Source organism: Balaenoptera ricei, chromosome 10, assembly GCF_028023285.1.
Source record: "Balaenoptera ricei isolate mBalRic1 chromosome 10, mBalRic1.hap2, whole genome shotgun sequence".
Taxonomy (NCBI): Eukaryota; Metazoa; Chordata; class Mammalia; order Artiodactyla; family Balaenopteridae; genus Balaenoptera; species Balaenoptera ricei.
Window position 1 is genome coordinate 88,517,590 of NC_082648.1, and position 251,299 is coordinate 88,768,888.

At 40.1% G+C, this 251,299-nt stretch overlaps 7 protein-coding genes across 23 annotated transcripts; 4 read left to right on the plus strand and 3 right to left on the minus strand.

Annotated features, from left to right (window-relative positions):
* The first annotated feature begins 2,307 nt into the window (after positions 1 to 2,307).
* HSP90B1 (heat shock protein 90 beta family member 1) lies at positions 2,308 to 19,427 on the plus strand. The gene is made up of 18 exons (XM_059936779.1): positions 2,308 to 2,483; positions 3,497 to 3,599; positions 4,305 to 4,446; positions 5,003 to 5,119; positions 6,516 to 6,847; positions 10,817 to 10,928; positions 11,155 to 11,274; positions 12,568 to 12,684; positions 14,185 to 14,322; positions 14,407 to 14,484; positions 14,619 to 14,684; positions 15,154 to 15,423; positions 15,703 to 15,948; positions 16,470 to 16,606; positions 17,930 to 18,008; positions 18,100 to 18,255; positions 18,516 to 18,638; positions 19,133 to 19,427. The coding sequence occupies exons 1-18, from the start codon at positions 2,435 to 2,437 to the stop codon at positions 19,160 to 19,162; spliced, it is 2,415 nt and encodes an 804-aa protein (XP_059792762.1). The 5' UTR covers positions 2,308 to 2,434; the 3' UTR covers positions 19,163 to 19,427.
* LOC132373509 (ubiquinol-cytochrome-c reductase complex assembly factor 6) lies at positions 16,962 to 28,889 on the minus strand. Of its 4 annotated transcripts, none has more exons than XM_059936790.1 (4): positions 28,773 to 28,889; positions 28,312 to 28,429; positions 24,105 to 24,208; positions 16,962 to 17,646 (listed from the first exon to the last, which is right to left on the minus strand). In XM_059936790.1, the coding sequence occupies exons 2-4, from the start codon at positions 28,417 to 28,419 to the stop codon at positions 17,607 to 17,609; spliced, it is 252 nt and encodes an 83-aa protein (XP_059792773.1). In that variant the 5' UTR covers positions 28,420 to 28,429; positions 28,773 to 28,889; the 3' UTR covers positions 16,962 to 17,606. The 4 variants fall into 4 exon arrangements, with proteins under 4 accessions (XP_059792773.1, XP_059792774.1, XP_059792776.1 ...); XM_059936793.1 differs by lacking the exon at positions 16,962 to 17,646 and adding an exon at positions 21,728 to 21,746 and having other exon boundaries at positions 28,773 to 28,888; XM_059936791.1 differs by lacking the exon at positions 28,773 to 28,889 and having other exon boundaries at positions 16,966 to 17,646; positions 28,312 to 28,730.
* Positions 28,656 to 62,080, plus strand: TDG (thymine DNA glycosylase). Of its 3 annotated transcripts, none has more exons than XM_059936781.1 (10): positions 28,656 to 28,952; positions 51,502 to 51,641; positions 53,631 to 53,872; positions 54,696 to 54,765; positions 56,174 to 56,309; positions 56,511 to 56,593; positions 56,673 to 56,767; positions 58,959 to 59,130; positions 59,549 to 59,674; positions 60,098 to 62,080. In XM_059936781.1, exons 2-10 carry the CDS (start codon positions 51,551 to 51,553, stop codon positions 60,229 to 60,231), a joined length of 1,149 nt encoding a protein of 382 aa, XP_059792764.1. In that variant the 5' UTR covers positions 28,656 to 28,952; positions 51,502 to 51,550; the 3' UTR covers positions 60,232 to 62,080. The 3 variants fall into 3 exon arrangements, with proteins under 3 accessions (XP_059792764.1, XP_059792765.1, XP_059792763.1); XM_059936782.1 differs by lacking the exon at positions 28,656 to 28,952 and adding an exon at positions 28,996 to 29,186; XM_059936780.1 differs by lacking the exon at positions 28,656 to 28,952 and adding an exon at positions 43,494 to 43,683.
* Positions 61,904 to 119,003, minus strand: GLT8D2 (glycosyltransferase 8 domain containing 2). Of its 7 annotated transcripts, XM_059936786.1 has the most exons (14): positions 118,906 to 118,999; positions 115,813 to 115,952; positions 114,488 to 114,538; positions 108,193 to 108,656; positions 106,559 to 106,756; positions 85,311 to 85,357; positions 82,747 to 82,839; positions 75,532 to 75,703; positions 73,009 to 73,126; positions 71,524 to 71,608; positions 70,777 to 70,889; positions 68,011 to 68,177; positions 65,651 to 65,763; positions 61,906 to 62,800 (listed from the first exon to the last, which is right to left on the minus strand). In XM_059936786.1, exons 6-14 carry the CDS (start codon positions 85,327 to 85,329, stop codon positions 62,628 to 62,630), a joined length of 1,053 nt encoding a protein of 350 aa, XP_059792769.1. In that variant the 5' UTR covers positions 85,330 to 85,357; positions 106,559 to 106,756; positions 108,193 to 108,656; positions 114,488 to 114,538; positions 115,813 to 115,952; positions 118,906 to 118,999; the 3' UTR covers positions 61,906 to 62,627. The 7 variants fall into 7 exon arrangements, with proteins under 7 accessions (XP_059792772.1, XP_059792769.1, XP_059792767.1 ...); XM_059936784.1 differs by lacking the exon at positions 106,559 to 106,756 and having other exon boundaries at positions 115,813 to 115,863; positions 118,906 to 119,003; XM_059936788.1 differs by lacking the exons at positions 106,559 to 106,756; positions 108,193 to 108,656 and adding an exon at positions 85,595 to 85,649.
* HCFC2 (host cell factor C2) lies at positions 118,999 to 166,839 on the plus strand. Of its 2 annotated transcripts, none has more exons than XM_059936778.1 (15): positions 118,999 to 119,222; positions 120,644 to 120,792; positions 122,261 to 122,421; positions 131,261 to 131,469; positions 132,201 to 132,285; positions 133,843 to 133,949; positions 134,054 to 134,242; positions 139,624 to 139,791; positions 140,337 to 140,389; positions 150,960 to 151,137; positions 154,338 to 154,541; positions 155,095 to 155,168; positions 157,478 to 157,615; positions 159,197 to 159,382; positions 160,018 to 166,839. In XM_059936778.1, the coding sequence occupies exons 1-15, from the start codon at positions 119,060 to 119,062 to the stop codon at positions 160,330 to 160,332; spliced, it is 2,379 nt and encodes a 792-aa protein (XP_059792761.1). In that variant the 5' UTR covers positions 118,999 to 119,059; the 3' UTR covers positions 160,333 to 166,839. The 2 variants fall into 2 exon arrangements, with proteins under 2 accessions (XP_059792761.1, XP_059792760.1); XM_059936777.1 differs by lacking the exon at positions 118,999 to 119,222 and adding an exon at positions 119,643 to 119,940.
* A 7,438-nt stretch (positions 166,840 to 174,277) lies between these two features.
* On the minus strand, positions 174,278 to 191,154 carry NFYB (nuclear transcription factor Y subunit beta). 5 transcript variants are annotated; one of them, XM_059936794.1, is made up of 8 exons: positions 191,049 to 191,154; positions 188,376 to 188,462; positions 182,068 to 182,161; positions 180,517 to 180,647; positions 178,448 to 178,645; positions 177,136 to 177,217; positions 176,024 to 176,103; positions 174,278 to 175,410 (listed from the first exon to the last, which is right to left on the minus strand). In XM_059936794.1, exons 2-8 carry the CDS (start codon positions 188,379 to 188,381, stop codon positions 175,378 to 175,380), a joined length of 624 nt encoding a protein of 207 aa, XP_059792777.1. In that variant the 5' UTR covers positions 188,382 to 188,462; positions 191,049 to 191,154; the 3' UTR covers positions 174,278 to 175,377. The 5 variants fall into 5 exon arrangements, with proteins under 5 accessions (XP_059792777.1, XP_059792781.1, XP_059792778.1 ...); XM_059936798.1 differs by lacking the exon at positions 191,049 to 191,154 and adding an exon at positions 190,235 to 190,436; XM_059936795.1 differs by lacking the exon at positions 191,049 to 191,154 and adding an exon at positions 190,204 to 190,436.
* Positions 191,155 to 203,612: 12,458 nt separating this feature from the next.
* On the plus strand, positions 203,613 to 204,396 carry LOC132372676 (coiled-coil-helix-coiled-coil-helix domain-containing protein 2-like). The gene has a single exon (XM_059934802.1). The coding sequence runs from the start codon at positions 203,648 to 203,650 to the stop codon at positions 204,107 to 204,109; it is 462 nt and encodes a 153-aa protein (XP_059790785.1). The 5' UTR covers positions 203,613 to 203,647; the 3' UTR covers positions 204,110 to 204,396.
* The last annotated feature ends 46,903 nt before the right edge of the window (positions 204,397 to 251,299 follow it).

The following is a 251,299-nucleotide window of genomic DNA, read 5'->3' on the forward strand; positions in this document are numbered from 1 at the left end:
TCATGGGCATATAATGTCAAAAGGAAAAAATTAAAATTAGGAAGTGAGGGAATCAGATCCAAAGGTCAGGAGCTTAAAAACAATCTGGAGTGTAAGTTCTGGAGGAACTAGCCAAGATGGGACATGAGAATCAATCATAGGTCAAAAGGCAGAAGAGGTGGAGACTACAGGGGAGAAACAGCAAGGCTGGGAACGGGGTACGCTGCCCATTACCTTCACAGGGTGCATAGCCAGGGATCGTGTCTTAAAGGGGCAGAGTTGAGCCTGACAACAACCAGCCATATTCTTCTGCCAGCCTATTGTCTTGTGTTCTGCCTGCCTCATACATTCCCACCGTTATCTGCAGTAACATCTACCCACAAGCAATGCATCTATTCTGGAGGGCCTGCCTCATTCTCAGTTCCCTTCAGGTGCAGCACAAACTACCGACCACTGACCAGTTAAGATGGAATTTGCAGTTTCAGAACTGGTTGCTTACTTGTTCAGAGCTAGAGAAAAAGGGGAAGAAATGTTGTGAAATGCAGAATAGTGAAGGAACTCATCTTTTTCTAAAAAGAAAAAATAAACAAGAGTTAAAACACAAAAATGCAATTATTTGAGATTTCTGAATGTAATTCACACCCTAGTAACTCTTTAAAAAAAAAAAAAAAGCAAGCACAGAAGCAAAACAAAAGCTTTGTAAGCTACCCTTTTCTTACTAATAACAAATTCAGGTAATTTGGGCAGATGTAAATAAGGCACCACCACAATGTGTAAGTGCTGACCACAGAATTAAGACTGGCGAACCTCAATAGGGGAAGTTATAAATATATACGATAGCCTGTCACTGAAAAGCTTGTCTTCAGGAATTCGGATGATTATCTGAAAACAAATTCGAAGTTCAATTAACCTGTAGGAAGCAGTAAGGAAGGCAATGTTTTTGTGGAAACGGGGTGCGGGTCGGGTTGGGGGGTCTGTAAAGGCTAAAGAGCCATAGAAAATATTTCCAAAGGCCCAAGCTTTGGGTGAGGGACTTCCCTCACACGAAAGACACCTGGTGTTTTATGTCTTTCTGTATTTCTATGAAGTTACAAAGCTGTACTCTCTCTCTCATTTGCAGTCCCACAGGTTTTGCTTTCAAAGATCTGCAGGTGTATCCTCCTGCCCCCGTCAAACTGAGAGTGCTTTTTTTTTTTCTTTTTTGTGCTAGACTGGACTTTAATACCATGCTCTTCACCTGACTTACAGCAGGGACTCTGGGACCACCGGTTCACCGCCTTTGAACTCTCCTGAGGGAGTCAAGGCATCAAAGTTGCTCGCGATTTCCCTCAAGGGAAGGGGAAAACAAAAAGCCCCGCTACCCTCCTCTGTAAATCGAATCAGAAGGCCTGGGATTCCGGCTGTGAAAGGTGCAGACGTACCAGAGGCTCCGGCTGCCCACGTGACGCACGAGAAGCCAGATTCGGAAAGGCGCGTTCACGAACCGGAGGCTGGGCCGGACTCAGGCCAACCCCCAGAACGCTGGGCGGCCTCGGCCAAGGCTTGGCGGCTTTCTAGGTTCTGAAGGCTGTGTACACTAGAGAGTCTGGAATACTTACAGATTTCTACGGCAATGGGAACGAGATGTAAATTCTAAAACACGCAGCGCAGAGTTCCCGCAAAGACGCGCTGGTAAAAAGGCAGAAGAAAGGGCCAAACTACGCAGCTGACCAAAGACTACGATTCCCAGCATGCACTACAGTGTTTCCCCCTAGTACGTTGCATGCCGGGAACTGTAGTTCCTCACCAACCCCATCGAAAAGTGCGCCGGGGGATTTTCAACTTCTCACGTGTGTCTCTTTTCCGAGAAGCACTGCCAGATAGAAAGCTGACTGCGAAAAGTCGCACTGGAATCATTCCCAACGTGACCCCACGCATGGACAGGGGAAAGGTGAAGAACGCGTTGCCATGACTACCGCTTCCCCTGGTCACGGAGTAAGCGCGCTCTAGGATCCGGAAGTGGTTCCGCGTGACCTCTCCGCAAGGAGGGATGTGTTCTGTGCTGACGTTCATTGGATGGTTTCCCTTAGAGACCAGAGCAACCCAGGCAAAGGGGCGGTCCCGCGTAAGAGGGGCCCGCGGAACCAGTTGATTGGAGAAAAGGAGCCAGGATTGACCAATCGGAAGGAGCCACGCTTCGGGCATTGGACACCGCACCTGGACAGCTCCGATTGGTGAACTGCGGTCCCCCCCACGAGTCCCCATTGGGTACAGGTGGTGCGTGGTACGGCACGATTGGTGGATTCGTGTTTCCCGTCCCCCGCCCGCGAGAAGTGGGGGTGAAAAGCGGCTCGAGCTGCTTGGGGTTAGTGGGCGGATTGCAAGGCTTGAGGTGTGAGGATCGGAGCCTTGCGTGGCGGGGGGCGGAGGCGGCTCCTGCGATCAAAGGGGACTTGAGACTCACCGGCCGTGCGCCATGAGGGCCCTGTGGGTGCTGGGCCTCTGCTGCGTCCTGCTGACCTTCGGTGAGTGATGTTGGAGGAGCGGGCACCCCTGGACGCCCCCCCTCCTCAGGCGCGGCCTCTTCTTGAAGGTTCTGGGGGCGTTGAGCCCGGGAGGGGGATTACCGGGCCTGTGCTTGGTCTATGGGGTGTCCATTACTTTTCCTCGAAAGAGGCTCAGGGGATTTCGTTTACTTTCTCTTTCCTCTGGAAAGACAAAAGGAGAACGGAGTCTTTTCAATCCCTTACACATCTCCTAGTATCCGCTCCTAGAGGGCTCAGCTTCCTCGCGGTGGGGCCTCTCTCGGGCTCGTGCCCCCCTACCCGCCCCCCCCCCCCGGGAGCATTGTGTGTGCCCTTTCTGGAGGATTTTTGTCAGATGCCGCAACCTTTGGCCATCAGAGTTTGAGGACCCCCCCCGCCCCCAGGCTTCGACGCCTCGCCAACGCGAGTTTCCTTTCTTAGCCGCTGGGCTGTGGAGCGTGAGGCCCGGGGGCAGCGAACCGGCAGTGTCAGCGTGTTTGACTCACTTTTGCTCGAGCTCCTTAACATCTTAAAATCTCTTAACGTCTCTTCGCTTTCTCAGGCCCTGGGCCCTTCAGTTCCCCTCGCTAGAGGTTGCACAAATCCTTTTCGTGTTCTGACTTGTGATATTGAAGGCCTAAGTTTTGGCATGGTCAGTTTGGAGGCCTTGTCTCGGCCTGCGGGCAACACGTGTGAATGTAGAAGGGCCCTGGAATCGAATCTGCTAAACAGTATTTATAAAGGATCCCAGGGCCACCCTTTAGAAGTGATGGCTGCCTCCGTATTTCAAAATCTCCTGGGAGACCTCAGTATCTGAACTTACATAAGAAATACGCTTAACGTGGGTTTACATTGGATATTTAAACCAGTGGATCCATTCTTCCATCACCCCCTCCCGTATTTGCCAAGTGGATTTTGCAACTACTACGCTGGCCCTGTTTGATCTTGTTTCTTCTGAGAAGTACATGAAGCAACGATGTTTAAGAGTTCTCTGGTGTTAAATCTGCCTTCAGGGTCTGTCCAGGCTGACGATGAAGTGGATGTGGATGGGACAGTGGAAGAAGATCTGGGTAAAAGTAGAGAAGGCTCAAGGACAGATGATGAAGTAGTACAGAGGTTTGTGTTCTTCTGAAACTACACAGATAACCCCTTGGGAACTTGGAATACAGTAGCTTTTTTGTATCTCTTCTCAAAAGATCCAGATGAAGTTTAATACTCTGAATTTAACTAGAGAAAGCGTTAGGGGTAGCAAGTGTGTGCATACATAGTTATCTTCTCACTTTGCCACTAAGAATGCCTGGTCAAAATGAGATGAATTCCCTTGAAAACTATTTTGATAACTGTTTCAGAATGCTAGCACTGTAGCCTTCCTAAGACCTTAGAAAAGGCTTTTCCTTTGGTTTTATACTCAGTGTGTACACTTAGTAATTTTAAAAAGGAATTCTGTCAGTTGAGCAATGTTTTGATTCGGCTTCTTAGGACTTAAACTTTTGTAGACCCTTAGAAGCCAAAGTTTTTTCCCAGGCAGAGGGTTCCCTGTGAGGGAACATAAATGAGTGTGACTTTGCTTTTTAGGAGAGGGAAGTTGGGTTTATTTTTCTGACAATGTTAAACACAGAGTATTTCCAACTTGCTGTTAAAGGTAATGTACTACTGTGATAAAATAATAATGAGATGGTAGACTAGTAATATAAAGGTTTGCATTTTAGCCTTTTAACCGTTAAGACAACCTTAAGAGATCACTGTGCTCTCATCACAGAGCCTATATTTTTGGAGGGAATTAAGTAATGCATTATTAGTTGATCAAATTTATTTCCTTAGAGAGGAAGAAGCTATTCAGTTGGATGGATTAAATGCATCCCAAATAAGAGAACTTAGAGAGAAATCAGAAAAGTTTGCCTTCCAAGCCGAAGTTAACAGAATGATGAAACTTATCATCAATTCATTGTATAAAAATAAAGAGGTAAGCAACGTGTGGTTATGATAATGTTGTTTTGTTTCTGTATGGTAGCTAACTTGTTAACTTTCATAGTGAATGTGCTGACATAGCAATTCCAAGCAAGTAGTTGGCAAAGTTTAAAAACCCAGTATGTACAAGAATCACTACTAGATACCTATTTGTGTGTGTTTGGGGGAGGGTTGCTGAACATTTTCCCTTCTTTTTTTTTCCCTTTCCCCTCCAATTGTGTTCATGGCCTGCTAAATAGTTGTGAGTCTTAAGTTCAGTTATAACAAACTAAGCCTCGAGTATTGCATACATAAAGGTCATTAAGAAGGAAAATAGAGTATTAACTACTCTCACCGGTTCAGGTGTTCCTTATAGCTGCCACAGGCCTTTGTGTAAAGAGCTGTACCTCCTTTTACCAGGAGAGTAAAGCCACCTCTGTACCATAGAAGTCTAGTCCTTAAAGAGTGCTTTTTCAGAGTACAGAGTAGAAATAAAATGAGTTTGACATTAAATTTAATGTCTCGTGTACCTTGAGGCTAATCTAAGTGTATTAAATCTGGCTTCCATTTAGATTTTCCTGAGAGAACTGATTTCGAATGCTTCTGATGCTTTAGATAAGATAAGACTAATATCACTGACTGATGAAAATGCTCTTGCTGGAAATGAGGAATTAACGGTTAAAATTAAGGTAAGCTTAGAACAATTTTCTTTTTAACTAGAAAGAATTCTTAGAGATAGAGAATCCATATCAGTCAAGATAGGCTAGGTTAGGAGCAATAACAATTAATTCCCAAGTGTCAGGGACTTAAATCAGGGGTCAGCCAAATATGGCCTGTGGGTCAAATCTGACCTGCTGCCTGTTTTTATTTTTATTTTTTAACATTATATTTTATTTTATTTTTTTCTTTGGCTGCGTTGGGTCTTTGTTGCTGCGCGCGGGCTTTCTCTAGTTGCAGCGAGCAGGGGCTACTCTTCGTTGCGGTGCACGGGCTTCTTCTTGCGGTGGCTTCTCTTGTTGCGGAGCACGGGCTCTAGGTGTGCGGGCTTCAGTAGTTGTGGAGCGAGGGCTCAGTAGTTGTGGCTCATGGGCTCTAGAGCGCAGGCTCAGTAGTTGTGGAGCACGGGCTTAGTTGCTCCGTGGCATGTGGAATCTTCCTGGACCAGGGCTCGAACCCGTGTCCCCTGCATTGGCAGGCGGATTCTTAACCACTGCGCCACCAGGGAAGTCCTGTTTTTATAAATAATGTTTTTGGAACACAGCCATGCCCGTTTGTGTATTATCTGTGACTGCTTTTGACAGAGACCGTATGGCCCACAAAGCCTAAAATACTCTCTGGCCCTTTTCCAGAAAAAGTTTGCCAACCCCTGGCTTAAATCATCAATCGCGGGCTGCATGTGGCCTTTGCTTTGCATCGTCTCTATGACACAGGCTGATTGAGCAGCCGCCATCTGAAGTGTAGCTGGTTGCCACGGTGCAGAGAAAGCTTGGAGGGTCTCGCATCAATTAAAGGCTCCAGCCTGAAAGCCACACTCCTGACTCCCACTTGCAACTCATTGGCCAGAGCTAGTCGCATGGCCTTATCCAGCCATAAGTGGAGGAAGTATATTCCTGCTGTATTTCTGGAAGGCAGAGAGCTGGGAATGTTTAGTGAAGAACATTGGTCACCACAGATTCCAAAGACGGAAGTCATTCAAGTTTTGAATCCTTTTATTTTCTATCAAAGAAATAGGTGAAACATAAAATTTTATCTTTCTTGAATTTTTTTTTTTTCATAAATAGCTTGCTTCGTTTAGGTCTATCTATGCCCTTTGACATTTAGACCAGTCCTTGCCCTCTTTATATGGATACTTTATCAAATACACTGAACTTAAAATTACTCTCTATAAAGATGCTTGTGCTTAAGATGTACGCTGTTTGAAAAGGCCATAAAATACTATATGGAGGAAAATAGCTCAGTTTTGTTTTCTGTATTGGAATTGATGTGGTCCAAAGCTGGTAGTTTCTCAATATATAGCTCAGTATTTCCTTTTTATATCATGAGTATTGAGCAAGTATAACTGTATTGTTCTTGTCTTGGTTTTAGTGTGACAAGGAGAAGAACCTGCTCCATGTCACAGACACTGGTGTAGGAATGACCCGGGAAGAGTTGGTTAAAAACCTTGGTACCATAGCCAAATCTGGGACGAGCGAGTTTTTAAACAAAATGACTGAGGCACAAGAAGATGGCCAGTCAACTTCAGAACTGATTGGCCAGTTTGGTGTCGGTTTCTATTCTGCCTTCCTCGTAGCAGATAAAGTTATTGTCACGTCGAAACACAACAACGACACCCAGCACATCTGGGAGTCCGACTCCAATGAATTTTCTGTAATTGCTGACCCCAGAGGAAACACTCTAGGACGGGGAACGACAATTACGTGAGTATTACTAATTCCAAATGAGAATTAATAGTCGTAACGAGGATCTTGATTCTCCAGTTCTGGCTCTGAGCAAACGGCTTATTCTGGGCCTTAATTTCTTTGCCTCTAAAAATGAGGAACTTGAACAGTTTTCACCACTTGAAGTATTTTGAGGCCTTGCTAAGGGCCAGACTCAGAGTTATGGTGGCCGCTGTGTATGGAGGGCTTGAAGGAGGAAGGGTTAGCTCTTCCGGGAGAAGGCGGATCGGGGGCCTCCCAGACAAGTGGCTTGTCCAGGTTTTCCAAGTAAGCGGGACTTAGAGAAGTGGTGTCAGTCTGTGGAGCATCATGGGTAATGGCGGTGGCACAGCATGTGTACAAGATTCAAGGAATTCCTTTCAGGTGGTGGCAGTTACTGATGGAATTTCTGATGAACTTTTTTAAAGTTTTCTGAAGGTGGTGTGGAGGATGGCAGGACTGGATGAGAGGAGACTCTTGGGGTAACCTGGGTAACGGTTGAAAACATTCCAAGACAGTAGCCAGGGTTGGGGGCGGGTTGGAGAGCACAGGAGCAGATAAAGGACTTGAAGAGAGTTATGAAGGTTCTTTGGAAGAAAATGTCTCATTCGAGGATAGTTACTAGTTATTGAATTTGATATGGAATTCATTTTAAGCCAGTACCTATTGCTGGTGTCGATGAGACAGATCTTATGCCCAGTATCTCCTGGTGCTTGCAGCACTGTGAAGTGTGACGCAGACAGGCGACAGGGCAGCTTTCTGCCTTTTGGTTTTTTTCTCCATCTTAGAGATAAAGAAATTCCAATTTAGAGGTCAGTTGACTTGACCAGTTCTGCCAAGTGAAAATGTGCCTCCAGCCTTGACTTTTTTCTTAATTCAGTTTAAAATTTTCTCAACATTAAGGATTTTTAATATTCAAGTAGGAAACAAGCATACATCTATCATTTCGACCAATTTTCTTCATCCCAGTAGACATTTCCTATCTTCATTGTCAGAGATTTTCCTTTCATGAAACTAGACAACTGCATTTTAGTATTTTTACTAATTTACTGTTCTAAATGTACCTTCTCCTGCCTCTCACACCTCCTGATCTCTTTAGGAGGCATCCCTAACAGTTATACCCCAGGGCCCTCTCTGTTAGGTGGTAGGAGAATACAGGTAAATCACATCTTTTAACTAGAAAGAGATAGAAAATGATGTCCCAAGAGGTGCTAATGTCTTAGGTTGCTAAGAGACAGGTGAGACATCTAGATGGAAGCTCCACGGGAGCAAACATTTTGTTGATGCTCCATTCCCAGAGCCTAACGCATGGCTGGCAGGTATTGGTGTGAATGAATAAGGGGCATCAGGATGGTTTCATACGGTAGGTAGCATGGATGGTTGGTCAGTAAATGAAATTTTACAACAGGTTCTCCTTTCCTTGGCAAAATTACCTCTTTTCTTTAAGCCCTCCTTCCCAACCATTCACTCAACAGATATTCATTTGAGTGCCTGTTACCTGCTAGGGTTTAGGGCTACAGTGGCGAATAAGACAGTTGCTGTCCCTGCTTTCACGTGGCTCATTCGACTAAGGAAGAAAAAACATGAGATAATTTCAGAGTGGCAAATACCAGAAAGGAAGTTAAGGGATACCTCCCTTATCAGAAGGTCTTTCTGATATGGTAATAAATTAGGTTCAGATATTCTAGGCAGCAAGCACAGCATGTTGGAAGTTCCAGAGGCAAGAGGCCCATTTGAGGAACTGAAAGTCTAGAATGGCCAAAGGGAAAAGGAGAGCAAAGGCAAGGAAGTGACAAGGTTAGGATCTTGCCCTGCATACATATGACTTCATCTTATGTTTGACTAATAAAGTAGAAACCATCAGACAATTCAATTTCCTCCCTACTCCTGTCTGTACCCCTAAATTAACCACCACTGTACCCTTATGAGAGATTTAGTGAGGATTAAATGAGATCATGAAATTAGCATCCTGTAAATGCTGTAAAAATTGCTTCTGTCCCTCCTACTACCATGAAGGGAGTATTCTACATTTCTCCCCAAAGCTAGTCTCTGCTTCTCATCTGTTGTCTCTCAGGCCACCTCCTCAGAGACTAAGCATAAACTGATTCCTACCATGTCTTTTAAAGTCAGCCTTTCCTGAACACCTTCCTCTTTCCCATCAGAGTGTAAACGTACTGAAGTCTCTGGGAGAAGGAGCAGAGGCAGGCAGGTGGTGCCATGCCCCATGCTACTGTCAGGCATGCACTCTCTTTTTCTCCCCCATCTACTGTTGAGCTTCTCGAAAAAACATACTTGCCTTTGTTGCTACTTCACCTTCTGTTCACAGCTCGGCCCACTGTGTTTTGACTTTATCCACCATCTTTCCATTGAAATAAGTCACCAGTAGTCCTTGTTGCTAAATCCAGTGGATTCAGGGTTATTTTAGTTGGTATGGCTCCCAGCAATAGGTTCTTTTTTTTTTTGTAGTTTTTCTCTTGTGTTTTCTACAGAATTTGCATTCTACTGCTCATACCTTAAAACAATCCATTCAGTACCTAGCTTCATCTTTTTAAACTTTCCTTTGCCTAAATGTTGATATTCTCTTTCTTCAAAAGTTCAGTTTCAGCCCTTTCACGTTATCCCGTGTCCCTCATGCAGTCTGAACCACTGTCTTGGATCCAGGTTCCAGCTCCTCCTCAGGGTTCTCTCATCTATATTCTTAGTCCAGATCAGGAGTCAGCAAACTTTTTCTTAAAGGATCAGCTAGTAAATATTTTAAGCTCGTGGACTATAGGATCTGTCACATGTCACAACTCTCCTATTCTAGTTTGAAAGCAGCCATAGACAATATAGGATGAGGTTGTATCCTGATAAAATTTCATAAGAGTGCCAGCCAGAGTTTGCCAACCCCTGGTCTAGATCTCTCTACGGGGCCCTGGGCTCATATGTCTAATTGCCTCTTAAATACCTCTAACTAAGATGTCTAACCATCAGCTTCAGTTTGCATCCAAAACTGATGCAACTCTCCACTAAGCTCGGATCACTAATGTGTATGCTCCAAGACCAGAGGTGTAGTCCCCTCACTAGGCTGTGTCATCATGTGCTGTCTACTTGTTGGCAGGTGCTACTAAACTATAAGCTTTCTGAGGCAGGCAGAGAACCATGGATACAACATTGCCCATATTTATTGGGAGCGCAAACATCACAACTACGTGCTGTGTTTGAGAGTACGTTGTGATTATTATTTTTGGTGGATGGAGCAGGTGTTTGCAGAACGGGTGGTAAGGAAGAAGAGGAAGCAGTGCTACAATTTTTGGTATTGTAATTATCTAAGCCAGTGCTGTCCAGTAGAACTTTCTGTGGTAGAAATGTTTTATCACTGCTCTGTCCAATATGGTAGCCACTAGCTACATGTGACTATTGGAATGTGGCAGTATAACTAAAGAACTGATTTTAACTTTTATGTAAATAGTCACATTTAACAGGTGGTTACTGTTTTCTTGTCTAGTGCAAATGTAAACAATAGTTCAGATTAATTTTCTAGCTCTTTTTAAGGAACATGTTTTTATTAGGGGTTAACTACAATAATCACTTGATTCTAGAGTAGCTATCAGAGTGCATATGATTCTACTTTTCTCCAGAATATTGCAGTGATTTCCCACCTTCAGCTAACTTAAGATTTCTGTTCTTCAAATGAAAAACATCCAGCACATTGAGAAGGTTGAGAACATTTTCATTTTTTTACTTGGAACTAAAAATATTTTCCACCTGAGGGAGTGCAAGAAAGTTCTTCCTTTACCATACCCATATTTGGCATATTTAGCTCACAAACCTTTATCGGTGATGAGAGTTCTTAACATGGATAATGGGGACATTGTTGGTTATACACAGAATTGCTGGCTATTATAGTCATATGAGTATTTAGACAAATTTATGATCAGATCTTTGAAACCATCATGTCTGTCTCTAAACGTCTTATTTTCTTTGCAGCCTTGTTTTAAAAGAAGAAGCATCTGATTACCTTGAATTGGATACAATTAAAAGTCTCGTGAAAAAATATTCACAGTTCATAAACTTTCCTATTTATGTATGGAGCAGCAAGGTAAATCTGTAGGAACACAATGTATGTGTATTACCTTGGCACATATTTGAATATTTAACACTGAAAGAATGAACGTTAAATATGGTTCTTTCAATATGGGATACTCTCAGTGTTTTCTTACTGAAGATCGATATTTTCAGCTGTAATTTTGTTTCATATCCTATAGATGAAATCAGAATTATTAAACAAATGAGTTCAACCGAAATTCTACTTTCTACTTCAACAGACTGAAACTGTTGAGGAACCCATGGAAGAAGAAGAAGCAGCAAAAGAAGAAAAAGAAGAATCTGATGATGAAGCTGCAGTAGAAGAAGAAGAAGAAGAAAAGAAACCAAAAACTAAAAAAGTAAGTCTGGTTTATCTTCCTACTTAAAATATTGTTTAGGTTATAAAGTACCAAACTCAGAGAAAAAGAGATCAGATTTGTTGTTGCCGGGGGTGGGGGGGTGTTGGAAGAAGGTGCAAAAGGTACAAACTTGCAGTTATAAGGTAAATAAGTACTAGGGATGTCACGTACAGCATGACAAGTAGAGCTAGCGCTGCTCTATGGTGTATAGGAAAGGTAAGAGAGTACATCCTGAGAGTTCTCATTATGAGGAGAAACTTTTCTTTCTTTGGTCCATTTTTTAAAATTGTTGTTTATTCTTTTATTCTCATCTATATGAGATGATGGATGTTAACTTATTGTGGTGATCATTTCACAATATGTGTAATTCAACCTTTATGTTGTATGCCTAAAACTCATGCAGTGATGTGTATCAATTATATCTTGATAAAACCAGGGAGAGGGGAGAACTAAGGTAAAAAATATTGTTTAGCTTATGTTAGAAAAAACACAGATGTAGGGAAAAAAAAGAAAAAAGAAAAAACACAGAAACCCAAATATGCACAGACCGATTTGAGGTAAGCTTCAGTTCTTAATGGTCTTCTTTTTTCAAGGAGTGAGTCCGTAGGCCCAGCTTTTAAAACCAAACTCTGTGTGTGCGTGCGTGTGTGTGTGTGTGTGCGCACACACTCTATCACTCTCTCTCTAGAAAATTTTAAGTAGCAAATGCAGATCATTTTTATGAAGTTCTCTGACTTCCATATATTGCCCAGGACTGATGGCTTATGATATGTTTTGAATTTTAAAATCTTAAAAAGCTTTTTTGCATCTTCTTTTGTCATGTAGATATCAACTATAAGATTATTTCTCTGGTCTGCTTAGGTAGTAGAGTAGATGGAAATAATGGTGGTGGATTTTGAGAAATACTTACTGTAAGATGTTGGATTTCTATAAGTCATGAAATAGAAATACATAAGATGTATATCCTTCTAAACTCAAAACAGGTATTTTCAAGAAATAACATTTTAGCTTGTTAAAAATAACTGAGAAAACCTTATTTGGATTGTTATCAATTATAATGAATAACCATTTGTCTTTGTTGTATTAAATAACAGTCTTAAGTGTTGACAGAAGTACTTTCTAAAATTTTTTTTTGATCCAGTTGGCAAGAACCATACTACAATATAGGTACCCTTTGGTGCTTCCTATAGTAGTACTTTTTTGAAATGTTCTAAAGCTGTGGTTACTATAGTATAACTATTGATACCACTGGTATATCTGCTAGGAGAGACTAATCAAATACTGTAACTTCAGGTTGAAAAAACTGTCTGGGATTGGGAACTCATGAATGACATCAAACCGATATGGCAGAGACCGTCGAAAGAAGTGGAGGATGATGAATACAAAGCTTTCTACAAATCATTCTCAAAGGTGAGCGTTATTTTAGAATAATGTGATAGTGAAACATTACTAAATCAAAAATGTTTAAAAATAGTTTTATAACTATTTCAACACAACTGGTTTCCTTTTTAATCCTGTGTATTTTATGTTATGCATTAAAAAAATTTTACTCTGAGAAGGAATCTGTAGGCTTCACCAAATTGCCAAGTGGTCTGTGCTACAAAAAAAGATATAGAACTGCCTACTAGGTACATGCTTGATTTCTACTACAGAACCTGTAAGACCTAACACCATGTTATTGAATGACTTCTAACATAATATTGAAGAGCTTGTTTACAACATCAAACATCTCTTTTGAGGTCATAATATGCCTAGGAATAATTACTAAATCTGTTTCCTTGCCAATGTTTTGTTTTCTTTTACTGATCATTTCTTGTAACTCTTAGAATCCAAAACTAGCATTGACTAAAATTGTTTCAAGTTAACGTTTCCTCAAACGTCTTGCACAAAAGAGAACAGTTTAGTGGACTTAGCATGGCTAAAGGAAACTTAACGTTCTGTGATTGTATTTGTTCTATGCTCTATTCCATCTGCTGATTGGTTACTTAACCTTTGTTTTCCTTACCTTGACATCCAACCATCCTTTCAGCTTTACTTCCAAAAACTTTCCCTTGGTTCTGCCTCTACTTTCATTCCCGTGAACTTGAAAGTCCTAGTGCATATGTAAAGGTACTTTCGGCTCAAGCAGCTATATAAGAAATACGTGAGCAATGTGTGATTTTAAGTCTTTAAGAGGCTACATTTTTTAAAAAGTTGAAACAGGTGAAGTTAACTTTTAATAATATATTTTATTTAACCCAACATACCCAACAGTGTTATTTCAACAGGTGATCAGTATAAAATATTGAGTTGTTTCCTTTTTTGGTTTTTTTGTTTGGTTGGTTTTTTTGTGAGGTGTGTGTTTGTACCATGTTGTCAAAGTCTGGTGTGTGTTTTAACCAGCACATGTCAGTGTGGACTAGCTACATTTCAAGTGCTCAGTAGCCATATGTGGGTACGGTAATGTATACTGCAGGAAATTTCTGTCCTTATGCTTTATAGCTATTTACATACCTCTTTTTATCCACTGCTGTTCCAAATTTCATGGAAGAATCCTGTTCCTGAGTACTTTTTTGGTTGAACAGTACACTCATGAAATGTTGTATATTATTTTGTCATTTAGGCAGGGCGGTAGTTTTCCTGTCCTGTTCTCTTACATGTGTGGAACCTAGACTCATCCATCCTTCCCCAGGTTTAGGCGATAGAGTAATATTATTGACAGTCATCATCAGAACAACCATGTCCAGCCAGTTAGAAGTGCAATCTTAATTGTTTCTTCTTCCCTCCTTGCCCCCCACCTCCACTTTTTTGGTAAGGGTACTTTTTTGTTAGTTAAATGTTAAACTGAATGTGTATGACATAATAAATTGCTTAGCGTTTGCGCTGCCTTTTTCCTGTGCCTTTTGAATGACTAAGATACCAACTTTCTAGGAAAGCGATGACCCCATGGCATATATCCACTTTACTGCTGAAGGGGAAGTTACCTTCAAGTCAATTTTATTTGTACCCACATCTGCACCACGTGGTCTGTTTGATGAATATGGATCTAAGAAGAGCGATTACATTAAGGTGGGTTTTTAAATGGTATAAACTGAGTTTAAAATTTGAAAGTATGATTTCCAGAAAGTGACCTTTTTTTTGGTTTCTGCTTAGCTGTATGTGCGCCGAGTATTCATCACAGACGACTTCCATGATATGATGCCCAAATACCTGAATTTTGTCAAGGGTGTTGTAAGTATCTGGAGGTTAATGGGGGAAGAGGGGATTAGAGCAGGGGTCTGGAAGTGGCGTTTTCTTTGGGTTGGTTGGTTTTATTTTTTTCCAGTGTTTTTATTGCTAACTGAACTTTCTTTTGCCACCTGAAGGTGGACTCAGATGATCTCCCCTTGAATGTTTCCCGTGAGACTCTTCAGCAACATAAACTGCTTAAGGTGAGTGTCTCTGGGAAGAGACCGGTCGCCTTGCTCTTTGGTTGGGCTTCAGAGAACAAGACTCCGTTAGTGGAGTTCCCAGGTTTTGAGACTAGTCCTTGGCTCTTCAGATAAAGAACTTAATTTTACTCTGGAATGATCAAATCCTGAGAATCTGATTGTTTTCCCCCCAACGTTTTATAATAAAAAATTTTCAGACATACAGAAAAGTTGAAAGAGCAGTGAATACCCATATATGCCCACCACCTGGTCTTAAAGTTAGAATATAAACATTAAAACAATCTTGTGACTGTTTCCAGTGACAACTTAGTTTCTGCTCCATCTGACATAGGAGTACTCACCATTCCCCGCCCCTTGATAAATACCAGCATCTGTATCTTTCACCAGTACTCCCCTGCTACCTTACGTGTTGTAGGTTCTCAAAAGTTTGCGATGAGCTTCTGTAAAGTTATTCTTTGATTTTGTTTAGGTGATTAGAAAGAAACTTGTCCGTAAAACCCTGGACATGATCAAGAAGATTGCTGATGAGAAATACAATGATACTTTTTGGAAAGAATTTGGTACCAACATCAAGCTTGGTGTGATAGAAGACCACTCAAATCGAACACGTCTTGCTAAACTGCTTAGATTCCAGTCTTCTCATCATCCAAGTGACATTACTAGTCTAGACCAGTATGTGGAAAGAATGAAGGAGAAGCAAGACAAAATCTACTTCATGGCTGGGTCCAGCAGAAAAGAGGTGAGGTGAACTTGAACTGGTCCTGGTATGTAGCTGGGGATTTATAGCCAACTCTTGAGGGAAAAAAGAAAAAAAAGGAAAACTTACTTATAATTATAAACTGAAGTAGGTTTGAGGCCTGTCAGTCACTGATAGGAAGAAAGTCATTTATATTCTCTGCACCTCTTAATTCTCCACCTGTAAAATGGGGTTGCTGGTACTACATAAATGTAGCTACTAGGATGAACAAATATACCAAGGCCAGACTTGGAAATTTTTGGTACTTTCTTAATTTTGTAGGCTGAATCTTCTCCATTTGTTGAGCGACTTCTGAAAAAGGGATATGAAGTGATTTATCTCACAGAACCTGTGGACGAATACTGCATTCAGGCTCTTCCTGAGTTCGACGGGAAGAGGTTCCAGAATGTTGCCAAGGAAGGAGTGAAGTTTGATGAGAGTGAGAAAAGTAAGGAGAGTCGTGAAGCAATTGAGAAAGAATTTGAGCCTCTGCTCAATTGGATGAAAGATAAAGCCCTCAAGGACAAGGTATTCTAGAAATTAGAAATTGTGAAAATTCTAGCATCTACATTTAAAAAAATGTGTTATGTCAGCAAATTAAACTTTGCAGCTGGTACTTTTGTAACCATTAAAAGTTGTACAGAACAACATTTAATATTGTAGTTAAATTATTGGGAGGTTGAGCTTAAAATTTATGAGCTACAAAGAATTGAAAGGATAAGTGTTATCCTGTGGGTGGGTATGTTTTTTCCCTTTGTAATTGAAAGTTTTCCATAATTTAATACTGTTTTTGTAATAGCTTAAATTTTTACCGGTTAAACTTAAGTTTTAAATGTTTCTAAAAGTTGATGTTTAAGTATTTATTTATGACTGAAAAATTCAGATTATTAAATGACAGTTTCCTAAAAATCTGAATGAGAGGTACTTTTCTGATCTGCCTCCGTTTATGATCTTAGGCGATGAGCCCTTAAGGAGTTGAAATGCAATTACTTAACGACCTTAACTGTTGATATTTATATATCTCTAACTTTTGGTTTCCTTATCCTAAGATTGAAAAGGCTGTGGTCTCTCAGCGCCTGACAGAGTCCCCGTGTGCTCTCGTGGCCAGCCAGTACGGATGGTCTGGCAACATGGAGAGAATCATGAAAGCCCAAGCGTACCAGACCGGCAAGGACATCTCTACAAAGTAAGCATCCTCAGGGAAGTCCTGCCGAGGCGTTAGCTCTTGTCCAGCCGTCCTTTAGAAGATAATGGCAGCTTCTCTACAAAGAACTGAGGTGTTTTAAGTGTCCACCACTGTCTATTGTATATTAGATAAGTTTACAAAGGGATTAGATTGCTACATTAGATTGCTAAAGAAAAGGTCTTGAAGTTGTGATTTATTTTATAGTATTTTATCTACAGATGGAAATTTTCTTAATCTGTTACACATAATGTCTTTCGGCATTAGATTATATGCTTGGCCTGGTATCTGGACTTTTACATTTTTAGATAATAGTTACAGATGAAGTTAATGACACTTATATTTCTTAAAGGAGTTAAATCCTTTTAATCACCCCTTTCACCCCCAACAAGTATGCTCCACAAAATAAAGGGTAGAGGGTGCACAAGTTAACGAGTATTTGAACTCAAGGGCCAAGTACTGGAGGTACACTGGGTCTTTGGTGCCCTTTATTTTCGAGAACTATGTATTTCAAGTTTTTATTTTAATGTCACAACAATAGCTTTGAAAATGACTTCTTCCTTGCTTTTATTCTCTTCTACCTGGAATATCTTCTTACTAGCTATCTAATCATCATACTTTATTTCCCCAGGCCTAGCTTAAGGATTCTTCTCCTAAGTGTAGTTTCCATTGTCACAATCCCCAAACTCCATTTAAAAATATATCTATAATTCATAATTAACGTGACTCACCAATGTGTAATATTTATAAAATGTGACATTCAGACTAGTCAGGATGACAAATCATAATCCTCTAAGTCCCGCGTGTACGATAGGTTATACCAGGATGTAGGGAGAGGGGCTTCTCCCTGTCCTCGGCATGCAGCTGTAGGAGGGAGAACAGTCACGGGATGGTAGGATGCTAACGACGATGAAGGTATACTCCAAAGGCATTGCAGCTGACTTCAGAGTAAAGAAGCAGTTTTTCTTAGAACCATATAGGTTGAGGCATCGTGGAGAAGGTGTTACTTGAGCAGCACCCAGAGGCTGTTCTGTTCCAGAACTCTGGGGAGACACAGATGCAATTAAGATAGTGAATACATTAAGAGGGGATGAACAGGACATTAAATCAGTTCATCCACTCAGCAAAGGCACTTGGGATTCATTAGTAAATGAGTTCATTATTGTACTGTTTCATCTAACCACACACATTTAAAGCATGATGTAACAATATATAAGCATGTTGATTTTTCAAAAAGTTGTTCTCTGTAATTATGTAACTTAGTAATAGAGTAAGGGAAATGCATGGACCCTAAAATTCGATATGTTTGTTTTTTTACTCTAACAGTTACTATGCCAGCCAGAAGAAAACATTTGAAATTAACCCCAGACACCCACTGATCAGAGACATGCTTCGGCGAGTTAAGGTGAGCAATATCATAGCCATACTCCTTTGTCTTTTAATTTGACTGCTTTGGACCCTTTAATATTAATCAAGTGTGACTTCTTCCATTTCAGGAAGATGAAGATGACAAAACAGTTTCAGATCTTGCTGTGGTTTTGTTTGAAACAGCAACACTGCGGTCAGGATATCTTTTACCAGACACTAAAGCATATGGAGATAGAATAGAAAGAATGCTTCGCCTCAGCTTAAACATTGACCCTGATGCAAAGGTTTGAAGTAATTTATTGAATGTTTGAATCCCCAGTGTCACTCACAATGCTAGAAATTAATGAGAAACTCCCCCTTTTACATCCTTTTTTTGTCTGTCTCCCTTTGTTAGCTTGACTGTTAACTCTAATTAGAGGATTGACTCTACAGTTCTGGATAAACCAGAGTGAGGTTAATTATGATCTTATACATTTAAATGAGCAAAGTGAAAATAGATCCAAGGTGTTCAGTGCATTAATAGGCTCATAAATGTTCCCCTTAGGTGGAAGAAGAACCAGAAGAAGAACCTGAAGAAACAACAGAGGATACTGCAGAAGACACAGAGCAAGACGATGATGAAGAAATGGATGCAGGAACGGATGAGGAAGAACAAGAAACAGCAAAGGTAAAACAAACCAAGAATGGGACTTGCAATTTTAGTTCTTGCAAAGTTAGGACTGTTACAGAAGTCAAGAAATAAATAGTCATCTAATTATCAAATCCAAAAGCTGGAGCAAATCCCTTTTTTCTTTATTTAAAGTTTGTACTTTGATCTTCCCACTTCCCTTTATTCCCTTAGGTTAGCCATCCATTCTTGAGATGTTATTAAGCAGATTGTTCCTTAGCCCACGGTGCTTCTGTGTTCTTTGCCACTTGCTTCTGCCTTAACTATAGTAACATTAGGCTATTTTAAATTTTTGATTGTTTGTGTTCAGGGACTGTTGATCTTATTGTTGGGTTCTAAGTTATTTTGCAGATTAGCTAGGTGAGGTTCTAGCCTACAGCTCAAGTTAATGGATAGGCTGGGTCCATTTCAATTGTTTTTTCCATACATGAACCTTCTGTGAGCTAAGGTTTGTTGTGCTGGTTTTTAATGTCTTCTGATTTTTGTTTTCACAGAAATCTACAGCTGAAAAAGATGAACTGTAAATTACACTGTCACCATTTGGATCCTGTGTGGAGAGGGAATGTGAAATTTAAGTCATTTCTTTTGGGAGAGACTTGTTTTGGATGCTCCCCCCCAGCCCCCTTCTCCCCTGCACTGTAAAATGTTGGGATTTTGGGTCACAGGAAGAAGTGGGTTTTTTAGTTGAATTTTTTTTTAACATTCCTCATGAATGTAAATTTGTACTATTTAACTGACTATTGGTGTAAAATCTTGTCATGTGTATAAAAATAAAAAAGATCCCAAACATTCAGTGTCTTGCCTGTCTTTTCATAATTCATTGATTTTTTTTTCTTCCAGTTTTATTGTGATATAATTGACCTACAGCACTGTATGAGTTTAAGGTGTGCAGCACAATGACTTAATGTACATCAGGAAGTGATCACCACAATAAGTAGTGAACATCTATCATCTCATATAGATACAAAATAAAAGAAAAACATTTTTTAGATCATGTGTCTTGGGTTTTTTTCCTTTCAAAAATAATTCATATTTACTAAAGAAAAGTGGTTTTTTAAAATTATCTTTTAAAAAAAAAAAACTATCTTTAAAAATCACCCATAGAAGACTTACTCTTCCTTACAGAAGAATTCCAAATAATACATGTAGAAGCTCTCCTTTCTAGGAAGTGGAGCTTAATCCTCCTTTTCTTTTTCAATGTGGGCTGGATTTAATGACTGTCTTCTGGAGTATGGAAAGGAGAAAACAGTAACTTTATATAGAGAAACTTGGCAAGTGCTACCTTAATAACCAAGTGATCAAGGTTCATATCACCAGGGATGTCATGTACCCCCCTGATGTGATGAGGAGGGTACCTCACCTCTGGTATTCTTTCCAAAACTTCCTAACCTTAACCTAACCTAGAATATGTGAACAGTACTCTTCAAAATTTTTTAAGGTCAAAACCAAAGAAAGGGTGGGAGGGAGGGACACAAGAGGGAGGAGATATGGGGATATATGTGTATGTATAGCAGATTCACTTTGTTATAAAGCAGAAACTAACACACCATTGTAAAGCAATTATACTCCAATAAAGATGTTAAAAAAACCCCAAAAAACAAATAGTCACAGACTGGAGGAAACTAAGGAGACATGGCAACTAAATGCAATGTAGTAACCTGGGTGAAAGCTGGTGAAATCCAGAGTCTGGGACATAGGTCATTTGTGCCTTAGCTCTGGCATATGTGATGTGTACCATGGTCATGAAAGATAAGGGCATTCATGGAAACAGGCAGTGGGATACAAGTACTGTGCTATCTTGGCAGTTTTCCTGTAAATCTAAATTTATTCCAAAATAAAAAGGCTATCTTTTAAAAATCACCTATAATCCTACCACAAGTATAACTACAGATATTGAGTGAAGATCCTCATCGAGCTGTTTAATTTGTTTTAAAATGTGTTATAGGAGAAACGGTTTCTCTAAATATAGCCATCTGAAATAGTATTTTTTTTAACTGGCTAGGGAGAGAAAATGTCATTCATTTGCATATTCAGAGATAATGGTGTGTGAGAAAATTCTGTGGAACCTAATTTTATGTACAATAAAGTTGTTAAGCACTTCACAATTTTCCTGATAATCTAGGACACTTTCTAGGCTTCTTGTAATTCTAATCATTATATGCTTCCTACCCCTCCCCATCAAGCTCTTTTTTTAGTTTGCAATAATCACTTTGAAATTACTAGATAGCCTACAATCATCTTTTTAAAAATCTGCCCTGCTTCTTTTCCCTTTTAAGAAAATGGGAGCTCAGTCATAGAGAAACAGGCTATCAGTTAAGGTATAGCTTTCTTTCCTGATACAATGTTATATTAGCTATTAGTTGTAGTATTTGTTTCCAATTTTTTGGCCACTATAAATTACTACTTTTAGTGAAGGTTGTTAAGACATAAAAATTAAAGCCATTAGGTCGCATTAAATTTGTGACATCTGAAACTTCTGCTCCTCAGAATCTTCCAATTACAAATTCTAAATTTCCATTGTTTCCATCAGGAAGCATAAAAAGCATCATTCTCCCTGAGGTTTTGGCAGAAACAGGCAGCTATGCAGCTATGCCATATACACCTTGCACTACAACTGTTTAACTGGTCTAAATCATCTGACGGGTTACAACTGAGCTGCCTTGAACTGTTCCCTCACAGCTTTATTAAGGACTAATCTAGTTCTACTTTTAATACTTGGTTTTTGTCACAGATTTGGTTCTCCAGGAAGCACCGAGATGGAGTTCAGTGTGCAGAATATTTACGAAGGAGTGCCCTTGGATGAGCACCTGTGGAAGGAGAGGAAAGGAGACTGAACAGAAGAAGTTGAGCAGCAAGGCAAGTCCAAAACCAGCCTCAGTCAACCGTGCGGGGAAGTGAGCTGAACCGGGGTCCCTCAGAGTCGCCGGCCCCTCTGTGCTGTGCAGCTTTGAGCCCGGTGGTGCTGGCTGAGGCCGTCCCCGCAGGAGCTGGCAAGTGAAGGGAGCTTGCTGACAAGCATTCAGCGCTGGGGTGACAAGCCTTTTCCTGGGAATCTGGAGGCCACATTTCTACACCCAACATAATGTCCATTTTTCACAACGGGGTCAGCTTAAAAAAGGAAAAAATATATATAATATATACCTTGGTTAAAGTTACTTAGAATCAGCACTTACTGAAATGATGGCATTTTTACTTTTGGTACATTTGAATTTTAATAGCTATACAATTAATTTTTCACCTTCATGGAGCCATTGTAGGAGATTTGGGTTCAAATCATGACTCTTTCTTGTTGATTGATACTAAATCAAGTATCCTTCCCTGAAGCCTTTGGGAATTCCAACTACTTGCAGAAGTTAAGCACCTCGACTAGAATGACCGAATTAATATTTAGGAAAACAGTTTTACATCCCTTTAACTAAAAAAAAAAATAGGCTTCTTCCAGTTTGATATAAAGCCCTTGCAATGGCAGCTGTGGCAAGCTTCACCATTTGTAAAGTATACAATTTTTTTTCAAGAAAAATGTATTCAGTTAATGATGCTGTGAAATTTGATACAGAGAAGGGAAGTCTCGTGCACAAGGGCACAGTAAATAAAGTATCAGCAAACAGCAATCAGTCTCAACTAAAAAGTCCATCTTCTGGGGACTTCCCTGGTGGCACAGTGGTTGGGAGTCCACCTGCCAATGCAGGGGACATGGGTTCAATCCCTGGTACAGGAAGATCTCACATGCCGCGGAGCAACTAAGCCTGTGCACCACAACTACTGAGCCCGTGCTCTGGAGCCCGTGAGCCACAACTACTGAAGCCCAAGTGCCTAGAGCCCGTGCTCTGCAACAAAGAGAAGCCACTGCAATGAGAAGCCCGCGCACCGCAATGAAGAGCAGCCCCCACTCACCGCAACTAGAGAAAGCCCGCGTGCAGCAAAGAAGACCCAACGCAGCCATAAATGAATAGATAAATAAATGAATGAATGAGTAAATAAATTTATTTAAAAAAAAAAAAAAAAAAGCCCATCTTCTACCTCAGAATCCCGGCCCTTGTTTTCCTAGGGTAGGGTACTGCTCATCTGTCACTGACAGAATTGAAGATTCTCTTTGTGCTGGGAACATATGATAAAGTACCAAATGACACAGAGCGGAAAAGAAAAATCTGGTATATGAGTCTGGAAATAAACCATTTCATTTAGTTGCTTTATACTGTTAAACTAAAAGGGCATTGACATGGAGAGAAACAAAAGCATTTTGTTTGCACTTAGGAGTTTAAGATTTCAACATTGACCCCAAAGATCTCTATCATGTAGCAATCTGGTAACTGGCTAAGAATAAGCTTAGACATTGTCATTAGAAATTCAGAATTTTTAAAAACTTCTTTTGGAAAAATAGTCCTGAACACAGAGCTGACTGCTCTATAAATTACTTTCGAACTGCTTTCATAGACTCAGAAAAGGGCTAACACGTTGGTATTAGTTTCCCAGGGCTGCCATAACAAAGAAACACTAAGTGGATAGCTTAAAACAACAGAAATTTATTCTCTCACAGTTCTAGGGGCCAAAAGTCTGAAATCCAGGTGTCAGCAGAGCCATGCTCACAGACTCTGGCTAGAATCCTGCCCTGTCTCTTCCTAGCTTCTGGTGGTGTCCCCTGGCTTGTGGCTGCATCACTCCAATCTTTGCCTGTGTTATCACCTGGCATTCTCCCTGTGTGTCTGTCTTTACATGGCGTTTTCCTCTTCTTATAAAAAGACACCATTCACATTGGATTAGGGTCCACCCTAATGACCTCATCTTTACTTCATTACAATTGCAAAGACCCTATTTCCAAATACACACTCACAGGTACTGGGAGTTAGGACTTCAACATCTTTTGGGGGGGTACAATTCAACCTATAACAATACTCATTTATGTTTATCAGTTATTTTAGTATTTTATAAGAGAAATTAAATGCCAAGTGGTTTCTCAAATTTGGGGGTAGAGAACTTGTGACCGTCCAAGTCACAATTGTTTATAATTTTGTTATGTATACAACTCTAAAAGAATTTCAAACTTTAAATATTTAAATAAAGTACAAAGAGTACTTTCCAATATTTAGAGAAATATTAACTTCTCACCCTAAGCATTCATGGTCAATGTCACTTTTATTATAGTTAATTTATAATTCCCATTTGCCGTTATAGTCAAGCTAATTCAGAGAAATAAACCAGAATTATAAGGGTAGGAGACACTGCAAATATGTTCTCTCACATGATATTTAAGACTAGGTATCTATCAAACCACATTAGAGGAGCTGATGATATAAGCTTTGGCAGTTTTCAAGAAACACTAGTCAAACCATAACTAAATCTCAATGCATCAGTTAACACCTGCTGAGCACTTCCTCTTGCAGTTAGCATTGTATTAGTGCTTAAACACAAGTAGTTTGACTCAGTAAATTCTAAAAATACATATTTAATTCTCATAATATTATTCACAGAGTTCTTGGCAGAGATGAATTTTGAGGTTCATGTTGTCTCTCCTTCAGTCCCAAAAGCTCTGTTTTGAGTTCTCCAGGCTTTGGTGGAATTTCAGGTATTGTCTATAAAAAACAAAAATAAAAACAAACAAAATATATAGATACCAATGCTTTCTAAGACTGTAATTAAATGTAACCTGAAAAACATCAAAGAAAGTAAAAAGTAAAAAAGAACAAAAAGCCCCCAGCTACTCAATGATAAATCTTTATTATGAGAACCTGCAGTTGATCTATGTCACTTTCTAGCCCTCTATTTACATGACTCTATCATCTGGGCTACGTCTTAAGTACTAAAGGACTCACAGAGGGAAAGTTTGCATCAGTTATCGATTGACAGATCACAAATTTGAACAAGGCTTTCCACACTGGGAAATTCATTCCTGCACTACTTACTGACCTCTCTACCATGTGCCTGGCACAGAAAACAGATATTAGGAATTAATTCATTTATTCAAAAACAGTAAGTGCCCATTATGCACAAAGCATAAAGCAGTAGATAAAAAAATACAAAACTGCCTTCAAGAAAGGTGATTTTGGGGACTTCCCTGCTGGTCCAGTGGTTAAGACTCCACGCTCCCAATGTAGGGGGCCCGGGTTCGACCCCTGGTCAGGGAACTGGCTCCCGCATGCCACAACTAAGCGTTCACATGCCGCAACTGATCCCGCGTGCCACAACTAAGACCCAGCACAGCCAAATAAATAAATAAAGTTTTTTTTTTAAAAAAAAGGTGATTTTGCTTTATTTAACTTGTAACAGCTTTAGTGAGATATAATTCACACACCATACTATTCACCTATTTAAATATTCAATGGTTGGGCTTCCCTGGTGGCGCAGTGGTTGAGAATCTGCCTGCCAATGCAGGGGACACGGGTTCGAGCCCTGGTCTGGGAAGATCCCACATGCCGCGGAGCAACTAGGCCCGTGAGCCACAATTACTGAGCCTGCGCGTCTGGAGCCTGTGCTCCGCAACAAGAGAGGCCGCGATAGTGAGAGGCCCGCGCACCGCGATGAAGAGTGGCCCCCGCTTGCCGCAACTAGAGAAAGCCCTCGCACAGAAATGAAGACCCAACACAGCCATAAATAAATAAAAATAAATAAAATTTAAAATAAATAAATAAATAAATATTCAATGGCTTTTGGTATATTCACAAAGTTGCACATCCGTCGCTATAATAAATTTTAGAACATTTTCATCACCCCAAAATGCAACCCAAACCTATTAGCAGTGGCTCCCATTTCCACACACCACCACCACCACCAGCAAGCCACTGCCCCATCTCTACAGACTTGCCTCTTCTGGACATTTCATATAAGTGGTATCAGACAACATGTGGTCTTTTGTGACTAGTTTCTTTCACTTAGCATGTTTCCAAGGTTCATCGGTGTTGTCACATATATCAATACTTCATGCCCTTTTAGGAGCAAATAATATTCCACTACAAGGATATACTGGGGAATTCCCTGGAGGTCCAGGGGTTAAGACTCCACACTTACACTGCAGGGGGCACGGGTTTGAGCCCTGGTCAGGGAACTAAGATCCCGCATGCCATGCGGTGAGGCCAAAAAATAAAAAAACATAAAAATAAAAGGATATAAATACCATCGATTTATCCACTCACCAGCTGATGGATATGTATTTGGATTGTTTCCACTTTTTGGCTAAAATGACAATTCAACTTTGATTTAAAGAAAGGTAGCACTTCTTACTTACATCCAATTTTTAAGAGTAAAGTGATTTTGGCATCAAAAGTTAGCAATGTCAGCAGAGGTTCTAAATAGCAGTTTGTGTGTGTATGGGTGTGTCTGGAGACAACCAAAAATGAATGCTGTAAAATGAGTCCAGAGATTGTGTCTTTTGACCTGCTATGCCTCCAACAGTAAACAGATTATAAATTAAGAAAAACAGAACAAGTACAAGTAATGCAAGAGTAAAAGGAAATGCAAAAGGGAAGCTCGAGCAGAAAGCACTCTATTCCAGGACGGAGCATCCGCCCTGAGTCTTTGCCTCCTCTTCTATTTTGATGAGACGAGCTGGGCTGGACGACGAGGAAAAGGTGCCCTTAAAGCTCCTCCCTTAAGACAGCACTGAGCACAAGCCCTAGGCAGCCCTTCCGGTCTCCTCTGCTCTAGAATCCACCCAGACCTCTAGCTGCAGAGACTGAAAGACTCCTGCAAAGGCTGGTGGTAGTTACAATAGTGACTGTAATTGCTGGAACAATACCAACAGACATAGGTAAAGAACATAAATTCCTTAAATGTTAGTAAAGCCAAAAGCCTCCTACACACAGCCAGCCCTGACCTACAAGTCCCTACAGAGGTGCCCCACTGCCAATGTCACCACCCAATCAGGATGAGGTGGCCTGAGACACTTCAGTATGCCCCTTCTAGAGATTCTGGTTTCACGCTGCCACATCCCAAGGTCCAGGTAGCTGCTGGTAACAACCCTTGCACATTCTGGCTTATGATATGGGTGAACGAAAGGGCAAATTTCCCAGGGTCAAATCACAGGCATTCCTCCCTTTGTAAAGCCTGTCTGATGTCTACTCCTGCACAAGCTAGAGACCAAACTGCATTTCTGTGGAAGGTTCTAACCCCTTTCTGTCCCCACTAAGTATCCTTGATGCCTCCGCAGAATTCAAGAGAAGCAGTCTAAAGTGGTAAGAAAGAGCTACTGCAGCACTGTTTGTACAAAAACTAGATACCAGCTAAACGTAAATAGGGAATTGAGTAAATAATATACAGAATATCTATAGTATGAAATACTATTCAGTGGCCAGAAAGAAAAAAGGCTATAAGCAAATCTATTCATACAGACATTAACCAAAACAAGCAAGCCGCAGAGAAACGTGTATATGAATTTCTATTTACATGGGGAAAAACACCCCATACACTCTATGTATGTGTGTGTATGTGTGTGTGTGTGTATTCAACAACAGTAAAAAGTCTGGAAGGATATACCAACCAACAAATGGTAGTTACCTTGGGGAGCAGATTGGATAAAGGGGGTTATCAGCGGGGGGATTTTCACTTTTTACCCTACATGCTTGAATTCAATTGGAAAACTCCAAGGGTGTTGTATTATTTCATTAACAGGTTCAAAAAAGAGAAACACTGAACAGAAAGCTTGGGCTTCAAATCGTCATTAAGCTATGCGACTTCGGGAAATCACCTTCACTCTGCTGAACCTCAGTTTCCTCTTCCGAAAACCAGAATAAACACCTCCAAAACTGTAGTGCTAATTCACTGAAATTAGAAACGAACGAACAGTTGGTTCTGTGTTACCTGTCCAGAGTCCAGGCAGAAACGACTGCTCCCTGCGCTGTGCTCCAAACACTCTACTCACGCCCACAGCATAACACGGAGCACACTCTTGGAATTATTTGCACTGTACTTCCTTGCCTCCACCTCCCCAAGACCATAACTCCTCAAAAGTACCTGTAATTCTCAGCTGTACTTCCGGGAATGCTTATTAAAATTAATTAAAATTCCTCCCTCCTTTGAATGCCTATATTCACGCCTTCCTCATTCAACAAATATTAAGCATCTACTATCAATACATTCTACGGCCTTTTCTAGGTGACTGAGATACAAGAGCGACCCAGACAGGCACAGTCCCTTCCTGGAGATTACATTCTAGTGGAGGAAACAAAGAACAAGTAAAAAGACAAAGGAATAAAATAATTGCAAACCGTGACAAGTGCTCTATCAGAAACGAAGGACTGAGACAGAATGGCAGAGGAGGAATCCTTTGGGGGCTGTACAAAGAACCCTCATTGCTAGAGGAGATATTTGAGCACAGACTTGAAGTTTTCAAGAAGTAAACCAAGCCAATATCTGGGAGAAAAGCATTCCAAGAAGAGAAGCAGCATGACCTTGAGGTTGGGACAGGCTTGACGAGTTTGAGAAACAGCAAGGAAGTCGGTGTGGCTGCAACAGAGGGAACAAAGAAGAAACAGTAGAAGATAAGGCCAGTGGCAGAAAGGTGCCAGACCGTGTAAAACTTCAAGACTGTGTAGGAGCAGGCCATGTATTGCTCTAACAGCAATGAGATGCCACCACAAGGTTTTAGGGCCCGGGCAGACGTGCTCCTAATTTCAAGATCACTTTTGCTGCTGTGAAAATGAAGTGGTCCAGGAGCGAGGCGCGGGGACCCTCCTGCACTCACCAGGTCCGGCCGGTAGTACCGGTGCACCACCTCCGCGCCGGCGCACATGGCCAGGAGGCTGGCGGCGAACATTTTCAGGTAGGACGTCCAGGACACGCCCGCGGGCATGGTCGGCAGGCTTAAGGGGGAGGGAAAGCGGGCGATGTTAGAACGTTCCCAGGTCCTCACTAAGCCGTGGGGGTAAACGAGGCCCACTGCAGCGCAGGGACGGAGTCAGAACCCTTGGGTCCTCAACCATGAAACGAGGGCGCCGAGCGCACGAACGCCCCCTGGAGGCGGAAGACCAGACGGCCGCGGGTTCTTAGTTGGGGGGCCGGGCCTTTGGAGTTCAAAGGCAGCTCTGGCGGAGCGAGCGGCAGGTCTCACCCGAAGGTTTCCCGCGGGGCTCAGCAAACCCTGGGAGAAGAGGCACTACAGACCGCACTGCCCAGCCTAGGGGTGCGCCCCGAGGGAGACTGTACCTTGAGCTGCACTGGCACTCGGAAGCGGATCAGGGGACGGTGAAAGGGCGCTCCGGAGACGGAGCGGGCGGCCGCGGATCGGACCGAAAGTGCAGGGGATGAGGGCCGCGCCGGACCGGAAAGCCGTTTCACTGCCGGCGTGGGCACGTGACCCGGACGGAAGTGGGGCTTTCGGCCAGAGCAAGTGTCTTGTCTTTTTCTTCTTTTTAAACCAATACCTTTCCCGGCCCCAGGCTTTCGGCGCCCTCATCATTCTCTCTATAGTTGAATTTTCCTGGCAGATGTCGAGTCTTGACGTCGTCTCTGGCTGGATTCTTGAATCATTTGTGCTTTCGCACCCACAAAGGAGGTTGCTCACGTTTACCACCTTTTAGGAGCAGGTGGAGATTCGCACACTGAGCCACGTGTGCTTAGGTGAGGTCACTCTATAGTGAGTGAAGTTAAAAGCATTCTCTGTAGTTGTGCCCTGCACGTCCTTTGATACCTGAAACAGAGCCACTCCCAGACAGCTATGACCTTGTGTTATGGTGCCACTGGAAAATGGAAGAATGAAATCGACATTATTTAATCCATGCGTTTTTAAGGTTGTGCTTTGCAGACAAAGACAAATTTATGGTTACCAAAGGGGAAAGGGGCGGGAGGGAGGGATAAATTGGGAGTTTGGGATTAAAAGATACACCCTACTATATAAAAAATAAACAACAAGGACCTATTGTATAGCACAGGGAACTATATTCAATATCTTGTAATAACCTATAATGGAAAAGATTCTAAAAAAGAATATATTCTTATATATATTTATATGTATGTATATATCTGAATCACTTTGCTGTACACCTGAAACTAACACAACATTGTAAATCAACTATACTTCAACTTAAAAAAAAAGATTGTGCTTTGATTATGGATTACTTTTTGTTAAGCAAAAGGTTAATGCAAGACAAATTCTGAAAAATCAATCTTGTGTACATAACATGTATCATGATACATTCACATTTTTAAAACCACTTTATGGCAGTATGTTTGACGTTCAGTAAACTGCACGTATTTAAAGCATACAATTGGATGAGGTTTGACATATCTGTACACCTGTGAAACCATTACTACAATCAAGATTATGAAAACATCCACCACCTCTAGAAGTTTCTTTGCTCCTCTTTCTAATTTCTCCCACACAGCCTCATTTCCTAGGCAACCTGATCTTGTTTTCTGTCACTATAGGTTAGTTTGCATTTCCAGAATGTTAAAGAAATGGACTCATACAGTATGTACTATTTTTGGTCTGGCTTATTTCATGCAGCACAATTATTTTGAGATTCATCCACATTGTTGCATGTATCAGTAGTTCACTCCTTTCTATTGCTGAGTATAGTTATACCACAACTGGCTTATCCATTCGCCTTTGGTTGACATTTTGGTTGTTTCCAGTTTTGGGCTAATACGAATAAAACTGCTATGAACAGTGAAGAGTGCCAGAAAGACGTGTATACAGGTCTATGAATATATGCTTCCATTTCTATTGGGTACATTCCTAGGAGTAGAATGGCTGCAGCTATGGTAGGTATATATCTAACTTTTAAAGAAATTGCCAAACTGTTTTCCAAAGTACTTGTACAATTGTAGGTTCCCACCAACAGTATATGGGACTTCTAGTTTCTCCACATCCTCTCCAACACTTTGATCAGTCTTTTTAATTTTACAATTCTAATACGTGGGTAATGGTATCTCATGAATAATCATGTTGAGAATCATGTGCTTATATTTTCTTTGAGGGAAGTATCAGTTCAAGCCCTCTGCACATTTTTTAATTGGATTTTTTTTTTATTATGAGTTTTGAATCTTCTTTATATATTACGGATACAAGTCCATTATCAGATAGATTTGATCTACAAATATTTTCTCCCAGTCTCTACCTTGTCTTTTCGTTTTCTTAATCTTTTGAAGAGCAGAAGTTTTTAATTTTTATGAAGTCCCATTTTCATTTTTCTCTTTAATGGGTCATGCTTAGGTGTTATATCTAAGAAATCTAACCCAGGGTCACAGATTTTCTCTTGTATTTTCTCCCAGAAGTTTTAGAGATTTAGGTTTTACAGTGAAGTCTGTGATCCATTTTTTTAATTAATTTTTATTGTAGTATAGTTACTTTAAAATGTTGTGTTAGTTTCTGGTGTACAGCAAAGTGAGTCAGCTAGATGTATACATATATCCCCTCTTATTTGGATTTCCGTCACATTTAGGTCACTACAGAGCACTGAGTAGAGTTCCCTGTGCTATACAGCAGGTTCTCATTAGTTATCTGTTTTATACATAGTAGTGTATATATGTCAATCCCAGTCTCCCAATTCATCCCAGACCCTCTTCCTCCCCTGGTATCCATACGTCCATTCTCTACATCTGTATTTCTATTTCTGCTTTGCAAATAAGTTCATCTGTATAATTTTCTACATTCCACATATAAGTGATGTTATACAATACAATATTTGTTTTTCTCTTGCTGCCTGACTTCACTCTGTATGACAGTCTCTAGGTCCATCCATGTCTCTGCAAATTGCACAGTTTCATTCCTTTTTATGGCTGGGTAATATTCCATTGTATATATGTACCACATTTTCTTTACCCATTCTTCTGTTGATGGACATTTAGGTTACTTCCGTGTCCTGGTGATTGTAAATAGTGATGCAATGAAAACTGGAGTGCATGTATGTATTTTTTTTTTGAATTTTTGAATTTTATTTTTTTATACAGCAGGTTCTTATTAGTCATGAATTTTATACACATCAGTGTATACATGTTAAACCCAACCGCCCAATTCATCACAACACCATCCCCACCTCCCCGCCACTTTCCCCCTGTGGTGTCCATATGTTTGTCCTCTACATCTGTGTCTCAATTTCTGCCCTGCAAACCGGTTCATCTGTAACATTTTTCTAGGTTCCACATATATGCTTTAATATATGATATTTGTTTTTCTCTTTCTAACTTACTTCACTCTGTATGACAGTCTCTAGATCCATCCATGTCTCGACAAATGACCCAATTTCGTTCCTTTTTATGGCTGAGTAATATTCCATTGTATATATGTACCACCTCTTCTTTATCCATTCATCTGTCGATGGGCATTTAGGTTGCTTCCATGACCTGGCTGTTATAAATAGTGCTGCAATGAACACTGGGGTGCCTGTGTCTTTTTGAATTATGGTTTTCTCTGGGTATATGCCCAGTAGTGGGATTGCTGGATCATATGGTAATTCTATTTTTAGTTTTTTAAGGAACCTCCATACTGTTCTCCATAGTGGCTGTATCAACTTACATTCCCACCAACAGTGCAAGAGGGTTCCCTTTTCTCCACACCCTCTCCAGCATTTGTTGTTTGTACATTTTCTGATGATGCCCATTCTTACTGGTGTGAGGTGATACCTCACTGTAGTTTTGATTTGCATTTCTCTAATAATTAGTGATGTTGAGCAGCTTTTTGTGTGCTTCTTGGCCATTTGTACGTCTTCTTTGGAGAAATGTCTATTTAGGTCTTCTGCCCATTTTTGGATTGGGTTGTTTGTTTTTTTAATATTGAGCTGCATGAGCTGTTTATATATTTTGGAGATTAATCATTTGTCCGTTGATTCTTTTGCAAATATTTTTTCCCACTCTGAGGGTTGTCTTTTCGTCTTGTTTGTAGTTTTCTTTGCTTTGCAAAAGCTTTAAAGTTTCATTAGGTCCCATTTGTTTATTTTTGTTTGTATTTCCATTACTCTAGGAGGTGGACCAAAAAAGATCTTGCTGTGATTTATGTCACAGAGTGTTCTTCCTATGTTTTCCTCTAAGAGTTTTATAGTGTCCAGTCTTATATTTAGGTCTCTAATCCATTTTGAGTTTATTTTTGTGTATGGTGTTAGGGAGTGTTCTAATTTCATTCTTTTACATGTAGCTGTCCAGTTTTCCAAGCACCACTTATTGAAGATACTGTCTTTTCTCCATTGTATATCCTTGCCTCCTTTGCCATAGATTAGTTGACCATAGGTGCATGGGTTTATCTCTGGGCTTTCTATCCTGTTCCATTGATCTATGTTTCTGTTTTTGAGCCAGTACCATATTGTCTTGATTACTGTAGTTTTATAGTATAGTCTGAAGTCAGGGAGTCTGACTCCTCCAGCTCCGTTTTTTTCCCTCAAGACTGCTTTGGCTATTCGGGGTCTTTTGTGTCTCCATACAAATTTTAAGATTTTTTGTTCTAGTTCTGTAAAAAATGCTATTGGTAATTTCATAGGGATTGCATTGAATCTGTAGATTGCTTTGGGTACTATAGTCATTTTCACAATATTGATTCCTCCAATCCAAGAACATGGTATATCTCTCCATCTGTTGGTATCATCTTTAATTTGTTTCATCAGTGTCTTATAGTTTTCTGCATACAGGTCTTTTGTCTCCCTCGGTAGGTTTACTCCTAGGTATTTTATTCTTTTTGTTGAGTGGTAAATGGGAGTGTTTCCTTAATTTCTCTTTCAGATTTTTCATCATTAGTGTATAGGAATGCAAGAGATTCCTGTGCATTAATTTTGTATCCTGCAACTTTACCAAATTCATTGATTAGCTCTAGTAGTTTTGTGGTGGCATCTTTAGGATTCTCTATGTATAGTATCATGTCATCTGCAAACAGTGACAGTTTTACTTCTTTTCCAATTTGTATTCCTTTTATTTCTTTTTTTCTCTGATTGCCGTGGCTAGGACTTCCAAAACTATGTTGAATAATAGTGGCAAGAGTGCACAACCTTCTCTTGTTCCTGATCTTAAAGGAAATGCTTTCAGTTTTTCACCATTGAGAATGATGTTTGCTGTGGGTTGGTTGTATATGGCCTTTATTAGGTTGAGGTAGGTTCCCTCTATGCCCACTTTCTGGAGAGTTTTTATCATAAATGGGTGTTGAATTTTGTCAAAAGCTTTTTCTGCATCTATTGAGATGAGCATATAGTTTTTATTCTTCAATTTGTTAATATGGTATATCACATTGATTGATTTGTGTATATTGAAGAATCCTTGCATCCCTGGGATAAATCCCACTTGATCATGGTGTATGATCCTTTTAATGTGTTGTTCGATTCTGTTTGCTAGTATTTTGTTGAGGATTTTTGCATCTATATTCATCAGTGGTATTGGTCTGTAATTTTCTTTTTTTGTAGTATCTTTGTCTGGTTTTGGTATCAGGGTGATAGTGGCCTCATAGAATGCGTTTGGGAGTGTTCCTTCGTCTGCAATTTTTTGGAGGAGTTTGAGAAGGATTGGTGTTAGCTCTTCTCTAAATGTTTGATAGAATTCACCTGTGAAGCCATCTGGTCCTGGACTTTTGTTTGTTGGGAGATTTTTAATCACAGTTTCAATTTCATTACTTGAGATTGGTCTGTTCATATTTTCTATTTCTTCCTGGTTCAGTCTTGGAAGGTTATACCTTTCTAAGAATTTGTCCATTTCTTCCAGGTTGTCCATTTTATTGGGATAGAGTTGCTTGTAGTAGTCTCTTAGGATGCTTTGTATTTCTGTGGTGTCTGTTGTAACTTCTCCTTTTTCATTTCTAATTTTATTGATTTGAGTCCTCTCCCTCTTTTTCTTGATGAGTCTGGCTAATGGTTTATCAATTTTGTTTATCTTCTCAAAGAACCAGCTTTTAGTTGTATTGATCTTTGCTATTGTTTTCTTTGTTTCTATTTCATTTATTTCTGCTCTGATCTTTATGATTTCTTTCCTTCTGCTAACTTTGGGTTTTGTTTGTTCTTCTTCTCTAGTTCCTTTAGGTGTAAGGTTAGATTGTTTATTTGAGATTTTTCTTCTTTCTTGAGGTAGGCTTATATAGCTATAAACTTCCCTCTTACAACTGCTTTTGCTGCATCCCATAGCTTTTGGATCGTCGTGTTTTCATTGTCATTTGTCTCTAGGTATTTTTTGATTTCCTCTTTGATTTCTTCAGTGATCTCTTGGTTATTTAGTAACGTAGTGTTTAGCCTCCATGTGTTTGTGTTTTTTACGTTTTTTTCCCTGTAATTCATTTCTAATCTCATAGTATTGTGGTCAGAAAAGATGCTTGATATGATTTCAATTTTCTTAAATTTACTGAGGCTTGATTTGTGACCCAAGATGTGATCTATCCTGAAGAATGTTCCGTGCGCACTTGAGAAGAAAGTGTAATCTGCTGTTTTGGGATGGAATGTCCTATAAATATCAATTAAATCTATCTGGTCTATTGTGTCATTTAAAGCTTGTGTTTCCTTATTTATTTTCATTTTGGATGATCTGTCCATTGGTGTAAGTGAGGTGTTAAAAGTCCCTCACTATTATTACGTTACTGTCGATTTCCTCTTTTATAGCTGTTAGCAGTTGCCTTATGTATTGGGGTGCTCCTATGTTGGGTGCATATATATTTATAATTATTATCTCTTCTTCTTGGATGGATCCCTTGATCATTACGTAGTGTCCTTCCTTGTCTCTTGTAACATTCTTTATTTTAAAGTCTATTTTATCTGATATGAGTATTGCTACTCCAGCTTTCTTTTGATTGCCATTTGCATGGAATATCTTTTTCCATCCCCTCACTGTCAGTCTGTATGTGTCCCTAGGTCTGAAGTGGGTTTCTTGTAGACAGCATATATATGGGTCTTGTTTTTGTATCCATTCAGCAAGCCTGAGCTTGGAGCATTTAATACATGCACGTTTCAGGTAATTATCGGTATGTATGTTCCTATGACCATTTTCTTAATTGTTTTGGGTTTGTTTTTGTAGGTCCTTTTCTTCTCTTGTGTTTCCCACTTAGAGAAGTTCCTTTAGCATTTGTTGTAGAGCTGGTTTGGTGGTGCTGAATTCTCTTAGCTTTTGCTTGTCTGTAAAGCTTTTGATTTTTCCATCAAATCTGAATGAGATCCTTGCTGGGTAGAATAATCTTGGTTGTAGGTTCTTCCCTTTCATCACTTTAAGTATATCATGCCACTCCCTTCTGGCTTGTAGAGTTTCTGCTGAGAAATCAGCTGTTAACCTTATGGGAGTTCCCTTGTATGTTATTTGTCATTTTTCCCTTGCTTCTTTCAATAATTTTTCTTTGTGTTTAATTTTTGCCAGTTTGATTACTATGTGTCTTGGCATGTTTCTCCTTGGCTTTATCCTGTATGGGACTCTCTGCGCTTCCCGGAGTTGGGTGGCTATTTCCTTTCCCATGTTAGGGAAGTTTTTGACTATACTCTCTTCAAATATTTTCTCTGGTCCTTTCTCTCTCTCTTCTCCTTCTGGGACCCCTATAATGCGAATGTTGTTGCGTTGAACGTTGTCCCAGAGGTCTCTTATGCTGTCTTCATTTCTTTTCATTATTTTTTCTTTATTCTGTTCCACAGCAGTGAATTCCACCATTCTATCTTCCAGGTCACTTATCCGTTCTTCTGCCTCAGTTATTCTGCTATTGATTCCTTCTAGTGTAGTTTTCATTTCAGTTTTTGTATTGTTCATCTCTGTTTGTTTGTTCTTTAATTCTTCTAGGTCTTTGTTAATCATTTCTTGCATCTTCTCGATCTGTGCCTCCATTCTTTTTCCGAGGTCCTGGATCATCCTCACTATCATTATTCTGAATTCTTTTTCTGGAAGGTTGCCTATCTCCACTTCATTTAGTTGTTTTTCTGGGGTTTTATCTTGTTCCTTCATGGGGTACATAGCCCTCTGCCTTTTCATCTTGTCTATCTTTCTGTGAATGTGGTTTTTGTTCCACAGGCTGCAGGATTGTAGTTATTCTTGCTTCTGCTGTCTGCCCTCTGGTGGATGAGGCTATCTAAGAGGCTTATGCAAGTTTCCTGATGGGAGGGACTGGTGGTGGGTAGAGCTGGCTGTTGCTCTGGTGGGAGGAGCTCAGTAAAACTTTAATCCACTTGACTGCTGATGGGTGTGTCTGGGTTCCCTCCCTGTTGGTTGTTTGACCTGAGCCGACCCAACACTGGAGCCTACCTGGGCTCTTTGGTTGGGCTAATGGCGGACTCTGGGAGGGCTCACGCCAAGGAGTACTTCCCAGAACTTCTGCTGCCAGTGTCCTTGTCCCCACGGTGAGCCACAGCCAGCCCCTGCCTCTGCAGGAGACCCTCCAACAGCAGCAAGTAGGTCTGGTTCAGTCTCCCCCGGGGTCACTGCTCCTTCCCCTGGGTCCCGATGCACATACTACTTTGTGTGTGCCCTCCAAGAGTTGAGTCTCTGTTTCCCCCAGTTCTGTCGAAGTCCTGCAATCAAATCCCAGTAGGCTTCAAAGTCTGATTCTCTAGGAATTCCTCCTCCCGTTGCCGGACCCCCAGGTTGGGAAGCCTGACATGGGGGTCAGAATCTTCACTCCAGTGGGTGGACTTCTGTGGTATAAGTGTTCTTCAGTCTGTGCGTCACCCACCCAGCAGTTATGGGATTTGATTTTACTGTGATTGTGCCCCTCCTACCATCTCATTGTGGCTTCTCCTTTGTCTTTGGATGTGGGGTATCATTTTGGTGAGTTCTAGTGTCTTCCTGTCGATGATTGTCCAGCAGCTAGTTGTCATTCTGGTGTTCTCACAAGAGGGAGTGAGAGCACGTCCTTCTACTCTGCCATCTTAGTTCCAGTCTGGAGTGCACGTATATTTTTGAATTATGGTTTTCTCCAGGTAAGTCTGTGATCCATTTTGAGCTAAACTTTTTGTATGGTGTGAGGTGTGCACCCCAGTCTTGTTTTGTTTGCATATGCCTATCCAATTATTCTAGCACCATTAGTTGAAAAGACTGTGCTTTCTCCACTGAAAGCATACCTTTGTGGAAAATCTGCTGACCAGTTGTCTATGTATGTATGTTTCTATTTCTGGACTCTATTATTTTCCTTTGATATATTGTTGTCTATCATGATACCACACTGTCTTGATTACTGTAGAGTTATATTAAAAATCAGTTAGAGTTAGTCCTCCTTTTTGTTCTTTGTTCTTTCTTTCTCTTTTTTTTTTGTTATATTCACTAGTTTGTTTTATTTTTTTAGATTCCACATATAAGTGATATCATACTGTTCTTTCTTTTTAAAGAGTTGTTTTGTCTATTCTAGATCTTTGCATTTCCATATGACTTTTAGAATCGTCTTGTCAATTCCTACAAAAAAGCCTACTAGGATTTTGATTGCCATAATATTCAATCTGTGATCATCTTGACAATATTTGGTCCTCTGACCTATGAACACAATGTATCTCTCCACTTACTTAGGTCTTACTTAATTTCTCTCAGCAGTATTTTTGTAATTTTCAGGAAACATCCTTTATCAGATTTATCCCTAAGTATTTCGTATTTTTTGATGCTATTGTAAATGGTGTTTTTTCTGATGGCTTGTTGATAATATATAGAATACAGTTGATTGTCCTATATTGATCTTTTCTCCTGCAACTTCGTTAAACTCACTTATTCTAGTACCTTTTTTGTAGGTTTCATAGGCTTCTTTACATTAAACCATAAAATGAACTCTTAATAAATACAGTAAGTTTTTAATAGATGTCATTTATCAAGTTGAGGAAGTTCCCTTCTGATCTAGCTTGCTTAAAGTTTTTTTTTTTTTTTTATCAGAAATGGATGTTGAATTTTGTCAAATCCTTATCTATATCTATTAAGGTGGTCATAAAGGCTTTTGAAAAATTTGTTAATGTGATAAATTATATAGAATATTTTTTTTCAAACATTAAGTCAACCTTATATTAGAGTCGCTCCTCCATATCCGTGGGTTCCACAAGCAGGAATTCAACCAACCTCTGATTGAAAATATTAACAAAATCCAGAGAGTTCCAGAAAGCAAAACTTGAATTTGCTGCACTCTGGCAGCTATTTATATAGTATTTACATTGTATTTACAACTATTTACATAGCATTTACATTATATTTGGTAATTTTAAGTAATCTAGAGATGATTTAAAGTATATAGGAGAATGTACATAGGTTATATGCAAATACTATGACATTTTATATAAGGGACTTGAGCACCCATGGATTTTTGGTACCCACGGGGGGTCCTGGAACCAATTATCCGTGGATACCAAGGGATGACTGTACTTGGATAAATTCCACTTAGTTGTGATGTATTATCCTTGTTGTATATTGTTGGATTTGATTTGCTAAATTTTGTTCAGAACTTTTGCATCTATGTTCATGATAGATATTGGTTTGTAGTCTCTTTTCCTGTGGCATCTTTGTCCACTTTTGGTGACAGGGTAATGTTGGTCTCATGAAATAAGTTAGAAAATATTCCCTCCTTTTCAAATTCTGGAAGAGTTTGGCAGAATTGGTATTATTTCTTCCTTAAGTGTCTGCTGGGTGGGGGCTTCCCTGGTGGCGCAGTGGTTGAGAATCTGCCTGCCAATGCAGGGGACATGGGTTCGAGCCCTGGTCTGGGAAGATCCCACATGCCGCTGGAGCAACTGGGCCCGTGAGCCACAACTACTGAGCCTGCACGTCTGGAGCCTGTGCTCCACAACAAGAGAGGCCGTGATAGTGAGAGGCCCACGCACCATGATGAAGAGTGGCCCCTGCTTGCCACAACTAGAGAAAGCCCTCGCACAGAAACAAAGACCCAACACAGCCAAAAACAAATAAATAAATTAATTAATTAAAAAAAAAAATGTCTGCTGGAATTCACCAGTTAAACAATTTGGGCCTGTAGTTTTCTTTGTGGGAAGGTTTTTAACTACAAATTCAATTTCTTTAATAGATATGGGGCTGTTCAGGTTATCTATTTATCCTGACTGGTCTTCAGTAGTTTGTGTCTTTAAGGAATTTGTGCATTTCATCAAAGTTGCTGAATTTATAGAAATAGAGTTGTTCAACATAGTCCCTTATTGTTTCTTAATACACGTAGAATGTATAGTTATGTCACTTATTTCATTATTACATTGTTAATTTGTGTCTTCTCTCCTTTTTTATCCTGTTAAATCTGGCTAGCAGTTTATCAGTTTTATTGATCTTCTCAAAGTACAACTTTTGGTGTCATTGATTCTATTGTTTTTCTATTCTCGATTTTGCTGATTTTATACTCTCTATTTTTTCTTTTGTTTACTTTTTTTTAAAGATTTACATATTATTTATTTATTTATTTTAGTATTTATTTTTTTGGCTGCATCGGGTCTTAGTTGCGGCACGTGGGATCTGTGTTGAGGTATGAAGGATCTTTCATTGTGGCGCGCGGGCTTCTCTCTAGTCGTGGCATGCAGGTTTTCTCTTCTCTAGTTGTGGCGCACAGGCTCCAGGGTGCGTGGGCTATGTAGTTGTGTCCTGTGGGTTCCAGAGCATGTGTGCTCTGTAGTTTGCAGCACGCAGGCTCTCTAGTTGAGGCAGGCAAGCTCAGTAGTTGTGGCGCGTGGGCCAAGTTGCCCCGTGGCACGTGGAATCCTAGTTCCCTGACCAGGGATCAAACCCACGTCCCCTGCATTGTAAGGTGGATTCTTTACCACTGGACCACCAGGGAAATCCCTCTTTTGTTTACTTTGAGTTGAATTTGCTCTTAATTCTCTAGTTTCTTAAGATGGAAACTGAGGTCACTTTTTTAAATTAATTAATTAATTATTTTTGGCCGCGTTGGGTCTTCGTTTTTGAGTGCAGGCTTTCTCTAGTTGTGGTGAGCGGGGGCTACTCTTCATTGCGGTGCATGGGCTTCTCATTGCAGTGGCTTCTCGTTGCAGAGCATGGGCTCTAGGCACGCAGGCTTCAGTAGTTGTGGCTTGCGGTCTCTAGAGCGCAGGCTCAGTAGTTGTGGCACACGGGCTTAGTTGTCCCACAGCATATGGGATCTTCCCGGACCAGGGCTTGAACCCGTGTCCCCTGCATTGGCAGGCGGATTCTTAACCATTGAGCCACCAGGGAAGTCCAGAAGCTGAGGTCATTGATTTGAGACATTTCTTCTTTGCTAACACAGGCATTTAATGCTATAAACATATGATGACCAGCAATTTGGGCCTTGAATAGCCTTCTGTCTGAAGCCCTCCTTCCTCCCCATGCCCTGCTAAGGCTCACATATAGCTCTGAGAGGGTGGACTCTGGAGCCAGGTTGCCCTGGCAATACTCTTGACTCTGCCACTTAGTAGTTGTGTGAACTTGCACAAGTTATTTAACCTCGCTGTCACTTTTTTGTCTGCAAAATATAGATAATAATAGTTGCTACCTCTGATGGTTAATTTTATGTGTCAACTTAGGTGGACCATGTTGCCCAGATATATGGTCAAACATTATTCTGGATGTTGCTATGAGGGTGTTTTTGGATGAGATTAACATTTAAATCAGTGGACTTTGAGTAAAGCAGATTGCCCTCCATAACGTGGGTGGGCCTCATCCAATCAGTTGATGGCTTGAACAGAACAAAAGATCTCCCTGAACAAGAAGGAATTCTCAAGCAGATGGTCTTCTGATTTGAACTGGAGCATTGGCTTTTCCCAGTTCTCCAGCCTGATAGCCTTCAAACTTGAGCTGTGGCATCAGTTCATAGGTTTCTCCTGAGAATTAAAAGCATATATGCAAAGCACTTACAACAGTGCATGGTACATAGTCAGTAAATGTAAGCTGCTGTATTACCATCATTATTATCACCATTGTTATTGTTATGAATATAACTGCTGTCATCCATTCTCCTTGTTGCTATGAGCTGTTGGCCTCCAAGGCCCCCATATTCAGCAGAGACACTGGCACATTATTTAATCTTCCTCTTTAACACCTGTCAACAGGACCAACTACATAATTTGCAGACCGCAGTTCAAAGTAAAAATGCAGACCCCTCATTAAATAATTATTTAAGAATTTCAAGATGGCAGTAGCAGAACATTAAACTAACTAACTATGGGGCCCTTATAAGAGTAGGGCCCTATTCGACTACACAGATCACACACCCATAAAGCTGGCCCTGCCTGCCAGCATCAGAGGCGATTTCCTACCCACGACTCTAGCTTCCTACTTCTTGAGCTTCCCAATAGTAACCTTCACTTCTACTTAATTTTCACAATATGCTCGCCTAATTCATGCATTTAAAAATACATACAGGACAGGGAATTACCTGGCAGTCCAGTGGTTAGGACCCCTGCACTTCCACTGCAAGGGGCACGGGTTCCATCTCTGGTTGGGAAACTAAGATCCTGCAAGCCGTGACATGGCAAAAAAACAAACAAACAAACAAACAAACATACAGGAGTACCTCAAAGATGTTGCTTTAAAACTTTTCTGGGGCTTCCCTGGTGGCGCAGTGGTTGAGAATCTGCCTGCCAATGCAGGGGACGCGGGTTCGAGCCCTGGTCTGGGAAGATCCCACATGCTGCGGAGCAACTCGGCCCGTGAGCCACAATTACTGAGCCTGCGCATCTGGAGCCTGTGCTTGGCAACGAGAGGCCGCGATAGTGAGAGGCCTGCGCACCGCGATGAAGAGTGGCCCCCGCTTGCCACAACTAGAGAAAGCCCTCGCACAGAAACGAAGACCCAACACAGCCATACATACATACATACATACATACATAAAAAGAATGTAAGCAGACAAGAATAGCATTAAAAAAATTAAAATTAAAATTAAAAATTAAAAAAAAAAAACTTTTCTGGATTGTGGTCCTGAGTGGTTAGCAAAACCAGAGAGAAAGAGAGGTTGGGCTGTTGTTAATTCATTCACTCAACAAATAATCACTGAATACCGACCATGAGTCAGGTTATGAGTGACACCTACTTACTAGTAAGCAGAGTATTCGTAGACGTTCTGAAAAGTTTAAAAATGTTATGTTTCACTTAAGCAATTCATATAATACAAATCAATATTTCTGTATTTACTCATGAAAGCCCTTTCTTGGATCCTAGAATGAAGAAGACACAAGTGGCACAAAGCCTCAGCCATTTCCCAGCTTGTGTATTAATGAGTGAGAAATAAACCTTTGTCGCTGTAAACCACTGAGATTTTGGACTCACAGTATAAAATATGGAAAGCTAACTAATACGGCAGCCATGTGTCCCATCAGGCTAACTAAAGAAACAGAAAAGCCTATTTCCATTAAGAGTTATTTAATGATGTCCGTGTACAAAAACCAGCGATTAACTTTAGAACTAATGAAACAAAACCCAGCTTTAACAACCAGTGAGAATAAAAGAGGGGTTAGTCTGGAAGGTTGTTAAGGACGAGGTGATGCTTGAGTGCCAACTACTCTCACAGACTTTAAACTTTTATATTTTTACATATTAAAAGTAAAGCAGAGAACGGTTTACGTAAAGTTCCACATTTTACAAAGCCGTTTTACAATCACCCTCATTTTACAGATTAGGAAACTGAGGCCCAGTTTTCTGATACCAAAGTCTGCTTTGTCCTACATCACAGTAATTACTTGGTAATTAATGCAAATCGCTTTTTAATTGGAATAAAATTATCCAGGTGGAAAGGCCTGGATAATTGTGATAAGCATAACGGCCCCACCTACACAGCGCCCACAGAGAGGACTTCCCCAACTCGCACGCACCGCCACCAGCCCACCACCGAAAAGCCGGGTGGCAAAAGCTTACAACCCCAGAGCATTCCCCCTCCCTGCCTTTTTATCCTCCACGTTTCCCGGAAGGCCAAGTGGCGAGCAGAAGAACCAACGAGAGGGGAGAGAACGTGATTGGACTGCCCTGCGTCACGTGACAAGCACAGGGCGTGTGATTTGGCTCCGGGCAGAAGGAAGCGCCGGACGGCGGGTGGGTCTGGCCTGGGGGGAGGGGGACTAGAAACTTGGGGGAGGAGCTTGAGTGCCAGCCGCTGTCCCAGTTCTGCCAGCAATCGAATCTAAGTGTCTGGTTATTACCGTACCGCAGTACGTGCTTGGGCCGCGGTACTACAGAGTCCGGTCGCTCGCTTGCCGGGCAGGAGTAGCTGCGCGCGCGATCGGCAGCAGGGAATGGAAGCGGAGAACGCAGGCAGGTAAGGCCGGGGCGGGGCGCCGCCCCTCCCCCCGCGCCCTTCGCCGCGGGGCAGGCCGCGGGCGCGCGCGCGCACGCACGCACGCAGGGGGTCTTTAAGGCCACGGCCCCAGTACAAAGACCGGGGCCGCGCGTGCGCACTGGCGGCCTGCTCGGGCCGCCCCTTGCATAGGTCCCTCAGACTTGGCGCCGCTTGCTTCTGGGGCCCGATCTCCAGTCTTTCCCGGCAGCTAGCCAGCATTAAAATGCGATAATAAGCAGCCAGCAGTCTCCGGTTAGTATTTGGTTCCGGTTACCTTTCTTGGCTACATTTCCCTTCACCCTCCATTACCGTGCAGAGCTGTAAGGATGTAGTATCACACGTATCACTCCAGGAATTTGCATCTCAGAGTTGTAGATTTACTGTCTTCCTTCCTCAAAGGTGGACGTCAGGGGCACAGGGTAGATAACATTGCCGCACTAGAGCTCTTGAATTCTGGGACTAGGAATAACACTCCCAAGAAGTCGTCTGAAATTGTGTTCTAGTGGTCTTCGGGACTCTCTTAAGAATTTACTTGTAATATGTCCTTTGGAGAGTGTAAGAGGCGTGGAGAGTTTTGCAAAAGCAGGGATCTCGAAATAGGAACCTCAGACGGAAAGCCAAATGAACTAAATATGGTAACAGAGTATTTAAAAAGGAAAAAAAAAAAAAAAAAGGTTTACATTGGAGTACAATACTGTTAGACCTAATGAAAAATTATCTTGACTTTCTGGCCATTGGGCTCTGAACTTGGGCAAGACACTAAACTTCTCTGAGTCTGTTCATATCTGTAAAATAGGGCGTCTGTGAAATCCAGTTCTGACATGCTGTGAGTCGGCGTTATGTGGAAGGGGTGTGCTTAAGTAACCAACATAGATTGTCTTAGAATTTAGGGAAGGAGATATATGTAGATGAAGTGCAGACTTCATTTTGACATTATGAATCAAATCCCGAAATAACTCCCATTTCTTTCCGTGAAGAACTTTAGAAATAAAAGAATTCACCAAAACTTGTGGAAATCACTCTCATCTTTGTGATCTTCGGATCAGAATTGAAACCTGGGTAACACCTTCCATGAAGTAAATTACAGTCATCTCTCTGTATCCGCGGGAGATTTGTTCCAGGCCCCACGCGAACACCAAAATCTGGACGCTCAATACCTTAAATAAAATGGCAGAGTCCGGTTGGCCCTCATGCCTGTTCCGGAATACAGATCTGGGGAGGGCTGGTTGTTCACATCGTCAGACCTTACTCAGTGTCTTACAGCAAAGTAATAGGTCTCTTTGGTACAATGTTTAGCTCAAAACTGTCTGACTTATATTTGGTCTTAACTTAATCCATTGGGTTATAGATCATTTTTTATTTTGATTTGCAAAGCTTTCGCCTTGGGAAATATGGAGAATTCTGTGTTAGTACTCTCAGGAATTTATCCTTGGGCATTCTGAAATGACTCAGGCCCCAGGTAATTCTGAGAAAGTGGTTCTCTGTCATCCTTGACTTTGTGCTAATCAAGGAATGGCATGGAACTTTGGGTATAGTGAATTTACTATTTACTTTGGAAGATTAATTTCAAAAAATTCAAAGAAAAAAATTCCACAGATATAGACCTCTTTTTTAAAAAATAGAGAATAGTTCAAGAGTCTAAACAAGTACTTACAGTCTAACCAGAGAGGAAAAAAGGAAAAAGAGGACCAGTATGTTTCTAATGAGCTCAAGCATGAAAAGGACATTTACCAAAGATGGGAAGTAGGATGCCAAGTCAAAAATGACTGGAAACGTGTGACACAGACCACTGAGACTACAGACAGTTAAGATTAACCCTCAGATGAGATTGGGCTTTCTAGAAATGTTAAAGAGACCAAGAACTTTTTTGAGTTAGTGTGGACAATAAGGACAAGAAAGATTTGGGTTTTCTGCCTTGTTCACTGGCATGTTGTTAGTAGATGACAGAAAATATAAGCACTTAGTTCTGATTTTGATTTTTCATTTCATGTTAAGAAAAATGATTGTAGATGGAAAATGGCAGAATGATTGTTAGGTTTAAAGCTCAAGATCAATGAGGTCATTTAAGAGAACTTTTAGCTGCTCTGACAGAAATCATGTTTCCTGACCCAGATGAGTTGTATTTCAAGTGAGAGGCCAGATTACAGTATTCTTTAATAACTTGTAGACAACAGGAGAGGGGCCTCAAGTCTGAAAATAAACACATGGATCCCTTTTATTTTCCACAGGTGGAGTCTGTCGTGGAATTTATTGACTTTGATCCTAAATAAAATTTTTACTTCTCAGTGGTTATTGAACATATTTAAAGGAACTAGTGACCACTAAGCTACAGTATAAGTTCAGAATAAAGCAAGACCTACCAGGCTAGGTTCATTCCCTTTTTGATAATGATACTAGGCTAGACAGCATCAGAAGGTGGATGACAGGGGTATCTAGAATATTTAATCATCCCCTGTTGTCTTTGTTTTTGTTATAACAAATGTGTTACATACCAGGCACTGTTTTAAGCGTTTTACATGTGTTAACTAATTTTATTCTCATAATCAATAAATTAGGTGCTTCTGTCCCCATTTTACAGATGTGGAAGCTGGGACATAAAGAGGTTAAGGAACCTGCCTACAGAACTAGTAAATGGCAGAGCTGAAATTTGAACCCACGCAGTGTAGCTTCAAAGTCAGCCTCCCTGACATCTGTACGTTTTGTGGGCAAGATAAGGATAGACTGGTGGCAGTCCTCTTAGGTGAAATCAAAACTGCTTTACTACTGAGAGTCAAGGCCAGGCTGAAGAGAGGTCTATACTGATATGCCATGTAGTCCTACCCCAACTTTTCAGTGTTTAACAGCTTCAAGGTGCTGATGGCATGCTGATAAAATATTTGAGTGACCCAACTCTGTGAGGGGTTTGTGGAATTGATAGATTGAGTCAGAATCCATGTCGCTCCCAACTGGCTGGAATGTGAATCATCTATTACAAAAAGAGGCACAATCCTGTGCTTAAGTATGGAAAGAACAGTGCTACAGGTGTGAGATGAGGGAGCGGTGACAAAGGGCAGTTTTCATTGATGGTAAATTCAGTATGAATCAACAGTATAATGTGGGTGCCAGTAAAGCTAATGCAATGATTTTGTAATATGTCTCCAGAATGAGGAAGTTGATAGCCCTGCTCAGTTTCAGGATGATGAGGCTATAGAGTATTTTTATTTTGTTTTATCCTAAGCCCTAGAAAAATGACCAGATAGTGAGGAAACTTGAAATTATGCTAGATGCACAATAGTTAAATGAGTTGGGGTTCTGGCTCATTCTCAGTTTTTTGTGTTTACAGTTTCTAGTAGACCCTGCACAGTAAGTACCCAGTAATGCATGGTGAATACACGCACTTCCACTTAGCAATATTGAACGTAGGCTTTAAATAGTTATAATGTATTCCATCATAATTTATGTAACTAGTCACTTTTAGTTGAGCATTTGGATTATTTAGTATTGATCGTTATTTTGTAAGTATTCAGTGTTGTGTATGCTTGTTTAAATGAAGGTAATAAAATGTTGCTATAGAGTGAATGTTTGTGTCCTTCCAGAATTCATATGTTGAAACCTAACATATGGTTAGGTTATTTGGAGGTGGGGCCTTTGGGAGGTGATTAGGTCATGAGGGCAGAGTCCTCCTAATTGGAATTAGTGCCCTTGTAAAAGAGATTCCAGAGAGATCCCTCACCCTTTCCCCCGTGTGAGGACACAGCAAGAAGTCAACCTAAAATGAACCATAAAGCAGGCCCTCACCAGTCACTAAATCTGCTAGCACTTTGAACTTGGACTTTCCAACCTCCAAAACTGTGAGAAATAAATATTTGTTGTTTATAAGCCACTCAGTCTATGGTGTTTTGTATAGCAACCTGAACAAACTAAGACAAATATATTTAGAAAAAAAGCAACTTACATCTTTAAAATAGTAGAAAATAACTGAAGGTTAAAGAAGTTGGAGTCATTCATCTTAGAGAAACCTTAAAGAGTTAGTTTTTTGGGTTTTTTGTTTGTTTTAATTTTTATTGGAGTATAGTTGCTTTACAGTGTTGTGTTAGTTTCTGCTGTACAGCAAAGTGAATCAGTTATACGTATACATATATCCTTTCTTTTTTAGATTTGCTTCCCATTTAGGTCACCACAGAGCATTGAGTAGAGTTCCCTGTGCTATACAGGAGGTTCTCATTAGTTATCTATTTTATGCATAGTTGTGTATATATGTCAATCCCACTCTCCCAATTCATCCCACTGCCCCGAGTTAGTTTTTTGAAATGCAGCAAAATCTGAATTAACTGGACTCCTTAGTCAACTGTGTGTGTGTGTGTGTGTGTGTGTGTGTGTGTGTGCGCGCGCGCGCGTGTGCGCTCGTGCGCACATGCATGCCTGTGTGTGTTTTGAGAAAGACCTTTGGAAAATACACACTTAATCACTTTCAGACAGTGGTAAAAAACCAGTCCTTTGAGCACTGTTGTTCAGGTGAAGGGGGTGTAAATGGAGGCTAGGAGAGAGGAAAGGGTTAACTGCAGGAAAAGGGGAGAGGTGTCCAGAACATTTGTATGTGGGGACAAACACAAATGATAGGGGAGAAAAGTCAACAAGGGGAAATAAAATCATTTATCGTGCTCGTAAGTTTGATATCAGGGAATTATAGAAAATTAAAATGCTTTGGGGTCCGTTCTGAGTCTGGACAGGTTTGGTCTTATTTCCTACACTTTCTCCATATATGTGGACATCACGGAATCTCACCCCTCATTTTCATGGGGAGGGAACGGAGGTCCTGAAAGGATGCTAAGTGCTCCTCTGTTGCTGTCTCTAATACAGAGAAAATGATTGTTCATAAACATTGCAGAATTCTGAATTACGAAGTGGCAGTTATCCTATATAAATATAACAAATGTATTTAGGAAATATTTTCACATTAAGGTTGAAATAGGTTCATGCTGCTTCCAAATTTAACCATTATTAGATAATAGAAAATTAAATTATCCAAAACTCTAGTTTCCTGGCATTCAAGTTCATAAAGGGTTTGGTACAGATGTAATGCTGTCTTCTCCAAGTAGTAAGAATGTTGTAGTCCACCCTCTTTCGTTTTGTTCCGGCTGTTAGGAAGCTGTTAAGATCATCAAGCTAAATTGAATGCTCAAAAATAGTACATTACCTCAGAATTTATACATTCTATTTTTCATAGCTTTCTCTATTTCTTTTCTAATTAAACTTACTGCAAAGTGCCAGGGATAATTTTAGAAAGATTAAGGGACACATCCATATTATAGCCAAGTTTCTGGATTTTTTTAAAAAAATTGATGCATATCTCTTAAAATAAGACCACATTTTCTCTTCCGTATTTTTCACTTTTTCTTCAGCCAGCTGAATTCTGAAATTTTGGTTTTCAGTTTCTGAAAGTCAGAATTTAATGACCCCTAAATATGCTAAAGGAGCCGCATTTTGGAAATTCATTTTTTTAAGTTCAGAATCCTTTTGTAATGGGAACGGTGTTTCCCTTGTTTTTATATTTTTAAGAGTGGATTTTTGTGAAGTGCTCAAAATGCGACAGATATGTGAAACTCTGAGAGCCGTAACAATAGACATGGGGGAGAGTGAGACGTTGCCTTCCTGACAGTGCGACACTCACTTATTGTGACCACGTGAGTTTTCTTTTATATATTCTAGCTGAAAGGGGCTATTAGATCTCCGGAAACCATCACTGGCCACAGTCCGAAGTTACAGTGCGTTTTACTGGAATTTCCAATGGTAGCCACATGAGATCTCTCGACTAACCTAGCTACATATCCAGCTCCTCGTTAGCATATCTCAGTCATAAACACAGCCAGTATTTGGACAATTTATCCAGAAGTGCTATGAATATTATTAAAGAAAAGTGTGAAAAAAGAGAACATTTGACTTTGTGCCAGGCAAGGTTTAAGCCCTTTTTGCTTCTTTTCAATTTTACAACTTAACTTCTAGTCCTTGCCTACATACTTTCTCCATGAGCAGCCTTAGCTCACAATATTATTTTGTATTCTTTTCCACTTTATTATATATTAAACATTTTCTGTGCTTTTACATATCAATTAATTTAATTTTTAGTAGCTGCATAGTAGACTCATGTTAATGTACTATAGTTTACTAAGTCATTGTATTGTCTTTATTTTTTCATATGATTTGAAAACAATGTATTTAAAGAAATAAAACTCTTAAGATATATAGTTTAATATCTTTCTCACTAATTCTTCATCTTTTCTTTACCATCTTACCCTTAAAGATAGCTTGAAGCTAAAATGCTTCGCCATTGTTTTGTCCACTGAGATTGGGCCCCTGTTTTTCTTTGAGCATCCAGTGTTCTAGCCTAGCCACCCACAGGTAGTTTGTAACCCTGTGTCTGCCTGGGCCGTTTAAGTTTATCCTGGGGAATGTTTTAGTTTGCCTTCTTTTTTTAAGAACCAAGTTATTAAGGTATGATTTACACGTTGTAAATTTCATGCATGTACCGTGTGCTAGTTTGCCTTTTTAACCTCAGCTTTCTGAGCACCCTGTTTTCTTTGTCCACACATCACAGAAGAAGAAACTATTAAGCTTGCCACAGAAAACATGGCTTTTCTCTCCAAATGGTAAATGGTACTTATCCATTTTATTTCCTAGTGTTTTTCTTCCTTCTGCATATTTAATGGCATTTTTTTGGCATCAGCTGTAACTCAGGTTTCATAAAATGTGGGTTTCCTTCCCTAGCTTTGTGCTGATAGCAACAGCTTGGGGTAGTGGTTTATAGTCACCAGACATATTTTTTAGCATTTGTTTTCTGTGAAGGCCTGTGTTCCTTACATTGAACAGAACACTTTGAACAGAGTTTAAATCATGTTCAGAAGAGAGGTTTAGAGTAGTCTTTTCCATAAATTCACAGATATTTATGGAAATATCCATTTCTAGTCCTCATTTAGTGGCAAAAAAAACCCCCAGCAACCGTTAAAAAAAACAGATCCAGTGAATACATAAGTAAACAGGCAAGTAAATCAAAAGAGAACCTTAAGTTCTTAAGGAATGGGGAGATGTTGGTCAAAGGGCACAAACCTCAAGTTATAAGATTAACACATTCTGGGGATCTAATGTACAGCATGGTGATTTTAACGAATAATGCTGAAGGATATACTTGAAAGTTTCTGAGAGAGCAGATCTGAAATGTTCTCACCACAAGAAAGAAATGGTAATTATGTGCCCCGGTGGAAGTGTTAGCTAAGGCTCTGGTGGTAATCATTTTGCAGTATATGTGTGTCAGGTCAACACTGTTGTACACCTTAAACTTATACAATGTTACATGTCAACTATATCTCAATAAAACTGAAAAAAAAAAGATTAAATTGCAGGGGACCTTTGTGACAAGAGGATTAAATACTGAAGGTTGGAATACAAATTATTTTTGTGGATATTTCAACCCTGTATGGGCTGGTGGGTGGTTCAACTGTCTACTAGAAAATTCCCATGATCTCATTTCAGGGAAGTACACGCTTACCTGACAGGACTGGTAAGTTTTACTGATGACACATTTTGTCATTAAAACAGTGTGAGAGTTAATTATAGATGGTTAGTAGGCACCCAGTAAAGGATGGGTAAATGTGTACATATGGGAAGAGATCTTCTTCCCCTCTTTGCTCCTGTTGTCAACTCTAAATAAATACTATAATCTGGTTACAAATATTTGGATCCTGATGGTTTTTTGGAGCTGACCATTTAATCTTCCATTTGGGTAATTTTGTCTTCTTATCTTATCCTTAATTGTTCTTTCAGCTATTCCCTTCAGCAAGCGCAAGCTTTTTATACATTTCCATTCCAACAAATGATGACTGAAGTTCCTATGGCAGTTATGAATGAACAAGAAATGCCAGAAGAAGTTCCAGCCCCGGCTCCTGCTCAGGAACCCACACAAGGTAGTTTTCACCAGGATACTTTGGAAAATGAGCTACTGCATTAGCCAACATATTTAAGAAAGGGTTTAATGATGAATTTTAACTCTGTTTTTGTGTTAAAAAATTTAATCCACTTTTTTAAGTACTTAATAAGTGCCAGGCACTATGATAGGTTTTGGGGAATAAAAGAACATGAATCCTGCCCTCAAATATCTCCTAATCTAGTCAACATGGAACTCCTCGGTACGCTAAGTGATGCAGAGGGGCACAGGATGCCGTAGGGCTGGCACCTAACTTGGACTGAGGCTCAGAGGCAGCTTCCCAGAGCTCTGAAATTCAGTGGTGAGGGAGTAGCACGTGAAGCACATGACAAATGGGCTGGGGAAAATTCCAGGCCAAGGGAGCAGTGTGCACCGAAACACAGACGTGAAGAAGCATGACACAGTTGAAAAACCGTGATTCTGTGTTATTGGAGTCTGGAGTATAGCAAAGAAATGGTGAGAGATGAGGCTGGATCAGGGGGCAGTCGAGGCTTCTTGTTTAACCTAAAGAATGTGTGTTCTATTCTGTAGGCGATAGGAAGCTGTTGAGAGAATGGAATTAGAGGGGGACTTAAATAGATTGATATTTTAATATCATAGAGGATAGACTATAATAGAGATATATCAAATATGTATCTAATAATAATAATATATATGATAATATGGTAGAGAGCAGGGCAGAACTTGGAGGCAAGGCCGTGGTTCATGGATTTCCTGCGGGAAGTGAGGGAGAAAGAGGAGTCTGGCACTTGGACGAAAGAGGTACCATTCACCAAGACAGGGGATTAGAAGAGAGGAGAACAGATTTGGGGGTGGATGGTGGAGAGAGGGTAACGATTTTCTGCAGTGTAGCAGTACGGTGTAAGGAATGTGCTCAGAGTTTCAGTTTATAGTTGCCGGAGCACATCTAACTGCACTGCATTGGAGATCCACCCTGCCCTCGACTCTTCTGTCTCTCCGGGCAGGGAGCACTAGGACTTCTCCAGCCACCAGCCGATGGAGGTGGACCCCTGGGCATAGGGAGTGGCTGAAGCAGTGTGAGGAGAAGAGAGGACGGATGGGTGGCTCAGTTGAGGAAACGCCAAATAGTAGCGGAAAAGGATAGGGGCCTGAGAAATGAAGTGCCACGTTAAAGAGTTACGGATGACAAAATCAAGACTTCCTTTGGGTAATTTTATGTCGCTGGTGCTTGTCCGCAGGTAATTTTCCCCCAAGGAACATTTGGCATTGTCTGGAGATACTTTTGATTGCCATGACTGGCAGGGTGCTACTGGCACCTAGTGGGTAGAGGCCCCAGTTGCTGTTAAACATACTTGAATGTACAGGACAGGCCCTCACAGCCCAAAATCATTCAGCCTCAAATGTCAGTAGGGCCAAGATTGAGAAACTCTGCTTGAGGTCCTGAGATCAGAGCCCTAGTCTTACCTTTTGACAAGTACTGCCAGCCCAGAGAGTTCATCCCCAGCATGTCTCAGTTCACCTCTTCGACTGTGTGGGGAACAGAATATACGCTCAGTTCCTAAAACAAGCCCACAAGCCATTTGAGTTCTGCTGGAAATTACGGGGGAACTGAATTAAAATGTTTCCCTTCCTCCCTGTTTTTCTATCTATTTATTCTTTCATTTGTTGACTTAACTATTTATGTATTTACATTTAGAATTCTTATAAAATGGTACATAGATACGTTGTGTCCCTGGGGAGCCCAAGATGCCAAGTAATATTGTGTGGAAAATCAATCTATGATTATAAAGGACGTTCCATCCCAAGAACAGCTAGCAGAGGAAGGAGGGTGGGGTTGAGGCCACATAGACCCAGAAGGAAGGGGGAGGTATTGCAGAGGAGAGTGATGTTGGGAAATAAAAGAGAAAAGTGGAAAGGATGTTGATGGGGTGACTTTTCTGGGAAAGCTGCATAAAGCTTGTAAGTTAAGGTTTTCTGCATCTACGTCTTGGAAATCATTGTGTTTCAGAGACTCCAAAAGGAAGGAAAAGAAAACCCAGAAAAACAGAACCAAAAACACCAGTGGAACCCAAAAAACCCGCTGAAGCCAAAAAATCTGGCAAGTCCACAAAATCAAAAGAAAAGCAAGAAAAAATTACAGACACATTTAAAGTGAAAAGAAAAGTAGACCGGTTCAATGGTGTTTCAGAAGCTGAACTTTTGACCAAGACTCTACCGGACATTTTGACCTTCAATCTGGACATTGTGATTGTAAGGATATTTGTTCTCCTTTGGTTTTATAAATAACATTGGTGGATTAACTTTACTTAACCATATCCTTGCAAATAGCATTTTGCTGAAAAGAACCATATCTAAGATCCTCTTGGTAGTAAATGGTGCCACCTTCTTAAGGTTGTATTGTATGGGTTGGTTTAAGAGGGTGGGCTCCGGGGCAGGGCTGTCTGCTTTCACATCCTGCCACATGGGTATGACCACGGACAAGCCTGAACCTTCCTAAACACCAGTTTCCCCATTGGTGAAGCAGGGGTGATGATAGGATGAAGGTGGCTCCTTTGGCATAGGGATTGCAATTACGTAAAATAATCCGCGTGACTCACTTAGGTTGCATGACACCTGTGGGTTCTCCATAATTGATAACACTGATTTTGAACTTTGATTTTTATCAATAACTGTAAGAAACATCAGCATGGAAACAACTGTGTAGACGATGTGGAGTCAGCTGCTTGTTGGGAGTTGAGAAGCAAACTTGTGGCTGGACCTGGGCTCAGGTTGATTGATTGCTCCAGCTCCTCTCTCTTTCCAGCCCAGTTGGGGGTGAGGCTGCTGGGGATATGAGAGAGTCAAACTGGTTTTTAAAAACAACACCAAAACTTTTAATATAAAGGAAGTCTCTTTCCTCAAAATGGAATACTTTGTTCAGGTCAAGAGTTGGTACTTGATAGAGCAATAGCTTCTGATGCTAGATTAGCTTTTTATTTTAATCAATTCAGTTTTATCCACCACTCCTCCATGGAAGCCCTAAGACTTAAGCCTACTTTTCAAGACTAAAATGTACAAACATTTTGTTTTGTAGATCGGCATAAACCCAGGACTAATGGCTGCTTACAAAGGGCATCATTACCCTGGACCTGGAAACCATTTTTGTAAGTGGTTACCTTTTTTCTTTATTTTTTTATTTTTAAAAATATTTATTTATTTGGCTGCATCAGGTCTTAGTTGTAGCACACGGGGTCTTCGTTGTCGCATGTGGGATCTTCGTTGTGGCATGCGAACTCTTAGTTGCAGCATGTGGGAACTGGTTCCCTGACCAGGGATCGAACCCAGGCCCCCTGCATTGGGAGCATGGAGTCTTAGCCACTGGACCACCAGGGAAGTCCCTGTGGTTACCTTTTTTAATATTTTACTTTTAAACTAGATATTCTTGTTAATAGTTTGGGTCTTGTTTTTTTAAACCAAATTGTGTTTTTTAAAAAGAAACTATGGTTGAGTAAATATAATACATCTTTTCTATGTGTTTTTACACAAAAATAAAAGGTTTGAAATGATCTGACGCTGTTAACATTTTGGTGTATAAGAGTGGAGGGGCATGAAAAAGGAGTACTTTCTCTTTGGTTTGAGTTGTTTTCAGTGAGTTTTAACACCTTTTTTTAAAATGATTTTTCTTTTTTGTTACTATTCTGTTATCTACAGAATAGTAACAATAGTACATCATTGTACCAGTACAGACAGAATACTTACCTTTCCAGATTTCTGCTCATCTTATTTCCTAGGAGAAATGAAATGCATTGGCAATCAAGCTGTAATAGTTAAGAGAGACTCTGATTGGAGACGTTCTCCACACATGCTTTGTATCTAGCAGAAATTAGTACTGAAGACCTTCATACTTGTAGAGTGAGCTTTAAAACCAAGTATAACTCCTGTTGTATTGTCCTATATATAAATCGTCTTATCTATTATAACACTGCCTAATAGACAAGGCGTGCAGTAGACAATCAGGAAACACTAGCTGATTAAGTAAACAGCATTAAAAACCTTTAGTACAAATGACAGTAATGTATTTTTGGAACTAATAACATGTTGTCTCCATTATTTGAAAACAAAATTTCTAGAGAAGTTTGAACTTTTCATTTTCTCCACTGTCAAGATGCTTACATGCCCTGAGTCCATTGGTGTATGTTTATCTGTTTAGGGTTTTCCAGGGGCAGGTGGTGGTACTTCCAGTTATTAGAAAGCTAAACAAACAGTGTCGAAGTTTACTACACTGACTAGCTGTGTACTCAACAAGCATTTACTTTGACCCCCTGTAAAAAGGAGATAAACAATAGTAATATTTCAGTTACGACAATTAAATGAGGTAATCCATGTGAAGGACTTAGCACAGTACCCAGCCCATAGTAATTGCTTGGTATGGTATTTGACCTATGTTATAATTTTTTAAATATCCGAAATCTTTTTTTTTTTTTTTAATTTCAAGAGTAGACCCACATCAATACACGGGGCAGAAAAACCTTTGACCTTCTACAGAAATAAACTGAACTCTCTTTTTCACAGGGAAGTGTCTGTTTATGTCAGGGCTGAGTGAGGTCCAACTGAATCACATGGATGATCACACTTTACCAGGAAAATATGGTATTGGATTTACCAATATGGTGGAAAGGACAACACCAGGCAGCAAGGATCTTTCCAGGTGATTGCATAACATTCGGTTTTATTGGTTGGAACCTTGGTCATGCTGGGTGCCTCATGTACTCTAGGAGGATCCTATGTATCTAGTTTAAGCTGAGCTTAACCGTTATATGATTTGATCTTTTATAGAAAGCTATCTGAATTTAGCGTATTATAAATATTGCCATATTTATATTTTGACTACTTTTTAATTCGATTTTAGTAAAGAATTTCGTGAAGGAGGACGTATTCTAGTGCAGAAATTACAGAAATATCAGCCACGAATAGCAGTGTTTAATGGAAAATGTAAGATTTACTTTTAAATTTTATCTTTTTTCTTGGCTAACGTTATGGGCAATGTAAATATGCTTGTATTTCATTTTAGGTATTTATGACATTTTTAGTAAGGAAGTTTTTGGAATAAAAGTTAAGAACTTAGAATTTGGACTTCAACCGCATAAGATCCCAGACACAGAAACTGTAAGTCCTTAAAACTGCATTTGTAAATCAACTAAATACGAATTTTCTCTAGCTAGTTTCCCCTTTTTATTTGTTCTGTCCATTTTTAATTTATGCTGTGAAAAAAAACCACTGTATTTTGTGGAATAATATCTACATATCAACTTGAAATAATAGTTGCAAATTAATTCAGATACTGTTATAGTTTTATTAGAAAAAGAAACATTTGTCAGATAAATGTCTTTATGACATTATGTTAGTTATGTTATTTGGCTAAAATATCGAGAGGAGCTGGCTCACAAGCTCATTCAAAATATATTTAATGGCATATTCTTGTCAAATTCAAGTGGGTTAGCCCTTATTCAGTTGTGAAACAAACATGTAAATATAGACATGATCCCGATTAGTGAAACTGCTAATCACCCCCCGTTTATATATCCTGGCCCAGTCTCACGTTAGAGCCATATAAACAGAACAGCCCCGTTGCAGACAGGCATCCAGCCAACCTGACTGGCATTTGGTGCTATTGTCTTTATACATAAAGGCATCATGGCATTTGGTGCTATTGTCTTTATACATAAAGGCATCATGAAATAACACATTGGTTTTCAAACTCTATAATTTCTGTGGAGTTTCTGCAGACATTTGATTCAAAGTTTGCTTCTTAAATATAGTTTTAAGTTTTGTTTACAACTTCTAAAATAAAAATACACATGCACAGACCTCTGTGTTACAGACAGCATTTTAAATGACAAGAAGCCAACGTGCTGACAAGTTTTTGTGGAGACCTCAGAATAAAGTTTCTGCCACCAATATATATTTTAACTTCTTTTTAAATTTCTTCTGTTTTTAACTAATAAATATGTGATTGATAAAGTAGGTTGTAGCACTGGTCATTCTTTAAATTGCGGCCTACCCTTGTCTACTTGGGTAAAATTGTACAGATGAGTTCACTACTTCCTATAAAGTACTGCATTATTGTCCCTTAAATGCCAGATGAGGCTCAGGTATGTCTCTTGGATGTGTGATCAGAGTAGTGCAATAATAAGTGAACCTGAATCATATCAAGATAGGTAGTTTTAGCTCTTACAATGATCTGTGAGTGCATTTATCTTATAAAATTTATTCTTTATCATGAAGTATTCAGAGTTATTGATGATATTAGTGATCCAGCTTTGAAAAAAATCTACTTTTTCAAGTTTCTGGATCACTTTAATCGAAGACTGTCTTGAGCTTGGAAACTGTGCTATTACAAAACCTGGTAGCGTTTGCACCTACATATCTTTCTAAATCAGGATTTTCTAAATGCTGCATAAACAAAACAAAATAAGTGAATAACGGTTTGGTTATTTTTCTGTAATATATGGTATAGAGGCCAATTTAAAAATTGTAAAAAATTGCAACTGGAAAGTCCATAATTCAGCAGCCTCACTCTTTTATATAAGATATATATATCCTGATATACATTATGCTCTGTGAAGGACAATTTGTCATCATCATCCAAAATGATAAATGCAAATATCTTTCTTCCTAGCCATTCCACTTCTAGGAATTTATCCAACAGATAGACTCACACATATTCAAAATTAAATATATACAAGGTTTTTCACTACAGCTTATAATATTAAAAGATTGGAACCAACCTAAATGCCCACAGGTGGGCTCTGGTTAAATTATGAAACTACTACACAGCTATAAAAAAGGAAGCTTGTTTTACTCTGATATGGATACCTGATACGGAATTATCTCTGAGATACATTGTTGAGTAAAAAAAGCAGGGTGCAGGATAGGGAATAGAGCATGTTACCATTTGTGTGTTTTTAAAAGGGGTGAGGGAGAGTACATATATCAGATACGTTTATTTGATTGTATATTCATGGAAAACCTCTGGAACTAGCAATTGATTGCCCTTGGAAAAGAGAACTAGGTGGATAAAAACAGAATTTGGAGGAAAGACTTTTCATTGTATACTTATATGTCGTTTTGTACGAACACTGGGGGAGGCGGGAAGCCTCATTGTTTTTGATTTATTGACTTTGTACTAAGTAAATATTACAAATTTGAACTCAAACACAGCTACTTTTATTGATTTTGCATATATTTATATGATAAGTATCAAGTTATTAACCCAAAGAAAGATTTTCTAATCTCAAGATGAGTAGATTCAATAGACTTGTAAGATTTCTATAACTACAAAATGTTATGATTCTAGCTCTGCTATGTTATGCCATCATCCAGTGCAAGATGTGCTCAGTTTCCTCGAGCCCAGGACAAAGTTCATTACTACATTAAGCTGAAAGACTTAAGAGATCAGTTGAAAGGCATTGAGCGAAACACAGAAGTTCAAGAGGTGCAATATACATTTGACCTGCGGCTAGCCCAAGGTATGTTACCATTATCACTCCTGTTGTTCATTTCATGGATGTCTACATTATAGAAAGTGTGTTGTGAATTTTAAATTAAGCAGGAGAAAAGAAAACAATTATATTGGCAGCCAGAGTGCTCTGATAACAGGTGTTAGTCACTATTAAAATCCTTTTACCGAGGACTTCCTGTCTCATCTGGGGGCTCCTACAGATGTTGAGGAGCCAAGAAGCAGTGTAGCTCACCTAAAATTAAATCTAATAGGTTTTGACAGCTTTTATGAGTTAATTTGGTTTATGTTACAAAGAGTTCAAAGCGGAAGTTGTGTCTCAGATGTGAAATTCAAGAAAAAGATTTGTTCACGATAATTTCTGAATAAAGCTCTCTTCAAAATTGTTATACAAAATCAGTTTTAAATCCCTTTTACCCTTCTCACAGAGGATGCAAAGAAGATGGCTGTGAAGGAAGAGAAGTATGATCCGGGTTATGAAGCAGCGTACGGTGGCGCTTATAGTGAAAATCCGTGCAGTAGTGAACCCTGCAGCTTCTCCTCAGATGGGCTGAGTACGTCCCCTCCGTCTGTTTGTTTCTTTCAAAGACTCGGTTTTGCCCGGATTGGGGAAAAAAGTTTTTTTAGAGAGAGTAAATTACTGAAGAATGGGAACGGAAATACAAAAATCTATTTAGTGACTTAGAGTGAAAATTCGATGATTATTTGGCGTTTAACTTCACAAGCTTTTACAGCTCATTTTCTTTAAGTCACTGACTCCAAGTCATCCTAAGTGCATTTCCCTCCTTGAATAACAAATGAGGATTTATCAGTCCGTATCTTAAAATAGAATAGAAATTTACAATTGTATTCAAGAAGCTTGCTTAACTATTTTAATAACAGCTCTCCTTCACTGGACTGTTAAAATCTCCTAATTAGATCATTTAAAGCTTTTAAATAGAATAAACTAACATTCTTCCTCCCTTCCCCCCCGCCAGTGGCTGACAGTGGAGGATCAACTTTCAGTGACATTCCCAATGGGCAGTGGATGACCCAGTCATTTACAGACCAGATTCCTTCCTTTAATAATCACTGTGGGATGCAAGAACAGGAAGAAGGAAACCATGCTTAAGAATGGTGTTTCTCAGCCCTGCTTAAATGCTGCAGTTTTAATGCAGTTGTCAAGAAGTGGCCCTCTTGACACCACCTCAAAGTGGTTTGTTAACTGAAGTATTTTATTCATATTTTACTCTGGTGATGTAATCATGGTACAGTAGAACTACTTACGGACCTAAGTACTTTGGAAGGAGAAAGTGGAGTTTTTTGTGTATGAGTTTTTGTATTGGAATTAATCATCATTCCAGCTTTTTATAAACTATCTTTCATTTATGAAGAAATTGATTTTCTTTTGGGAGTCACTTTTAACCTGTGATTTAAAAATGAAAGAGTCTGCATATTTACACTTGATTATTAACTGTGCGTAAACTTAGACGCACCGTTATCCCTTTCGTGCGTAAGAAGGGCGTGCTGATGATGAGATTCCCACTGGTAAAGAGGCAAATGTGCTGATTTTCATCTGTGAGGTTAACCCTCAGCGGAGTCTCATTTGGTAGTTTTTAGTGGTGTTTGATGGGCTTCCTGAGTTGTATTCACACTCAGACCTCCTTGCTTTACCAGTGGTGAGCGTCTGTGAGAGTTGCTTGGTAGTAGAAATGGAGAGTATGGCCTTGCAGCAGCAAGGCTAACCCGGCCTTACATGTCAGGGCCATGAGCCCTGGCTTTGGCCCTCTCACCCCCACGTGCTGGTCCTCTAGTAGGCAGAAACTATTCTGCTGGGACGGTAAGTTCCAGAGAGTGCAGAAGACCTTTTAAATTTTGCTACTTCATCTGTGTTTTACTTGAGAGACATACATTTGATAGGGAAGGAACTGAATTTCTCTCTCAGTATCTATCACCATTCAAATTTTATCCTCCTTGGCTTTAAGCATGTAACATGGAAATGATGAGAAATGAACTTTCAGATCGAGTAACAAGATGCTGGAGGTGTTTGATAATCTTATTTAAACTGGTGCTTTATGTACATGAGATGTACTAAAATAAATAATACAGGATTTTTCTTGCTAGGTAAATCGAATAAGCCAGTAATTTTTAAAAATTCTTTCTCTTCATCATTGCTATTTGTTACTGTGGACTAAGTGAACTTCATGGCCAGGTTACTTTGAAGTAATGTACCTTTGTGATTTTCTAATGCATTTTCCATGGTGCTACAAATAGTCCAGACTACTAGGCCTGGTGGATATCAAAGCTGGGTATTCAGAAATGCCAGTTGCATTTATCCTGATCACTTCTGAATATTCTGATTTTATACCTACCCAGGGAGCATGCTGTTTCTTGATATGAAAATATTTATGAGGTTTTGTTTTTTTTTCTAAAAGGTTATATAGCCTGTTTTTTTTGTAATAAGAGATACAAATTATTGTTGTGAATCTTAACATGCTTTTTTAGCTGTAGCTATGATGGATTTTATTTTTCCTTTAGTCTAGGTAAAGCTGTGTAAAAGTCATTCGTGTTATTTAAATCACGTACTGTACTGCTGTTTACATGGATGTTTTGTGCAGGTGCTTTGAAGTGCCTTGCATCAGGGATTAGGAACAATTTAATTATTTTTTCCTGGGACTCTGTAAAGCATGTAACTAGGTATTACTTTGGTTTTTAACAATTACAGCCTTACATGGATTTTTTTTTTGAGTGGAGAAAATACCTTTTAAATTATGATGGACACGCACGAGAGAATGGGTTTGAAGATTTTTTTCAAGCATACAATAATGGTGTTTTTCATTAAATATGACAGATGAACAGTAAATGTTGATATACCCTATACACAACAATATGAGACTTTTTCATTAAATAATATTTAAAAAGTTTTAAAATTCATTTGAAAATCTGATGATTTTTACAATAAAAAATATTGAAGATGATTATCCTTAAGTTGCATTGTTTTCTTTAGCAAGACTTACTGGTATTCTTTCCCCATGTTAACCTGAGATCAGTTTGTCTTCTACTATATTTAACATGTAGAATAATATATAATGAAAATCATTAAAAATCTATGAATATTTTATTTTTTCAGACATTTCATGTTTTAAATGTAATATACTGTTCTACCCAAGACAAGACTGTCAACCTGTTAAAAAATATCTACATGTGAAAAATACATTTAGAAATTTTTTAAATTTGTGGCTATAATTTTCATTCAGAGTTAAGCAAATTGATTGCTGAAATCTATCTGGGTTTATTTCTTCCCAATAGTATGTTTCACTCACATTATCTTTTATAATTGCCACTTGTACTTAAGGAAGTAAATCAATACCTATATGATTCAAGGTACTATTTGTACACAGTAGGGTTTTTTGTTTTTGTGGATCATTTGTATCAAAGGTACTGTTCATGAAGAACAGTGGTATGGTAGGCTACAAATGGACAATTCCACATTATTTATACAGGAAATATTTAAAATGTCGTGTTATATCAGCTGTTAGGATGATGGAGTTTAAATATCCCTGCAGGGTCAGGAACAAACCAGCTCTCCCATAAGTCGTTGTGAACACTAGGGAAGTCCCAAGGTTTATGTCTTCCATTCCAGTGGAGTAGTTTTGCTTCCTGCAGAAAATGCTCCGAATATCTGGTATCTGGATTCCAGCCTTCATTGTGTTTAGAGGAAAGTAATAGGTTTGTTAGGAAATTAAAATTTTATATTAAAAATTCAATACAAGTTCATCATAAAAAAAAAAATCAGACAAATCAATGGGTATGCAATGAAGAATTTACCATCTACCCTAATTTTCCAAAATAACCACTGTTAAAGAGTTTCTCGTGAAATTCTTCCAGTAATGTTCTACCTGTATACCAGTGTGTGTGTGTGTGTGTGTGTGTATTTTTTGTACCTTGCCTTTTAAAATTACTGTCTTGGAAAACTTTGCACAGCAGCACATGTGACTTCACTGAATCATTTTTAATGACTGCGTAGAATGGATATATGACTGTTGAGTGAGTTTCTTATTAAGGACATTTAGGCTGTTTCTATCCCTTCACAAGCATAAACAATGCTACAATGAACAGTCTTCTATGCATATCTTGTATAGACAATATCTGTAGGATAAAATCTTGTATATGGAACTGCTAGATTGAAGGGTCTGTGCCTTATAAATTTTGATAAGAGATATTGTCGAATTGTTCCCCAAAGATTTTGTATTAATTTCACTCCCACCCAGAGTTTATAGTTCTTGTTTCTCTGCATTTTCCGTCCTTAATATGGCAGCATTTTCTTTTAAACAGTCTTGTGTTTACCCTATAAAATGTGACTGAGAATGAGATCTACTTTTTAACAAACAGCTGCCTCCATTTGAATATTACTCTCCTCATAAGTAATCGCTTAGAGACTACGCATTTACTTTGATATTGTTATTGATCAGAATATTTTTAGAATATCTCTTCCAGAAGTACATTAAGATCTTGTGAATATAAATTTTTTAAATATCCCTATCATGTTACATTTTCTTTCTAGGAAAGAGAATGTGGTATTTTTAAAAAAAACAACTGAAAGTCCATTGAGTCAAGAGAGGATGAATAGCTAGAATATTATTATTCTCGTTTTAACATATGATGTAAGAGGGAAACACCCCCCTCCAAACCTTTCTTTCATTATTCATAAACATAGCTGTGCAGGGAGTTGCAGAAGAGGAGCTAGGTGTTTGGGCTATAGTAGCATAATTGGAATAATTATCAACTTCCAAAGAATCTATACAAGGAAATGCTCATCTGGGGAGCAGAGCCTTCACGTGGGAAGTCTCCAGGAAGTAGGACATTGTCTCTCAGCCCCACGACTGAAGGACTCTGTAGGGGCTTGCAGTTTTGCTCTTAGCTAAATAAATTTCATAAATTTTAAAAATCTTAAGCCTACCTGTTTAGACCCAAACTTAATACCCATTAGTGTTACACTGCTTTCTGCTTTCAACAAACTCTAAAACGGAATCATTTTTCAAATGATTTCTGTGTAGCTTTACTTTGCAGACCATCCCTGATTCCAAAACGTTCAGCAGAGATGTAGGCTCTGTTCTACAAGGAAAAATGGCTTCTCTCCCTTGGGAAGATTCTGCCCCTTCCTACTTGTCAATAAGTTAGATGGTTCATAAAATGTAATTCTGAGTCTCTGTTCCAAGATCAGAAACTACTCTAACCCTACCGATCTAAGCTCCACATAGCTGTTCCTACAAAACATTTTCATAGATATTCCACTTTGATGGGATTTTCTACACACTCATCACATGGAAATGTTGATGTTTGACATAACAGTGAACCCAACATTACTATAAAGCGAATCAGACAGAATATTAGTGTCCTTAATGTCCCCATGTCATCCTTGTATGCATATGGATGCTCAGAAAAATCGGGAGATTCTGGTGAGGCAGAAGCAAATCTATACAGCATCATTCAGAGGAGACAGTAACCCAACTTCCACAGTTTTGTCTGTCCTTCCTTTTACAAGGGAGAGTAGGGGACATATCACCTTGCAGGATTGTTCTGAGAGAAGTAATGTTCACGTCTATCCCTGGAGCCTAGCCCAGGGCTTGGCAGTGTATGGGCACCTGGTAAATATAAGTCCACAATCCATTGTCTCCAGTTCTAAAATAATCAATCCCCAAATGTCTGAAAACAAAAAGATTTTTAATAACTTCTTTGGCAGCAAAATCTATAACCCTCTCAGGGTACTGCATAATGTAAGTACGTGCACAACATTACCTTTTAAAAATTCAAAACCTTTCTACATTTCTAAACAGATCTGGCCCAGTGGTTTTGGCTAATGGGTTGTGGCCATATGTTTGAATGAATGTGAATGTCTTCTGTGCCAGGCTCTGTTCTAAGCAGTTTACACATATTAGGTAATTTGTTCCTCGTAAAAACATAAGGTTCCTTTAGCTTCCTTTTACAAGTGAAGAAACTGTGGCACAGAGAGCTTGAGTAACTTGCCCAGGGTCATAGAAAAGAGCAGAGTTGGGACTCCAGTCCATACCCCAGAGCCTGTACTCCTGTAGTGAAGAGTGAATAAAAGACTTGAGGGACTCACGTAGTGCACAGTCATTAAACAACTTCTTTTTAAAAGAGAAATTGCTGGCTATCTAAATTCATCATAAGCTGTTATGCTTATTCATTTGGTTTTGTCCACTATGGGCTACTGCAAGAGGGCAATAAAGGCATGTGAAAAAGTTCTGACAGTGAAAGTTCCATCGTAACAATAGTTCATGTTTAGCAAGCACATACTATATGCTAAGCATGAGTCTAATTGCTTTTCCTGAATTCCTAGAAACACACCTCTCAGGTCATTTTTATCACCTGCATTTGCAGAATCTGAGGCTTAAGTAACGTGTCCAAGGTCACCTCCAAGGTCACCTGGAGGATTTGAACTGAGGAAGCTGGTGCAATAGCACACGCTCTTCACCTTGGTGCTCCCTGGGTCTATAAAATGCACACTGGTGTTCTTCTGAAATACTTACCCAGGTGCCTTATGTGCCACAGGGGGTTGATGGTGGAGTATTTCCCGTGAAACACAATCAGCATTGGGGAGGTGGCCACCCCTCCTCCCAGGGAGCTGCTGTAGAGATTTTCCCTAAGAAACAGAATAGAAAAGCAACATTTGTCCTGGAGTCCCACAGACTCAGATGAAGTAGAATCTAATCATTTTAAAAGGTGTAAGACAGTCCCTCACTATATAATAAGTCTATGGTCTTTCATTTTTCTCCAACTTTTTATTCTGAAAATTGTTAAACCTACACAAAATTGTAAGACGAATACCATGAACTCCCATATACTTTACCCTGATTCACACAGTGTTAATATTTTGCCATTTTACTTCTCAGGCCTTTTTATGGCAAACTTCGAAGATCCCAAATTCTGATCCTACATTATTTAGAATGACTTTACTCACAAATTCAAGGTTATGATAATATTAAAAATATCCAGATAAAAAAGATGGACAGGATATACAATGCCATGATAATAGTGGTTGTGTTATTTTTATTTTCTCTCTTAATACTTCAATGATGAAAAATGATTTAAAAATTCAATCTTTATTTTACTTTACTTTTTTTAGCTTTAAGTCAGTCAATGTATTATGCATATTTTAAAGTTGATCTAGGACTTCCCTGGTGGCGCAGTGGTTAAGAATCCGCCTGCCAATGCAGGGGACATGGGTTCGAGCCCTGGTCCCGGAAGATTCCACATGCCGCGGAGCAACTTAAGCCCGTGCGCCACAACTACTGAGCCGGCACTCTAGAGCCCGCGAGCCACAACTACTGAGCCTGCGTGCCACAACTACTGAAGCCCGCGTGCCTAGAGCCCGTGCTCCGCAACAAGAGAAGCCACCACAATGAGAAGCCTGCGCACCGCAACGAAGAGTGGCCCCCACTCGCCGCAACTAGAGAAAAAGCCCGCACGCAGCAACGAAGACCCAATGCAGCCAAAAATAAATTAATTAAAAAAAAATTCTAGAGTTGATCTAAAAAATTCAGTCTTTAAAAAGTTGACTTTACAAACAGGACTTGATAAATTTCATTGGGGGCTTAAACTGACGAAAGACCAAACACAGACATTGCTTTAGGAAATCAAGCTGGATTCATTTTTCTAAAGGATCCTTAAGGAAGTTAGCGATGTCAGGATACACAGCACATTTTCCAGGACAGATGGAAGGGCAAATTTCCACACCCTAAGATCCTGCAGTTATGGATTATAATGTCGTAAGTGAATGAGGGTAATATCACTGTTCAGGAAACCCAGCATTCTCAATCTTAACAGGCCAGAGGAAGTCTGAGCATAGGCTAGTTGGAATATATGCCTGAGATCATCAAACTTATTGTTATATAATATATAATATTATTACTGAGAGCAATTCAGTACAGTACATTCAGGCATCTCCCTCAACCCCTACAGGCCAACATGAGTTTAGTCCAGGTATGTTCCTGAGCTCAGTACAGTGGGATCAGTACAAGGATCAATTGCTCTGATGTCTCCAGGAACCAGACTCACAGGGCCTTTGACTGGTTGGTTGTAGGCTTACCCCCTAACCCATACAGGTATAATACCTGTTCTCTCCCTTCCTTAAAATGTTGAAATATCTTCCTGAACCTGCTCTTCTGGAATACTATCTTCTGTCTATGAATTTCAAACATGGCCTATAATGTTTTCCCCATCATATTTCTTTTGCTAATGATATTGCATTTAATTAATTTACAATAAAAAGGTAGTTTATAAGAGTTCTTTGATATTTAAAATGTCTTATATTATCAATATGTATAAAGATGAAGCTTGTAAATTGTCTTGTTCAACTCTTCTATAAGCTTTCTAATTTTTAGTCTTTATCATTTACTGAGAGAAGTATGTTAAAATTTCCAATTGGTATTGTGAATTTATAAATTAGTTTTTGGAATTCTGTCAATGCATGCATTATAAATTTTAAGGCTGTGTCATTAAATGTTAAGTGTTATTTTTTAAAAAGTTGACTTTATAAAATAATTCTTAAAAATAAATCTATGTAAGAAGGAGAAACTCGACTAAGATAAATGATTTGCAGTCAAAAAGGTTCACTAGAATTCTGGGAGAAGGTTTAAAAATCACATTACTAAACAATTTATTAGAAAATGTTTGTATAATAAGGGATTGCACAGGATCTCACCTCCTATGACATATCGTTTGAGAATGCATTTTTCATCCACTGCTCCCTTTTTTTCTCAACAGTGCCTCTGTAAGAAAATCTGACCTCAGATGTCTGAAATGTTTCTAACCCCTGAGCTATGCATAGAAAATTAATGGAATAATTTTACTCCCAAGCATGGAAAAACTGGTAGAGGGCCACACATACTCCACATTTTTTTGCATCCATTTCTCCAACTGTTTGGTGATACGCTGGTGCTTCCATTCCGTCATGTTGGCAACAATCACACCAGGATTGAAAGAGCAAGTGCTGGGGCTGATGCCAAGGTCTTTTATCGTCTTCTTCCGGTAGTCCAGATAGCCCATGTACGTGTTCTATAAAGGAAGAGGATATGTGTGCTTTTGACCAAGGAATCTTTTGTTTCTGGAAAATAACCACTTTCTTGAGACCATCATGCAGCACCTGGGCTTCCTCCTGTGTCACTGGCCACTTCCTGGAGTCCTTTCCCAGTTTTCTCTTGTTTCCCCAACCTCTAAAAACTGAGTGCCCCTAGTCTCATGTCCAGCATCTGCTCCTTTCTGCAGCATCAACTCCCTAGACAGCCTCATCTTGTCTCATGGCTCTAAATCTCTCCGTGTAGACAGCCCGGACCTCTCCTCTGGATTTCCAGCTCCACTACATCTGCCAACTCTATTTGTCCTTGTGGGTGCTTAGTGAGGCAGCTCTCCTTACATCCCAAAACTGATCCCAAGCCTATCCCAAACCTGCTTCCCTACAACCTGCCCTACCTCAGTGTCCACTCCATCCTTCCAGTTTGACAGAACACCTAAGGTCATTAGGTCATCCTAGACTCCTCCTCCTCACTCACTTTTCATCCAGATCTCAGCAAATCCTGTCCGTCCCATCTTCCAAAATATATTCAGAAGCCAACCACTTTTTTGGCTTTTTGACCGTGCCACGTGGTTTGTGGGATCTTAGTTCCCCGACAAGGGGTCGAACCTGGGCCCTCAACAGTGACAGCGTGGAGTCCTAACCACGGGACCACCTGGAGAGTCCCCAGAAGCCAACCACTTCTTACTGTCTCTACTACCTTCCTGGTCCGAACCATAATTACCACTCACTGGATTTCTGCCAGCTCCTCCCAACCTGTGTCCTGCTTCCACCCTTTTCAATCCCACTCTGTCTCAGTGTTACTTATCTGCTCAAAGCCCCTCCAGTGGCTTCCCCTCTCATTCAGAGTAAAACCCAGACTCCCTAAAATGCCTGCCATGCCCTCCACCATCTACCCCGCCCCCATTACCTCTCCAACTTCTATTATTCTCCCCCTTGACCCCTCTGCCACTCTGACCTCCTTGTTCCTTTAATACACCAAACACACCCCTGCCTCAGGACCTTTGCATTTGCTGTTACCTCTTCTGAAATGTTTTTCCCCTAAATATCTATTAAGATAGTTGCCTCAGTTCTTTCAGGTGTAGGCTCAGTGACAACATCTCAGTGGAGCCTTCCCTGATCACCCAACTTAAAATCCAACCCCACCTCCACCCTGATCCTCTGTTCAATATTTTACTTGCTTGCTGACCGCCTCTTCCCACTAGAATGCAAGCTACCCAAAGGCGGAATTTTAGTTTTATTTGCTGTGTTACTAGCACCTAAAACAGTGTCGGACACATAGCAAGCACTCAATAGCTAGTTTTGAGTGAATGTAAAATGAGGAAGGACACACTATTTCACCCACCTCATGGGATGCTCAAAGACAACATGGATGTAATGGAACTATTTGAGCACTTTTCTATGTGCAGGCACTGTTCTAAGAACTTCACGCACATTACCTCATTAGTTGCATACAATAGCTTTACATGTATTAACTAATTTAACTCTCCCAATAACCCTACCAGAGAAGTATTGATACTGTTATTACCTCTATTTAAGAAATGAGGGAGGGCTTCCCTGGTGGCGCAGTGGTTGAGAATCTGCCTGCTAATGCAGGGAACACGGGTTCGCGCCCTGGTCTGGGAAGATCCCACATGCCGCGGAGCAACTAGGCCCGTGAGCCACAACTACTGAGCCTGCGCGTCTGAGAGCCTGTGCTCCGCAACAAGAGAGGCCGCGATAGTGAGAGGCCCGCGCACCGCGATGAAGAGCGGCCCCCGCTTGCCACAACTAGAGAAAGCCCTAGCACAGAAACGAAGACCCAACATAGCAATCAATTAATCAATCAATCAGCCAAAAAAAAAAAGAAATGAGGGAGAAAACCACTGATTAAGTAACTTGCCCAAGGTCACAAAGCTACTAAGTGATGGAGCCAAGATTTTGACAGGCAGGTCTGGCCCCAGGGCCTAGGCCTTAAAGTGTGTCACAGCTTAAACGTCACACATATAAAATTATTTCCTGGAACTTTTTTTGAAGAACAGCATTCGATTCGTAATAGCATCTTGTATTGTAAAGCCATTCTTTTGCTTTCGGTGTTACATCTGGGTTCGACTGTCTTCATTTCTACCAGGGTAAGGAGCTCTTTACCTTGGAACAAGATCAGTATTTTCCTCTACTGAAAGGAGTGGGGCGGGGAATAATGGTCAAAACTCTGAAAACAGAACCAAAGGTTCAGTGAGTCACTTTTACAGAAAACACCATCTCTGCCATAGAATGTGGTTGCGAGTGACTTAGATAACAACCATCGTTTCTGGAGCATTTACTGGACACTTTGACATCATGTTATTTCATCACAACTCACAAAAACACAACCAAATAGATGTTATTGTTGCCATGTTTCAGGTAAGGAAAGCGGGACTTGCAGGGGTGAGTAACTTGCCCCGGAGTCGGTGGGAGCAGAGCTGGGATGTGAATGGGAAGCCCAGGCCCCGGGCTGTTCGCCTCCCAGCAGTCCCCCAGTCTTCTCCAAGGTGAGGATGACACTCGTTCTGAAGTGCAGGGAGGAGAAGGGGCAAAGGGAGGATTCCCGAGACATGTGCCCACCTGCAGCCCCACAAGTCTGTGTATGTCCTGGGAGGAGGGCAAATCGCAGTCATCTGAGAAAGCTGCCGCGTGGCCCAGGGCCAAGGTGGTGTCGTACAGCTCTTGGATGTCCCCTGGATTCACAAACACCAGGAGTTAACAATAGTATAGCACTCATTCTAGGGCTAGATAGAGCCTTCGAGCTTAAACAATCACTGATTTTGCTGTGGGGGAAAAGTATGTGATCCATGGTTTCAAGTGGCTTGGCAATTTTCTTGATAAGAATAGGTCATATCAATTTAAAAAGCCACTTGATAATAAGCTCAGATCAACACTGGTCAGATATCTTTATTTCTGTTGCTGTGTATGTACCACACCAATGCTCGTCTTATTTTGCACGCGGGAGAGAGAGCAGGTGACATTTAACACTAAAACTTAGCTCGCTTCTAAGAATGTTGTCAGTGAGGCTTTATCCCCCTACATTTTAGGCGTGCAGGAAAAGGAAAGGCCACCTATTACAGGCTTTTACAAGCTACTTATTACATATTTTGACAATCAGAGAGTGGCTCTCAGAAAGTCAACTGGATTGTCCCAGAAAAGTATCAACCCCTGTTTTCAAAGTATTCCCTGATTAACAACAACACTATACTCCCAAATTTAATAAGCAATCAAAATCACTGAGCCACTAGATATTTCAAAAATGAAGAGACAGTCATTCTACTTATCAGCTGCTCTGTTTCCGAGTGTTCTTGGCATCGGTGAGCATACCTTGTACGATTACGTCATCATCCAAATAGATGACTTTCTCGTGTTGATGGATAAGCAGAGGGAGATAAAATCGAACAAAGTTCAGCTGTTAAAACAACAAAAGCAGTGACGGTGGGGAAGAGACAGAAGGCCCAGTGACTAATAGGGGTGCTGGGGGCGGTCAGCTTTGACCATGGCCTCTGCTCAGCTCCAGGTCTGGAGCAGAATAAAACAGAGGCTGCAAAGAGGCCTCGCCCGAGCTTCCTGGTGCCCAGTTTACCTGGGCCCTGGGACTGAAACCAGCGCTGGTCAGCAGTTCTTCTAGATCCAAACCCCCCACTGCTGAGACTGTCCCCGCTTTCATCTCTGTGAACTGATGCAGCGGGAGTCACAGAGGCTGTCAATCTTTCTGGCCACAAACTGCCTGCCTTCCTCTACACTCAGTAATTTGACTACTGTCAACTAAAACAGCCTTAAACACACATGCGCATACACACACACATGCACACACACACACGTGCATGCACACACATGCAGCACATGTGTGCGCGCACACGCATACGTGCACACATACATAAACTCACATGTGCATGCGCGTGCACAAGTGCACACATAAACGCACGTGTGCGTGTGCGCACACACACATATACGTGCACTCATACATACACGCACATGTGCGTGCGCATGTGGAGCTCATCTCACACGTCATCACATCACACACACAGGTTCACCCTCTTAGCTCCTTGAACCAGAAAAAAGCCAGAGAAGCATGGGCTGAGGATGGGGGTCTTAATGTTTTAATAGCTACAATACTGTATAATGCAAAGTCCCAACTCAGCTAGCACTCTTGATAATAAATATCTGGAATTGGGAAAAGATCTTATCATCAGAGGGCTTCGAATTTAGTTAATTTTCAAGGATGGATTTAAACAATAATCACATGTAGAAGGGGGCTGCATTTTCTGTACACCTGCCATCAAAAACACCACTCTTTATGCAGAAGAGGGTCCCTTTTGTAAGAACTCTTGCAGTAAAACACCTTAAGATTCCCAATGTCAGGAAGAAAGTTGGTGTCTCCTGAAAGTATTAGTCAATACTCTTAAGTATATAATCCACCTTGTTACCGTTTTTCCTCAGCTGCTGGGATACTCTGAGCTAAGTGTAAGGTCCCGGCACGGTACACACAACTGCCTCTGGGCTGGGAATAATTTTTCTAGGCCTCACAACTCGGGCCCTCCCCCACCCCACAGGCGTATTTACACACATAAATGCATGCTGCATTTTCTTACGCTTCGTTTCTTCTTTCATAGCTTCATTATGGTTTATGTAAACCATCTTACATCCTTTCTGCAGTAGGTGGCTTTTGAATTATAAATAAGCAGAGTTTGGTGGACATCTAAAACTGCTAGGCTTCAAAAACATTCTGTGTGCTTCCCAGTGGCTGGCGCTCTGCACCGAACGAGGTCTCACCGAGAACCATCCCCGACATGTGCGATCCCTACTCACAGGCTGGAGCAGTTCAGGCCTCGCGGAGTCTGGTCTGATCTTTCCTTTGAGGACCATAGGGTTGAATTCCACGATCTTAAAGTTTATTTCTCTCAGTTTAGAATGTTCGATCCATTTTCTAAAGGGATGACAAAAACAAAAACAAAAAACAACCTCGAGCACACACCTCCAAACTTTCCTCAATTTGCCTAGTGCCTCAATCTCTTGCCTCCATAGAAAGTTAAAAATAAAATATGTGCAACCTTAGTAGAGTCTAGTCTATAAATCCTTCTGATTTTTTCCCCATCTGGTTTAGCTTTGAATATTATTATTATTTTTTTTTTCTCATTCACGTAACTTTCTGCAAAGGAAATGAAGCAAAACAGTAATAACCAAATATCTCCCCAGATCCACATAATCTCCACAGGAAACTAGAAGAACAAAAAGTGTTCCTTCTTTCTTATAAAGCAGCATCTGTGGTTGACGGTGCTCTCTTTGCCATGAGTTAACAGCTCTGTAAGGAAGCCCGGCCTTCTGAACCTGCTACTTTGACTGAATCATGTTTACTCTGCTGTTTTGACTCCAAGGATGATTTGAATTTACCTTTGCATTACCTTTGCATTGAGAAGATTTACCTCAGTCTTCTGTCCTTGCTCCCCACTTTCTCTTCCTCCTCCTCTCCACTCTCTCCCCTTATGTGTTCTCAGTCTCACAGAACTTGAAATACCTTGAACTTCCCTTCATCTCTGCTCTCTCCACTTCCTCCATCCTCCTTAGAAATAGTCACTGTTAACAGCCAGGGATCTTTCTGGGTCTTTTTCTTTACAGAAATACATATATGTACATGTACAAATGTACAGTTTGGGGGTTTTGATTTCATTACCATAGATTGAATGTTGTGTCTCCCACAGATTTGTATGTTGAAACCTAATCCCCAGTGTGATGGTATTTGGAGGTGTGGATTGTAGGACGTGATTAGGTCATGAGGATGAAGCCCTCGTGAATGGGACTAGTGCCCGTTATAAAAGACGTTCATCCCAGTGAATTCCCTTACTCCTGCTGCCATGTGAGAACACAGCGAGAAGACAGCCTGCTATGAAGCACGAAATGAGCCCTTACCAGACATGGAATCTGCTGGCACCTAGAACTTGGGCTTCCCAGCCTCCAGAACTTGAGAAGTAAATTTCTCTTGTTTTTAAGCCTAGCCATCCAGTCTGTGCATTCGGTGACAGCAGCTCAAACAGGTTAAGACATTCATAAAGTGGGTCATACTATATGAGGTGTACTGTAACTTGTATTTTCCACTTAGTAATATGTCTTGGAGATATTCTATACCTTCTTTCTTTATTAATAGCTGGATCATATTCTATAGTTCATTTAAATATTCTTTCACCGACGGACATTTAAGCACTTCACAATATTTTTACTACTTCACATAATGCCAAAATTAACACTGTTGTACATATATTTTGGTCATATGTACTAGAATTTCCGCAGCACAGATTCCCAGCTGTTGAAATGGAACGGTGAGTCAAACTATATATGCATATACCATTTTATTAGATATTGCCATATTGCCCTCCCAAAATTGCTTTACCAATTTATGAAGTGTACATTGTGTAAACAAGGAATAAGCATGTCCATTTTCCTGAACAGGATGGTGTTGTCCTATTTAGTTTTTACCATCCTGCTGAGTGGACAATTCCACGCCATTGTTTTAATTTGCGTTTCCCTATTAGTAACATGGAATGCTTTTTCATGTTTGCTGGCCATTTATAGTTTTTTTTTCTATGAATTGTCTGTATTCTGTGCTCATTTTTCTACTATATGCTCATCTTTTTGAATTTTTTTGGTAAGAATTCTTTATATATTTTGGATAGTAATCCATTGTCTATAATACATGTTGAAAATATCTTGCCTAATCTGTTGTGTGATCAGTTTCACTCAGTGTTTTTCATCAGTTAAAACTTTTTAAATATTAGCAGTCAAATCTGTCAGTGTTTTTCCCTTGGGCTCAAGGAGTCACTCTCCATACCAAAATTATACAATTATCCCGCATTTTAGTAATACATTTAGAATTTTATTTCCTGTTTATTTCTTTTAAATCCAACTCCAATTTATGTTTTAGTATGGTGTGTGATAGGAAAGAGACTGCTTTGCAGTTTAAAAATTATAATTAGTGATGATTCTGAGCCATTTTAAATTATTATATTATATTAATAGTCTCTCGGGTTAAGAAAGCAGAGAAAAGAGAAACTTTTAGAAAGAAAGACTCATATAAACTGCTTAAGGATTGGGTTTCCTTCATTCATTAGATAATTCACTTCTGCAGAATGGTGCATTGCCCTACCGGATTAATGAGGCTTTGCTAAAATTTCCTTAGCTAGGAACACGTTTGTCAGGCCATCAAGTAAACCTCAGGTCATCCCCTCATTAATTTGAAGGACATTTATCAAACCAAAGAAAGAAGGGAATCCATGTAAAGAAAGACAAGGACAATTAAAAGAAAGTAGAAAACTCCAAAGTCTGTAGTACACAGATTACCGTATTCTGGACAGAGTGTTCCGGAGTCCAACTACATAGAACAAAATGTTGGCATCAGTGTTGCTGTAGATGCTGTTGATGGCAGCCATGGCCGCACCCATCCTCCCTGCTGCTGCACAAATCACCACCGGAATCTCATCTTCCATATCCTCAGGAGTCTCAGAGTCATCATCTGGAAACATCAAAATCAGAGCCTTGGAACATGAAGGAATGTCACAGTCTGACTTGTCTTCCACACTCCAGGGGGAAGATAGCGTAGTGGGGAAGAGATTGCCGATTATTCTCCAATATCCAGTCTCTCCTTCTTCTCTTAGAAATACAACATTGGGGGCTTCCCTGGTGGTGCAGTGGTTAAGAATCCACCTGCCAATGCAGGGGACACGGGTTCGAGCCCTGGTCTGGGAAGATCCCACATGCCGCGGAGCAACTAGGCCCGTGAGCCACAACTACTGAGCCTGCACGTCTGGAGCCTGTGCTCCGCAACAAGAGAGGCCGCAATAGTGAGAGGCCCGTGCACCGTGATGAAGAGTGGCCCCCGCTTGCCGCAACTGGAGAAAGCCCTCGCACAGAAACGAAGACCCAACACAGCCAAAAATAAATAAATAAAATAAAGAATTATAAAAAAAAAAAAAAAGAAATACAACATTGGAACTTTAGCTGGCACTTAGCCAACCACTAAGAATATTTTTCCAGACTCCCTTGCAGCTCTATGTGATCAAGTGCTGACCAATGGGATGTTAGTGCCAGTAAATGTGCAACACCTGAGTTTGCCTTTAAAAGGAATATGCTTACCCTCCCCTTTTCTTTTCCCCCTTCCCATTGCCTGGAATGTTGATATGATGATAGGAGTTAAAGCAGCCATCTTGGACCATGAGATGGAAACTGCCTCTTGAGGACACCAAAACTATAAAATAGAAAGGATCCTGATCTGGATGATTATGGAACTGACACATCACACTTTCACTTGAGAGAGAAAGTAAACTTCTATTTTGCTTAAGTCACTATTATTTTGGAGCTCTCTTAAGCCAATCAGATAGCCTAACACATACACACAGTTGAAAAATATGTGAAGAGCTGAAAAGCCTCATTTGATTCACTCTTCAACTCTTGTCTGAATTGGAATATTTACCTTGCCCACATTGCTATAAAGTATACTGCTTGTGATCTTGCTTTCTGTTATCCACCCTCTTGTTGAGGGAGTCAAAAGTTGATGGCAAAAAAAGGAGATAAATGAAAAAGTATGACTAATGCATAAGATGAATAATTGATTATTCTTCTGATTCTTGGCTATGATATAAAATACTAATGTCATAACATCATATTTCAGTACCACAACACAACTTTTAGGTACGAAGAATAATAATTATCAGTATGTAGAGTATTCACTGTCAAACAGATATCTGATTTTTACTTAAAGCTCTCTCTTTCTTTACAGATGTCTTTTTGCAAAATCTCTATTATTCAGACCCAGGGTAGTTTTAGCTGATATTTAATCCAACAAACATGTATGAAACTAACCACCAGGTACTCTGCTTTGTATAATTTAAGAAATATTGAAAGGCCTCCCTCTTTATCTCCTACATCTCTTCCACCACCTTCCTCCGCAAGTGAAATTTCCACCACTACAATAATTTTTCAAAGTATATTTGCTGGCATGAGATAATGCTCATAATACAATGTTAAGGGTGGGGGGAGAGAACACAAAATTCTCTCCAGTATTTGATCCCAATTTGACACATGCATATTTGCAAATGGATCTGTGTCTATTTATAGAATTGTGAGTAATTTTAATTTCCTTATTTGTGTTTCTTGTATTTTCCAAACTCTCCAAAGTAATTACAGGTTGCTTTTATAAAGAGAAAAAAAAATTTCTTAAGGGATTGTTCCTTTTGGACTAAACTGTCATCTTGGGGAGGTCCCCTAACCATGTGGTATGTTGCCTAATCATATGGTACCTGCAGGCATCTAAGTGATCTGCCTAAATGAAAATTTGACACCATGGGAGAACTTTAAGCAATGATGTTTCTTCATTGCTTAAAGTTCTCCCATGGTTGCTATAGGATAGAGCCACATTCCATTCCTGGCACACATGGATCCAGTCCCTGTTCACTGCTCTAGCCTTGTCTACTTCTATTCCAGCATTGCAAAAATACTAGCGGTTCCCTGAATACTGACACCATGTTGTCCCTTATCTCAATGCCTTTTAACAGGCTGTTTCTGATGTCTGGAATATTATTTTCATCCCCTCCTGCATGTCTAACTATTACATATTCATTCCAAATGCAATATAGACATTGGAGCCCCCAGGAAGCCTTTAACAGCTCACTAACACAAATTAGTTCAGCCCTCACCCATGCTCACTCTGTCCTTGCTTGTGGGTGGATTTACCAGCTGCACTGCAATTTATTTGGTAGCATGTTTTTCCTTTCTCTTCTGTAACACTAGGAGCTCTGTGAAGGCTGGGACAGTATCTTGTTCACCTCTGTCTCCTCTGCAGCTAGCCCAGTGCCTGGAACATGGTAGATTCTCAATACATTTTGGATGGTTGGCTGGTTGGCTGGCTGGGTGAATTTATTAGAAACCTCTATTTGAGCACTTACCACACTGCATGGGAAGAATCTATTATGTGTATGTCTCCTATACTAGACTGTAAGCTCACTGTGTTATCCCCACTGAGTCTGGCACCTAGCAAGCACTTAATGAAAGTCTGCTGAAATCAACTAAACAGATATGATGCATTGGCCTTAGAGAACAGGGCCCTAGAGGAATAATTCATGGGTGACTCTTAGGGGCAAAGAAAGAGGGAAGGGTTGAAAATCTGGGGCAGTACCTGGCTGTCAGGCTCAGATAGAGGCCTTCATCAGGCTATGGGAAGAATGAGGTTGGAGGAACACGTCCCCATGAAAGAAGAGCACCCTAAGAGAAGGTCAAACACTGAGTTTACAGCTCTGCTGCAGACACATCACACCACTATACTGCTTAAGAGCCTCTGCCAGTCAGAGAACCTGGGAGCTAACCTAAGCCAAAAATACTGCTCTCTGCCTAGAAGTCTTCCCTGGACAGAATGATAGATGAAGGCACATTGGAGGAAGGGTGGGAAGATTTTTCAACTGTAATTCTTCACCAATGCCTCATCCTAGCAGATCTTTGGGATCAGCCATTGTACTACTTGGATCTGTTACACCAAATGCTGCCTGAGCCAGACCATTAAAAGGTTTGGTTATGAGAAGCCATTTGGTGCCCATAAAAATCTCATAATAATGGCATATGGACTAGAAATTTATTATATTGCTTTAGTCCCTTCTCACAAGTAACTCTTATCAAACAATGGCCATTTCTAGAAGAGGTGAAATGTCTGCTCTCCCAGTGCCAGATCTCTGAATCCCATTTCAAATTAGAACTGTTTTAGCCAAACATATAAACTTGCTGCACCCCGAATGGGCCAAGAGTGAATCACCAGCATGCTGATTGCAAGGAAATTGTCAGGAGATTCCATGGAATGTCATTATCAGGAGATTACATAGAATGGTACCATGTTTTTCTTCAGTACATGACTTCCCAGGGCCTCTGGACTTAACGTTATGACACTAGTTCTTTGAATTAATGTTTTAAAAATTGTGAAGATTAATATGGAATAGGTGAGGTACAGAGGATTTTTAGGGCACTGAAACTATTCTGTATTCTATAATGATAGATAAATGTCCTTATAAATTTCTCAAAACCCATAAAACGTACAACACCAACACCAGGGGTGAACCCTAATGTAAACTATGGACACTGGTGGAAAGTCCCTGGTGGTCCAGTGGTTAGAACTCCCTGCTCCCACTGCAGGGGGCACGGGTTTGATCCCTGGTCAGGGAACTAAGATCCTGCATGCTGCGCAGCACGGCCAAAAAAAAAAAAATTAACTATGGACACTAGTGAAAATGATGTGTTAACATAGGTCCACGGATTGTAACACACGTACCACTCTGGTACGGGATGTTAATAGTGGGGGAGGTTGTGTGTGTGTGTGTGTGCATGTGTGTGTGTGAGCGTGTGTGTGTGTGTGCATGTGTGTGTGAGCGTGTGTGCACGCGTGTGCGTGTGTGCGCGCGTGAGCGTGTGTGCGTGCATGCGTGTGTGTGCGCGTGTGCGTGTGGGGGGGTGGAAAGGGGTTTGAGGGAAATCTCTGTACCTTCTGCTCAGTTTTGCTGTGAAACTGAAACTGCTCTAAAAAATAAAGTCTATAAAATATTAACATGCACTTCTTGAAAAATTCCAGTCAAACAGAAGAGTATCCAGTAAATGGTGATTGTTGTCTGCAGACCTCTCAGCCCACATTCCAAAGGTTACCAGTGTGGTATGTGCCTCTCAAACCGTTCTTAATGTACATACAAAAGCACATATACTACATATTATATAAATATTACATGAAATATGATGTATTATTTTAAAACCAAAATGAAATCAAACTTTTCATAGTCTTCTGTAACCTGCTTTTTCCACTTACATACCACAGACATCCATCTTTCCATGCCAACTATGTTCTTTTGAGTGGTATTTCATAACACTGATTCTCTTTTTTTTAATTTTAACACTGTGTGGGATAAAAATGTGTTATTGGATCCATTCATGTGGTGAAAACACTTTATCGTATATAAATATATAGCCAATTAATCAGGATGTGCATTTCCTAACAGTTCTTTTAACAGCTATTATAAAAGCAACTCATTTCTTTCCATGGAGAAAGGAATTTGCAATGGGATCAGCCGACTGAATGTGTTGGTTTATGGGCAGGAAGTAAAATGTGAGGAGTAACAAGCTCAAAGTTCAGACAACATTTGACCTTGTATGACCTTCTCTCTCTCTTTCTCTCTCTCTCTCTCTCTCTCTCTCTCTCGACCTTTCTCAAAGCAATTTATTGAGTCATTAGTTACATACTTCTATGGACTGAATTGCATACCCCTAAAATTCATATGTTGAAGCTCTAACCCCCAGTACCTCAGAATGTGACTGTATTTGGAGATAGGGCCTTTAAAGAGGCAGTTAGGTTAAATGAGGCCCACCCTTAATTCCATATGGCTAGCGTCCTTATAAGAAGAGGAAAAGACACCAGGCCACGTGAGGACACAGAGAGAAGGCATTCCTCTGCAGGACAAACCAGCCCTGCCGGCACCTTGATCTTGGACTTCCAGCCTCCAGAACTGTGAGAAAATTAATGTCTGTTGTTTAAGCTACCCAGTCTGTGGTATTTCGTTATGGCAGCCCAGGCAGACTAATGTAGATTTCTTTAAATTTACCTACTGTAAGTACATAGTTCAATGATATTTAGTAAATTTATCCCATTTTAGAACATTTAGAATGTTCTAAAATCCCATTTTAGAACATCTTCATCACCAGAAAATTTCCCTTCAGCTGGGTTGCAGTCAAGCCACTCCCACTCCCAGCCCCAGGCAACCACTGACCTGTTTTCTGTCTCCATAGATTTGCCTTTCCTAGAAATTTCCTTTAAATGGAATCATACAACATGTGGTGTTTTTGGTCTAGCTTCTTTCATTTAGTATGTGTGTGAGGCTTATTCATATTGTATCATGTATTAGTAGTTTGTTCCTTTTTACTGTTGAAAAGTACTCCATTGCATGGATATAATACATTTTATACAGTCACTACTTGATTCACATGCGGATTGCTTCCAGTTTGGGGCTACTATCAATAATGCCCTATAAACATCTGCATACATATCTCTGTATGGAAATCATTCGCTTTCCAGAGGCTCCTAGTGTTCATTTAGACCTGATTATACATATTTTTAATTTTTTATGAATTTTTAAATAATTAATTTTTGGCTGTGTTGGGTCTTCGCTGCTGCACGCAGACTTTCTCTCTAGTTGTGGCAAGTGGGGGCTACTCTTCCTTGTGGTGGCGGGCTTCTCATTGAGGTGGCTTCTCTTGTTGCGGAGCATGGGCTCTAGGCACGCGGGCTCCGTAGTTGTGGCACACAGGCTTAGTTGCTCCACAGCATGTGGGATCTTCCTGGACCAGGGCTTGAACCCGTGTCCCCTGCATTGGCAGGTGGATTCTTAACCACTGTGCCTCCAGGGAAGTCATTATGAGTTTTTTTATATTGAAAAAGTCAGCTTTGTGAGAGCAGGGACGTTATTTTGTTCCTTGTAGTGTGTCCAGTGCCTAAGCCTCTGACTTAGAAAAGAAGTGTGAATATGAATGTACATAATGCTCCAAAATATTAATTGTATTTGTCTTTGGCTGATACAACTACAGGTAATATTTTTCTTTTGTATTTTCCATAAATGAGTATATTCATTTCGCTGATATAAAACAGTAAACTAATGAAAAATAAAACACTACTGGTGCTACCTAATTTTTGTGTGTGTTGCCTTTGTATGTTTGGAGAAGTGAGGTTCCATCCCATGCAATTCACCCCTGAAGAGGGAAACCGGGCTCCCCAGTGTAGCTGGAGGAGGACATATGGTCAACGCAGCGATTTTGCTCATAAGCGAAATTATTGAGAGACTCCAAAAGGATGGATGCGGAGCAGGCCGCTCAGAGCGAGGTCCGAAAACCAACAGCCTCAGCGTCAACTGGGAGTTCATCAGAAATGCAAATTCTCAGCCCCACCCCCAAACTACTGATTCAAAACCTGGGGCCAGGACGTCGTTTGAACAAGCCTCTGTGTGATTCTGATATGTGCTAAGTTTGAAGAGCACTGATCATTCTAGAACACAACTGAAAATTTGGCCTTGGGTGGATATTCTACAAGCAGGTACTTGGAAGCTGACTGAATTTTTGTTTCTCTCTGAACCCAGCTATTGGAAGGACTCATACTGTGTTCTTAGGTATCTCATCTTGATGGACCACATGCCTGCTTGCCTGCTCCAGTCTTCTTTTTTTTAGTATATTTTTTCTTTGTGGTAAAATACGCAACATAAAATTTACCATCTTAACCATTTTCAAGTGTACAGTTCAGTGGTATTAAAAACATTCACACTGTTGTACAATCATCACTGTCATCCATCCCCCTAACGCTTTTCATTTTGTAAAACTGAAACTCTATACCCATTAAACAATAACTCTCCTTTCCCCTCCCCCAACCCGGCCCCCCGCAGTCATCAGTAGGCTTTCTGTCTCTATGAATGTGGCTACTCTAAGTACCTCATGGTGGTGGAATCACAGAGTATCTGACTCTTTGTGACTGGCTTATGGCACTTTGCATACCTGTCTCGTTCCTGAGCACAGTCCCCCTGTGAACTTTCTTATACAGAATCCCACAGATGGTCACAATCAGAAGGAACAGCAACACCTGGTTAACTGAAATAAAAACAGAAACATGTTCAAGTATAACCTATCAAACTGAAATTGTGGAATAAGTTTAGAATAGCCAGTGGGAACAGACGCTCTCCCTGACATACACAGGACTGGAGGCCTGTAACCTTTCTCTAAGCAGGTAGCACGTGGAGTCAAGAGTTAATCTGTGATAGGGCTTCCCTGGTGGCGCAGTGGTTGAGAATCTGCCTGCCAATGCAGGGGACACGGGTTTGAGCCCTGGTCTGGGAAGATCCCACATGCCACGGAGCAACTGGGCCCGTGAGCCACAACTACTGAGCCTCCGCGTCTGGAGCCTGTGCTCCGCAACGAGAGGCCGCGATAGTGAGAGGCCTGCGCACCGCGATGAAGAGTGGCCCCCGCTTGCTGCAACTAGAGGAAGCCCTCGCACAGAAATGAAGACCCAACACAGCCAAAAATAAATATACAAATAAAAATTAAAAAAAAGAAAAAGACCTAAAGAAGAAATACATGGCGAATATCTTAAAAAAAAAAAAGATAATCTGTGATACCGCTGATACTCAAGGACACACAGATGTAGTTTAAGGACAGCCAGGGCTAAACCCAGGCAGTCTGATGGCAGAGGCTATAACCTTGATGACTGCATGATGCTGCCTTTGGAGCCACTTTCTGTGCAGGAATACTTTGTTTCAAATAATAGCCAACATTTATATAACACTTATGATGAGCCAGTGCTTATTATGAATACATGTTCTTGGTCATTATAACAGCTGCTTCTCAGTTAATTCTACCACTGGTCAAGGATGATGCACAGAAAACTCTTGCCCTGAGTAAGAGGTTAGAAGATCCCAATACCTCTTCCCAGTCTAAGCCTCCAGGGCCATCCTTTCCAGAACAGTGATGCTTGCCCTTAGGATCTCCTGAGAACTGGAATGGTGTCAGACAGTGTCTTCCTAAGTATGGAGCCCTACGCCACTGGTTGTACATGGGATGATTTAGGAGGCTTGTGTTCATAGCATTAAGTAACATTAAGTCACAGTGAGAAATCAGTCCTAATTTCATATGCAGGCAGGTAACAAAAGCTACCCAGAATTGAACAACATTACTCTAACCATATATATTTGTACAATCACCTTCTTTTGAGACATAACTGTTACTCTACTTATAGTAAGGATATACACTTTCTATGACAAAATACACTTATAATTTTTTAAATGAGTCAATTTAAAGAAAATAGTAAGTCATGCACAGAACAGAAGGAACGCAGATGATGAAAAGTTGAGAAAGTGGTACACTGTCATATGTGGGACACATATGCCTGCAGTTTGGCAAACATTGGTAGAAGGGGAAAGGGCTGGGATTTGAAGTCAGACTCAAATCTCATTTTACCACCTACTAGCTGTGTGGCCTTGGACAGGTTACTTAACCTCTCTGAGCCTCAGTCTGCTCATGTGCTAAATGGGGATTGTAATAATAACCATTACCTTGCAGGGGTGTTTTGAGAGTTACCAAAGGCAATGTAGGCCCAATAAAGACTTTAAAATTGTTTTGTATTATTATTTACTATTTTTGTGTGTCAAGATATTTATACTTATTGGCCTCATACTGATCTATTTTCTGGCCCCTAGGCCTTTGTCTTCACATTTGTAAAAGGAAGGAGTTGGACAATCTCCACGGATGCCTTCCAGAGCTATGTCCTAAGGCTCAATGGTTCTGCCTTGCTGACATCCATCTCCTCTCTGCCTTTCTGGGTTATCAGATTCAGCCAGAGACAACCAGATACTATTCTCAGTTTAAAACAAAACTATAGAGAAACAGAAGACAAGGGACAAAGTTCTATAGTTTACCGATACAACTGATTAACATTCGCTTCCCACAGCCACTTTGAGGAAGCAGCCTAATGTCTACTACCATCTGACCCTTTTTTAGTATAAGTATGTCCCATGCAATATTGGGGATATACTTATACTAAAAATTTATTCATAGTTTATTAAAAATTCAAATCTAACTGGATACCTTGTCTTTTCATCTGCTACATTGGGCAACTCTATTCTGAGGGTAACTAACACAATTAGGTAATTATTTTCCCCCTAGATTCACAAACAACTGGATATAAAATCAGAGGCAAGTCCAGGTTTTGATGGGGTCTGAAGATTACATAATTTGAAGTGAATCTTTAAGAATAAGAATATGAAATTACAAATGCTAAATTAGGCAGGAACATGAATACTTATTTAAAATGAGAAAATAAATAATATTTGCAACTTTTACGGAAACATCTGACCCCTCTCATGAAAAATCCACCTCTGAACAAAACACCCAACAACTTTCTACGGAAATCATCCTCATATGATGATGCCAACAACTGTCTGTGGGAAAACTATCCATGAAAACCAAAGAAGATTAAAAAAAAAGAAAAGAATAAGATTCAGCATCAAAACAGTCCTCCAAAATATCTATTTTTAATCATAATTTTTAAAAGTTTGTAATCTTACTTTTTCGTAACAAAGCCATGTGTGTTCATGTGGATAAAAACTGTGACCTGTGGATTAAAGAATAAAAATTATTTTTAAAAGACAATCAACCCAAAAGTCATAATACAATTATTAAGGACTACATCTTTGACCAGTTGCTATGTGGAAAATTTTGCAATCATTCTTAACTGTTCTGAATCTAGAATTTTGAACTAAATATTTCTTGAACTTAGCGCTCACCTCTTCAAATTGATTTCTCTGGCTGTACAAAATGTACAAAGGACTCCCAAAGCATAATCTTTTACCTTCTCCAAAAACTGCTCTGTCAGCTCTCTGGGTTAGCAGATCAGATGGCACTAACTGGAAGAAATGTCACATAAGAAGTTTTCCTTGATGTAAAATATCAATCCTGTGCCTTTTTTTCCTGCTATCATAACTTCATTCCTTTGATAAGGAAGCTTCTACATCTTCAGGAATCCCTTGTGAAAACAGAACCATCCTGAGAAGGGCACATTTTACACTCCATTCAATCATTCAGTAAATATTTATTGAGATCCTACTAAAAGCCCAGCACTGTGCTATGTACTGGGGATGCAGCAATGCACAAATCAGTCCCAGCTCCTATCATCATGGAGCTGTTTTCAGTAGAGAAAACAGATATTAAAATGTAACAAGTAAAATAATTAGATTATGGTAAGTGATACGAAGTAAAAAACAGAAGTGCTGGGATAAAGATGAATAGAGACCGGGAGGCATCTTGGTGAGAAATCAGGAAACACCTCACTGAGGAGATGACGTTTGATCAGAAGAAAGGGCAGGAGCCAGTGGAGCGAATGCAGAAGAGCATCCCAGGCAAAGGGAACAGCAAGTGCAAAGGCCCTGGGGCTGATGATTCTAAGTACCGCAAGAGGTTCAATGTGGCTGGAACAGAGTGGACTAAGGGAGAGACTGGCTAGAAGAGGCTGGAGACAAACTGTGGGGTCTGTAAAGGAATATGGATTTTATTTTTTGGCTGTGTTGCATCTTCGTTGCTGCACGCGGGCTTTCTCTAGTTGCAGCGAGCGGGGGCTACTCTTTGTGCGGTGTGCGGGCTTCTCATTGCGGTGGCTTCTCTTGTTGTGGAGCACGGGCTCTAGGTGTGCAGGCTTCAGTAGTTGTGGCTCATGGGCTCAGTAGTTGTGGCTCACGGGCTCTAGAGCACACAGGCTTCAGTAGTTGTGGCACGTGGCTCAGTAGTTGTGGGGCGCAGGCTCTAGAGCGCAGGCTCAGTAGTTGTGGCACACGGGCTTAGCTGCTCGGCAGCATGTGGGATCTTCCCGGACCAGGGATGGAACCTGTGTCCCCTGCACTGGCAGGCGGATTCTTAACCACTGTGCCACCAGAGAAATCCCTGGATTTTCTTTTAAATGCATGTAACCCCCTCCATCAGCCTTTGTCTTCCTTAAAGCCCTAAAGCAATGTTTTTCAAACATTCCCACAGAAATTCTGATGATAAAGGAGGGCGGACACTCCAAAGTCATCCCCAGTAAGTTCAAAATATCTTACAAGTTTCTTGTTTTACCTTCAAGTTCATGTAAACTGTACATAAATATAGGGGAAAAATATAGTCCCTTCATTGTCGGAAGAGCTCCTCTCAGGGAGAAAACTCTTCGTTATGAAATCAAGGTCTTCTTTTTTTTTTTTTTTTTTAAAGTATTTGTTTTATTTATTTATTTTATTTATGGCTGTGTTGGGTCTTCGTTTCTGTACGAGGGCTTTCTCTAGTTGTGGCAAGCGGGGGCCACTCTTCATCGCGGTGCGTGGGCCTCTCACTATCGCCGCCTCTCTTGTTGCGGAGTACAGGCTCCAGACGCGCAGGCTCAGTAATTGTGGCTCACGGGCCCAGTTGCTCCGCGGCATGTGGGATCTTCCCGGACCGGGGCACGAACCCGTGTCCCCTGCATTGGCAGGCAGATTCTCAACCATTGCGCCACCAGGGAAGCCCGAAATCAAGGTCTTCTATACACACATGTAATGGATAGGTGTGAGGTCAGGAGAAAGCTAATTGGGTCGAGTAAATGATGAGCTGGAATCCCCAGGTTTGGCAGCAGCCCAAGAAGAACAGCGTGTAAGGAGGAGAAAGATCACAGGACAGGAGCTGCCAGTCGCCCAAGAGAATTTCTTTCCCTGTGCAGGTGGGCCCTAGGGACTTTCAAAGAACTGGAATTTCCGATATGCAGTCCACAGTCTCTGCCATGCTCTGCACCTTCTAATCCCCACCCTACCTCTACACTGCTTTTCCCTCTGGATCTAAAGACACATGTTGCTGTGTTTGAGGGAAATCAAGGGAACGGGGCAATGTTCTTTATTTTGGACATGGAGGACAGGGGAGAGAAACAACTGAGCTAGAAAGTTCTGTGGGCACCGGACATGAGAATGGAAGTCATCAAGAATTGGTACAAAGTTTGGAGGGAATATTGGATGGAGGAAAGGTGAGTTAATTGTGAGTTAACTGCATTCGAATCTCCAAATCTATGGCAGATGGTAGGAATCTTAACCTTTTTTTGACATAAATATCTTGGAAGTCTGGTGAATCCCATAGACCTCTTCCCAGAATAATGTTTTTAAAAGCTTAAAAGATATATTGTATTATAAAGAAAACCAATTACAAAATTTTAAAGAAAAGAAAATTATCAGAATATTGGGGGAAAAAACAAATTTGTGATACCTATAGATACCTATAGCATTAAACATGCTTCTTTATTAAATAACAAGGGCTATTAGCAGGTATAACACTTACTGTAACTTTAAATAGTAATGAGCTTTAAAAAATGTGAGATATTTGTAACAACTGTAATGTAACATGAAAGTAACTGATTTATACTGATGACGAAGTCACAGGTACTACAGTTACTTCTGTGGTTTGTTTCCTATATTCACAATTGAAGGAAATGCTCAAATTTTTTCTCATCTAAGTGCATGAGAAAATGAAATGTATCCATGGACACTTTGAGGGTCTATGCATCCCAGGTTAAAGGTTACAGAATCCCTGAGGTAGGTTGATTCAACTGACATCTGGGTTAATATGTCATAGAAAAGTCATGTTTTTAATGTTTTACCATCTAGAAAAGCTGCTGCTTTGGGAAGATTTGCCAGGTTTGTGCTGTGGCTTTTTGTAGTCTTAACCACTGGACACCAGGGAAGTCCCAGGAACAACTTCTTTTAACAGAAGAGGCAACTACTTTAGAGAATAAAGAATTGGCCTTATGAGAACTATTTTTCTGCCAAGACATTTGAGACATGTTGACAAGGTAATTTCTTTATAGTGTCCTGGATTTCCACAAATTTCCTATTGTGAACTTCCATAATTAGAAAGAGTGCCTCACTCAGGGAGACACAAATGGTGATGTATAACAAATATTCAGTATACCTGATTTTTTTTTTAATAGACTTCCTTCCTGTGACACATGTAATTGATTAATTGCATATTAACAGGTCAGCTTCAAAATTTGACTTGATTTTTTGTGTGTGTGTGTGGCCGCGCAGCATGTGGGATCCTAGTTCCTCGACCAGGGATCAAACCCATGCTCCCTGCAGTGGAAGTGCAGAGTCTTAACCACTGGGCCACCAGGGGAGTTCCTTGACTTGTTGATTTTTAGATGTTTAAATTTTTACATATAGTAGAATTCACTTTTCTGGTTGTATTGTTCCATGAATTTTAACACATGCATAAATTCCTGTGATAATCACAACAAATGAGAAAAAGGACAATTCCAACACCTCCAAAAAATTCTCTTGTGCTGCCGTTTTGCAGGCAAACCCAACCTGACACCTAACTCCCGGCAACCACTGACGTATTCTCTGTGCCTATAGTTTTGTCATTTCTAGAATGTCATGTAAATGGATTCACACGGTATACAATCTTTAAAGACTCTCTTCTTTTGCTTAGCATGATGCATCTGGGATTGATACTTGCCGTTGCATGAATCAATAATTTGTTCCTTTTTATTGCTGAATAGCGTTCCATTGCAAGGATGTGTCACAGTTTATTTATCCATTCACCCACTGAAGGACATCTGAGTTCTTTCCAGTGTTTTCTGATTATGAATAAAGCATCTGTAAACACATGTTTAGAGGTTTTTGCATGATTTTAAGTTTTTACTTCTCTGTGGTAAAGACCTAGAAGTGGGGTTGCTGGGTCATTTGGTAGATGTGTGTTTATAAGAAATTTGCCCATCTGTTTTCCAGAGCGGCTGTATCATTCTGCACTCCTACCAGGAATGGAAGAGAAGTCCAGTTGCTCAGCATTCTTGTCAGCACTTGGTATTTTATTTTAGCTGTTCTAATATGTGTATTTCATGGTGGTTTTAATTTGCACTTCCCTAATAACTACTGATGTTGAGGATCTTTTAATGTGTTTATTTGCCATCTGTATATCGTTGTGATGGTTAATTTTATGTATCAACTTGACGGGGCCATAATATTTGGTCAAATACTATTCTGGGTGTTCCTGCAAGGATGTTTTTGGATGAGATTAATGTTAAAGCAGTAGTGTAAGGAATGCAGATTGCCCTCTCTAATGTGGGTGGGCCTCATCCAACTAGTTGAAGTTCTAAACAGAACAAAAAAGCTGACCTTCCCCTGAGTAAGATAATTTCTCTGGTTTGACTGCCTTTGAAGTGGGACATTGACTTTTTCCTACCTTCAGACTCGAACTGAAACTCATGCTCTTCCTGGGTCTTGAGCCTGCCAGCCATCAGACTGGATCTACACCAGCAGTTTTCCTGGTTCTCAGACCTGCAGACTCAGACTGGAGCTACACCTTTGGCTCTCTTTAGTCGCCAGCTTGCTGACTCAGCCTGCAGATCTTGAGTCTTGTTGGTTTCCATAATCACATGAGCCAATTCCTTATAATAAGTCTTCTTCTACATACATATACATCTGATTGGTTCTATTTCTCTGGAGAACCCTGACTAATGCAATGGGGAAGTGTCTGTTTAAATCTTTTGCCAATTTTTTAATTGGATCATTGCTTTCTGATTTTTAAGTTTTGAGAGCTTTACATATTCTGGATACAGGTCTTTTGTTAGATATGTGATTTGCAAATACTTTCTCCCAGTAGGTGGCTTGTCTTTTCATTCTTTTAACAATGAAAAGTTAAAACTTTCCTTTGCACAGGAAAAGTTTTCAGTTTTGATGATGTCAAATTCAACAATTTTTTGCTTCTACAGATCATGCTTTCAGTGTCATATCTAACAATTTTTGGCCTAACCCAAGGAAGGTCAGGATGAGTTTCTCTTATGTTTTCTTCTGAGAATTTTGTAGTTTAATATTTTACATTTCAATTTGAGTTAATTTTTTATATGGCATGAGGTATAGGTTAAAGCTCATATTTTAGCATATAAATATCCAGTTGTTCTGGGATCATTTGTTGAGAAGACTATCCTTTCCACTGAACTGATTTTTTTTTTTAATATTTCATTCTAATTTTAGGGTATTCAAAGGGAGGCTTGAGATTTATCAAGGAGTTTCAATCTAGAGGATGACGTGTGTCCCAAAGAAGGTTTCCGATTCTCTCCTACACTTTCTAGATTTGGATAGCAATCAGTGGCTAAAAAGTAAGTTATATCATCAAATAAAGATTCAACGTTCTCAAAATAGCACCAGGCCTAAGGAGACAAGAAAAGGGCTGATACATCATGAAAAATTTCAACCAAACATTTCCCCAAATGCAAATCCTATCTTTTCACAATATTCTGGAGTATTTTATTTCTGCTCTGAAAATCCAAGAGAGCTAACAGACTCTCTGTTCTCAAAATATGCCTGTTATAACTCTGCTTCCTGGATGTCCCAGTTCACAATTTATCAATATGCTTATCATAATACCTTATATATTCATTAGAAGAAGCAGTGGGCATTAAGAGAAGCAGAGGATAGCAGGGCAAGTTTGATGAAAAAAAATGAAGTTTAACCGTTAGAAAAGAATTTTAGATTATAAAATTCATCTTAGGAGATTGGTTCAAGATGGCGGAGTAGAAGGACGTGCACTCACTCCCTCTTGCGAGAGCACGTGCATCACAACTAACTGCTGAAAATCATCGACAGGAAGATACTGGAACTCACCAAAAAAGATACCCCACATCCAAAGACAAAGGAGAAGCCACAATGAGATGGTAGGAGGGGCGCAATCACAATAAAATCAAATCCCATAACTGCTGGGTGGGTGACTCACAAACTGGAGAACACTTAAACCACAGAAGTCCACCCACTGGAGTGAAGGTTCTGAGCCCCACGTCAGGCTTCCCAACCTGGGGGTCCGGGAACGGGAGGAGGAATTCCTAGAGAATCAGACTTCGAAGGCTAGTGGGATTTGAGTGCAGGACTTCGACAGGACTGGGGGAAACAGAGACTCTACTGTTGGAGGGCACACACAAAGTAGTGTGTGCATCAGGACCCAGGGGAAGGAGTGGTGACCGAATAGGAGACTGAACCAGACCTACCTGCTAGTGTTGGAGGGTCTCCTGCAGAGGCAGGGGGTGGCTCTGTCCCACCGTGAGGACAAGGACACTGGCAGCAGAAGTTCTGGGAAGTACTCCTTGGCGTGAGCCCTCCCACAGTCCGCCATTAGGCCCACCAAAGAGCCCGGGTAGGCTCCAATGTTGGGTCGCCTCAGGCCAAACAACCAACAAGGAGGGAACCCAGCCCCACCCATCAGCAGACAAGCGGACTGAAGTTTTACTGAGCTCTGCTCACCAGAGCAACACCCAGCTCTACCCACCACCAATCCCTCCCATCAGGAAGCTTGCACAAGCCTCTTAGATAGCCTCATCCACCAGAGGGCAGACAGCAGAAGCAAGAATAACTACAATCCTCCAGCAGGTGGAACAAAAACCACCTTCACAAAAAGATAAACAAGATGAAAAGGCAGAGGGTTATGTACCAGATGAAGGAACAAGATAAAACCCCAGAAAAGCAACAAAATGAACTGGAGATAGGCAACCTTCCAGAAAAAGAGTTCAGAATAATGATAGTGAAGATGATCCAGGACCTCGGAAAAACAATGGAGGCAAAGATCGAGAAGATGTAAGAAATGTTTAGCAAAGACCTAGAAGAATTAAAGGACAAACACCTAGGAGAATTAAAGAACAAACAAAAAGAGATGAACAACAAAATAACTGAAATGAAAAATACACTAGAAGGAATCAATAGCAGAATAACTGAGGCAGAAGAACAGATAAGTGACCTGGAAGACAGAATGGTGGAATTCACTGCCATGGAACAGAATAAAGAAAAAAGAATGAAAAGAAATGAAGACAGCCTAAGAGACCTCGGGGACAACATTAAACGTAACAACATTTGCATTATAGGGGTCCCAGAAGGAGAAGAGAGAGAGAAAGGACCCGAGAAAATATTTGAAGAGATTATAGTAGAAAACTTCCCTAACATGGGAAAGGAAATAGCCACCCAAGTGCAGGAAGCACAGAGAGTCCCAGGCAGGATAAACCCAAGGAGAAACATGCCGAGACACATAGTAATCAAACTGACAAAAATTAAAGGCAAAGAAAAATTATTGAAAGCAGCAAGGGAAAAATGACAAATAACATACAAGGGAACTCCCATAAGGTTAACAGCTGATTTCTCAGCAGAAACTCTACAAGCCAGAAGGGAGTGGCATGATATATTTAAAGTGATGAAAGGGAAAAACCTACCACCAAGATTATTCTACCCAGCAAGGATCGCATTCAGATTCGATGGAGAAATCAAAAGCTTTACAGACAAGCAAAAGCTAGGAGAATTCAGCACCACCAAACCAGCTCTACAACAAATGCTAAAGGAACTTCTCTAAGTGGGAAACACAAGAGAAGAAAAGGACCTACAAAAACAAACCCATAACGATTAAGAAAATGGTAACAGGAATATACATATCGATAATTACCTTAAATGTGAATGGATTAAATGCTCCAACCAAAAGACACAGGCTGGCTGAATGCATACAAAAACAAGACCCATATATATGCTGTCTACAAGAGACCTACTTCAGACCTAGGGACACATACAGACTGACAGTGAGGGGATGGAAAAAGATATTCCATGCAAATGGAAATCAAAAGAAAGCTGGAGTACCAATACTCATATCAGATAAAATAGGCTTTAAAATAAAGAATGTTACAAGTGACAAGGAAGGACACTACATAATGATCAAGAGATCTATCCAAGAAGAAGAGATAACAATTATAAATATATATGCACCCAACATAGGAGCACCTCAATACATAAGGCCACTGCTAACAGCTATAAATGAGAAAATCGACAGTAACACAATAATAGTGGGGGACTTTAACACCTCACTTACACCAATGGACAGATCATCCAAAATGAAAATAAATAAGGAAACAGAAGCTTTAAATGACACAATAGACCAGATAGATTTAATTGATATTTATAGGACATTCCATCCAAAAACAGCAGATTACACTTTCTTCTCAAGTGCACATGGAACACTCTCCAGGATAGATCACATCTTGGGTCACAAATCAAGCCTCAGTAAATTTAAGAAAATTGAAATCATATCAAGCATCTTTTCTGACCGCAACACTATGAGATTAGAAATCAATTACAGGGGAAAAAACCGTAAAAAACACAGACACATGGAGGCGAAATAATACATTACTAAATAACCAAGAGATCCCTGAGGAAATCAAAAAATACCTAGAGACAAATTACAACAAAAACATGAAGATACAAAACCTGTGGAATGCAGCAAAAGCAGTTCTAAAGGGAAGTTTATAGTAAAACAAGCCTACCTCAAGAGACAAGAAAAATCTCAAATAAACAATGTAACCTTACACCTAGAGGAACTAGAGAAAGAAGAACAAACAAAACCTAAAGTTAGTAGAAGGGAAGCAATCATAAAGATCAGAGCAGAAATAAATGAAATAGAAACAAAGAAAACAATAGCAAAGATCAATAAAACTAAAAGCTGGTTCTTTGAGAAGATAAACAAAATTGATAAACCATTAGCCAGACTCATCAAGAAAAAGAGGGAGAGGACTCAAATCTATAAAATTAGAAATGAAAAAGGAGAAGTTACAACAGACACCGCAGAAATACAAAGCATCCTAAGAGACTACTACAAGCAACTCTATGCCAACAGAATAGACAACCTGGAAGAAATGGGCAAATTCTTTGAAAGGTATAACCTTCCAAGACTGAACCAGGAAGAAATAGAAAATATGAATAGACCAATTACAAGTAATGAAATTGAAACTGTGATTAAAAATCTTCCAACAAACAAAAGTCCAGGACCAGAGGGCTTCGCAGGTGAATTCTATCAAACATTTAGAGAAGAGCTAACACCCATCCTTCTCAAACTCTTCCAAGAAACTGCAGAGGAAGGAACACTCCCAAACTCATTCTACGAGGCTACCATCACCCTGATACCAAAACCAGACAAGGATACTACAAAAAAAGAAAATTACAGACCAATATCACTGATGAATATAGATGCAAAAATCCTCAACAAAATACTAGCAAACAGAATCGAACAACACATTAAAAGGATCAGACACCATGATCAAGTGGAATTTATCCCAGGAATGCAAGGATTCTTCCATATATGCAAATCAATCATTGTCATATTAACAAATTGAAGAAGAAAAACTATATGCTCATCTCAATAGATGCAGAAAAAACTTTTGACAAAATTAAACACTCATTTATGATAAAAACTCTCCAGAAAGTGGGCATAGAGGGAACCTACCTCAACCTAATAAAGGCCATATATGACAAACCCACAGCAAACATCATTCTCAATGGTGAAAAACTGAAAGCCTTTCCTCTAAGATCAGGAACAAGACAAGGATGTCCACTCTCACCACTATTATTCAATATAGTTTTGGAAGTCCTGGCCACGGCAGTCAGAGAAGAAAAAGAAATAAAAGGAATCCAAATAGGAAAAGAAGAAGTAAAATCGTCACTCTTTGCAGATGACATGATACTATACATAGAGAATCCTAAAGATGCCACCAGAAAACTACTAGAGCTAATCAATAAATTTGGTAAAGTTTCAGGATACAAAAGTAATGCACAGAAATCTCTTGCATTCCTATATACTAATGATGAAAAATCTGAAAGAGAAATTAAGGAAACACTCCCATTTACCATCGCAACAAAAATAGTAAAATACCTAGGAATAAACCTACCTAAGGAGACAAAAAACCTGTATGCAGAAACTATAAGACACTGATGAGAGATATTAAAGATGATATAAACAGATGGAGAGATATACCATGTTCTTGGATTGGAAGAATCAACACTGTGAAAATGACTATACCACCCAAAGCAATCTACAGATTCAATGCAATCCCTATCAAACTACCAATGACATTTTTCACAGAACTAGAACAAAAAATTTCACAATTTGTATGGCAACACAAAAGACCCCGAATAGCCAAAGCAATCTTGAGAAAGAAAAAAGGAGCTGGAGGAATCAGGCTCCTGGACTTCAGACTATACTACAAAGCTACAGTAATCAAGACAGTATGGTATGGCACAAAAACAGAAATATAGATAAACGGAACAGGATAGAAAGCCCAGAGATAAACCCACGCACCTATGGTCAACTAATCTATGACAAAGGAGGCAAGGATATACAATGGAGAAAAGACAATCTCTTCAATAAGCGGTGCTGGGAAAACTGGACAGCTACATGTAAAAGAAGGAAATTAGAACACTCCCTCACACCATACACAAAAATAAACTCAAAATGGATTAGAGACCTAAATGTAAGACTGGACACTATAAAACTCTTAGAGCAAAACATAGGAAGAACACTCTCTGACATAAATCACAGCAAGATCTTTTTTGATCCACCTCCCAGAGTAATGGAAATAAAAACAAAAATAAACAACTGGGACCTAATGAAACTTAAAAGCTTTTGCAAAGCAAAGGAAACTACAAACAAGACGAAAAGACAACCCTCAGAATGGGAAAAAATATTTGCAAACGAATCAACGGACAAATGATTAATCTCCAAAACATATAAACAGCTCATGCAGCTCAATATTAAAAAAACATACAACCCAATCCAAAAATGGGCAGAAGACCTAAATAGACATTTCTCTAAAAAAGACATACAGATGGCCAAGAAGCAGATGAAAAGCTGCTCAACATCACTAATTACTAGAGAAATGCAAATCAAAACTACAATGAGGTATCACCTCACACCGGTTAGAATGGGCATCATCAGAAAATCTACAAACAACAAATGCTGGAGAGGGTGTGGAGAAAGGGGAACCCTCTTGCACTGTTGGTGGGACTGTAAATTGATACAGCCACTATGGAGAACAGTATGGAGGTTCCTTAAAAAACTAAAAACAGAATTACCATATGACCCAGCAATCCCACTACTGGGCATATACCTAGAGAAAACCATAATTCAAAAAGTCACATGCACCCCAATGTTCATTGCAGCACTATTTACAATAGCCAGGACGTGGAAGCACCCTAAATGCCCATCAGCAGATGAATGGATAAAGAAGAGGTGGTACATATACACAATGGAATATTACTCAGCCATAAAAAGGAACGAAATTGGGTCATTTGTAGAGATGTGGATGGATCTATAGACTGTCATACAGAGTGAAGTAAGTTGGAAAGAGAAAAACAAATATCGTTATTAACGCATATATGTGGAACCTAGAAAAATGGTACAGATGAACCGGTTTACAGGGCAGAAATAGAGACACAGATGTAGAGAACAAACGTATGGACACCAAGGGGGGAAAGTGGCAGAGGGTGGGGGTGGTGATGAATTGGGAGATTGGGATTGACATGTATACACTGATATGTATAAAATGGATGACTAATAAGAACCTGCTGTATAAAAAAATAAATAAAATAAAATTCAAAAATTCAAAAAAAAAAAAAAAAAGAAAAGCCACAGACCCTGTTTTTGTAGCCCTCCCAGCTTCCTTTTTCCCCTCTAAAAAAGTGTTCTCCTCTTGCCATGAGGGAACTTGCACGTGGCTCACCATTGTTGCAGACCTCAAATTCTCTGCTAATTCTGAAGAAACCCATTTTTGCTGGAGGAAAAAAAAAAAATTCATCTTAGTTTGGAAATCTAAAATTAAATTTTGTCACATATTCATTCATTTCTTTGTGGCATTTTCCAGGAGTTGGAAACTGACTTCCTTTATCTTAAAAAACAAACAAACAAACAAATGAGCTAATTTACCATAAATAACAATTTGTCTTGAAAACTCAAAATTTATTTTAAAATTAAATTGATCCTTCTTAATTACGGTCCTTCAAAAGAACTTCTGAACTTGACGTTTGACTGGATGCAGCCGTCAGCAAACAGGGAATAGTAACCTTTAGAAATCAGCAACATGACAGAGAAGGCAGGATAGCATAGTACCCCAGGGTTTCTTTATGAACCAAAGTGTTGTGAGAACTTGTTGGCAGTGATCTAGGGAAACTCTTCAACAGGGATTTCATTCAAGCCTTTAACTCACTGTAAACAACTGGCTACAATGTCCCTTTCATTTTCCCGGGATATAGACTGTATACCCAGGAGCTCTGAGTGCATTTGCAACGGCCCTTCTCCTTTTCCCCTCTTGCACTTGGGAAAGAATTGAGTCAAAAAGCATGCTACTTACGATTCTTCTGAGATTGGTTTCAGGTACCTTTTATCCATTTACTATTCTGGATGATATACATTCGGCTAACTTTTTGAGGTAATGTCAGCCTAGAATGGTCTTTGGCCACATGTCTGTTCCCTTCCAGAGACCATCTGGTATCACAGGAGAGAATGAGGGGGAGGCCAGAAGGCTCTGGGCTCCAAATCCCTGAGGCCAGCTCCTCCCTGTATATCCCAGTCAGCCAAGCCAATCAATTCCCCTATTTTCCTTAAACTTCTTTGAAATGAGGTTCAATTTCTTGCAAACGAATCCTTACAAATACATTCCTTGTGGCCAGAACGGGATGGATATATTACTAATTCCATTTTTCAAATGAGGAAATTGTGGCTCAGAGAGGGTCAGTAACTTGCTCAAAATCACACAGCTGGTAAATAGTAGAACAGAGATTTGAAATTAGGGCTGTCTGACTTCAAATCTGATGCTTTTTAACCACAAGGTTCTGAAACTCATGAAAAGCTATTCTGGCTACCCCAGAGGCAGGTGAGGTGGGCACCAGGTAACAGATGTCACTGTGTGTTGATGAAATTTCACAGCTCCCAGGCGAGGTGGGTCTGCTCTCCCTTGAGTGCTCCGTTACTCTAACTACTGAGCTCATGCCAAAGAGTACGTGCTGACTCATCTGGCAAGGGGGCTCATCTTTCCCCTGTCCAGCAAGTTGCAACTCTAAAATCTCTTTAAGATAAAATAAGAGGGGCTTCCCTAGTGGCGCAGTGGTTGAGAATCTGCCTGCCAATGCAGGGGACACGTGTTCGAGCCCTGGTCCAGGAAGATCCCACATGCCGCGGAGCAACTAAGCCCGTGCGCCGCAACTACTGAGCCTGCGCTGTAGAGCCCGCGGGCCACAACTGCTGAAGCCTGTGCACCTGGAGCCCGTGCTCCGCAACAGGAGAAACAACCGCAGTGAGAAGCCCACGCACCGCAATGAAGAGTAGCCCCCGCTCACCGCAACTAGAGAAAGCCCGCGCGCAGCATCGAAAACACAACGCAGCCAAAAATAAATAAATAAAATTTTTTAAAAAAGATAAAATAAGAGGATTCAGGAAACTGATATGCACATCTAATTGCAAGGCACAGCAGTAGTGAGCCAAGGAGGGAAATTCCTGAAGCAGATTCTTGTAGGAAACCTTCTAAGGTGCTTTTAGAATACAAGGCAGAAAGGAGTCCCTGAGAAGCATGTACCTCCAAGAGAAAGCCTGTTTCATTTACTTTTTATTTTGTTTTTTTTTTGGTCGTGCCTCACAGCTTGCAGGATCTTAGTTCCCTGACCAGGGATAGAACCCCGGCCCCTTGCAGTGGAAGCATGGAATCCTAACCACTGGATTGCCAGGGAATTCCCTGTTTCATTTACTTTTTAAAAAACGTATGAAATTGTATAAAGATTCGGTATGCCTGATTGGCATACTTCTCTCCCTCTTCACAATTTCATCTCATCTCTGACGGTGGCACGTTCTGTTTAAGCTGCTGTAAACTGGTATTTCCGGGGCTTGCAGTCAAAAGCATTCTAATAGATTAAGTAGGTGCGCAAGAGATGTTTGCAGCTTCTAGAGAGGAGCTGATGGTATGGATTTGGCAGAGGGATCAGAGCTGTAAAGGGGTAGAAGGGTGATGGGGGGAAGTCAGGGACGAGCGCTGGAGGAAACAGCTGCAAGACATCTTAAGAAGACATAGAATAAGAAGCAGAGATCTGGGGCCAAGGGAAATGAGTGTCTGGGGCAGAGCCTGGGAGAGCATATTCTGGGTTACCATGGTTCCTGCCTGCGAGCAAGTGCAGCACAGGACTCATTACCATGCGGGCGAGGCCCAGGTGCACGGGAGGTGCAGGCCACCTGCCCGCTCTCTCCTCCTCTACACGCGTCCTGTACGTAGCCTACGGGACCCCACACTCGCCTGCTTTCCCACCACCTTTGGGGACCGCTCATCCTCAGCCTCTTTGGCTGTTCCCCCATCTCCGGAACCTCTAAATGGTGGACTCACCTAGCTTGAAATACCATTTATATGCCTACAACTCCCAAATTACTGTCTCCAGCCCAGATCTCTCACGTGGACTCCAGACTCCTAAAGCCAAGTGTCCACTGCGTGGCTCCACTTGAAGGCATCCTCATGTCCAAATTCGAACTCCTGACATTTGCCCAAAACACACATCTCCCATCATCTCCCCCAACTGCACAACGGCAACTCCATTCTTCTAATTGCTCCAGCGAAAATAAGCTTGGTGTTATCCTTGACCCTTCTGTTTCTCATTCCCCACAGATGGACTGACCACAAATCCTGTCAGTTCCACCTTCAAAATATATCCATGATCTTCACCACCAGTACCGCCTTCTCCCTGGCCTGATCACCACCATCCTTTGACTGGATGATTCTGCCTGTGTCTCCTTTTAGTTGGTTGTGTTGTTTTCTGTTTAAAATTCTCCAAGCCCTCGCTATTTCTCTCAGAGTAAAAGCCAAAGTCTGTACAGTGTCTTACAAGATCTCACCCGATCACACTGGCCTCCTTGCCAGGCATTCTCCTGCCTCAGAGCCTTTTACACTCGTTCCCTTCACCTGGAACACTCCTGCCAGATATCCATGTGGCTGGCTCCTTCGCGTCCCCCAGACTCAGTCAAAACCCCCTAATCTCAGCAACACATATGTCACTTCTCCTCAGCAATGACCACCATCCAACATACTGCCCATTTCATCACTGGTTTATTGTCTGCCCTCCCAGTGATAGGCTATAAGCTCCTTGAAGGCAGGGCATTTTGTCTGTTTTGTTCATTGCCATATGCCCAGCATGAGTGCCTGGAGACATGAACCCTCAAAAATATTTACAGACTTATATAAATATTTTTATAATATAAATACTTTTGTAATATAAAAGATTTATAGAACACGTGACCCTCTCCTCCAGGAAGCTGCGCAGCACCTCAAACCTCATCTGTCCACAACTGAAATCAGCACCTGCCCCACAGAAGCTCCTCCTCAGTGTTCTCTGAGAGTCCTCTTCCACCGCTCCCTCCCAACCCCTCATCCAACCAACGCCTGATTCCTACAGTTTCACCTCCTAAGTGTTTCTTAATCCATCTCCTTTCTACCCTGCCTCATCTCACTGATTAACTCTGCAGTAACTTCCCTCCTGGACTTCCTGCCTCTAGGATTTCTGCTCCCTCCCCTTTCCCAATCCATCACTGGTACAGCTGTCACAGTGACTATTTTTGTTGTTTAATAATTAATTTGAAATATACATGCAGGTTGAGTAACTTTTTTTTTTGGCCACGCCGCATGGCGGATCTTAGTTCCCTGACCACGGATGGAACCCGTGCCCCCTGCAGTGGAAACACGCAGAGTCTTAACCACTGGACTGCCAGGGAAGTCCTGAGTACCCTTATTTTTTTGTTCGATTTTTCCTTTTCTTTTTATCACTTGAAACATTTCAAGTCAACCAAAAAGTTGAAAGAATGAATCTTCATATACCCTACACCAGATTCACCAATTGCTAACACGTTGCCATATTTCCTTTCTCTCTCTCTCTTCTTCCCTCCCTCTGTATATACATATGTATGTATATATATATATATATATATATATATATATATATATATATATATATATATATATACACATGACTCTTCAGCCCTAAATACTTCAGTGCGCATCTCTTAAGGACAAGGACATCCTCCTATATAATCACAATGCCATTACCACACCTAAGAAAAATAACATTAATTTAACATCACTGGATAAGCAGTCCATATTCAAAATGTCCCCATTATTCCAATATTGTTTTTTATAGTTTGGTTGTCATATCTTTAGTTTCTTTTACTCTTGATCAGTCCCACCTCACCACACTGCCTTTTTATTTTTCATGAACTTTTTTTGGAAGAAGACAAGCCAGTTGTCTTGTAGAATCCTACTGACTAAAGAGTTACTATATGATCCAGCAGTCCCAATCATGGGCATAGACCCAGAGAAAACTAATTGGAAAAGATACATGCACCCCAATGTTCATAGCAGCACTACCTACAATAGCTAAGACATGGAAGCAACCTAAATGTCCATTGATAGACAACTGGATAAAGAAGATGTGGTACACACACACACACACACACACACACACACACACACACACACAATGGAATACTACTCAGCCATAAAAAAGAATGAAATAATGCCATTTGCAGCAACATGGATGGACCTAGAGATTATCATACTAAGTGAAGTCAGAAAGAGAAAGACAAATAGCATATGATACCACTTATATGTGGAATCTAAAATATGGTACAAATGAGCTTATTTACAAAACAGAAACAGACTCACAGACATAGAAAATAAACTTATGGTTACCAAAGGGGAAAGAGGTTGGGGGAAGAGGGATAAATTAGGAGTTTGGGATTAACACATACATACTACTATAATGTAAAATAAACAACAAGGACCTACTGTATAGCACAGGGAACTATATTCACTATCTTGTAATAAACCATAATGGAAAAGAATCTGAAAAAGTGAATATATACAGTGTATAAAAAGTGTATACAAACACACACACACACATACTCATATATATAACTGAATCACTTTGCTGTACACTGGAAACTAACATTGTAAATCAATTACACTTCAATCAAAAAAACAAACAAACAAAAAAACCCCACTACTCTGAGTGTTCCTTTCCTCCCTAAAGCCCTTCACTGGAAATCCAGTACCAAAAGGTTAAGATTGCAGCTTAAGATTTCCCTAGGTCCTCTGTGCCATGCCTTCCATCTAAGCTGAACTGGTTGAAAGTTAGTCTCCAGCCCTCCACTGTCCTTCACACCCAGGTCTATGCTTCTCTTTTTTTAAAATACATTTATTTATTTATTTATTTATTTTTGGTTGCGTTGGGTCTTTGTTGCTGCACGCAGGTTTTTCTCTGGTTGTGGCGAGAGGGGGCTACTCTTTGTTGTGGTGCTCGGGCTTCTCACTGTGGTGGCTTCTCTTGTTGCAGAGCATGGGCTCTGGGCATGCAGGCTTCAGTAGTTGTGGCACGTGGGCTCAGTAGTTGTGGCTCGCAGGCTCTAGAGCGCAGGCTCAGTAGTTGTGGCGCACGGGCTTAGTTGCTCCGCGGCATGTAGGATCTTCCCAGACCAAGGATTGAACCCGTGTCCCCTGCACTGGCAGGTGGATTCTTAACCACCGTGCCACCAGGGAAGCCCTCTATGTTTTTCTTGTCGCTGAACTTTGGTTCATTCAGTCCCCTCTGCCTGGAATGCCCTTTCCCCTCCTCTTTCCCCAGTAAATTGCTACTTGTGCTTTAATGACTCCTCCTCCTCCTTCAGGAAGCCTTACCTGATTACCCTGCCTGGGTGCTCCCCTAACCTCCATTCCTATGCCTATCCCTGCACTCAGAACACTGTGTTCTAATATCATGGGTGTGCCTGTCTCCTCCACTAGACCATGAGATGACAGAGGACAGGGAGTGTGGCCGACCTACCTCTGTGTGCCTCAAGAAATGTGTGTGGAATGAATGAGTGAGAAATAGGAGAGAGGAAGAAAGGGCTCTTGTCGTTCTGTTCTTCAATCACAGGAAGAAAAGGGTCTGCATATCCTCACTAAGGAAAAAGCCAGAAGGAGGGTAAAGCCAGGTTGATGGTCCCACTACAAGAATAAAAGCAGGGGCTTCCCTGGTGGCGCAGTGGTTAAGAATCCACCTGCCAATGCAAGGGACACGGGTTCGAGCCCTGGTTCGGGAAGATCCCACATGCTGCGGAGCAACTAAGCCCATGCGCCACAACTACTCATCCTGTGCTCTAGACCCCGTGAGCCACAACTACTGAGCCCACGTGCCACAACTACTGAAGCCCGTGCATCTAGAGCCCATGCTCCGCAACAGGAGAAGCCACGACAACGAGAAGCCCACGCACCGCAACAAAGAGTAGCCCCCGCTCGCCGCAACTAGAGAAAGCCTGCACGCAGCAACGAAGACCCAACACAGCCAAAACTAAATAAATAAACAAACAAATAAATAAATAAATTTATTTTAAAAATAAATAAATAAAAGCAGAGGGCTCGGGTCTTCTTATTGGCCTTTCTCTTACCGTCACAACAAGGAGCCCCAGAACCATGTCCCCTGAGCCTCTGTAAGCTTTCCTAAGCTGAGTGACTTCTGTGTTGCAGTTTCCCTGTAGTAACAAATAATCGCGCCTTCAGCATTAAGAGCAAGAAAGATACAGCTGGGGAGTCATCTCACAGTGTTGGAAAGAGGAAATCCCTAGGTAAGGCCCTGGATGGTTGGAGCTTCAAAGAGGAAAGGTCCTAGGGCCTGTGACTAGGAAGAAAAAGGAGAGCTTAGGGAATTGACCTGGACCAGAGAAATGTCTGTGAGGTTTAAAAACAGGTCCCAGATGATCTTGCATGGGGAGTTGTTTTACCAAATGTCAAAGAGTTTGGGCCTGTGGTCAAATCTGGAAAGAATGTCTTAAGACCTGGCAGTGGCTAAGGGGATTAGCTCTGCCTTGGAAGAAAAGGCAAAAGTGGGAGGGACTCCAGAAAAGTATTCCAAAAATCAGAGCCCATAAGTTTTATTTCACATGCCAACTCTAATCAGTTGGTAGGAGCTTTCAGGATTGACAAATTGAGGAGTCTAAGGCCATCACAAGACTCAGTGAAAGAAAGAAGGAAAGAAGGAAGGAAGGAAGGAAGGGCACTGTGATTGATTAATCATGTCTGCCATGGGTTCAGGTAAGGAGGTAACAGGAAAGAACCTGGGAATCAAAAAGGAATATAAAAGAGGGGCTCCTAAAATGTATTTTTGAATGACTTAAATCTGGCAGGGCATGTACCTGAGTGGAAATATCATGGGTTTTGTCATTAGACAGAGCTGACTTTGAATCCTGGTTCTGCCTCATTTCTTACTGTGTAATCTTGGGCAATTTACAAAACCCAGTCTGTAAAATGGGATTGTTTTGCAGGTTAAATTAAATAAGTTATTACAATGATAATAGGAGACACTTACATAGTAATTTCTATTAGCCAGGCATTGTTCTAAGACCTTTATATGTATATTAATTAATTTGATTCCCACAACAACCCTATAAGGTTATTTTTCTCAGTTTACTGATGAGGAAACTGAAGTTCAGGGAGGTTAAGAGACCTGCCAAGAAGCTCTGTGATTTCACGGTATTCTCTAAGACTTGACCCTGAAGTTCACATGTGCATAAAATACATTTAATAGAGCACTTCAACTTAAACCAGGCAGACTACAGAGTGATGAACAGGACAGGAGCATGCGTTTACTTGAAGAAAAGAGAAAGAAGGACAAAACCAGGACTTAGGAATTTGGCCTCCAACTAAACACCTCTGGCCTTTTTACTTTTTGCTGGAGCATGAAAGGCTTACTCCTGATCCACCAAAATAAGCAGGGTGGGGATGTCTTCAGTTTGCGGACGACCCATCCTGCTTTCTCCTGTGATGAATTGAGGCATTCTTTCACAACATGGCTTTAGACCAGGTGCCGACAAACTACAGCCAGATCCTGCCCATCACCACTTTTTAAAAATAAAGTTTTGTGGGAACATAGCCAGGCTTATTCTTTGATGTTGCTGTTTGATGTTTTTTCCACGGCCATTTCCACACTACTTCCACATAACTGAGTCGTCATGATGGAGACCATCTGGCCTGCAAAGCCACCTATCTGGCCCTTTGCAGGGAACGTTTGCTGATCCCTGCTGCCCACCTTAGGCCAGACTTTCTACATATCAATATGGCATGCGTGATCAATCATCTGTCCTTAACCAGGGAAGGGAGAACAAGATGTCCCCTTGGGTGTTCGCCAGGAAAGGTATGAAGCAGGATGTCCATGAGAGGAACCAGGGTGAAAACACGTGTGGTCAGGATAGGATATTGCAGGGACTTCCCTGGCGGTCCAGTGGTTAAGACACCGCTTCTACTGCAGGGGGTGCGGGTTTGATCCCTGGTCGGGGAACTAAGATCCCACATGCCACATGGCATGGCCAAAAAATAAAAAATAAATAAATTTAAAAAAAGAATAGGAGGGCTTCCCTGGTGGCGCAGTGGTTGAGAATCTGCCTGCCAATGCAGGGGACACGGGTTCGAGCCCTGGTCTGGGAAGATCCCACATGCCGCGGAGCAACTGGGCCCGTGAGCCACAACTACTGAGCCTGCGCGTCTGGAGCCTGTGCTCCGCGACAAGAGAGGCCGCGATAGTGAGAGGCCCGCGCACCACGATGAAGAGTGGCCCCCGCTTGCCGCAACTAGAGAAGGCCCTCGCACAGAAACGAAGACCCAACACAGCCAAAAATAAGTAAATAAATAAATAAATAAATTTATTTTAAAAAAAAAGAATAGGATATTGCAGAGTGCCTATGTTAATCTATGTGATGTGATAAAATGGCTCTGTGTCAACTGGGAATCACAGTGTTAAAAAACAAACTTAAGCAGATTTCTCTTCTGCAGCAGTGGTCCCCAACCATTTTGGCACCAGAGACCGGTTTCGTGGAAGACAATTTTTCCACAGACGGTGGGGGGAGGCCGCGGGGGGGACGGTTCAGGCGGTAATGAGAGCGATGGGGAGCGGCAGATGAAGCTTTGCTCAAGCTCGCTGCTGCTCACCTCCTGCTGTGCTGCTGGTTCCTAACAGCCACGGAGCGGTACCAGTCTGCGCCCCGAGGGTTGGAGACCCCTGCTCTGCGGGACTTCTCAGGACCTTTAAAATGCCATCATGCCTTGAGAGTGCTGAGAGGGGGATATGGTTCACAGAACGTATTTTCCCCACGGGACTATCTTCTTTGGAACATTCTTTGGCAGACGCTGAAATAAAAGAAATCTTTAGAATCATGCCCCCTGGGAACTAGGAATGAAAATCGTGAGGGCTGTGGCTTGCTGAGCGTGTCTTTCTCTCAGCAAGGGAAGAAGCAGGAGAACTAAAGAGAGCCAGAGTGGAAAAAAAAGAGAGGTGTTTGAAGAGAAGAAGGAAGGAAGCAGAACCCTGGAGAGACCACTTGGACGGATGTGAGGAGCACCTGGACGACTGGACTTTGGGAGGGAACAATGTGTCAAAAGCAGGGCTGCGGCCCAGTGCAGGATGCGTGGTCACTTTCACCATCACCACTGTCATCATCAGCACCACCAGAGAAGCTGACCTCCCCTGAAGCCTCACTACTCTGCAGATCCTGCATTATGTCCTTTAGACACATGATGTCGCTTAATTCCCATTTTACAGATGAGGAGATGGAGTCACCCAGAGTCAAAGCTTATAAAGCTTATAAGTGGCAGCGCATAGACTCACCTCTGTGAGTCGGACCCCAGAGCCCATGTTCCCACCACTGCCCTGCACTGCTCTACTTCTGAGTTAGATGGAAGCCTGGAATTCCATTACGCAGCACGCAAAGGATACCGTATACAAATGCAACACCAAAACATTCAGAGGAAAAGACAAAACAAACCAATGTCACTTTGGATATTTGGCTGCACGGGCCAAACAGCTAGAGGACTGACTTTTTTCCACAGCACATTCAGATGTTTGGATATCATATTTTCTTCCTCTCTATCTTCTTACTCTTGTTTTAACTATCCCTTCTTAACTTATGTCATAAGTTATATATCAGGCTTAGCCAATGTATTATGCTTGCTCATAAAGTGAACAAAAGAAGACATTTTTTTGAAAGTTAAAAAGCATTTTCAACCCGACCGTTATGACTACCATATTTACAATAAGCCTCATTTAGATTTCATACAACTGCCAGTTCTTTTGGGGGGGATTGGGGCCCTCAGAATAGCTTCCTAGGACAGATTTTGAAAACATGAATCACAGCTCAATTAAATCTTTTGTGGCTCAGAAACATACCAGCATTAAATGCTAGCATTTATCCAGTCCTAGCTAACAGATGATTTCCACACTTAAAATATGATGAAAATAGTAAGTAAATCACACTATTTGGGGGTAGGGGGACGGAGATAAACCCAGGTCTGGAAAAGCAGTCCAGGATGTGAAAAACTTGCACATTGAATATTTTGGATTTGCAGCGACGGCAAAAAAAAAAAAAAAAAAAAAAAAAAAAAGAAGAAGAAGAAGAAGAAGATTCCGCTAGCATGCTACAAACATCAGCTGGAGTGCCTGAAGGTGGTTTGCATGGGACAGTCCACCTCTGATTTACTTTCTTGCATCTACAGCAAAATAAAGGACAGCTGCCAGCGGGCCAGGGTGAAATAGAAAGGCTGTCACCCTGCTGTAAATTTCTGTTTACCTGGTGAGCGGTGAGGGCAGGGCTCCTCCGTCCAGAAGAGCTGCAGGGCAGAGCATTCAAATCGTGGCTGGCCCTGGGGTGCTGCCCTTCACACTGCTTCAGCTGCTCCTACAATCCCATTGGAAATCTCAAAGGGCTGGAGAGCCTCAAGGCCAATATTCCGTTTCCAAGACAGTCTTCCTCCCCCACTGCACCTCCCCTGCTTGCGCAGACTCTGGAGCAGCTCGGGTTTCTTCCACCCCTGTTCCAGGCAGCTGGCAATCTAGGCGTTGTGCTGGCCGAGTGATGCGGCCCCTGAAACCACTTCCAGATGGGCTTGGCGGGTCAGACTTCCTCTCCCAGCCTCCTCCGGCAGCCCGCAAATCATTTCAAAAACAAGGCTGCTCTGGAGGAAAACATTCCAAACTGGAGAAAAGCAGACGCTTGGAGGGTGAATTTCCACCACACATTGGGTCTAAGGTAAACTTTGAGAGGGCAGAAGTGAAAAAATTAAGTTCATACTGATTTTAAGAATATCTTTCCTGGCCACTAGCTTCCCCTAAAATGCCCTAGTAATTAAAATGCTGTTGTCCCCAAATCAAAGCCCAGATAAAAACTGTGGTCTCCCTTCGACCAAGGCAATGATAGTGACAGAAATTTCAAGATGGTGTGTTTTGTGACTGAACATGGAAAGGAATCAGGCAGTGAATCAACCCCACCCAGCTCTGTGCTGTTCTGTGTTCCTGCCATTGATTCTCAGAAATCCAGGAAATGGTGCCAGCACTTTGCCTGGGACCATGGAATTTATTTAGCAATGGCCTCTCTCCCTCATTCCTATAAAGAAATGAGTCTGCCCCTGCTCACTGCCACCTTCTAAAGTGGTATTGCCCAATAGAAATATAATGCAAGCCACATTGTCATTGAAAACTTTCTAGTAGTCACTTTAAGAACAGAACAAAGAGGTAAAATTAATTTTAATGATAAATTTTACTTAACATAATATATACAAAAATATTATTTCAACATGTAATTGGTATAAAACTTATTAACAAGACTTTTTCTTTTGTATGAAGCCTTTGAAATCTGGTGTGTATTTTACACATGCAACACATCTCAATTCCCAAACTAAATTTCATCAGAAACAATTGATATGTATTTAGATTTGATAAAATTTACAGTTTAAAAAATAGATTCACATATTCAGGTTGCTCCAAACATACTTCAGAATTTTCCAATAACTGAATCGTGAATCAGTTTTTCAATTTAAATTGATTAAAACTAAGTAAAATTAAAGATTCGGTTCCTCGGGACTTCCCTGGTGGCGCAGTGGTTAAGAATCTGCCTTCCAATGCAGAGGACGTGGGTTCGATCCCTGGTCAGGGAACTAGATCCCACATGCATGCCACAACTAAGAGTTCGCATGCTACAACAAAGGAGCCCACCAGCCGCAACTAAGGAGCACACGTGCCGCAACTAAAGGAGCCAGTGAACCACAACTAAGGAGCCTGCCTGCCACAACCGAGACCTGGTGCAACCAAAAATAAAAAATAAATAAAATAAAAATAAAGTAAAATAACAAAAAAAGAAATTATGTTTGTTTAAAAATAAATAAATAAAATTCAGTTCCTCAGTGGCACTAGTCTTTTTTTTTTTTTTTTTTGGCTGCGTTGGGTCTTCGTTGCTGCGAGTGGGCTTTCTCCAGTTGTGGCGAGCAGGGGCTACTTTCATTGCAGTGTGGGCTTCTCATTTCGGTGGCTTTTCTTGTTTCAGAGCATGGGCTCTAGGTTCGCGGGCTTCAGTAGTTGCAGCATGCGGGCTCAGCAGTTGTGCCTTGTGGGCTTAGTTGCTCCGAGGCATGTGGGATCTTCCCAGACCAGGGCTCAAACCTGTGTGCCCTGCATTGGCAGGCGGATTCTTAACCACTGCACCACCAGAGAAGCCCCTCCTTTATTTCTGCTGGGCCATGTGCTGAGCTGCAAGAGGCTTACTGTCTATGACTTGTATTTCCACATTGGATGCACAGATTCTCCCCTGGGGAAGAAATGAGAATAGAAAGAGATCTAGGATATAAGGGGCACCCTAAGTGTAGTGGCTACCAGCTTGGGCTCTGGAGACAGACAGACAGACCTAGGTGTTAGCTCAGATGTTATACTTACACATTCCTGAAAATCTCACCTTCAGTTTCCTCACCTGTAAGGTGAGGAAGCTTTTTGTGAGGGTTAAAAGACATCATGCATGTAATGCACTCAGTAAGGGCTCAGTACATGGAAGTTATTATTATTGTTGTTGCATGAAGACACCCCAAGGTATAAACAAGAGAAAGAAATTGTAACAGTAAGCAACTGGTAACTTTTTCCAAAAAGTCCAAATGAGTTATATGCTGTTTCAAACACTGGTAGCCTGGTACTACTTAATAACCTCTCTGCTTCTTCCCTTCAAATAGAAACACTCTGTCATTTGAGGTGGCAACTGTTCAGTTAAAAATACTCACCTCCTCAGAGGTCCTGAAGCTAGAGCGGCATGTGAGCAGAAGTTGGCTGTCTATGACTTCCTAGAAAGCTATTGTTTTCCTGGCAAAGAGCTGTTTGGTGCCTTTTGCCCTTTCCTCCTGTCTGAAACCCAACCGTGGTGCCTGGAGGTGCAGTCGCCATCTCGCAGCCCTGTGGATGAAAGGCCCACCCCGTGCTGCTGCATATGGTCCCACGGGCTGCGCGCAGAGACCGCCGAGACCGCCGTGGCAAGTCAGTCAGGGTCCCGGCAGGACACAGATGGCCCACCCCAGTGAGCTAATGGTGAAGACTCTGAAAACAGGCACTATTTGAAAAGGTGTAGTCAGTGTTAGGGAAACATGGTGAAGAATTGATGCCTGGGGTTGGCAATGCAGGGAGCCATTACCATCCGAAGTCCTGCAGGCAAGAGAAGGGAGTGGTTACCAGGAGTGGGAGAAAGCAGCTGCAGGGAAGGGCTGCCCAAGAGGAGCAACCTCTGTTCACCCCCATGAAAGGGACTAGGAGGTACATTACCCCAACCTTACAATCTCCTGTGGGTGGCGCCTCCCATTGGCCAAACCCAACTGGAAGTCAGAGACCTGGAGACGTCAGGTGATGTAATACATTTAGGTCAGCCTCACGGCACTGAACAAGTTAAAGAAGAGTGGAGAATAGATCTTCATAAGCAAATGGAAACTATCCGTGCCCTGGCGTTGGGTGACTCAGCAGCCCTGCACATGTTAAGTGAGGAGGGCGGAGCAAGAACGCAGGAGCCGCCTCAGTCCCGATGGCACCGGGAGTCACCACAGCAGCCTGAGCTGACTACTTACGGAGCATCTAACCGTGTGAGGAAAATAAACCTGGACGCGGTTAAGTCACTTCGGTCAGGTTTCAGTTATCTGCCTGAACACAGTCCTATGTGATCTATATGCCTTTTCGATTTGTGCTGTCATTAGTCAACACAACGTATATCTGAGTCATTATTATTCCACGTTTATTTCTTATTAGTTGAAAGCCAAATGTTCATCATTGCTTACCCAATGGGCCTGCCTTGGCTGAGTGTATTACTTTGTAGATAAGTAGGTAAGATAAACTCTATTAAGGCTGATAAATGTGACTGGAAGGAAAGGAAGCAACATTGTGCAGCAGCAGTGAATCACTGCACTGGGTCAGGCTGACAAGCCTCTATTTATTGCCTCGGTCTCCCAGGGCTGGGCTCCGGGATCATCCACATGGGGCAGGAAATACAACTATGGGGGCCTCAATTCCCTCTCTTTGGCTGGTGGGGCTCAGTGATGGGTCATCTCCTTGTCCAGAGCTTAGCTGCTCTGGCTCTTGCCTGCTACCCCCTGAGCTGCAGCAATCGCTCCTGCACCTGACTCTTTGCACACAGGGTCCCTTTCTCCCACGTGAGAAGACTGCTTTTCCTCCCTGGCTTATGTGCCAGCTCCTTCCTCTGGTAATTGGTGTAGGCTCTACCTGGCCTGGGGTCCTGCCTTGTTCTGGCCAGCTGCCCTCTCCAGGCCTTGGCCGCAGCTCTAGCCATGGGTGGAGCCCTGTGATCTGGGAGCAGATCTCTCAGACACCATCTGCTTCCTTCATCTCAGGAACAGCGCCTGCCTAGGCTCTCTGCTGTTGAGCTCTGCCTACCTGCTGGCACTCCTCAAAACCCCTTCTCAGACTGCTGCCAATAAGCCCTTGGCCTGAGTCCTCAACTGAGATTAAGGTATCCCGTGGACACGGCCATTTTACACTCTTGGCTGAAAACACTGCACTGTCTGCCACCTCCCAGCACCAGCCCCTCCCTCTCGGACTGACTCCTCAGTGGCCCGTAGCTCAGGAGGAGTAGAAACAGTAGTAATATAATGAAAATGACAGAAGTTAAACAATCTATTACTTACTAAATGCTAACCACGTGCTAGGCATTTCATAAGCACAGCACTGTCCTTGCTGTGCGTGGCATCAGCACAAATTTCAGTCACCACAGTGTAGTTTAATAACATCAGTCCCCCTACAACACAGTTCAAATCTGTTACCACAGTATATCAACTGAGTAACTGGATAATTACTAACTTTGCTGCTAGCTTTTCAGTCCACAAAATTACTACGCTGATAACAGAGCCACATCAATGATGAATGACCAATCATGTCACTTCTTTGACAGTCTGTCAGTGATTGGTCACTGGATAGCTGTTATTCGGCTTATGTACAGACAGCAAAGCGTGTAGTTGTGTTGCTTCATTAATTCCCAGTGATAAACCCATGTGACATCTACAGAAATGGATAATAGAATTGGCCAACAAAGAGAAAAGTTAGCAAAGAAACAAAAAATGATAATAGTGGGAGTGACATTCAAATCAAAGGTAAATGAAGGTAGAGAAGAAATTAGTTGGCCGTGGGATGATACTGTCGCTATTCAACTCTAGCTATGCAGCCAGAAAAATCTAGTAAGGGTGATTTTACGAACATAAATAAGGAAAGTGGTTGTGATGAGAGGGATGGAGATGTTCCAGAGGAAATGACATGGGCAAAAAATTCACATTTGAGGAACTCTCAAAGGTATTTTATGATGTTAAAAGTGCAAAGGATAAAATATGGGAAGCTGATCCAAACTTAGAAAGGAGTATGACCATTTTCCAACGCACAGAAAAGATGCTCGCTCCTTACAGTAAGTTATATGGCAAGAAGGTAAGCACTGCTCAGCTGCTCTTGGTAAGTTTTATACCAAAACCAAAACAAAAACAAACCCTAAATATTTAATTTTCATCTTCAATATGTCCAATGTTTTAAATTACAGTAGAACAAATAAATATTAAGTCTACTATTTTTTTCATTTCTTTAGACATTTAAAACCAACAGTAAGGGCTTCCCTGGTGGCGCAGTGGTTGAGAATCTGCCTGCCAATGCGGGGGACACGGGTTCGAGCCCTGGTCTGGGAAGATCCCACATGCCGCAGAGCAGCTAGGCCCGTGAGCCACAACTACTGAGCCTGTGCGTCTGGAGCCTGTGCTCCGCAACAAGAGAGGCCGCGATAGTGAGAGGCCCGCGCACCACGATGAAGAGTGGCCCCCGCTTGCCGCAACTAGAGAAAGCTCTCGCACAGAGACGAAGACCCAACACGGCCAAGAATAAATAAATAAATAATTAAAAAAAAAAAAAAACCAACAGTAAGAGAACTTTAAATATTTTAACAAAAATATTTAAAGATCATGAACAAAACAATTGTAATTTTTCCCATTAGTAATTAAGATCGTTTTGCAGGGTTTCAGCTTCCATGGCCATTTTCACAGAACTGCACTCTCATGCAAAGCAAGGACAGCCTGTACTTTGCATATATTATCTCAGTTGATCTTCAAAATAACCTTAAGAAATAGATGCTATTACAATCCCCATTTTATAGACAAAGCATCTGAAGCTCAAAGAAAATAAGTAATTTGACCAAGACCACATAGCTAGTAAACAGCTATGCCTATTGAATTCTAAATCCCGTGATCTTAACCTCTATCCTCTATGCTGAGATTCCAGGTAAATGATGGTGTTTGATATGGGGGAGCGGGAGTGAAGGAGAGAAAGTGGTGACAGATGAAGGCATCTTCTCTAACGTAACTTCAAAAGGCTAGAGCAGCGCTGTCCAATAGAGCTTTCTGTTTTCTAATATATTTTTATAGAATATAAACAATTACATAATCTATGAGATAGACATATATTCAACCCTAGTACATGTGTAAATCTACATGTACTTCTGAATCCATCTTTTCTTGATCCTCTAGGATTTTGCTCAATCAAGTTTCAACCTGCCCTGAGACAGGCCTACTTGGTTAACTCACCAATTCTCATTTCCAACTTTCTTCTCCCTTGCCTGCTTCTCATTATTGAGGCTAAAAACAAACAAACAAAAACACTTTCTTAGACTCCTATAGCCACCCTCCTGCAAGAAGACCCCCACAGTCTGCTCTTCTCTTCTTTCTCTGTGATAGAACCTTGACTATTACCTGAGCACTTGGCCATTCTAAATAAAAACTACATTTCACAAACTTCCTTCAACTAGCTGTGGCCTTGTGACTAAATACTGGCATATGGGATGTAAGCAGAAATAACATGTACAATTCCAGAATGTGTTCTGGAGACGGGAACATTCCTTTCCCCTACTATTTCCTGCTGGCTGGAGTGTAGATGCAATAGCTAGAGCTGGAGCAGCCATCTTGGATCATGAGTTGGAAGGAGGAATTCCAATCCACAAAGTCTACAAATTCCTGAAGATGTGGTGAAATAGAGCCACCATGCTGGCTTTGGATTGCCATTTCCAAAGTTCATTTACATGGGAGAAACATAAACTTTTAAAGCCTATTTCTGTCCCTGTAGCTAACGTAATCTTAATATAGCAAATGCCCCAGTTCTGGCCAGTGAAACCTAAGAGCAAGTATGCTGGGTGGCTTCTGGGCAAGATGCTTTTCCTCCCTGTAAAACGAAAGCTCTATTTCCCCATCCTGGCTGTCCTCCTGCTTCATGCCTTTGGGCATGGTTGTATGGGGACACAATGTCCAAAGGTACAACGACCTTCTTTTGACCATAAAGGAAAAGTCAAGAGAAATTCAGAGCTGCTACCTGGAACCGTAACACCATTGAACTGCTGAATTAACCCTAGACCTACCTACCCCAGATCTCTTGTGCAAGATAATTAAGTGCCTTATCATTTAGCCACACTGTGTCGGATATTCTGCTACTTGTAACAAAAAGCATTTCCAAATGACATATTCTTTTGCTATGATTTAAATGTTTGTGTCCCCCTCCAAATTCATATGTTGAAATCCTCACCCCCAAGGTGATGGTGTTAGGAGGTAGGGTCTTTGGTATTTTGGTGCTTAGGTCATAAGAGTGGAGCCCTCATGAATGGGATTAACGCCCTTATAAGAGACCCCAGAGAGCTCCTTCATCCCTTTCACCAGGTAAGGATACAGTGAGAAGTCAACAGTCTGAAACCTGCAAGAGTGTCTTCAGCAGAATCTGACCATGCTGGCACCCTGATCTTGGACTTTCAGTCTCCAGAACTGCGAGAAGTAAATTTTGGGTGTTTATAAATCACCCAGCCTCTAGTATTGTGTTACAGCAGCCTAAACCGACTAAGACATCTCTATTGCTCCTTCAGTCTTACCTTTTCAACTGGATCCTTCTTCTGAGCCCACAATCATGTTCAAGTCTCATCCTTGGAAAAGAATAAGAAGAGTTTGCTCTGTACACAGCCATTTCTCCCCTCCAGCCACTGTTTTTTTCTTTCCTTTTGGGGGCAAGTCTCTGTAAAAAGTAGACTATACATGTTATCTGTGCGTCCTCACTTGTAATTCATTCTTCGATCTTCTGTGGCTTCCCTCCTCCCACTCCACTGAGTATTTTAATCTAGGCCATTAATAACCTCTTAGTTTGCAGACGTTGCTTCTTCATCTTTTTCTTATCTGACCTCTCTATGGCTCTTGGCTTTGATAACCACTTCCGCTCTGTGAAAGCCCCTTAGCCTGTGGCTTCTTTGACATCGCCCTCACCCAGTTCCCTTTTGACTTCTCTGGCTATTCGTTCCCCATTTCATTCATGAGAGCCTCCTGCTGTCTTTACCTCTTAAAAGTTGGTTTCTTCAGGGCGCTATTCTGCCTCACTCTTCTCTTCCCTTTCTACACTCACCTCCTAGGTGGTAACTTCCATTCTTAAAGTTTCAAAGATTGAAGGTAGCTTTCTTGAGAATTGGGGACCTATTCTAGACTCCTCACTTAAGCAGCGTTGAGTCAAAGGTGCTCTGGTAAAATATCTTTCCCATTGGATTAAGCATCCTGTCATGTATTGAACTGTGTCCCCCCAAAAAAGATATGTTTAAGTTCTAACCTGTGATTGTGAACTTATTTGAACATAAGGCCTTTGCAGATGTAAACAAGTTAAGGTGAGGCCATTAGGTGGGCCCTAATCTGATATGACTGGTGAACTTATAAGAAGAGAAGAAACACAGACACACAGGGACAACACCATATGATGATGGAGGCAGAGGTTGGAGTGATGCTGCTACAAGCCAAGGAAGGCCTAGGATTGACGGCCACCGACCAGAAGCCAGAAAGAGGCAAGGAAGTATTCTTCCCTACAGGTTTCAGAGGGATATGTCCCTGATTTTGGATTTCTAGACTCTAGAACTGTGAGACAACAAATTTCTGTTGTTTTAATCCACCTGGTTTGTGGTACTTTGTTACAGCAGTCTTAGGAAACTAATACAGACCTCCACCACTGTCCTGAAGTTCCTTATCTAAGCAACCAGTTATCACTTGTAATCTCCTTTGTCTTAACATTTTGCCTTCATCTCTCCCTTAGTTCAGAGATTTTCAGACTTTCAAATATCATATACCAGTTTTGATTTTTTTTAATTTGAATATCAACATTGGGTTTGCAACTTTTAATTTTACCCTTAGTCTTTTGCTATAAGGACATTAAAAAAACAAAACAAAACAAAAAAAACTACCATCCACTTACAGCATCAGTCATAAAAGTTAGGACATTTTACCATTAAACTCTCAGAATAAGAAAAAATTCTTTAAATGAAGTATTTAAAGTTTTATGAAAAACTCATGGCTCTACCCCAACTTTTCCAGTATTGTTTCAGATACATAAAAACTTTATAACTGAAACATTTAAGAGCCCATGTTATGTATGTGACCAAGAAAAATATCAGTACATAAATATTCATAGCTTTCTTTCTTTGTTTCCAGCCACCTTCCTATTCCGATTCCAAATTCTCTTTGACCATATTATGAAATTGGGGAATTAATCAGTGACAGGAAGAACTTGAAAAGCAGGAGCTGGAAAGAATACTAAGAATTCCTTTTTAAAAGGGAGAGAATTACCTCTCAAAAGGAAGTTTAGATGAATGAGAAGGTGGGAGAGGCATGGTTAGGTTTGAGGGAATTGGGGGAGGAGAGATGAGCTAGGCATACGAGAGAAATTGAAAATAGTAAGATGAGGGAAATGAAATTTTAGGAAATTTGGCCTACATTATGTGTATTCCCTCTTTGATACCTTCTTGAGAGTGTGAGGTAGGGATTTAAATTGCTTTCATTTCCCGCCCCCCCACCTCTGCCGCTGGACTTGTATCTCTTTGAGTGTGATTCTGTGTAGGACCAGATCACAAAGCAGCCCGGACTTAACAGGGTTACTTATGACTGTATTCACAGTAAGTATGGTATAGTGGTTAGGGGTTGGGGCTCTGGAATCAGAAGTTCTGCGTTTGAATACTGGCCCTAATTCTTTTCTGCTGTGTGCCCATGAGAAAATTACTTTACTTTTCTGTGCCTCATTTCCCCATCCACGAAAGGGAAATAACAGTACCCACTTCACTGGATTGTTAGGAGAATCACAAGTTAATTCATATAAGGCAAGGAGGACAGTGCTTGTCAATGAAACACCCTCAAATGTTAGATAGTAATAAAAGATAAATCTATAACCTCCCACCTGCTTAAACAAAACAAAACAACTTTCGCGGCTCACCGTTCCTAAACTTCTTGGCATGTCACCCTCCAAATCTGATCTGCCTAATTTGCCTTTGCAGGCTTAGCTCCGACCTTCCCTCCGGTGTTCCTAGCCGCGGGTGGCACGCAGCGCTCGCGGCCTCTCCACCATGGTCCAGACTCCCTCCCTCCCCCCGCCTTCGCGGGCATCCACTACGCCCCGGCGCTCTGCGCGCAGTCACGCCCTCGGCGGAGATGGACTTCCCTCTCCTCTCCCCGCGCTCCCGGCACTTCAAAACCTCTACGAGAGCTTTTCTCTTGCTGTGTTGTCATTGTTTAAAGCATCTGTCCCCAACCTTTTTGGCACCAGGGACGGGCTTCGTGGAAGCCAATTTTTCCACGGAATGGGGGGCGGGAATAGTTCAGGCGAAGAGGGATCTTCGCTCACCCCCTGCTGTGTGGCCCCTTTCCTAACAGGCCCGGACAAGTTGCGGTCTGCGGCCTGGGGGTTGGGGACCCCTGTTTTAAAGGGTCTGACTCGCCCGCACATCCTAGATGCTCAAAGTGGCCGTAAAGGAAAACGCTGTTATCTTCTCCCGCAAATAAAAATCTGGAGGCTCTGGATGGGGAGGGGAGACTGGTCGGTAGGAAATTTCCTTCCACCCTAAAATCCCTTGTCCAGGGTGCCAACACCAGCCACGTCACCCGGGGGCGGGGGCGGGGCGCCCTTACCAGGACCCCCTCTGCTCCCCTCAGCCCTCCATCCTTACCCTGGACGCCCGCGGTCACGTGACCATCACCCTCCTCCGTGAGGTTCCCCCCCTCCCGCGTGCACAGCTGGAGGCGGGTCCCACCTCTCCTCCCGGAGCAGCGGCGCCGCAGCAGGCGCGGTGCATTGTGGACAGAGGGGCGGGGGTTGGGAAGATGGCGGCTCCCAGCCTCCTCAACTGGAGGCGGGTTTCCTCCTTTACGGGGCCGGTCCCCCGCGCCCGGCACGGACACCGAGCGGTGGCCATCCGGGAGCTGATGATCATCTTTGGAGGGGGCAACGAGGGCATCGCCGACGAGCTGCACGTCTACAACACGGGTAGGCGCGGCGGCGGTTCTTCGGCCCCGCCTGTGGGAGCCGCGGAGGGGGAGGGGAGACGAGGCGGCGGCCCCGGCCCTGACAGCTGTCACCGCCGGGTCACTACCTCCTCCGGCGGGCGGCGGGGAGCGAGTCTCGGCCGGGAGGCCCCAATCCCGCAGCGTCCCGGTCCGTAGCTCCGTTTCCCCGGGGTTCGCGGGGCGGAACCGGCCCCCGAGCGGGGCGCGCCGGCCCTCGGGCAGGCGGTCCCGGACCCCCCCGCCCCAGCCCTGCTGGCGGACGTAGGCGAGAGAGACTGTTTCCACCCGCCTGGGCCTCTTCCCGAAGTCTCGCCCACTCCGGGGCCCCGAGATCCCTCCCTGTCAAAACCCACCTCCAAACCAGAGCTCCTCCGGGCCTTTCCCGTCTTTGCCTGCCTGTCTTCCTTAGGAGGAAGGGAATATAGGGGAGATGAGGAGGGAAAACGAGAGGCCTTCTGGTACTTTCACCCCAAATACAGCCCCGTACCTGGCAGTTGGCAGTCAAGATTCTTACCCCGTTGGTAGCCCTCTTCACTGGCGGGGAAGTGGCTCGTGGGTGATACCGGCGCCTGTCTGTGTGCCCAAGCTCAGCCGTTCGGCGCTCGGGGAGGACTGTCGGCTTGAGCGCCGCTGCACATCAGAAATGCCCCCGGCCGCGGAGGCCCTGACTTTGAGTACCTCCGTGGAACAGAAAGGAGGTTGGAATTTCATTTTTCCCACTTGTAAATGCGCCAGCTGTCCTAAGGAAGCTGTTTTCTTGGTGTAAGGCTAATTAATGAGTTTGAGGTCTATGTCGTGATCAATAACTTTTCTTTGACCAAACAACTTAATCGTAGTGGTCATTTAGAAATTAATAAAATGGTGGAGTAGGGGAAACTTTATTTTTTCACCTTCTCCTCCTCCTGGCACCCCAGCATAAAAAAAGTTAAAAAGTTAGTCGACAATTAGGTAGACTGTAAAAACCTTGGCTGTGGAATAAGTTAGACCTGGTTTGAATTTTGCTGTGCCAGTTGCTCAAGGATCAGCGCTAAAGTAACTGAACCTAAGTGTCAGATTTTTCACTTGTAAAATGGAGAGGATGATGCTCCCCAAGTAGGGTTTTTGTTGAGAAATTAAGTGATATAGATCAGGGTTTTCAACAGCAGCACTATTGACATTTGAACCGGATAATTTTGTTTGTTTTAGGGGCTGCCCTATATCCCCAGCCTTCTACCCACTAGTTGCCAGTAACACCTTCCTCCTGCAGTTCTGACAACTGTAATTTTTTTGTTTGTCCCTGGGAGGGGGCAAAATCATTCCCAATTAAGAACCACTGATATAAATGATTCATATAAAAGTACATACTCATAGTTTGTGATAACTGTTTATTATAATTGGTTTTAATTTTATTTCGGCAACTAGTTACAAATCAGTGGTTCCTGCCAGCTGTTAGAGGAGACATCCCTCCAGGCTGTGCTGCCCATGGATTTGTCTGTGATGGTACCAGAATATTAGTATTTGGGGGAATGGTTGAATACGGAAGATACAGCAATGAGTTATATGAGTTACAAGTAAGTGTATTTCAAATTTATTATCTCAACCTGAAATTTTAATGATATTGCTCATAATTCTTTGAAAGATTGCAAAATGTTTCATTAACATGCTTAAAATAGTGTGAGCTTCACATTTCAGAGCTTCAAAGAAAACATTTCCACTTCACTAAAAAGCCAAAGTTTCCTTTTTTTTTTTTTTTTTGGCCGGTGCCTTGTGGCATGCGGTATGTGGGATCTTAGTTCCCTGACCAGGGATCACACCCGTGTCCCCTGCATTGGGAGCACGGAGTCTTACCCACTGGACCACCAGGGAAGTCCCAAAGCCAAAGTTTCTAATGTAAGTCTTTTTCCGATACCCAGTGCAACATTTGTAACATTAAGATACCTGTTACTTAGCCTCAGTTGTACAAGTTATATGTTTGAGCTTTTGTATCTTAGTGCAGTCCTTCTTTAACTTTAGCCTGCAGCAGAAGCACCTGGAGGGTTTGTGAAAACACAGATTGCTGGGCCCCGCCCTCAGAGTTTCTGAATCAGTATTCTCTACAGAGAATTTGCATTCCTACTAAGTTCCCACCTGCTCCTGCTGGTCTCCAGACCATAAGTTTTTGAAAACTTCTGCCTTAGTTATAGAAATTGTTACCCTCACGCTAATAATCACTTTTTTCCCCTTTTCTGGCAGTACATACAAAAGGGGTAACAGTTTCAAATAGCCTTTCTAGATTTTACTCTCTAATAAACCAGACCCAGAGCCCTCTGTGACAGCCCTAACTGACTTTTATCACTGAACTGTATATTCCCAGGGCTGTGATCATAAGGGTATCTGGTGGTTGGCAGATGTAGGTGGATTATGCCTATTTACAAGCAGTTCATTTAAAAATTTTTCAAAAATAGTTTTAGATAAAGAAAGCATCCATGGCTAGAGAATAAGTTTTGGAGTTTGGTTTGTTAAATGATCTTTATGTTGGACTTCCCTGGTGGTCCAGTGGTTAAGACTCTGCACTTCCACTGCAGGGGGCACAGGTTCGATCCCTGGTTGGGGAACTAAGATGCCGCATGGCATGCGGCAGCCAAGAAAAAAAAAATTTTTTTTAATGAGCTTTATGTTTATTTAAAGGTTAAAATATATACCATCCATGGATTACCTGATTTCAAAAAGTGAGAGTACATAAATTACATTTAATCTTAAAGCTATAAATAATGTTGAATTTTTCATTTGGAAAATATTTTATAACTGCTAGTGTTTATTATTATAAGCTTAGTTTGCCATTGTGGAAAGCTGTGAATATGGAAGACTAGACTGAATTTCTATTGGAACACTCATTTTAATTCCTGAAGTTATCTGGTTAACTTGTCATTTGTCCCAAAAGTAGCTTATTGAAGTGTTCTTACTGGATTCAGATTAAAATGTATTGGTATGATGTTACACTATTGACAATATAGGAGCACTTTCCTGATTTTGTCTGAGAGTATTTATGCTCTTTTTTAGGCAAGTCGTTGGTTATGGAAAAAAGTGAAACCGTATCCCCCTTCTTCTGGTTTACCTCCTTGTCCTCGGCTGGGACATAGCTTCTCTTTATATGGTAACAAATGCTATTTGTTTGGTGGCCTGGCAAATGAAAGTGAAGATTCAAACAATAATGTTCCCAGGTATGCCAACACTTTTTCAGACCAAATGTTTATTTTACGATTTAGATTAAGAACATTTAATTTCTTCCATCTTTAATTATCAAAAGTGATTGAAGCTTAGCCATTTTCAATTAAACCTAACAGTGAACAAATTTGTGTCCGTTTTGTGTTTTCCTTAGTCCCTGGAGTATATCTATTTTCAAAACTGTGCCTTTTCCGATCAGAAATCATCTTATTAAATTGATATTAATATAACTGCTTGTGGCAATATATTTGTATATGTTGAGCCATAATGAATTTTAGTTGTCATAAGTGATAATGAAAAGTAATAAATGGATATTTTCAAATTATATTTCTCTGAGAGTTAGTGACAAAAATCTGAATATAAAATGAAGGCTGTCATTTCCATTTTTCTCATAGGAAGCTGTTAAGAGTGGTTCACACAAGCAAGTACTTTCAGAACCAATTCTCTCCTCCTTTTTCCAAACAGAATTAATCACTGCCTCTTTTCTTTTTGCATAATGTTTTGATCACATGGTCATTATAGCATTCAGGATTTGGAGGTTTAAAATCCAAAAGGCTGTTTTCTGATTCACTGCTTACCGTGTATGTGTCCTTTAGTGGAAGTAATCTAAGCCTGTTTTCCTTCACTGTGAAATGGGAGTGATTAAATACCTACCTTTCAGTGTCATTGTGATTGCTAAATAAGATTATTGGCATAATTTTCAAAGGACTTTCAAGTTGCCATCAGCAATATCAGTAGTTGTCATCACCATTATAATGTGTCTCTTTACCTACATTAGACTGATAATAGAGTCTTAGCTTTTTTTTTTTCCTCCAGACTTTAAAAAATAACATATACTAAAACTACATGGAAAAATTGGAAACTGGAGAAAAGGAAAAGAATTTATCCCACCACACTAATCCAGATACTTTTACTTTTAGCACATGTCTTTTTTTCATTTCCATTAAACAAATTTTTTTTAGATACAGACTTGTAAAATTCAAGAAACTAGAAAGTATACAAAGTTCTTTCTCATAGCATCACTGTTCCCCAACATAGGCAAGCACACATAATTCAGTTTGATGTGTATCTTTTGGGACCTTTTTCATGTAACACATTGTATTAGCTTTTGTTGTGTCAAGGGTAAGCTTCTCAAGTTTATGCTGCTTGAGGGAATAACTAGATACACGTGATGCTTTTTAAAACCTTGATTAAAGCTAGCACATTCATTTCTGTTGACATTCCATTGGTCAGAGCAAGCCCTAAGGCCAAGACCTGAGTCGATGATGCAAGGATACATGTTCTGCTTTCTGGGAGAGGGGACTTGGGAACGTTAATCTGATTCTATGCAGACATGTATTTTTTTTATGCAAGTGAGATCTTTCTTCTTGCTTTATGACTTTGGGTGTTTACTTGTTTGGGTTTTTTGTTTGTTTTTTACTTTTAACAATATATCTTTACATGGCAGTAGATATGGATTGACCTATTTTTTAAAGGCTGAAAAGTAGTCTGAATTATGCAAATTATTTAACCATTCCCCTACAGATGGACATTTACATATTTCCATTATTTTGCTATTACAGTTTTTGCACATGTATAAATATTTTTGTAGGATTGATACTTATAAATGGAATTGGGGGGGGACGGTGTTGGTCAAAGGGTACATTTAAGTTTGTTTAGGTACCCCTGAATCAACCTCCAAAGAGATGGAACTATTTTATACTCCTAATAACTGTGTACGAGAATGCCTTATACCCTCAGCAATACTGAATCATCTCACTCTTCTTAGTTTTTGCCAACATAATTGGTGAAATACATTTCATGGGTTTATCTTGATTTATTTTTAAACTAGGAATGAGCTTGATTAACAATGCTTATTGGATATTTACAATTCCTTTTTTGAAATTGTCTGTTCAGGTCCTTGTTTATTTTTCTATTTTTAAAAGTTGAAGTATATATTATATACCATAAAATTCATCCTTTTTATATGTACAATTCAATGATTTTTAGTAATTTACAGTGTTATGTAACCATCACCACAATCCAGTTCTAGAACATTTCCATCACTCCAAAAGAAACTTCTTATTCATTTGCATTCAGTCCCCATTCCCATACCAATCCCCAGGCAACTACCAGTCTACTTTCTGTCTCCGTAGATTAGCCTTTTCTGAACATTTCATATAAAAGTGCTTTTGTGCATTTATCTTCTTTCACTTAGCATAATGTTCTTAAGGTTCAACCATGTTGTAGCATGTATCAAATATTTCTTCCTTTTTATTGCTGAATAATACTCCATTGTATTGATATATCACATTTTGTTTATCTGTTCATCAGTTGGTAGACATTTGGATTGTTTCCAGTTTTTGGCTTTTATGAATAATGCTGTTATGATCATTTGCATACAGGTCTTTCTATGGACATGTGTTCATTACTCTTGATTAGATACCTAGTAATAGAATTGCTGAGTCATGTGGGAAATTTATATTTAACTTCTTAAGTACTACCAAACTGTTTTCCAAAGTGACTACCATCTTACCTTCCCACCAGCAATGTATAAGTGTTCCAAATTTTCCACATCCTTGCTAACACTTGTTATTGTCTGTCTTTTTTTTTTGTAGCCAACCTAGTGGGTATAAGGTGGTATCTTATTATGGTTTTAATTTGCATTTCCCTAATGACCAATGATGTTGAGCTTCTTTTCATAAGCTTTTTATCCATTCATATATCTTCTTTGATGAAATTTCTATTCAAATCTCTGTTCATTTGTTAGATACACTTGACCAACAGGCACAAAAAAAGATGCTGAACATTGCTAATTATTAGAGAAATGCAAATCAAAACTGCAATCAGGTACCACCTCACACCAGTCAGAATGGCCATCATTAAAAAGTCTACAAATAACAAATGCTGGAGAGGGTGTGGGAAAAAGGGAACCCTCCTACACTGTTGGTGGGAATGTAAATTGGTGTAGCCACTATGGAAAACAGTATGGAGGTTTCACAAAAAACTAAAAATAGAGTTGTCATATGGTCCAGCAGTCCCATTCCTGGGCATATATCTGGAAAAAGCTATAATTCAAAAAGATACATGCATGCCTGTGTTCATAGCCACACTATTCACAGTAGCCAAGACATGGAAACAACCTAAATGTCCAAAGACAGATGAATGGATAAAGAAGATGTGGTACACATATACAATGGAATACTACATAGCCATAAAAAAAAAATGAAATAATGTCATTTGCAGCAACATGGATGGACTTAGAGATTATCATACTAAGTGAAGTAAGTCAGAAAGAGAAAGACAAATACCACATGAGATCACTTATATGTGGAATCTAAAATATTACACAAATGAACTTATCTATGAAACAGAAAGAGACTCACAGACATAGAGAACAGACTTATGGTTGCCAAGGGCAGGGGTGTGGGGGAGGGATGGATTGGGAGTTTGAGATTAGCAGATGCAAACTATTATATAGAGAATGGATAAACAAGAAGGTTCTACTGTATAGCACAGGGAACTATATTCCATATCCTGTGATAAACCATAATGGAAAAGAATATGAAAAAGAATGTATATATTTATATGTATAACTGAATCACTTTGCTGTACAGCAGAAATTAACGTAACATTGTAAATCAACTATACTTCAATAAAATAAACCTAAAAATAAAATTTAGTTGCTTGTATTCTTATTATTGAATTATAAGTGTTCTTTATATAGTCTGCATGCAGGTTTGTTTTTAAAAAAATCAAATATGTGATTTGCAAATATTTTCTTCCAATCTGTAGTTTTTATTTTCTTAATGGTATCTTTTGAAGCACAAAGATTTTAATTTTGCTAAATTCAATTTATCCATTTTTTCTTTTATGGATCATACTTTTAGCATCCTTTTTAAGAACTCTTTGCCTGTCTCAAGGTTATGAAGATTTGTTCCTCTGTTTTCTTCTAAAAGTTCTGTAGTTTTAGCTCTTACATTTATATCTGTGATTCATTTTGAGGTAATTTTTATGCCTGGGTAAAGTAAGTGTCTAAATTCATTCTTTTACATGTAGATATCCAGTGTTCCCAACACCTTTTGTTGAAAAGACTATCCTTTTCCTACTGTATTGTTTTGGCATCTTTGTTGAAAATCAGTTGACCATAAATGTAAGGGTTTATTTATGGACTCTCAATTCTGTTCCACTGGCCTTATGCCAGTACCACACTGTTTGGATTACTGTAGCTTTGTAGTAAGTTTTGAAATAGGAAGACAAAAGTTCTCAAATTTTATTACTCTTTTTTCAAGAATGTTTTAGCTATTCTGAATCCTTTATATTTCTGTATAAATTTTAGGATCAACTTGCCAATTTCTGCAAAAAGGTCTTCTGGGATTTTGATAGGGATTGTGTTGACTATATAGATCAATTTGTGGACAGTTGCTATCTTATTAGTATTGAGTCTTCCAATCTATGAACATGGAATGTCTCTACATTTATTTAGATCTTCTTTATTGTCAGTCAGCAGTCTTTTGAGGGTTTCAATGTACAAATCTTGCTTTTATTTTGTTAAATTTATTTCTAACTTTTTATCCTTTTTGATGACATTGTGAATAGATTTGGTTTCTTAATTTCATTTTTGGATTGTTCATTGCTAGCATATAGAAATACATTTGGTCTTTGTATATTGATCTTATATCCTGTGACCTTGCTGAATTCATTTATTATTTCTAATCATATTTTCATGGATTTTCGTTTTTCTTTTTATTAGTGATTCTTAGGAGTTCTCTATGTAATTCGTTTTATATGTTCCAAATATTTTTTCCCAAGTCTTCTCTTTGCTCCCCCCGCTTTTTTAAGGGTTTTCCTTTTTGTTTTATCAAGTATGACAGTATACTTTTTAATGGCTTTCTGGTTTGTATCCTACTTATTAGGAAGAATCTCCTGTCCCAAAACTATAAAAATAATTTTTCTATATTTTCTTCTAGTACATTCACAGCTTTGTTTTTGTGTTTAAAATATTAATGCATTTGGAATATATTTCTGTGACTAGTATGAGGCTTTTTACTTTTTCTTCTGAATGAATTTTCAGTTCTCCCACCACCATTTATTAAATAAGCCAATCCCCCCCACACACACACACAGTGTGTTGAACTCCCATCTCTGTCATATCTTAGTTCTCGTAGAATTGGGTCTTTTTCTAGACTCTCTAGACCAGGGGTTACAAACTACTCTCTGTAGACAAAATTTGGCCTGCTGCCTGTTTTTGCTAGTAAAGTTTCATTGGAACACAGGTATGTCCATTCATTTACATATTGTCTGGCTGCTTTCATATTAAAAGGGCAGAGTTGAGTAGTTGTGACAGAATTTATGGCCTACAAAGCTTAAAATATTTACTATCTAGCTCTTTACAGAAAAAGTTTGTGAGCTCTTGTTCTAGACTCTCTTCTGTTTCATTAATATATTTACCTTTCTATCTTTTTTTTTTTTAATTTTTATTTATCCATTTATTTATCTGTGGCTGTGTTGGGTCTTCGTTTCTGTGCGAGGGCTTTCTCTAGCTGTGGCAAGCGGGGGCCACTCTTCATCGCGGTGTGCGGGCCTCTCACTATCGTGGCCTCTCTTGTTGCGAAGCACAGGCTCCAGATGCGCAAGCTCAGCAGTTGTGGCTCACGGGCCCAGCTGCTCTGCGGCATGTGGGATCTTCCCAGACCAGGGCTCGAACCCATGTCCCCTGCATTGGCAGGCAGATTCTCAACCACTGTGCCACCAGGGAAGCCCAACCTTTCTATCTTTAATTGTGATGTTTGCTGTAGGTCTCTAGTATATGCCTTTGATCAGATTAAGGAAGTTTTTAAAAAAAAAGTTATATATATATGAAGTATAGTTGTATAATATTACATAACTAACAGGTGTACAGTATAGTGATTCACAATTTTTTAAGGTTATACTCCATTTATAATTATAAAATGTTGGCTATATTCTCCGTGTTGTGCAGTATGTTCTTGTAGCTTATTTTATACCTAATAGTTTGTACCTCTTAATTCCCTACCCTTATGTTGCCCCTCCCCCCTTCCCTCTCTCCACTGCTAACCACTACTTTGTTCTCTATATCTGTGAGTCTGGTTCTTTTTTGTTACATTTACTAGTTTGTTGTATTTTTTAGATTCCATATATATAAGGAAGTTTTCTTAAATCTATAGTTTGCTAATTCATTATTTCTTTCTTTTTAACCAAAAAATGGATGTTGAGCATAATTTTTAAAATTTTCCAAATGGAGGAATTCTCTGGTGGTCCAGTGGTTAAGACTTGGGCTTTCACTGCCATGGACTTGGGTTCAATCCCTGGTTGGGGAACTAAGTTCCCACAAGCCGAGTGGTGTGGCCAAAAAAAAGAAAAAAAAAGAAAAATTTCAAAATGGAAAGTTTTGTTATTGTTGCTAATATCTAGTTTTATTATATTGAGGTCAAAAAAAAATGTGGTCTATAGGATTTCTCCTTTTTAGTGATTGTTTTTGTGGTCTATTTCACAGTCATTTTTTGTAATTATTCCATAGTTGTTCATAAAGATTGTAAGTTCTTGACTGTTTGACTAAAAGGTTCTTTATTAAATCAATGTTTTAAGTTATTATTCAAAGCTTTTTTATCCTGTGGGTGTAGGTCATAACTTCTGAATGACATGTTAAAATCTCCCAGTGTGATTGTGAATTTGTGTTTTGCTCCTTACATATATAATTTCAACCTGTGTGTATTATTTTGTTATAGACTTATGTAAATAGGACTAACAATTAACTAGTATGCACTGCTATAGCATACTGGCTGGGATTCGTTCTGATCTGTTTAACTCTATGCCATATCAGTTGTTAAATAGTTTTAATATCATCCTGCTATTAATAGCTTATAGTTGGATTTGGGGTTCTTTTGTTTCCCCTGCATACTCCCTATCTCCAAGAGACTTTGTCTTAAAATAAGGAAGTTTTTTCCTGCCCTTGTAATTTTATGTCTTCCATCTACTCTGCTTGTTGTTGCTTCTCCACACCCCTTTCCCTGCCTTTGCTAGGTTTGTAAAAATTGTGATGAAGTTGAATATTTGTGTATGTGTATGTGTGTTTATATATTTATATGATTTTTATTTCCTGTTTTGTGAACTACCTGTTTATATCCTTTTACCTATGTCTGTTGTGTGATTGGTCATTATCTTGATTTCTTAGGAGCTCTTTATATTAAGAAAATTCTGTGATGTTTACTAAATTTTTTCAGTTTTTCTCTTCTCTTTTGACATTGTTTATAGTTGTTTTTTTTCCCTAGCCATCTTATTTCCGTAGACTATGCTTTGCTTTTTTTCCTTCTCCTTCCTTTTTCTTGATTTATTGTGTTTCTTTGATTCTTTCTTTCCTTCTAATGATTTGAAAATTATACATGCTAATTCTGTGCTTCCCTTAGTTGCTTGGAAATCATCACACACATTTAAACTGAAGATGCCTTGTCCTCTTTGGAAATAGATTACTGTCTTTTTCTTTAGCCTTTTTTTGCTTACTCCCTTTTTACATATGTTTCGTAGAGTCGTGAATCTTATTCCAGACTACAGTAATGTTAAGAAATTAATTTTTTGGTCAGTCTTTCCCAGTGATTATTTAGACCTCACAGCCACGGTTATCAACATCAATTTAAATTTAATTATAAATTACTAGTTTCTTTGCACAACCATTTCTTTTATTCAGTGTATTCTTTCTTGGATTTCTTTTTATTTTTCCTGGATGATCTAGCATCATTTTTTCACAAAACAATTATATGGCTAAACTTTGCAGTTTTATATGTTCTAAAATGTTTAATTTTGCCCTCATATTTGAGTAATAATTTGATTACTCAATTTATTGAGAGATAGATTCTTACAAATGTCACTTTGCTCAAAACATTGAAAACATCCATGTCGTAGATGAGAAGTTTCATGCCAATTTCTAGAGTAAAAAAGCTATGTAGGACATTGCTATGACATTATAGAGTGAAAATTTAAAAAGAAAAAAAGTTGCAAAGCAACATTTGTAGTATATCTTGCTTATACATATGTGGGTATCCATAGAGAGAGAGGTCTGAAAGGGTATTTACTAATTATTGTCAATAGTGATTGTTCTGGTTATCTAGTACCATGTAATAAACTGCCCCAAAAGTTAGTGATGCAAAATAGCAACCATTTTATTGTCCTCGTGGATTCTGTATATTGGGAATTCATACAGAACACAGCAGTGATGACTAGGCCCTCAGATGGGAAGGCTTCAGTGGTCACTGCCATGTCTGATGCCTCAGCTGAGATGGCTGAAGGATGAACTCAACTGGGACTGTCATCCTGCATGCCTACTTCTGTCCTCTCCAGATGGTGGTTTTGTGACAGTTGGACTTTCATGGAGGTTCAGGATTCCAAGTGCAAGTGTTCTATAGTGAAGCTGCATTGGCCTTCTGTGACTGAGCCCCAGAAGTCACATAGTGTCATTTCACCACACTCTATTAGTCGAAGCAGTCACAACCTGCCTAGCACCAAAGGGAGGAGACATAGACCCTACCTCCTCACGGGAAGAGTGTCAGGGAATTTGCAGCTATGTTTTGAAACCTTCACGGTATTGTCATGGACAAGAGTGCTGGCTAAATGATGGCAGGAATTTTTTTAATCTCTTCTGTTCACTACTGATCCCACAAGAGTGCCTGGTACACAGCAGTGTTTGATAAATGCATGTTGAATGAATGAGTTATGGGGTTTCTGCTCTTCTAATGGCTTTCTGTATTATATGAATAAGCATATATTATTTTTATAAATAGAAACAAAAAGCAAATAAAAAGTGTATATCATGTTAATGTTTTAATTTCATTCATTATATCCTAGATATTTAAATGATTTCTATGAGTTGGAGCTACAGCATGGTTCTGGTGTTGTGGGTTGGAGCATTCCAGTGACTAAAGGGATTGTGCCTTCTCCAAGAGAATCCCACACAGCTGTTATATATTGCAGAAGAGATTCTGGAAGTCCTAAAATGTATGTTTTTGGTGGAATGTGTGGTGCTCGCCTTGATGACCTATGGCAACTTGACTTAGGTAAGCTTAAGTTCATGCAGGCTCAGGAATTCATTATGATTGATAAAGGCAAATATAAAAATTGCTTTGAAAAATATTTTTCATTGAGTTGTACTTGATATGAGTGATTGCTGATCAGTCAAGTTGAACAAATTAATATTTGATTTATGACAGTAACTCTCCTGGGCTCCCTATAAGTCAGGTCACCATATATTCTGGTTTGCCTTGGATGGTCCTGGTTTATGCTTATTGTCCCACGTAATTATCAATAGTACCCCTTTCACTCTGTGAGATGTCCCAGTTGAGGATGATTGAATTTATGTGGTTACTCTGTCTACAGGAAATGTGTCACTAGTAATGTTACTGCTGGTCAGTGAAAAACCTCCTTGCATAGCTATTTTAAGGGATCGTAGGAATGAATATTTGGAGGGTATGTGCGCTCCCACTTCTGAGTGTCTTCTACACAATATGCTCTTACTTAAAATGTTAAAATCCTTTATCTGGTTTTAATTCAAAATTGGTAGCACCCTAAATACACCTCTCCATTACAAATACTAACATTCAAGTGTAAATAGATTTCTGTCATTGACAATTTATGTCAGCTGGAAATGTTTATTTTAAGATGAAATTCAAGTAATGGTTTTGAAACACTTTTGCTTCATTTTTGTAAGTCCTTTTTTTTTAAATTCTGTAAGTTGAAATAATTTGCTATTATTAGATTAAGTTGCTAATATACTTCTTTTTACTTTTAGAAACTATGTCATGGTCAAAACCAGAAACTAAAGGGACAGTGCCACTTCCACGAAGCCTTCATACAGCCAGTGTTATAGGAAATAAGTATGGTGTTTTTCTGTTTTTTAGTCTTTCTTTTTTTTTTTCTTTTTAACAAACTTAAGAAAGATAGGTACAAAGAAGAGTGATGCTGCTAGTTTCTTGAAAGTGATTTAATAATGTTTGATTGTGCTTAGTGAAGATAAAGTAATATGCCCACAGGAGCTAAAATACTTACTGTGCATAAAGTAAGTATTTACTTTACTGGGCATAAAGTAATATGCCCATAAGAGCCAAAATACTTACCATTTTCTTGTCATGCTGCCTCTTTTACTTCTTCACATTCCTTACAATATGCACAGAGTAGGTATTACATAAGTGTAAGGTAGAGTGTTGTCAAACTGATCTGTCCTCCATCAACAGATTTGACACACCTAACTCACTGTTTCTTTTTACATATTTTACATATTTTTCACATATTGATTTGTACCCAGGTGTGTATTCAGTGTCTATGCTCAATGATTATACTTTGGATGGTGTTAATGGATAGAATGTGGACTCTGTAACCAGATTGCCCGAGTTCAGGTCTGAGCTTTGATACTTGTCCTATCTGTTCTGGGGCAAGGAAACTTTATCTGTACCTCAGTTTCCTCAAGTATAAAATGTGGATAATAGTAAAACCTCCTTCACAAGGCTGTCATGAGGATTGAGTGAATTAATACATGTAAAATGCTTCAAACAGTGCCTGGTACATAGAGAGCACTCCATAAAGGTTAGCTGTTACTATCAACAAGTTCCCTTGTTTGTGCAACATTGGGCCAGAATTAGGAATATTGTTTAAATAGAATTTAAGTAAGTATTTACCTGTGTAGGGACTTTACCTTAAAAGTAATGTTTTAGGAAACAACTAGTTGTTATTTAGAACCTCATTAGTTCTTCTTAAAAAATAGCCATAAACAACATCTAATAAGATATTCATTTTTTTAAACAGCAGAACCTTTTTATAACATGTGGTTTTTCCATTGGAACTCTACTATATAAAATAGATTTTAAAAAAATAGAGCTTCTCTGGTTGACATGAGGCTACATGGCCTAAGCTCTTCCTGATGAGCCTTTCTTCTTCAGCAGCCATCGGGCATGTCTCGGGAACCCTTAGGGCCCTGAGGAACATAGTCTAATGTTTTTTATTTGATGATATCAGTGACCAAAGTTATATGAAACTTAATTCTCTTTGGTTACTATACACATACAATTCTAAATTTAACTTTGGATGTCATAGATCATTTGAGTATCCTTCTGGCTGAGGTAACCCTTAGTATATTGCATACAATATTGATTTTCAAATGTATTATAATTGAAATATTTCCCACTTTAAATAACTTGCCAGAGAGAAATAATTTTGATTCTGTATTGCTTCATAAAATTATAAACTCTTGAAAGAAGACCACTTTATTCACTGTCGTATTTCCATTACCTTGACAGTGATAAGTGATTTATTAGTCCTGAAACTTTGAGTCAAGAAGAAAGAAATTCGTCTATTCTTAGCATTTTAAATCTAAAAAATAAAATTAAAGCTTTAGGAAAAAAACCAGCTACTTTATGTTTTCTTTTTTTGTTGTTCAGGATGTACATCTTTGGTGGCTGGGTTCCACATAAGGGGGAAAATATTGAGACTTCGCCTCATGATTGTGAATGGAGATGTACCAGTTCATTTTCTTACTTAAATCTTGGTGAGTCTTTTAAGAGTTATTAAAATAAAGTTTATTAATAAAATAACTTTTGTTATTTTGTCCTTTAAGAAAAGTATATTAGTCATGGATATTTCTGTCTTTAGATACAGCAGAATGGACCACCCTAGTATCAGATTCTCAAGAAGACAAAAAAAATGCAAGACCAAGACCAAGAGCTGGACACTGTGCTGTTGCAATTGGCACTCGATTGTATTTTTGGAGTGGAAGAGATGGCTACAAAAAAGCACTGAATAGTCAAGTTTGCTGCAAGGATCTTTGGTATCTTGATACTGGTAGGTAAGAGTATTTAACAAATACAGTTTTTCCTTTAGATAAATAAATAATCAAATGATGTCTGTCTTTTGAGACTTACTGCAAAGCCACTGCCTCTCCTCTTCTCTTTCATGTTGGGTTGGCCAAAAAGTTCATTCGGGTTTTCCATAAGTGCTTATGAAAAGCCCAAATGAACTTTTTGGCCAACCCAGTAATTGAAAATGAATGGAAGAAATGATATATGTAGATCCTTCCCATTATAGGGGAATTTCTTAATGTCCCTCTCCTTGAGTTTAGAATAGATTTAGTGACTCCCTTCCAAAGAATAGAGTACGGAAAGGGAAAACTAGTAGCTTTGCACTGTAGAAACCTGGCAAACATCATCTTAAGTAATCAAGGTCAGTATCACTAGTGATAAGTCATGTTGATATCATTTACCCCCACCTCCCATATCATGTGATAAGAAGAAACTTCACCTCTGTGGTACTTTTCCCCAAAATGCATAACACCATTCTAAATATGAGAACATATCAGACAAACCCAAATTGAGGAACATTCTAGATATTTTGCAGAATATGTGAACAGTACTCTTCAAAAGTTTCAAAGTGATGAAAAGCAAGGAAAGACTGAGAAATTGTCACAGATTGGAGGAGACTAAGGAGATGTGATGACTAAATGTAAGGTGATACCCTAGATTAAATCCTAGAACAAAAGCCATTAATTGAAAAACTGGTGAAATCTGAATAGTCCGTAGTTTAGTTAATACATAGTGTTACTCCAATGTTAATTTCTTAGTTTTAACAGATGTATTAGCATTAGGGGATACTGAGTAAAGGGTATATGGGAACTCTGCAATTCTTCTATAAATCTGAAATTATTCCAAGATAAAAAGATTTTTTTTTAAAGTTTTATAACACCAAAAACATTTTTTAATATGGAACTCACGTCCATTTTTCAATAAATATTTATTGGTTGACAGCTGTGTACAGGAATTTTTCCAAATGCTGAGAGTACAGTATTGAATAAGACTGATAATATCCCTACTGTCAAAGAACTTACATTCTAAGAGAGCATGAGGGCAGGAGGATGATGGGCAATAGTCAAACAAAGTAACAAAATAAGTTTAGTTTTGTGTAAGCATGTGAACACAGTAAGATAGAACAATGAGATAGTGATGAGAGGTACTAGGAATGAGGTGGGGTGGGGTGACTACTTCAGAATGGGTAGCCAGGAAAGGGTGACATGGCATTCGAGATGTAGTCCAAATGATGAGAAGGTGCTACCCATGTAAAAAGCCTGTTTGGGGGTGGGGCGTGGGGGAGTGGGGACACTGCAGGAAGAATGAAAAGCAAGTATGAGGGCCCTGAGATGGGAATACTTAGCATGTTTGGCAACAGATTTGAGCTGAGTAAAAGAGAGTATAGGAATGGAGATTAGAGTGGTGATCATGGGACAGATCATGTAGGACCTGGAACACCATGGTGGAGATTAAATTTTTAAAAAATACATGGTAGGTTATTTATTAGTTTGAAGGAGAGATGTGTACATCTTGGAATGGTCACTGCACTTGTGTGGAAACTAAATTGAAGGGGGCAAAAGTACACCGAGACAAAAGGAGGCTTTTGCAGTGGTCAAAGAAGTCTTCAACTCTAGTGGTGACAGTGGAGATGGGGAGAAATGGATAAATTCAGGACGTATTTTGGAGTTCTTGTTGACAGAACCGACTGATGAATTGGGTATGGCAGATGACAGAAAGAGAGGAAAGAAGGATGAAGTTTTTTAGGTTGAATAATTTGGTGGTATTTCCATTTACTGAGATGGGAAAATTGCGGAGAAAACAGGCTTGTGGAGAAAGTGAAAAGTTCCATTTAAACCCTGCTAAGTTTGAAATAAGGAGATCAAGTAGGCAATTGAGGGAATAAAGAAGTCTGGAAGCCAGTAGAGAAATCAGATCTGAAGACGTAGTATGTGTTGTTTTATGAGAAAAGCAGATTATAAAACATACCTATGATTCCAGTTTTTCTTTTAAGTGTATAAACAGAAAAATCTGGAAGGATACACTGTGTACCAAAGTATTATCTAAGAGGTGAGATTATACATTTTTTTAAAAGGTTTTCTCTCTTATCTATATTTTCTACAGTAGCATGCATTGCTTTTATAATGTAGAAAGTTTAATTTTAAAATTAAGATACTTGAAAAAGTAATAAATGGAACAATTAAGTTGGAGACTAAATGCTTTCTATGCAAGAAGTACATACTAGCAAGTAGGAAAAAATATAGAAAATTGAACTTACTGATTCATCTTTGAAATTGGGAATTATGAGCTGAAGTCCAAGGATAAGCTTCTAATCAGTCTCTGCGATTAGAAGAAAAAGGTGCACATATAAATTTTTCTCAGTAGCAAATACGTCACTTTAACCAGATTCTTTAAGAGATCTGTGACTTTTAAAAGATTAAAAATCATTGTCTCTGAATGGCCTGTTTTTCCATAAACCTTTCCATAAAAGGCTGTGGACAGGGATATCTATCTAAAAGTAATCATGGCCACTATCATAAAGGCAAAATTTAGATTTTGCTTTTCCTTGTGATAACTTGGCCTCAGTTTGGGCAAGGGAGGGGGATAGAGTTCTTCATCTTGCCTTTCTTCACTTTTAGTTAAGTTTTGTGCATTTGAGTTCATATAAAGATTAATATACTTCCATAACGGTTTTTTATGAAAAATAGCAGTCTTTTGCTCACACTTTCCTCCCATTTTCCTTGCTTCACAAGCATGTGCTTTCAGCTCTGTTAAACAGTTCTTATGGTATTTACTATCAATTCTCCATATAGCGTGAATATGTTACTTTAATTTTTTTTCAGTTTAGGCATAATATGCTCACTTTCTACCGTGGAAGTTAAGGATTTCTCTCTTCTTCCCACCACTCCTCCCCTCTCTCCTATGCACCTTCCCTAACCCCTACTCTCTGAGTATGATTGATTACACCATAATTTTGTTAGATGAGTGTTCAGTGTTTACATTATAACCATATAAATGCTATTCACAGGTGAACTATGTAGAATATTGTGAATATTTTTTGTTTGCCATCGATTAGTAATGGTCACTTTGTTTTAGATTTGTATGTATTTACCACTAATTCAATCTATGCTCTCATTTGTTTAAATCTTCTCTCATTATGGTTAGATGCATCAGATATTCTATCAAATTTCCTCATCTTGAAGAAATTTCTCCTCCTCCAATTTGGGATGATTGCCTTCCACAAATTGAGCACACCTATCATCTTGGAGTCTCCCTTCATCATCTTTCTGGGGGTATCTTTCGCCTCTCACCTGTGCCGTATTCCCTTTTTCCTGGATCTCATATTTTTCCCTTTGTTAGTTTACATCCTCATTTTTGTAGAACACATCCCAGGAAAAGGTGCATAGGTGATAAATTTATTTTGAGATCTTGCATTGTTTAAAAATAAGTTCAGTCTTCCTTCCCACTGAATTGGCAGTTTGAGCGGAAATAGAATTCTATATTGGAAGTCATTATCCTTCAGAATTTTGAAAGCTGGGAAAAAATTTTTTTGAAAGTTGTTATATTATATTCAAACTTCAAGTGTTTTTGTTGAGAATCTAAACCACTTCTGATTTTTGGTCCTTTTAAATGTGACCTTTCCCCTGATAGCTTTTAGGATTTTTTCTTTGTCCCTACTGTTCTTAAATTTTATGATGATGTGTCTTGTTGTGTGTCTATTTTTAATCCCTTGTGTTGAGTACTCAGTGGGCCCTTTCAGTCTGGAAATTCATGTTCTTCAGTTGTGGGAATTCTCAGTTTATTTCACTGATTTACACCCTTCTGCTTTCTCTATTTTTCTTCATGTAACTTCTGTTATGTGGGTGGTTTACCTCCTGGACTTGTCTTCTTATTCTCTGCTTTTGTTCAGGTATGGGTTGCCTTACTTTGAAAGACATAAATAAACTGGATTGTGAATAGGATCGTGGAGGAATTTACATGGGAATAGTTGGAGGAACTAGGCTTAATTATCCTCTAAAACAGGGTCATTAGACTGTTTTTGTAAAGACCCAGAGAGTAAATATTTTAAGCATTGTGGGCCATAAGGTCTCTGTTACACCTACTCACCTCTACCGTTGTAGCATAAAAGGAGTCATAGACAATACCTAAACAAATGAGCATAGCTATATTTCAGTGAAACTTTATTTACAAAAATAGGCACAGACTGGATCTGGCCCATGAGCCATAGTTTGCTGACCCCTACTCTAAAAGATACAAAGAGATAGATATTAGACTTGTTCTATAAAGATTAAATTATAGTGTATAGATTTCAACTCACTAGAAAAATACATTTTCTTATATAACTGTCCAGAGATGGAGTGTACTGCCTTGGGATTTGTGAGTTCCCTAATTTGATAGGTAAACAAAAAGAAGACAGGGATATTATAGAAATAATCTTAGGTCCTTTTTTCCAGTTCTAATAGTCTATGATTGTTATTGTTTTAGAAATGTTGGTAATATTTTATGCCAAAATAATTACCTGTTTTGGTTAGTACAAGTTTTTTGTTTGTTTGTTTGTTTTTTAATTTTTTTTCTTTTTGGCTGCATTGGGTCTTTGTTGCTGTGCGCAGGCTTTCTCTGGTTGGGGCGAGCGGGGGCTACTCTTCATTGTGGTGCGGTGGCTTCTCTTGTTGTGGAGCATGGGCTCTAGGCGTGCGGGCTTCAGTAGTTGTGGCACGCGGGCTCAGTAGTTGTGGCACGTGAGCTCTAGAGCACAGGCTCAGTAGTTGTGGCGCACGGGCTTAGTTGCTCTGCGGCATGTGGGATCTTCCCGGGCCAGGGCTCGAACCCGTGTTCCCTGCATTGGCAGGCGAATTCCTAACCACTGCGCCACCAGGGAAGCCCTGGTTAGTACAAGTTTTGATAAGAAGGTATTAACTTCAAAGAAGTTACTTCAAAGAAGTTTTCCAAGATATCATGTCCAAATAATTTTTGCTAACATTAGCAGTATTTCTAACATGTATGCTGTTGGCTCAAAATTGGGTCATAAAATTAAAAACTTACAAAGAAGCTAAAATAGCATGGCTGTAACTATAAAGTACTTGGTTTTTCCCCCCACTTCTAGGATTAAATTTTTTTTTTTAATTTGATGACTCAGCTTGGAACTAAATTATTTTGTTTATAGATTTATTCGTATAAGGAATTAGATAAATAAATAAAATCAGAACTCCAAATTATTTTCATTTGACCTACTATAGCTATGTTTATCTGAGTAAATTTTTTCCTCTTAGTAAACAGATGAAATGTTCATTGCTGATGTTTTCAGAACTCCAGGTCCACAAGCTATATAGGCAAACTATTGATACATTTGAAACTTTAATACATAATACGAATATTGTTCTTTAGAGAAACCACCGGCACCATCACAAGTACAACTGATCAAAGCCACTACCAACTCTTTTCATGTCAAATGGGATGAAGTGCCTACAGTTGAAGGCTATCTTTTGCAGTTGAATACAGACTTGCCGTACCAAGCTGTGTCATCAGATTCTTCAGCAACACCAAATATGCAAGGTAACATAATTTTCACACTTAAAGCGTGTATGCTCATATGTTTCGCGAAAAAAAGATAGTGTAGAAAAGCCTGTGATTAGACCTGGTTTAAGAAATTTTATGCTATGATGTTTCCTGCCTGGTAAATCAGATACGTTATGTTTCAACTCTAAAACTTGACTGTATTACCATTATGATGTAGTAGAACACATAGACATGTAGGGTAGAATGTTTTTTCTGTAGTTCATTTTGATGTACTTTCTTAATCTGACATGCTACTTGACTTCAGGAGATGGTTTTAATTAGTTTTCTTAAATATTTCAGCTTCTTTCAAAAGTATTTTTAACTAACAGGCACTTGGAAAGTAAAAGCAAATTTAATTTTACATGTTCTTCCAAAAAGGATTTCAGTTAAATATTAAGCAGACTATTAAGAAAACAGGTAAACTTTGATAAATATACTACTTTTTAAACCTTTAATATGTAACTTTTAAAAATATTTGATTGTAATGTATTTTCTTGAAGCTAATTTAGAGCATATCAGTCTGAACTTTCCCATTCCTACAGGAGTCAGGATGGACCCACACAGACAAGGCAGTAATAGCATCATTCCTAACAGTGTAAGTTGAAAAAATTTATAACAGTAAATGAATGTTTATGGTTACAGTCCCAATTTTTATTAATATTTTTAGCATATTACCCTAGGACAGGGGTTCTCCACCATGGCTGCACATCACAATCACCTCTGAGATTAAAAAACAAACAAGCACAGATTCCCATGCCTTTCCCCAGATCTAGTGAAGCAGAATCTTAAAATGATGCCCAGGTAACTCTGTTTTTAAGGAAAGCTCCGTATATCATTGTGACAGTAGCCTGAATTAAGAACCCCTGGCCAAGAGATTGAAGTCTCATTACACATAGTATCAGAGGCTAATACAAACACACAAACACACACATACACATATATATATATATATATATACACACACACATATATATGTATATATATGTGTGTGTATATATATATGTTTGGTTTTTGTTGTTTTTTTTTTAAATTTAGGTGGTACTACAAGGTTTATAATGAAGAACAATAGTTTCCTGCTCTGCTCCTACTTGCTCTTGATCCTGCCTCTAGAAACGACTACTTTCAAATATTTTAGCTCTCTTCTGGTATCTACCTTTGTGCTTTTAAATAAAATCCTTGTGCTGCCACTTCTTGACTTTCTAGTTTTAGGTCAATTGTCTTCAGTAATGGAAGATGAAGATTTTATGATCTCTTAAAATACTGCCATTTCCTCCCCTTCCTCTTCCCACATCCTTTAAGTATTTTTAGTTGAATCATTATTTGATATTTACATTGTGATTATGACATATTCATAGGCGAGCCATGTAGTGTGCTGTGAGCATTGTTCCTTCTTCATGTAATTTTTTGTTTTTCTTGGCATTGTTAACTGCCTCACTTTTTCATTTGCTTAGTTTTCTTCTTGCCTATCATTAATTAATACTCAGATTCTCCAATAAAATAATAAAACTCCTCTCAAAATATTCAAACATATAAGGTAGTCTCTTTTTTCTTTCTTCACCACCCCCTGCCCCCAGAACCATTCCTCCCAGGGCGTCTGTCTTTTTTTTTTTTTTTTTTTTTTAAATATTTATTTATTCATTAGTTTTGGCTGTGTTGGGTCTTTGTTGCTGTGTGTGGGCTTTTTCTAGTTGCAGCGAGTGGGGGCTACTCTTCGTTGCGGTGCGCGGGCTTCTCGCTGTGGTGGCTTCTCTTGTTGCAGAGCACAGGCTGTAGAGCGCACGGGCTTCAGTAGATGCGGCGCGTGGGCTCAGTAGTTGTGGCTTGTGGGCTCTAGAGCACAGGCTCAGTAGTTGTGGCGCATGGGCTTAGTTGCTCCGCGGCATGTGGGATCTTCCCAGACCAGGGCTTGAACCTGTGTCTCCTGCATTGGCAGGCAGATTCTTAACCACTGCGCCACCAGGAAAGCCTGGGCCTCTGTCTTGATGCTCTAGTCTGTACTAATTCTTCTCTAAGTCTGCTACTCAGCTGTCAGATTAGAACTTCCATTTGTTTCATATTGGAAGTTTCTTTTACCTCTTTTCTGTGTTAGAGTCCATGTTTCTTGGTCTCATTTCATTCTCTTTCTTGGTGTTCTCCAGTAGTTTCCTGAGAAAGGGTTTATGAAAGGTAAACTTTTTGAGATCTTACGTATGTGAAAATGCCTTTATCTGTTCATATTTGATTGGTAGCTTGGCTGTGTTATAGAATTCTACATTGGAAATGTTTTCCTTAGAAATGGAAAGGCATTCTCCTACTGTCTTTTAGCATTCAGTGTTGCTGTTAAGAAGTCTGTTGCCACTTGGATTCCTGATCGTTTATATGTGACCTAATTTTTTTGTTTTAATCCCCAGTTCTCTGAAATTTCAATAGTGATGTACCTTAGAGTGTGTGTCTTTGCTTCATTCACTGTGCTGTGCAGTCAATGGGCCGTGTCATGGAAACTGGAAACTCATGGCTTTCATTACTGATTATTTCCTCCTTCCACCTTCTCTTTCTCTTCTTTGGAAACTCCTATTAATTGAATGATGGTCCTCCTGAACTAATCCTCTGATTTTACTTTTTATTTTCTATTTTCTATCTTACCTCTGTTCTACTTTCTGAAAAGTTTCTTCATTTATATTATAAATCTTCTATGCAATTTTTAAATATATTCAACCACATATTTAATCTCTAAAAGCCTGCTCTTATTCTTTATTTCTTTTATGACATTTTATTTTTGCTTCATGAATGTAATATTTTCCCTTATCTCTTCAAGAATTATGCTTTTTAAAAAAAAATAGAGTTATATTCTGCTCTCAGCATTATTTCTTTTTTTCAAGCTCCTTTTTAAAAAATTTGTTTTGGTCTTGGACTTCCATGTTAGAGGCTGTTATCAAATGTCTGGTGATGCTTGGCTATCCTTTCATGTTTAAGTGAGGCATTAAAAATGAGCTTGGAAGATATCTTAGCCCATTTGGCCTGCTATAACAAAACACCATAGCCTAGGTGGCTTATAAACAATAGAAATTTATTTCCTGCATTTCTGGAGGCTGGAAGTCTGAGATCAGGGTGCCTGCATGGTAGAGTTCTGGTGAGGAACCTATTTAGGGTTGCAGACTGCTGACTTCTCATTGTATCCTCACATGGTGGAAGGGACAATGGATCTTAATTTTTTTTTTTAATTATACTTTATTAGAGTATAATTGCTTTACATTGTTGTGTTAGTTGCTGCTGTATAACAAAGTGAATCAGCTATACATATACATATATCCCCATATCCCCTCCCTCTTGTGTCTCCCTCCCACTGTCCCTATCCCACCCCTCTAGGTTGTCACAAAGCACCGAGCTGATCTCCCTGTGCTATGCGGCTGCTTCCCACTAGCTATCTGTTTTACATTTGGTAGTGTATATATGTCAATTCCACTCTCTCACTTCGTCTCAGCTTACCCTTCCCCCTCCCCGTGTCCTCAAGTCCATTCTCTATGTCTGCATCTTTATTCCAGTCCTGCCCCTAGATTCCTCAGAACCTTTTTTTTTTTTAGATTCCGTATTTATGTGTTAGCATACAATATTTGTTTTTCTCTTTCTGACTTACTTCACTCTGTATGACAGACTCTAACTCCATCCACCTCACTACAAATAACTCAATTTTGTTTCTTTTTATGGCTGAGTAATATCCCATTGTATATATGTGCCACCTCTTCTTTATCCATTCATCTGTCGATGGACACTTAGGTTGCTTCCATGTCCTGGCTGTTGTAAATAGTGCTGCAATGAACATTTTGACTGTTTTTGAATTATAGTTTTCTCAGGGTATATGCCCAGTAGTGGGATTGCTGGGTCATATGGTAGTTCTATTTTTAGTTTTTTAAGGAACCTCCATACTGTTCTCCATAGTGGCTGTATCAATTTATATTACCACCAACAGTGCAAGAGGGTTCCCTTTTCTCCACACCCTCTCCAACATTTATTGTTTGTATATTTTTTGATGATGGCCATTCTGACCGGTGTGAGGTGATACCTCATTGTAGTTTTGATTTGCATTGCTCTAATGATTAGTGATGTTGAGCATCCTTTCATGTGTTTGTTGGCAATCTGTATATTTTCTTTGGAGAAATGTCTGTCTAGGTCTTCTGCCCATTTTTGGATTGGGTTGTTTGTTTTTTTGATATTGAGCTACATGAGCTGCTTGTATATTTTGGAGATTAATCCTTTGTCAGTTGCTTAGTTGGCAAATATTATCTCCCATTCTGAGGATTATCTTTCCGTCTTATTTATGGTTTCCTTTGCTGTGCAAAAGATTTTAAGTTTCATTAGGTCCCATTTGTTTATTTTTGTTTTTGTTTCCATTTCTCTAGGAGGTGGGTCAAAAAGGATCTTGCTGTGATTTATGTCAAAGAGTGTTCTTCCTATGTTTTCCTCTAAGAGTTTTATAGTGTCCGGTCTTACATTTAGGTCTTGAATCCATTTTGAGTTTATTTTTGTGTATGGTGTTAGGGAGTGTTCTAATTTCATTCTTTTACATGTAGCTGTCCAGTTTTTCCAGCACCACTTATTGAAGAGGCTGTCTTTTCTCCATTGTATATTCTTGCCTTCTTTATCAAAGATAAGGTGACCATATGTGCATGGGTTTATCTCTGGGCTTTCTATCCTGTTCCATTGATCTATATTTCTGTTTTTGTGCCAGTACCATACTGTCTTGATTACTGTAGCTTTGTAATATAGTCTGAAGTCAGGGAGCCTGATTCCTCCAGCTCTGTTTCTCTTTTTCAAGATTGCCTTGGCTATTCGGAGTTTTTTGTGTTTCCATACAAATTGTGAAACTTTTGGTTCTAGTTCTGTGAAAAATGCCATTGGTAGTTTGATAGGGATTGCATTGAATCTGTAGATTGCTTTGGGTAGTATAGTCATTTTCACAATGTTGATTCTTCCAATCCAAGAACATGGTATATCTTTCCATCTGTTTGTATCATCTTTGATTTCTTTCATCAGTGTCTTATAGTTGTCTGCATACAGGTCTTTTGTCTCTTTAGGTAGGTTTATTCCTAGGTATTTTATTCTTTTTGTTGCAATGGTAAATGGGAGTGTTTCCTTAATTTCTCTTTCAGATTTTTCATCATTAGGGTATAGGAATGCAAGAGATTTCTGTGCATTAATTTTGTATCCTGCTACTTTACCAAATTCATTGATTAGCTCTAGTAGTTTTCTGGTAGCATCTTTAGGATTCTCTATGTATAGTATCATGTCATCTGCAAACAGTGACAGTTTTACTTCTTCTTTTCCGATTTGGATTCCTTTTATTTCTTTTTCGTCTCCGATTGCTGTGGCTAAAACTTCCAAAACTATATTGAATAGTAGTGGTGAGAGTGGACAACCTTGTCTTCTTCCTTATCTCAGTGGAAATGGTTTCAGTTTTTCACCATTGAGAATGATGTTGGCTGTGGGTTTGTCATATATGGCCTTTATTATGTTGAGGTAAGTTCCCTCTATGCATACTTCCCGGAGAGTTTTTATCATAACTGGGTGTTGAATTTTGTCGAAATCTTTTTCTGTATCAATTGAGATTATCATATGGTTTTTATCTTTCAGTTTGTTAGTATGGTGTATCACGTTGATTGATTTGCATATATTGAAGAATCCTTGCATTCCTGGGATAAACCCCACCTGATCATGGTGTATGATCCTTTTAATGTGCTGTTGGATTCTGTTTGCTAGTATTTTGTTGAGGATTTTTGCATCTATGTTCGTCAGTGATATTGGCCTGTAGTTTTATTATTTTGTAACATCTTTGTCTGGTTTTGGTACCAGGGTGGTGGTGGCCTCGTAGAATGAGTTTGGGAGTGTTCCTCCCTCTGCTATATTTTGGAAGAGTTTGAGAAGGATAAGTGTTAGCTCTTCTGTAAATGTTTGATAGAATTCGCCTGTGAATCCATCTGGTCCTGGGTTTTTTTTTTTTTTTTTTTTTTTTACATTATTTATTTATTTATTTATTTATTTATTTTATTTTTTTAGCTGTGTTGGGTCTTCGTTTCTGTGTGAGGGCTTTCTCTAGTTGCGGCAAGCGGGGGCCACTCTTCATCGTGGTGCAGGGACCACTCTTCATCGCGGTGCATGGGCCTCTCACTATCGCGGCCCCTCCCATTGCGGGGCACAGGCTCCAGACGCGCAGGCTCAGCAGTTGTGGCTCACGGGCCCAGTTGCTCCGCGGCATGTGGGATCCTCCCAGACCAGGGCTCGAACCCGTGTCCCCTGCATTAGCAGGCAGATTCTCAACCACTGCGCCACCAGGGAAGCCCTGGTCCTGGGTTTTTGTTTGTTGGAAGATTTTTAATCACAGTTTCAATTTCAGTGCTTGTGATTGGTCTGTTTATATTTTCTATTTCTTCCTGGTTCAGTCTCGGAAGGTTGTGCTCTTCTAAGAATTTGTCCATTTCTTCCAGGTTGTCCATTTTATTCGCATATAGTTGCTTGTAGTAATCTCTCATCATCCTTTGTTTTCTGCAGTGTCAGTTGTTACTTCTCCTTTTTCATTTCTAATTCTGTTCATTTGAGTCTTCTCCCTTTTTTTCTTGATGATTTTGGCTAATGGTTTATCAATTTTGTTTATCTTCTCAAAGACCCAGCTTTTAGTTTTATTGATCTTTGCTATCATTTCCTTCATTTCTTTTTCATTTGTTTCTGATCTGATCTTTATGATTTCTTTCCTTCTGCTAACTTTGGGGTTATTTTTGTTCTTCTTTCTCTAATTGCTTTAGGTATAAGGTTACATTGTTTGTTTGAGATTTTTCTTGTTTCTTGAAGTAGGATTGTATTGCTATAAACTTCCCTCTTAGAACTGCTTTTGCTGCATCCCATAGGTTTTGGGTCGTCGTGTTTTCATTGTCATTTGTTTCTAGGTATATTTTGATTTCCTCTTTGAGTTCTCCAGTGATCTCTCGGTTATTTAGTCGCGTATTGTTGAGCCTCCATGTGTTTGTATTTTTTACAGTTTTTTTTTTCCTGTAATTGATTTCTAGTCTCATAGTGTTGTGGTCAGAAAAGATACTTGATATGATTTCAATTTTCTTAAATTTACCAAGGCTTGATTTGTGACCCAAGATATGCTCCATCCTGGAGAATGTTCCATGAGCACTTGAGAAGAAAGTTTATTCTGTTGTTTCTGGATGGAATATCCTATAAATATCAGTTAAGTCCATCTTGTTTAATGTATCATTTAAAGCTTGTGTTTCCTTATTTATTTTCATTTTGGTTGATCTGTCCATTGGTGAAAGTGGGGTGTTAAAGTCCCCTACTATGATTGTGTTACTGTCGATTTCCCCTTTTACGGCTGTTAGCATTTGCCTTGTGTATTGAGGTGCTCCTATGTTGGGTGCATAAATATTTACAATTATTATATCTTCTTCTTGGATTGATCCCTTGATCATTATGTAGTGTCCTTCTTTGTCTCTTGTAATAGTCTTTATTTTAAAGTCTATTTTATCTGATATGAGTATTGCTACTCCAGCTTTCTTTTGATTTCCATTTGCATGGAATATCTTTTTTTCATCCCCTCACTTTCAGTCTGTATGTGTCCGTAGGTCTGAAGTGGGTCTCTTGTAGACAGCACGTATACGGGTCTTGTTTTTTTATCCATTCAGCGAGCCTGTGTCTTTTGGTTGGAGCATTTAATCCATTTACATTTAAGGTAATTATCGATATGTATGTTCCTATTCCCATTTTCTTAATTTTTTGGGGTTTGTTATTGTAGGTCTTTTCCTTCTCTTGTGTTTCCTGCCTAGAGAAGTTCCTTTAGCATTTGCTGTAAAGCTGGTTTGCTGGTGCTGAATTCTTTTAGCTTTTGCTTGTCTGTAAAGGTTTTAATTTCTCCGTCAAATCTGAATGAGATCCTTGCTGGGTAGAGTAATCTTGGTTGTAGGTTTTTCCCTTTCATCACTTGAAATATGTCCTGCCACTCCTTTCTGGCTTGCAGAGTTTCTGCTGAAATATCAGCTGTTAACCTTATGGGGATTCCCTTGTATGTTATTTGTTGTTTTTCCCTTTCTGCTTTTAATCTTTTTTCTTTGTATTTAATTTTTGATAATTTGATTAATAGGCGTCTTGGCGTGTTTCTCCTTGGATTTATCCTGTATGGGACTCTCTGCACTTCTTGTACTTGATTGACTATTTCCTTTCTCTTATTAGGGAAGTTTTCAACTATAATCTCTTCAAATATTTTCTCAGTCCCTTTCTTTTTCTCTTCTTCTTCTGGGACCCCTATAATTCGAATGTTGGTGCGTTTAATGTTGTCCCAGAGGTCTCTGAGACTGTCCTCAATTCTTTTCATTCTTTTTTCTTTATTCTGCTCTGCAGTAGTTATTTCCACTATTTTATCTTCCAGGTCACTTATCCGTTCTTCTGCCTCATTTATTCTGCTATTGATTCCTTCTAGGGAATTTTTAATTTCACTTATTGTGTTGTTCATCATTGTTTGTTTGCTCTTTAGTTCTTCTAGGTCCTTGTTAAACGTTTCTTGTATTTTCTACATTCTGCTTCCAAGATTTTGGATCATCTTTATTATCATTACTCTGAATTCTTTTTCAGGTAGATGGCCTATTTCCTCTTCATTTGTTTGGTCAGGTGGGTTTTTATCTTGCTCCTTCATCTGCTGCGTATTTCTCTGTCTTCTCATTTTGCTTAACTTACTGTGTTTGGGGTCTCCTTTTCACAGGCTACAGGTTTGTAGTTCCCATTGTTTTTGGTGTGTGCCCCCAGTGGCTAAGGTTGGTTCAGTGGGTTGTGTAGGCTTCCTGGTGGAGGGGACCTGGTGCCTGTGTTCTGGTGGATGAGGCTAGATCTTGTCTTTCTGCTGGGCAGGACCGCATCTGGTGGTGTGTTTTGGGGTGTCTGTGAACTTAGTATATTAGGCAGCCTCTCTGCTAATGGGTGGGGTTGTGTTCCTGTCTTGCTAGTTGTTTGGCATGGGGTGTCCACCACTGGAGCTTGCCGGTCATTGAGTGGAGCTGGGTCTTAGCGTTGAGACGGAGATCTCTGTGAGATCTCTTGCTGTTTGATATTACATGGGGCCAGGAAGTCTCTGGTGGTCCAGTGTCCTGAACTCGTCTCCCCCACCTCAGAGGCTCAGGCCTGACACCCAGCTGGAGCACCATGACTCCGTCAGCCACACAGTGTTGGCGTTCACCATCAGGAAAAGGGGGTGCTCATGCACTGCTGATCCACTTGTGAATTGTTCAAGTTTTTGTGAAAACAATCTAACACAATCTGTTTAAAAAAAAACCAGCAAAACTCTTGGGCCACTTTTATAAGGCACTAATCACAGTCCAAAGCTACTTCCTAATACCATCACCTTGGGGGTTAGCTTTCAACATATAAATTTGTGGCGGACACAGACATTCAGACCATAGCAGCTCTATGCATATGGGCATGCTTGATTAGTAGACCTTTATAAGGGTTTTTGAGTGAGGATCCACAAATATCAGTATCTTTTCTTGTGGACCAGTGGGTTTCCCCTGAGACTTCTCCAACCTCTTGCTTAAGGGCTCTAAGCCTGGCTATCAGTATTCTGGGAGCTTAATGCAGAGAGGGCAGTGTCTCTCTGTTCAGTATGCAGACTTTCACTTAATCTCCATTTTCAGTATCGGTGCCCCTCCTCCATCCTCACCAGAGAGACTCTGTACCACGGTCCAGAGCCTCCCATTTTAATCTTTCTACCTATCTCCCTTCTTCAGTTCAAATGGAGGTGAGGAATCTGTCTGCCTTTGTATGCTGGAAGAGCAGAGCTGGGGCTACAGACACTTTTTATATAGTCTTCCATATGATGGTCCTCTGGTGTTCTGCACTCTGCACTTCAGCCTCCAAAGAACCTGATGCCCCCAATTTCCAAGGCTTTCTGGGCTCTTCAGCAAAAACGATTCACCTCTCAGTTACTTTCCACCTACAGGCTCTTAGCTTTAGCTTTTTCTGCTTTATAAAGGCATACCTCATTTTTTGCACTTCGCTTTACTGTGCTTCCCAGATAGTATAACATGGAGACTTGGTAGTGAAATAAACTTAGGGTCAAATTCTAGCTCTGCTACTTGCTGGCTGCCTGACCCTAGGTGTGTTATTTAAGATCTCTGAGTCTCATTTTTTTCCATCTGTAAGCCAGGGGTGATATTATCCAATTTATAGCATTCTTATGAAGATTAAATGAGATACAGACTTTATAACTATGTAGCACAAGGCCTATCACATAGTATAATGCTCCTTAATGGCTGTGGCTGTCATCGTCATCATTTATTAACAGTAGCACAATCACCATCAATTAGAAGGGAAGTAGAGGGCATATTATGGACAAGTATCCTTAGAGCTATGAGAAATTATAATTGATAATATAGTTATAATTGACATTAAAGGTGGAGACAGAAAAGTAACAAAAAACATGTAACGAAAAAGAGGCAACGATATTGGGGTATTTGAATGAAGCCAGATCACTTTTATGGTTCAGTAGACCTATAATTATTGCTATATAATAACTGATGTTCACATTGATGATTTGAATTATCAAAAGGTTTAAATGTGTTTGTTATAGTGTCTTTAAGAAGACAAACAGAAATGTAATTAGGAAGATTCCTATCTAGAATGTTTAATGGTGAAGAATATTGACATGTATGTATTAAATCTTGAAGCCTATATGGAAAACTCAGTCATATAGAATAATTCATATGCTTGAAGGTTTCATATAACTGAGATCTTTCTCTTAGGAGTCGTAAAATCTTTAGTGTACTTGTCTGATCTTGTTAAGAAAATTTGAATGTTAAATTCAGTATCTTGGGTGTTGTCACCTATGTTACATATGTATTTACTTGAATACTAACTACTGCTTGTAAAAATGTCGATTTTTTTTTTTTCCCTCAAAATGTACTGTTCCTTTTCCCTTCAGAACTGGTCTTTTGAGAATGAATATTAAGTGGAAAGAAATTGTTTTCTTAAACTATTATAAAATTTAAAGAATAATCCTGTACAAATTAAGAATATAATTTAAACTGTTTTGTATTTTGGAAAATTTATTTTCAAAACATTTAAGTTGTAAATTATTTTGCTTGTTTTTTACATGTATTTCTATTTAATTGAACATTACTTGCTACAATAAATTATTTTATTTCTTGTAGATCAGTGATACAATGAACAGTGCAAAATCTGAACATACAGCTATGAAAGGAACTTCACTGAAAAACAAACCAGAACTCAAAGCATCAACTGATTCTAATGCCACTTTACATTCATCTTTGGCAACTAACGCTTCTAATCATAACAGTTGTGTGGTGGATATGCTAAGGAAAAATGAAGGTATAAAGATGGCATTCTAAATAAAGCTTAAGCTTTTTATAATAATGGTAGAAAATTTTAGAGTCTTTGAAAAAGTAAATGTTATATGGTTTGGATCCATTTTCAAAATATAATATATACCTACCATATTGACCCTAATTAGAATGATGTCAAGATACTAAGCAAGAACTTACCTGAATAGTAAAGATTAGTTATTAACTACAGAATTTAAATGAGGCAAGCTCTTGTGTACCATTTGAGATTGGCCAGTGTGTTCAGTATCACTGTTCCATTACCCTGTTGTCCTAGCACTTATAACTATCTGCAGTAATTTACTTTGGGCCAGGATTTTGCCTATCTTGTTCACATAAAGTTCTCCAGCACCCAGATTCATGCCTGGTAAATAGTAGTCACTTAATAAATAAATAAATATTTGTTTACCAAGTAACTGGATTATCCTCAGAAAGGTAGTTCATTTATGAAACTGTTGATTAGCCCGTTGAATTCATGGTACAGCTTGTAATTTGGTGATCCTTATATTTTAAAGTATTTAATTTGAATATTCTGATACCATTTGAGATATATTAAGTGTTGCCTCTGATTTCATTGTCTAAAATTACTTTGTAAATCTCATTCTGATATATCCCTGACATAGGAATATGTGGTTTTATTTTTAATTTGAAAAACTTATGACCGTTAGTAAAAAGCTAATCCTCTTCAGTGAATAACAAGATGAATATTCTTTTTATTTCTATTTTTCTTTATGAGTCCATGGTAGATAAAAATATTCAAGGAAAATAATTTCCTATAGTTTTTCTAATTTTATTATTTGTGGAAGAGGAGAGCACTTTTGTTGATTTTCTGATGTAAAGGAATCATTTGGTCAAATTTATAAAAGCTTGGTCTTGGACGTCAGTTTAAATTTCTTTTTTATAGTGATTGTCTATGTCTATCATATAAAGAAGTTTATACTCTTGAAAACAAATATGAGCTTTGAGATTTGAGAGTCTTAATGTACTCTGAATCCTACTTGTAAGGCAGTTTGGATAAAATTAATATTAGTCAAATGGAGAAACAAGAGTGGTTGTACAACGACAGTATCTGGCACATAGTAGATATTCAAATGTGTGAATGAATGGTTACCCAATTTCAGGTTAACAAGAGGAGATTGGGCTTTTTCTCTGTAGGTTGGAGTAGCTGATATGTTTCTTTCTTTTTTGTTTTTTTTTTGTAAGTTTCAAAAGTGAAAGAGTGACACGATTAGTTGGGTTTTTTAAATTAATTAATTTAATTAATTTATTTTTGACTGCATTGGGTCTTCGTTGCTGCACGTGGGCATTCTCTAGTTGCGGCGAGCGGGAGCTACTTTTCATTGCAGTGCGCGGGCTTCTCATTGTGGTGGCTTCTCTTGTTGCAGGGCATGGGCTCTAGGCGCACAGGCTTCAGTAGTTGTGCCACGCAGGCTCAGTAGTTGTGGCTCGCGGGCTCTAGAGCACAGGCTCAGTAGTTGTGGTGTACGGGCTTAGTTGCTCCATGGCATGTGGGATCTTCCCAGACCAGAGCTCGAACCCGTGTCCCTTGCATTGGCAGGCGGTTTCTAAACCACTGCGCCACCAGGGAAGCCGTGCGATTAGTTTTTGTTTTTTATTTTGGAAAGGACATTCTAGCCTCACCATCAGGAAGAGTTATAATACGAAATGGTTGGGAGACTCGTTAGGACGTTCTTTTAGGACTTCAAGAGATGCATAGAGACTAAAGCAGTAGGTGGGATGGAGAGGAGAGAATACATCAGTTCAGAGACCTTTAGAAAGTAGCACCTATTAGACTTGGAAACTGGTTAGATATGAGAAATAAAAATGAGTCGAACATGACTCCCAGTTTTCTGGGTTGGACATTCAGTTGTTGATGATACTCTTCATCAAGATAGGAAATACAGGAGCAAGAACAGATTTGGGGATTAAGATAGGTTCAACCTTGAACTTACTGTTTTTGAGGCACTTGAGGAACATATTGGTAAAGATTTCTAATAGGTAGTTGGATACTTAGGTCTGGAGTCTACGAGGCAGTTCTTGGCTGGAAGTATAAATTTAGAAATTAAGAGTATCTAAAATGTAAGCTCCACAAGAGCAGGGACGTTGTCTGACTTATTTACTGATGGATTCTCAGGACCTGGCACTGCACCTGGGACATGTATTTGAGAGATGTATAATTCGTGAATGGTAGCTAAAACACCAGGAAAATATACAAGGGGAGAAAAGAAAAGGCTTAGAAACACCTGCATTTAAAGAGTCATTTGAAGAAGAGAAGCCAGCTAAAGAGATTGAAAAGGCATTCCAAGAAGGTTAGGAAAAAAGATTGGTATCATATTTTTTACCTGCGTAGTGGACATCACTGTTTATGACTATGCATTTATGATGTATGTATGAGTGAATACAAGTCATAGACAGAAACAGTTTCAAAAAAGAGTATGTGGTCAGGATTGTTTACATTGCAGAGAAGTCAAGTAAATGAAAGTAGATAAGTATCCCTTGACATTTGTCAGAGCCATTTCATTAGAGTTGTGTGCTGGATCAAATTTGGGGAGGTCAAGGAATTAGAGACTGCTCTAAAGGAAATTAGCGAGGGGAGATGGTAACTGGAGAATACTTGTTTATAATGTTTATAGACTGAGGCCCAAAACTACTGAAGAAGAATTTGAAAACCCCAAAAAGAAAGGAATGATTGATAAAAGAGGGTCCCAAAATATGCGAAAGGAATGGGACCAAGAGCACAAGAGAATAGACTAAACTTCCTTAGGAGAGAAGTCATCATCTGAAATGGAAGAAAGGACCGAGGGGCTGGGCACAATCATAAATACATTTCTAGTTTAGGACAAGAGAAGGCAGAAAATTGGTGGCATTCATGCCTGATCACCTCTTGTTCTTTTCCCAAAATGGGAGGAAAGGCCATTTGATCTATGACTGAGTAGAGTTCAAGAACAATGATTCAGTGTTTAGAATGGAAGAAGGAGCTGAGAAGTTGGCAATCTGTTATGGATATAATGCACTTTATTTTTCTAGATGTTTTATGCCTAATGGTTAAGTCATATGACTGACTTTCGTGGTGCTCACGTTTATGATTTTAAAATTGAAAATGCCAAGAATTGGGTGACAAGAACTACAAGATACAGCAGTTATTTACAGGTGTTATGTTAATAATTAATCTTTTCCCTTTAATTTTAGGTCCTCACACTTCAGCAAATATAGGTGTTCTAAGTAGTTGCCTGGACTTAAGAACAGTAATCCCTGAAACTTCTGTATCCAGTACTGTTTCCAACGCACAAACTATGGTAACCCAGCAGACCATTAAAACTGAATCATCCAGTACAAATGGGGCAGTTGTTAAAGATGAAACTTCACTAACAACATTCAGTACCAAATCTGAAGGTTTGAAATGTGTTTCACATACTGTATTTTGAACCATTTTTGTATATAAATTCATCAAACGTATTTGTTTTAGATGGGAATTGCATTTCATCTTGGATTGAATCAAATATAAAAAGATAAGGCATTTCAGTTAAAATCATTATATAATATATTCTCTGCTACCTTACATAAAATAGTTAAATTAGCACACACTGTAATACAATCAGAATATATCTTTCCTACCATAAACTTATTCAGCAAAATTTTTTTTTCCTTAGAAAAGATTAGTTCTAGGCTATGGAGTAACAATTCTCCCAGCCTGATTGATTTCTGGTTTTGTAAATTCTTATTTTATTCTTTTGCAATAGGAATTGTGTTTCACGTTTGGTGAACATTCTCTGAAGTTCCAGCTAGTCATCAAATCCTTGAAAAATGAACTTTGTGAATTAGTTCAAGTTAGAGGGTCCATATTTCCAATTATTGTGATTTTTTGTATATTTATAAATTATATTTTAATATATCTGTTTGATAAGTGATTATGTAAGTCTTATCTGATGAATTGTTTAATTTTTAGTTGATGAAACATGTGCATTACCTGCAACTAAGATCAGCCGTGTAGAGGCACATGCTGCAGTGATGCCATTTTCTGTAAGTATATTACCTGGAGATGATATATGTTTACAGATGGTTAAATATGCTTTAAACGCTGAGCACCTTCAACATAAATTCAGGAAAAGACTCTTGGGCATCCTCTAGTAATTATTTGACATAGATTGAAAAATGAAGGGTTAAAGAGAAAACTGTTCACAGTATAATGTTAAGTGGAAAACTGTGGACAAAAAATAATATGTATACTGCATTCCCAATTTTATTAAAAACACACACAGTGCGTACATTCACACTCTCACGTGAGTCCTCACACGTCTGCACTACGATGCTAGATGACTTTCTTCAGGTTGTGGGGCCAGAGATAATTTTCACTTTCTTCTTTATGCTTTCAGGATTTTTCTGTAATAAAATGTTACTTTCATAATCAGAAATATGGGTGTATACATACATATGTGTATATATTGAAATTACATTAATGGTTTAAAGAGTAAAAGGACGTGTTATAAAACATAAAACTTGAATGGCTTTCTTGCTAGCCACTTAATAGGAGAACAAGAGAATATTGCAATACTGAGTTAGGCATACCTGTAGGGTATCCCAACAGTCTCTGACATTGGGTTTTTTGGTGGAAGGCCAGAATAAGTCTGCCTGGTACCAAATTTAAATGCTAGGAATGTGGGCTTCCCTGGTGGCGCAGTGGTTAAGAATCCGCCTGCCAATGCAGGGGACACGGGTTTGAGCCCTGGTCTGGGAAGATCCCACATGCCACAGAGCAACTAAGCGCGTGCGCCACAACTACTGACCCTGCGCTCTAGAGCCCGCGAGCCACAACTACTGAAGCCCGCGTGCCTAGAGCCCGTGCTGCACAACAAGAGAAGCCACCACGATGAGAAGCCCGCACACCGCAACGAAGAGTAGCCCCCGCCACAACTAGAGAAAGCCTGTGCGCAGCAACGAAGACCCACCGCATCCAAAAATAAATAAATTAAATAAATAAATTTTAAAAAAAAAGAAAATGTCCATTTAAAATAAAATAAAATAAATAAATAAATAAATGCTAGGAATGTGCCTCACAAATAGTATACTAAGATTGTTTCACTTAGATGAATACATGTGTTTGTGTATATCTTTAAATTTATTTTTAAATTCTCAGTCATTTTAACTTTATTGCTATGAGCAAGAGTTTTTATTTGACCTAAAATTCACCTTTTAGAATCTTCAAGATTAGTCTATAGTTTTAGTTTTCTTTCAGTCATGATTTTATGGCTTTTGATTGTGTATTTACCTTCATCAGCTTTCACCTTTCCAGAATGTTAAGTCCCAGTGTTCTTAGACTCTTCTCAGAGAAGAATTATTAAAATGAATTTTTCTCTCTTAAATCTGTTTTGCAATGCATCAGCCAGAGTGGTATCTGTTATTTCAGTTGGAGCCAGTTGTTTTATAAAAGTTGTTGAAGAGAGTTTTTACAACTTTAAAATGAAAACAAGTTTAAAGCTATTCCTTTTCTAAAAACCTTAAAGACTCTTCTAGTTAGCTCACTTTGTCATGTGTGATAGCCTAAGTAACAAGTAATGTGAATTATAAGCATGTACCTCTGCTGTTATATATTCAAGACAGAAATAAATAACTGAAGTGCACATTTGTTTTGAGCTTCTGGAAACAGTGTCTCATTTATAAAGAAGGTGGCTTAAAAAGGTTAGTTCCAGGGATAAGTATAATTCACTTATCACTAAAAGTAGCTTAAGGTAGAGGAAGTTTATTAGTCTTAAAGCAAGGTAAAAATGTAAAACTGTTTAATCTGTTCCTCTTTAGTATATAATAAATTATATTCAAATTGCATTTTAGTTTTGAACATTTTTTCTCCTTTTAGGTTTGGAGAATCACAGGTATTTCAAGTGCAAAGGTCACTGAATTTCTGCTAGTTGTTTTTGAATCTAGAAATAAGCCAGCTTGGAATGAATTTTTCCTTATTTGCTCCTTTTGGAGCAAGTTGTAGTGTCACATTAAAGGGATTATTACATTTTCTGAGAGAGTCTCTGAAATGACAATGTTCTATAAAACAGCTGGCATTTTAACGTATCACTGATTGGAAAGCATGCTAACTCCAGCTAGGTTGATAGCACAGAGCTACTGACTTGGAGAATGCCTGTCACTCCCTATGTTTGAATTGGCAACCCTGTTTCACTGTCAGTTGACCTAATCTGTTAAGAGTTTATTTACTTATGAGCTATTAATTGTGGTGTTTACCCATATACCTACTTGTAGATCACTGCATGGATTTATTAAATCTTGAAATTTCTTGTATGTTCAGTAAGAGTCTTCATAAATTTTTCTTTCTCTGAAATTAGAAAGAGACTCCTTCAAATCCAGTGGCCACAATGAAAGCAGGAGAACGACAGTGGTGTGATGTAGGCATTTTTAAAAATAATACAGCTTTGGTGAGCCAGTTTTATTTGCTGCCAAAAGGGAAGCAAAGCATCTCAAAGGTAGCTATTGACATACTTTCTACACTGTTAGTTATAAGCCTCAAGAATGAGATTTTAAAAAATAATCCTGATTCAGGACATTCGAATGAGTGAAATTGGGATCTGTTTACAATCTATAATTGAGAGTTCTGTATATAGCTATCTTGTATTCTTTTTTAAGACTCTTTTTATGGAATATATCACAAGCAGGTTATTTTAAAAAATCTCATACAATCACTGGGCTGGATTTTGAGTCATAAATGATATGGTCTGGCCAGTACAGATAAAGATTTTTTGAAATATCTCTAATTGTGTTACCTGGTGTGTTTAAAGAATGTTTAAAGAACATTTTTTTACTTAGAACTTTTGTTATTCCTAATTTCACAGTTTAAAAAATTTAAAAACCCCTACGCTATTGAATACAATCTAACTTTCCCTTAATTCTGAAGTCCCTTAAAGAGGACCTCATATATATAGATGAGACATTAACCCTCTAAGAATTATGAAATAGATAACAGCTCCAAAGCATATTCAACTAATTTTTTTCTGGAATGGGGAATTTCAGAGTGGGAATTGCCAAAGAAATACATATTCAGTTTGAATCTCCCAAAGATCTTACTAATGGGAACTATATCATTTATCATTATATTTTAGTTTCTCTAATATTACTTCTGGTGTCTCACTTTTACATATTGAATTCTTCCAATTCTTGACAAAAATAGATATCCTAGTTAATAATTTGTTGGTATTATGCCTAACAAAATTTCTGGCTGTAGTTTGATTTCATATACATGGAAATATCCTTATCTAAGGGCCTAGTAGCTATCTGTTTTTCCCAAAAGAAAGAAAAGAACATAAAATTTAGAGCCAGTAAACTTGAATTTGAATCATTAGTTCCAGCACTTGACAGTGTGACGTTGGACAAGTCACTTGTTTAACCTTGCTGAGACTCAGTTTCCTCATCTGTGAAATGGAGATGACCTAACTCCCTTAAAAAAATGGGATGGTACATTGGTGGTATAGCGAGAGTTAGGGAGAATATGTAAAAATTGTTTGAAAGTTGTAGATGTTATGATCTTCTTACCCAGAGTATGCAGTCCAATTATTTAATTTAACATTTTTTCAGCATCTGCTGAATATTAATTATTAAAATGCTCTGTACTACGTGCTAGTCATTCCTTTTCTATCAAGTTTGCTTGCCTATGTCCAAAGGGTATTGTTCCTGGCTAGACTGTTTGACAGTAAATTTTCTGAGATTTCTACTCCACGTTAAGTTTACATGGAGATAGTTGTTACCTTGTTTATAGTGGTCAGTTTTTTTCTATCTCCATACTCTTCATGTGCAGAATACCCTAATATTTCTTTTTATAACCAGTGATTCTCAACTGGAAAGGCACTTTTCCTCTGGATGAGAATCACCAATTTATGGGCTTAGTTACTTTTGTTTTGGGGGAGGGGGGGTTCATTCCATGTATGAAAGAGGAAAATAGATAATGTGAACTACAACCCTAAAACATAATTCATTCTTTAAAAGTTTTGTTATTTAATGAAAAAATAATTAATTGCATCTTTTCTTTGACTTTTGCATATATTACATTTTAGATAGGAAATGCAGATGTACCTGACTACAGTTTGCTTAAGAAACAAGATCTTGTTCCAGGCACAGGATACAGATTCAGGGTTGCTGCCATCAATGGTTGCGGAATAGGCCCTTTCAGCAAAATCAGTGAATTTAAAACTTGTATTCCCGGTTTTCCTGGAGCTCCTTCTGCAGTCAGAATTTCAAAGGTGAGACATCAGGTCAAGACTTAATGATTTAAATTACTGAAACTTTGTACATGAAGTAAAACTATCAGTTTAGAGATTCTTGTTAGTGTCTGATGAAATGAGAGGTATCTAAAAGGGGTAGATTAAAAATTTTTTAAATATTTTTCTCTGATCATTCATGATATTTTTAAGGACCAAAATTTCAAGCAGAATTACAGCATCCAAATTTTACAAAGTCAGGGAAATCTGTGTATGCTTCTTAATATTAGCTTTGTTCTTGTTATTATGGAACCAAAAAGTTTTGTGCTGGAGAGTTTTAATAGAACACATTTAATTGGACTATATTTTATCCTAAGGTCCTACCCCTATTTAGAGAAGATAAGGTCTGCTTTCAGATAAGAAAAATCCCTTTCTTGGGGTAGTACAGGCGGACTTTTAAGCCTAGTTATGTTTTTTAAAAGGGCATGAAGTAAACACTGTAGATCCAATTAAGATTAGTTTTTAAAAATCAACAGTAAAAGTTCTAACATCTAATGCAGTTACTTTAGTGAAAAGCATCTTGTGTTCAAAAGATAGACTCAACATAATAAGTGAGATTAGAGAAAACTTCAGAACTTTTACCTGTTTTTGTTTTTGTTTTTCCCCCTCTCTTCAAGAATGTTGAGGGTATCCATCTTTCCTGGGAACCTCCAACTTCACCTTCTGGAAATATTTTGGAATATTCAGCCTACTTGGCTATCCGCACAGCACAAATACAAGATAATCCAAGTCAGCTTGTGTTTATGAGGATTTATTGTGGTCTAAAGACATCATGTATAGTAACTGCTGGGCAACTTGCAAATGCACATATTGATTATACATCCAGGCCTGCCATTGTGTTCAGGATATCAGCAAAGAATGAAAAGGGATATGGACCAGCTACACAAGTTCGATGGCTTCAAGGTAACAATAAAAAAGCACCTTTAAATTGATTTTTTTTTTTAACTGAAGCTATTGTGATGATTATTTATTAGTAACTGGTTTTGGAGATTTGTCATTTAAAAGAGTATTCTCTGACTGTATTTCTAGCAGTTATGAATTTGAGTTTGTAAGTTGTTCTTAAAATGTATTTGCTCAATTCTAGATCCAAATAAAAGTAGAAAAGAAGCAAAGCCTCTCTGAAAACTAGTATATGAATTCTTCCCTAAAGTTATAGCTCTTTTATAAAGGAAAATAGTAAAATTAAGATAAAAGCTAGAAGGCTTTATTACTCCAATATCTTTTATAAAGGCCATGTAACTCAGTCATCCTAGAGTTATTGAGATGATTCTAGTAACTGGCTGTTGTACACTGTGCTGTCTTATATAGTAAATGTTCTCTACATTGTAAAGGCCCTGTCTTTGAGTACTCCCTCTAACTTTATTCTATATGAGCAGTGGTCCTCTAACAACTATCTTCTACTGGATAATATTTGTAATACTGATTTTAGTAGCCATTTGATTCATTTCTTTATCTACAGTTAGCACAGAGCTTAAGAAATTAAAAAAAGAAAGAGGCAAGTTCAGAAACTCTGCTTTTGAATTTTCATCATTTTCCAAGAATCATGGCAACATACAAAAAGAATAATGGGTTTTCTTAATTCATACCAGGTTGATATATTGGAGTATATTTTTGGCCAAAGCACTTAACTTATCTGGCCCTCAATTTCCTGATTAATAGATGAGGGAGTTAAAAGAGTTTACCTTTAAGGTCCCTTTCAGCAGTAAAATTCTGTATGTTCATCAGAAGTAAAGTATATCCCTAAACATTTCAACATCTGTCTCAATGGATCTAATTTTGCTTTTGCTGAAATTAAAATGTTCATAGTTTAAAATTCAAAGTTAAAGTATGTCCTTCTTATTGAAGAAAGAAAGAAGCACCTTAACTGGACATGAGTTTTGAAATAGTGTTTTAAACATTTGTAAGATTTTTGTAAATGCTCTAAATGTTTTATTTTTGCATTGTTTTTACCTTGAAATTGTATAAACTTTTTTACAACTGAAATATAAGCATTAGACAGCTTACTCAGGTTCCATTACAACCTTAAAGATGCATATAGGCATTATGGATACTCTGCTACAGGTAACTTGTTTTAAACCTTTTAGACATTTCATGGTTCCACTGCCTATTCGAATCTGGAATGAATATACAGAGCAATAATTGCAGAAAAGATATTTCAGACTAAGAGCTGCAGTAACTGCAGGGGCACAGGTCTGTCGTTTTATACCATGTAACCTTATGCCAGTTTAGGTTGACTGAGTAGCTATGTCCTCAAACTTCATGTATAATACTCCAAGCAAAGATGGATTTAATTGTGCAGAATTGATATATATGTATGTTCCAGTTACTAATTTAAAAGTGTATAGAATATTTTAATATATAATTTTTGTAAAGAACTGGGATTTTTATACTACAGTATTTGTAATTAATGTGTCTCACTAATTTTCTCTTGAAGAAAATATGCAAACTGTTAGACACATAATGAGTGATTTCCAAACTCTAAAGGTAAAATAAATGCACTACTGTGGTGTTGTTAGAATACCTTTTTTGTGGCTATATGAATCCTTAATCTTTAAATGTGTACTTTACAAACAGTGTTTACAAGGAGCTTCTCTGGTTTGTTATCCCAGCACCTCCCTTGGTGAGAGCTTCATTCTGCATTTGTTTAACTCATATGCTTTGCTTTTGGCATATGCTTGCTTTTTGCACTAGTAGAATTTTAACTTACCTCATTATTATGTTTGTAATCATTTGTGTAGCTTCCATAATATGTCTGATATAGGCTAAAGAAGTACTTAACCAAAGTTAAAATAAATGGTAAGCAATTTTGCACATATTAAATGCTAGGGTTTGTTGTGTATATGTGTGCGTTTAGCTACAAAAAGAATAAGAATGGAAAGTTATAGTAAGTATGTGTTTCAAGCCCAATCATTTTAATGATCTATTTGCTTTATTAGGAAAAGGTCTGGCTTTTAACCCTTTATTCTCTGCATTAATTAACAATTTGCATCTTGAAGCACTTCTCTTAATGACAAGGAATAAGTTGACTTTAAGCAAAGAATAGAATATTTGTTTGAGTGTGTACATTTATACCTACTTAGTATTTTGTTTAGTTTACTTTGTTTAAATATCTCTTCTTTTCTAGACTAGGAGGTGAATATGAACCTGTGGTTCTAAAATATGTCTTATTTTCTAGAGAGAAAGGCAGTCTTTCTATACCAAGGGATTTGTTAAAATAACAAATGTTTTTACTTTGAGAATCAGCCCAGTTTCTTACCATTTTTTCACATTTGTACATTAAGTAGTAATCACATTTATCTCTTTGATAAATGATTGGTGACTGAAAGACGCCATTGGGAAATCTCTGTGGCTTTGACATTAATAGTTAATATGAGATCATTGAGCTATGTGTTTATGAATAGAATGGATTGGGATAAATAACAAGAGAAGTGCATTTAGCTTCTATGATTTGCACATTTTCTAAGTGAAGATCCCTTTGTGTAGCAGTGGGTTATAACATGCAGGTATCTTTCATAAGAGGATTTACCCTGAGTTAAATTACTTTCTTTACTCCTCCCAGCTGGATAAGCAATTCAGACGTACAAGTCTTTGTGCCATAGTCCTCTTCCTGGACTCTGCAGATTTGGTTCACATAGGTAGTAAAAAGATTTTGCTGTTGCATGCTCTTAGAATTATGTTTTCTAAAGTATTGTATTGGCTTCATTTTAGTTTAGTAAACTGTTTGGCAACTTAACTAGAAATAGGGTATTATAAACCCACTTTTATCTGCATTAAAAGAAAAAAAAACAGGAATAATCCGATTGCATGTATGAGGGCCCCCTGCCCTATAACCCAATTGCATAAATATAATCATCTGTAGGAAGGTGAAACTGTTGATCCATTACTTCAAAGCCTTGTAGACTAGCAAAGATTTGTTCCAGTTAGACACATGGTCTACTATAACTGGGGATATTTTTATTTTTAAAAATTGCAGCACTTGTAGCATAAAAATAACTTGTAACATTGGATATGGAGAGATTATTAGTATTTAAAATTACTGTAGTCATCTGATCATAAATGAAGTAGGTTCAAAATAGACTTGGTCCTTGACCATTTAAGGTATAACTGACAGTTATGTTTTCCAAGACTAATTTTAGGCGGTTTTATGTATTGTGTACCAATGACATGTAAAATAAAGCACCTTTTCTACTATAAGCAATTACAGGTGTTATTTATTTTGAACTACATGGAAGAAAAATTAGTGGTGGCAGAGTAAATCTGTAGAAATGCTGATGTTATATCATTCACTTAAAATGATATAGGCAGGCTCATAAAGAATGAACTGTGTCTAAAAACTTGTTTATTGAGTGGATTGTGTTTGGGAGTCATTTTCTGATAGAAATGTAAAGCCTATCTAACCTTTATTGTAACTAAACTAGTATGCTTGAAAGTAGAAAGGCAGATGGCTCCAAGAAACAGACTAAACTTGTTGTCACCTTTTTTTGGTCTTTTTTTAGTCTTAATTTTTTTTTTCTTTATGCTTTTCATTTTAATTCATAGCAGCCGGTCTTCTGTCCTGCTACTCCATCAAAATGGCTCTAGCAGAGGTCAGGGATAACGTCTCATTTCCCAAATCCATTGAATTCTTTCATTGTACTTAATCTTGTCATTTGAAACTTTAACCACTCCCTTGACACTTTGACGTTTTTTTAGTTTCTGTGGGACTGTGCTCTCTGTCTTTTTGTGCACCTCCTTCTGTCTGCAGTCCCCTTTTCCACTCCCACCTGTCTCCATTCATATTTTCAAGATTTAGGTAAAGGTCGCCAACCTGCTGAAGCCTTTCCTGACATACTTCATTTCTAGGTAGATTTGACCCCTTTTTCTTATGCCCCTACTGTCCTTTGTTCAATCTTCTGTCATAGCAGCCTAAAAGCTCTTGCGCCCTTACTCGTTAGCGTTGTTATTCCTCTCCCTCTGCCAGACGGTCAGAGACTGGGTCTTTATCTCTCTTCCATATCAGCCATTGAGCTGCTACTTAAATATTTTAACAAATGATTAAAGAAAATTGCACCTGTACATCTCTCTCCATACTCTCACTCCCCTTCTCAAATTGGGTCAAAGTGAGAGGGAGGCTTTGAAAGGGAAAGAGATTTTAGCAGATTTAATAAGCCTCTGGAGGAAATACAAGCTCCACCTTTGTCTTACCCTACCCTGCTGTTACTTAGGTTCCTAAGAGAAGTTCTGGGATAAGTAAGAGATATGTCACATATTTATTAGGCTAAAAGGGATTTAATATGGGTGTATATAGATCTCAAGAGGAATTCTTTGATCTAAAAAGATCTGAGAATTTAGTGAGACCGGTGGGCATTGCTGGATAATGATTTTTAACATTGGATGATCAGGAAAATGAGCTAAAAATATTTCCAAAGTCAGTCTCTCTGATTTCCGTATAGGAAAGCCATGGACAATTGTCTAACTTTAGAAGAAGCTACCTACATATTTAATATGTAAGCACAGGGAGCTGCTGGAGGACACAGAGCACCAGCGTTAGAACCTCACTGGAGTCTGTCAGGTCACTGTTGTCACCTCTAAGCTTACAGGACAAAGGATTCTTACACTACTGGAAAACAAGATGACATTGGCACACCTTCTTTCCAAGTTTCCCAGTTATAACTGGGAGTCCTTATATATTTCTGTAACTCAGAAAAAGACTTTTTAGAAATCATGCCTGGAAAAACATGAACTACAACATTCTGGGGAGAAACAATTCTATAAACCGAATGATGAAGGAAAAAGCTATACCAGCCTCCTTATTCAAAATAGATCTCTATATCTTCTATTTCTATATCTATATAAGGTAGCATCTAGTGTTTGTTTTTGAGCATAGGGTAACTCTGTCCGCTAGTAAGTCACGGTCCAAGAAATGCCCACCTCTGACCAAGAGGATTATCCATTCCTCCTCTGAAAAGATGGACTGGAAGTTCCCTACGAGCTTGAGGAAAGCTCCCTCCCTATTTCTCTGTTTCTTATTGGAGAAGGAGGACAAAGCTGCAGGTATAATAATTACATCCGATTTAACAAAGCTGTGGGTGTGCCACTGAAGGCGTCGTAGCATGTAAGAGAGGGGGCAGGGCTCTGGAGGTCCAGCCAACTGCTTGATCCGAAATCATCCTGCTGCCAGTTGCACTTTAGCACCTCCTGGTGACATTGTCCATTCCAGCTTACATATGGGTAAGATTTTGGGTCTTTTGTAACAAGCAGCCTAGGATTTTTAAAATAGCACAACGATGTCTGGAATTTTCTGAATGTTTGGAACCTAGTTGAAGAGATTGGACCTGAAGGATACACTGTCTGCTCTCCATTTCCTGAGAATGTATTGCCAGCCATTTGCTGCCGGGCCTAGTCTGCCTCTTGCACCACCTCCCTAACCCAAGATAATAACTTTAGCCTGCCTTGTTGGGTACGAGGGATGGATCCAATGTTTCAAGATCTTTTTTTTTTCAAATTTCTAAATTGTATACCAAATTGTATAGCTAATCCCCTGAATCAGGTGAAAACGTACCTTAACTGTGCCTTGTTTAATTTGCAAAATGGCACTGTTGGTGATGACCCTGGCAAAGATATGATTGAAAAATTATTATGACACTTGTGACCAACCTGGGCACCTGTTATTGACCAATGTGGAGAAACAGTCAATAGCCACCATGCACTTTCTGTATTTTTGGATTGTTTAACACATAAATGCACTATTAGGAGAATGTGCCAAAGGGAATTTGTACTTCGGAAAGTCAACAGAATTCAATAAAGAGGCAGTGTCTCGGTTTATTTTGTGATTTGTATCACTTATCATTTCATTCTCCGCTTTATACAAATAATTATATACCCAATGAACAACATAACCAACTAACCAGAATCATGCCAGTGGCTGAACCAACTTGGCAGAGCAGTGCTATAATACTGCCATCTTGTTAGATTCTAACCCTCTGGGAACCCAGTTAACTTCTGTGAAGAATAGCCCATATTCATTCCTTTTTTCATATTATTATGTACTTCTTCCCCACCAGTTACAATAATTGCCTGATATGCAATGCAGAACAGTGGCTGAAATAATCGGATGTTCCCTCTCTTTGTTGATGAAGTTATATCATGTAACCTTATATCCTTTTTCTTTTACAATGTTTGTTGAGAATAAATAAAATGATCACACATGTACTCAATCTTCAGCTTAAGAACTAGAATACCCTCGGATGTGTAGAATTACCCCACTCTGTCTTCCTTCCCCACATACCACATGAGGTAAACATTATTCTGGATTTTTTGGCAGTAATTCCCATGTTTTTATTTATGGCCCTGCCATCTATATTTTGTATCCCTAATAATATATTATTTAGATTTACCTGTTTTTGAACTTTTATGTAAATGGTATCATGCTGTATGTATTCTCCTGTGACTTTTTTCTGACACTGTTTTCGAAATTCTTATCCATGTTTATGCATGTAAGTGTATTTCATCTGTTTTTCACTACTGTATAGTATTCCATTGTATGACTATACCACAATTTATTTATCTATTCCTCTGTTCATGGAGATGTGGATTGTTTTCAGTTTTTGGCTATTCTGAATGATGCTGCTAGTGAGCATTCTGCCAGTTACAATGTAAGCTCCGTGTGGGCAGGGATTTTGTCTTTTTTGTCTGATTTTGTCTGTTTAACACATTCACAATGTCTAGAACAATGCTGGCACATGGTAGATGCTTAATAAGTATTTGAGGAATGAGTGAATCCTCGTACATGTCTCCTGGTGCACATGTGCAAGAGTTCTCTAGGGCAGTTGTTTTCAAAGTATGGTCCAGGGACTCTTGAGGTCCCTGAGACCCCTTCAGGGGAGTCTGTGAGGGCAAAAGCATTTTCATAAGAATACTAAGACATTATTTGTCCTCTTCACTCTCATTTTTCACTTTTAAATGTTTTCCAGATATATGATGACATCATCACTCTGACAGCTTATCAAGTGTGTGCCTATATAGTTTTGTTTTGAAAATGCCTGTTTTAATTTCTAATATGGTAAATTTTGATAACTATAACCCACATGAACAACAGCTCTTTGAGGTCCTCAATAACTTTTAAGGATGTAAAGAGGTTCTGGACCAAAAATTTGAGAACTGATGCTCTAAGAAGCAGGTTTTACTTAGTCATACTGAACTGTTTTCTACAGCATTTGTACCAGTTAAGCTCCCACTGGCAGTGGTTGAGTGTCATTGCAAACACTTATATCTTAGCAAACACTTAATCTTGACTATCTTTTATATTTGCCAATTGGATGGCGATTGTATAGTATCTTACTGTCGGTTTAATTTGCATTTCCCTGATTACTAATGAAACTGAGTGTTTTTTTGTACATGAATGTGTTTCCTCTTCTGTGAAATACGTATTCATGTCTTTTTTGCCCATTTTTCTATTGGGTGTGTGTCTTTTTTTTTCATTGATTCATATGATTTCTTTATATATTCTGGATGCCAGTCCTTTGTCAGTTAAACATGTTGTATGTATTTTCTCCCAGTTTGTGTATTATCTTTTGTGATTGTATTGAATTTATTGATTAGCTTGGAGAATATTGATATCTTTTCAGTAATGAGTCTTCCCATCCAAAAACGTGTATTTCTCCATTTGGTTTTCTTTTAATATCTGTCAATAAACTTTAACAATTTTTCTCCATAAAGGCCTTCATGTCTTATATTAGTTTTCTTTCTGGGAGTTTTATATATTTTTTAATGCTGTGGTAAATTTCTTAAAATTACACTTTCTATTCTAAGTGGATGTTGCTGATTATAGATATATTGTTGCTATGTGTTGATTTTGGATCCAGCAACCATGCTAAATTTTTATTAGTTCTAATAATGTATCTAGATGTCTTTCTGAGTTTTTTATATAATCACATCATCTGAAATGGTGGCAGTTTTCTTCCTTTCTGATCCTTCTACCTTTTAAAAAATGTCTTCTTACATTTCTGTACTTGCTAGGACCTGTAGTACAACGTTGAAAAGAACTGATAGTGAACCTCCTTGTCTCAGCCCCAGTTTAAAGGGAGTGCTTTCGACATTTCAGTTGAGTATTTTTTTTTCCCCACAAATGGCCTTCATCACGTTAAGGAGATTCTCTTCTATTTCTAGTTTGCTAATAGTTTTATATGAATGAATGTTGAATTTTACTGAATGCTTTTTTCTCATCCATTTAAATGGTTAAATTGGTTTTTCTTTTAATGTTATTGTATTAAATTATGATAGTTGACGTTTTAATATTGAACCAATCTTTAATTCCTAGGATAAACCCAGTTTGATCATGGTGTGTGTGTTTTAATACATTGCTGGACTCAATTTGCGAATATTTTCTTTAGGATTTTTGCCTCTATGTTTGTGAGTGAAATCAGCTTCTAATTCTCCTATTATGTCCTGTCATTGTCTGGTTTTGGTATCAAGGTTATACTAGTCTTATTAAATGAGTTTTTCAACTGTCTGGAAGAGTTTAAGATTGGAACTAGTCTTTAAAGCCATGTGGTCATTAAGAGAAGACTTTAAACTATTGATTCATTTCTTTGAGGGTTTTAGCATCATTAGGATTTATTAAATCCTAAATTTAAATCCTAAATTTTGTTAAATTTAAATCCTAAATTTTGTTAAATTTAATAAATTCTTCTAGGGATTTCTCCATTTCATCTTAGTTTAACTTTTTGATATTGTTATCCTTATTAGCTTTATATCATTTTAGTTTCCACAGCATATGTAGTTATGACTCTTTTTCATTCCTGTTAGTTCATTTGTGCCTTCTCATTTTTTTTCATCATTAATCCTTCCAGAGGTTTGACTTTTTAACCCATTAGTCATTTTCAAAGTGTATTTCCAAATGCTAGGGGTGGGTTATAGTTGTCTTAATCTTTATTTCTTATGTCATTTTTCCAGAGAATATGAGCTATAAGATTTTCTGAAATTTGAGACTAGCTTTATGATTTATCTTGTGGTTTTTATACATGCCCCATGTTTACTGGATAAGAGTGTATATTCCTCAGTTGTTGAGTGTAGTGTCCATTAGGTCAAACTTGTTAGTTGTGCTGTGCAGATCTTCTCCTTACTGATTTACCTTATACTTAATTTCTTATTTGCTGAAGAGTCTCAAGATCTCATTATGATAAGCAGATTTCTCAATTTCTCTTTAAGTTGTGTTTGCTTTCTTTTTCTTTGCTTTCTTTTTCTTTGGGCTTTATTATTAGATGCATACCAATTTAGAATTTTTCTATCTCCCTGGTGAAAATTGAATTTTTTATAATTATGTAGTGACTGTCTGTGAATGCTGTTACTTTCATCTTTTTGTTGTCCTTACTTACTACAGCAATGTTTTGGTTAGTGTTTATCTGAATCTTAGATCTTTCTTTGGCCTCACATTTTGATACACACTTAAAAGATACGGCCACAGAAAACATACGGATGGTTTGGTACATCTATTATGATTACAAGTATAATTTGGATTTATTTCTATGATTTCTATTTTTATGATTTCTTATCATATCATCTTTTTAAATTTGTGTCCACTCCTCCCTTATCTTTCATTTTTCATTTTCTTATTCTTTTTTCCCTTCCTCTATTTGTTGGGTTTTTTTTCAATTATTATATTTTTTTCTTAAGAGTTCTATTTGTTTTATAAATGTACTTATTTTCCTGTGTAATCTTTTGCTCCTTATTCATATTTGCCATGCTTCTATTCCTTTATACATCAGTAATTTTTCTTGTGTTGATACCAGTATTCTTTGTGGGTGAGTCTACTGCTGTATAAATCGTGTTGTTTTTCATTTACGGTGCCATTTCCCCTTGTTTTGTGATATCTGAAACTTATTTTCCTTGGGAAAAAAGGAATTACTTGAAGTATGGACTGAAATTGAGATCCTTAAGATAATTTGTTTGTTCTGCCAAACACCCAGGGGCCACTAACCTGAGACCACTTTAAATTATGAGCTTGAAGTTTCTCTGATTTCAGATCACAAACCTTGAGGGCTCACCAGTGATTATGAATTCAGTGGCGGTGGTGATTTATCCCCCTCCACCCAGAACCAAAATTGAAACAGGCAAGGTTCCTTGCTGCCCACTTCTCGGTGGTGGCCCAGCTAGACTCCAGCCTAAGTGAGCCTCGGGCTTTATGTGCAGTTCCCCCACTACTGGTAGCTCCTGGTCTCCAGAGTTTAACAGAACTCTCATGGCAAAAGCAGGCTTTGGTGCTGGCTTACCTCACAGGTGTCCTGTTTCCACTTCATTTTTGGCGTTTTGCAGATGCCTTATACTTTCATGTCAACTCAGTGGTACATTTCAAAAGATATTTATTTAATACAACTTTACATTGTTTCTTACATTTTGTTCAGCATTTGGTTTTTTAAAACAGGAGTTACTGAAGGTATCTAGACTGCCTTACTCTCAGAAATAAAGTCTAAATTAAAATCCACGTTACTTTGCCCTGATGTGAGTAGGAAACATAATAGTTTGTAGTCTGTACAGAATTGTAGGATGCCTCGTTCTTTCCTTTGTACTATCCTACAAGACAGCACTTTTATGGTGTGGGGACTGCTACTTGCAAGGTTGGAAATGTATAGAAAACCATTTTTTTAAAGTTACATTCTTCCTCCACAGTAAGGAATGGCTCTGCCATTTCCTTAAATGGCTATTAGCCCAAATATTACTTGTGTTCTTTGACTAGTGATTGCTTTGGTCTGAAAAAAAGGATTTGATTTTGGTTTCTTGTAAACCTAATGTTGGGCATTATATATGCATGAGTGGGCCTTCTTGGCATACCTGTCCTAGCTGAAAGGCACTGTCTGTTATGACTTGTCTTTGCCTAGCAACTTGTTTTCAACCAGTTACCCAGTGTTTAAGGTTCAGAACTATCTTTCATTCAGATGTACTCAAACTGAGCCCTGGAAAAGAGGTGCAAAAGTAAGACACAAAACCGTTACTGTTTGTACTTAGAGGACAATCAAGAAAGACCTAAATTACGCCTTTTCAAAAGAGGCAAAAATGTATGCTGTTGTGTCAGAAGTTTTTAATCTTATGTATTTTTGTGGAAGATGGAGGAATTACCTATCAACTTGTACCTTCCGCCCCTAAAAGGCATACATGGCCATTAGGCCTCTACAGACAGAGCCAGCACATATTTTACTGACTTTATTTGGCACGCTCGGTCGCACTAAACTTGGCAAAGGAGTTCTTACAATACATTGCCTTGCACAGGTATCTATTTAATATGCAGTGCAAAAGGAAATTGTCTCTGGGGTAAGGTCAGGGAAAGCTGTAACTGTATTTCTAGGCAAGCTTGTATCTCAAAATGTGATGCCCAGAAGCCAGAGATATGAATCCATACCAATGCCATCTGTGGCCTATGGTTTGAAAGGATTCTGCCTTATGGTTTTAAAATCCTTAAAATCAGGTACAAAAAGCAGCATAGTCTTGAAAGAAATATCCATGGGGCAATAGCAGCCAGCATATCGGCTATTACAAACCGATTTGGGGTGGTGCTATTTTCCGTATTTGATGATTAGTACAGAGTTTTTACAAAAGTTTTAAAGGCTTTCCTGATGAAGTTTAAGCTGAGACCTGAAGGATGAGTTGGCCTTACCCAGGCAGAAGGAAGTGTATGTGTTTGTTTAAAGCCATGGCAGGGGGGTGGGAAGAAACAAAGAACACGGCACAAGGAGCCAAGGGACCAGGGTGGCTGGAGCAGAACGAGCAAGAGGAAGCTAAACTTGGTGAAATTAAGCAAAGTAACGTATCTAGCTCTAAAAGAAACCATCAATTAAAACTGAGTATTTTTTAGACAGTATAGTACAACTCTTTGAAAACAAAGTTAGTACGGTTGTTCTGTTTTTTACTCATGAGCACACTATATGACTTAATGTGAGTTTAATGTCAATATATATATATAAATTATTACATAAACTAATAAATTGTCTAATTCAGGGATACCAAAAATATGCATTTAAAATAGATTGGCTTTGGGAATTCCCTGGCAGTCCAGTGGTTAGAACTCAGCGCTCTCACTGCCAGGGGCCCAGGTTCAATCCCTGGGTGGGAAACTAAGATCCCACAAGCCGCATGGCGTGGCCAAAAAAATAATAAATTAAAAAAAAATTTTTTTAACAAAGTAGACTAGCTATCAGTATAGATCTCATCCAGTATCACTTATTTGAGTGACTCAGAAGTGTATTTTATCACATAAAGCAAGAAATATTGTCTTATTTTGGACTGCTGATAAAAGTTTCCCTAAGAGAAAATATATGTTCCAAAAATCTTGCACTGCAAGATTTCATTCTTGGTAAATGGTAGAAACTATTTTTTTTTTTTTTTCATTTTTCAGGCCTAATTGATATGCAAGAAGGCATGTTTTTGAAGAAAGGAAAATACTGCATAGATAGTGTACTATAAGAGGAAAAGATATACAAATAGCTTAAAACATCATCATACTCAAGCATATGACACTAGGAAGGTAGCATTTAAAAAAATTTTCTCTGGACTTAAAGCATCTCCGTTTATAATGAGGTAGTGAGGGGACAGACAGATAGAAGCTAACAAGTCCCTTCCTTCTATGACTTAATCACTGAAGCCCATTTCTCTCTTAGATACTCATAAAGCAACACATACAAAATTATTTTAAAAACTAACTTTTAGGTTAATGCAGGAGCTTACATACTTAAGAAGTTCCAGTGGGGAAGAAAACATGACATTCAGTTACATGCATCATAGCCAGGTAAGAAGGCAGCACTACTTCTCACATGCATAAAAGGGGATTATGGACCTGACACGTGCAAATTGCCAATGTTCTTTCAGAGTATGAAGCCCGTATAATCCAAAATTGACCTAATTTTACCTACTCTGAAGTTTTAGTACTAATAGCAAATTATTAAATTTAGAATTTCATTTTGGTATATACTGATATACATTTTAAAGTTGTCTAATTTTTTAATCTTGTTTCTTAAACATAGCTCAATCTTTAAACTTTAGAGAAATAACCTGATAACCAAAGATCAAGTGCTTTTATCAGTTATATAATGACATACTGCCTGGATCAAATGTAAGATATTTCAAAAATACAATTATATACGTATCATCAAAAGCCTTAAAATTTTGCATATCTGTTAAACCTACAATTCTACTAATAGAATTTATTTGAAGAAAACAGTCATGGATGTACACAAGATTCAATGAAGTGTTGTTTATAACTGTGAAAAGATGTATATAGTCAAAATGTCCAACAGAAGATTAAATAAATTATGTTTCAGCCATACAACAGAATAATAAAGAAATAAAAGTAGAAGACTATGTAATGACCTGGGAAAGATGTTCACAATATATTAAGTGAAAAAAGCATGTTACAAAACAGTATGCAAGTATGAGCCCATTTTTATAAAAATATACATATTTAGCAAAGTAAAAGGACAAATCATATTTACCAAAATATTAACATTGGTTGTTTTTAACATAGTAGGATGATGGTTGGTTTTGCTTAACCACCCTTTTTTGCCCGTTTGAATTTTCTGTAATGAAGATTATTTTTTAAATGGGAAGGCAGTGAGGGAGTTATTAACTTCAGATTATCCCAGTTGTGCCCGCAAAAGCTCCTTCTGGCAAAGTAAATGTTTCTGTCCAGCCTGTATCTAGGAAATTGCTTCTCCCTTATAAATTTGAGTGAGTGTCCTTCCAAGATGACATTCACTCAAAGTGCCTTTTAGGCAAACTATACAAGAGCAATTGTTGATTAAAAAAAAAAAAAAATGACTCAATTATCACCAAAAAGAACAGGTGAGAAAATACAAATCCTCACTTTAAAAAGGCAACAACCCAAGTACAATACTAGTAAATTATACAAAGTTACATTATCTAAATTTAGTTTATTGCAAAGATCAAGACAGCACGCTAGAAGCTGGAGATTTCTCTTTCGCACCATTCACAGCACTAACTCTGTTCTTCACTTCATTCACTCATCCATGCAAAAAAGCTCTGTATACACACAATGATGTCTGACATTTCTTGGTTCCCATAGCATAATAGGAAACTTGACATTTCAATTAAAAAGGTAAAATGAGGACATTTACCATCAGACTATGAAATTCCTCTTCTGGAAGAGGATACTATATAGTATTTGAAGATATGCCTTTGGAAAAATCATATACAAAATGAAAGGGGCACCATTTCAAGAGCACTAGGACTACATTAAACTTAATGAATTCCAACACTCATAATAATGTAACTCAAAGACAAATCTAGTCTTAACAGAAGCTCCAATAAACTAAAACTATCTTAACAGGCACAATGAACAGTGTAAACACTGTTAACGGGCACCAAGTTGAATAGGGCAGACAATATTTACTTCTGCATTCACACTTAATTTCTCAACTACATTTTTTTTAAAAATGGTGCTGCTTAAGCTATGAATGTTTTACAAAAAAGTTAATAAATATGGCAAATGCTAAAAATCTAGCTAGGTTATCATGCAAAGTATTATATAACCAAGACAAACTCAAATTTATAATAAAGGCAACTTGCATTCAAAATGAACTCTACCCTTATTTTTTATTAAAAGGGCAAACATCATGAATTAACCCAGCTGCTTACTTGAATTATTACAAAAGTAACATGATTCAATATGAAAATAAGAAACTGTCTACAAATCTCTGACAGTAATAAACTGCAATATACAATGCATACAGGAGTCATACAGAGCAACAAACTCTCGTACAAAACAAAAATATTTTAATACCTTTAAAATCCAAATTTTTCTTTAAAATCATTCATGAAAAAGATTCTCAAGTCAGAATTAACACCTCAATTAGTCAAGCATTGGGAAGCTACATTACAGCTATTTAATATACAAAGAGACATCTTTTCACCAGTCAGCTCCTTCTAATGTCTCTGTTCCGGAATCATACAGACTCAGTTCTCTACACTCTCCAGTCCATCATTTCTTCGGATCATGAAAACTGAATTTGTTGAACACCAGAAATCTAAGATTTGAAAATTTAAATTGAGCAGAATTAAAGAAAAAATAGTTTCCTGTATATTATAAACATTCAAAGAGTAAAAACAACAGGCAATGAAAAATAAGTCTAGTTCCCACCCCAAATCTCCATTCTCTCTACCTAAGGAGCTACTTTAATAATTTCTTGTGTATCTTTATAGAAATCTATGCAAATACATTCATCCCCTCAATATCCATGGAGGATTGGTTCCAAAATGCCCTGTGGAAGCCAAAATGCACAGATGCTCAAGTCCTTTAATCAGCCTTCAGTATCCATGGGTTCTGCATCCGCAAATTCCATCTGCGGATTCAACCAACCACAAACCACAGATCGGAAACATGATCCATGGTTGGTTGAATCCATGGGTGTGGAACCCGTGGATATGACGGGTGAACTGTATGAACATCTGTGTACATATCTGTAACCATCAGAGAATACTATACACAGTTACATATTTTGAGAAAACAATTTTTAACAACCTTCTTTATCAGATTCTTAATAATAATGTGTTGACGTTAACTACCTGTGATTAAAAAAAAAATCAATGAATATAATTTTAAAAATTATTTAAAATATTAATAGAAAGAAGGTACTGTACCTGTTGATATGATGTTGTGTAAACCATAACATTTTGTTGCTGACCATCTGCAGTTATTAAGCCAGCTGGTAACTGGTTAGCTAAAAGACAGAAAAAAAAAGTTAAAGCAGGAAAAGAACTGCATCTGCTTTCTTGACCTGAACCTTAAGGTTGTGTGATTTTTCCATTTAAAAAAAGTTCCCTGGGCTTCCCTGGTGGCGCAGTGGTTGAGAATCTGCCTGCCAATGCACGGGACACGGGTTCGAGCCCTGGTCTGGGAAGATCCCACATGCCGCTGAGCAGCTGGGCCCGTGAGCCACAACTACTGAGCCTGCGTGTCTGGAGCCTGTGCTCCGCAACAAGAGAGGCCGCGATAGTGAGAGGCCCGCGCACCGCGATGAAGAGTGGCCCCCGCTTGCTGCAACTAGAGAAAGCCCTCACACAGAAACGAAGACCCAACACAGCCAAAAATTAATTAATTAATTAATTAAAATAACCACCAAAAAAAAAAAAAAAGTTCCTTAAGAACGCACATTTTTTTCCTATAGCATTTTTCAATTTTCTGAAGTGTACTTTCGCTAATTGCCCATGGGCATAAAACACTGGATGGAGTTTCTGACTCGTAAGTAGACCTACACTGTGAGGCCTGGTTGGGAGCAACACTTACATAACTAAGCAGCATATATTTTAAATATGAGAAATATATGTACACATAAATTTTATATGAGAAACATCACCATAGACCTTTTATTTCACCAATATGACACTCAATTTTTAAGAAACCTTCAGTTCAAATTTATTTAAATCACAAGATTTTATATTATAAACAACAATTCTCAGTACTCCTCTCATGTGAATCTTAAACCAAAAACTAGGGACTATGGAAATCCATTAGAACTATTGGTGAAAGATTATAATCTCTGCAGAATTAAAATTTATACGCTTATCCCTCACCGACTTCAAATATAAGGGCATGAACTAGTAAGAACTATTCAAATTAGTGCTATGTCAAAACACTCAGTGCTAATATTCCAAAAGTTCTACTCTAGACATATAGAATTAATCACTGCCAATAATCTACATGACTCGTAAGAACGAATGTAGCTGCACAAATGTATCATAACACTGCTTACTAAATGCCTCCTCGGTAAGCTCTTCACTTAGTCCATCTGTAGCTGTGACTGCTCCACCAATTCCTTTCTCTCCTTTCATAGCCTGAGGAAGGGAAATCAAACAAGCAATCACTGTATTCAAAATGACAACAACCACCTGTTTCCTAAATGAGAATGCTTACTTATTTCCTAAAATTAGGAGCTTCTATTATTACAAAATACAGAGTATTTATTAATGCTTCTGGTTAATAACATATGGAAAGGTCCTTCAAAATGCTGTTATATATGCAGTAGTCATCACAAGACAGTGTTAGTAATGACCTAGAAAATATAAAATATTTATCAGTAAAAATAAAGTTATTCCACACTACATCAAAAGGAAAAGAGAAGTCTATTTACAGATGAAGTAGTCTGCAAAAACTGTAAATACCCAGCTTGCAGATATACTACAAGTGATCCAAGTTATCATTTAACTATACATGCAGCTCTCAGCCAGCACTATAGCAACCAGTTTGGAGTTTAAAATTCCTAAATCAAAATTACAGTTTGGATCAAAGACCTCTAAGTTTCTGTCCGCTCTCAGGTTCTAATGATGATGAAGATTTGGAAAAGTTTTGTAAAGAATTTACACATTCTCTTCCTACTTTAGTCATTCTGTGCAGATATCACTAATTTAATGGGATTCTAACACTAGAGACATTAAGAAAGTATTCTGAATGCAATGTGGATCTGACACCCAAGTTGGAGTGTAGAAATAAATACGCTGATCTCAATTCATTTTCACAAAATTCATACCACATGCAAAGAAAAACCAAATAGGAAATGTAGAAGAATTCAATCAATAATAAGAAAAGGATATAGTTATAATTCCCTTTTTCTTATCTAAAAGGCCCCAAGCTTTGAGATGCTACCTCTTTTAAATTAGTAACAATAACAGCATGTGCTAACATTATCGAGCACTCTGTATGTGCCAAGCCAAGGGCTGTACATGGATTATTTTACTTAGTCCTCTCAGTAACTCTGTGAGGTGGGTACTATTATTATTAGCCTCACGTTACAGACCAGGAAACCAAGGCCTAAAGGACTTAAATAGTCTGCCCAGGGTCACAGAGTTCAGCATCCAGGTGGTCTAAATCCAGAGTCCATGCTCTGAATCATTACACAACTATGCTGTCACTAGTAATAGACAAAGGAAAAAAGAAAGGACTTCCTATTTAAGTTCAGTAATATAAGTGATTACATACTTCTGAAAAATGACTAATACATTTAAAAAGTTAAAATTGAATAGTGTATCTTATTTTCTTAAAAACATAATGGGAGACACTTTACTTACCTCTCTGAACTTCTGAAGGTATAATTTCAGAGGTTCTACATAACTGTCGAAGCCTAAGGTAGACATGGCAAAGAGAATATCTTCTCCATTGATTGTCTTCCGTTTCTCTTGATGGCATCGTTCACTTGCTTCAGATGTTATAAAGCTGATGAACTCACTTACACATTCTTGAACACATTCTTTGGCATCTTTTGCAATCTGAAGAGAAAAGTCATAGGTAAATCTGCAGGGAATATAACCACCACTTTCCTAACAACCTGCAAAAATAAAAGGCTTTTCAGAAGAATATAAATTTCAGTTTATGACTGTTAACCTTTAATCTTCAAAATATACGCTGCTAACAGTGACGTAACGTATGCTATCAAAATTCCAACCCTCATTGAGCGAGACTGAAAACTCAAATACAAATGAGAGAAGCCTTGACAACTGTTCACAGAAAACAGAATTTAGGTATAAAAGCAACTACTGGATGACCCTACCACCCCATAAAGATGAAAACTCTTACTAACCAAGTGCCCCAAGAAAATCAATCCTGTTATGTCTGGAGTGTACTGTGGGCTAGACTTAGGTACCGCTTCTCTTCCCTGGCATTTCCACCAATGAGGACACCAGAAAGTTTTTAAAAACAAACTAAACACTAAATTCACTGTAAGGCTTACAAGGGAGTGAAATAATGACATCTGGTGACATTTTTATTAATAAAGGTACAAAGTGTCCGGAATACGTTTTGAGTTTATGAAAAAGCCTACCAAAAGAAGCACACACCTGCCATCTCATTATAAAAACAACTCTTCACTTAGTGGTCTAGGGTTTGAAAGTGAAACTCTAATAGATTAAATCATGCAATTCCAAAGCCACTTCTAACAGGAATGACAAAATCCTTGCTGAAACATACTGTCTTTCACCTCCATGCCTATTTTACATCCTGGTGAAAAGTAACAAGAGTTACTGCATAAATGCAGTCAAACAAGATAATATAACCTGAGCTGGATACATCACTTTAGATGTTCCAGCAGCTATGCTAAAAAAAAAAAAAAAAAAAAAGTGAAATTAATTTCAATATATTTTGCTTAACCTAGTAAATCTAAAATATTATCATTTAAACACAGAATCCATTTAAAAATTGAGATATCTTAAATACTGAAAATCAACTATATTTCAATTAAACATTTTAAAAATTGAGATCTCTTTAGCCTTTTTTTTATACTAAGCCTTCAAAATCTGGGGTATGTTTTACATTTACAGCACATCTCAATTCATTCGGCCAACATTTCAAGTGCTCAATAACCACATGTGGCTAGTGGCCACAGTACCAGGCAGCGCAGGCCTAGCCTAGTAAGCAATTATCAGCAGTTGTGCTTTTTTCCCCTTAAAACATAAGGAGGACCACTCAAATTGGAACTTCTAGGCTTAGTGATATATTTTAATAATGTATTTCTTCGTAAGCTTTATTACTTTCATAAGTATTTTCTAAGCTACAATAAAACGAGAGAAAGCTTATTATGCAATACAAAACAATATACAAAGTGTGGACTTCAGTTCAGACCAAGTGATAAGTTTTTAAAGGCTGTTATAAGTAACTGTTTATACAGTTAGTTCTCTCACAAGACAAAACTACTTTAAAAAATCATGCCACTTGAATTAAATGTATGTTAATATTTATAATTATAGAGAAAGTTTCCAAACATATAGATTTGGGGGGAAAATCCTTACTACATCCATCAGCCCAACGTGATCCAATTTTGCTGCAACAATATGGAAGTTACAACTTCATATGCCCAAAACCTGATAGTTCTGACAATGCACCTATTTTTACAACGATTCTTAATTCTGTTTTATCTGCTTCCAGCAAGTGGGGGAGCGGGAGCACTGAGGGACATGAGAGAGCTGAAATTGGAACACCGCTCAGTAACCAAGTGTGTACAACTGAAATATGTGTTTTGCTGAAAGGCTGAATGACTGAAATCAACAGCTAACTATATTCATGAAATATGTGTTCATGTAGTTTTACATTCCCCCCGCCCCACCCCTGAAAAACAAAACCCAGTTAAATTTCTCCTCAGCATTACCTTTCCCGTTTGAGGTATGGCATTTTTCATTATCCTTGCAACATTTGCAATTGGAAGATATATATCTTGTTCTCTAAAACTTTCTTTTGAACCGTTTGTGTCTTCATGATCATTCATGCTGTCCTCAGTATCTAAGTAAAAATAACAGGTTTATAGCTTCTCATAATTTTTCCTTCAAGATAGAGAAGACTACCTAAAACAATCTAAGATAAGAAACATTCTGGTTCATTTCCTAATCGTTTTTAGGGATTAGGATAGCAGTTCTTTCCACAATTTTCTCAGGGCCATAACTGAACCTCCTCATTAATTTCAAACCCACTGCCTAGAATACTCTTATCCTCATCTCTGCCTACTAAATCCTACCTACCCATTCTCCAAAAAGCTCAAATACATCTCCACAGCACCTTCAGAAGTGATCTCTCCTTTCACAAAATATCACAAACAAGTGCTTCTTTGTGTCTCTTCTCTTAACGCATTTTATAATCCTTATTTCTCATTCCCCCTCTTAGATTTTTGCTACCTGAGTCCAGGGATCGGCTTTGTGTCCCTCCTAGGACTTGGTACAGCACCTCCAACAGAGGAGGTGCTCATAAATATCTGTTACATAACTTAGCTATAAAATAGAAGAGACTGTGATCTATGGCTCCATGCATATAACAAGATTAAAAGGGTGTGTGTTTATCCAAAGCCAAGTTTATACAGAATGGAAAAACTGGACTTGAATATTACTAACCCAATTGGATTACCACTAATGTAGTAACAGTTTTTGAACAAAGCTATAGCAGTAATCCAATGTTCTTACAGAAAGTAAAATTTTAGATATAACTGAAGCTTTCATAGTACAAATAATATCCTTTTATGATTAAATGCAGTATCCTGTAAGTAAACTTCCCACTCTTTTATTAATATATGTATTAAATAAGAAAGGTACTTAAGTTGATTCAGTTTACATTTTTACATGTTTAAAATGATGTTATCAAAATTAACTTGTTTGAATATCTGTTTTAGGATGAAGTAAATAATCACCTACCCCCAACTGCCTTCTACAAAAATATATCTTAGTGTTTTTTAATCTTACACATCAGAATGCCACAAAAGCAAATTATTTCTGATAGGCCAACATAATACTGCCATTCTACTACATAGTTAAAACTTAATATTGAATAAAAACCAAAACTAAGTCTGTTCATAAGTACTAGAAATATAATAGCTAGCAACCACCCTCTAAAGAACTACTCAGTTTATCAATTGAGTAAGAATTCACCATATTTAATACTTAAGTAGGAAATCAATAACAAATCATTAAAGAAACTGTACCAGCTTTAAAAAGGCATACTTTTATAGAATTCTTTTCTAAAACCCATCATTCTTTTGAAGACTATTTCTAATAAAAATAGCAAAGTATACCTTTTTAGACTATCACTAAACTGTGACACAAGAGTGCTACTTTTCCTGTAAAGACAAAAGTAACCTAGAACATCACATCAATAAAATTTCCACTTTCTAATTTGTTCCTACTTGTGAATTTGTTTCTAATTGTGGCTTTCTTACCATCATGAGGCTGTATAACATAATGACTTCCTCCAATATAGTCTGCAGAAATTCCTAGTTGAGAAGCATCTGTGGTGGAACTGTCACCATCCATCTATGAGGAAAAAAAGCTTTCAATAATCTTCAATAAAACTTGTCTAAAAACTACATAATAGATTCAGTGCTCATAAACTGTCATAGGATGAGTCAGTTACATTTTTCATAGCCTTAAGCTTACTAAAAGAAAACATATTTCTTGATTTGGAAACCTTTTGATAATTTGCCAATGATTCAAGATTCCCCTATTCACCCTCTATTAAGCAATAAGCCTAAGACCAACGGGGAAACAAAACAAGGAAATGAATTTAAAACACACACGTCTTTCTTTTCAATTGCATCATCATCAAATATAGTATAGGCAACCCTGACTTACAACCTAATTTATCTCTGTAATGACAAGCAAAGCCAAAATCAGCTTAGTAGTTAGTCACCTATATCCAGCCTGTTCAGCTCTCCTGCTAAAGCCAGATATTCCTACACGAACTTTTTTGCTCTCGCTGCAGACTCTCTTTGCCATCTCACAGAAGTTCCACAAGAGACAATATCCTGGTTTAAACTGCTGTTTGGTACAAGAAGCACATGGGCTCCCTGCACAGTCCTGTGCCCACACAACCCGAAAGTGCACCCCCATTCTGAACAAGCTCATCGCCCCTAAGTCTAGTCAAAGGTTAATTTTCTCTCCCCCCCATCCTCAGACTTTTGACTCGTTACGGAAAAAAGAAAAGGAGGGGTCAGGGAGCTTGGAGATCTGCATATAAAAATAGGAAAATGATAACCACAGACAAAAATGAGAGTTAAAATGACTATTTTAAAAGAACACTGGGAATTCCCTGGTGGTCTAGTGGTTAGGATTTCACGCTTTCACTGCTGTGGGTTAGGGAACTGAGATTCCCTGAAGCCACGCGGCACGGCCAAAATAAAAATAAAACCCTGCTTAATTTTACTCAGAGGTAAACGATTTCTAAGAGGGAAAATCTGGGCGGGGTGGGGGGGGCCCCATAAGCCCTGAACTGTCTCCATTCCAACATGGCAAATCCTGGAAGTCTTTCTGCTTTGCAAATAATACTATTCAAAACAATAAGGGACTGGATGGAAAACTGTGGATGGAAAAATTTTGAATGCATTATCTGAATAAAAAGCATAGCAAAAATTAAGTGTAATTTACATATGCTTTCAGGCCAAATCAAGAAGAGACAGTTGATCCTAAATGTTTATCAAGGCCCAGGACCCAGCACAAACAATGTTATTAACTGTCATATTTGAGTCCTTATGTAACACCTCTTCCTTTCCATCTCTGTTGGATTTTTACCTAATACTAAAATACCAGGCTAGTTTCCAAGTCTTCAATAACATGGCATTTCTTTGATGAATCTGTTGACTGTGGTATCTAATTTAATTGTAAATACAGATACATTTCCATGATTTATATAGCTGTTTTAAGGGGGTAGAGAATAGAATTCACTTACTTTTAATAATTTGTGAAAGTACAGGGTACCTATTTATGATGCTTCTTAGTGCCCTCTAAGAGGAGGTAAACAACAGTCAGTGAGCTCTGATTTAGACTCTCTTATTGATCCCTGAAAACAAACATCCCTACCGGTTAAATGTATTTCTATATAAAATGGAAATAATAATTTCACCTTCCACATCTTAAACAGCTAATATATGTATGAAGCATTTTCCAAATATAAAATGCTACTTTGATCCTAAAATGCTATAAAGATACTAGGAGAGTAGTCTTTAATAGATATGATGATGGATTTATTAGCCATGAAAGAGAGGTCAATTAGGATAGCTGTGAATGGATTGGTTTTTACAATGCCCTAGGGGAGATCAAGGTGCAGGAGACAGGACCAAAGTGGTTAAAAGCCTAAAACTAAGAAACAAATACAGTTTGTTTTTTTGGGAAGTGGGGGGTGGAGGCAGTTACAGAAATCCTTTGCTAAATCAATGTCCACAGGATAGCCTGAGTCTTTTTAAATTAGCTGATGAGCAAGACCTTGTTGTAATAACCATGATCTGAGAGATTAATTAATTTATAAATATAATGTAAAAAAAGTATTAAAGGCAAAAAGTTTAACTTACATTATCTTGTCATGCACTGGAATTAGCAGCAAGTTTATCACCTGGATTAAGAACGTTAGCCTCTAAACCTCAGTCTTCTAAAAATTACTTCTGAAAGTATTTCATAGAGTTGTCGGAATTAAATAAAGACTAGAAATCTGCTAAGGACAGAGTTTGGCACATAGCGTACTCAGATGTCAGATCTCACCCTCCCTCCTTTGAAGATAAGCCACATGTCATCTGCTTAGCTGTATGTGTCTTTGGTTCTGCAAGTTTTAGCTTTTCTGTCATTTCACCACTCCTGTCTTCCTCTCTTCTGTCTTTCTACCATTAAAATCCTGCCCCATACTTTAATCCCAGTGTTCACCCATCCTCCTGAAATCTTTCTGATTTACCCTGTTCTGTAAGCCAAAGCTCAGTGTCCCCATCTTGGAATCCCCAAGGCTCTTAGAATCTTCCATTCAACAAGCTAGCCTCATCTCTGATGCTTACAATATGCTAGCTATCCTCCTATATATACATATAAGAAATGAGGGGGGTAACTTGCTAGATACATCCCAAAGGCTTTTTCTAGGTCTAAAACTTCCTATGAAAATTTACAAAATAGATTGTAGATTGTAAGCCAGTGAACAAATATTTACCGAGTAAGCACCCTGTATTTATCAAGTCTCTGCTATGTGCCGACAACGTCATAGGTCAACAACAAAGACAAGGTCTCTGTCCTCGTCTTACAGAGAAGACAAATGTTACGTAAACTGGGGTCAGGGGGACGGGGTGGGGAGCGTAGCCTACTAGTATTTCCAAGGCACAGGCTCTGGAATCAGGTCAACTGGTTTGAATTCCCTGCTACTTACTGGCAAGTGGGACGAGAATAGTACCTACCATGTAAAGACCTACCATAGTACAATAAGAGTACTCAGTAAATGTAATATATAGTTATTAAATAATTACAAATAATTAACTAATTGCTAGTGCACAGTGCTAAGGAAAATAAAGATGTTTTGTTATATGCTTTGGGAGTTTATTCCATAAGGAACCTCACTAGTCTAAAGAGTCAAGGAAGGCCGTCTTAAGAAAATGACGTTTAAACTGAGACTGAAAGATGAACGGCAATCAGTCAAAGAAAGATGGGACAAGAATGTTCCAGGCAAAGGAAACTGAGAAATAGTACTGGAGGACTGGAATGAGCTAAGTAGAGGCTGGATCAAGCAGTATCTCGTGGACAAGAGTAAATCAAAGAAGAGTTTTAGCAGAAGAATGCAAATCAGATTTCTCTTTAAAAACATCGCTCTGGCTACAGTCCAGTGTAGAAAGTGAACTGGAGGGGAGCAAGAATGGGGGCAGAAGTCCAGTAAGGACTACAATGCTGCATTCAGGGCATGAGTTCAGGAAAGATGGTGAACATTCCCAGTATCAACAGGACAGCAGCACTGGACAGCAGAAGCAGAGGCTACAGAGCTTTTTCGTTGGTAAAATCAACAGACTTGGTGGCTGACTGAATAAGAGCTGGAGGAAGAACCAAGGATAATGCTGGGATTCTTACAGCTGGGGAGACAGATGGCTTTCCCCAGAGAATGCAAAAGGAAGGGAACAGGAGTGCTGGGAGGATGCAAAGAGCCTAGCTGAAGTTGGTCACCAGAAATGTTTAGTGGAATCAATATGTCCAGCTGTGATACTTACAAGCCTGGTAAGAACAGAGACCCTAAAGTGTTAGATTCCATCCAGACAACAAAGAGGACAGAGCATGTAGGATAATGACGAGAACGGGTAAAATGATCAATCATTAGATCCAAGGGAACTGAGAAATATGGACAAAGAGTAGTTAAATCCCATTAAATTAATTTTATTGACTATTCTAAGTATTTAGTTTAACTGATAATATTGTTCTCTAAAATATTACGTGAAACAAATGGTCAGCTAAGCTAGTAAATTTTATTCTATAATTTTTTGATGTAGCGGTATCTTAACTATACTAATAATCTGTTGCACAAATGTGATAAGTAGTGCCCTCTTTAATATGTTTAACATTTTTGAGCACTTTCTAAATACTTTATGCAATATTCATGACCCCATGAGGCAGGTGAGAAAATTGAGGTTATGTGAGGCTAATGACTTGCCCAAGGTGGCACCCTAAATGAGACCCAAGTCCAGAGTCTCAGATGCGAAGTACTTTACAGTATTTGTTCCTGATAGTTTTTCAAATAGTCCTTAAGCCTACGTCTTTAATTTGTCCTCTAAATTCTGAGTCTACTGATTGTATATTAAAAACCTTCAAAGATGCTTCTCAAGCAAGGACAATATTAACTTCCCCATTTTCAAAATGAAATTGCTATGAGAAGTGAAGGTATTGTATAAAAAGCACTTAGCAAAGTGCATGATACACAGTAAGAACTCAGCAAATGTACCCTAGTATTATTACTGTCCCTTCAAATACAGTTCTCATATTCTTCCCAGGCATAAAAAGTTTCCTCTCTTACATGACCCCTTTCACCTGTTCTATGGATCAATTCCTTTTTATCTCTTTGAGGATAAGGAATAATACGAAGATTCCTCATCTCTAGTACCAGCTTCTTCATTCTTCCTTAAACATGCTTAGTCTCCCTCATTAAACACACCGAAGTACCTATAGACACATACAACCTTAATTCTGCTCCACACTCTGTCTGGCTCATCCTCACCCTGACAGTCCTTACACACCTCTTCATTCCTATTGAAACTCTGTGACATGTGCTTTTCCATCCCAACATGATACTGAAACTGCTCTCAAAAGTTGGCAAAGATCTTGCCTTCAACCTACTTGACTGTTCTTTGTAGTGCTGGCCACTGCAGACCCCACATTTATGCTTGGAATTCTCTTCTCCCTTGATTTCCAAAGCAATATTCTTTCCTTCCCACATCCTACTTGTTAGTTTTAACCAACAATCGTTTTCTCTTTCTTCCCTTACTTTCTTAATAAACTCATTAAATATCATTTTTATGCTCATAAGTCCTACATCTACAACTATATCATGACTGCCACCCAAGCAAGCCAGGCCTGTAGAATATGTCTGATATCCCACCACTGCAAACTTAAGATACTGGAAAATGAAATTCACCTCCCCCATCCCCAGCAAGGAGGCAATGGATAAGAACTCCTTTTGAACTGTTGCAATTCCATTGTTAATAATGCCATCTCTCTACTCTTCCAGGCTAATTATACCAGTGTCATCTTAGGTTCTTCTATCTCCTCCAAGATCTACCTAATCTGTTTAAATGTTTTCTGGATATGCCCTTCCTTTTCTATTTCCACTGGATTACTATCCAACCTACCTGGGTACATATAGTTTTAAGACTAATCTCACTGAAACATTGCTTCTATAGCTCTTGAACCTATAATGGTTCTAAAAGTCTTCCGCATCAAATCCAAACCATTTCATGGCTTTACATGAGTGGTTCCCCTATTTAACCTAACTAAACTGGTTTCCAACTCTATCTTCAGGGCTGATTTTTTAAAAAAACCTTATTTAGGGATCACCAGGTTCTTTTGTTCTTTTGTTTTTGTTCTTTTGTTTTAGGAGTGAGGCAATCATGTCTCAAGGAAGTTGTGACTGTGCCTGATGTTACAGATGTAGTATCAGATTCAAGATTAAGTATCCAGACAGGTCACGTGGTATCTCTTCACTAGGTTATCCTGTGAAATCCCCACCTGGACCATGCAGATCTACTGCCCAGCCACTAAACATAAGTCACTCACCCCTACCTTCAGGCTTCTGCTTCTGGTGACAGCCTGCACCTATCCAACCCCACTCATCCTTAAACGCTCAGTTCGAACCCTGCAGGCTCCCTCCATGACATTCCCAACTACCAAGCCCACCACGCCTCTCTTTTCACTTGTGCTACCCTTAGAACCAGCATTTCTGTTCCACACATAACTTGCCTCTAAGTATTCAATTTGACTAAAGCCCTGCCAGCTAAACAGATAGCCTCTTGAGAGCTGGGACAGCTTTTTACCCTGTAGCCTGGACAACTCTTAAGGACCCAGAGGAAACACTTAATATATGCAAGTCCCTAAAAAGAAAAAAGCAACAGGAATGAGGAGAGGTACTGTCTGGCCTTGAAAGGCATTCATTCTATCAGGAATCTCCAATATAAATCAGTTACAATTTTGTTTCCAGCTAATTACAGTTCAAATCAAATTAACAACCAAAATGATAAAACATACTTACTGTCATGAAATACTCTGAGAACCGTGTTGTCAGTGGTACTCAAGAACACCTGCCTAAAAAGGTGTCTAATCTCTGCCCAATTCCAACCTAGAAGATAAACATCTATTAGTAGTAAGAAAGTATAGCCTATAGGCTTTCTTCCTGGTAAAATTTAAAAAGGCATATATAATTTTACCTACTATTCTTATTTAATGGAGTGCATGGCTAAAAAATGGTGCAAAAAGCAAGCACCCATTAAATGTTTGTTAAATTGGAAGATATATTTTGGAGAACTTACAAAAAAGTTAATGCCATCGGGGGGAGGTATTGCTTTTCCAACATAACCCTATATTTAGTCATGTTCATCATAAATATTCATCACAACACACCAAATTATGTAATATGCAAGAGACCAAAAATCATGTAACATATCTAAACTATTTAAAATATCGACACCCAGACACGAACACTCCATTTATCAACTTAATTTTTTGGTGATGGTTTTCTTATTGTTTTAGAGTGCGATTTAGAGTCCAAAAGCTCAAAAGGCGAGACAAATTTACCTCTGAGTATAATGCTTTTAAATATCTCAGATTATAGCGGGAAGAAGATACATGTTGCCCAGAGAACAACAACACGATCAATTAAGACCTTTATTTATCATTTTAAGGCACCACCATTTTGGACTCAAATTGCATCTCAACAGAACTTCCTTCTCACCTTAAGGCATAAATAGCTGAATAAACTAGCATCAATTACAATGTTACAATCTCCCTTTCTCATTTGCTTTTCCTTTTCTCGAGTGAAACGATTAAATGGAGAGTAGGGGGACAAAAACATACCCTTTTAGTGTTAATTTTTAAAAGGAGAAAAAAATACTGATACGCATTCAAGCATGAAATCTAGTAAATGGCAGAAAAAAATATAACCACTTAATTGAATTTTAAAATGCCATTACAAGGGTACAGGCAGCAAAGACTGACTGACATTGTCCACTGTGTTATAATCTTAAAAGGAATTTCTAATTTCTTTCCAAATATCGTCCTCTTCCTAGCCCAAAGCTGCCCGGAAAATTCCTTCCTTGTAGCTATAAGTGTTATTTTTTAAAGGGTGTCTCTGGGGGGGTAAAAAATCCTCAGAATCCTTAAAATATAGAAGCTGTATATATTTATGTATTTTTGCTGGGGGAAGGGGTGCCACACCTCACCACAATCACTCACCCAAATAGGTGAGTCGGTATATATTTAGATTCGGTATATCAAAGAAAAACACTATCACCTCATATGGTATATATTTTCTTAAAGGCAGGTTGTGATATATATGAAAGCTCAAGGGAATGCATACATCTGTTTAATGTTTAAAGAAATGCAAATTTGTATCCAAGAAAAGCAGTAGACCCTTCCTTCCTCCACCCTCCATTCTTTGGCATCAAAACCAGAGTTTTGCATCAATATAATCCTTAAATTAAAAACTACAGCAGCAGTGTGAGGAAGGAATAATTGCCTTTTAAGGTCTTTGGGTTAAACTTTCAATACTTTACAAATAAAATCCCTATTTGTTAATGCCACTTACATTGATCAGTTTACCTCATCACTTTATATTGCTGATTAGTTTCCATATAAGAAAGCCGAAACCATCCCAGTGATTCGTGGCACGAACCGTGGAGTCCATGCAGGTTAGTGGGATACTATTTTTTTAAAGGTCATACGCTACCTAACCTTGCTGAAATCATCTCATTAGAGTACTTCGGTCGAGATTACGACTTGTGGGTCCCCTAATTCTTTGTTCTCGGAGACTACTATTCCTAAAGCCTGGCATATCCTCCCCGCCTCCCACCCAAGATTAAAACCTTAGTCCAATCCGGAAGGCTTCCTTCCCACCTTCGAGGCAAGTCCAGGGACCGCAAGCCGCCAGATGGCTGCATTCTTTACGCGTAAACCAGACTGCGGGGAAACCAAATCCATTCCTTCCTCCCGGGGACCTCGCTTCCTCCCCACGAAGGTGCGCGGGCTGGCCCCGGCCCCACCGCCCGCCCGGCCGACCTGTCAGTCCCGCCCGCGCGGCGCGGACGCCCCTGGCGCGCATCCCCCCGACTCGCCCGGCCCGGGCCCGCGCCCAACGCCCGCCCGCCGCGCGGCGCCCGGGGTGCCGGGGCAGACAAAGCGGCCCGGCCCCGCCGTGCCCCCGCGGACCGGCGGGCGGAAGGGGGGCGCTCCCCGGGGACCCCCGCGCGGCGGCCAGGCCCAGGGGTCAGGATCGGGGCCGGAGGTCCTGGCTGCGTCCCCCCGCCCCCCGGCCGGCTCTCCGCACAAAATGGAGCCGGCCGGGACGCCGCCGAGAGCGGGGCCCGACGGTGCCCCGGCGCCCCCTCCTCGGCCTCGGGCCCGGAGCTCTGCGGCGGCGGCGAGCAGGGGGCGGCCTGGCCCGCGTCCCGCCGCTCCTCGGCCCCGCGCACAAAGAGCCGCGCAACGGCCCCGCGCTCGCTCCTCGGCCGGGCCCGCAGCGGGACAGGCCTCGCAGGCGTCCGCCCGGCCCCGGCTCCGGCCCGGGCGGGAGGGCGGGCAGGAGGGAGGCGAGTGCCCCCGGCCGCGGCGGCGTTGGCGGCGGGGACGGCGCCGGGAGGAGACGGACATTTCATTCGAGCTAAAGTGGAGTCGGTTTAGGAGCGATCATTGGCCGAAGCGAGACACAAACCTCCAATGCAGCCCTGGTTGGCTCCCGTCTCCAATCGGCTGTTTGGTTGGACAGAAAATGGCTGCGAAGGAACCAGTCCCAGCGCGGAGCTCCGCTTCCAGGACTCGGCCTCCCCTCCCTCCGCCGCGGGCCGCTTCCCTCGGCGTGGCACCCTCCCTCCGCGCCTCCCGCGCGCCCGCCCGGCGCGGCCCCGCCCCGGCCCCGGCCCCGCCTCCTGCCCCGCCCCGTGCGCCGAGCGGCGGCAGCTGTGCTAGCCTGCAGAGCGGGCTGGGGGCAGCTGCGGGTAGGTCCTGCGGGGCACGGCGGAGCCGGCCAGCGGCCTTCTTGCTCGGCGGGGGCTTCCAGGGACCGGGACTCTGGCGCGCTGCTGCTAAGGTCTGTGCGGACTTGCTTCCCGCGGTGTTTTCCCCGGGCCTTGCGAAGCGTGATTTCTCAGCCTTCCCTCTCTTTTCAATCCCCTCCTTCCACCAAGTGCAAGTGTCTCATCCGCCTGAGTGCGGCCTACCTGCGCCTCGATTTTTAAGATGGGGAAACCAAGGGCAGAAGCTGTCGGCCAGGGCAACACCCGAACTGCAGGGTGGAGTTGAACGGCGATTGTCTCCTGGAACGCTTTCAGTACCTCGTGTTGGCCTTGTGTCCCTGTTAATGTGGCCACATGCACAACGCTCCTTCTCACTCGGCCGCTGAGCTCCGGTATTCGTTTTTCAGATTCCATCTAAAGATGCAGTACTCTCCTTCAGGTTTAACAAGCTGGTCAGTCCAGCCAGCCTTCACGCCAGCTTAAAATGTTGCATATCCTGTCCCCCAACCGCATAGTATTTGCAACATGACATGTGGCTTTTGCCAACCAGATGACATTTGGGCTGCAAGAATCCATGGCCCATTCTTGCCTTGGTGCAGCCAAGCTCCTTCGCTGTCTTTCCCTGAGTGCAGTCTGGGTCGGACTTCCCTGGGCTGTGACCATCAGAGATGGGCGGTGGGCCAGACACCACTCACTGCAAAGGGGGCAGTATTTTTGCAGCCGGAGCCGGGAATCGCGTTCCCTTACTTCCACTAAACAAGTGGCCCGGTGCCACATTAAACTTTCCAGCTTTAATCACATAAAAATATGTAGACATGTTTTATTTATAAAGCTCCTACCGTTTCTCTGCGTATTTTCACATTTCCGGAGCAAATAAGGAAGCAAAGACGAATGAAAGCCTCCAAATTATTCCAAGAGGAGTGAGTAACAATACCACCTGATCTGAATGCCAGCTCCCCCTCTTGCTGGCATGTGAACCTGGCCAAGTTTCTTGACCTCTCCGTGATAGTTTCCTCACCTCTACAATGGGAGTAATACTAGCTACTTCTTAGGATTGTTTGGAATTCACTTAGAGTAAATGCACAGAGAAAGCCCTAAGGAAAGTTGGCCCATTAGCTTAAGTTGGCTTATTACCTTTGTATCACATGAATTTCAATCTTTTTTTTTTTTAATTTTATTTATTTATGGCTGTGTTGGGTCTTCGTTTCTGTGCGAGGGCTTTCTCTAGTTGCGGCAAGTGGGGGCCACTCTTCATCGCGGTGCGCAGGCCTCTCACAATTCGCGGCCTCTCTTGTTGCGGAGCACAGGCTCCAGACTCGCAGGCTCAGCAACTGTGGCTCACGGGCCTAGTCGCGCCGCGGCATGTGGGATCTTCCCATACTAGGGCTCGAACCCGTGTCCCCTGCATTGGCAGGCAGATTCTCAACCTCTGCGCCACCAGGGAAGCCCGAATTTCAATCTTTTTTTTTTTTTTTTTTAATTTTTATTTATTTATTTATTTATGGCTGTGTTGGGTCTTTGTTTCTGCGCGAGGGCTCTCTCTAGTTGTGGCAAGTGGGGGCCACTCTTCATCGCGGTGCGCGGGCCTCTCACTATCGCGGCCCCTCCCGTTGCGGAGCACAGGCTCCAGACGCGCAGGCTCAGTAGTCGTGGCTCACGGGCCTAGCCGCTCTGCGGCATGTGGGATCTTCCCAGACCAGGGCTTGAACCCGTGTCCCCTGCATTGGCAGGCAGATTCTCAACCACTGCGCCACCAGGGAAACCCCCGAATTTCAATCTTTTAAAAATTGATTTAAAAATTCAATCTTTCACCAGACTTTTAAAAACTGTTATTTGCAGAAAAGAAGTAATGTTGGCCTGTGTTTAACTCCTCCCTTTCTCTACAACTACCCATAAAGTGGAGTTTTAGGAGTGAAATGATGTACTCAAAGGCAGGAAATATAAAAAAGGAAGTAGTAGAACTGGGAGAAGTATGACGAATCCACACACTGGATGATGAATCAAAAGATGCAAAGATAACCGACTACTTTCCCTGCATTAATATGGTTTTATTTCAGTGCCATTGATCTAATCTACATGCTTAATTTCGAGTCAGCAAAGGATTGTTCAGCCCCTACTGTCTACCGGTCACTGTGCTAGGAGCCTCAGGGCTACAGAAGTAAGTAAAGCACTCTTCTTACCCTGGGAGCTAACTCTAGGAGACTGGAGACCCAGTCCACATCCCATCTGCAGTTGAATCCCAGTTAACCTGCCATGATAACCTATGTTCTCTGTGCCTTTAATACCTGTGTTCAGGAGTCCCCCAATAAACATTAACCGTTTTTCATGATGACATGGTGAAAGAGAGGGATGTGGATCACAGTTTAATGTCTTGGAAAAGACGTTCTCTAGACTAATGTAGACTTTGTATTAAAGGTCAAAGGATAGGTGATTGTCTTTTTTCCCCTCCCTAATCGGTACACCACAGCTGCCCCTTAATTTATACCACCATATATGAGTCATAATTCGGCAAACATCAAAACAGAATCCCCAGCACAATGAAGACTTCTCAGTTGGATTTTGCTTTATTACTTTAATGAGGCCTTATCTCATAAATTCCCATGATGACAGCGTCTGTTATAGTATTGTCTCCGTTTCCAGCTTCCTAGTCTACCCTTGCCCCTGTCCTCTCCATCCATTCTCTGCCCTGAAGACCTGGAAGGATCGGGCTTCAGCTTCCCTCTGCCACCCCAGCTATGCCTGTCACCACAGCCCCACCTCACCAGCTTCTAGACCCACTGGAGGTTTTCCCTGACCCCTGACCCCTGACCCCTGATCTCTTTAAAAGCCCCACCCTATAATGTCATCCATTCATATCATAATAATAAGTATTATTATGTTCACTCCAATATACTTAACCTCATTGGATTATCTTGGTTGTTTGTTGTCTATCAATATATCCAAAATGGGAACACATTTCATCTCCTCTCACCAGGGTAACTGCAGTGACCTCCTAACTTGTCCCCCTGCTTCCGCCCTGGCCTACACAGCAGCCAGAGTCATTCCCCGAAAATGGAAGTCAGATCCTGTCACCTCTCTCCTCAAAAATCCTCCAGTACCTCCCCATTCTCCTCAGAGTAAAAGACAAAAGACTTTACAGTAGCCTTGCAAGCAGAGAGTGACAAGTTTGTTCATTTCAAGTTGAACAAAGGAAAAGATTAATTGTTTTTTGTCCATAAAACAAGTAACCACCAGAATCTTTATTTCAATCAATCGATGACAACCTCCCAATCAGTGACAGCCCCTGACTTCAGAAAGTCAGCCAATGAACAATAGCCCCACTCCAGTAATCCTGCTTCCTTCTCTAAAGGTCAATTCGTCTCTGAACAGTCCAGCTTCTAAAAGTGCCAGTCTCTGAACCCCGCACTTCCTGAAACACTATTTAAGACCACAGACTTCTCTGTTCAGAGATACTCTGCCTTATAATACAGCTGTCCTTTGCTTAGCAAGAAATATATTCTGCACTTTTTATTTGTTTCTTTCAGACATGAAGATCTGACAAGGCCCTATGGCATCTACAATCTATTTCCTCTCCACTCCCTCCCTAACTTCATATCCTATTTTCTCCTTTGCTCACTCCACTTCCTTTTGTCCTTATTTCTGGCAGGAATGCTCCTGCCTCAGGGCCTTTGCATTTGCTATTCCATCTGCCGTAGCACATTCTTCCTTCTGATAGCCACAGAGCTCACGCTCTCACCTCCTTTTGTTTCTTACTGACACCAACCTGATCACTTATCTAGAAATTGCAATTCCAGTTCCCTACCCCCACTCTCCCTTAACTGCTTTATTATTATTATTTTTTTTAGTAACACTTATCACCTTCTGACATACTGTAGAGGTTCCTTATTTATTTTGTTTATGTTTTGTGTCTCTTCCTGCTAGAATGTAAGCTCTATGAGGACAAGGAGTTTTGCTTGTTTTGTTCACCCTTGCATCCCAAGCACATAGTAGGTATTCAAAAAATATTTGTTAAAAAAGAAAATTTGTTGAATGAATGGATTTTTAACATTTCACCTTATTACAATATAAACTCCTTGAGTGCAAAGACCTTGTGTTCACTGCTGTATAGTCAGGGCCTGGAACAGTGTCTGCACATAGTAGGGGCTCCGTAGATACGTAAGGAATGAATTCATGAGCAGGCATTGGATAACACTATACAGGTGGTCCCCGACCTAAAATTTTCCACTTATGATTTTTCAACTTTGCAATGGTACAAAAGCAATATACAGTCAGTAGAAATTGTACTTCAAATTTTGAGGGGTTTGTTTTTTGTTTTTTGTTGTTTGTTTTGGCCACGTGGCTCTCCTGATCTTAGTTCCCTGACCAGGGATCGAACCCATGCCCCCTGCAATGGAAGCGTGGAGCCCTAACCACTGGACCACTAGGGAGTTCCCCAAATTTTGAGTTTTGATCATGTCCCAGGCTGATGGTATTCGGTATAATACTCTCAGGATTCTGGGCAGTGGCAGTGAGCCACAGCTCCCAGTCAGCCACGCGATCATGAGGGTAAAAACCAGTACACGTCCAACCTTCCTGTCCCCACACAACCACTCTACTTTTCACTTTCAGTATGGTATTCAATATATTACATGAGATATTCAACACTTTATCATAAAATAGGCTTTGAGTTAGATGCTTTTGCCCAACTGTACGCTAATATAAGTGTTCTGAGCATGTTTAAAGTAGCTTAGGCTAAGCTGTGATGGTCGGTAGGTGAGGTGTATTAAATGCATTTCAACTTACAGTATTTTCAATTTCCAATGGGTTTATCTGGACGTAATCCCATCATAAATCAAGGAAGATCTGTATTTTAATTGATAATATAAATGACCCTGAAATTACCAAAGCATCATGTGTCATCTTTCTCCAGAGAAACAGAGTTAATAAACATATTTAAAATTCCTCAAGTTATTATGAAGTGTTAGTCAAAATATTCAAAATACATTCATCTCTAGTTTCACATGGATTAGATGAATTAATATACGAAGATGATTAAAACATTCTTGATCAACCTGAAAAAGCAACAACATCCCTTTCCTTTCTAGGGCTGCCCAGGCCAAGGACTGGAGGGGAAATTGTCTTGAATAGGAAGGAAAGCCAAAAAACATCTTTTTCTCATTTCGTTTGCTTTTGCTTAAACTGCTGTCTTCTCTGAACTTGCGACCCTGTCTGCGGTCTCTCTTTGATCTATTTACTGTGACAGGTCCAGATTAATCTTACCGACACACAGCTCATATCATGTTATTACCTTTTAAAAATCATGAAAATACCTCCCACTTATTGTGTGTTTACTGTGTATCGTGTACTCCAATAAATGATTCATACATGTTTTCTCATTTCAGCCACACAATGACTTTGTGAGGTAGGTATTATTATCCCCATTTAAAAGAATTGAAAACAGGCTCAGAGTTTAAGAAACCCAGAAATCACCCAGCTAGCAGGTGGCAGAGCCAAGTCTAGGACTCCCTTTTAGTCTCTCCCCACTGCAGATTCATTCTGGCCCTAATCTCTCTTATAAAAATCCTACCCATTTACAAGATCTGAATAGATGTTTCTCTGAGAAGACATACAGGTGGCCAATAAGCACGTGAAAAGATGCTCAACATCATTAATCATGAGGGAAATGCAAACGAAAACCACAGTGTGATACTACTTCACACCCATTTGTTTGGCTATAATCAGAAAGACAGCTAATAACAGATGTCGTTGAGGATGGGGAAATCAGAACCTTCCTACACTGCTGGTGGGAATGTAAAATGGTGCAGCCATTGTGGAGAACAGCTTGGCAGTTCCTCAAACAGTTAAACACAGAGTTAACCTTTGACCCAACCATTCCACTCCTAGGTGCATACCTAAGGAAAAGGAAAAAAAAAAAAAACCACACAAAAACTTGTACATGAAGCTTCACAGCAGTATTATTGATAGAGCCAGAAAGTGGAAGTAATTCAAGTGCCCATCAATTGATGAATGGATAAAAATTATTCAGCCTTAAAAAGGAATGAAGTCCTGATACATGCTACAACATGGATGAACCTTGAAAACATTATCTAAGTGAATGAAGGCAGCCCTAAAAGACCATGGAGTATGCGATTTCATTTATTGTAAATGTACAGAATAGGCAAATCCATAGAGACAGAAGGTCAACTGGTTACTTAGGACTCCAGGAGGGGATGGGAGAATAAAGGGTGATAGTTACAGGGCATGGGGTTTCTTTTTGAGGTGATAAAAATGTTCTAAAATTGATTGTGGTGATGGTTGCAACATACTAAGAACCATTTAATTGTACACTTTATTTTTTTAGAAATTGGTGTCTTTTTGTTTATTTATTTTTTTGGCCGCACCGTGCAGCTTGTGGGATCTTAGTTCCCTGACCAGGGATCGAACCTCGGGCCCCCTGCATTGGGAGTGCAGAGTCTTAACCACTGGACCATAAGGGAAGTCCCTCGAATTGTACACTTTAAATGGTTGAATAGTATGGTAGGTAAATGATATCACAATAAAACTGTTATTTAAAAAATCCTACCCATTGTTAATATCTTTATGTATGAAGCACATACAAATTGATAAGAAAAAACATCTCCAATAGAAAGATGAGCAAAGGACATAAAATAGAAAACTCATAAAAGAAAAAATACAAATGGCTAATAAACATGTGGGGTTTATTAAAAAAGCTTTACCCTCAAATCAAAGGAAGGAGGGACTTCCCTGGTGGCACAGTGGTTAAGAATCCACCTGCCAATGCAGGGAACACGGGTTTGAGCCCTGGTCCGGGAAGAACCCACATGCCACGGAGCAACTAAGCCCATGCACCACAACTACTGAGCCTGTGCTCTAGAGCCTGCGAGCCACAACTACTGAGCCTGAGTGCCACAACTACTGAAGACTGCGTGCCTAGAGCCCGTGCTCCGCAACAAGAGAAGCTACCGCAATGAGAAGCCCGGGCACCGCAACGAAGAGTAGCCCCCTCTCGCCACAACTAGAGAAAGCCCTCACGCAGCAACAAAGACCCAACGCAGCCAAAAATAAATAAATTTATTTTAAAAAAAAAATCAAAGGAAGGAGAAACATATCAAATAAGCTACGAATTTTACAACAAAGATGAATATGAAGATGTGGTGAGATGGGTGTTCCCATACACCAATGATGGGAAGCTTTCTAGAAAGCAATTAGTCAGTGTGCATTAGCAGCCTTTAAGATGTTCTTACCCTTCTAGTCAATAAATGTATCATAAGGAAATAATTTGTGAAGCAGGTAATAATATAATAATTAGGTAATAAGCAATTCAGAAGAGCTCTGTTAGTAGTAGAAAAAATTGGGGAAAAACTATGTTGTAGGCAGACTCTAAATTTATACTAACTCATGCCTCGCAACAACCTTAAGAGTTAGACTCTTATCTCCAAAATGGATGAGGAAAAGCATCACTCTGCAGATAAGGTGATGGGGGCACACAGAGATTATGTAGCCTGTGCCTCCAAGGTCACTCAGCTGGTGGTCACTCTCTTCAACAAGAGAGCTGTTGAATAATGGCCAAAATTGTTAGCCATTATTGTTGTTCTAATTATTGAGATGGGGGATAACTGAAAAAGAAATCAAAATTAAGAATGACTATGAGTACTTAGTCATTGACTGTTATTAATATTCTTTATTACAGTGGAATCAGGCCATCTTTAAATGTTATCTAGTTTACTCAGTTATGGGAGTAATTTATACGCTATGTGATCATTAACACCCATGTCGCTGTGGATTAGAGGTGCAGGGGGGAAGGAATAAGAAGGCAGTGAATTTTAATAGGCATGCTAGGGAATGGTTCTACAAGAGAGGTGTGAGGAGGCAGGCTGAGGCCTGGAGGGGAAGGACCAGCTGAGGGAGGTACCTGGAAGGGAAGAAATGGGAGGCCACAGACCTCCCTCCCACCTCTTGGTCCAGGACAGCTCCTGAGAACCTTCAGTGGCCCTAAGCACCAAAAAGATTATGACGCCATGTCTCCCGCATCTAATTCAAAATAAAAAGGAGACTTCACTGAAAAATACATGATGGCAGTCCCACAGAGTTTTTGCGTTCTCCAAAATGGGCACTTTAATATGTTTTTCAATGTCAAATTCTTTCCAAAAAAAATGTTCCCCCTCATTTTCTGATATCCTTTCTTTGCTGGTCCCTAAGCACGTTCTTGGTTTGCATAATAGTTAATTCCACCTGGGAAGTTTGGGCCACTGACCTCTCACCCATTGCCATTTGCCTGGCTGCTGCTTACATATCCTCCAGAATTTAGATATCACCCCCTCCAGGAAGCCTTCCTGATCCTCCAAGTCCAAGCCTTAGAGTGATATCCATCTTGTTCACTAAAGCACATCCTCCTCTGGAATGTAGATTCTGTGAGAGCCGGACCACGTCCATCTTGTTCATCACCGTACCCTAGAACAGTGCCTGGCTCAAAGCTGAATGAAAGTTTACTAAATGAACAAATTCTCAAATGAGTGACCACCGCCCCGCCCCGCCCCGCCCCGGCCCCAACTCCCTCACCTCCAACAAGCACCTGGACAAAGCTAATGGGCCGCCTCTGTGCAGGTTACTATGACCTGACTCCAGGGCCCTTGAACTTCCCCTGCCTCAGAGTCAGAAACCCTTCCACCACCATGCCTTTGACTTGACCCTGACTGAGTCCAGTGAGAACCCAATCCAACCAAAGGATACAAAACTATAAGCATAGACTGAACTTACATGACTGAATTTTCTGAACCTAGAGTGATAACATTTTTTTTTAAAAGGCATTTATGACCTCACTCTGGGAAGTCACTGAGTTTTATGAAATGTAAAGGGAAGGATGCTTTGCAGCTTCTCCCAACCTGGCACATCCCCGCCTTCATTATCCTTCTGGGAAATAGTGTGTTTTCCTGGCTGGAAAGACTCCTCCCACTTTGGTTTGCTTATGATCAAAGTCACAGATTCATTTGCGCAATTGCTAAGACATTCTTGAGGCCTTCTAGCTCAAAGGTTGCAAACTCCTCCCCAGCCAGTGTGGCCTTTGGAGGCAGCACACATATTTTTTTTTTAAATAAATTTATTTTATTTATTCATTTTTGGCTGCATTGGGTCTTCGTTGCTGCGCGCTGGCTTTCTCTAGTTGCAGCGAGCGGGGGCTACTTTCGTTGTGGTGCACGGGCTTCTCACTGCAGTGGCTTCTCTTGCTGCGGAGCATGGGCTCTAGGTGCACGGGCTTCAGTAGTTGTGGCGCGCGGGCTCAGTAGTTGCGGCTCATGGGCTCTAGAGCGCTGGCTCAGTAGTTGTGGCTCACGGGCTTAGTTGCTCCGCAGCATGTGGGATCTTCCCGGACTAGGGCTCAAACCTGTGTCCCCTGCACTGGCAGGTGGATTCTTAACCACTGCGCCACCAGGGAAGTCCCCAGCACACGTATTTTTATTTCACTTATTCAAAGTTTGGAGTGGGAAGGGAGGAATTTCAGTCATTTGGGGGTGATGGCTTCTTTCACTTGCTCCAGGCCCCACCAACCCCGGGCTTCTACCAGGCTATCCCTTCCCTTTATGTGACCTGCCTGACAGGTCTCAGTTTTGGCAACTGATGCTGGTTCAACCTCCAACCTATCCCAAGTAAGAACCCTTACCCAGGCTTGTAAACTTGACACCAGGAGAGCAAGTGTCTGCCTCTGTCTGGTGTCAAGCTGGGAGGAGCTGGCCTGGCAACTTCCTGGCCCCCAGCCCTGCGGAGAAAGCCAGCACACACGTAGAGAAGCAGGGGAGGGTGTCTGCAGGGTTCTAGTTTCTCATTCTCCATTTTGTCTAACTTTTTGTCAACTTACTACTAGTCATCAACTTAGTACTAGCTGGTTCTTTTTTTCTTCTTTAAATTTACTTTACTTCTTTTTTTCATTGAAATATAGTTGATTTACAATATTGTGTTAGTTTCAGGTGTACAGCAAAGTGATTTGATTATACATATATGTGTATATATCCACATTCTTTTTTTTCCTGATTCTTTTCCATTATAGTTTTATTATAAGATATTGAATATAGTTCCCTGTGCTATACAGTAAATCCTTGGTGTTTATCTATTTTATGTATGGTAGTGTGCATCTGTTAATCCCATACTCCCAATTTATCCCTCCCGACGCCCCCCTTCCCCTTTGGTAGCCATAAGCTTGTTCTCTATGTCTGTGAGTCTGCTTCTGTTTTGTAAGTAAGTTCATTCGTAGTATTTTATAGATTCCTCATATACGTGATATCATATAATATTTGTCTTTCTCTGTCTGACTTACTTCACTTGGTACTAGCTGGGTTTTTGTCCCTTGAAGTTAAGTCTTGAGTAACACGTCCTGTGCCTAGTATGGTCCCAAACGTAATAACCACAAAAGGGAGGTTAATTTTGCTCATTGTGATACTGCTTGTCATCTTCTTTCATCTGAGTTAATATAAACATCCACCTCTCTACCACCCCAGGTGATATGCATGCAAAAGAAATCATTACAAAGCTTATAATTAGGGAGACATAGTATCCAGGAGAGAGCCAGCGAAGAGGGGAAGTACAGAGAAACACAGCCAGAGGAGTCAAAACAGGGAGACATGAACTGGACTTTCATTTTTTTAATTTCCAACTGAAAAAAAAAAATGTATGACACTAGAATCGAACTTTAATGGGTCTAGCATGATCATTTGGAAAACTATTAGGTAGAATCTCTTACCTTATACCTTACACTAAACTGATCCCAGCTGTCCTGTTCACAGCCCAGTCCTCTAACAGATACCCGCCCCCATCCACCTGCCCCCAGCAATAGGGTGGGAGTCATGTGCTCACATATGTCCTGTAGCTCACTGTAAGGATCTTAGCACTGTAGTCATGGCAGGCACTTAGAAAAATTGCCATGTTGATATGGTTAATAGAGCAGACATGGCTGGTGAATATAGCACGCATCTCTCTGCCCAGCACACCTTTCCATGCTTCTTCAGGTAACATCACTCTTCTTCTCTGGAGACACATGCTCTTCCCCCACGCCAGCCATGTGGTCCGAGTGGGTGCGGCCAATCAGATGCTGTGCGTACTTGACACAAGATCAGCGGATCATAGCAGCTCACCTCCACAGCCACGGCAATTAGCTCGAGGAATGGGCACGCAAGCCAAGTCAGGACAGACAGGACCCTTTCATGGGGTTTTAAAATACAGCTCTAGGGGAAGAAGAAGCAAAGAACTATCCTTTCCTCTTAGGTGGCGAAGCTGTGATGTGACTGAGAGTTCTCAACAGGCACCTACCTTGAAGTATAGAAAATACTCGTTCAGGGGCTTCCCTGGTGGCACCGTGGTTGAGAGTCTGCCTGCCAAGGCAGGGGACACGGGTTCGAGCCCTGGTCTGGGAAGATTCCCACATGCCGCGGAGCAACTAAGCCCATGGGCCACAACTACTGAGCCTGTGCTCTAGAGCCCACGAGCCACAACTACTGAGCACACATGCCACAACTACTGAAGCCCGCATGCCTAGAGCCCGTGCTCCACAACAAGAGAAGCCACCGCAATGAGAAGCCCGGGCACCACAACGAAGAGTAGCCCCTGCTTGCCGCAACTAGAGAAAGCCCGTGCACAGCAACGAAGACCCAACAAAAAGACCCACCAGCCAAAAATAAATAAATACATAAATAAATTTAAAGAAAATACTTGTCCACACAGGAAAAGAAATGCAGAGAAAAGGGGGGAGAGAGAGAGAGAGAGAGAATATGAGTTCAGTTACTGAAATCCATGCTTTCCTGAGGCTGAATTGTTATGCTTCTTCTGAGAAAAATTCCAGTATCCAATAAATTACCCCACCTTTCTTTTTTTCCCCTTACATTAGTTTGAATTCGGTTTCTATTGCTTGCAAACAAAGGGTCTCCAATAGACTCACAGACTTAGAGAACGAACTTATGGTTGCATGGCGGAGAAGGGTGGAGGGGAGAGATAAATTGGGAGTTTGGGATTGATGTGTACACACTGTTATATTTAAAATAAAATGCCTTTCCATGAAAAAAAAAAAAGTGTCTCCATCAATTTATAAATTGTCTGGGATCTATTCTGGCTTTGCCCAAGGAGCATTTAGAGAACCCAAGTGAAAAACCTGTAGTTTGGGAACAAACTTTAAGAACCAATATTCTTCAAGAGGGCAGTAGAAAAGAGCAAGAGAGAAAAAAGCTCTAAATAGGAACATATTCTGTAACTCCTCATAATAATAATAACTATTGGAGTCTCGCGCTTGAAGACCCCGCTTCGCCACGCATTTAAGATGCCTCGTGGAAGCCGAAGCCGCACTTCCCGCGTAGCCCCTCCGGCCAGCCGGGCACCTCTGATGAGAACTGCGCCCAGGCCAGCGCCCGCAGCTCAGCCGCCCGCAGCGGCTCCACCATCTGCCGTTGGCTCCCCTGCTGCTGCTCCTCGGCAGCCAGGTCTGATGGCCCAGGTGGCAACCACTGCAGCCGGCGTGGCTGTGGGTTCTGCCGTCGGCCACACTCTGGGTCATGCCATCACTGGTGGCTTCGGTGGAGGAAGTAATGCTGAGCCCTCAAGGCCTGACATCACTTACCAGGAGCCTCAGGGAACCCAGCTGGCACAGCAGCAGCAGAATGGCCCATGCTCTTTTGAGGTGCAACAGTTTTTGGAGTGTGCCCAGAACCAGGGTGACCTTAAGCTTTGTGAAGGTTTCAGTGAGGTGCTGAAACAGTGCAGATTGGCGAACGGGTTAGCTTAATCAAGAAGTTCCAGTTGAAGGCATGGAAAATCATCTCTCATGACCACGCTGATTTAGCATTAAAAATATAATTGATAGTGAGGCTATAAAGTGTGAAGCCACCAGTTAAACCGCTCCTCAATCATTAATAGCTTTTGTGCTTCAGGATTGCAGTGGAAGAGGGTATTCTCACCATACGGAAGCTCACTGAGATGATATTGAGTTTGGGGCTAGGCGGATGTTTGTGTGGCCTCTTAAACATGCTTTTGTTTGTGAATTAATTAGAATAAAGTGATTTTATTTCCAAAAATAATAATAATAATAATAATAATAATAACTATTGCTACCTATCAGGTCAGGAATACCTTCATTCTACAGATGAGAAAGGTAGTTCAGCAAGGTCAAACAGCTAGTAAGTGACTGGCTTTAAACTGAGGTCTGTGTGATTTCCAAGCTTAATCTTCATTTCACCAGACTAGAGTATTTTCCTGGCATGAAAAGCAAACCTTCCTTTAACCTAACATATTTTCAGGAAAATATTTGAAATGAAGACATTGGAGCTGGAAATTCCTGCCCATGTCCCTTGTTAGTGGTCAGCCAGCTACACATGCTTCCTTTCTTGGACATCTATAGGAATTAAGGCAGAATCTACTGACTCATTCATTCCTGGCACACTGAAAGAAGTCCAGAGTGTTTATCTGTCAGAAGCCAGAATTGGGGAAAGGCCATTTGAACAGATGCATCAAAAGGCCACCTGAAGAGACTTCCCTAGTGGCGCAGTGGTTGAGAATCTGCCTGCTAATGCAGGGGACATGGGTTCGAGCCCTGGTCTGGGAAGATCCCACATGCCGTGGAGCAACTAGGCCCGTGAGCCACAACTACTGAGCCTGCTCTCTAGAGCCTACAAGCCACAACTACTGAGCCTGCGTGCCATAACTACTGAGCCCGAGCACCAAGAGCCTAAGCTCCGTAACAAGGGAAGCCACGACAATGAGAAACCCGCGCACCGCAACGAAGAGTAGCCCCCGCTCGCCACAACTAGAGAAAGCCTGTGCGCAGCAACGAAGACCCAACACAGCCAAAAAATTTAAAAATAAATAAATAAATAAAAATTTAAAAATTAAAAAAAAAAAGTTTACCTGAAGGCAAAATGATGAAAAAATTCTTCAGTGTCTCGGGCAGGGGTTGGCAAACGATGGCTTGCAGGCCCGCGGTGTTTATAAATAAAGTTGTACTGGAGCACAGCCACACAATTCATCTATGTATTGTCTGAGGCTGCTTTCCCACTGCAGTGTCGGTTGAGTAGCTGTGATGCAAAACTTAAAATATTTACCATCTGTCCCTCTGAGAATAAGTGTGCTGACCTCTGGCCTAGGGCAATGCTCCAAAGAGAAGTCGAGAACCAGCGCAATAGTTTTAGGCCACTTCTGCTCCAAGCTGAGCCGCCCCTGGTTTTCACCCAGCAGAGAACATCCTGGTACTCAGAGAGCAGCCGTATCACCTCTAAATCCACAGTACATCCTGTTCCCACCCCCATCTTCCCTGTTCCGGCTCTGCTACTCACCTTAGTTTTTCTTTCATTTTGACTTTCCAGGTCCATCCAATGCATAGATTTTCCCTCTGTCTCCTACTCCCTAAATCACAAACTCGCCTCTGCCTAACCCTGTTTCCACCCCTGTCCTCCACCTGGAGGGCTCAAGCTCTACTTCTGAGTTTGACCAATGGGGGAAGAAATCAAAGGCAGGAAGAGAGTGGGTCTGGGGCGTTTATTTCCCTGGTTCCTTTCCCGCCGGAAGCAGTGGATTTGCTGCCTCCCTCTATCAAAGGCCACAGTCCTGTCTGGGCAGCCCTCTCCCTTCAGCTCCTCTCCATAGATTCTGAAACTATTCCCTCCCATCTCGCTCCTTCATTGCTAATGGTTTCCGGTTCTTGCTGACACCGGGGGAACCACACTGTCTCCTATTGGTTTACAAACCCTGCTCACATCTTTGGCCATCTGTATATCTCCTTTGGAAAAATGTCTATTCAGACCCTTTGCCCATTTTTCAATTGAGTTATTTATCTTTTTTTATGGTTGCGTTGCAATAGTTCTTTATATATTCTGGTTTTAAATCCCTTATGAGATGTATGCTTTGCAAATATCCTCTCCCATTCTATGAGTTGTCTTTTCATTTTCTTGGTGGTATTCTTTGAAGCACAAAAGTTTTCTGTTTTAATAAAATACAATTATCTATTTTTTCTTTTGTCTCTAGTGCTTTTGGTGTTATATCCTTTAAGAAAGCTTTGGCTAACCCAAGATTCCAAAAGTTTGCTCTCATATTTTCTTCAAAGAATATCTTTTACATTTAGGTCTGTAATCAATTTTGAGTTAATTTTTGTGCACGGTGTAAGGAAGGAATCCAGTTTCATTCTTTTATGTGTGAATATTCAGTTTTTCCACTACCATTTGTTGAAAAGAAAAGAGTCCTAGTTCCCCATTAAATTAATTGATTTTCAGCAAAGGTCTTGGCACCTTTGCTGAAAATCAATTAACCATAAACCTGAGGGTTGTTTTCTGGACTGCTGATCTATGTCTTTATGCCACTATCACACTGCCTTAGTAATACATTTTTTATGTGTTTTGCAAAGGTATCGATTCACAATGGACTGAAAAAGAAAAACTTTGTTGTTGGGTTTTTTTTCCCCACCACCAAAAAGAAATTTTCTACCACCAGCTGAGTGTCCTACAGTTCAACTCAATTCTGACAATATCTACCTGGAAATAGTGTCAGATGCCACAGGCTAAGGGCTCAGGACTACAAGATACACCTCCTCCACCCCACTTCAAGACACGATCACAAGTCCAGATTGTCACCTGTGCTTCCGACCACTGGCTAGAGATTGGAGGGTCCAACGACACCCACCTCAGGTTCAATTAGTTTTCTGCAGTGGCTCCTAGAACTCAGAAAAAAACTCAGAAACATTTACTTACGTTTACCAGTTTATTATAAAGCATATTATAAAGGAAACAGATGAATAGCCAAATGAAGAGATGCATAGGGCAAGGTATGTGGGAAGAAGCTCGGAGCTTCCATGCCCTCTCCAGTGTGCCAGTCTCCCCAGATCTCCAAGTGTTCACCCACCCGGAAGCTCTTTGAACCCCATCCTTTTGAGTTTTTAATGGAGGCTTCATTACAGAAGCATGATTGATTGAATCATTGGCCATTGGTGATTGAACTTGATCTCCACCCCATCTCCCCTCTCTGCAGGTGGGGGCTGTGGAGGGGGGAGGACTGAGAGTTCCAACCCTCTAAACACCTGGTTGGTTCCCCTGGCAACCAGCCCCTAGCCTTAGGAGCTTTCCAAAAGTCGCCTCACTGACATAAACTCAGGTGTAGTTGAAGGGGTTTGTTGTGAATATGAAGACACCTTTATCCTCTTATTAGGAAATTCTAAGGGTTTTAGGAAGACCAAATGTCTATTTCTTACTATAAGTCACAGTGTCACAAAAACCAACTGGTTCTTCACCCCAGTGGAGACACCCTGGCAGGTGAATTCTCCCCATCCCCTCCCAGCTGATCTAGACTTCAATGTGAATAATGGCTCAGAGTGGTGTGAAGCAGGGGCTATTTCTATCATACAGCTGTTGAGTTGTATGTACTGTAAGAGTCTTTTTAGCTCTCTGTCTTCTTGTCTTGACCATGAATTCTTGGGAGGCTAGGGCATCTTTTGGTATCCTTGGCGTATGAGCCATAAACACTCCATATATGTTAGTTAAGTGAATATGTAAATGAATAAATAAATAAAATGAGTTCTTTTCAGGGGCAAACTAAAAAGGCAGGCTCCCAGTTTGGATTTGAGAAATGTGAATAGAGCTTGGTTTATACACATCAAGAGACTCTGGTATAAGCAACAAGGTCCTACTGTATAGCACAGGGAATTATATACAATATCCCGTGATAAACCATAATGGAAAAGAATATAAAAAAAGAATGTATATATGTATATAACTGAGTCTTTGCTGTACAGCAGAGATTGGCACACATTGTAAATCAACTATACTTCAATAAAAAGAAGAAAAAAAAAGATACTCTGGTGCAGTGTTTCTTAAGTGTCCTTAGAAATGTTATGTTACCACAAAGGAGAAGGGGACGATCCCATGCTCAAATGAATTTGGAAATTCTGCTTTCAAAACGAAGTTAAAAAGTTTTTTTTTAAATTGCAGGGCTTCATAGAGCCTGTATTATGTAATATGCATTGTGATTTTCATGACGGGATAATTTGGTTGCAGCGTTTACCCTTTTAGGAAATGCATTTCTCTAGGACTACTGTTCTGTGGTCCACACTTCAGGAAATGCTTGTCTTGTCTCTAGATTTGAATTTAAGAGATGATGAAACCATCCTTTGCTTTTGGTGCAATTCAATAAACATTTGCTGAGTGCGTACTAGGTGCCAGGCAATAGGATTACAAATATGAATGAAACACAATGTTTCCTGCCTTCAAAAAATGATCTAGCGGGCTTACATGGTGGCGCAGTGGTTAAGAATCTGCCTGCCAATGCAAGGGACACGGGTTCGAGCCCTGGTCCGGGAAGATCCCACATGCTGCAGAGCAACTAAGCCCGTGTGCCGCAACTACTGAGCCTGCGCTCTAGAGCCCGTGAGCCTCAACTACCTAGTGCCCGTGCTCTGCAACAAGAGAAGCCACCACAATGAGAAGCCCTCGCACTGCAATGAAGAGTAGCCCCTGCTTGCCGCAACTAGAGAAAGCCCGCGCGCAGCAATAAAGACCCAACTCAGCCAAAAATAAATAAATAAATAAGTAAATTTATTTTAAAAAAGAAAAATGATCTAGCAAGGGAGACAGCACCTAATTCTTACAATTTCAGGGTGGTACGTTCAGTGAAGAAATTGTGTTTAGGGGAATAATGGAATATAGAAGGTGCTCTTGTTAACTCTCTCCAGGGCGGTGTGCAATGTTAGGAAAGCTTCAGGTAGGATAGGGACAGTGAAACAAGTTCTGAAACTTAACGAAGCCATCACTCACTGGGTAGACAAATGGGAAAGGACTACTTGTCTGTTTGCCAGGACATTACTCCCTCCCTCTCCTAGACCCCTGGGGCACAGGTGGTGCACTGCACAACGCCAGGGAGCGCCACTCACTTACACGGTAATGAGCGGCATTCCCTGTAGTTGTACAACGTGGTGGCTCAGCCCACCCCATACACCTGTCATACCTTGTTCTCCATTCCAACTCATCCTCACCACCCCACACCACCACCCTGCTCAGAAAACCCTTGCCTAGCACAATCCTGGACTATTTCGCATCACAACAACTGTAGGAAACTTCATTTGTGTACATCACTCTTTTAATTGGAATGATGCAAATAGCAACATAAACATTCCCAAGATTAAATATAGTGTATTTATCTCATCCTTTTCTTGTTACCTTATCAGTGATATCAGGCTGTGTTTCTGGCTCTGAGTCTTATTTGCCTTGGGCCACTTTAAAATTTCCTAAACTATATAGGATGGAACAGGCCAACTCTTGAATTCCAGAAACTTCAAAGAACATAGGGGCAGTGCAGGGGCCAATAGAGGCAATTCAATAAGCGGCACTTTATTTATTCACCAAGGAAGGATGGAACCAATGCTAACAAACCTTACCCTTCGGAGTTGGCTATCTGCTTGTATATGAGACCACAAAACCGAAATCCTTCAGGTCTGCTGCCTATAAAGGTTTTAAACATCTGTTTTGGAGGAAAAATTGATTTGGAAGTTCAAAGTTCTGCTCTTTTGATCCTTGAGTCAGTCTATGCCTATTCTTTTATTTTTTGATACATTGCAGACTTCTTATTAAATCATTCTTGGGGGCTTCCCTGGTGGCGCAGTGGTTGAGAATCTGCCTGCCAATGCAGGGGACACGGGTTCGAGCCCTGGTCTGGGAGGATCCCACATGCCGCGGAGCAACTAGGCCCGTGAGCCACAATTACTGAGCCTGCGCGTCTGGAGCCCGTGCTCCGCAACAAGAGAGGCCGCGATCATGAGAGGTCCACGCACCACGATGAAGAGTGGCCCCCGCTTGCCGCAACTAGAGAAAGCCCTCACACAGAAACGAAGACCCAACATAGCCATAAATAAATAAATAAATAAATAAATAAATAAATAAATAAATAATTTTAAAAAAAATCATTCTTGGCATGCATGCATACATGCTTATCCTGTGTTCAGAGTTATCTTTAGGGAGGGTTCATAGCTAGTAGCTCTCCAGCAGGCCCAGGGCAAATTACACTATGTCCCTTCCTCCCAGCTCCAAACATTCAGGGCAGATTAAGTGATATTAAAATTAATGCAAAGAACAGACTCAAGTGGAAAAATAAGACACACAATAAGATGACTGAGAACATGAGGGATCCCAGGGTCCTATAACCAGTATTGGAGGATCCAGTATTAGGGGAATTCATGGGCTGACTGTGTGCAGGTATTTTATTTTATTTTATTTTATTTTATTTTATTTTATTTTATTTTATTTTATTTTTTTATTGCCCACTAGCTAAACTATCCTCACATCCGGTTAGTTGGTCACTGCACAGAAGCTAGATCCAGGAATCCATTGGCTAGAACTTTTCAGAGTCTTCTAGAACAGACTAAGCTCTATCAGTGGGGATTGGGAAGAAAGTTTGAGGTGAGTGCCCTGCCCAACTCAATGCATTTCTTAGGCCCAGAGCCTGTGAATTCTGACCAAAAAGTGGCCAACCAACCCTGTGAGCTGGGGAGAGCCAGAAAAGCCAAAACATATTCCTTAGGAGCAAACTGATACTAGCCACTCAAGGTAGAATCAAGGATCAAAATACACTGGGATCCACTCCAGAAGATGAGTGGCAGATATACCAAAGGAGGCAGATAGAGACAATGGAGAGGGATGTTGAAAGTTGACAAAACCAGGACGAGAGGATCAGGCTGAAGCAACACCTGAGAATCAATCAATTTTCTGCCCTAGATCTCAGGTTGTTTTATACACTGGGCAGGAGAGGCCCCAGGCATAGGGCCTGTGAGATATTTGGGATTTATGAAAATATTTGGGTTCTTGCAAGAAAGTATTGCTCTGAAGTACAAAGAGAAAAATCTCAAAATGTAAGTTAATGAAGGTTAACTAAATGTGTGTGAAGCATCCTTATGTCAACGTCATTAATTATTCAATCTAGTATTCATAAAAATGTCCTTATATTGGAAAATAATTTGTAGATTAATATAGTAGCTAAAAGTATGAACTGTGAAGCTAAATTGCCTGTGGTCAAATCCTGGCTCCTCATTTACCTGTGTGACTTCCGGCAAGTAATACAATCTCCCTGAGCTTCCGTTTCCTCATCCTCTGTAATCCCGTATATAAGATGGGGTTAGTTATACCACTAACCTCAAAGATTGTTGAAAAGATTAAATGAGCAAAACACTTAGAAGAGTACTTGGCACACTCTAAGGATGTGTACTAACTGTTGTTGTTATTACCATTATTTTCTCACTTGGAAAGAATTCCAAAATATGAACTGATTTCTAAGAAGTCGTCGCCAAATTAAATGCGTTACTCACACTCAAGTAATTTCAAAAGCAAAATTATAAGAACCCTTTCCAAAGGATTTCTTAAAACATTTTAGCAATGAAAATTTCAAGCAAATACAAATGTAAAAGAAATAGTAATAATTAACCCCATGTACCTTTCACTCAGCTTCAGCCATGATCAACTCATGGCCAATCTACATCCCTACCCATTGCCCTGCCCCCAAGCCAGGATTATTTTGAAAAAAATTCCAGACATCCATTCTATCATTTTGTTTGTAAATATTTCAACATTTATTTCTAAAAGATAAGGACTCTTTTAAAAAACATAACCACAGAAACACAAAAAATAACCCCAAAGCCCGGTAAATATAAATAAACACAAACAAAAATAAACAATAAAATTTTAATACCATCAAATATCTAGCCAGTGTTCAAATATGTGTGCTTGTTTATAGAACTGATTATTTTTTTTAGAGTTTGTTTGAATCAAGATCCAAATAAAGTCCATTCAATGCAAATGAATGATGTCTCTTAAATGCCTCTTAATCTGTAGGTTTTCCCCTCTATCTCTTTTTCTTCTTACTGACAATTTGTCTTGTTGAATAAACCAGGTTGTTTGTCCCGTGGAGTTCGCCATAGTCTGGATTTTGCTAGTTTGCAGTGTCACTTCACATCTCCTTTCCCTGATATTTCCTGAGTTGGTAGTCAGATCAAGTTACTTGATTAGATTATGACGGAAGTTTTTTGGAAGCCTCCTTCAGAGGTACCTCTATCAGGAGGCACACAATATCTGGTTGTATTTGTTTTTGAGATATTTGCAACCACTGGTGATCATTGCCTAGAACCATTAATTCTTTCAAAGTTGTAAAATGGTGTTATTCTATCATTCCTTCTTTTAACAGTTGGAGTACTATAAAAAGAAACGTTCCCTCATCAATTAATTGGTTACCCCAAAGCATAGCTTGCATTAAAAAGGCAAGGTAAATGCTTGATTCTTTCTTTTTATTTACCAGTTTTCAAAATAATGACTTGGTTCTCTAGCATCCTACAGTGTTGCCCAGAGGGTTGTTTGTTATTTTGGTCTCAGTTCTTCACAATGTGGTTATACTAACAGCTGGATATACAGTTAACTTCTTTTTCTTTCTTTCTTCCTTTCTTTTTTTTTTCTTCCATTTTGCTTTCACTGTTAAATAATGCTTTCTGTCATTTAATTTTATTTTTATAATTATACAAAATATCATGTGGTTCCTTGAATCTACAAAACAAGGTACCTTCGAAGTCTAGCTTTTATTTCTGTTCTTTCCAGTTTCTTCCTCTCACCTATAGATAACTGTTCACTTTAATGGTATATTTTTCCATTGTCCTTTTCTCTGCCAAATAAGTAAATATACATACAGATTTGTATCTCCCTCTTTTTATATAAACATTGGCATATTATACCCACTTTTCTCCATCTTGATCGAATAACATATATAGCAAAAACTTAAAAAGTATATTTAATGTGTGATGTGCTTAGTTGCTATTTTAATGTTTGCTATAATAGGTAGGCAGGGCTTCAAAAGCTCAAAAAAATCCAAGCCCGCTGCTTTTATATTCCCAGCCGGATAAGATCCATCTCTAAGCCAGGCCAGTTTGAGGTCGATAGAGTGATTGAAATCAGCCGGCTGAACGTGGGAAGTTTCCTGGAAAGGCGAGGAAATGCAGTTTCCGCCAGAAGAAGTTCCTGTGAGGATCATGGTGCGGAGTTCTGCCCTCACCATGAGACTTTTGCGATGGGCTTGGGATTTGAGGACCACTCCACCTCTCAGAAGGTAAGGTGGAGGATCTCGTTAGGTGAAACACATTGTTTGGCCCTAACAAAAACAGCACCTTAGAGTGGACACTTTCTGTGTTGTTTTGGTTTGCTGCTTGCAGACTCAAAACAATCCCATACAGAGTAAGGGGAGAGGTGGACGCCAGAGCCAGAAGTCCCAGCAGCGGGCAGGGACGGGTACGGGGCCGGGGCCGGCGGTGGCGGTGGCGGTGGCGGTGGGTGGAGCCAGGCGGTGGGTGGGGCTGGGGGCGGGGTCTGGCTGTTTAGGGGGCGGGGCCGGACACCTGCCGGGAAAGGGCTGTGGAAGCTGGCCAGGCTGGGTCGGGCGGAGCAGGTGTCTTCGATCCCACCGAGCCCAGCGTAAGTAGCCGAGCCTGTTCCTGCAGGATGATTCGTCCGCATGAGCCCACTCACTCCCCGCCTCCCTCGCGGCCCCCAGAACCTGGCGCACCAGGGGGCCGAGAAGGAGGCGAGGCCGGTGGAGTGGAGGAGCGAGGAAGTGGCTAGAATAATCTGGAATACTCTTGCCCTCTTCCGCAAGCGGTCTCAGGCTGCATCTCTGTGACCAGGTCTCGCTGGGAGGTCTCGTCTTCTACAAAAGTCTGCCCTCTCTGGTTCCTAAGTCTGATTTATTTGCTCAGGCTGCCTTTGGTGTACATTTAAAAGTATATTTCCCCCTGTGTTGAAAGTGTTCCCGTTTCTGGGATGGAAAGAGGAACAGAATATAGTAATTTGACCTCTAAGGAAGGCTCTGCCAGTGGCTCTCAAGTCTTTTGACTCAGAAAAAGGGCACACCGTGAATGATCATGGATAGAAGCACATTGATGAGGGCACATCCCCATATAGAATTCTGTGCGGCTGTGAGAAAGAGAGAGGTAGATCTATAGGTACCGATGTGGAAGGACGTACGTAACATATTGATGACTACAAAATAAAGCAAGTTGCAAAATGATATATATGTTTGTAAATGTATTGGAAAAGTTCACAGTAAAATGTTATTAGAGGTTTCTTCTAGGAAGTGGGGTTGGAGAATAATTGTATCCATGACAATGCTTTCTGCTGCAAGTAAAGAAAACCTCAACTCAGCGGTTCACACAATAAGGAAATTTAGGGGGAACCTGGGATTGATTAACTCAGCAGCTCAAAACATCATTGGAGACCCAGGTTCTTTCCATCTTTCTGCTGTGCCATTCTCCGGGAGCAGGCTTTGTTCTCAGACAGCTCCGCTCATGTGGGATAGGTGCGGTAGTTTCAGGAGAAACATCCAAACTTAATATCCCTAGCAGAGAAGGCCAGAGGCACCTAGCCGAAGTTACCGCTGATCAAAGTCACCTGACACAGGAGTCCCATGTCACACTCCACCACTGCCACACTCCATTCTTGGCTGGAAGCTGCCCTGGGAAGCGTGGCCTCAGGTGCTCAGAGACTGTTAATTACGGTCCCTGCAGCTGGAGTGCTGAGAAGTCATTCTCATGACAGTCACAAGCATTCTCTCTTTTTAAGAACAAATGCCCCAGCAGACTTTCCCTATGTGTCACAGGGATCACATGTCCTTGTGTAAACCAGCTGAGACCACTATGATTGACTTAAAGATAGACCAATCAGGACCACACCCTCAAGATGGTCTAGTGCCCACCTCCCCAGAAGAATGTGGCTACTGGGGGGAGGATGGGAAACTGCAAAAAAAATTCCTTCTGTTAGGAAGAAGAAAGTGACCATATTACTTGTACAATAATAGTTATTATTATTTTAGTTAGGGCAGTTAAGAGAATGGGACTTGGCATCAAAAAGAAAAATATTTGATTCCATCTCTATGATTTATAATCTGTAATCTTGGGCAAGTAACTCAACATCTTCAAGTCATTATTATTAAAAAGTTGAAAGTGATTCTCAAGTTGAAAAAAAAGTACACAAAACATTAAAGAGATGTGAGTTTCTCTTATGTCCTAGGGAACGAATTATTTCCTATCTGTAAGGATTCAGAACATATGTGTTAGATTACACCACTTTAGGTTTAGTTATTGTTTTAATATTTCAAAGAACTGGAAAAGTATGTTTCTTCTCTAAGCACAATGAAAAAAAGTCACAATAATTTCTTTTTAACAAGTTGAGTAAAATGTCCTTTTATTTCCTCTTAATTTGTTTGTTGTTTAGAATGACAGAAAGAATATTTCACAGATGGTTATGAGTTTTGATTACAAGGTTATGTGGCTATTTTGAAAATGATCAGTTTAGTTCTGTTTATTCATGCAATTATATATAATCTTGGTTCTTAATCACTTAAATTAAATTAAAGCCCGGTATCTTAATATCACTTTAAGATACCTGCTAAGAAAACTGGGAAGTTGGGGAGCCATGATTCATTAGTGGGTTTAGGTTTGGGTATTTTCCGAGAGATACTGGAAGTTGCAGAAGTGAAGTGGTCTTTAGAATAAGGTCTAGGATGTAAAGTAAGAATTCAGATCCACCCCCAAACTATGGTGAGATCTTAGGAGGGTCATTTATCTTTGCTGCTTTTAAGTTTTCTTGTTTAAAAACTAATAATTAAGTTGTTTGAAGATTACAGCATATCAGTTATCTATCGCTGCATAAGAAGCCCCTAAAATTTAGTGGCTTAAAACAACAGTCCTTTAATTTGCTCAAAATTTCTTTGGGCCTAGTAATTTGGACTGAGCTCAGCTAGATAGATTTTTCTGCTGGTTGTCTAGGGTCACTCCTGTGGTGACAGTCAGCTTGTAGACTGGTTGTGAGCTCATTGACCTAGGAGGACTCAGCTGGGATACTCATCCTCCAGGAGGCTAGCTCAGGCTTCCTCACATGTCATTCTCAGGGAGAAGAAAGGGCAAGCCCAATGTTCAAGCACTTTTTAATTCTCTGCTTGTTTTATGTCTCCTAATATTCCATTGGTCAAAGCAAGTCACATGGCCACACCACATGTCAGTGTGGGAGGGGCCTACCTAAGAGATTGCATACAGGAAAGGGTGATAGAGTGGGAGCCATTGTTTTAACAATCTACCCCAGGGATATCACATAAACCAGTCAGCAAATATGGAGAATCATATTGCAAATTTTAAAATACTAAATGAGTTATACTCATAAAACTTGAGGATAAGTAAAGCAAGTTACTCAGAGTGCATTTAAAACTGCAAGATACTTGGAGAAAAGAGAGACTTTGAACTCAAAATGAAATTTATCAACATATCAAAATTTTCGTTAGTTTGACATCTGCTTGGCTAGAAATGCCCTCCCCAGATGAAAGGGGATGTGGACGGTCCCACTCTGAATCGAGCCTCATCTTGACCATCCGTCTTAGGAGGTTCTCTGCTCCCTTCATTTCTTTTCATTGCACCTGGAACTGATTGTCTTCATACATTTAACACAGTTTGTACATGTTAATTATACATACATTTGTTTGTTGTCCTTCCCTCCAGTACAGTGTATAGAAAGCTCCATGATGACAGGAAGGGTGTCTGTTTCACTTCCCAGTCTGTACCCAGCATCTAGCACAGGACTGGGCACGTAACAGGACCTAATAAATATTTCTGGAGAAGTGAATGAAATGAAAATCTACACGAATGCAACCCATACCTCCTGACTGATGTGTCCCAGAAACAAGCATCTTCTGTTCTGAGAATACAGTGAACATTCCTGTCTCTTAATGGATGATTCATTCTGGCAATAATTTGCCAGGGGAGGGCAGTAGCTCCTTACTTCCAACTCTTGTCTCCATATACCTCTTCTGTTAATCAGTTCTTCCCCAATCTGTGGCAAAACCAAATCCCATGGATTCTACCTGAGCTGTGCCTCCAGAATCCCACCCTTCCTCTACCACTGCCTTAGGGGTCTTTGTCACTTCTGGCCACAATTCCCAACTTAGCCTCAAGACTGGACTCCTTGCCAGCCGTCTTGCCCAATCCCACCTCACCTTCTTGTCAGCTGCCAGAGATATCATCATAAAAATATTTGAAAATTTAATTCTAGGGTTAAAGACCTCCCCAAAACGTAGAGAGAAGATCAAGTCCAAACATCTTGGCGTGAGGTTCAAGGCATTTCACAATCTGCCCTGAGGTCCCTCTCCCAGCTCCTCTCTCATCACCGGCCCCCCTTCCTCCCATGCAGCCCCTGCCCCAGCCACGGGGGATGTTCCAGTGTTGAATGAATGTGCCTACCCTGCCAGAATGCCATAATTTGATGCCAGCTGTCTCCTTTATCTGGCATTTCTTCACCTCTCCTCCCTCCTCTAGTGATCTCCCTCCTTCTCACTGCTCAGACCTGACTCAAAATTACATTCTCAGGAAGTCTGTCCAGCCTCCATTGTTCACATCTCTTATTAAAACCCTCGTACGTGGTGTTGTAAGCCTGCAATCCCAGCTCCTGCTGTTTCCAGCAAGCAAGAAGTTTTGTTGAATGAAACAAACGAAGGAAGGAGGAAAACAAGAAATTAGAAATGAAAAAAAATCATGTCCCATAGTTGGCACCCCACCCCTGGCCTCTTCCTTCCTTCTGCCTCTCTGTTCTGCTGGGTAAGTTACTCTGAAAGACCTTCTGTGGGGCATAGCTGTTGTGATTGTCTGCCTGACATCCCTTCCCTCTTCTAGAAACAGCATTCTTCATCCCTGTAGGGAAACGTGCCCCATGTAGTTCGAATGGGTTTGCTCATATCCATCTCCCAAGGGACTCCATGCCCTCAGACAAAATGAATGGCTCAGGATTGGGCACATGACCCAAATGATACCATTCAAAATCTTCCTTGAGACTTTGCTGCCAACAGGATTTGGGAAAATGCTCTCCTTCCTCTGAGGATGCTAAGCTGGTAGGATATGTCTGAGCTGCCAGTGATCACTATGATCTCTAGTAGAGAAGTCCTGTTTAACAGAAACAGAGTCCTGATAACATCATTTGAGCTCCTGGATCAAGCTGTGCCTGAAGCCAACAGACTCTCCATGTGTCAATGAGTTGTCTTTTCATTTAATCTACTTATTCTGGTGTTTATTCCAGTTGTACCTGAAAAAGTCCCCAACTACTTTATTTTTTAAACAAAAATGCTTCATTATTATCTCAACTTTACTCAGAGAAGGTGTGGATTGGACATGAAAAGGAAGGCACTGCTCTCACAGCATGGGGTAGGAGGCAGAGTCTTTGCATGTGGAAACTATGGGTCTCTCTAGCCCTTCTTGGGTCAGTTTCTCTGAGTCAGAGCAGAGTCTTGGGTCAGAGCAGCTTCGTTCTTGTCTAGGTATACAAGAAATCAGGCAACCCATTTGCAAATGTAAATACCAAAATGCATTCCTTTGCCCAAGATAAGTTTTTTGGCTTAGTTCTCTTTTGGATTATTAGCACTTTTATCGTCACAGATGTTTTCTGTGTGTCTACTTTAAAATGTCTGGATTGAGAAACCTATTGCTCCTTTTCCAAGTACTAAAGCCACGGGCATTTCCACCTCCCCCCCCCCCCCCAATGATTTCCAGGAACCATCAATTTTGTTCTTATTAATGTTCAGAAAAACCTAAAATGAACACTTACTCCTAGATCCTTCTGTCAAAGTCCATCTCAAGTACAAAAGGTGTTTCATGGCTGCTGAATAGAAATAATACGGAACTTGAGAAAGGCCTCACACATTTTTGGGGAGCCAGTTGGTGCTTAAGGAAGATAAAAGAAAGAAGCCCAAGAAATGATGGCACGTTAAGATCTCTCCATATACAGGGCTTCAATGCCTTTTATTTTATTTTTATTTTTTCAAATGGAGAATCCTTCTTCAGAGGTGCTTATGGCAAAGCAAAATTACAGGCTATTTTTGGAACAAGAAACTGTAAAAGAGGCAGGATTGACAAGAATCAGCTAGTACAAAAATATCTGCTCTTAAACCATTGTTGGCAGTTCAAAAAAGGCTGGTGAATCCCTGGGGTGATGTTGAGAAAAGAGCACGGGTGAAATGCCCACAGAATAAAATCAGTTGGACCCTCTCATTTGAGGACAGCTTATCTAAAAGGGTTCACGAGAAGCTGTCATTAGAAAGGAGTGTCCAGGAGGCCTGGAGAAGGACGAGCTCTATGTGGCTTGCTCATTGACCTTCCTTTGTTTTGCTCTGTAGCACCTTGAGATCATTGCCACGTCCAAGTAAAGAGAACATTTGTGTTTTTTTCTTTCATTTATTTGCTCATTTGAGAAATGTGTACTGAGCAGCTCTTCTGGGCGAGGCACCGACGAGCAGTCCGTGTGACCCAGGGGGGAGCAGAGGAGCTGGATGGTGGGACTTCCGTCCCCACTCCGCACTCCTCAGCAGCTCCAGCCTGGATAACTCAACAAACACTGACAATAAATGCATATTGTCCACCAGGCACTATATTAGACACGGGGATACCACAGAACCAGTCATTCCCCCCTTGGAGTAATGGTGGCAGTCAGCAGGGGTTGATTCCTAAAGAAACCTAACAGGACCCAAAATGACGACGTTGCAGAAAGGGCTAAAGTATAGCAGCAGCATTAAAGTCAGATTATGCATAGGAAGCAGGCAAAGTCTGCTTCACAACAAAGGGTCCAGAAAGGCCAGATGTACACACGAGTCGTTCTCTTTCTGCTTTGCTGAATGGACAGAGTTTTGCCTTTAGGTCAGGAACCACCAACATGTACACTGAACACCTTGGAATCAGTGTCCAAAATGGAGTATAGCCAGGCTTCTTATCCTGTCACATGGGATATTCTTGCAATGTATCCACCCCAATGGTGAGCCCCTTCAAGGGGGTCTCACAGAGACCAGGTGCAAATCATCTGTCTCACAATTATCAATAAACAATGCTGGCACGAATCTCCCTGAAACTTACCTTGGGTCCATGATTACGAAGCAACACAATATCTTGACCAGAGGCCAATGCTATGCAGGTACATCTTCCACGTTGGCAGCTCATCTCAGGCCAATTCCAGGCCCGTAGGCATTAACCCTGGAACCCCTCCAATCCATTCTCCATGCTGCATCCACTGCGTTATTAAAAAATAAAATAAAACTTAGTGTGGAAAAAAACCCAGAAAATAACAAGTGTTGGTGAGGATGTGGAGGAATTGCAAACCTTGTGCACTGTTGGTGGGAATGGGAAATGATGAACTTTTGATGGAAAACAGTATGGCGTTTCCTCAAAAAATTTAAAAAAATAGAACCTCCTTATGATCCAGCAATCCCACTTCTGGTATATAATCCAAAAAAAATGAAAGCAGGAAGGTATTTGCACACCCATGTTCATAGCAGCACTATCCACAACAGCCAATAGGTGGAAGCAACCCACACATCCACTGACAGATTACTGGATAAACAAAATATGACACATACATAAAATGGAATGTGATTCAGCTTTAAAAAGAAAGGAAACACGACAATGGAGAACTAATACATAGACGTACCCCTAGATTTTTCAGTTCTGTGAGCCTGTACATTCCTTTTTTCACTTAACCCAGTTTAAGTTATAGCCACTTGTATCTAACACAGAACTATATGTACATTATCTCATTTATGCCTCATGGCAACCCTATGAGATAATTTTTTCCTATTTTTCTTTTTTAATTTAGGTAAAATTTATAAGTAGTGAAATGTACAGATCAATACAATTGTCTGATTCAGTAGGCTTACGAGGTAATTTTTTACTTAGGACATTTTTAGTTGCAAATAAAAAATCTATTTGATATGGCTTAAGGGAAAAAAGGAGTGGGGGAAATTATTATAAAGATATAGATATATCTCATGGTACTTAAGGTCCCTATTGCTGCACAACGAATCCCCACAAACCCAGCAGCGTACAGCCACATCCCATGTATTATCTCACAGACTGACATCCAGGGATCAGCCAGGCCGAGTTCTCATCTGGAGGCTCAGTAGAAAAATCTGCTTCCAAGCTCATTCTTGTTGCAAATTCAGTTCCTTGCAGTTGTAGGACTGAGGTCCTAATTTCCTTTCCATCTGTGCCACTCTCAGCTCCTAGAGGTCACCCACAGTTTCTTACCACGTGACCCCATAGGCAGTTCACAACAGTACTTCTCAATGGGCCGGGGGATGATTTTTGATCCCCAGGGGACATTTGGCAATGTCTGGACTAATTTTTGGTTGTTATAACTGGGGGACAGGGATGCTACTGATAGCTCATGGGCAGAGGCCAGGATGTTGCTAAACATCCTACAATGCACAGGGCAACCCATCACCACAAAGAGTTACCCCGGCCCAAATGACAATAGTGCCAAAGTTGGAAAACCTTGATATAGACTAACAAAGGGGATGCTTAAGGAAAATCGGGGCACTGTTACCAGAAGAATGGGGGCCTAGATGTTGGCAAAACTCATAGATTCCACTGTTAAGTACAGTGCCTGGCCCAGAATAGGTTTGGGGGTTTTGTTTTTGGTTTTTTTAAAAACCAAATTGTTTATTTAGATAGGGACCCCACAAAAATAGTCACCTATGGTCTCACACACCCTAAGGGTGGCCCTGGTGAAGGTAGTTCACAAGACTTATAAGACCTGGTTTCTGCTTGTAGGTAACTTTGAATCAGGCTAATCTAAATATCTGCAATTGTTTCATTTGCCTCAGGGAAGCCTTCCTTTTATTTTCTTCCATTTTTCTGAGTTATAATTGACATGCAGCACTGTATAAGTTTAAGGTGTACAGCATAATGATTTGACTTACATCCATCACGAAATGATTATCACAAGTTTAGAGAATGTCCATCATCATAGATACAAAATTAAAGAAATAGAAAAAAATTTTTTTTCCTTGTGTTGAGAACTCTTAGGATGTACTCTCTTAAAAATTGTCATATCTAAATGCAGCAGTGTTAATTGTATTTATCATGTACATTACATTCCTAGTACTTATTTGTCTTATAACTGATAGTAGTTATAACTTTTTTAAAAAAATATATTTATTAATTTATTTATTTGGTTGCTCCAGGTCTTAGTTGTGGCAGGTGGGCTCCTTAGTTGTGGCAGGTGGGCTCCTTAGTTGTGGCATGTGAACTCTTAGTTGTGGCATGCATGTGGGATCTAGTTCCCTGACCAGGGATCAAACCGGGCCCCCTGCATTTGGAGCATGGAGTCTTAACCACCGTGCCACCAGGGAAGTCTCGGAAGTAGTAGGTTTTTAATCATTTTTCTTTTCTTTCCTTTTTTATTCTTTCCCTGACTTGTTTTCCCTCCCGACTTCTGACTGCAGCCTCTTCACAGACATCCTCTTAGAAATAAGCCTTCCTCCACCTGTCCGTGAAGACTAGTTACCACAGTCTCTCCCATAACCTAAAGCCCTCGAGGAATTTCACGTCCCCCTTGAATAATGAGGGGTCACTTTTCTCCCTGACTCCAGGCCACTCCCACCTGCCATTCTGAACACATCACAAATGGAAGAAGGCATGTGATGATAAAAAGACGGTGTGTCTGTTGAATTTGCACACTTCTTCAGACAGTCATATGTATTCTTTTGTGGCCTGATTTCCTCCCTAGGTATCAACAATAATAGCAAATTCATGCAACAGCTGCTTTTTCTCCTTCTTTTTCTCTCAGCTCTGTCTCCCTTCACCATGACTTACCCGTGATTCAACTTTTTAAAAAGAGGCTCTTTTTAAATATGGTTTGCATTCATGATTCAAAGATCAAGAGGTATGAAAAGATATATGCAGCAAAAATCGCTCCCACCTCTGTCTCTGCTTCCCTAATCCCTCACTGGAAACAACTATTGTTACTTCTTGGTTTGTATATCCTTACAGAGAGATTATCTGTATTTACAAGCAAGTACTTACATAGATTCTTCTTCTCTTTCCCTTTTCCTTCTTTTTTTAAAAAAAACAGAATGATAGTATGCTATTCATGTGGCTATGTACCTTGCTCTGGCTTATGATACTTAAAAATTATTTTGGAGATTGTGCATATCAGCACATAACAGCTTGCTCATTCTTTTTTTTTTTTTTAGCCCACAAACCTAAATTATTTATTAACTGTCCCTTTACAGAAAAGTCTGCCTGCCCCTGACATAATACATCTTCTATTATTCCATTTTTAAACCAACAGTCAAACAAATGGAAAAATATAAAAAATCTGTGGCTATACAGTTATCCCAGCACTACTTCTTGAAAAGATATTTTAACTATGGACTTAGCACCCTTGTCAAAATTCAGTTGAGCATATAGAAATGAGGTTTATTTCTGAACTCTCAATTCTACTCTATTAATTTATATGTCTACCCTTATGCCAGTCCCACACTGTCATGGTTACCATTGCTTTTTATTTATTTATTTATTTATTTATTTATATATATATTTTTTTAATTTTTTTTAAACATCTTTATTGAAGTATAATTGCCTTACAATGGTGTGTTAGCTTCTGCTTTACAACAAAGTTAATCAGTTATACATATACAATATGTTCCCATATCTCTTCCCTCTTGCATCTCCCTCCCTCCCACCCTCCCCATCCCACCCCTCTAGGTGGTCACAAAGCACCGAGCTGATCTCCCTGTGCTATGCGGCTGCTTCCCACTAGCTATCTATTTTACATTTGGTAGTGTATATATGTCCATGACACTCTCTCACCCTGTCACATCTCACCCCACCCCCTCCCCATATCCTCAAGTCCATTCTCTAGTAGGTCTGTGTCTTTATTCCCGTCTTGCCACTAGGTTCTTCATGGCTTTTTTTTTTCCTTAGATTCCGTATATATGTGTTAGCATACTGTATTTGTTTTTCTCTTTCTGACTTACTTCACTCTGTATGACAGACTCTAATTCCATCCACCTCATTACAAATACCTCCATTTCATTTCTTTTTATGGCTGAGTAATATTCCATTGTATATATGTGCCACATCTTCTTTATCCATTCATCTGTCGATGGACATTTAGGTTGCTTCCATGTCCTGGCTATTGTAAATAGAGCTGCAATGAACATTGTGGTACATGACACTTTTTGAACTATGGTTTTCTCAGGGTATATGCCCAGTAGTGGGATTGCTGGATCGTATGGTAGTTCTATTTGTAGTTTTTTAAGGAACCTCCATACTGTTCTCCATAGTGGCTGTATCAATTTACATTCCCACCAACAGTGCAAGAGAGTTCCCTTTCCTCCACACCCGCTCCAGCATTTATTGTTTCTAGATTTTTTGATGATGGCCATTCTGACCGGTGTGAGATGATATCTCATTGTAGTTTTGATTTGCATTTCTCTAATGATTAATGATGTTGAGCATTCTTTCATGTGTCTGTAGGCCATCTGTATATCTTCTTTGGAGAAATGTCTATTTAGGTCTTCTGCCCATTTTTGGATTGGGTTGTTCGTTTTTTTGTTATTGAGCTGCATGAGCTTGCTCATTCTTTTTATGGAGGTCGAGCATTCCATTTTTTGGATGTTTCGTAATTTATTTAACCAGTCCCCTCTTGCTGGATGCTATGCACTGAATGTTTGTGTCCCCCCAAATTCATATGTTGTATCCTAATGCCCAGTGTGATGATACTAGGAACTAGGCATTTGAGCAGTGATTAAGTTATGAGGGTGGAGCCCTCATGAATGGGATCAATGTGTTTATAAAAAAGACTCCACAGAGATCCCTCTCCCCTTCCACCAGGTGAGGTCACGGCAAGAAGACGGCCCTCTATGAACCGGAAGTTGGCCTACACGAGACATCAAATTTGCTGATGCCTTGATTTTGGACGTCCAACCTCCAGAAACGTGAGGAATAAATTCAGGTTGTTTATAAGTCACCCAGTCTATGGTATTTTGTCACACCAGCCCCCATGGACTAAGACACCAGACACTTAGGTTGTTTCTAATCCTCTGTTACAAAAAAAAGTCCACCATCACTTTGTAGAGGTGTGAATACATCTACAGGATAAATTTTTAGAAGTGGAATTAAAGGGTCAAAGATGAAGTACATCTGTTGTTTTGACAACAGTTTCCATTTTGTATCAATTTGCTCTTCCACCAGCCATGTATGAGAAGGCTGTTTCCATCACCCCTCACTGCTGTGGTCAAATTCACCCCTAGTGGTGTTTGCAGTGAGCAGAGCTAGTGGGGTTCCCTTTGCATAGAAATAGAGAGAAATGTTGGGGACGCACTGGGCGAAAAGCAGTGAAACTCCTGCTCAGGTAGAGCTCGGGGTGGGTAGTTTCTAAGCTGCCAAAGAACTGAATGATAATGGTGGGAAGTTCATGGTGAAACCACTGAACAACACACCAGAGGAAATGATAAAATCATAGTGCAGTGAGAACCCTAAAAACAGGGTGGCCTCTGGGGCTCTGTGATAAGAAAGTAACCTGAAATATAGAAAGAGCTCTAGGCACTGTCCTGGTCTGCTCAGGGTGCCAGAACAAAATACCATAGACTGATAGCGTGGGTGGCTTAAACACAAGTTTGTGTCTCATGGTCCTGGAGGCTGGAAGCCCTACATCAGAGCGCCAGTGTAGTCGGTTTCTGGTGGGAACCCTCTTCCTGGGTTGCGGATGGCCGCCTTCTCACTGGGTCCTCACATGGCGGGGGGCTGCGCGTGTGGGTTGGAGTACGGGGGAGAGAGAGTGCGCTCTAGAGGGGGAGATTGAACACTCCTTGGTGTCTCCTCTTATAATGGCTCTAATCCCGTGAGATCCCCATCCTCACGACCTCATCTAATCCTAATCGCCTCCCAAAGGCCTCGTCTCCAAATACCATCACATTGGGGGTTAGGCTTCAACATATAAATTTTAGGAAACAAACATTCAGTTCATAATATGCACAAAGTTGCTTATCTAACCTAAATGTCTAGCAAAATGGACATGGTTAAGTGCACTGGGTACAGCCCTGAGATGAAATATCACATAGCCATCAAAAACTCAGTTTAAACAAAAAGTTAATAATTTAGGTTTATCAACTAGGGTTCTTTGGCCATAAGCCATAGAAACTGACTTTGGCCTACTAAAGCAGAAGGGAACTTATGGAAAGAGGTTGGAGGCTGAGGTCACCCAACATCAAAGTGAGGCTAGAGGGTCAGGTGGCAAGTGGGCAGGAATAAAGGTAGTTCCAGACGCGCGGGCAGCAGGAATTCCCCCAATGGTCTCACAACAGGAGCTGCCCCCCGAGAGCACTCAGCGGCAGTAAACACCCTGGAGCAGTTCCTTCCTGCCCTGCATCTTGCATCTGCGGATGCCTCCCACCTGCACTGAGGTGAGAAGAGGTAGGGCCGGACTCCTGCAGCTTCTGCAGGTGCAGGGCCTCACCTGGATCTACCTTCATATGATTCACTAAGTGGGGAGATAATTTGCAAAAAGAAAATCAGGGTGTTGTTTGGAAGAGAAATTGATGTGGGGTGGTCAAGAGGTGACGTTTGGCCTCTACAGTGGAGAAGCATTTATATGGCACTGTTAAATTGAACAAGTAGGCAATACAGTATAATACTTGGTACAGCTATGTGGAAAATACACTCATTGAAAAAAAGACTGGAAAGAAAGACACCAAATTGCTATTACTTGTCTTTGGGAGGTGGATTATGGGTGTTTTTCCTTCTTCCTACTTTTCCATATTTTCCACTTTTTTTCAGATACAACAAATCCCTGTTTTTTATTTTATTTTATTTTATTTTTCCTGTTTATTTTTTTTAGAAAATACCCGTGTGAAAAGTTTAAGTGCACTGCTTCTAGGGAAAAGCAAAATTTAGGACTGGTAACGTCATGAATGAGGGGCTTTCTGGAATGCTAACCCTCCTTCCTTTTCTTCTTTCTTCTTCCTTATGTTCCTCGTCCTCAGGCAACCAGTGATTTTATATTTTCCTCCACTGACTTGACACTTTCTCTCTATCAAAACCTGCTCTCAGAAAAGGATATGATATCAGTTACCATAAGGAAATTCAATAAGAATAAAATTTACAATAGTAATAAGAGCAGCTAACACTTCCTGCTATGGACTGAGTTGGGTCCCCTCCCAAATTCATCTGTTGAAGCCCTAATCCGCAATGTGACTGTATTTGGAGATAGGGCTTGTAGGAGTTAATTAAGATTACGTGAGATCATTTAAGAGTGCGTTTCTAATCTGATAGGATTGGTGGCCTTATAAGAAGAGGAAATGAGAGAGATCTTTCTCTCTCCGTGTACACGCACAGAGGAAAGGCCACGTGAGCACACAGCGAAAAGGTAGCCATCTGTTTTGGTTCTCACCAAAACCCAACCTGCTGGCACCCTGATCTCAGACTTCCAGCTTCCAGAACTGAGAAAATACATTTCCGTTGTTTAAGCCACACAGTTTATGGTATTTTTTTACTGGCAACCTGAGCAGGTAATACACTTACTATATTTTTTCTAAATGTTTTACATATACTAACTTATTTAGTCCTCATAAACATCCAAGGAAGTAAGTAATATTATTATTATCCCATTCTTCAGCTGGGAAAAAATCAAAGCCCAGACACACTGAGAAACTCACCTAATGTCAACACAGCCAATCTGTGCTGACCCAGGATTTGCACCAAGGCAGACTGGCACCAGTCCATGACTAGCACTTTCTGAGCACATACTGTATGCATTTACATGCATCATCCTATTGAGTACCCAAAACTCTATGACTTGGGGATTATTCTTATTTATTCCCATTTTCCTGTTGAGGAAACTGAAATTCAGAGATTTTAAGAAAGTGGCCACATTGGCATAGCTAGAGAGAGTGGAGCTGGTTTCAAAAAATTTAACACAAACTCTCTTAAACACAAAGTAAATTCCAGAGGAATTTTTTGCCTTTTGTCTTGTCTCTATGGTCCACCATGGAGAAATGATTATGAGTACTAAGAAATTTTCGTGCTACATTTAACTTTAAAACACTGCACTCAACTGTTAAACCCATAACTCTTTTTTTTTTTCTTTAAATTTATTTATTTTTATTTTTGGCTGCCTTGCGTCTTTGTTGCTGCGCCCGGGCTTTTTCTCTAGTTGCGGCGAGCGGGGGCTACTCTTCGTTGCGGTTTGCGGGCTTCTCACTGGGTGGCTTCTCTTGTTGTGGAGCACAGTCTCTAGGCACGCGGGCTTCAGTAGTTGTGGCTCGTGGGCTCTAGAGCGCAGGCTCAGTAGTTGTGGCGCACGGGCTTAGTTGCTCCGCGGCATGTGAGATCTTCACGGAGCAGGGCTTGAACCCGTGTGCCCTGCATTGGCAGGCAGATTCTTAACCACTGCACCACCAGGGAAGTCCTCAAACCCATAACTCTTTCACAACATATTTGATGGTCCTAGTATTGCTACAAATAATATTTATTAGAAAAATAATGCAAGATGGGATCAGATAATTTCAAATGATCCAGCAGAATGGTGAAATAGCATCATAGAACAAACTGTAAACTCACCCTTTGTTTCACAAAGTTGAATGTTTGCTCAAGTGTCACCTCGTCAATGAGTTCTGTCCTAACAATCTGTTTACAAGGTTACCCTTCGTCACTTCCACATCTGCCTCGTTACTCTCAAACCTCCTTAATCCTGCTCACTTCTTTTCATTTACAGGCTTTATGACCTTCTAACTTACTGTGCTTTACCTATTTATTATTATGAGTTGTTTTCTGCACAACCTCCCTTGCTGGAATTTAAGTTTCACACGGGCAGGGACTTTTCATCATTTTGTTCACTGCTGTGTCCCCCAGCACCTAGCAGGCCTGCCACTGAGTAGATGCTCAGTAAATATTTTAAAAATACTTTTCCTCAAGGACTTATTTGTTGTATGTTAAGTTAAAATGCACAGCCCAAAACAAAGTTTGGAGGAAATAGAGGCAAAAATTATTTATTTTCCTTCTGATTTTAAAAAAATTATTTATTTATTATTATTTTTTGGCTGCACCGTGCGGCATGCGGGATCTTAGTTCCCCGACCAGGGATCGAATCTGCACCCCCTGCAGTGGAAGTACGGAGTCTTAACCACTAGACTGCCAGGGAAATCCCTCCTTCTGATTTTTTAAAAAAATATGTCATATACTCAAATTGTTCAAAATTCAAAAGTTACACAAGGTTGGACAGTGAAAAATCGACTCTCCACCCTGTTTTCCCTACTATCTTATGATTCCGCCCCCCCCCCCAACCCCAGAGACAGCCAGTGTTATCAGTTTCTTTTGTGAATTGCTGGAGAATGTTCATGAATATGCAAGCATGGATATATATGAATAGATAGATAAATAGATATATATTAGATCGATTGATCTATCTATATCTTTTTTACACAGTATTACACAAATATACCATATTCACATGTACACACTGCAGTACAATGGCTTTTTATAAATCTCGACAATATACAGCAATCTAGAAGGAATTGAATGCTTTCAAAAATGTGTTATTCAGTAAGTTGATTGTGTGAACATTCAGGATGCACATGGGGACATGTCAAGAATCTGTGTTTCGGTTCTTTCTTCCTTACAACAATGAAGAAGTGAAGTAACACATCATGCTGCCATTCCAGCCATCATGGAGATGTGTCACAAAGGCACAAAGGGCTGGGATGAATTCCCCTACAGGATTCTTGGGTGAGTGTGACACGTGAGGGTCACATGTGAGGGTGTGATACTGAGCATTTCTAAGACTATGGACGCTCCCAGACTGGTTTTGAATGCATGTTCATACACAATGTTGTATTAGTCAGTGTTTTCCAGAGAAGCAGAACCAACAGGATGTGTATGTGTATGTGTACACATAGGAAAAGATTTAAGGAATTTATAAGGAATTGGTTCATATGGATGCTGGTAAGTCCAAAATCAGCCATGTGGGTCAGCAGGCTCGAGACCCAGAAGGGCTGATGGTGCAGGTAAAGTCTGAAGTTTTTGCAAAAAGGAAAAACTTCTGAAGATGGATGATTGCACAACAATGTGAGTGTACTTAACACCACTGAACTGTACACCTAAAAAATGATTAAGATGGTAAATGTTATGTGTATTTTACCGCAGTTAAAAAATAAACAAATTAAAGTACGTCATTTAAAAGACAACTTTAAAAAAAAAAAAAAATTTATTTATTTATTTATTTTTGGCTGTGTTGGGTCTTCGTTTCTGTGAGAGGGCTTTCTCTAGTTGCGGCAAGCGGGGACCACACTTCATTGCGGTGCGCGGGCCTTTCACCGTCGCGGCCTCTCTCATTACGGGGCACAGGCTCCAGATGCGCAGGCTCAGTAGTTGTGGCTCACGGGCCTAGTTGCTCCGCGGCATGTGGGATCTTCCCAGACCAGGGCTCGAACCCGTGTCCCCTGCATTGGCAGGCAGATTCTCAACCACTGCGCCACCAGGGAAGCCCAAAGACAACTTTTTATTATCTCAGTATTACCTCACTATTTCTGTGCGTCAGAAATATAGGAGCATGGGACTTCCCTGGTGGTCCAGTGGTTAAGACTCTGCTCTTCCACTGCAGGGTCATGGGTTTGATCCTTGGTCAGGGAACTAAGATCCCACATGCCGTGGTGAGGCCAAAAAAAAAAAAAGAGAGAGAAATTTAGGAGCAGCTTAGCTGGGTGATTCTGGCTCAAGGTCTCATAACGTTGCAGTCAGATGTTGGCTGGGGCTGCAGTCATCTAAGGCCACAGTCGTCTGAAGGCTTAACTGGGGTTGGAGGATCTGTTTCCAAGATGACTACTCACATGGCTGTTGGCTGGAGGCCTCAGTTCCACAGTGGTTGTTGGTAGGGAGCCTTAATTTCTCACCATATGGACCTCTCCATAGGGCTGCTTGAGAATCCTCATAACATGGCAGCCAGTGTCCCCCAGAACAAGCCACATCATCTGCGAGAGAAGCACATGTCATTTATGATCTAGCCACAAATGATACACACTCACATTTATGCAGCATCCTCTCTGTTATAAGTGAGTCACTGAGTCCAGCTCATGCTCAGAGACAGGGATATTGATCTCCACCTTTTGAAGGAACTAGTGTTAAATAATTTGTGGACACGTTTTAAAACCACTCTAACACTCAAACTGATGTAGGGACAAATTCTAATAAAAACTACTTAATTTCTCTAAGCGTTTGTTTGCTCAAATGACATTAAGCTTCTGTTTGTTCAAATGCCTGTAACCAAAGTGATGGAGTATGTGACTGGTCTGGTCTGGGTTTCCTTGAACTTCATGGTATGGGTTCCTCCACCAAAAAAGAAGGATTCTGTTGTCAGGAGGAAGGGGAATGGGATGCTGGGTAGTCAAATGTGGCCAGATGTCCATGGCACACATCGTTTTGGCACAGAAAGTGTCAACATGAACATATGCTAAGTGCTGCCCTTTGACCTGTCTGAGTTAATACTACTTTAATTAGTATTAAGTCAATTAGAGGAGTCAGCATTTTTTCTTTTTAATTGTCAATTTTTTTTAATTGTGGTAAAATATACAGAAAATTTACCATTTTTAACCCTTTTTAAGTGTCCAGCTCAGTGGAATTAAGTACATTCACCTTGTTGTGCAACCATCACCATCACTCATCCACGGAACTCTTTTCATCTCCCCAAACTGAAATTCTGTACCCATTGAACACTAACATCCCATTTCTCCCGCCCCACAGTCCCTGGTAACCACCATTTTACTCTGTGTCTCTATGAATTTGGCTACTTTGGATCCATCATATAATGGAATCATACTGTATTTGTCCTTTTGTGTTTGGCTTATTTCACTTAGCACAATGTACTCACAGTTCATCTATGTTGTAAACATGTGTCAGAATTTCCTTCCTTTTGAAGGCTGAATAATATCCCATTGTATGTATAGACCACATTTTGTTTATCCATTTACCCGCCAATGAACATTTGGGTTGGTTCCACCTTTTGGCTATTACAAGTAATACTGCTATGAACATGGGTGTAGAGTTTCAGCATTTTATCAGTAGTTGGAGTAATCGAAGACTTTATTCTAGTATTTAGATCCTGGGCTCTAAGACTTGGAGCCGTGTCAGGGGAAAAGCTCACTGAAGTGAAGATGCAGGTTGAAGTCTCCACTCTGCCTCATCAGCTGTATGCTCTTGGGTAAGTTACCTTACCTCTCTAAACCTCATTGGGTTTCCTGGAGACTCAAAGGAAATACTAATAAAAATGGAATGGCTGTGCAGCCGCTATGGAAAACAATATGGAGATTCCTCAAAAAATTAAAAATAGAACTACCATACGATCCAGCAATCTCACTCCTGGGTATTTTATCCAAAGAAAACACTAATTAGAAAAGATATATGCACCTCTATGTTCATTGCAGCATTATCTACAATAGCCAAGATATAGAAGCCACCTAACTGCCCATTGATAGATGAATGGATAAAAAAGATGTGGTATATATATAAAATGAAATATTACTCAGCCATAAAAAAAGAAGGGAATCTTGCTGTTTGTGATCAACCTAGAGGGTATTACACTAAGTGAAGTAAGTCAGACAGAAAAAGACAAGTACTGTATGATTTCACTTATATGTGGAATCTAAAAAACAGAACAAATGAGTGAACAATAAAACAGAAACAGAGTCATAGATACAGAGAACAAACAGGTAGTTGCCAGAGAGGAGGGGGTGGGGGGGAGAAGAGAAACAGGTACAAACTTCCAGTTGCAAAATAAATGAGTCACAGGTATGAAATGCACAATGTGGGGCATAGAGTCAGTAATAATGTAATATCTTTGAGTGGTGACATAATGTAACTAGACTTATCGTGGTGATCATTTTCAAGTGTATAGAAATATCGAATCATTATGTTGTGTAACAGGAACTAACATAGTATTGTCAACTGTACTTCAAAAGCAAACGAACAGGGCTTCCCTGGTGGCGCAGTGGTTGGGAATCTGCCTGCCAATGCAGGACACACGGGTTCGAGCCCTGGTCTGGGAAGATCCCACATGCCGCGGAGCAGCTAGGCCCATGAGCCACAATTACTGAGCCTGTGCATCTGGAGCCTGTGCTCTGCAACAAGAGAGGCCGCGACAGTGAGAGGCCCGCGCACCGCGATGAAGAGTGGCCCCCGCTTGCCACAACTGGAGAAAGCCCTCGCACAGAAACGAAGACCCGACACAGCCAAAAATAAATAAATAAATAAACAAAGTAAACAATGCGTTTAAAAAAAAACATTTAAAAAATAAAAAAATAAAAAAAAAAGCAAACGAACAAACTCACAGAAAAAGAGATCAGATGTGTAGTTATTAGAGCTGGGGAGTGAGAAAAAGGAGAATTAGATGAAGGCAGTCAAAAGGTACAAATTTCCAGTTGTAAGTACTAGGGATATAATGTACAACATGATAAATATAATTAACACTGCTGTAGGTTATACAAGAAAATTGTTAAAAGAATAAATCCTGTGTTCTCATCACAAGGGAAAAATTTTTTTCCCTCTTTCTTTAATTTTGTATCTATCTGAGAGGATGGATGTTCACTAAACATACTGTGGTGATCATTTCACGATGTATGTAAGCAAATCATTATGCTGTTCACCTTAAAATTATACAGTGCTGTATGTCAGTTATATCTCAATAAAAGTGGAAGAAGAGAAAAAAAAGAGTCAGGTACTAGATGCTAACTCAGCTGCCTGAAGCTCTCTGCTACCAGCTCTGCTGGGAGGACTTCTTGAGATAGGCTTGCATTTTTTGTAATGTGTGCCAATGCAGCCTTTTACACACAGCAACACTGACATAGGCCTACTGAAATAAATACATCTATAATGACTAATTCAGTTCTTAGGAACAATGAATTTGTGCATTACCATAAATAGAGGAATAGGTTGGGGCATAAGAAAACTGAGGGGGTATTTTACAATTCATCATAATAAGTATGACACCCCATTTAAAATACATAAACACCATCTGGAATACGAATAAAAATTGTCAATAACCATGGGGCTAAAATTATTTAAAAAATTAACTTCACTTAGGGACTTCCCTGGTGGCGCAGTGATTAAGAATCCACTTGCCAATGCAGGGGACATGGGTTCAAGCCCTGGTCTGGAAAGATCCCACATGCCACAGAGCAACTAAGCCCATGCACCACAACTACTGAGCCTGCACTCTAGAGCCCGCGAGCCACAACTACTGAGCCTGCATGCCACAACTACTGAAGCCCACACTCCTAGAGCCCATGCTCCGCAACAAGAGAAGCCACTGCAATGAGAAGCCTGTGCACCGCAACAAAGAGTAGCTCCCACTCACCGCAACTAGAGAAAGCCCGTGCGCAGCAATGAAGACCCAACACAGCCAAAAAAAAAAAAAATTAATGAATTAATTTTTAAAAATTAACTTTACTTAGATGAAACGTTGATTCATGTTACTTTGATGAGTTTTATTCACAGTAAGTTAGTTTTTAAAATGAAGGAAAAAACAGTGAAATGGATGAATATAGTATTAAAAAAGATGCACCTATGGTATCTATTTTTCCTTTGTTATGCATTCAATATCCCCTCCCCATCCTGATGTATTCAGCCCCTCACCTTCCTCTCTGACTTACTGTAGTAGCCAGTCCCCAAGACGGCCTCCAGCCACCCTCACCTTTAGGCATTCATGCTTTTGTGTAATTCCCTTGCACATTATATAAGGGTTGGTTTGTGTGACTGATAGAATATGGCCAAAGTGATAATGTGTAACCCTAAAGCTCTGTTGTAGAAGGCACTGCAACTTCTATCTTGGTTTCCTGGATTGCTTGCTCTGGGGGAAATCCAAGTGCCTTGCTGTGAGGATACTCAAGCAGCCCTGTGGTGAGGCCCCCATGGAGAGGAACTGAGGCCTCCCACCCACAGTCACACGAACTTTCTAGCCATATGAATGAGCACCTTGGAAGCAGATCTAGCTCCCGTCAAACCTTCAGATGATGGCAACCTTGACTCACTTCTAACTTCAAACTTTGGAGAGACCCTGAGCCAGAACTGCCCTGCCAACCCACAGAAGGTGTGAGATAATAAATGCTTACTGCTCTTTAAAAAAATGGATTGGCTGGAAAGACAGATAAAGAGGGAAGCAGAAATAATTGTGTAGTAGCTTCATTCCTTTTCCCAGCTCCTGGCATGAGGGAGGCCTGAAACATCATAAGCACTTAATAAATATCTGCCAAATGAATGAATCCTAGAACCCCTTGGTATATTTGACTCATTGCTTAAATCTCTTTCTTTGTGAGAGCATCATTAAATTGTGATGACTACTAGGTTCCATCTTTCTCCTTTTATTACTCTGTACATAAAGATTCTTTGGGACAATAGTTTCCCGATAGCACACAATATTGTTTTTACATAGAATCTAGTCACAAGAGCATCTTTCCATAGGACACCTGGGTCCAGAAATTCACAGCAGAAAGCCCATTTTAATGAAATAAAAATCCAGTGTGTTTCCAAACTGGTTGGTCGTTGATCATCCTTAATCCTCAGTATTCTTTCAGGCTAATCTAATATTTTCCCCCAGAAGTTGACTGATTTTTAGTATCATTGACACTAATTACTCCTTTGCCTGATACAGGAAAAGGACTCAATTCTCATTTTAAAGCTGTGCCCTATTATAAATGCAGATTCTCTCTGGAAGGATCCATAAGAACCTAATGGTAGTTCCCTATAGTCAGGGAAATTTGGGCTTTGTATAAGGTGGGAGAGAAAGATTTTTTAGTGTAAATGATTTGTAATTTTTTTAAAGCAATTCTTATTTATTTATTTATTTATTTATTTGGATGTGTTGGGTCTTCGTTGCTGCATGCAGGCTTCTCTAGTTGCGGTGAGCGAGGGCTACTCTTCGTTGCAGTTTGCGGGCTTCTTATTGCAGTGGCTTCTCTTGTTGCGGAGCACGGGCTCTAGGCGCTCGGGCTTCAGTAGTTGTGGCACGTGGGCTCAGTAGTTGTGGCTCACGGGCTCTAGAGCACAGGCTCAGTAGTTGTGGCACACAGGCTTAGTTGCTCCGTGGCATGTGGGATCTTCCCGGACCGGGGCTCGAACCCGTGTCCCCTGCATTGGCAGGCGGATTCTTAACCACTGTGCCACCAGGGAAGTCCCAATGATTTTTTATTTTGAGCGGAAAATTTTTTATGTTGTGTATGAGTTGCTAAAAATAAAAACACTCTTCTTGAAGCAAGAATAAGTGCTAACAGTGGGTTCAGCCGACTCTGAGTCATTGCGGGGGGGGGGGGTCAGGATTAAAATGCAGAGGAAACAGTTCTTGAACCAGAGGACAAAGCCCAAAGAAAATTGTAAACCAGATGAAGTTGCTTTGGAGGCAATAGTGTGTAGGATCTGTCAACCACATAGGAGTCGGATAAAATTGGGAGCAAATTCTGGTTTTACCACTTTTTAGCAGAGTAATCTATTTAATACCTTCAGGTCTCAGTTTCCTTATTTGCAAAATGGGGATAATAACCCCCATCTGTTACTACAAATGTTGAAAGGGTATTTAGAGTTTTTCTCAGGGGACCTTTGGAAAACATAGCTCCCCAGGAAAGGCAGAAAATATCCATTTGTTGAGTGTCAGCCCGCGTGCCAATTATCATGCTGAGTGTGTACTTTTATTTAATCTTCATAGCTATCATACCGTGTAGATATTATAATTGTTCTCATTTTACAGAGGTGGTGGAGACTCAGAGAAGGTCAAAAAATTGCTCAAAATCATACAACAAATAAATGCCAGAAGCAGGATTCGAATCCAGATCTGACAACAAAGCTTTGTTCTCTGCTCTACTTAGCTGGGATCTCAGTTCTAGGACAGACACTGCAGGAACTTTCTGTGGCAGGGAGCAATCCTGACTGGAACGCATCAGGAAGAGCAGCCTGGCAGGGATATCTCCCAAGAACCTGCAGCTGGTGGTTTTGGAGTTGACCTTTCCATCCACAGCAAAACCAGCCTTCATTTTACCTTTATCTTGCCTGGCACACATAGTGAATTGTTTTGGGTGAAGAGACCACAGAGAGTCCTATAAATAGGTGACCCAGTGTTAGAATCACCTTTAAAGGGGAACATGGAGTTTGTGGGTGACTCAAGCAAAAGGTTCTAATACTAGAGAACTTAGATTTAGGGAACTTGCTTTAAAATCTAAATTCCGGGGCAAATTTAAGCAACCAGAAAACTCGAATAACTAGAATGTTCATCACTGTATAATTGATGATTGATGTTATGTGATAGGTTTTCACATTAATTCTCTTAGGCACTGAGCCAGGTGCTGGGGACACAAAGGTAAATTAGACACAGACCAGTTCGTGACAAGTTCATCATCTTATAGAGAAAACAGTTGTGTCAAAGGGTAGCTTGAGGGACTTAACTTCTCCATGCCTCCCAGCCACCCCCTTCTCTGATGTGTACAGTTTTCTCAGGTTTATGTGAAGCTGGGCAAACACAGCTTTGAACTCTTTTCCTACCCCTTCTCTGTCCTTTCAAGCTCCTCTTCTGAGGGGTCCCTGCAGTGTAGCCTAAGTGCAGCTATAGAAGGACGGATTATGGAAGCATTTGGCCCAGTGAGCCCAGCCCTGGAAGACGGGTGGAGGTAAGTCAGCCCAAGAAGGGAGGCAACCAGCACGCTGAGCCAGCTCCATAATCTCGGGGCCCACAGACGACCTGGCTTCACCGTGCAGGTGAACTTTGCCCTGGGGTGAGCTGCCAGAGACGCAGATTAACAAGGGGACTCCTTGTATGGCGAGCTAAGGAATTTGTCTCTCCTCTCTTCCAACGATGCTGTAAACTTCAGAGATGGCAGGAAGCTAGTTTTGTTTTATTCTCCTCCTAAATCCTGGCTCCCATCACAGTGATGGGGGGCCTGTAGCAGGCATCAAATGTTTGCCGGCTTGAGGCCACACGAGGTGGAGATGTCACACAAGACCTCCCTAGCTGCCATGCAGAGGCAGGATTCGAGGGGAACAAGGCTGAAGGTGGAGAAGAGACAAGAGCCCAGGGTCATAACTGGGGTGGGGCGGGCAGCTACGGGACCAGCAGTGAGGCTGGGAGAAGCAGATGGATTCGAGAGGGACTTAGCGGACAGAATGAGCAGAATTGGTGGGCTGGGGTAACCTCTGACCATGAGTGAGGGGAACAGGAGCAGGAGGGAGGAGGGCAATCCAGGTAAGTGTTAGCTGGCACAAGGTATTCCTCCACCCTTCTGGATAAGGAGAAATGTACTGTATCTGGATTGCCAACACTTTAGAGACTAAATTAACCCGATCACTGTGGAGCCCTCATTTTGTTGGGACTTGGTTCATGAACTCCAGTTATGGAACAGCCATAGATGATGGATTGATCTGACTTTGATCTGACAGCAACTTTTACTTTAATCATTCCATGTTGAAAATTTCAAATAGGGTAGTGGTATGTGTAGGGGGGGCTATAAATTATTATCCTGTGATATCTAGACAAATGCCCTGCACACAACAAAGGCTCCATAAGTATTTTTTGAATGAATGAATGAAAACTGCTCCAAGATCATGAACTTGTAAATCACATTGGTGTCTCTTCCTTCTTTCATTCAGCAAATATTTAGGGATTGCCTGCCAGTGCCAGATGCTGTCCTGGGTGCCAAGAATATAGCAGCAAACAAAGCAGACAGGAATTTTTTTGAGAATACACTCTTTGGGGGGGAGGTAAACAATAATCAAGATGATTAAGTAAAATGCATAGAGCATACCATAGTATCATTATATGTTATAGACTACCTTATGTTGTTATTATTATCACTTTCCTGTTATAATTTAGATGGTGATCATTTCTAAGGAAAAAATGGAAGCCTGGAAGGGAGAAAGAGACTGTTAGGGTGAACTGCCGAGCAAGGGGACTTACAGTTTTTGAAAGAGTGGCTGGGGAAATCTTCATTGGGAAGGTGCCTTTTGAGTCAAGGTCTGAAGAAGGCAAGGGAGGGAGCCAGGGGGATATATGAGTGAAGTGTGGTGCCAGCAGGAGGAACAGCCAGTGCACAGGCTCCAGATGGGAGTGTGCTTGGAGGGTTTCAAGGAAGAAAGGAAATTAGAAGGGAGTGAGCAAGAGGGGGTGTGGGGGAAGGCAGAAGCAGGGAGACCATTAGGAGGCTGCGGTAATCCAGGTGAGAGGTGATGACAGCAGTAGCAGAGATGATGAGAAGTAATCTTTCTTTTGGGGGGGGAATGGTTTTTAAAAACTTTTTTATTACGGAAAATTTCAAACATACAAATTAGAGAGAATGTGGAATGAATCCCTACGGACCCATCAGTCAGCTTTAATAATCCACACCTGGCCTGTTATTTTATCTCCATCTCTACCCAATACACTGGATTATTTTAAAGAAAATCTCAGGTATATAATTTCGGTTGTAAATATTTAGGATGTGCCTCTAAGAGGTAAGAACTTAAAAAAAAATTACTACGACAAAAGAATCACAATTAAAACACTAGCAACCTATAAATATCCAGTCCGTATTTTACATATATAAATGTTTTTACAATGTATTTGTTCAGATCCAAAGTCCACACATTGTATTTTACTAAAATATACATAATGTGAGAAATTTGCCATTTTGAGCATTTTTAAGTACACAGTTCGGTGGCGTTAAGAACATCACATTGTTGGGCAACCATCACCACCATTCACCTCCAGACCTTTATCAATTTCTCAAACTGAAACTCTGGACTCATTGAACAATAACTCACCATTTTCTCCTCCTCCCCCCAGCCCCTGGCAACCACAATTCCACGTTCTGTCTCTATGAATTCGACTATTCTGGATACTTCATATATCCTAAGTCTCTTGGAATTGATAATCTCCCACTTCCTCTTTTTCTTCCCTTGCCATTATTTGTTGATGGAATTGGCACATTCTGGGTTTTGCTGATTACATCCCTATGGTATTGTTTAACTTGTTCCTTTGTCCTCTGTTTCCTATAAACTGATAGTTATTTTTTTGTTTATTTTAAAATATCATTTGAAGGTAGAGTGAACAGGATTTGCTGGCAAGTTGAATGTGGGGTACCAGAGAGAGGAGTCAAGGATGACTCAGGTTTTTGGCCTTAGCAACTGGAAGAATGGAGCTGCCATTTTCTGAGATGGAGAACTGAGGGAGGTACAGGTTTGGGGAGAGGATAATCTGTTGGACATTTTAGGTTTGAGATGTTTATTAGACAATCAAGTGGAAATGTTGGATAGCCAGCTGATATGTGAGCCTGGAGTTTATGGAAGTGGTCTAGGGCAGGAGTTAGGAATCTGGCCATTGTGAGCCATTTAAAGCTTTGAGACTGGATGAGATCAACAAAGGAGCAAATGCAGATTTAGATAGATAGATAGATGATAGAACATTTAAGGACTGAGTCTTGGGTTACTTCAATATTAAGGGCCAGAGAGATTGGGGAGAAGCCAGCAAAGGAGACTGAGAAAGGACAGATAGCAAGATCGGAGGAAATATAGGAAAATGTGGTACCCTGGAAGCCAATTGTTCCAAGGAGGAGAAAATTTTAAATGGGTCAAATGCTGTGGACAGGTCAAGTAAGATGAGGACTCAGAATTGACTATTATTGTGTGAAATCATAGAGTTGTCCCCTCTTTCAATGCTCTTGAAACAAATCATGTATAAGTAAATTAAAACTCAAAACATTTCCCAGGGAAAAGGCCTTCTCATGTATAGGGCTAAGTGGGTTGCTGTATCACAATGATTAGAGAGGTTAGTGGTTAAGAGGAGAGCCCTGGGAGCCAGGAGATCTAGATTGGCATCAGGACTCTCATCTGTAAAATGGGAACAATAATAGTCCCTACCACATGGGGCTCCTGTGCAGATGACATGAGATGTGCAGAAAGGACAAAGCAGGATGCCTGGCTCATCTTAAGTGCCCAAGAAATTGTTGATATATGATATGATGACTCAAGCACATGACTCTCAGCTACTTTTGCTAGTTTTTTTTTTTTTTTAATAGAAAAGCCATCATTTTAGTTAAATGTGTGGTTTAAATACAGAAAAAGAAAAGACAACCACAATTAGAATTTTGCTGACAAAATAGTAGTTTTAGCATAAGTTGAGCAAGTATTTTTTTTTTTTTTTTTAAATCTCTGAAACAATCACTCCAACTGAACAAAGGAAACAGACCTGGCTCACAGAGGGAGGGAGCTTTTCTTTGCCTTTAAAAGGTCCTGCCTTAGTTATATTAGTTACTGTTATGATAGACTGCAAACAGCTGTAGGAGGTTGTTATTAAGATTCACTTTGGCTTGGGGCAGTGTCTGTTTTTAAAAGGCTTTGGTTCAGCTTTTATTTGTTTTCTGTATTTAAGTAAATAAACACCAGTGTTTTCCAAGAGCAGTTTGACTCTGGGTTGCTCCCAAGAAAAGCAGGAAATAAGCTTGCCCACAAACCCAGATAAAAACAAAGAGCCTGCACCTTTGCCACACATCTGGTGAGCAGACAAGATCCCTGAATCTCAGCTGGGATAGAAGTTCCTCAAGAGCAGGAAACTTGTGTTAGACACCCTGTAATCGTAGAACAGAGCCGGATATGGGTTGGATGCTTCACATATGTTAATTAATTAGAAGAAAGGAAAACAAAAAACTGCACTGATTGGGAACAGCGACACCCCCGCCCCCAACAAACACACACACACTTGATGTGGCACAATGTGGTTTTGGTGTTAAAAAAAATCACTCTAGGGGAGTGTGGAACTTTCATTCATTACTACAGGGAGAACAAACGGGGACCGCCTTTCTGGAAAAGCGATCTGGCCATGTGTAAGGAGAGCCCTTAAAGCTGTAAAAAGAAAGATACTCACTGCAACTTGATTCATAATATTTTAAAATAAGCAACGAACAAAATGTCTAACAAAGAGAACCAGGTAGGCGTAGTACAGTAGCTCTACTGGAAGGACTATTAACTGCTAGTTATTAAAGATGATGTTTCCTCCCTTCTTCCTTTTCTTCAATATTGAATTTCTGCAGTGTCCCAGGCACTGTTCTAGGCTTTTGGGATACAGCAAAGGAAAAACAATATGCAAAAGTGCTATTCTGCTGGGGTATACATTTTAGGAGGAGGCAAGAGGGAGCAGGAGACCGCGAATATAGGGCAAGTTAAAAGGCTGTCAGCGCTATATAAACAAAAGAATAAGGTAAGGGTTGGGGGTCGAGGTGAGGGTGGGACGAGCAGGCTTCTGTTTAAAATAGGATGGTCAGTGTAAGTTTCATCCATTGGCAAAGGCTGTGGTGTGGGTGGAAGCCAGGCAGTTATCTGGCAGACTATGTGACAGTATGGAAAATGCTAATATTAAGTGAAAAGCTGGGTGCAAAACTATGCATTGAGGGGGAAAAAAAAAACCCCAAAACTTGGAAAGAAGTAATAAATGCAGCAAAAGTAGTTTGAAGGGTAAGATTTTGGATGATGCTTCCTTCTCCCTCTTCCTCTCCCTCCCCCTCTCCTTCTTTCCACTTTGCATTTTCCTATTTCATCTTCGGCGAGCCTAAAAATCCACCGCTTGAAAGAGAAGAGGCGCGGGCCTCGGGGTCTCGCCCGCGGCGGCCGGCAGGGGGCGCGCGAACCCCGCTTGGCGTCGCCCAGCCGCGAGTTCCCACAAGGCCCCGTGCGCCATGGGCTGCGCCAAGAGCAAGGAGGCGCGAGTGGCCGAGCGGAAGGCCGACGGTAAGAGTGGCCGGGGCGGCCGCAGGGCAGGTATGACTGAGGGCGGAGGCGCGGCCCCCGGGGCCCTCCAGACGGCCGGCGCCGACCCACCGTGGTTGGGGCCCCGCACCGTGGCGCCCTCGGCCTGGCTGCCTTCGGCCGTCGTCGCGGGCCCGACGGGCGCCAACCTGGAGAATCCGGAAACGGGGGAGGCCGGCCCTGCCCGGGGCCCTGGGGATGCCCCGCGGCGGTGAAACGCCACCGCCCCCGGTCCACCCGAAGACACGGAGGAGGCGGCTGGCCGCGGGCCGCCCGGCCTGGCAGCTTTCAAGGGGGTCGGAGGCAGGTACCGGGCAGCCCGGAGCTGCGAAGACGGTTCAGAGCCGACCCTACAGAGAATTACTGGCCGCTTTTTTTTTGCCCGCGGGCTATTGAAGGTGCGCCCTTGTTACAAGCACAGAGTTTCCAAAGAAAGAGTAGAGGGGAAGGGAACCCGCCACTTGCTACCCCCGGGGAATTACCTTCCCCTCTCGAGAATCCAGGACCCTGGGCTGAGGGTGACAAACTCAAAGGAGCTAAGGCCAAACGGACTTTTAGGCCCGTTTAGCTGGAGATGCTGACTGGATAGGTCTTGGGTGGGGCCCACGTGCCCCCAGGCCCCCGCACCCTCTCACCGTTCATCCCGAATCTTATCAGACACATCCTCCCTGTTTCTCCCACCCCCTTGAATCTGAGGCACGTTTTTGACACCACCGTCCCACTTTATCCTTCCGATTACTCTTTTCGATGAGAAAGGTGCGTATATTTTCTCCGTTTTGCAGGTAATGATCGTAATGGCTAAGGCTAACAGTTACTAAGCACTGTTTCAAGCACTTGGCATGGATAATCCGGTTTCATTTTACCAACAGTACTCTGAGATGGGTGTATCATACATCCCACCCACCCGCGTTTTACAGATGAAGAAACTGAGGCACAAAGAGGTTACAAAACTTGCCCAAATTTCCACAACTAAGTAGTGGTAGAACTGGGGTAAAAGCTGAGGCAATTTGATTCCAAAGCCCAGATCATAACCATTATACTGTCCCCCTCGCCTCGGATTTTTTCAGGTGTGAAAAGTGAGACCCAGAAAAGTAACTTGCCCAATTTTTAAAACAATTTTTTAACAAAGTATAGTTGATTTACAATGTTGTGTTCATTGTAACCTGCCCAACTGATGGAGTTGTTAAATGCTGTAGGATCTGCCTCCTTCCGAGGCTTACCATTTAGTTAGGGCAGCATATGGTGAAAGGCTAAAAGGAATGGTAAAAAGAGCCAAGTGGGGAAGGCAGCTCCCTTGGAAGAGCTAGGATTTGGCAGGGAAAGATCATTCTTGCTCTGGGAGCAGCTGATAAGACCATCCTGGAGGTCATGAGGATACATAGCCTGCTGGAGTTGAGGACTTGAGTTGGGGCAAGGGAAGAATGAGAGAGAAGGTCCAGTGGGGGCAGTTCCTGCTCAAGGTCAAGCAGCTAATTTGTGACCATTCCTTGAGTTTCTTCTCATCTACCCAGTGAAGGAGTTTGAGTCCGTGTGTCCCAAATTTGCCTTTCGTGTACCAGCTTCAGGATTGTTCCCATATTCATGTACTACCATCTATTGACTATTTTTCTTTAACTACATCCACCTTTTGCAGTGCTTTTTAATTGAAGTATACTATATGTACAGAAAAGTGCAGTTATCGTAATACAGCTTACTAAATGTTTGCAAACTGAATGTCCCTATCCAGCCAGCACCCAGCTAAAGAAACAACATTTCTACTACCCCAGAAACCCCCGCCCCCATGCCTCTTTCTCCCACACCAAGGGCAACGTTTTTCTTTGGTGTTTTTTTTTTTTTTTTTGGCCACACTGTGAGGTTGGCAGAATCTTAGTTCCTCCACCAGGGATTGAACCCAGGCCCTTGGCACTGAAAGCGTGGAGTCCTAACCACTGGACCGCTAGGGAATTCCCTTTGCTGATTTCTTTTTTTTAATTAGTTTTTATTGGCGTATGGTTGCCTTTGCTGATTCCTAACGGCATAAAAGTTTCACCTTTACATTTACTTTTCAAAATAAGTTTAGCATTTTTTAAGCATCAATCTATGAAAGCACTGCTTTGTTCTAGATATTTTTCTATACACATACATATATGCATCCTATCGAAATTTAAAATGTTCTTTCCTGTAGCACCTATAAATATTCTAGAAGCTATCTTTCTTGAGTATCACCAGTGATCTGCACACCAAATTTAGTGAAATGTTAGATCACATGTTCTCAAAGTTCCCTCCCACTGTAAATTATTAGGTTTCAAGAAACGGATTTCTTTAATGAGCAGCCAGAATCTAATGTGAAGTTTCTCACAATCTGGCCCAAGTTGTAATGATGAAGAATGTCTTGATTGAATGACTCTTCAACCAAGCATCTATTTCTTACCAGGCACTAGGAACACCAGAGTGAATACGGCATGATCTCAGCCCTTGAACTTACAGTCTAGTGCAGATGAGTAACATAGAAAATGCTGTGTCATCATGTGTAATCATAAAGCTGGATGGGTACAAGATACTTGAGAAAAATGGTAGAGAGAGTTCACTCCTGGGTGCTTAGATTTTAATCTGTACTTACGCCATGACACATATCCCATTCTATTTAAATTAACTTGTAAACATTTTTCCTGCTGGATTTTTGAGGGTCAGGAAATGGGTCTTGTTCATTATTGCATCTCCCACAGTCCTTGGCATGGCGCCTTAAAGATAGTTAGGAGTCAGTAAATGTATCCATATGGTCCATATGGCAAAGGACAATTTTTTTTTTAAGTGAGGAATTTTCCATAAGCCGAGATGTTACTAATGCTGATCAGCTTCTTCAGTGAGGCATGGAGACACAGTGTTTCTTAAAGTGTGGTCCTGAGACCACCTGCAAGAGAATTAATTATGTAAGAATTAATTACATAAGACAGTGTTTCTCAAAGTGTGGTCCTAAGACCACCTACAAGAGAATTAATACATGTAAGGGATGTGGAGATTAAAAGCTCCTTTTCCCAGTCTCCAACCTAGACCTATTAAGTCAGTCTCAGGGTATTGGGCCAGGAATCCTCACTTTTGGTGGCTTGGCTGATTCTGTTTGAACCAAGGTCTGAGAACGCAGCAGTGAGGTGTTTGGGCCAGAGTCAAGCCATCTTTTCCCGGAAGAGGCTCCTGTCCTCAGCAGTGGGGCTGAGGCATGGGTGGAGGCAGCCTCTGCAGATCTCTGAGGCTGATAGAGTGAGTCAGATGCAGTAAGAGGAAATTGAAAACTGTGAACCAAAGATCATCCTGGCTGACAGGCTAGGAATCTGCAATTAGAAGTTAATGTTGCCTGATTTACTAGATAATTCAAGAGAATAATTGCTTTTAGCCCACATTAGCCAGATAAAATCTTTGCACATTACTTGGATCTTCACACTTGAATGTTCACTTCTTTGTATGGAAGTGTACTGAGTATTTAAAGCTTTTAAATTATTTAGTCGTTTTTTTTTAATTAATTAAAAAAAATTTTTTTTGGCTGTGTTGGGTCTTCGTTTCTGTGCGAGGGCTTTCTCTAGTTGCGGCAAGCGGGGGCCACTTTTCATCGCGGTGCGCGGGCCTTTCACTGTCGTGGCCTCTCGTTGCGGGACACAGGCTCCAGACGCGCAGGCTCAGTAGTTGTGGCTCACGGGCCTAGCTGCTCCGTGGCATGTGGGATCTTCCCAGACCAGGGCTCGAACCCGTGTCCCCTGCATTGGCAGGCAGATTCTCAACCACTGCGCCACCAGGGAAGCCCTATATAGTCTTTTTTTTAAAGTGCATTTCGGATTTACAGTTGGATTAAGTTCTTGAAAGAAGTCATTAATCTGTATGGTAAACAACAGGGAGTGTTGGGGACTGTGGCGAACCGAGGGGAGAATGCTCTAAAAAGGGGCAACCTCTACTCAGCTCCCCTTCCATTGGGTGAGAAAATGAGTGTAGTGTTGCCAGACCTTCTGATTTCTCAAAAGAAACTAGAAATCCATATTTATTATTTTTGTGACTTCTAGTTTGTAAATGTCAGCAATAATTCAGTTAAATAAAACAAAACACTGAGAACCGAACAAGATATGATTGTATGATTGTAGGTAATTAAGGCCTGTGACTGTGTAAAATAATGTCAAGCTGGCACATGTTAAAAAAAAAAAAAAAAATGTGCCTTTTGAACGTATGGGAGGAGCGGCCAGGGCAGAAAATAGTTCTTCTTAGAGCACAATGCAGAGAAATGACTCAGTGAACAATGTAATGACTGTTATCAAAGTATGATTTTCAAGAAGTTAAAAACATGATTCTTGTACACAAATAAAATGAACCTGTATAAAAATTTATTAAACTCATCAGTTAATGAAGGAATCAATAAGGTAGCAAAGCTGATTTAAAGGAGAATTCAAGGAATAGAGACTTACACAATCAAAGAATTGCTGAATGGATTTTGCTAGTAGTTACAAAACTGATTAATGTCCTACAGGTCAATAAACTGGTCAATAAAACTGTAACCTTTGGTATTATTGGACAGAAATGTACAGGTTAACATGAAACTTCAGTGTCTGGACTCTAATAAAATAGTAAATAGTACAGATACATTCTCTTAGATTATTATTATTTTTTTTTAATTTATTATTTATTTATTTATTTATTTTTGGCTGTGTTGGGCCTTCGTTTATGTGCGAGGGCTTTCTCTAGTTGCGGCAAGCGGGGGCCACTCTTCATCGCGGTGCGCGGGGCCTCTCACTGTCGCGGCCTCTCTTGTTGCGGAGCACAGGCTCCAGACGCGCAGGCTCAGTAGTTGTGGCTCACAGGCCCAGTTGCTCCACGGCATGTGGGATCTTTCCAGACCAGGGCTCGAACCCGTGTCCCCTGCATTGGCAGGCAGATTCTCAACCACTGCGCCACCAGGGAAGCCCTCTCTTAGATTAGTAAATGAGTCTCGAGTAGGTTTTTTAACAATGCCTCAGTATGACACTGAAAGGACATTGTCATCCCTTAATTTATTTCCAAGTTTTGGATACTTTTTTCTTAAGATCGTGGGTAGTACACCATAGTTATGACTACCTTGAAATTACTGCTCACTTATTTAGTGGTATTTTAAGCTGCTTATTCTTCTCAAATTGTGCTGCCCTAGTTTGACTACTTTTTCAGGTGTGTGCAGCACCCTGCAGAGGGTTTAAAGCCACAGTGAGCATACTGAAGGCTTGCCCCCTCTATATCCAGTTTCATTGTTTCATTGAGCGCTTTACCACAAAGATTTATTTTGAAGTGGGCACAGCACTCTTGGTCATCACGCTTGTTTTAGGTTTACGGAAGTAATCTTACCTGATTGAGCAAGAGCTAGATTTGCTTTTTCTTTTATGTATGCAATGAGATCAAGGAAAAGAAGGAGTAGAAGGAACTGAAACTCAGCATCTCCCCACTCCCAAGTCAAGCTTGTCAGACATGTAATACTGGGCTAAACATTCCTTGTGTTGGGAAAGCAGGAAGCATGGTTTGTTTTCTTGTACCCATTTGCAGCAAGCAGGGCTCCATGGTATCTTCCTGGGTGTGATTTGATCTGCTGGACTGGTAATTCTCGGGATTTGGCCAGGCTGATCTGGCTGAACAAGAGAGGGTTCCAGGTCAAAGTAGAACATAAGGGAAGCTGAACTGGGATTTGGCCTTCAGTCAAGCACAGGGACCAACCAGTAAAAGCTCTCTCTAAGTATCACTAAGAGGCAGCCGAAGGTAGGGACTGGCAAGAAGGGAAGCACGAGCAGGTGTGTCTGGCAGCTAGTTTTAAGGTTCAGCAGTTGGAGCAGGCTTGTTAAGGAATGTTAACTGTATTTATTAGAACAACAACAAAGCAAAGCCCAATCAACTTCTCTGGCTCTGGGTGTGGGCAGAGTAGTGTGGGAGGCGGAGGTGGTAGATTTTAAAGGGATTTGTGTGTATGATCTTTTTGCATAGGCGCTGATTAATAATCATTCACACTGGATTAGATCAACGCTGTAACTCCTGGGGAATTTTCTTTTAAGAACAAAGAACTTTTGACAGGTTTAGGCCTCTTTTAAAGGCCTCCTCTCTTGCATTTGGCACAGTTTTGTTTTGTTTTTTCTCTTCCTTGACCTTGCCAGGCTGCCTCACTTATCTTATTCTTGAATGGTTGGTCTCTTCTGCCTGGAATACATACCCTTCCTTCTTCTCTTTATTGGGCAAACTCTCCTTACCCATCAAGACCAAGTCCAAATGACAGTTTTGTGATTCCCCAAATAGAGTTAATGTTACCCTTTGTGGACACCTGTGACCCTTTGCATTTCTGTTATAGGACATAATGTGTAGTGTGTAATATACTCTACTAGACTGAGTTCCCAGGGTAAGGCTGTCTTGTTCAGAGTTGAATTTCCTGTTTGGGATAGTGCATGGCACATAGTAGGTGCTCAGTAAATGTTTGAATAAAGTGAGTCGAATTTTTCTCTCCTGTCTGATTTTCTCTCCCACTTTTGATCAATCCAGGAACCAGTTTTCCCCCTTGGAAACTTCTTTTATCTAGTTCTCTTGCCTCTGACTCTTTGGAATCTTACAAATGAGACAGCTCATTCAGGTAAAATTGCCCTTGTCGTGAGGGAGAAGGAATGGTTTTTCCAACATTCCATATGGGGTATTGTAATTCCCAGTAATATAGTTTTTTTGAAAGAGGGGTAACTCCTAAGGTAGTCTTGTAAGTTAGGTTATATCTACTCACTCAACACCTATTAACCATCCTGTAGATGTTAGGCATTGTTGTAAGGACTGGGGATATGACTGAACATGCCCTTCTGGGGTTGTTTTCTGGAGTAGAATATAACTTCTGAGACTTTTTATGAAAAGTACTGATATATATGAATGCTCATTATGAGTCAGGCACTATGCTGAGTGCTTTACGTGTACTAACTCATTCAATCATTGCAACAGCCAAATGAGGAATACTGGGCACAGAGAGGTAAAGGGCATACAAATAGTAAGTAGTGGAGCCAGGATCCTCCCCCAGGAAGCTGATGCTCTACTGCCTCACTTAATAGATTAATTAGCCATTTTTAATGTAATGAGAACCTGCGTCCCTCCATCACCTCATAAGACTTGAAAGTAAAACGTGTTTCCATGAAAATAAGCAGTTGAATTAAAATAAAACTTTTAGGAGGATTGCCAGTACCTGGAAATGAAGGGGAAAAGGATCATATTCAGGACAGTTTAACCTTATGTTTAAGGACAAGTAGACTAAAAATTAGTCATAGAAATCCTGAATACAGATTAAAGTGTCCAGTTTAGGTGGTGAATGCTGAATGCTGTGGGCTCACTGACCCTGCCTTCAAAGCATAGTAGTATCCCTTTATCACTTCATGTCCACAAGATCAGTCGGGTCCCTGGAACATAACCTTGAATCGGAAGAGCCTGATATAACAACTTAGCTTCTAAGGTTGATCCCAATACAGGACCATCATTACAGAGAGCTCCTGTTATATTTGAGGGCTACTTATTTAGACTATGGCTCCACAAGTCACTTGAGGGGGAGTGGAAAGAGAATCAGAGTCAAGAGAACAGAGTTCTAGCTGCTGTTTTACCATCAACTAGCTGTGTGATTTGAGACACGTTCCATGGCACTTCTGGGCCTCAGTTTCCTCATTTGCAAAATAAAGTGAATGGATAAACCTTAAATCCTTTCCAGCTCTAAAATTCTGTGGATCTGTCTCCCAGAAAAATTTAAATGCAGGGAATTCCCTGGCGGTCCAGTGGTTAGGACTCTGCGCTTTCACTGAGGAGGGCCCGGGTTCAATCCCTGGTCGGGGAACTAAGGTCCCACAACCTCACAGTGCAGCCAAAAAAACAGAAAAGTAAATTCATAGGACATGTAATAATTTCATACAAAAATACCTAGCATTTTGTAGGATTCCACAATATACAAGGTAATTTCACATTTATTATCTAAGACATGTCTGTTTTCCTGTCTTGGCTCCTGGAATACATGCTTGAATAACTACTAAGATTTTAACTCATTCACTTCATTTTATGTGGGCAAGTCAGCAACTCCTGAGATAGCAGGAAAGAACTTGCTTTAAAGTGATAACTATATTAAAATCAAAAATAATGTCTTAATTGCATTTGAAAAAGATTTGGGTAGAGAGATTTGCATAAATACAAGTACATTTCTGGAACCAGTTCTCTGAAAGGAATGATCCTTAAATTCATGTCCCTCATCTATATATAAGATCTTCATTGCAGTCTTGTTTTCTTTTTTCATAACAACTGCTCAGTAACTGGGTATATCTTTTGGGATATTTTTTTAATTTTATTTTAAGACTTAATCTACAAGTAAAATTGACATTTTGGTTGTCAGTTTTATAAGTTTTA

What these genes read in the sequence shown, in the direction of transcription:
- HSP90B1 (XM_059936779.1), top strand. Translation starts at nt 2,435, where the DNA reads ATGAGGGCCCTGTGGGTGCTGGGCCTCTGCTGCGTCCTGCTGACCTTC. An exon ending in GGACGGGGAACGACAATTAC is followed by an intron (nt 6,848 to 10,816) that starts GTGAGTATTACT and finishes TTTTCTTTGCAG; the next exon opens with CCTTGTTTTAAAAGAAGAAG. An exon ending in AGAAACCAAAAACTAAAAAA is followed by an intron (nt 11,275 to 12,567) that starts GTAAGTCTGGTT and finishes CTGTAACTTCAG; the next exon opens with GTTGAAAAAACTGTCTGGGA.
- LOC132373509 (XM_059936790.1), bottom strand. Translation starts at nt 28,419, where the DNA reads ATGCCCGCGGGCGTGTCCTGGACGTCCTACCTGAAAATGTTCGCCGCC. An exon ending in GGTACTACCGGCCGGACCTG is followed by an intron (nt 24,209 to 28,311) that starts GTGAGTGCAGGA and finishes TGTTTTTTATAG; the next exon opens with ACAATACCTGAAATTCCACC. An exon ending in TCATCTCTGCCAAGAACTCT is followed by an intron (nt 17,647 to 24,104) that starts GTGAATAATATT and finishes GTGTCTCCCCAG; the next exon opens with AGTTCTGGAACAGAACAGCC.
- TDG (XM_059936780.1), top strand. Translation starts at nt 43,661, where the DNA reads ATGGAAGCGGAGAACGCAGGCAG. An exon ending in TCAATCTGGACATTGTGATT is followed by an intron (nt 53,873 to 54,695) that starts GTAAGGATATTT and finishes TTTGTTTTGTAG; the next exon opens with ATCGGCATAAACCCAGGACT. An exon ending in AGATCCCAGACACAGAAACT is followed by an intron (nt 56,768 to 58,958) that starts GTAAGTCCTTAA and finishes TTATGATTCTAG; the next exon opens with CTCTGCTATGTTATGCCATC.
- GLT8D2 (XM_059936784.1), bottom strand. An exon ending in AACACTCTGTCCAGAATACG is followed by an intron (nt 73,127 to 75,531) that starts GTAATCTGTGTA and finishes TCATCCCTTTAG; the next exon opens with AAAATGGATCGAACATTCTA. An exon ending in TGGATGCAAAAAAATGTGGA is followed by an intron (nt 65,764 to 68,010) that starts GTATGTGTGGCC and finishes TCTGTTTCTTAG; the next exon opens with GGAAAATCTCTACAGCAGCT.
- HCFC2 (XM_059936777.1), top strand. Translation starts at nt 119,673, where the DNA reads ATGAGGAGGGAAAACGAGAGGCCTTCTGGTACTTTCACCCCAAATACA. An exon ending in TATGCTAAGGAAAAATGAAG is followed by an intron (nt 151,138 to 154,337) that starts GTATAAAGATGG and finishes CTTTAATTTTAG; the next exon opens with GTCCTCACACTTCAGCAAAT. An exon ending in CTGCAGTGATGCCATTTTCT is followed by an intron (nt 155,169 to 157,477) that starts GTAAGTATATTA and finishes CTCTGAAATTAG; the next exon opens with AAAGAGACTCCTTCAAATCC.
- NFYB (XM_059936794.1), bottom strand. An exon ending in GCTTACCGAGGAGGCATTTA is followed by an intron (nt 176,104 to 177,135) that starts GTAAGCAGTGTT and finishes TCTGTCTTTTAG; the next exon opens with CTAACCAGTTACCAGCTGGC. An exon ending in ACACAACATCATATCAACAG is followed by an intron (nt 175,411 to 176,023) that starts GTACAGTACCTT and finishes TTCAAATCTTAG; the next exon opens with ATTTCTGGTGTTCAACAAAT.
- LOC132372676 (XM_059934802.1), top strand. Translation starts at nt 203,648, where the DNA reads ATGCCTCGTGGAAGCCGAAGCCGCACTTCCCGCGTAGCCCCTCCGGCC.